Source organism: Mercenaria mercenaria, chromosome 16 (assembly GCF_021730395.1).
Source record: "Mercenaria mercenaria strain notata chromosome 16, MADL_Memer_1, whole genome shotgun sequence".
NCBI classification, from domain to species: Eukaryota; Metazoa; Mollusca; class Bivalvia; order Venerida; family Veneridae; genus Mercenaria; species Mercenaria mercenaria.
The window spans coordinates 27,274,839-27,562,638 of NC_069376.1; the positions used below are offsets into that span (position 1 = coordinate 27,274,839).

Consider the following 287,800-nt stretch of genomic DNA (forward strand, 5'->3'; position numbering starts at 1 on the left):
AATAGTAAGTCTGTCTTTATATACTGTTTGCAGCCTATTGGTATCTATTTGAGTTGGAGCTGGAGTAACCGGTATACATCTGTGTATCGTTATGTTCAAGGGCCATAATTCCCAAGTGCCTGGGCCAATTTGGCTAGTTATTGAACTTGGCCGAAGACTTATTAGCAAACACATTTTATTTAAGTTTGGTGAAGATCGGATGAGAAATGTTCGACTTAAGAGTGCGGACAAGCTTTGTGACAGACAGACAGGAGTAAATCAATGTCTCCCACATCATTGTGTGGTGGGAGACATAATTACTGATATAGTGAAAATTCATGAAAATTAACCATAGAGTCTAAGTACAAGTGTGTGTAGGGAGGGGGGGGGGGGTGGAAATTCATGAAAATTGGTACCAGAGTTATTGACCTTGCGTCATAAAATTATGATGTAGGTGATAAGGTGAAACAACTATTTAAGTTTGAATCAAATCCATTTAGTAATAATTGAGATGTCCCTTTTTTCACCATTAGTTCCTTTATGTGCAGTAATTTCAACCACAAAATATTCAACTTTGACCTAAGAAAACTCCATACTGTGTAACCACTCTAAACTGTGTCTGTTGTAGAGAGATTGAGATAAATCTGTATGGAAGGGAAATATCTACTTTGTATATACCGATACTGTAAAATATTTGAAGTTTGTGGGGAGCCAATTTTCTTGAAATTCATCATCAGTTAACAAGTCACTTTGAATTCATTGTAGATTTTTTTTTTTATAGTATATATAATCCATTTATAGTTTGGTTAGTTGTAAAAATAAACTCAGTGTTTACATTAGTTTTCTATCTCTCATTAAATCAAGGCTAAATAAACATCTTTCTGCCTAGGTACCATCCGTCCCATTCAAAAATGGTGCTCATGTGCTCCATAGTCCATTTTTGCAATGGATAAGTCACAGTGCACATGTAACAGTGTATTGGTATTATTCAAGTGCTATTTATTTGCAAAAAATCTGTGATTTCTTAACCATTCTATTAGCATCCTTGAATGTGTTATTAACTATGGTTAAAATGTAGTTCACTACATTATAAGTATCTTACATGCCTGCCTGTGTAAGACAGGGTTTTCCCTACCCAAGGGTCAGTGTGGAATGGAAAACCGAGCTGAGTTTTTTTATCCACACTGTCCCGAGGGTTGGGAAAACAGCTGTCTTACACAGGCAGACATGTTAGATCATTTTTCTTGCCTATCATGTTCAAAAAAGATCGTGGAGACAAATAGATTTGGGTATTTCCTGACATTATTTATAAAATTTATGACGTCACAATAGTGCCAGCACTATGTGACGTCACCTTAGTGCACGCTATTTTAGACAAGGTTTTTCCCTAGGGAAAGACAGGAATATCTTTCCCCGGCGCGTGCTCGGACAAATGTATACTTTCCCTGCTAGGTAGGCAAGAATAATATTTCCAAAACATCTCCTCCCTACATTGTTAACCCTTACCCTGCTACATTTCTATAAAGTAATTGTCCATCTTTCAATTTTGACAGTTCTATTAATGGTTAAAAGGGGTGCATACCAAAATGATACTGACTTAACGGCGAACAGTGCAGCTCATGATCAGACTGCACAGATGTGCATGCCGATCTTGATCTGCACTGGCCGCAAAGGCAGAATCAATCGTGTCCAGCAGTATAAAGGTTAAGAAAAAAACATCTATTACAGCACTTACAAAGCCTTACGCGCTAACGTAACTTCCTGAGACGCCTTACCTTATAGAAACCCTCAGTTCCGCCTTGAACTTCAGGACTGGGTGAGAACACGTCTGGCAGTCTCTGAGAATCTCTGCTGTTGCCATAGTTACTACTGCTCGGTGACTGAGCCTACAGACCATAGTAAATAGACAATGGTTGTATAAAATACTACAGTAACTTAAGAATATCCTTTCTCAAAGCAAAATATTCAACATTTGTTTACTTTATGAAATGAAAAATTAATTATGAGCATTTTTGCATGAATATACTCAAGACAACAGTAGATTATGTGCAAAAGTTTTAAACAAGCGGGCCAGAGTTTCACAGCTTGCTAGAAGAGTTTTGGCAGGTCATGAAAGCCATGAGAAAACCAACATAGTGCGTTTGCGACCAGCATTGATCCAGAGCAGCCACGCAGTCTGGTCAGGACCCATGCTGTTTGCTTTCAAAGCCTATTACAATTAGGGAAACTGTTAGCAAACAGCATGGATCCTGACCAGACTGCACGGATGCACAGGCTATGTTGGTTTTCTCATGGCGCGGCTCAAATATTTGAGAAATCATTTTGTTTAAAGTTTTCACTTCTAACATTGCCTGTTTTTGTGTACATGGTTGGGTGGATGAGGGGAAGTAAAACACTGGGTACTAAGCACAATACCCAGAAACAGAAAAAGATTCAAATGGGGAGGTGTGATGGGATTAATAAGGGCAGGGGGAATAATGACCGGATACTTACAGTCACTATCAAGAAACAAAAACATTAATTAATTTTGTGGGTGTGTATAGTGGGGAGTAATGTTGGCGGGTGCTTGAAGGAATCTGGTATATGGTACCCCGAGGAAAATCTGTGTGCATTAATATAACATATTTTAATGACACAAAAAGATTTGAAGGAATTTATCTGAGGATCATCCAAGAAACATTGCAGTCAAATTATTTTGAAATTACACCAGCAGTTTCAGAGGAAGAGATTTTTCAATTTTTTACATAATAACAGTATCAAACAAGAGCTGTCTGATGACAGCGCAACGACTATTCGAAGAACTGATTGAAGAATGGGGTCAAAATATTTCCACTGATATTCAGACAAAAGAAATAAATAGATCAGACAAACAATGTTCCTGTATTACTTTGATTTCGATAAGTCTTGCACTAAATGGCAATATATGAGCCAATTTCAAAGTCCAAAAAGGGCCATAATTCAGCCAAAATAGTTATGTACTCTTGCCTACAGATGGAAATCATAATGATAAACAAGTGTTCAAAGTTTAAAAGCCATATGTCAAATAGTTTTGACAAAACATGGACTTGTATGAAAACAGAACCAATTTCAAAGTCCAAAAAGGGCCATAATTCAGCCAAAATAGATTTACAGAGTTATGTTCTCTTTCCTACAGATAGAAACTATTATACTAAACAAGTGATAAAAGTTTAAAAGCCATATGTCAAACACTTTACAAAAAATATGAACTGGTACGAAAAACTTAACCAAGATTTCTAAGTCAAAAGGGGCCATAATTCAGCCAAAATCTTTGATGGAGTTATGTACTCTTGCCTATAACTGAACATGGTGATGGTAAACAGGTGCTGAAAGTTTCAAAGCTTTATTTCAAAAGACTTTGTCAAAATATGAACTGGTACGAAATATTAACCAAGATTTCTAAGTCAAAAAGGGCCATAATTCAGCCAAAATCCTTGATGGAGTTATGTGCTCTTGCGTATAACTGGACATGGTGATGGTAAACATGTGTTGAAAGTTTCAAAGCTTTATCTCAAAAGACTTTGTCTAAATATGAACTGGTACGAAAAACTTGACCAAGATTTCTAAGTCGAAAGGGGCCATAATTCAGCCAAAATCCTTGATGGAGTTACGTACTCTTGCCTATAACTGGCCATGGTGATGGTAAACAAGTGTTGAAAGTTTCAAAGCTTTATCTTAAAAGACTTTGTCTAAATATGAACTGGTACGAGAAACTTAACCAAGATTTCTAAGTCGAAAGGGGCCATAATTCAGCCAAAATCCCTGATGGAGTTATGTACTCTTGCCTATAACTGGCCATGGTGATGGTAAACAAGTGTTGAAAGTTTCAAAGCTTTATCTTAAAAGACTTTGTCAAAATATGAACTGGTACGAAAAACTTAACCATGATTTCTAAGTCAAAAGAGGCCATAATTCAGCCAAAATCCTTGATGGAGTTATGTGCTCTTGCCTTTAACTGGCCATGACGATGGTAAACAAGTGTTGAAAGTTTCAAAGCTTTATCTCAAAAGACTTTGTCAAAATGTGGACTGGTACGAAAAACTTAACCAAGGTGTGACGCCGACGCCGTGGTGAGTAGGATAGCTCTACTTATTCTTCGAATAGTCGAGCTAAAAACCTAGCCCTGCTCACTTGCAGCCATTTTTTGAGAAAATAAACATAATGATTTGAAAAATTCTGGTACAGGTCACCACAGGGCAATCAGTATGTGAGAAGATTTATGAAGATTTTCCTTTGGTTGCCATGACAACCAGAATTTTGCAAGGAACATTCTGATAAAATTGGTTGAAATTGTTTTAGACGCAAATCTTCTTTACAGAAACTACAGATGACTGATACTCAACGATCCTAAAAGCTATGTGCACTTCATTCTCAGGCGAGCTTAAACAAATACTAACAAGAGGGCCATGATGGCCCTATATTGCTCACCTGAGTACCATTGCTCTTAATGATAACATCAAGTTTTGACAAAGATCACATAGGCATATACTTTAAAATATTATCAGGATAAATATTTTCTTGTAACAATCCCTTTTTGACCTATAGGTCACGTACTAGTCATAGCCAATCTCAATACCAAGTTTTAGGGTTCTTGACTCAAATGCTGCATTTTTGTACTAGCATGACTATTCCTTACCCTCGTAGACTTAAACTAGAACTGTCACAGGAGTGACTCATACCCCCACCATACGGTCTTGTCACAAAAGAATGGCAACCATAAGAAATCTTAAAAATACTTTGGAGTACTTCATCCTGGGCTTCCACATACAAGTAATACTAGTATAATACTAGTATAGTAATACTAGTAAATATATTAAATCTCTAATATTAGAGATACACTAAAAGTGAATACAAAAAAGTGTCTTACCGACCCATGTTACCACAGAAAAATGTTTTTACTTTTTACATAGGACTTACAATAAAAAAGTTAGAAAAATACCTAAAATATTGAAAATCTAAAAATAGGATTTCTAAAAATAGACTAATTCCTGGAATTTAAGGGGAAGAAACTCAGTACAAAAGTTAAACAAGAGGGCCAAGATGGCCCTAGGTCGCTCACCTAATAAACACACCATAACAGTGTAAACATGTTTGACATAGTGATTTCATGGAAACAAATATTCTGACCAATTTTCATTAAGATTGGATCAAAAATGTGGTCTCTTAAGTGTAAACAAGCATTTTCTTCAATTTGACCTAGTGACCTAGTTTTTGAGCTAAGATGACCTATATTCGAATTTGACCTAGATTTGATCAAGGCAATCATTCTGACTAAATTTCATCAACCTCGATTAAAAAATACAGCCTCTATCCCATACAAAACGTTTTTCTTTGATTTGACCTAGTGACCTAGTTTTCGATCCCAGATGACCCATTTTCAAAATTGGTCTAGATTTCATCAAGGTTATCATTCTGACAAAATTTCATGAAGATCAGTTGAAAAATACAGCCTCTATCGCATACACAAGGGTTTCCTTTGATTTGACCTAGTGACCTATTTTTTAATCCCAGATAAACCATTTTCAAACTCGGCCTAGATTTCATCAAGGTAATCATTCTGATCAAAATTCATGAAGATAAAATGAAAAATACAGCCTCTATCGCATACACAAGGTTTTTCCTTGATTTGACCTAGTGACCTAGTTTTTGACCCCGGGTAACCCATTTTCGAACTTGGCCTAGATTTCATCAAGGTTATCATTTTGACAAAATTTCATGAAGATCAGTTGAAAAATACAGCCTCTATCGCATACATAAGGGTTTTCTTTGATTTGACCTAGTGACCTACTTTTTAATCCCAGATAACCCATTTTCAAACTCGGCCTAGATTTTATCAAGGTAATCATTCTGACCAAAATTCATGAAGATAAAATGAAAAATACAGCCTCTATCGCATACACAAGGTTTTTCCTTGATTTGACCTAGTGACCTAGTTTTTGACCCCGGGTGACCCATTTTCGAACTTGGCCTAGACTTCATCAAGGTAATCACTCTGACAAAATTTCATGAAGATCAATTGAAAAATACAGCCTCTATCGCATACTCAAGGTTTTTCCTTGATTTGACCTAGTGACCTAGTTTTTGACCTCAGATAACCCATATTCAAACTTGACCTAGATTTCATCAAGGCAATCACTCTGACCAAATTTCATGAAGATCAATTGAAAAATACAGCCTCTATCGCATACACAAGGTGTTTCTTTGATTTGATCTAGTGACCTAGTTTTTGACCCGAGATGACCCATTTTCGAACTCGGCTTAGATTTCATCAAGGTTATCATTCTGACCAATATTCATGAAGATAAAATGAAAAATACAGCCTCTATCGCATACACAAGGTTTTTCTTTGCTTTGACCTAGTGACCTAGTTTTTGACCCCGGGTAACCCATTTTCGAACTTGGCCTAGATTTCATCAAGGTAATCATTCTGACCAAAATTCATGAAGATAAAATGAAAAATACAGCCTCTATCGCATACATAAGGTTTTTCCTTGATTTGACCTAGTGACCTAGTTTTTGACCCCGGGTGACCCATTTTCGAACTTGGCCTAGATTTCATCAAGGTAATCACTCTGACAAAATTTCATGGAGATCAATTGAAAAATACAGCCTCTATCGCATACTCAAGGTTTTTCCTTGATTTGACCTAGTGACCTAGTTTTTGACCTCAGATAACCCATATTCAAACTTGACCTAGATTTCATCAAGGCAATCACTCTGACCAAATTTCATGAAGATCAATTGAAAAATACAGCCTCTATCGCATACACAAGGTGTTTCTTTGATTTGACCTAGTGACCTAGTTTTTGACCCGAGATGACCCATTTTCGAACTCGGCTTAGATTTCATCAAGGTTATCATTCTGACCAATATTCATGAAGATTAAATGAAAAATACAGCCTCTATCGCATACACAAGGTTTTTCTTTGATTTGACCTAGTGACCTAGTTTTTGACCCGAGATGACCCATTTTCGAACTCGGCCTAGATTTCATCAAGGTTATCATTCTGACCAATATTCATGAAGATTAATTGAAAAATACAGCCTCTATCACATACACAAGCTAAATGTTGACAGACGACAGACGATGGACGACGGACGCCGGACATCGAGCGATCAGAAAAACTCACCTGTGAGCTAAAAAAAGGTTACTTCTTTTTTGCTCTAAGCCAATCAGAATGAGATATAGTGAAAATACATCAAAATCAACCTTAAATTCTAGGTAAAAGGGGACACAATTCAAGAAAAATTAGTGTCAGAGTTATGCATCTTGTGTCACATGATGTGGGTGATGAGGTGGAACATCTATTTTAAGTCTGAATCAAATCCATTCAGTAGTAACTGAGATATAGTGAAAATACAACAAAATTAACCTTAAATTCTACGTAAAAAGGGGCATAATTCATGAAAAATTGGTGTCAGAGTTATGCACATTGTGTCACATGATGTGGGTGATGAGGTGGAACATCTATTTTAAGTTTGAATCAAATCCATTTTGTAATAATTGAGATATAGTGAAAATACATCAAAATCAACCTTAAATTTAAAGTAAAAGGGGACATAATTCATAAAAAATTTATGTCAGAGTTAAGCACCTTATGTCACATCATCTGGGTGATTTTAAGTTTGAATCAAATCCATTTAGTAATAACTGAGATATAGTGAAAATACAACAAAATTAACCTTAAATTCTAAGTAAAAGGGGACATAATTCATGAAAACTTTGTGTCAGAGTTATGCACCTTGTGTCACATGATGTGGGCACAGGATGTGGGTGATGAGGTGGAACATCTATTTTAAGTTTGAATCAAATCCATTCAGTAGTAACTGAGATATAGTGAAAATACATCAACCTTAAATTCTAAGTAAAAAGGGGCATAATTCATAAAAAAAATGGTGTCAGAGTTATGCACCTTGTGTCACATGATGTGGGTGATGAGGTGGAACATCTATTTTAAGTTTGAACCAAATCCATTAAGTAATAACTGAGATATAGTGAAAATACAACAAAATTAACCTTAAATTATAAGTAAAAGGGGACATAATTCATGAAAACTTGGTGTCAAGAGTTATGCACCTTGTGTCACATGATGTGGGTGATAAGGTGGAACATGTATTTTAAGTTTGAATCAAATCCATTTGGTAATAACTGAGATAATAGATTTCGGGACGGGACGCGACAAAACTGACTCCTATATACCCCCCTCAAACATGTTTGGTGGGGGTATAATAACATTTAAAACCAATCTCATTAGATGCTGCTGAGGTATATTCATTTACATAAAATAAAGGGAGGTAATTTGTCATAAATTCAGACAAAAGTTATCTACCCTGATTGTCCAAGTCCATCAGATGGCATAAATGAAATTTCAGATCAGTACCTTCATTAGTTACGGAGATATAACCATTTTAATCTGAAGTAAAGGGAGGTAATTTGAAACAAAATCAATCAATAGTTATCTACCCTGACTGTCTCAGTCCATTTCATGAAAATAAAGAAATTTCAGATGAGTCCTATAAGTACTTACTGATATAAATCCATTTTGATTAAAATCAGGGGAGGTAATCAGATATAAATAACTCCAGAACCTATGATTGGATCTGACAGATTCATCATGGAATCCAGGATTTATTGTTGTTGAAGATATTTTGCAAGTTTGTATCAAATCAAACCATAAATGAATTCTCTATATGGCTGCAAAAGCCAAAATAGCAAATTTTGGACCTTTTAGGGGCCATAACTCTGGAACGCGTGATGGGATCTGGCCGGTTCAAGAAAGGAAACGAGATCTTATGGTGACACAAGTTTTGTGCAAGTTTGATTAAATTCAAATCATAAATGAAGCTGCTATTGTGCAGACAAGGTCAAACTAGATAATTTTTGCCCTTTCAGGGGCCATAACTCTGGAACCCATGATGGGAACTGGCCAGTTCAAGAAAGGAACCAAGATCTTATGGTGATACAAGTTGTGTGCAAGTTTGGTAAAATTCAAATCATAACTTAAGCTTCTATTGTGCAGACAAGGTCAAAATAGCTAATTTTGGCCCTTTCAGGGGTCATAACTCTGGAACCCATAATGGGATCTGGCCAATTAAAGGAATCAAGATCTTATGGTGATACAAGTTGTGTGCAAGTTTGGTTAAAATAAAATCATAAATGAAACCACTATCGTGCAGGCAAGAAATTGTTGACGGACGGACGACAGAAGGGTGATCACAAAAGCTCACCTTGTCACTATGTGACAGGTTAGCTAAAAATACTGCACAGGTCATGCAAAAAAAAAGCATCCATTTACTTAAAAATTCAAGCCCATGCTAATCTTATCTCTCATACTGTGAAATCATAAATATTCCTGGGGGACTAATTTTCGTGAATTTCGTGGTTGAGTCAATCCAGGAAATTTTATCCCAACGAACAAGCAAAATTCCCATAAATATTATGTTCAAAAGTTGTAATCCACAAATTCATATGCCCACAAAATTGCCGTTTTGTATAAAACCACGAAATTTCATGCCCACGAAATTAAATGATTTTACAGTATTAAATCACGAAAACAACAATCACAAGGATCAATAAATCTCACTTATCTTGACTTATCATGCAGGATAACTTCATATGAGCTGGATTTTACAGCAACTTTCCATAAATATGGGTCATATCTTGCCGATTGGCCCTAGTTATCAGAAATGCACTATCATTTATGATTACCGAACTCATTTACCATTTCTCTGCTATATCTGGCTCTGGTTGCCCTGGCAACATCATGATCATTCTGTGACATCATCATCTGGAAGACTTGGTCTCCTTGGTGATCGATATATTCAGACAACATCCTCACCTCGTCGGCATCTTGCTTCGACATGCGCGAATGATACAGGAATCTTCTACGATCGAGATATGATCGTATATGTGACTGCACGCGTACAATTCGCGCCATCAGATTGTCAAGTATGGCGTTAAGGTGGTCACTTTGCCAATACTTAAGGAACACCTACAATATGACAAAAACAGATTTGTCACATAAATAATGCAATGAATAAAAACTTAATACAGAATGGATTTTTTTGTTTGCACTTTGCACATTTTCTGTATTTCCAGTATAAGCAAATATAACAAGAGCTGTCCGTAAGACAGCCAAGCTCGACTATTCGAAATATTGTCACAGAAGCAGGAAATTATTACCCAAAATGTTAAATATCAAAAGAGTTTTAAGTTCGAAACGGGACATAATTTGACCAAAATGCATATCAGAGTTATGGGACTTGATGCTATCAACTAGTTTAATAACCCCGAAGAAACATGTTAAGTTTCAATTCCATATCTGCATTAGTTTTGGAGATAGTAACTTGCATGTAAAACTTTAACCAGAATTTTCTAAGTCCAAAAGGGGGCATAATTTGCTCAAAATACATGTTAAGAGTTATGGAACTTGACCCAGTGAGGTTGGTAACTGACCTAGAAAAAAGATAAATAAGTTTCAAAGCTATATGCCTTTTGGTAATAGCTGTATGTACTTGCACGCAAAACTTTAACCAGGATTTTCTAAGTCCAAAAGGGTGCATAATTTGCCCAAAATACATGTCAGAGTTATGGGACTTGATTCTATCAACTAGTTTTATAACCCCGAAGACACATGTGAAGTTTCAATTTAATATCTGCATTAGTTTTGGAGATAGTAACTTGCATGTAAAACTTTAACCAGGATTTTCTAAGTCCAAAAGGGGGCATAATTTGCTCAAAATACATGTCAGAGTTATGGGACTTGGCCCAGTGAGGTAGGTAATTGATCTAGAAAAAGAAAAAATAAGTTTCAAATCAATATGCCTTTTAGTAATAGCTGTATGTACTTGCACGCAAAACTTTAACCAGAATTTTCTAAGTCCAAAAGGGGGCATAATTTGGCCAAAATACATGTCAGAGTTATGGGACTTGACCCAGTGAGGTAGGTAATTGATCTAGAAAAAGAAAAAATAAGTTTCAAATCTATATGCCTTTTAGTAATAGCTGTATGTACTTGCACGCAAAACTTTAACCAAAATTTTCTAAGTCCAAAAGGGGGCATAATTTGCTCAAAATACATGTTAAGAGTTATGGAACTTGACCCAGTGAGGTTGGTAACTGACCTAGAAAAAGAATAAATAAGTTTCAAAGCTATATGCCTTTTGGTAATAGCTGTATGTACTTGCACGCAAAACTTTAACCAGGATTTTCTAAGTCCAAAAGGGGGCATAATTTGCCCAAAATACATGTCAGAGTTATGGGACTTGATTCTATCAACTAGTTTTATAACCCGAAGACACATGTGAAGTTTCAATTTAATATCTGCATTAGTTTTGGAGATAGTAACTTGCATGTAAAACTTTAACCAGGATTTTCTAAGTCCAAAAGGGGGCATAATTTGCTCAAAATACATGTCAGAGTTATGGGACTTGGCCCAGTGAGGTAGGTAATTGATCTAGAAAAAGAAAAAATAAGTTTCAAATCAATATGCCTTTTAGTAATAGCTGTATGTACTTGCACGCAAAACTTTAACCAGAATTTTCTAAGTCCAAAAGGGGGCATAATTTGGCCAAAATACATGTCAGAGTTATGGGACTTGACCCAGTGAGGTAGGTAATTGATCTAGAAAAAGAAAAAATAAGTTTCAAATCTATATGCCTTTTAGTAATAGCTGTATGTACTTGCACGCAAAACTTTAACCAAAATTTTCTAAGTACAAAAGGGGGCATAATTTGGCCAAAATGAAGGTCAGAGTTATGGGACTTGGTGCTATCAACTAGTTTTATAACCTCGAAGACACATGTGAAGTTTCAATTCAATATCTGCATTAGTTTTGGAGATAGTAACTTGCATGTAAAACTTTAACCAGAATTTTCTAAGTCCAAAAGGGGCATAATTTGCTCAAAATACATGTTAGAGTTATGGAACTTGACCCAGTGAGGTTGGTAATTGACCTAGAAAAAGAATAAATAAGTTTCAAAGCTATATGCCTTTAAATGATAGCTGTATGTACTTGCATGCAAAAACTTAACCAAGGTGTGACGCCGACGCCGACGCCGACGCCGACGCCAGGGTGAGTAGAATAGCTAGACTATTCTTCGAATAGTCGAGCTAAAAATAACTCTTAAAATCTTCAAAATTAATGAACCACTAGACAAAGTTGCATACTTATTACATAGGCTCAAATTATTCCCTTATCTAATAAAGACTACATGAACAATGAATACATATTTATATTTTTTTGGCACACAGTCTAATGATTTTGTTCAAAACAGCTTTTCTTTCATACAGATCTGATTTCATAGATTTCATTCTGGAACTTGGGTTCTGTATATACCAGTAGTAGTATTAAGGTAATAAACTTACTTTGATATTTCTGATCTTTTGCACACTGATTAAGAACAAATTGTAGAACTTCATTCCATACACAGTAGAACACAGGTAATATACTTCAGCATTTCCAATTTTAAGATCATGCAATTTGGCATAATCGATTATAAATGGATAACAAATTCTGAAATTTGGTACATAGCAGAACAAAGAAAACAAACTTACTTTGGAAATTCCGATCTGGACATCGGGTAATTTGGCACACCTGATTATTGCAGAACAACTTCTGGAACTTGGTTCTATAGATGCTGTACTTGGGAATGCTATAAACTGGTATCTGGAATTATACAAGTAAATTAACTTTAATACTATTAATCCAGAATAAATATTCAAAATTGTGAAAGACTGGAACATCTTATTACATTGCATAAAGCATCAATTATTAATTATTTAGCTTGTTTACATCAGATTAGATAATAAACCCAATTTTTTCATCTTCAATATATTCAACCACTGGAATTTTTTTCTTTTTATATGATACTGGTAAAGAGTCTCTTCAATGCCAAACTAGAGCTGCTTTTGAGAAAAGCACATGTCTCCCACACCTGCCAAACCATCTGAATAGTAGTGTATGAGTCAACCATGCACCAAGACCTCAACTGCCTTATCAGACTTTCAGTGCTTTGATTATCAAAAACAAGTTTCAAGGGCCATAATTCCGAAGTGCCTGGTCAGATTTGGCTAGTCATCGAACTTGGCTGAGGACTTATTGGCACACACATTTTGTTCAAGTTTGGTGACGAACGGATGAGAAATGTTCGGCTTAAGGGAGCGGACAAGATTTGTGACAGACACACAGACAAAGACACACACACAGACAGGAGTAAATCAATATGTCTCCAACACCACTATGTGGTGGGAGACATAATCATGAAGCAAAGGCCATGAGAAAAGCAAAAATCTACAGACTCAATTTTACTGAATGACAAACAATCGTCTTTCACTATTTTAAAGCTGCCCACCTCAGTATAACAAGTTATACCAAATAATACTTTCATTAGTTAGAAATTACACTAAAAAGACATTTTATAGCGCTTCAGTGTGTTTATTAGGAACACTTTTTTCTATAAAAACATTTTTAATGTCAATAAAATATGTACAAAACTCTTGAAAATGTTAGTCATACTATAAAAATTTGATACAAATTACAAGGAATTGAGCAGTTGCTGTACTTTGTATCATACACATTAAAATTAACAAATATAAAGGCGTTCGAGTGATTTATCATCTAGTTTACCACGGTTTAGAGTTCAGCTGCATAGGAATTGAACCATGAGGGCATTAAGCCGAGTGGTTAAATACTGAAGCATCTGAATGATGAAACATGGTAAAATAGATGATAAATCACAAGAAGGCATTGCTTATTTTCATTCTGACATGCTCATTGACATATTTTAATAAATATCATGCTGGACTTCATTTACCCGAGCAGTAATATATCGGACATCATGCGGCATAATGCTCTCTTACTGGTCCGCACGTAAAATGTTATCGCAGAATATACAGGGCTTGATTCCCTTGTTTATTTAACTGGAAATCAAATCAGGCCATGTTAAAATGTTAATTAAACTACACTGCTTAATTATTTTCATTAATATCTTATATCAACTGCAAACAAAATATAGAATTTTGATGTTCATCAGCAGGCATGTCTTTTAACCCTTACCCTGCTAAATTTCTATAATGAACTTGTCCATCTTTCAATTTGGACAGCACCATTAACTGCTAAAAGGGGTGCATACCAAAAGGGTACTGACTGAATGGCAAACAGATCATGATCAGACTGCACGGCTGATCATGAATCTGCACTGGTCACAAACTTTAAGGCAGAATCAATCGTGTCCAGCATTTTAAGGGTTAAGAATTGTTCCGCTTGTTGGCAGGTCTTTGAACATAGCAATCAAAACAAACTTGATCTTATGTATCTTAGCACACATGAGAATTACTAGAAATACACAATAATTATTACTGTGACAAAATAACACTAAAATCATGGCTAGAAAGTGTACACCCTGGCACTGGTCACAAAGGCAAAATCAATCGTGTCCAGTATGATAAGGGTTAAAGGAAACTCTGGCAATTGTAGTGATGATTCTTGTGCAAAAACAGTCACAAGCATTTATTTTGTTAATACCTTGCATGGCGAAGGACAATTATAATCTTCTTTTAATAAATTACAAAATTTACCAATGTACGAAACTGACATTGGTTATCTTCTCTAAGTTTATCAATTTTACACCATACCTAAGTACAGACTTATTCTACTTACCTTTTCATGAACACATCAAATGGCAATCTTACGGCATAGCCGAGCTTCCTTATTTTCGTGGTTTCCAGTACACCCGTACTCTTAAGCTGATCCGAGACCAATCGTGTATCAAAGTTGTTCGGCAATTTCTGATGATTTGGCTTTATACATCTGAAACATTGACTTTTCAAAATTAATGTTAGAAATATAAAAAGTGAGGTATTTAAGAAATGTTACATCTCAAAACAGTGATTATATCAATAATTCTAACACGTCCAGCTAATAACCTACAAACCTGTAGAGCAAAATCTATCTCGGGTTATTCTGCAATAAACCGACCTTGAACTATGCTGCGCGCACTGAGTTTTGGCAAATACTGTAGCATAGCAGGCAGCTGTAATTCACATATGATGAAATACTCCCTCTGATTCTCGTCTTGACGTTATTTGAAGTTATTCTCGTGTGAGAATTGAAATAATAAGTATCTAAATAAGGTTTATTGTAGAATAACCCTCGTTTGTTGTTCTAATGTGTAGAAATATACCACTCAGGCCTTTGGCCTGCGTGATATATTCATACGCACAAAAACTCCAAATTTGGGTAAATCTATGATAAACCTAATTTTGATAATTATTTATCACTTAAATGAAGTCACTGCAGAATTCAGATGTAAAGGAATGCCCTGGTGATGTAATAAGCAAGTAAATGACAAACATGAAATTTATTCAATGATAAAATCACCGATTGAGAAATATTATTTACATTCTAAAACAAAATTATCTAAAACATTTTCATGTTTTGTGTCATTCTTCATAAGCTGCCAGTGAAAACATAGTGTAGATTCATGGAAGAGCACAAAAGTCACCCCATCCATTTATCAACCTTTTTATCACATACACTGATATATGACGTAGGCGTCAGAATGCGATGATGTTCCGCCACATACCAAATGTAATACTGTATGTCAATAACCTTATTTGCACATGTGCCAATTTCACTTGAGCAAGTCAAATGGTATTTGTGTAGCTTTAATGTAGATTTGTAAATAACATAAAAACTTGGCAAATGTCTAACCTTCTTCATAAAAAAGTCACTTTCTAAGTGTTGTTTGAGGAATATGCTAGGGGATCTATTGTTACTTTACTAAACATTGCAATCGCTAAAATTAATACTATTTTTCATGCCTACATTTTCCCTCAAAAACTCATTCATGCATATTTTAAAAGCTTTGAATGTCAAAATTAAAAATAAATTGAACTTATTAAAAGCCATTCACTGACAATATTAAGTTAAAACATATTTTTGTGCATGCTATACCAGTGACAATCATCTTCCCCCATGAACTTGAAAGACATGTGCAGTATGGTGGGGCATTTAGTTTTAACTAATTCATGCGTTATTTGAGTCCATTCAAATCATGAATAAAAAACACTATTTAATTTGGTGGGCCATTTCCTTCTAACTACAGATGCACCTGTCTTAACAGCCAACTGTATTAAGCAGACAGTCAGATAACTTTTAAAATTGATTTTTTTGTTCTTATTCCAACTTGTCTTTAGCAGCCAGAATGTGATGCTCTCTTGACTGACTGTTTAATACAGGTTTGACTGTAATTCATGCTTTACTTCAAACTAACTCCATGCTTACAGTACATCTACCCTCTAAATGAACATGTGTTTAGTCCAATGCCAATTGTTGTTGTTGTTTTTGTGTCAAATATTGTCTTTCGTTTTCTTGTCAAATAATGGTATTTTTTTCTTTAATATTGTTTTATTTTTCTTGTCAAATAATGGCTTTTCTTGTCTAATATTGGCTTTTTCTTGTCTAATATTGGCTTTTTTCTTGTAAAAATACTGTCAAATACTGTAAAATCATTTAATTTCATGGGCAAGAAATTTCGTGGTTTTGGTCAAAACGATAATTTTGTGGGGATATGAATTCGTGGATTTCAACTTTTGAACACAAAATGAATGGGAATTTTACTTGTTCGTTGGAATTAAATTTCATGGACTGACTGAACCACGCAATCCACGAAAATTAGTCCCCCACGAATAATAATGATTTCACAGTATTGTTGTTTTTCTTGTCTAATATTTGTTTTTTTCTTGTCAAAATTTTTTTCTTGTTAAAATATTGATTTTTTTTTTCTTGTCAAATATTGTTTCTTTTGGATTTTCTTGTCTAATATTGGTTCATTTTTTAGGTAATGCAATATAAGTCAGATACATTTCCGTTGTTCCTGGATTCTGTACCACTACTGATTTAATCGGAAAATATATTCAAGGATAAAACTCATGACCTCTGGTCAGGCTCAATTTAACAGATTTTTTTATCGGTTATACATCATACATACACAATTTTGGGTCACTGGTGCCTTTCAAGCTTTTGATGGTTGAGGTAAACCCAGGTACTCTCCAAGCAATATTAGAAGCACCTGGGTAGAACCAGCGACCTTATATAAGCCAGTTGAATAACTTCCTTCCATGAAAAAACTGTACACCAAAAGAGAGATTTTAGACCCATAGCAGTGAGGGGCCAGTGATTTGAAGTCAACGACTTTTATCACTCGGCCACGGAGGCCCCAACCCATTACACAGACTAAAATAACTATCATACACATTAGTACGTACAGATGCTGAGTACCGTACCAAATCAATCAAATTTGCCCCTAAATATTAATCCTTACCCTGCTAAATTTCTATAATGAAGTTGTCCATCTTTCAATTTTGACAGTACAATTAACTGTTAAAAGGGGTGCATACCAAAAAGTTACTGACTGAATGGCGAACAGTGCAGATCATGATCAGACTGCATGGATGTGCAGGCTGATCATGATCTTCACTGGTCGCAACGGCAGAATCAATAGTGTTCAGCATGATAAGAGTTAACCATCCCCCACAAATTCTGCATCATTTGAAATGATTTTAAACAAGACAAACACTAAGTCCAGCAGTTTGTACACCTCTAGAAAAGTAGGGGCTGCCCCATACCCAAGTAACACAATACCGGTACTAACACAACAATGCTATTCAATCTATATGTGTAAAGGCTTCACATTAACAATTATAATTAAAGAAATTATCATTTACTCATGGCTATTTTTCATATAAAAAATATTTCAACTTTTGACTGTAAAAGATTTGAAAAACTGATTTATTATAGTAAATTAAAATTGAAAATGTCGCTTTTGCATGTAGTATTTTACCAGAATGATTACCTTCTGCCCGAGGGTAGCATGCCATGTACTACTATACATATATAACAATATGCTTCAGTGAATTGGGAAAACTACATTCACAAAGCAAAAATGTTAGAATGCAAAAAAACCACGAAAATTATGTGTGCTCACCTGACCACCAGGACTACAGCAAGATAGAAATAGTTTATAACTTTTTTAATCATCTGCTTAAAACTAAGGCCTTAACAATAAATTAATCTACCCTTTCCCAATAACACTTCAAACAAGGGGCTGCGTTCAATAAACGCTTGATGCCCCCTTGATGCATCCTTGTCGATAGATTTTGCACCTAAGTCCAAAACGAGGTCAAGGTCAAACTGAGGTCAGGTGATGTTTGAAGATGAGGAATGGTCACAGTTAACATCTGTATTAGTATCAATTCATTCTTGTAAGTGGTATTGATGCTAGACGAAACAGTTCCATTTCGTTAACCAAGAAATGGCCCATATAAAGCAACCTAAGTCCAAAATGAGGTCAAGGTCAAGGTCAAACTGAGGTCAGGTGATATTTGAAGATGAGGAATGGTCACAGTTTACATCTGTATTAGTATCAATTCATTCTTGTAAGCGGTATTGATGCTGGACGAAACGGTCCTATTTGGTTAACCAGGAGATGGCCCATGTAAAGCAACCCAAGTCCAAAATGAGGTCAAGGTCAAACTGAGGTCAGGTGATGTCTGAAGATGAGGAATGGTCACAGGTTACATCTGCATTAGTATCAAGTCAATCTAGTAAGGGGTATTGATGCTAGACGAAACTGTCCCATTTGGTAAACCTCGTATGGACGGACGGACGGACGAACGAACGAACAGACAGGACAATCACTATATGCCTCCCGCATCAGTAGATGCCGGGGGCATAAAAATAAATATTCTGGAAGAACAACAAATGGTAATTTCAAAGACTGGGACATCATTTAAATTTGTAACAATAATTTTGAAGGAGATAAAAACAAAAATGTGTTAATGTTATTCATGGTGGCATACTCCTGCCATGAGCTAGCTAGGTAGCTATCATGGAAATGTTCTAAACTTTCCAGAAATTACATGTATTCTTCTGGAAATGTTACAGCATTACATAATATTTTCTAGATTTTGTTTTTATTTCTTAAGAAATGTTATACCCTGAAAGTTTATGTTAATGCTGGAAACCACAAAGTGATAGCTGGGTATCTAGTACAATAATATTCAGATATTTCTAGCCATACTGTGTTTTCTGAAAACATTATCGCAGTGAGCTATATTTTCAGAAAACTTAAAGCTATTGAGAGAAACTTTTCAGAAAAGTTCGAAATATCAGGATAATTTCTGAAAATTTCAAGATAGCTATCTAGCTTATAAAAGGCAGCTTTGGGCAATACATAAACGCCAAAAAGTATGAAGGTAATATTAATGTAATTTGTCACAATATTTTTAGAAACCTTCACTTTGTCAAGATGATTTTTTAAGCATCACAAGGCAAAAATATACCACCTTAGTTATTTCATAAGTTAACATGAAAATATTTCTAAAATGTCAGTCTATCATAACAATAAAAGAAAAAGAATCTTTCTTTCTGTCAACATTCTATTTCTGTGCTACAATCAACATAGCAAACCTGACGGCAAAGATATAGCAAAATATTTCCGAACACCTGCAAGTACGTTGCTGTAGCATAATGCATAATGCTGTCTATCTATAAAACATGTAAGGAAGAAAAACTCACCTTATAAACTGTGGTTCACATTCTTTCAGTCTGTCAACCAGTAACTGCAGAGAATTCTACAAAAGCAGAAAAATATATATATATATAACCATCAAATAAATCTGGACATGAATATTTACTCAACTTACAAACTGTATCCTTGCAGTATGGGATTTGGCACACATAAGGTGTAAAGTAGTAAGACCACTGTCTAATCAATCAAGATTTTATTTATTTATTTTGTTGGGTTTAACGTCGCACTGACAAAATTATAGGTCATATGGCGACTTTCCAGCTGTGATGATGGAAGAAGAACCCAGGTGCCCCTCTGTGCATTATTATATTATATGCACCTGGGAAGAACCACCGACCTTCCATAAGCCAGCTGGATGGTTTCCTCACATGAAAAATTGAATGCCCAAAGTGAGGCTCAAACCCACATCGCTGAGGGGGAAGTGATTTGAAGTCTGACCTCAACCACGCGGCCGCGGAGGCCCCAATCAATTTTTAATGTTTTTATTTGAGACATATAATTGAGTCCTGAGCTCACTGTTTCATGTAACAAGAGCTGTCCGTAAGACAGCGCACTCGACTTTTCTCAGTGCTTGACTCTGAATTAGAGCTTTGCCAGTAAAAAAAATTCTAAGTTAAAAAGGGACATAATTCTGTTCAAATTCAAACAAGAGTTATGGGAATTGTGTCTCCTGGTGTAGACTTTGATAGTAAATAACTATTTTGAGTTTCAAGTCAAAAGCTTTAACAGTAACAGCGATATTTGACTTTTAACAAAAAATTCTACTTTAAAAAGGGGCATAATTCTGTCAAAATTCAAATCACAGTTATGGGAATTGTGTCTCTTGGTGCAGACTTTGATTGTATATAACTATTTTGAGTTTCAAGTCAAAAGCTTTAATAGTAACTGAGATATTTGACATTATCAAATTTAAAAAAAAAAAATTCTAAGTTAAAAAGGGGCATAATTCTGTCAAAATTCAAACCAGAGTTATGGGAATTGTTTCTTCTGGTGCAACCTTTGATGGTAAATAAGTATTTTAAGTTTCAAGTCAATAGCTTTGATAGTAACAGAGATATTTGACTTTATCAAAAACTTTAACCAAAAATTCTAAGCTAAAAAGGGGCATAATTCTGTCAAAATTCAAGTAAGAGTTATGCGGATTGTTTCTCCTGGTGTAAACTTTGATAGTAAATAATTATTTTAAGTTTCAAGTCGATAGCTTTGATAGTATCAGAGATATTTGACTTTATCTAAAACTTTAACCAACGGCGACGCTGACGCCGGGGCGAGTGCAATAGCTCTACTCTTTCTTCGAAAAGTCGAGCTAAAAACTGAGAAATTTATTTTGGAAAAATTGTGTATTTCTTGCTTAAATACATGGATCCTACTACAGAATATTTTAATACTGGGGTATATGAAATGGCGCATCCTTAATCAAATCTACATACACTAAACTGTACAGAAAATTCCCTAGTTACTAGTATTTCAAAGGAATTCATGTAACTTTTATAACTGAACTTGGCTTCAAACTTTGCCTAGATTTCATCAAGAAAAATACGATATACTACTTTTGTAATAAAAGCTGTTGAAGAAGACAGTGCATGCAACTATTTTAAAGCTTGGTGGTGAAACAGAGCTTAGCTGAGGTAACAAGAGCTATCACTGCAGTGATTAATACCCCGAATGTGAAAGATGTTTGAGTAAAATCCATTTAGTGGTAACAGAGACAGAGTGAAAGTGCATCAATGAACCATTCAGTAATTAACAGAAATAGAGAAAGTGCATCAAAGCTTTAATCTTTAATTCTATGCAAAAAAGGGGCATAATTAATGAAATTTGGTGCTTGAGTTTTGGACCTTGTGTCATATGTGGGTGATAATGAAGAATAACTCTTTCATGCTTGAATCAAAGCCATTTAGTAATAACAGAGACACTATTCTTAGTTTTGCTATGATAGGCCAAAATTGTGAACTCTATAGTTACTGTATTAACTGTAAAATTGTGGATGACATGATACCAGATCATCATCCTATACTATCACCTCACCATGAACTTTAAATTAAATAAAAACTACAATTTAAGTACTACTGTCAAAACGATACCTTGAAATGAGCACTGGCTGAGTTGGGGTTAGGTGTAAATGGAATATCCTGAAATGATTTCTGTTCCTTCATTCTGAAAGTAGATACAGTTTAATACAGAACTTTTATCAGGTCAGCTACCATTTTATTCTACCACACTAGAAAACTAAACTGCCAGAGAACTTTATCCTATTCAAGGTATCGATTATCAAGACTGTTTCCTAAATAAATAATTTGGCAGTGTGTGGATGATGTCATAAACGCACTTAAATGGTTGCCTCTAAGTTCTAGTGGTCTGATCTTAAAACCTAATGATTCTATGATACAAGTTATGACTGGTTGGATAATGGCTTTCATACTGAAGTCAACGAGTGGTTAAGCATGGCTTCCTCTTTAAATTTGAAAATGGTGCAAATGGTAGAATATTCTCGCAACTTGTGAGGTACAATAATATAATAGCACCTTCTTAAATATTTATTTTTCACAAATATGGACATTTAGCAATTATAGCAAAAAATAAAATCCTTACAAAAATTACTAATTTTACAATAAACTTTAGAATACAGTAAATACTTCTGCCTGATTTTCCTGCCAGCCTGTCGAGACAGACTGTCACCTGGAGCAAACTGTCTCTTCGTGGGCTGGTTAAACGTCGGTCTCTGCCACTTGCTTTTCCCCGAACCATGTCTGCAATACCAAATACAGCATATATTACGAAACCATTAAAATTCACAGGAATTAAATTTCGTGGTTTTGTCGAAAGTAATTATTATGCAGAGACATGAATTGGTGGGTTTCAATTTTTAAGGACAAGAATGAATAGAACAAAAAAAGCGGCAATGCCACGAAACCAGGTTTTCAACACTTTTCATAAGAATAAAAAAGTATACTGAATCACAGTGCACCACTTTAAAGCAAAACCCTAACTCTAACCCCAACCCTAACCCTAACCTAACCTAACCCTATTTTTAGTAACAATGACCTTGACCTTGATCCCAGAAACCCCAAAATCAATCCCAAGCTACAACTTTATATAAGTTTTCTATACACCAAGTTTCATCATGATAGCTCATTCCTAAGTTAAGTTATTGACCGGAAACCCTTTTTCTATTTTAAGTAACAGTGACCTTGACCTTGACCCAAGAAACCCCAAAATCAATCCCAGCCTTTGTCTTGATATAAGCTACATATATACCAAGTTTTATTCAAATATCTTTACCGAAACAAAAGTTATTGACCGGAAACACCAGTTTGACGACGACGCCCGCCCGCCCAACGATATACCCCAATCTAATAACTCAGGTTTTCATTGAAAACCTGGTTAAAAATTTCCTATTTGTCTCGATTTAACTGAAGCCAACAACAAGGCATAGCACTGCCTACTAATAAGTGTATATTATTCCAGACAGTTCCTTTATTAGAGGCTCATAATGTCTTTGTTTAAAATGTGGCTGCCACATTTTCCGCTATGAACATAAAATAACATTTATTTCTTGTTAAATCCTATTTCTGATAATTATTTTCTTTAACATTTGAATAATGCTGAATGTACTAGTAGAATGTTTTACAGAATTTATATTACCTCCCTTTATGGCTCCAACTATAACAGTTCATGTGCAATATTAAAAGTAGTGGTTTTCCAGCCATGTAAGTACGCATAACATCTATTTGGAAAGCTATTTCATCTAATTTAAAGATAAAAATTTTAAGCATTATGGACCCTTTAAAAATATTTTTTTCCAAATTCCTGATTAAAGATAATTTGGACTTTTAGCATCCCTACAGTAATCTATCAATGTTTTTACCTCATGTCTAGTGTACCAGTGTTGAGCACTTTCGCTAAAAACAATTCATTCACCAAGCTGTTTTGGCTGTTTTCCATCAAACTTTGCATGTTGGAGGACAAAGTGTCACGATTCTTGTCCAAGAATCCAACTGCTGTATAAGTAACCTAAGAAACAGACAAACATATATATCAATCACTTTATTTGTCGGCATGAAATTACGTACTTTTGGCCAAATTTGCTTTTTTGGGGGTACTTGAATTCATGGATTTCAACTTTTGTTGATAAAATTAACGGAATGTGTGTAAGTTTGTTCGGATTTAATTTCATGAATTGACATTACGATGAAATCACAAAAATTATTCCACCACAAATAATAACGATTTCACATTGCATACTTATGACTTTCTTTCAAAAGTTAATTATGTATGTATATTATATATATTGTCAAATTATTTTACTTTCAGTTGTTTTGGCCAAAACAGTTGTTTTTGTGTAGTCTAACAGTAGACATTAATCCATGCAGATAAAACTAGAGCTGCTTTTGAGAAAATCACATGTCTCCCACAACTGCCTAATCATCTGAATAGTAGTACATGAGTCAACTATGCACCAAGACTTCTTGGGGCATAAATGACTCATATACTACTATGACTATATGCGTCATTTATGCCCCAAGACCCGAGCGTTTTTCAGTAATTCAAGGACCATAATTCTGAAGTGCCTGGGCGGATTTGGCTAGTTATCTAACTTGGCCGAGGACTTATCAGCAATCACATTTTGTTCAAGTTTTGGTGAAGATCGGATGAGAAATGTTCGACTTAAAGAGTGTGGACAAGATTTGTGACAGATGGACACACAGACAGGAGTAAATCAATATGTCTCCCACCACAGTGGTGTGGGAGACATAATAAATAAGAAAATTAACTTAATTTTCTGGATGACGCATGAAAACTGCTCCACAAATAACCAGGATTTCACAGAAAACTTGAGTAAATAAATAAATTTACCAAACCAGCATAGTGAACAATTCCAAACATTGGTTCTCTGTGTTTAGATTTCTTGTATAGGTCTGGCTTCGATAACTGTTTATTCAGTTTGTCAACAAATGTCATGTCTGTTGTTTTAGCCAGCATACACTCTTCTTCAAGGAGGGAAAATAAACCCAAAGGTTTCTGCAAATGAAAGAAAGAATGCAATGAAATACTGCTGACTAGACAATTTCTCATAAAAATAATTTTGCAAGAAACTATTTGTTCTCAAATATATCTGGACAAAATGTTACAGTAATTGTACATTGGGTTATGCATATGGTGGTTTTATTTTCGCTGTTATTTGGGGACTGTCTGCCTTGCAAATACACGACTAGTGTTGTAAAGAGAAACAAATGCTAGGTTGAAAGACCATTGTGCCATAAATGAAAGACTATTTGATAACGACATTTAACCATAATTAGATTAATAAATACCGGTGCCTACATGTAAAACCATTTAATTTCACTGGAATGAAATTTTGTGGTTTGGGCAAAAATAAAATTTTTTGTCTGCATAAAAATTCACAGCTTTCAACCTTAACAATAAAATATATGAGAATTTTATTTGTTCATTTTAGATTCAATTTCATGGACTGAACCACCAAAATTCCACAAATAGTCATTTCATTGTATCAAAGGAATAAAATATGGTTGTGTAGTTACCATCTAGTTAACAAGAGGACCATGATGGTCCTGAATCGCTCACCTGTTCCCACATGACCCAGTTTTGAGTATGACGTCGTTTTTTCTATTATTTGACATAGTTTTTGAGCTCATGTGACCCAGTTTTAAACTTGACCTACATATCAACAAGATAAAAATTCTGACCAATTTTCATGAAGATCCATTGAAAAATATGGCCTCTAGAGAGGTTAAAAGATTTTTCTAATTTTAGACCTACTGACCTAGTTTTTGACCGCATTTGACCCAGTTTCAAACTTGAACTAGATATCATCAAGATGAACATTCAGACCAACTTTCATACAGATCCCATGAAAAGTATGGCCTCTAGAGAGGTCACAAGGTTTTTTTATTATTTGACCTACTGACCTAGTTTTTGATGACACGTGACCCAGTTTCAAACTTGACCTAGATATCATCAAGGTGAACATTCTGACCAATTTTCATGAAGATCCATTCACAAATATGGCCTCTAGAGAGGTCACAAGGTTTTTCTATTTTAAGACCTACTGACCTACTTTCAAACTTGACCTATATATCATCAAGATAAACATTCAGACGAACTTTCATACAGATCCCATGAAAAATATGACCTCTAGAGAGGTCACATGGTTTTTTTATTATTTGATCTACTGACCTACTTTTTGATGACATGTGACCCACTTTTGAACTTGACCTAGATATCAATAAGATGAACATTCTGACCAATTTTTCTGAAGATCCATTAAAAAGTATGGCCTCTAGAGAGGTCACAAGTTTTTCTATCTTTAGACCTACTGGCCTAGTTTTTGACCGCACATGACCCAGTTTCGAACTTGACCTAGATATCATCAAGATGAACATTCAGACCAACTTTCATACAGATCCCATGAAAAATATGGCCTTTAGAGAGGTCACAAGGTTTTTCTATTATTTGACCTACTGACCTAGTTTTTGATGGCACGTGACCCAGTTTCGAACCTGACCTAGATATCATCAAGGTGAACATTCTGACCAATTTTCATGAAGATCCATTCACAAATATGGCCTCTAGAGAGGTCACAAGGTTTTTCTATTTTTAGACCTACAGACCTAGTTTTTGACTGCAGGTGTCCCAGTTTCGAACTTGACCTAGATATCATCAAGATGAACATTCAGACCAACTTTCATACAGATCCCATAAAAAGTATGGCCTTTAGAGAGGTCACAAGATTTTTCTATTTTTTGACCTACTGACCTAGTTTTTGATGGCACGTGACCCAGTTTCAAACTTGACCTAGATATCATCAAGGTGAACGTTCTGACCAATTTTCATGAAGATCTTTATGAAATATATGGCCTCTAGAGAGGTCACAAGGTTTTTCTATTTTTAGACCTACTGACCTAGTTTTTGAAGGCACGTGACCCAGTTTCAAACTTGACCTAGATATCATCAAGGTGAACGTTCTGACCAATTTTCATGAAGATCTTGTGAAATATATGGCCTCTAGAGAGGTCACAAGGTTTTTCTATTTTTAGACCTACTGACCTAGTTTTTGAAGGCATGTGACCCAGTTTCAAACTTATCCTAGATATCATCAAGGTGAACATTCTGGCCAATTTTCATGAAGATCTTGTGAAATATATGGCCTCTAGAGAGGTCACAAGGTATTTCTATTTTTAGACCTACTGACCTAGTTTTTGATGGCACGTGACCCAGTTTCGAACTTGATCTAGATATCATTAAGATGAACATTCTGACCAACTTTCATAAAGATCCCACAAAAAATATGACCTCTAGAGTGGTCACAAGCAGAAGTTTACGCACGGACGGACGGACGACGGACGTTGTGCGATCACAAAAGCTCACCTTGTCACTATGTGACAGGTGAGCTAAAAATTATGGTGGACTGTTTACAGTGTATCGAAAATATGACAACACACGTTTTGAATGGCAAACATTCGGGAAAATACACATTTTCAAGTAAGACATTACAAATGTAAAAAATCTTACCAATTTAAGCATTGCAGCCTTTTGACTGCTTCACCCCTTCGTTTAAAGTATTTATGCAAACTGATACGCCTCAAATGTTAATTACTTTTATCTTACTAATAGGAAATTCTTTTTGACTGTAAGGAAATTCATTTGGACTGTAAAAAGACACATTTAAACCAGAAATTTTACCTGGAAGAGCATGTTAAGGAGCTCGTCGTTGTTGGAAAACTTTATCTTTGGTTGTTTGATGCCCTCGGCGTGATATTCCTGTAACTCCAGGGAGAAGATATGTTCGTTGAAATAGTGCTGCAGTCTCTCATTAGCTGCATTAATACACAGCTGCTCAAAACTGTTCTCCTGGAAGTGTTCAAACCCCGCCATGTCCAGGATACCAATGCTGTACCTCTTACCTTCTCTGGAAAATAAAAAGTCCCATAATGCCTTGAATTATATGTTGACAAAAGATAAAGTTTCTGCTGAAATAAGCAATTTATTAAGCACTGCAAAATCATGAACTTTTGTGGGGGGACTTCTTTTTGAAGATTTTTGTGGTTGCACTAATTCACGAAATTAGAAATCCGATCAACAGAATAAAACACCTATTCATTTCATCTTCAAAATTTGAAATCCATGAATTCAAATCCCCAAGAAATATCTGTTTTTACAAAAACCATAAAATTTCACCCCTATGGAATTAAATGATTTCACAGTACAGTCAAACCGCACTTTGTTCCCTCGAACTTGATGGGACCGGCAAATTTGTTCAACTTATCGGTTGTTCGAGTTATCAAACAAAATTCATTAAACAGGGATATTGCCAGAACCTGACAACAAGTTTGAGCAAAGGGTGACATACGAATTATCCGAGTTAGAGCAAACAACGTTTGACTGTAGTTATAATGCAAGTGGAGAATTGTTTTCTAGGTTTTGAATAAATTTAAAATTTTTTTGGGATAAAATTATACATTACAAACATCTACAGGAAGACACCTCTGACTACTTTAAAAACCTCACTGAACTAAACAGCTACAGTGATCAATTGTTTTATTTAAAGGTTACCAAATTTCCACTTAAAATGATATTTATTGCACATATTTTTGGATGGGACTTGAAAATGTTTTCCGGATAGCCAGAGTTTTCAGATAACATGTTTGAGATATCGAGTTTTGACTGTATTTGATTTACCGGTCTAACCAAGATTACACATGTAGAGTTAAGAATAACATTTGGCATTAGGAAATTTTATACGAAGCAACTGCTCACAAGAGACAGATGATGATAACAGCATATCACAATTACTCACCTTAGCCTTTGGTACTGATGAGATGAACACTAGACTATGTGTCCACAGGACACTGGTGCCCCTACTCCTACCACTGCATATTTTTGACTATGTCAAGAGGCATAACTCTGGTCATTCTGTGAGAAATCTGAATTACTGTGAAATCATTTTTATTCGCGTAGGACGAATGTTTGCGTATTTCGCGCTAGGACTGATGCGCGAATTTAAGACCGCGCCATTATTACTTTTTAATTATATTTTTTCATTACTAAAATTGAAAATGCGCGAATTAAAGTCTGCGCAAAATAGTCCTTTTTCACGTTTGCGCAAAATTTCATGTCGGCGAATTTAAATGATTTCACAGTAGAACACCAGGTGCACAACTTCACAGGCAGTAAACCTAACCAGCGTTCTTGGATTCTGTACCAGTACAAACCCATTCCCTTCAAGTAACTGCCACCTTCATCACATGAATCGGAGGTGGAGGAGGAATGATTTCAGTCTCATTTCTTATCTCAAATCATCAGAGAACATATGCCTCCCAGGGGACTGAACTCAAGAAAAACGATCCGTAGATCTGGGGGGGGGGGGGGGGTGCACAAAAACAGCAAAGTGATCATAGTTACCTTTGTTCATCTTCGTGTAACATGAAGTTAACTTGTTGTACAATCCAGGAGAAGAGCTTACTGTAGAGAGCCTTAGCCAAGGCATCCCGACCATCTACTGCTTGGTTCAGGCTCTTTATATACACTATACGTTCTCCTGTAATATATATTTTAAAACTCCATCTATTTCACAAAAATTGTAATGTGCATAAAAACTCTTTCACCAAAGTTGAAGATCTATTTTCTTTATGACAGGACTCGCCCACACATTTTAGGCAAAAATGTTTTTTCACACAAAATTCTATAAAAAAAGTGACAACTCTGAAAGCAACAAGTGATAAAAACTTATTGACATGCTTTTTTTTGCAAGATATCTTTAAAAATATCCAAAACTAGTGTGCAGAAGGTAGTAATCTTTTGCAATGCATTTGAAATAATGCAGAAAAATTAAATTCTCCTTGCATTGTTACTAATATCTAACTTTTACTTTCAATCACTTTTTCATATAATTTTATATTTTATGCCAAATTTGGTGAATAAATGAACATTTTGAAAAACTTCACCCAAACTAAGGGCTAGCAGTTTTAAGATTTCACTTGTTTGGACCATCTAGCAGTGTTCACATGAACATTTTCTCAAATCAACATTTCCTTGTTTAGCCCGTTAATGTTTTTAGTATAAATTTTTATTTGTCAGTTAAATGTTGCTTGTACGCTGTGAAATATCTTAATTTCATGGGTATGAGATTTCATATTTGAATCGCACCATGAGAAAACCAACATATTGCATTTGCGACCAGCATGGATCTGGACCTGCCTGCACATTCATGCAGTCTGGTCAGGATCCATGCTGTTCATTTTCAAAGCCTATTGCAATTAGAGAAACTGTTAGCGAACAGCATGGATCCTGACCAGACTGCACGGATGTGCAGGCTGATCTGGATCCATGCTGGTCGCATATGCAATATGTTGGTTTTCTCATGGTGTGGCTCATTTTTTACCATAACAATGATTTCATGGGGATATTTTACTTTTAATAATAATGGATTTCAACTTTCGGGACAAAATGAATAGCAATTCCACTTATTCTTTGGAATTTAATTTTGTGGACTGACGCATCATAAAATCTGCAAAATTTTATCCCCCCTTAATTTAAAAGCTAATGATTTTACAGCAGTATTTAGTTACATAATTTTTAAATATCTGATATGTCTCACATAATATTGCATCAATTTTTTTGACATTAAAAATGTCACATCCGCCATACCGAAATATGAATTTACTGGCCAATATGGAACAACACTGAGTCTTTGGTTCCAATGAAACTTAGAACAGTTTGAACAAAAAAGAGTATGTTATAATGTGTAAAATATTTCCTACCTCTAACCCAGTTAATATTTGCCATGAGAACAGTTATAAGATCTTCTGCCTTCACTGACAGCAACGTGGCAGCTGAAAATAAAATCATCTTTTCATACAACTTTTCTCGTAAAATTAGATGCACTCTTTAACCTGCTGGCGCAAGTGATTCTGCCTCTGCAACCAATGCAGACCAAGATCAGGCTGCACCTCCGTGCAAGCTGATTATGGTCTGCACTGTTCGCTATTCAGTCAGTAAATTTTCATTGAACACCCCTTCGAATAATAAATGGTACTGTCAAAATTGAATGATGGACCAGTCCATTTTAGAAATTTAGTGGGCTAAAGGTTTAAACAACTTATAATGCATCTGGGAAAACTAACAGCAGACTCTGCTCGATCCAGTCTGTCTCATGAAAGGTAATGCAAAGTGCAACAACCCTTTAAAATGGTATAGTATTGTTCTCTTAGTCACTCAGGTAAAATCTCATCAAAAACTCAAGTTACATCACTGACAAACACACTGATGAGCAGAGGGACAAATCTTAAGTTCATTCTTGTGACATACTGTTGGGGTACTAATAAAATAGGGTTGCTATAACAGCTGCAATGTTGTATTTGCCTGGAGTGGATTTTGCCAGACCGTGAACCCGAATGGCCCCTGCATCGAGTGGGATCTGCCCTGGCAAAATCCATGAGAGCTGAACACATCACAGCAGATCATGTAATGTTTAATGACCCTTTTATTATATACAGATACCTAGATATATCAGTCAAAACTAAAAAACTTCTTTTTAAAATTTAGATAAATAAGACTGAAAACTCCTTTGAAACGGTCAACTTTTTGCCACATGGAACATTGAGATGCCATCATTACATCATCTCTGACTGAATATTTTTCGTTATCCCATTGGAGATGAATATAGGGTTTCATATTTGTTAGTGAAATACATGCTGTATTTTAGACAGAAAATTCATAGAGATATAATTAACTACAATACCTAGGCATTCCTTTATCTTACATGTATATCATACTTACCAAAGTCAATTTCCTCCTCGTTCATGACCATAACCTGCTCGGATTCTGGTTCAACTGCCATCTCTATGTTACACAGGTGAAGAATGGCTGCTAGCAATGCAAATACTACATCCATATCCTGAAAATGTCATTTCAGAAATTTTCTTATTTTATGTTAAAGAACACCCGTGAACATAGACTGTCTTGCCCCTAAACACTAATAGTTCTATTTCCATATGAAATACTGTGAAATCATTTATATTCGTGGGAGACTAATTTTCGTTGATTTCGTGGTTGAGTTAATCCACGATATTTAATCCCAACGAACAAGTAAAATTCCCATTCATTTTATGTTCAAAAGTTGATACATGAATTCATATCCCCACAAAATTGCCGTTTTGACCACAACCACGAAATTTCATGCCCACTAAATTTGATGATTTTTCAGTATCTGCAGTGTAATCTGACTTGTGAATTAAGACCATCTACAAATACCGACCCATTGGTTCATCCAAATAGTGGGTTAAATGGAAAACTGTCTTAACTCAAATGATATACAGACAGAGTTACCACAGTTTTCCATTCAACTGTCCAAAGGTGAGCTTTATATACATTTCACTGTAATTGCAAACAAGAGGGCCATGATGGCCCTGTATCGCTCACCTGTTATCATTGCACTTGAGGACAAGAAGGTCCTCAGAAAAAATATCTAAGTCCAAAGGACAGGAACAACAAAGCGAAGAAATTTAACCAAAAAGAAAAAAAAATCTTACAAGGTATAGATATGTCAAAATACACCTAAAATTTGGAGGTACCATCCATGTTGTACCATAGAAAAGTGGTCTTGGTTTTTCCCTATGGCCAATAATAAAAAAGTTACTAAAAATAAGCTATTTATAGTAACGTTAAAGGGAAGTTATTAAAATAATATTGTAAGTGAACAAAAGAAGGATCTGCCAAATAAATCTGTTGACATAAATGAAATTTCAGATCAGTATCTTCATTAGTTATGGAGATACACCCATTTTAATTTGAAATAAGGGAGGTAATTTGACATAAAATCAGTTCATAGTTATCTACTCTGATTGACTCAGTCCAACTAATAACAATAATGAAATTTCAAATAAGTCCTATAAGTACTGTACTGATATAAATCCATTTTGATTACAATCAGGGGAGGTAATCAGATATAAAACAACTCTGGAACCTACGATTGCATCTGATTTGTCATAGAATCCAAGATTTATTGTTGTTGAAGATATTTTGGAAGTTTGCATCAAATAAAACAATAAAAGAAGTCTCTATATGGCTGTAAAAGCCAAAATAGCCAATTTTGGACCTTTAAGGGGCCATAACTCTGGAACCCATGATGGAATCTGGCCAGTTGATGAAAGGAAGCAAGATCTTATGGTGATACAAGTTGTGTGCAAGTTTGGTTAAAATAAAATCATAAATGAAGCTGCTATTGTGCAGACAAGGTCAAAATAGCTAATTCTGGCCTTTTCAGGGGCCATAACTCTGGAACCCATAACGGAATCTGGCCAGTTCAAGAAAGGAACCAAGATCTTATGGTGATACAAGTTGTGTGCCAGTTTGGTAAAAATCAAATCATAAATAAAGCTGCTATTGTGCAGACAAGGTCAAAATAGCTAATTTTGGCCCTTTCAGGGGCCATAACTCTAGAACCCATAATGGGATCTGGCCAGTTCAAGAAAGGAACCGTGATCTTATGGTGATACAAGTTGTGTGCAAGTTAGGTTAAAATAAAATCATAAATGAAACCACTATCGTGCAGACAAGAAATTGTTGACGGACGGACGAACGCACGCACGCACGGACGACGAACGAAGGGTGATCACAAAAGCTCACCTTGTCACTATGTGACAGGTGAGCTAAAAATCAAATTAGTATTGGTATTTAATCCTGCAACCTTTGATAGATTAACTAACTGATATTACATTACCGAGTTACTCTGAAAAACTGGTATTACACCCATATAGAACAAACAATAAAGTTCAATAGATAATATATCAATTTCAACAAATAACATACCTGATTAGTGAAGCCGACAATCGGCATAATTCTTCTAATATTGTCCATTCCTTCCTGGTACCCGGCATAATCTATCTCATTGGCTATCACAGGGGCACCATGACCTGGATCTATTATCCTGTAACAAGATTAGAACTTCAGTCCCTTTAGCAAATTTCATCTTTTAGTATCCAAGTTTTTAATACAGTACAACTTATATTAAGAGACCATCTAAGATAACATCTTAAAGTGTTCTCTTAACACATATGGTCTCTTAATACAATACAATTTTTTCTTACAAAGTACACAAAAGGAACTGAAAATATAACCTCTTAATGCAGGTGGTCTCTTAATAAATGCGGTCTCTCGAGCAAGTTTGACTATGATATTTGAAATAATTTCCTGCTTTTTGTCTTTAATTTCTGTGAAATCTTATAACTTTACAAACTTTCTTGGTTTCTTGGGAATATGAATGATTGGATTTCAAGCTTTGAACATAAAAGAACTGTGTCATGTGCCTTACATATAATATCTGTAAAATCCTAGGGTTATTTCATTGTCCAAAACTGTAAAGTTGACTGTTTGGGCTAGTTTATTGGGTTTAACGTAACATCCACACAATCATAGGTCATATGACAGCTACTTTAGAGCTTTTGATGCGGGAGGAAGACCCCAGGCACCCTTCTGTGCATTATTTCATCATGAGTAGGCACCTTGGTAGAACCACCAATCTTCCATAAGCCAGCTGGATGGCTTCCTCACAAGGAGAATTCTACACACAAAGCAAAGCAGCGACCTTAATCAAACTGTTTGGGCCAATTTTGGCCTTAAGTGACATACTGTGAAATCATTTTTATTTGCGTAGGTCGAATTTTCGCGTATCTCGCGCTAGGACCGATGCGCGAATTTAAGACCGCGCTATTATATATTTTCACTTTATTTTTTCATTTCTAAAATTGAAAAGGCGCGAATTCAAGCCCGGGCGAAACAGTCCTTTTTCACGTTTGCGCGAAATTTCATGCTAGCGAATTTAAATGATTTCACAGTATCTGATTTTAACAATTGTTTTAGAAGGCTAGTTTTCACTCTATATCATCCAATTAAAGTTCCATCCTCATGGCAAATAAATGAAATGCAACAACAGAAATTTCTGACAGCAGCTGTGTAACATTATCATCAAGTCTTGCTGAGGACCTACACATCTTTTATATTGATACACAGCATTATATCAGTTCTGTCGTTGTATTTTATTTGTTGCTGTACTTTAAGAATGCCAAGATGTAGAATATCACTTAGTAAGTTTTATCATTTTGATATAGAGGTCAAGTTATTACTAAGAGAAAATATCTGATTTCAATTATGATTAATCTGTGATCTTGCTGCTTTTGACAGATTCCCAAAACTATGATTCAGGACAATGTGAACTTCACAGACAAACTGACCTGTATTTTTCAGGTTTATCCAGAAAGTATCGTTGTCTTTCCTCCGTTGTGAACCCGCACATGAGGTTATAAAAGATGTGGAAATTTTTCTCTCCCGGTCCTTGTCTCACCACGCGACTTTTCTCTAACATATGTTCTGTTATAGTTGCTGTCAAATATTTTAAATATTTGTTTTCAAATTGTCAAGGTTATGTAATATACATTGTATATATTATAAAACATTCTGTATATTATAAGACATTTAAAGCCTGTGTCACAGATGCTCAAACCAGAATTTAGCAGTAACCCATCAGGCAAAATCTGGCTGCATATGGCAGCAGATTTCTTAAGACAAGTTGTAATTAGAATAAAATGTCAATTTGGAAAATAAGCAGACTGCCTGCTATAGACAAGTGGCTGATCCATACAGGTGACCCCCTAAGGCAGGTAAACCTGTACTTCAGTTTTATTTATAAAACATCGATTCTAAGTCTGAAATGAAACATTTCACTGCTATTCAACAATTCAACTAATAATTTTATGAGGAAAAATAAAATTTCAAAAGTGCCATCATGTCCATGAGTCCAGACAGAAATAATATATTTTACAATGAAGAAAATCAAAATCAAAATTGTGCCAGAAATTCCAATAAAATTTAATTGTTTTAACTTGTGAAATGAGAAAACAATTTGCAGTTCTGGTCTGCAATGTACCCAGTAAGTCATCTCTAGGGAACCTGAAAATCCATGGATAACTCTTTATTACAAAGAAACTAAGAAAGAACGTACCTCCTAGCAGACTTCCTTTGTCTGAGAAAATGAGCTCAATCAGTTTACCGAATCTACTTGAGTTGTTGTTCATCACAGTGCATGCATTACCAAACGCTTCCAGTAAGGGATTTACCTACAATTCAAAATAAAGTATTCTCAATATGGCCGAAACCTGCTCAACTCAAAATCAAACATTTTCATAACTCTATTATATTTATTCTTTCAACAAAATCTATTTATAGAATGTTTAAATACAGGATGATTCATGCCTCAGCTGACAAGACGTGGATATAGATTGCCACTGTAATAATAATAATAATAATAATAATAACAAAGACTTTATTTAACGAGGCTACATATTCGTCAAAACAATCTTCCATATGTGCCTCAACATTTTTACAACATTTACATCAAATAACAGTAGCAATAATATTAAATACAGAATTAAATAATTACAAAATGAAATAAACATAAATCGTAATCAGTAGTAAGAAAAATCACAGAAACAAAATTACAAACATATATATAAGCATGGAATAATAATTTTGATTGAAGGAAAGTTAGCCAGAGTACTTCCACTTTAAATAAGCTTTTTTGAAATTTTCAGTATTTTCAGATTGGCGTACAAAGAGAGGTATATTATTCCAAATTTCAGTTCCAGAATAAGAAAGTGATTTTCCATAAAACTCAAGATTAGGCTTAGGAATATGTAGATTAAGATTATTTGTTGATCTGAGATTTCGGTTATGTAAAGTTGAAGCAAATTGAAATTTTTCTTTCATGTAGCATGGCGAGTTTTCTTCATTTAATTATTTGTAAATGAAAATAGCTTTTTTGTACTCAATTCTGTCGTTAAATTTTATCCATTTTAATTCTTTGAAAAGAGGGTCAGATGGTGCATCTGCCTCTTTATCAAGAATAATGTGAGCTGCACGTTTATGAAATTTTATCATTCTCTCAAGAAGTTCATTTGAGCAGTTTCCCCATATTGAACAGCAATAGTCTATATGTTAGCCACTAACACATATTACCTGACAAGCCCAACCTCTCCCCTCATGCCTCCCCGTCACTCTCTCAAGCTTACTGATAAAGGCAAGGAGTCCTTACTTTTAACCTGCTTTTTTGTCCACACCATTGTTTATGTTTTCTGTTTTGTAAGACAGTGTTGTTACACCAACTTATGCACAATCCATCTCTTACATCTTTCCAAATCAGTGGTCATTTATGGGTGGCTCCGTTTATAGTGTATGGCTCTTTACTGTGGAATCGTTTAATTTCAGGGGTATGAAATTTCAAAGTTTGTGCAGATAAGGTCTCATCAATTTTAACTTTTGAACATAAAATGAGCCACGCCATGAGAAAACAAACATAGTGCATTTGCGGCCAGCATGGATCCAGACCAGCCTGCGCATCCGCGCAGTCTGGTCAGGATCCATGCTGTTTGCTAATGGTTTCTGTAATTGCAATAGGCTTTGCAAGCGAACAGCATGGATCCTGACCACACTGTGCAGATGCACAGGCTGGTCTGGATCCATGCTGGTCGCAAATGCACTATGTTGGTTTTCTCATGGCGCATATCAAATGAATTGGAATTTTAGTTGTCACCTGGATTTTAATTTTGTGGAATGACTCTGTCATGAAGTCCTCCTTTGAATATCACTGATTTCTCAGTACCACATAAGCTTAACTGAATTACAAGCGTATGAATACCTCAATAATTCTCTCCTGCAGAAAGTAGTCCCCACTCCACTGTGACAACCTGGCAACTTGTGCTACCAACATCTTCGTAATTTCAGTTTTACCTTTAAAACAGAGAAAATAAACCTTAAAATATACACTTGCTATATTCTAGACAATCCACTATAATATTTACTTAACTCATAACTTAAGTTGCAAAAAAAGTTTTCTAGAAGTTAAAATCATTACATGCATACTTTAAGAACCTTTTTCGTGTATGAATATCAAAGACATTAACATTTTAGGAAGGTATTTTATTTATTACCTTATTTTCTGTTAACTGTCAGTAAATTTAATGCATTATGAGATTTTATGAGATTTTTGGTACACATCAAACATGATTTAAGGTACTTTTTCTAAGACATATGGTGGCTTCCTCATTACAAGAGGACCATGATGGTCCTGAATCGCTCACCTATCCCCACATGACCCAGTGTTGAACTGAGTATGACGTCGTTATTTCTATTATTTGACAAAGTGACCTAGTTTTTGAGCACATGTGACCTAGATATCATCAAGATAAAAAATTCTGACCAATTTTCATGAAGATCCATTGAAAAATATGACCTCTAGAGAGATCACAAGGTTTTTCTATTATTTGACCTAATGACCTAGTTTTTGAAGGCACGTGATGCACTTTTGAACTTGACCTAGATATCATCAAGTGAACATTCTCACCAATTTTCATGAAGATCTCATGAAAAATATGGCCTCTAGAGTGGTCACAAGGTTTTTCTATTTTTCGACCTACTGACCTAGTTTTTGAACGCACACGACCCAGTTATAAACTTGACCTAGATATCATCAAGCTGAACACTCTCACCAATTTTCATGAAGATCCATTGAGAAATATGGCCTCTAGAGACATCACAATGTTTTTCTATTTTTAGACCTACTGACCTAGTTTTTGACCGCATGTGACCCAGTTTCGAACTTGACCTAGATATCATCAAGATGAACACTGATCAATTTTCATGAAGATCTCTTGAAAAATATGGCCTCTAGAGAGGTCACAAGGTTTTTCTATTTTTAGATCTACCAACCTAGTTATTGACCGCACGTGACCCAGTTTTGGACTTGACTTAGATATCATCAAGGTGAACATTCTGACTAATTTTCATGAAGATCCATTGAGAAATATAGCCTCTAGAGAGGTCACAAAGTTTTTCTATTTTCAGACCATCTGACCTAGTTTTTGACCCCACGTGACCCAGTTTCAAACTTGACCTAGATATCATCAAGGTGAACATTCTGACCAATTTTCATGAAGATCCATTGAGAAATATGGCCTCTAAAGAGGTCACAAGGTTTTTCTATTTTTAGACCTACTGACCTAGTTTTTGACCCCACGTGACCCAGTTTCAAACTTGACCTAGATATCATCAAGGTGAACATTCTGACCAATTTTCATGAAGATCCATTGAGAAATATGGTCTCTAAAGAGGTCACAAGGTTTTTCTATTTTTAGACCTACTGACCTAGTTTTTGACCGCACGTGACCCAGTTTCGAACTTGACCTAGATATCATCAAGGGGAACATTCTGACCAATTTTCATGAAGATCTCAAGAAAAATATGGCCTCTAGAGAGGTCACAAGGTTTTTCTATTTTTAGACCTACTGACCTAGTTTTTGATGGCACGTGACCCAGTTTCGAACTTGACCTAGATATCATCAAGATGAACATTCTGACCAACTTTCATAAAGATCCCATGAAAAGTGTGACCTCTAGAGTGGTCACAAGCAAAAGTTTACGCACGCACGGACGGACGGACGGACAGACGACGGATGACGGACGCCACGTGATCACAAAAGCTCACCTTGTCACTTTGTGACAGGTGAGCTAAAAACAAGAGCTGTCGGATGACAGCGAGCTCGACTATTCGAAGAATTAATTGAAGAATGGGGTCAAAATATTTCCATAGATTTTCAGACTAAACAAAAAAATGGATTTAACAAAAAATGTTCCTGTATTTGTGAATTTCGATTAGTCTTGCACTAAATGGCAATGTGTGACCATGATGGCAAATATGTTAAGTTATATGTTAGGCAAAACATGGACTTATATGAAAAATTTAACTAATTTCCAAGTCCAAAAAGGGCCATAATTCAGTCAAAATAGTTGACAGAGTTATGTACTGTTGCCTACAGATGGAAATCATGTTGATAAACTAGTGTTAAAAGTTTCAAAGCCACAGTTCAAATAGTTTTGACAAAACACTGACTTGTAAGAAAAACTGAACAAATTTCAAAGTCCAAAAAGGGCCATAATTCAGTCAAAATAGTTGTCAGAGTTATGTACTCTTGCCTACAGATGGAAATCATAATGATAAACAAGTGTTTAAAGTTTAAAAGCCATATGTCAAATAGTCTTGACAAAACATGGACATATACAAAACAGAACCAATTTCCAAGTTCAAAAAGGGCCATAATTCAGCCAAAAAAGATGAGAGAGTTACGTACTCTTGCCTACTGATAGAGACTATTATACTGAACAAGATATAAAAGTTTCAAAGCCATATTTCAAACACTTTCCACAAAATACAAACTGGTACGAAAAACTTAACCAAGATTTCTAAGTCAAAAGGGGCCATAATTCAGTCAAAATGCTTGATGGAGTTATGTACTCTTGCCTACAACTAGACATTGTGATGGTAAACAAGTGTTGAAAGTTTCAAAGCTTTATCTCAAAAGACTTTGTCAAAATGTGGACTGGTACGAAAAACTTAACCAAGATTTCTAAGTCAAAAAGAGGCCATAATTCAACCAAAATGCTTGATGGAGTTATGTACTCTTGCCTACAACTGGACATGGTGATGGTAAACAAGTGTTGAAAGTTTCAAAGCTTTATCTCAAAAGACTTTGTCAAAATGTGGACTGGTACGAAAAACTTAACCAGGGTGTGACGCCGACGCCGACACCGACGCCGACGCCGTGGTGAGTAGGATAGCTCTACTTATTCTTCGAATAGTCGAGCTAAAAACGTGTTACTTTTTCCAGAACTAAAAGGCTCCTAACAGTTACATAAATAAAGAGGTAAATACCTGCGCCAGATTCTCCACTAACCAGTAAACACTGGTTCCCCTGTTCTCTCTGTACATTATGGTAGGCACGTGATCCCAAAGCATACACGTGTGGTAACAATTCACTAAGTGTCTTGGCTTTCCCATACCTATGTCCCAACTGAAAGTTGTCAAAAGTTTAACACTCAAAAATAATAACGGCATATTCCTGAAATACATTTGAACCTGCCTTAAACAAAGACCATCTGACTATAATGACCATCATTTTTATCTTTTGAACTTTGCTCGGTTTCACATCACAACTTCACAATTATAGGTCATATGGCTAAATTCCAGTCTTTGATGGTGGAGAAAGACCCCAGGTACCCCTCTGTGTATTATTTCACCATGGGCTAGCACCTGGGTAGAACCACTGACCTTTCTTAAGCCAGATGGATGGCTTCCTCATGTGAAGAATTAAATCCAACTTACATTGGTGAGCGGCAAGTGATTTGAAGTCAGTAATCAAAACCACTTGGCCTTGGAGGCCCCATAAGCTTCATTAATCTTGGGAAAACGTTATTTGTGCATTACATTTGCACTCTTTACTTTTATAAAAAACACTATTTTATTGCATTATAAATATGCATTACAGCAGCCAGGTGATTAAGTCAGGCAACTTCAAATCAACTACCGAGTCCTTGCTGAGGATTATGCTTGGGACGTATACTATTATTTCTTTTATGTAAAGAAAGCTATGCCTACTAGTGCCAAAGTCTGTAGCTCTACTTCTGTGCTTGCCTCTGCCCGAAATAAACAAGAGCTGTCGGATGACAGCGCGCTCGACTATTCGAAGAATTGATTGAAGAATGGGGTCAAAATATTTCTACAGATATTCAGACAAAAGAAAAAAATACATTAGACAAACAATGTTCCCATATTTGTGGATTTTGATAAGTCTTGCACTAAATGGCAATGTGTGAACAAATTTCAAAGTCCAAAAAGGGCCATTATTCAGCCAAAATAGTTGTCAGAGTTATGTACACTTCCCTACAGATGGAAATCATGATGATAAACAAGTGTTCAAAGTTTAAAAGCCATATGTCAAATAGTTCTGACAAAACGTGGACTTGTATGAAATCAGAACCAATTTTGCAAGTCCAAAAAGGGCAATAATTAAGCCAAAATATATGACAGAGTTATGTACTCTTTCCTACAGATTGAGACTATTATACTGAATAAGTGATTAAAGTTTCAAAGCCATATGTCAAACACTTTACACAAAATATAAACTGGTACGAAAAACTTAACCAAGATTTCTAAGTCAAAAGGGGCCATAATTCAGCCAAAATCCTTGATGAAGTTATGTACTCTTGCCTATAACTGGACATGGTGATGGTAAACAGGTGTTGAAAGTTTCAAAGCTTTGTCTTCAAAGACTTTGTCAAAATATGAACTGGTACGAAAAACTTAACCCAGATTTCTAAGTCAAAAAGGGCCATAATTCAGCCAAAATCCTTGATGGAGTAATGTGCTCTTGCCTATAACTGGACATGGCTATGGTAAACAAGTGTTGAAAGTTTCAAAGCTTTATCTCAAAAGACTTTGTCAAAATATGAACTGGTACGAAAATTTCTAAGTCGAAAGGGGCCATAATTCAGCCAAAATCCTTGACGGAGTTATGTACTCTTGCCTATAACTGGACATGGTGATGATAAACAAGTGTTGAAAGTTTCAAAGCTTTATCTCAAAAGACTTTGTCAAAATATGAACTGGTACGAAAAACTTAACCATGATTTCTAAGTCAAAAGGGGCCATAATTCAGCCAAAATCCCTGATGGAGTTATGTACTCTTGCCTATAACTGGCCATGGTGATGGTAAACAAGTGTTGAAAGTTTCAAAGCTTTATCTCAAAAGACTTTGTCAAAATGTGGACTGGTACGAAAAACTTAACCAAGGTGTGACGCCGACGCCGACACCGACGCCGACGCCGACGCCGTGGTGAGTAGGATAGCTCTACTTATTCTTCGAATAGTCGAGCTAAAAAAATCCAAGAAAAACTTCAGGTTTTCTTTTCCCCCATCTAAAGCTGGAAAATCGCCATATGACCTAATTTTGAGTTGGACTGATTTAAAACCCAACAAAAACTGAAGTATGCTTAAACTTACCATTTCATTCTTTACAAAAAAGGAACGACTTCTTGATTACTGTTATTATTTTGCCATTATTGTACAGACACTAAATTTGGAAACCCTATAACTATTCAAATAAACATTATTGTTACATTACACTAAATTTTTAAAGTTTTACAATATCATGTCCACTTAAACTGTCAACAACATGTCTATTCAAAAAAAGTTTGTTTGTTAGTTAGTTTTGAATTATTTCATTAGGCTTAATGTCAATTTTCGACAGTACAAGGGGTGTTCAATAAATACCTGGAAAATTGTCGTATCATCAAAAATCAATGAAACTGTTTCAGTTATCAAAGCGAATGCGGTCAGTTTACCCTACCAGTGTTCCTGGATTCTGAACCAGTACCGACTCTGTTCTCTGCAAGTAACTGAAAACTTCTCCACAAGACTCTGAGGTGGAGGGCAAATTAATGCCACTTGGTGCATGTCTTCTGACAAACTGTCAACAAGAGGGCCATGATGGCCCTGTATCGCTCACCTGAGTAGAGTTGCTTACTTGAACAAGATCTAGGCCTTCTGGTTTATTTTTAGCAAATTTATGAAGATTTCCCTATGCACAATCAAGTAACCCTGGGGCTGGGTCAATTTGACCCTTGGGGGAGGGGTCAAGATTTGAACAATTTTTGTAGAGGTCCACTAGGCAATGCTACATGTCAAATATCTAAGCTCTAGGCCTTCTGTTCTTTTTTAAGAAAATTCTAAAGATTTTATGTACAATCAAGTAACCCCATGGGGCGGAGCCAATTTAACCCCAGGGGTCATGATTTGAAAATGTTTTGTAGAAGTCTACTAGGCAATGCTACATGTCAAATATCTAAGATCTAGGCCTTCTGGTTTATTTTTAGAAATTTTTTGAAGATTTTCATATGTAAAATCAAGTGACCCCTGGGTCATGGTCAATTTTGACCAGGGGGGTCATTATTTGAACAAATGTTGTAGAGGTCCACTAGGCCATGCTACATGTGAAATATCTAAGCTCTAGGCCTTCTGGTTTATTTTTAGATTTTTTTTGAAGATTTTCATATGTAAAATCAAGTGACCCCTAAGGCGGGGTCAATCTTGACCATGGGGTCATGACTTGAACAAATTTAGTAGAGGTCCACTAGGCAATGCTACATGTCAAATATCTAAGCTCTAGGCCTTCTGGTTTATTTTTAGATTTTTTTTTGAAGATTTTCATATGTAAAATCTAGTGACTCCTGGGGCGGGGTCAATTTTGACCCCGGGGTCATGATTTGAACAACTTAGTAGAGGTCCACTAGACAATGCCACATGTCAAATATCAAAGCTCCAGGGCTTATGCTTTTGAGAAGAAGATTTTTTTAAGATTTTCCTATATACAATCAAGTAACCCTTGGGGCGGGGTCAATTTTGACCCCGGGGGCATGATTTGAACAAATTTGGTAAAGGTCCATTAGGCAATACTTCACACCATATATCTAAGCTCTAGGGCTTTTGGTTTTTGAGAAGAAGATTTTTAAAGTTTTTCCTTTCGGTTGCCATGGCAACCAGAGTTCAGTATAGAATTCAATTCTTTGAACAATTTTTAATTCCTATGTAAAATCAAGTGACCCCTGGGGTGGGGTCAATTTTGACCCTGAGGGTCATGATTTAAACAAATTTTGTAGAGGTCCACTAGGCAATGCTACATGTTAAATATCTGAGCTCTAGGCCTTCTGGTTTACTTTTAGAAAATCAAGTGACCCCTAGGGCGGGGTCAATTTTGAACCGGAGGTCATGATTTGAACAACTTTAGTAGACGTCCACTAGGCAATGCTACATGTCAAATATCTAAGCTCTAGGGCTTCTGGTTTTTGAGAAGAAGATTTTTTAAGATTTTCCTATGTAAAATCAAGTGACCCCTGGGGCGGGGTCAATTTTGACCCCGGGGTCATGATTTGAATAAATTTGGTAGAGGTCCATTAGGCAATGCTTCACACCAAATATCTAAGCTCTAGGCCTTCTGGTTTTTGAGAAGAAGAGTTTTAAAGTTTTTCCTTTCGGTTGCCATGGCAACCAGAGTTCAGTATAGAATTCAATTCTTTGAACAATTTTTAAAGGGGACCATCCATGGAACATCCCTGTCAAGTTTCATCAAAATTGGCCTGGTGGTTTAGGAGGAGATGTTGTTTAAAGGAAAGTGTGGACGGACGCCGGACAGACGCCGGACGGTGAGCGATCACAATAACTCACCCTGAGCACTTTGTGCTCAGGTGAGCTAAAAAACACAATGCCTAACAACTTCTCCTAGTCTAATGCTCTACAGACTGAGTTAAGAGGGTGGGCAGACACAACAAGAGCTGTTGTAGGACAGCAACGCTTGACTATTCAACAGGCTTGTCAGTATAATTAATATAAAAGTCAAAAAGGCATTATTTTGTAAAACTGCAAAACAGGGTTATGGAAACTGTACACTGCATATCAGCTCATGACAGTGGACAAGTGTGTGAAGTTTCAAACTATTTCCATTGGTGGGTATTGGGATACCAGCTTACATCCAAAAACTTAACCAAAAACTGCTAAGTCAAAAAATCAGTATAATTTTGTAAAAAAGCAAAATAGAGTCATAGAACCTGTGCAATGTAAGTCAGTTTATCACAGTGAATAAGTATGTGAAGTTTCAATCCATTCCTGCAAGTGTCTACTGAGATACCAGCTTACATACAAAAACTTAACCAAATTGGGACACGGACGCCAATGCGGACGCTGACGCATGGGAGAGTCCAATAGCTCTACCTATTCTTTGAAAAGTTGAGCTAAAACCACTGAATAAGGACCTTTAATATTATACTGAGTTAAATTTCTGTTTTAAAAATTTGAATATTGTGATTAGTATGTGACAGCAACTGCTTGTTACCTCTTCTCCGTAAAGCCCAGTAAGTGATTTGTATGGATTTATGGACACCAGGATATCTCCAATATATGTCTGAAAGTAAACAATCATTACCTTATCTAGTTGATAGGTGCTTTTTGGTATTTTTTCATTTTTTACGATAAGGTACTAGTCATTCAGGAAATTGTGTCAGTATAATATAATTATAGGAGAAAACCAATTACTTTTTAAGAAAATATTTTTAATTTTATGTACTGGCAGATCAGTAAATATCAATTTTAAGATAATAAACGTCTTTATACCTATACAATTTTTTATGTGTTCATCAAATCAATAAAAATAATAATAAAAGGGTATATAACTACCTGGTATATGTGTTCATCAATATCAGTCATAAAATAATAAATGTGTTTATATTCGTAAATTATTGTTGTTTTATTTTTCAAAATAAGTATCATTGATTTAATATACATGCAATATGAGCATGCTAATTCTACAGAATAAAACCATGTCATGTTTGTTTATCGTGTATCAAAAGATGTCCAATTAACAAGAAAACAGGCGTCAATGTGTCAGATGCATGTCAAAAGATGTCCAATTAACAAGAAAATTGCAATGCATAATTATCTGGGGTCATCGCAATGGATTAACAGTTTGTATTAGGCGTAAATGTGATATCTTTTTATCTTTTGTTCATTTTTATTTGCGCCTGTTTTATGTAACAAGTTGTAGAAATTTATTTTTTCGAAAAAAATACCAAACTTGTAGATATTGTCGATCTTTTTACAATATTTTATACGACGTTTTAGATCATCTGCAGAATCGGTTTTCATCCACAATTGGCCGTATTCGAATTAAATTTTGAAGTACTTTATATTAAAATCAAGAAATAACACATGATTGGTGCATAAGTTCATGTTGAAGGAGGTTTAAGTCTGCCTTATTTGTTTTTTACACGACGATTTTTACGCCGATTGAAAATTTTCAAAATGGCGAGGGTAATACAACAGCGCGTCATGTGTTTAAATGGGACGACCTGCTATTTTTAGATAAAACTGCGACGGTCTAAATTATAATCATTTTGATTTTTTGTATCTAAAACAATGAATTAGTTAAATATGTTCATGATTATACTGACAGAATCGTGAAATAAAACGCTAGGATCGGCGGGTTTTGCTAGGTAGGATCAGGTTACCAGAAACAAACATTTTTTGGCCTTTTTAAGTATGATGATTCACGCTTTAAACAAATGAATACGTTGTGTTTATGCCAATCACTTAAGTATGTAAAGCTTCCATTAAAACAAACCGAATAATCGAATATATTCGAATATGGCAAACCGAATATTCGAATATTGATTTCAGTATTCGTTCCCATCCCTAGTTTATATCTATATGTGTTCATCGATATAAATCATTAAATAATTTTATATCTATATGTGTTCATCGATATCAACCATTAGATGATTTTATATCTATATGTGTTTGATATCAATCATATATGTGTTCATCAATATCAATCATTTAATAGATAATTTTATATCTATGTGTTCATCGATATCAAACATTAGATAATTTTATATCTATATGTGTTCATCAATATAAATCATTAGATAATTTTATATCTATATGTGTTTGATATCAATCATATATGTGTTCATCAATATCAATCGTTTAATAGATAATTTTATATCTATGTGTTCATTGATATCAAACATTAGATAATTTTATATCAATATGTGTTCATCGATATCAATCATTAGATAATTTTATATCTATATGTGTTCATCGATATCAATCATTAGATAATATTTTATCTATATGTGTTTGATATCAATCATTAGATAATTTTATATGTATATGTATATGTATATATATATATATATATATATATATGTGTTCACAGATATCAATCATTAGATAATTTTATATCTAAATGTGTTCAGCGATATCAATCATTAGATAATTTTGTATCTATACATGTATGTGTTCATCGATATCAATCATAAGATAATTTTATATCTATATGTGTTCATCGATATCAATCATAAGATAATTTTATGTCTACATGTGTTCATTGATATCCACCATAAACTAATAAATGTGTTTATATCTATCTGCTAAACTGCCATGTTATCCTATACTATTAGTACATGCAGTGTTTTTTCCACTGTCCACAGACAGCTCATTGTAAATTAGTGTAAACAAACTTATTATTCTTTATAGGAGAAAATGGGCGTCTTAACAAACATACCATTTTGAAAAACGTACTAGCCCCACTTGGCATTTATTCAGCAGTATATGCTTGTTTGTTTTTTTAATACCTGTGCAAATTACTGTGTTGCCTTAAAACATTTTACAGAAATCACTATCTAGATACATCTAAAACGTGCGTAAAACTGGTCATCTTTAAACCAGCATAACATGTTTAGTTTTTGTATATATTTACATAATGATTTAGGCCTAAGGTCCATAACATTATAATATATACAAGACATATACATGTAGTTGATCTTAACATTAACAAAACTGCATTTGCAGTTATTTTTCTAAAAGAAGTTGTTCAAATTCCTATTATGCACATTCTGAATTGCTTGCCAGTCAACAGTCGAAACTATTGCCCGAGATCCAAAGGACTGAGGGCCAATTATATTTTGACTATTGTCTAATAAGCCATTTAATAAGTGTCTTATCACATGACATCAGAAATAACTTTTCGTAGTTTTATTCTTTAAGTTTTGACTTTAGCCTTGCAAAATTTAGTATTTAACTATAGACCGGTAAATAGTACAAACTATAGACTGGAGATTAATATAAAGAGTCATTTAATGATATAACAGAACTGGAGAGTACTGTGATTAAAACATATCTGAGCCGCACCATGAGAAAACCAACATAGTGGATTTACGACCAGCATGGATCCAGACCAGCCTGTGCATCCGTGCAGTCTTGTCAGGATCCATGCTGTTTGCTTTCAAAGCCTATTGTAATTAGAGAAACTGTTAGCGAACGGCAGGGATCCACTATGTTGGTTTTCTCATGGTGCGGCTCATTTAAATATACATCTTAAACATAGCTATTTTTAAGTAATATAAATGTAAAACTTCAAGACAAAAATAACTCCATTTGTTGCACATGAGACTTCTTATCATTCAAACGATTAAAGTATTCATACATGTACAAGGTAATTCATTTTATAGATCTATAAGAGGACAAGAAATAAATCTGATAAAATTAAAGTTCCTGTTTTGATGAATTCAAGGACTATATATAAACCAGATAACATCAATGATAAAAGGATGTATTCCCAGTAAGCAAAATATAATCTGTAATAACATTTCCTGTCAGAAAGAAATAAACTTACTGAAATAAGGCCAATACAAAACAAATGTTACTGGAAAATGTCTAGTTTTTAACTTGGCAAGACATGAAAATAATATTTAAGACAAAGACATGAAAATGGTGAGTATTCTAGGACAAGCCATAATATTGGCAGGTATTTAAGGACCAGATACAACACTTGCGAGTTTCCAAGGACCTGACATGCACAAAATGAGTATTAAAGGCCTTGACACAAAAATGATATTTAAAAAATGGACAATATACTAAGCTGGTGAGTCTTTAAGGCCTAGTCACAAAAATAATCAAATATCAATGACAAGATAAACATCTGTGAGCATTCAAGGCAAAAAAATTATGTGTATTAAAGGCCCAGACACAAGGAGCTGCGTTCAGTAAACGCTTGATGCCCCCAGTGGCATCCTTGTCGATAGATTTTGCACCAAAGTCCAAAACGAGGTCAAGGTCAAGGTCAGACTGAGGTCAGGTGATGCTTGAAGATGAGGAATGGTCACAGTTTACATCTGTATTAGTATCTATTCACTCTTGTAAGGGGTATTGATGCTAGACGAAACGGTCCATTTGGTTGACCAAGAGATGGCCCATATAAAGCAACCTAAGTCCAAAATGAGGTCAAGGTCAAGGTCAAACTGAGGTCAGGTGATGCTTGAAGATGAGGTATGGTCACAGGTTACATCTGCATTAGTATCAAGTCATTCTTGTAAGGGGTATGGATGCTAGACGAAACGGTCCCATTTGGTTAACCTCGTCCGGACGAACAAATGAACGGACGACCTGACGGACAGGACAATCAGTATATGCCTCCTGCATCAGTAGATGCTGGGGGCACAAAAATTATGTGTATTAGAGGCCCAGACCCAAAAATTATAAAAACTAAAGGCAGGTACACAAATATTATAAGTATTCAACATCTAGACAAAAAATAATGATATCCAAAGTACTAGACAATAGAAGATGAGTATTTAATGACCAGACACAAATATGAAAATTCATGAACCTGACCAAAAATGATGGGTAATCAAGGATTTTTCACAGACTGCACAAATGCTCTGTAGTAAAATACGACATAAACTTACATAAATCAGGTCACGCCTGTATCTATAATGTAGCTCCTCTAACAAGATGGTATCATCTAGATCCGGTAAGCTCGCTAAATCATCCGTGCTTCTTTTCGGAGGACCCATCTTGCTAGCAAACTGTTTCGTGTTTTCTTTACATTACATCTTTATCTTGTTAAACCACTAGAAGCAAAAAATAACAAAAGAATAATAATTTCTCAATTTAGTATCAACTATGATAGCAAAGAAATGAAAGTAGCCTAAACAGGGCTTAATGTTAAGAAATTGCCCAAGGCAGGTAAAAGTTTAGTATGACATTGACCTGTCTACAGCGAATGTGTTAATTTTTACTCATGGCTAGCAGTCACTACATTATACGATGAAACTTTTGGAAGTATTTTGGAAATGGACATACAGTTGATCATTTTACTTTGAGATAACTAAAATTCAACTCCGTATGATATTTTGTGCCCGTGTTTTCTGGACGGCACTTGAAAATGTCTTTGAGAAAGCAGAAATATATTGACTTTCAACTGTATTTTATATCAATTCACAAAAGAGAACACTGACAAATGTTACTAGTACATTATACAGGCCATATTTCCGGACAACTGAGAACAGTGTTCTCAAAAATTCTAGAGTACAGCTCGTTTAAATGGGTCAACCGTGTTGTTGCACTTATAAAATAGACTGTCGCGGTTTATAGGTTCGTCAGGGCTACTGATATATATTGTATTTTGCCATCAAAATATTTCTATAAAATGCTTCTTCCACTTTCGTTAGAATCCGTCCATGTTTACAAACACGTTTGTTTATTTTATGGACTGTAGTGTTCTAGCTGTTGTCAAATGAATAAAGTACTAATAAACTTTGATAATGTGGCAGTTGACCTCAATACAATCGACACTGTTTATTTTCCAATACCGGTAAATCCAGTATTCGCTTTATAATGAATCTATGACGGATTATCTTTGAAAACCCCTGGACTTACTGGACTCAACTGCCACATTATATATAGTTTTCTGAGTTTGAGTTTATGAATTAAAAGAAAACTATTTTCCCTTATGTGTAAGATAGTCACAGACAGTTGATTATGCGCTATAATACATAGCGCATTGATTAACGGTAATAATTTTTGAAAAGTGGTCATTCAGCTTTGCGAGGCGTAACTGTTCACACATTAAATTTTATATTTAAGTAATGTTTTGACGTTATTGGCAGTGTGAAGTAAAGATAGATGAACTAATGATTAGTAAATCGATATATACAAGTTACATTATGAGAGAAATAAGCTTTCATGTTGTTATTAGGCATATGTTTGATGCCAAACATATATTTATATGTATAAATGTATTGAATATTATGAATTGTTGTAATAATATGGTTAAAATTGTGTATTTTTCATGTTGCGCCTCGCAAGTGCTTCGTATATGACGATTATCAAATAATAATCTGAAATGTTATTTGTAGTTAGAGTTATTATTTTTGGTAAGGTTCGTAATGTACGTGACGTTATGGTCACGTTAGGGAACAAAGCTTATTAGTAGTATACAGTTCCAGTCTGGTACCCAGTCCTATTGAGATTATCTATAGTGGATAGGAACCAACACCTGCTTTTCATTATTGAAAATATTTATGTTCTGTTTGAGCAAGGTTTTATTTAGAGCAATCCCCATATGTTCTTAACATTCCAGAACACTACTCTTTTTCACTCAATTGACTTAGAGTAAGTACAGAATCTTCTGAACAGTCAAACAAATATAGCCCGTATGTGCAAGAATAATGGTTCATGCAAAATTAAGTTTAATTAGAACAGTCTTTCATAAGGAGAAGCTATCCATCTGACAGGTGGACTGTCGGTGGTTCTACCCTGATTAAAGGTTAAAGGTAAATGGTAAGCGTTATTGCCCTTGTGCGACAAACTACCCAGTAGGTATCCTGTAACAGATGCGTATTTTACCTCCTGGTACAACCTTTTAAATGCTAAGTGCCAAGCAAGGGAGTTATACCTATACCTGTACCATTTTTCACGTCATTGGTATGCTGCAGGCAGGGATTGAACCCCAGACCTCCAACACTCACTGTAGACACTCTACTACTGAGCTATTGAGGCAGTCAAATAATGCAAACACAAGCCCAAAATAAAGTCCTGAGAGGCTTTCTGTGGTCATCCTCCACCATTAAAACTCAAAAGAGGCCATAAAATCTAAATTGTGTACACACAACTTAAAACTTTATAAAACAAACTTCTACTAACACCAGCACAAAACACTACCAGTTTGAAAAAATTCAGACATTTTACCCCACATTAAATACTAGCCAACAAAACACAAAACAAACATTCAAAAAACCAATCAGAAGTTACTGAAATATTTACATAAATGATCTGAAGAAATTTCAGAGATAAAAAAATGTGTGTATCAATACTGATCTTAAATAAACTGGTTCAGGTATACGAAGTCTACATTTTTATATAGTGAAACTAAATGTGCAGTCCACCCATTTTTGCAACAAGTGAAAATATTACTGTATTAAAGAGATAATCCCTTTTACAATAATATTACTGACCTGAAAACTGAAAATCTGTCTGCAGGTAGGCATAAACAAACATATCATTCTTTGGCAGATTATGTTTACAAGTGTAAATTGCGGTTACTTAAAGGTCCATTACTAAGGGAAAGTGAGTAGGCAATTTTTTTCATAGCCAGTGCATAGACTTCTGCAAGACACTAAATAATGAAGATTGGCAGGTCAAAATTTACAGAAGGTCTTTGGAACTCTAAGAAATGTATGTGTATTATGTTGAAATTTCAATGAATCGACAGAAAGACCCCCCAGGTCTTTTTAACTTTCTTCACACTTCATAGAAAAATAATTGTACATATACTGCGATTTATTTCGAATTTCTACATACCAACTTTCATTTTCCAATAAAATGAAATAGTTTCCGTGCTGGACTGGACAACCTGATACAAATACTCATAAAACCACAGTCATTTATTATCATAATTTTTAAACTGATAATATTTAATCTATTTTCATTTCTTTCAATTTAATATGTATATATCTGCTTATTAACACACTCGGCTTCTTATGTTCACATACAGTGCACATATAGCAGGCCTGACTGCGTACATTTTAACATAGTAGAAAATCTTCTGAGAATTGACTGGTGCTTTCATGATGGTAAAAGACCCACAGTGCTTCCTTCTACAATATATCAGGCAGGGGCAACCACTTAGGTAAGAACATGACTTTGAGACAACCAACTAAATGAAAGTCTTGGATGGCCGAGAAAGACTTGAACTCATACAAGTTAGAGGCAACTGATGCAGTCACTAACCTTAACCACTCAACCACAGTGGCCAACAGAAATATGTTAAATGTAACTGTAAAAGTTACTAATTAGCTTATTTATACGTAATACAGTTGTACCTGCTTTAGCAGCCACCTGTGTTAAACAACCACCTGCCTTAAGCAGCCAGATAGCCAGATTGTGTTGCTCCCTTGACAGGCTGCTTAACACAGGTTTGACTGTATTCCTCTATAAAATTAAAACAAGGCCTAAAAAAAAAATTGTTTTCAGTATCATGACCTACCCTAAATTTTTGGCCCAACCCTAAATGTTTTTATGGCCTTGGAGAAATTTTTTTCAACTTTTTAACAACCCTAATTTATTTTAACATGTTACCAGAAACAAACAATCTTTTTTTTTTTAGGCCTATTTTTTTTTTTCAAGTATAAAAATTACCTTTCATATAAGTCGATCCTTGTTGATTTAAATCCAACACAAAGTATAATTAAGATCCAATACCAGCGATTTTAAACAGCAGTTTAAATAAGGTCACAAGAAACCTAATTACACAGTACCAGGAAGTGAAGACAATCAAGGCAGTCACCGATACCTGTGAAAGAAGTAGATGATAACACTTTAAATGTTTAATTTTATCTATCTTTAACTTCACATATAAACAAGGGTTAAACCTATTGTGTGGTTAAGCTCACTGTAAACATCCATCTGTTTCAAGCACAATTAATTTCGTCAATCAAGTATTTACGTTTTACCTTCTGAATGGTTGAAAACAAGAAAAATCCAATTTAAAAAAAAAACGGAAAATTTTCTGATGCAGAAATTAAGAATAATTCAACAAAGTCAACATATGAAACTTATTTCCGATGAAAATTTATTAAAAGCTGACAGCTTTCAATACATGTAACCGATATACGGGTATCCAGGTTGAAAAATATCATTGAAACAGTTTTATACCGACATGCATGCCTGAACACACTATGACTAGCAGAAGAACGTGATCTAGAGAGACTGAAAATAAGTCTTACCTTTTACACACTCATATTTCATTATAAAACATTGTACCCATTTTACGTAAATGGCATAATGAGAAATGTTTATCATTAGTGGCGGATTAAAATTGGTGGTTTCACGGTTAAGTAAATCAATAATAAATTACATTGGAAACAAACCCAATACATGCACTTTGTCATCAGTAGCTTTTTGGGGGGCGTGAGTGGGGTGTGTGTGTGTGTGTGTTGGGGGGGGGGGCAACAAAACCATGTCATTTTATGTGAAAGGAATTAAATTATTTCATAGTACTTAATTCCCTCTAACACTTGTACTGTAGGAAGTAGTACATGCAGAAATATATGGATTGGTATGTGATAAGCTGATGACCTAGTGTTCTTATTATGTAAGGTTTAAAACCGATAAATCCAGAGGTGTACACGTAGCTTCTTTAAAACCTGTAGACTGCTGGCGGCAAGTGGTTTAATTTGCCTTTGCGACCAGTACAGACCCAGATCAGCCTGCACATGGTCTGCATTGTTCACTATTCAGTCAGTAAATTTTCAGTATTAAACACCCCTTTGAATAATAAGTGGTGCTGCCCAAATTGAATGATGGACCAGTCCATTTTAGAAATTTAGCAGGGTAAAGGTTAACAATGTGGAAATGGATGAGAATATATCTTCAAATATATGTCAAAATGCACCATAGAATTTTTATTTGTGCTTGCAAATATTTTTTTTTTTTTTCACATTTATTTCAGTTGGCTACACCCCTGAAATCCTGAATTACTGTCCTCATAAAATAAACCTTGGTTCAATGACAGGTTTAAATTTCTTTGCTGTGTGTGTACCGGCAGTACCTTTTTCTATACATTTCAACAGCTTGTATAAATAAAAGAAAGGCTTTATTCCGGGTCGACAAACAGACAAAGTCATGAAAATCTCTTTTTATAGCACATGAGTCAAACTATATTAAGTAAATAACAAAAAAAGAAATATTTATTTCAAAATCAAAATAAGGCTATCATAAATCAATCTTTAGGTTATCATCCAGACTTTAAAAGCAAAAATGTGTGTCGTAATAAATTATTAAAGGGGGATACAATATAATAACAACTGCCTGACCTCAGAACAAGGCACAAACATGTATAATATTCAAAAATAAAAGAGCATCACAATGGTCCTAATTCGCTTACCTGATTACATTATTTCTAAGACAAGAAAAGTTTCATGAAGATTTAGTCAAATTTTAGGTTCATGTGATTATCAACCAGTGTTTTTATAAAAATGGTGTTTCTTTATGTGGATTGTTATCAAACTTTCAACATATCTTTTTAAGTTAGCACCGGAGAATTATTTGCTTATATTAAGTAATTTTGAAATCAGCTTTCCATATGACAGCGCACTCACCTATTCAACAACTTCTTAGTCAAATAAGGGCCATAATTTGGCAAGACTTACATAAATGAGCCATTTTCTTACAATTTATTACAAATTAAAAATCTATTATAACAACGACAATGTGTATAAGCATTTATAACTAAGGGCCATCATTTGAATTAATTTCAAGCAAGAGTTCTCCAACTTGATAATGTAAGTACTTTAGAGTAATTTATAACTGGATTTGAAATTCATGAAAAACCTGTTTACGGATTTGGTGGATCAAAGAGTAACATCTTTAAAGCATAAAAAGTGCAGTTTTGCAACTTTTTGTATAAAAAGTTGAAAAAAAGTTGGGCCAAAAATTTAGGGTAGGTCGGGATACCAGAAAAAAAAAATGTTTTTACACCCTATGGAATCCAAAAATAAAAGTGACAGGAAATATATACATAACCTACATTACTAACAATACTATTGTTATTATTATCATTATTACTTTGGTTGAGATTATGCATACTTGGTAAATCCCTTAACACAATGGTAAGCATCTGATAATGACTGTACAATAAACTGGCTAAAAAAAAAGACTTATAGAGTATAAAGGTTATATATCATCATGATCAGTTTTTTTTATATTTATTTTCTTTTATTTAATCTTTTTTTGTTGGGTTTTATGACACACAGACAAAAATGTAGGTCATATGGCAACTTTTCAGCTTTTGTTGCAGAGGAAGACTCTAGGTGCACCTTGACCTTTAATTGTACCAGACTTTTAATCACAAGACCAATCAAGGTTTGATGATTACAGGGCCAAAGTAAGGAAGGAACAGTTAAACTGAGAAGCTATCTACCCCAGGAAACTACTAGGCAATGCCCTTTCTCATATGCGTCAATCAAATTTCACCTCTCCCTATAGTTCTAGTAATAGGTGCTGTAGTTAAAAAAATAAGATGAGCCATTCCATGAGAAAACCAACATAGTGCATTTGCGACCAGCATGGATCCAGACCAGCCTGGGCATCCGCACAGTCTAACGGTTTCTCTAGTTGCAATAGGCTTTGAAAGCGAACAGCATGGATCCTGACCAGACTGTGTGGATGCACATGGATCCTGACCAGACTGCGCGGATGCGCAGGCTGGTCTGGATCCATGCTGGTCGCAAATGCACTATGTTGGTTTTCTCATGGTACGGCTCAGATAAGGCTGACTTTAACCAGAAAGCAACAGCGGTGCTAAGGGAAAACCGTAGGCTTTTCTGTCTGTAGTTACTGTATAGTGTATACATCACAGCACAAAAATATCATTAAAACTGTGAATATTTTTTTCTACCTAAGCAACTTCTCTAGTGTCTGTAACCGTAGAACTACTTTCCCTTTTCCGGAACTGTTGCAAATCATTTTAAGGACAGTATACTGTAAATTAAAACAAGAGCGCCGCCTTGCTGGTGCAGACCCTCATCTGACTTTTTTGTCTCTGTATAATAGAAATATTGACCGACCCATGATTTTCTAAGTCCAAAAGGGGCCATTATTCTTGTAAAAAGCAATGCAGAGATACGGTACTTGCTGTGCAGTGTCAGCTTTTAATGGCGACTAAATGCTCCAAGTTTTAAAGCAATAGCTTTGACCGTAAAGGAGGAAAGTTGACGTAAACGCAAAACTTAATCAAGAAATCTGATATTTTCTAAGTCCAAAAGGGGTCATAATTCTTGCAAAAAGCAGGATGGAGTTATGTTTCTTGCTGTACAGAGTCAGCTTTTGATGGTGAACAAGTGTTGCAAGTTTTAAAGCAACAGCTTTGATAGTTTAGGAGAAAAGCTGACCTAAACACAAAACTTAACCAAGAAATCTGATTAAAATTCTAAGTCCAAAAGGGGCCATAATTCTTGCAAAAAGGAGGAAGGAGTTATGTTTCTAGCTGTACAGTGTCAGCTTTTGATGGTGAACAAGTGTTGCAAATTTCAAAGCAATAGCTTTAATAGTTAAGGAGAAAAGTTGACCTAAACATAAAACTTATTTATTTATTCATTTATTGGGTTTTACGGCGCACCAACACAGTATGGGTTATATGGCGCAAAACAGGACTACAAATTTTGGTTTCACATCTCATTTACATCGAAATAAAAACATGAGGTATGGAATCAAAAGTCCAAAAGGGGCCATAATTCTTGCAAAAAGCAGGATGGAGTTGTTTCTCCCTGTACAGAGTCAGCTAATGATGATGAACAAGTGTTGCAAGTTTGAAAGCAATATCATTGATAGTTTAGGAGAAAAGCTGACCTAAACATAAAACTTAACCAGGCAACGCCGACACAGACACATCAAGTGATGACAATAACTCATCATTTTTTTTCTCAAAAAATCAGATGAGCTAATAACTTATCTTTCATAAATACTTCAAAACTGGTTTTCTATCAAAGTAATCACAATGGCTAAGTTCACTTGTGACATAACAGTTGCACCAAAATCATAAAGTTATGCTGGAATGTTATGTTCAGGGGGATGTTATGTAGATGAAATACTTTCATTTGTTAAAACCAGTAAAAGGTGTGAAATAAAGATACTGTGCTTGTTTCACAAGTAAGATCAAAATTATCTCCAACTCTTGAACACCAGATTTTACTTCCTGCATCAATATTCTGGTGCCTGTGAAAGATATTCCGATCCTACACTGCTATATTTAATTCTTTTGAAGGGCTGTCTAGAGGTCCGGTAATCAATACAAATACTTGAATGGTTTTGCAGAGAGGGAACTGGGAATAGCAAAAACAAGTGATAATTTCAAAAGTTTGCTATTGTTCTTTTTTTGGCAGTTTTGAATACATTGCAAGTGGTGGGATACAGAAATATTTTATAACCTTTCAACCCTGAGAAAAACATGATCGTGAATTTGACAAATTATTAATAATAATTAGTCATTTGTGTGTAATCAATTTTGCGTTTTTCTCAGGACTGAAGTATTAAAATAATAAACTTTAATAAAGGCTTAAAATTAATATTTTTAATTTGGATCGTGAACATAAATTGCTAAATTCGTTTCATGGCTCAAGTAAACAGTGACTAACGAAAACCGCTGATAAAATTTCATGTTCAATACCGTGTCTCCAACCAATCTCGTAGCCACTGCCTTCTAACAAATATATATTTACGGAAATAATTATTTTCTAATATGTAAAAATGGCAACTTTATGGCAACTTATTAAGCTTTCCCCTGGCAATTATCGAATACACTGGTAATAACAGTACAAGTATTTTGATAACCGTACTGGACCCCTCACAGGCGCCTTAGCCTGTGTCTTCCTAAGAACGTTATCAGACCTGCTTCCAATTTGCTCAAAGTTCATTCAAAGTTTATTCCATATCAAGGCTTATTACAAGCATGTAATAAAAATAAGAAAATACACAAACTGAACTTTGCTTGACAACTTAACGTCCGTGTAACTTCGCAACCTAATATGTGCAGTTCACCATCCGAAATGGTGCATATCCGAAAATTATTAAACCATAATATCCACTGATTGAAATTTATATTACCTTAAACGTTCATACTTACTTTAACTTGTGCTTGACTGCGCGTGTGTCTATCGTTTCTTTTCAGTCACAAATCATATCATTTCCAATAACAATTCAGAATAAAAGTTGATCTGCGAATTTTTGCAACGGTGCCGATTTTAAAACTTCCCCTTCACAAAAGTCCGCATATGCTAAATGCCGTGCCGTTACACTAGTCCGGTATAGTAATCTCTTATGGTTATAACACACTAAATAGTTGTTGTTCTTTAATCTATATAAAATTGACCTATTTCCAATGGCCGCAGCACACCTCAGGACCCATTTTAAATGTCTGTAACCTACACTTTCTTGAAGAATATTGTCAGTGCTAAATAAAAATCAAAAGAGAAGTGGAGGTCATGTTTGATGCAAGAAAAATAATTTCAGTCAAATACACAAACTGCAAAATCAGCTAAAAAAATGAGACCCCAAATTATATTGGTGGTGTATGATCTAAGTTTCCATGAACATGTCATGTTGTTATTTCATTATGAAAATGCTACCTACATGTTAAGCATAGATCTGTCATGTGATTTTAGCAAAAAAATAAGGAAAATAGCTCTACAGAGCAAAAAAAATGAGGACTATTTGTATCCGCCATTATGCGACTACCTTTTTTTTTCGCGCCATTTTCCTATTTTTAGTGTCTGTATGCCTTATTAGCCTTTACAACTGACTATAATTAACAATGTTAAACACTATCGACATAAAAATATATGATCACTAAGATTTTATTAATCAACAGATTATCAAGGGTTGCAGTTAGCACAATCCTGGACTACAGTTAGCACCTAGATCATTTTAGATGTACAAAACCCATGTCAATACAAGGAAAACAGGTGCTGGCTGCAGGGGTATCTACATGTATCTATCTTCAAATACTGCTTAACTCCCCTCTCGGGTATTATTAGCAGGTGCGCAGTCAGTGCAAGAGAAAGATTTTTACAAAAGTATGTTTGATACTGGAAAAAAAATGGTCTCACACTACAAACAATACGGCTTAACTGTTGCCGTGTTCCAGGGTGGATAAAATCTACCGAGTAATTATAAAAAAGATGAGCAGGATACCATTATGTCTGGCTGTTGTCAATGACCCTGACTTAAATGGTTATACAGCTATGATAAGTTGATACAACATAGTTTAACCTTAAGCCTGCTGGTGGCGAATATTTCTGCCTTTGCGACCAGTGCAGACCAAGATTAGCCTGCACATCCATGCAGTCTGATCATGGTCTGCACTGTTCCCTGTTCAGTCAGTAAATTTTAAGCTAACACACCTTCGAATATATGGTACTGCCCAATTGAATGATGGACCAGTCCATTTTAGAAATTTAGCAGGGTAAAGGTTAACATAAATGTGTCAATGGCCCGTCACTGCTGGAGTTAGCTTATAATGGTGCTGCCATGACTTTGACCAAAATATTTTAGAGATATGGAGAAACTAAGGTATAAAACTCATTGATATAGAGCAAATATGGAATTGTTTGTCATTACAGCACAACTTTGACCAAAGTATGTTGCAAGCAAAAAGGAAAGAATAAACAGGTATGGTGTCATTTAGTCTGTAAGTAAGGCCTTGAGCAAAATTTGTTGAAAGCTACAAATCGAGGTATTTTCCCCCCAAGTTGATCCCAAATCAGACATGCCATAAGAACATAACAAATTATAATTGTGCCGCACCATAAGAAAACCAACATAGTGCGTTTGCGAACAGCATGGATCCAGACCAGCCTGCGCATCAAGGGTTGCAGACTGCGCGGATGCGCAGGCTGGTCAGAATCCATGCTGTTTGTTTACGGTTTTTCTAATTGCAATAGGCTTTGAAAGCGACCAGCATGGATCCTGACCAGACTGCGCGGATGGGTAGGCTGGTCTGGATCCATGCTGGTCGCAAACGCACTATGTTGGTTTTCTCATGGTGTGGCTCATATGAAGTTTCAAACATCTGAAACCTGGAACTCTACATTAAGCTTAAGTTTATTTCTGGGAAGGAAATGAAATGAGAGACAAAACATGTTTTAAAACAGTTTTATTTTAAACAAAATTGATATCACAAAAATCAAACAATTCTATTCCAATACCCTACTTGAGAAATACAGACATTTATATATAATTCTGTTTCGTAAAGCAAAAATCTCTCTATTGATTCAAAACATGACACATTTTCTTACCATATCTTAAGTTTAACAGGTTTTCATCTTAATGTCAAGCAATATTTTGCCTAATTCGATTCAAGAAAATAGCGTGGGAGTAGTATATCTGTACATCTAATTCACTTCTACAGACAAAGACATATACAGAGTTTCTTATCACAGGAATATTTATACAATATCATTCACAAGTTAAACACAAAATCTAAATAGCTCAGCAGTGCCGTGGCAAGTTCTGATGGTAGCTATCACGATGATATTGTAAACTTTTCAATAAATTTGTGTAAAAACATTTGAGAAAAACATAATATATTACAAATATTTCTATTTGTTTCCTGAAAATATTTTAGTGCAAAATTTCACCTAGTGCTTGAAACTGCCACAAGATACTTGGTAGCTATCATGATAATATACTTAACTTTCTAGAAAAGTTGCCCATTTTTCTGAAAACATTATCACAATTAATTATTGTTATCAAGATAAGCTTTTTATTTCTAGGAAACTTCAGGCTATTGAGATAAAGTTTTCAGAGAAGTTGGAAATACCAAGACAATTGCTGTCAGAAAGTATCTTGCTAATAAATGGCACTTGTGGGCACTTGCGTAGAACATACCGAAATACTAATGTAAATTATACAATATTATTTCCAGGAAACTTTCGACTACTGAGATAATCTTTTCATAAAACTTCGCTTTATCAAAATAACTTTTTTTTAACTATCGCGATAGCTACCTAGCTATATTGTAGCAAAAATATCCCACCATACAGCAGTACTGAGGCAAGTTTTGTGTTTTATGTAGATAGATATGGACAAAGTTTCTGAACGTTTAAATAAATCATTCTAATATTACTACCGACTTTTTTTTCTATTCTATTTTACAATACAAGATAAGGAGTAAACGATGTTTGATATTTGTAGACTACGAAAATATGAAGTGGTACAGGGATTTGAATTTCATTCTTATTTTACCAACGTACCAAGTTTAATGAAATATAATACCAATTTTATATTAGTTATTATTAAATTATCATAACAAGAGGGCCATCATGGCCCTATATCGCTCACCTGTTATCATTGCACTTGAGGACAAGGAGATCCTCAGAAAAAATATCAAAGTCCAAAGGACAGGAACAACAAAGGGAAAAAATTTAACCAAAAAGAAAAAAAATTCTTACAAGGCATAGATATGTCAAAATACACCTAAACATTGGAGGTACCAGCCATGTTGTACCACAGAATAATGGTCTCGGTTTTTCCCTATGGCCAATAATAAAAAAGTTACTAAAAATAAGCTATTTATAGTAACGTAAAAGGGAAGTAATTAAAAAAAATAAATATTGTAAGTGAACAAAAGAAGGATCTGCCAAATAAATCTGTTGACATAAATGAAATTTCAGATCAGTATCTTCATTAGTTATGGAGATGTACCCATTTTAATTTGAAATAAAGGGAGGTAATTTGACATAAAATCAGTCCATAGTTGTCTACCCTGATTGTCTCAGTCCAACTAATAACAATAATGAAATTTCAAATAAGTCCTATAAGTACTAACTGATATAAATCCATTTTGATTACAATCAGGGGAGGTAATCAGATATAAAATAACTCTGGAACCTATGATTGGATCTGATTTGTCATGGAATCCAAGATTTATTGTTGTTGGAGATATTTTGGAAGTTTGTATCAAATAAAACCATAAATGAAGTCTCTATATGGCTGCAAATGCCAAAATAGCCAATTTTGGACCTTTAAGGGGCCATAACTCTGGAACCCATGATGGAATCTGGCCAGTTGAAGAAACGAAGCAAGATCTCGTGGTGATACAAGTTGTGTGCAAGTTTGGTCAAAATCAAATCATAAATGAAGGAAGCTGCTATTGTGCAGACAAGGTCAAAATAGCTAATTTTGGCCCTTTCAGGGGCCATAACTCTGGAACCCATTATGGGATCGGGCCGGATCAAGAAAGGAACCGAGATCTTATGGTGACACAAGTTTTGTGTAAGTTTGATTAAATTCAAATCATAAATGAAGCTACTATTGTGCAAACAAGGTCAAAATAGCTAATTTTGGCCCTTTCAGGGGCCATCACTCTGGAACCCATAATAGAATCTTGCCAGTTCAAGAAAGGAACCAAGATCTTATGGTGACACAAGTTGTGTGCAAGTTTGGTTAAAATAAAATCATAAATGAAGCTGCTATTGTGCAGACAAGGGCAAAATAGCTAATTCTGGCCCTTTCAGGGGCCATAACTCTGGAACCCATAATGGAATCTGGCCAGTTCAAGAAAGGAACAAAGATCTCGTGGTGATACAAGTTGTGTGCCAGTTTGGTAAAAATCAAATCATAAATAAAGCTGCTATTGTGCAGACAAGGTCAAAATAGCTAATTTTGGCCCTTTTAGGGGCCATAACTCTGGAACCCATAATGGGATCTGGCCAGTTCAAGAAAGGAACCGTGATCTTATGGTGATACAAGTTGTGCGCAAGTTTGGTTAAAATAAAATCATAAATGAAACCACTATCGTGCAGACAAGGAATTGTTGACGCACGGACGGACTGACGACGGACGAAGGGTGATCACAAAAGCTCACCTTGTCACTATGTGACAGGTGAGCTAAAAATGGAAGAAAAGTGGAACACTAGATAAAATACTGGAATGTAATGACTTTTCTTTAATCCTACTAGTTTCTAGTCATAATTTTAACATGTCCAAAACATTGCGAATGATACTTATTTCACTTGGGTATTAATTACATTTTACTCAGACTTTATCATAGACTCCATGTGTAAAATCCAAAACTTTTAACTAAATTAAAGGTATTAAATCGATATACCCGGTAATATTTCAATGAAACTTCAAAGTTTTGTTGTCTGTAGCATCATCTGGGGCATGTGCAGTGAAAAATCTTAATCTGATTTCTAAAATAGTGTGATATTTATTTCTAAAGTCACTATATGTTCATTGTAAATATAGGAGAGATCGCCGTGACGTCACACATTACACCTGTTTATCTGGTGGTTGGCAAAACAAATGTTTTTACAACGTTTGTGTATGGGATCAGAATTTCTAATTTTTAATAACTTTTACGCTCATTTATGGATTTTAAAAATTCAAAAAGTTTTGAAATGCTTACGATTTTCATATTTTCTTGTTTAAATATCTTTTTAAAATAAATAACCATTTTAAATGATATATGATTTTAGTAGCGGCGTAGCGATGCTCTAAACTTTTAGAAAAAACACTGTAACTTAAGCGTTCATAATAAATCCATTTTGAAATGATAATTAAAAGTAAGCAATAAATTGCTCGTTTCATATCCTTTCCAATGATCAAAAAAATATTGATGTCATTTGTGTTTTATGAAAGTTTAAGCTGTTAGAAAAACATCACTGTTTACAAAAAAAACACGGACGGTCAGCGTCTGCCCACCCAGTATTTGTCTTTTCAGTTCTTAAAATAGAAAATACAAGGGATTTGTATACAAACACGATCTCTCCTATACTTCGTTATATCAAAGTTGAAACTGTCAGGTACTCGAAAATTCAGCTCTCTGATTGGTCAATTAGAAACCCTAATGTAATGTGATGTCATGATAAATTTATGAATAGCCCATCATTAGGGATATAAGAGAAAACTGCTGGAAATGTCTTAATGAAGCAATTTAGGTAAAGCGACATTAAATGCCTCTACTTCTATTTTTTACGTATTAAATATAACAATATATAACATATCTTTAATCAGCATTTCCAGCCTTTCATTTCTTGTGAGACTACCCTTGTCTTGTAGGTCTGTCTTTAGGCAATTTAAAAGTACTAAAACAAGAGGGTCATGATGACCCTGGATCGCTCACCTGAGTAATATGAGCTACATGTTTCAAAAGTCAAACTGATGATTTTTAGAAATTGTTTGGAAAATTTTCCGATGTACAATCAAGTAACCCCTGGGGCGGGGCCAATTTTACCTCGGGGGTCATGATTTGAACATAGTTTGTAAAAGTCTACTAGGCAATGTTACATATCAAATATCTAAGATCTAGGCCTTCTGGTTTATTTTTAGAAAATTTATGAAGATTTCCCTATGTACAACCAAGTAACCCCTGGGTCTAGGTCAATTTGACCCTTGGGGGGGGGGGGGGGGGGTGTCGAGATTTGAACAAATTTTGTAGAGGTCCACTAGGCAATGCTACATGTCAAATATATAAACTCTAGGCCTTTTGGGTTATTTTTTGAAAATTTTTCGATGTACAATCAAGTAAACCCATGGGGCGGGGTCAATTTGACCCCGGGGGTCATGATTTGAACAAGTTTTGTAGAAGTCTACTAGGCAATGCTACATGTCAAATATCTAAGCCCTAGGCCTTCTGGTTTATTTTTAGAAAATTTTTGAAGATTTTCCTATGTAAAATCAAGTGACCCCTGGGGCGGGGTCAATTTTGACCCCAGGGTCATGATTTGAACAATTTTAGTAGAGGTCCACTAGGCAATGCTACATGTCAAATATCTAAGCTCTAGGGCTTCTGGTCATTGAGAAGAAGACTTTTTTAAGATTTTCCTATGTAAAATCAAGTGACCCCTGGGGTGGGGTCAATTCTGACCCCGGGGTCATGATTTGAACAAATTTGCTAGAGGTCCACTAGGCAATGCTTCATACCAAATATCTAATCTCTAGGGCTTCTGGTTTTTGAGAAGATTTTTAAAGTTTTTCCTTTCGGTTGCCATGGCAACCAGAGTTCTGCATGGAATTCAATTCTTTGAACAATTTTGAAAGGGGGCCACCCAAGGATCATTCCTGTGAAGTTTGGTGTAATTCTGCCCAGTGGTTTTCAAGAAGAAGATTTTTTTAGAAAATGTTGAAGGACACACGATGCACGACGGACACTGAGCGGTCACAATAGCTCACCATGAGCCTTTGGCTCAGGTGAGCTAAAAATATGTGACTGACCATAATGCAATGAAACCATGGTCACATGACTGAGACACATAACGAAAACACAAATTTTGCCTAGGTAGACATATAAAATACTTTCACTTTAATTTTACCCAAGAGCTTTGATGCAATTTTAACTTTGGAAGCATTATAACATAGCTTAAAATCATTCGCAGACATTCCTCTCTACAATCAAGCATCAATAACAAGAGCTGTCAGATGACAGCGCGCTCGACTATTCGAAGAATTGATTGAAGAATGGGGTCAAAATATTTCCATAGATTTTCAGACTAAACAAAAAAATGGATTAAACAAAAAATGTTCCTGTATTTGTGGATTTCGATTAGTCTTGCACTAAATGGCAATGTGTGACCATGACAGCAAATATGTTAAGTTATATGTTAGGCAAAACATGGACTTATATGAAAAATTTAACTAATTTCTAAGTCCAAAAAGGGCCATAATTCAGTCAAAATAGTTGACAGAGTTATGTACTCTTGCCTACAGATGGAAATCATGTTGATAAACTAGTGTTAAAAGTTTCAAAGCCACAGTTCAAACAGTTTTGACAAAATGCTGACTTGTAAGAAAAACTGAACAAATTTCAAAGTCCAAAAAGGGCCATAATTCAGTCAAAATAATTATCAGAGTTATGTACTCTTGCCTACAGATGGAAATCATAATGATAAACAAGTGTTTAAAGTTTAAAAGCCATATGTCAAATAGTCTTGACAAAACATGGACATTTACAAAACAGAACCAATTTCCAGTTCAAAAAGGGCCATAATTCAGCCAAAAAAAAGATGAGAGTTACGTACTCTTGCCTATTGATAGAGACTATTATACTGAACAGATATAAAAGTTTCAAAGCCATATGTCAAACACTTTACACAAAATATAAACTGGTACGAAAAACTTAACCAAGATTTCTAAGTCAAAAGGGGCCATAATTCAGTCAAAATGCTTGATGGAGTTATGTACTCTTGCCTACAACTGGATATTGTGATGGTAAACAAGTGTTGAAAGTTTCAAAGCTTTATCTCAAAAGACTTTGTCAAAATGTGGACTGGTACGAAAAACATAACCAAGATTTCTAAGTCAAAAAGGGGCCATAATTCAACCAAATGCTTGATGGAGTTATGTACTCTTGCCTACAACTGAACATGGTGATGGTAAACAAGTGTTGAAAGTTTCAAAGCTTTATTTCAAAAGACTTTGTCAAAATATGAACTGGTACGAAAAACTTAACCAAGATTTCTAAGTCAAAAGGGGCCATAATTCAGTCAAAATGCTTGATGGAGTTATGTACTCTTGCCTACAACTGGATATTGTGATGGTAAACAAGTGTTGAAAGTTTCAAAGCTTTATCTCAAAAGACTTTGTCAAAATGTGGACTGGTACAAAAAACATAACCAAGATTTCTAAGTCAAAAAGGGGCCATAATTCAACCAAAATGCTTGATGGAGTTATGTACTCTTGCCTACAACTGAACATGGTGATGGTAAACAAGTGTTGAAAGTTTCAAAGCTTTATCTCAAAAGACTTTGTCAAAATATGAACTGGTACGAAAAACTTAACCAAGATTTCTAAGTCAAAAGGGGCCATAATTCAGTCAAAATGCTTGACATAGTTATTTACTCTTGCCTATAACTGGACATGGTGATGGTAAACAAGTGTTGAAAGTTTCAAAGCTTTATCTCAAAAGACTTTGTCAAAATGTGGACTGGTACGAAAAACTTAACCAGGGTGTGACGCCGACGCCGTGGTGAGTAGGATAGCTCTACTTATTCTTCGAATAGTCGAGCTAAAAATGATATCTGGCATGAAAATGGCCTTTACTAGGCGAGAAAATGGCATTATATACTGATATGGACTACTTTCTAGTGGACCACAAAGTCATAACCAGCAAATTACTACCTTCATACCTAAATGAGGTGCTTACAGTCACATGATACTGTGTTCTAAAAATAGATTTATGTGCTAAAAATAGATTCAGAATCCAGCAAAAACCTGTATTTCCTACCAATTTTGCTGACATTTGCAGACTTATCCAACAGTGAAATCAGGAGATTAATCTAATCTACAAAACACAATTTTATATAAATTAGCAAACAATTAATCAGCACTGTATTCCATATTCATGAATGTTTGAAATCTGAAAGTTAAAATTAAGCAAATGAAATGTTCAGTAATTTTCTGTTTCTCTGAAATTTTGCTGAGCTGGATATAGCAGCAGAATGAACATTCATGCAAAGTTTTATTATGATCTGTACTAATTTAATTATAACATTGAAAAATGAAAATTCTGAATTCATACTCAATACAAAAACTTCAGCCAAGGTCTCAATCATAAATAAACTGAACAAAGTTGAATGTATTACATAAACTGTTGTAAGCATCAAAATCAAGTACTAACAACTTAGGATAGTGTGTAAGTTGAGAAGATTTTTATCAACAAATTTATCATTTTATAAGTCTTTAGCGCGAAAAAAGGAAAGTTTTGCTTGTTTTGGGTTTATCACCATTTTTCAACTGCATTTTAGTTGCATTTACTGGCAGCTCTTTGTCATGGCAACCATGTTCAACCATACCAAACAAACAAGTTTATATTGATCTGCTGAACTGTCACATTATCCTTAATTATCAGTAACAGAAGGGGAAATACATAACATGTATTGCGTATTTTATTATTAATAATCTCATTCAAAGCAACCATGGCACTTGTTATACATTCTATGCACAGTTTAAAATAAACAAAAATCACAACATTTTTTGCACTTTTAAGAGCATCCTATACAGTAAATTAAAATGAGCCGCACCATGAGAAAACCAACATTGTGGGTTTGCGACCAGCATGGATCCAGACCTGCCTGCGCAAACAGTTTCTCTAATTGCAATAGGCTTTTGAAAGTGAACAGCATGGGTCCTGACCAGACTGTGGATGCGCAGGCTGGTCTGGATCCATGCTGGTCGCAAACGCACTATGTTGGTTTTCTCAGGCACGGCTCAAATATGTTTATGCATATTTAACGTAGTTTAAATATTTAGTGACAGTTATATTTTGTCTAATATTTGCAAAGGAAAGCCCTCACAAATCTGAAACTTAAAATATTAAGAAACATTTCTCAGAGAGCACAAGTTGCCAAGCTGCACAAGCAAAAAGTCGTAATTTTATCGTTGACCACTGTATATTTCCAGACATCAAACAATCAACTGATCGAAAAAGTACATAGTAAACGTTTTTATTGTTTTACATTTACGCAGAATTTAAGATAAACTAGAGCTACAAAACTTTTACCAACATTTTCCAAAATTATGCAACTCAAGTCGTTTGTGAAGTTTCTGAGAAACATGCTTACATGCATGCTTTCACAAAATTTCTACAATAATAAAAAGGGATATAAATTTGACAAAATGTAAGTGAAAGTTATGTAACTTGTCCCTTCTGGCCAATTTAATGTGTGAAATTACCGTAAGAAGCATTTAGACTGGTAGTTTCTGAGAAAACTATGTTACATGTATATTTTACCAATATTTCGAACTTAAAAGAGGGACATAATTTTGACAAAATAAAAGCTAGAGCTATGTAATTTATTCTTTGAAGTCACCTTATGACCCAGAAGACAAATGTAAAGTTTGAAAGTATTCTGGCACAGTAGTTTTTGAGAAATCTGCTAACATACAAAACTTTCACGACATGGACACTGTGTCGTTCATTGTTTTCCCCATGCATATTAAATTAATGCATGCAACTTGCCTTCCTGCTTAAACGCCTTTGAACCATGCCTAATTTTTTCTTAATGTCTTTTTTTTTCAGTAATTTTCAAGCTAAGGACATTTAACTTCATTCAAACTGCATTTCTGTATTCAAAACTTCACATGGAATATTTACACACAATCAGAAAAGTCTTGCGGAAACACTACCTGAGTCCTTTATCACAATTCATTTATCAAATGACACACCAAAACAGAACCAACTTATTAATTATACAAAAATTAATCACATAAAATTTAAACAAATCAGGAATTTGGTTTTGATTGTTAGAACCGACAGCATTTTATCTAATTTGTATAGAAAACAAGGGCAAACACCCTCTAGGAACACTTTACAAGCCATGTTCCCCAGTTAGAACATTTGGTTTACTTTGGGGAGAGACTCTCATTCCAGCAGAATATGGTTTATGGTTTCTCAGAGATTTTTATACATAAAAAGTTTACATTCTTCTCTTTTATGACTTTTCAAAGCACTAAATTGTAGTAAAACAAAAATAAAGTATGAAATCTACAGTTTATATTTACAGCATATAAAAGCAAACAAAGATAAAAGTAGGAAAAAAGAAAACAGTTCAAAGTAGTCGGCTCGTCATGACAATTGGCATTTGGTGTTCAATTACATATTCCCCATATATGATTTCGGCAATCTCCAGTTCTTATTTAAAAGCAAATTTAAGTGACAGTCAAAGGATGCCGAAATAATATACAAGAAAATGTAATCGAATGGTAACTGCCAATTGTCGTTATGGGTCCACTACCATAACTGTTACTCAAATTCAGAGAAATATTTAACACTGTATATATCATGATGTACACAACCACTGTAGCACATATAACACATACTGTACAAGAAGTTACAGTCTCATCATGGAAATGTTTCTGATTTCTGCAAATGAGAAAAACTTGCAAAATCAAAATAACTCACTAAATACACAATATTACTTTGTAATCAAGTGTAATCATTTTCATCTCCTACTTTGGCATTAAAATCAACATAAAATATTTTCTTTTTCATTCACATTCTTTACAGATACAGATGTCAATTTTGTGGAAAAATAGGATCTGATACACAAAATATACATACCGAATTTTATCTTAAAATCACTTAATTCTGAGTGCATCAAATTTTGTGGTTTTTGCCCAAAAATGCCAATTTTGTAGGGAAATAACTTTGTGGATTTCTACTTATCAATGTAAAAAGAATGGGAACTTTGCTTGTTTGTTTCGATTTAATTTAACTAAAAATTCCATGAAAATTAGTTCCACGTAAATATTAATGATTTCACAGTGGCTTAGCTCCAAAATGAAAGGCATTCCTTACAGTTCAGGGTCGATTTATTTATTTGGGTTTTACGGTGCACCAACACAGTATAGGTTATATGGCGCCAAACAGGACTACAAATTTTGGTTCCACATCTCATTTATATCGAAATAAAAAAGTTCAGGGTCGACATTCGACGTTTTGCTTGCTCGTATAGTACATCAAAAGAATATGTCATTTAACATTATAGCTAGTTAATTAACCTAAACATTACAAATTTTCATCTATCTAATTTACATTCCAGTATTATTCACTCAAAAATGTTTGTGACCAACAGAATAATAATTTGTACAGTACAAGTTTAATCTTGTAAAGCAGTCTCAATAACAAGCACATGTTTATTGACTAGAATAGCACATTTATACAAAAGATATTTTCCAACCTTTACCAACACCTGTAATGGTACAGTTCTACAATTCAACCAATGTTAAGCTAGTTCTGCAGGGCATGTTCAAAACAATTTTATTTTTCTTTGATGTAGAATTTGATCAAACCTTAACTTTTCAAAAATATATGATATACCTAGAAAATTCAGTCACTTAAAACGTGTCGTGTGCTCATTTTTTTTACTAGACTGATCTGAAAAAAATTACAACTTTAGAAAGGTTTTCTAAAAGGAGTCTATAGGAAAGTCACAATTCTTATGACATTCTTGATTTAGAAAATGTTCTGCAATGTTGATGATAATGAAATTTTTCCGAGTTGGAAAATAAGCATAATTTTGTTACATGGTCAAATAAAATGTATTGGTCTGAGTACTCATTTGCCAATTATTAAAGATCTTCAAAAATCTCAAACTCATTCTAAGGCATTATTTGGATTATTTCATGTGTCAACATTTTCATTATCATATTTCATCTGGTGATAATCACATGGTAGTTTTTTTATCAATTCAAACACAGATTGCAAACAGTTTGTAGACTTTTTGATTCCATATGCTGGGTCTAGGTTACCGGTATAGAAATGACATAAAATCAGTGCTTTTGGTTAATAAATCAAGCAGAACTACCCTGAAGACACCTCTGAGGCAAAGGTAAGTATAGACATTACCTCCCTATAAAGGTGAATATTGCCTCCCTATAAAGATGGACATTACCTCCCTATAAAGGTGAACATTACCTCCCTATAAAGATGGACATTACCTCCCTATAAAGATGTACATTACCTCCCTAAAAAGGTGGACATTACCTCCTTCTAAAGATAGACATTATCCCCCTATAAAGCTGGACATTACCTCCAAATAAAGCTTGACATTGCCTCCCTATAAAGATGGATGTTGCTTCCATACAAAGACGGACATCACCTCCGTAAAAGGTGGACATTACCTCCATATAAAGATGGACATCACTGCCCTGTGAAGGCAGGCATTACCTTTATAAAAAGATGGACATTACCTCCATATAAAGGTGGACATTACTACCCTTAAGGGTGGACATTTCCTTCCCAACTTAACCAGTTCTTTGTAAACTGGAGCTCTCCAAAAGAGCAACCCTCACAACCCCCATCTGACAATTTATTGCACAAATTTCTGCAAATGTGTAGAATATTTGTTTTAAAAAAACATACAAAAAGTAACAAAATAAATTCTGACTATACTTTTGTCAGAATTAATTGCAGACATTTATCATTCTTCTTTAAGATTGCCGAATGTACATTCAATCTTTAATAAACACCCCCCCACCCTACGAAACTATGATAACAAACCAGTCTCTACTCCTGTTTCCAAACATAAACTTGACATTGACCAATGGCAAGGTGGGGTTTAAAAACTGGTCTTAAATTTTTGAGTTTATATTTTTGAAAATCTGATTTCTTTTCTCAAAATCGTAACTGATCTGTGCTTTTCAAAGGCAGTCAACCATGCTTTAAAAAAATATATATGTAAGAAAATATAGTTTTTATGCAGAAACCAGTCAATTTTATTACAAAAAAGGTTTATAAACTGGTCCATCTGAACAGCCTACACAAAAAAAATAAATTTCGCTTTTGTATCTAATTATAAAATAAATTATCTAACTCTACACCTATTTTTTGTCCAACAATCAGTGACGTGCAAGACTGTGCAATATTTTGTAATAATGGATATATTTCATATTTGATGATGCAAAGTTTTTGAATATATTCCAATGGAACCTAAACAACAGAAGCCACTGATCGATAAAAACATCTGAATTCAACATCAGTAGATGCCTGACACACTGATATTTCTGTACATATTTTCACTTTAAGCTGTTTCAGTAGTCTGGAATACACTTTTGTTAGAATCATTGTTTTTCATTATTTGTAGAGAAAAATAAGCACAGAATAGAAAGCTCAATACTGAAAAAATTTGAACTTGTACCCAAAACATACTTGACCAGCATAATGGCTCATTCAGTATGCTTTTTTGATCGAGTACTCATTCAAATAGATAACCTCTAACATTGATTACAATTCATTTCCAAAAATACAAGAATCAAAATGTACTAAAACCTCAAAAGTATCTAGAAAAATATAGGAAATGAATGATAGTTTGGTTCTGTAATTTATTTTCATTCTGTCAAACCAAACAACCTAATACATCTGTACTTTTTTCTACTTGTAATAATTTTTTATATTATCGCTAAACATTCCAGCAGGAACTCCTAGGTTATCTTTAGACAAGAATTCATCGAGGCCCATATCCACCCCTGAATAAGGTGAGGTTTGGCTGGGTTGTGTTTCAGCTCTGGTTCCTCTCAATTTCTGACTGTCTGTAGATGCAGAACCAGTCTGATACAGATCAAAGTCATCTAGTGAATCAAGCGAACCCCCAGATCCTGCTTGATTGTTTTCAATATTTGAGAATATGTTCTTGGCAAAATGACTGTCTGGAACATTGTTTTTCTGCTGACTGCAAAATTCAGGGGAGGGAACTCTCATTCCAGAAGCAGATGCATTAGTTGAGGCTTGAACACTAGGCCGAGCCTCACCTGTAACACATTTATCATCTGCATTCTGCACATTGCTAGAATCATTTTTGAAAGACTTCTTGGGGCTAAATTGTTTTGGTTTACTTCCTTGCCTATTTATATTTCTTTTCAAGTCATCAGGCACATTTTGATCCCTTCCATGGAACGGACCACCAAAGGGAACTGAACCATCAAATGGTTGTCCATAACCATAGCCAGGCATTCCCATAGGTGGGCCATATCTCGGTCCCGGATATCCTTGATTCCTTGCTCTTGGCGGTCTTGCTTGGTAGCCTCCTCTGAAATGAGGCGGTGGGGGAGGGGGATACATTCCTCTTTGAGCGAACGGAGGTGGACCCCTCATGTATGGCGGAAACCCTGGCGGACCACCAAAATATGGTCTAAAGTCTGGACCGTGGTATCCTCTTGTTCTAGGGATAAATTCTCGTCTCCTTTGATGCCCTTGAGGCTGATACGGATCTGCTCTAGGATGATATGAATTATCGTACCCATACCCAAAATTGTCTTGACCAGATTTTGGACCATAACCATAATACTGTGAACCGTTTTGATTATCTGAAAACTGTGGAGCACCATTACCAAAATCCAGGTTGTCAATATCGTCTTCCTCGTCACTATAAAAAACACTCCAGTCCTTTACGAATTCTCTTTCACCTTCTTCAAACTCATTAAATCCACTTTTGACATCATCTGAAAGACTTCTATTCACTTTTGGAGTCTCTTTTCTATCTGTACTGACACCACTCACATTTTTTCCAACTCTGTCACCCTCCTTTGCAGAACTTGCATTGCTGCTTGCTTCTAAACCACCGTTTCTTTGAAAATTTCGACTACTGTTAGAATTATTTTGATTGTTTGTGTTTTGAAAAGTCCGACTTTTGAAATTGTTTGTGTTACTATGTGTAGGTTTAGAAAAGCTGGCAGCATTAGAAGCAGGCCCTGCACTTTGCATACCTCCACTAGTCGGGCGAGATTGTCCGCTGTGTGGCTGAGAGCTTTTCTGCGAACCATTGGAAGATATGGAGCTTCCAGAAATTGGTTTTGTAATACTGAAATATAACGAATCAGCTGAAATTTGTATTACAAGTAGCATAGAATTATGACAACAAGAGCTCCGCCAAGCGGGGCAATATAACGCCCAAAGATTTATATCAGGGGACGGAAGCAAAATTTTTAAGGTTTTTTTTTTTTTTGGTGGGAGGTGTGTGCGTGTGGATTTTTTTTTTTTTGTGGGTGGGTGGGGAAAGGTGGGGGTCAAGCAGGGTATGTGTCTGTGCGGTAGTGGTGACAGGATACTAAAGGGGGGGGGGGGTAAATGGTAGGGAGGGGCTGTAATGTAAATTGTTGCAGACTGCACATCATCTCATCATCTTCTGCCTATATTCCAAGTTTCAAGTCAATACCTTTAATACTTTTTAAATTATGCTCTGGACACAAAATATGATGTGTAGATATGACCTTGCTGTAACCTTGACCTTTGACCTACCACCCTGGTTCAAGCACTCTGCACATCGTCACATTGCAACCTACCTAAATCTCAAGTCTGAAGTCAATACCTTGAATGGTTAATAAGTAATGCTCCGGACACGAAATATGATGGACAAATTTGACCTTTGAGCTTAATTTGTGACCTTGACCTTTGACCTACAGACCCAGTTCATGTGCTCTGCATATCGTCACATTGCCACCTGCCTTCACGCCAAGTTTGAAGTCAATACCTTGCATTGTTATTTAGTTATGCTCCGGACACGAAATATGATGGCCAATTTTGACCTTTTAGCTCAATTCAGGCCTCCTAGCAGGCCTGAACAAAAATAAAGGTTTTTATAAAGGCTCCAATCTATGGAAATAAAGGCCTTTTAGTGTAAAATATTAAAAAATAAAGAGTAAATAAAGGCTATTTTTGTCGGAATTCTCGTTGAAAACACATAATATATATAGGTATTTACTAAAAACATCTACATGTATGTGGTCTGCTGAACACAACAACATTCTGAAAAACTCCAGATGAAAGATACACAAGCAGTATCCTAATAACAACACTTAAAAGTGGGGAAGAAATACAGTAGTATAACCATTACTTGCTTTAAACTGGCACGGCAAGCAGTCTGAACAAAAATATAGGTTTTGAGTGAAAATTACAGGCTATTTGGCCGTTTTAAAGGCTTTTTCAGAAGATTTAAAGGTTTTAAAGGTTTGCTCTGAAATTAAAGGTTTTTAAAGGTTTTAAAGGTTTCACTAGGAGGCCTGTCAATTTGTGACCTTGACCTTTGACCTACAGAGCCAGTTCAAGTGCTCTGCACATCATCTCATCGCCATCTACCTATATGCCAAGTTTAAAATTAATACCTTCATGGTTATAAAGTTATGCTCCGGACACGAATTATGACGATCCGATGGACGGACGGACAGACGCACACGCCATCACATAATACATCCATTTTTTTCAAAACGAGCGTAAAAAATGTATTAGACATATCTACTTTAAATACAACAACTACTTGTTTGCTTGTCTTTGGTTTTGCATATTTTTTCAACAGGATTTCAGTTATGTTATGCTGTACCAGTACTAGCAAATAACTGCAAACTCCGCACGAATCGGAGGTGAAAGACAATGATTTCAGACACGATGTCATTTACAAAATAGTCAGGTGAATATACATGTATGCTCCAAATATACATGTATGTGCCACTTGGGGATCAAACGATCTGCACTTACCGCTAATCTACAGAGCTAAGTGGGCAAGCTACAACTTCTTGTATGTACAGAATTGTTTGATCATTCATTTTCTGAGTTACAATTTGTCTACTATTGTGTACCAACAAATCTCTAAAGGGACAAAACAATAATGGTGACTACTAAAACAATAAACAGTACTATCCAGCAACATGTATCTTTAATATGTAAACAAGCATGACCAGTTGAACACATTTTTGTTGTTGTTGTTGTTGATTTTAACATCATACTGACACAATTAAAGGTCATATGGCGACTTTAGAGCTTCTGATGGCGAAAGAGATTCCGCCCGCCCGTTCGTGCATAATTTTTGACACAGACCAGCACCTGGGTAAACAGTCTACCTTTCCTCACAGGAGCAACCATTGATTTAAGTCCATGACCATAACCACTTGGCCATAGACACCTAGTTAAGCACTTTGACCTGCAAAATGCTCTGTCTTCCATGCCACTGGTATAAACTGAAAGGCATTCGACACAGGATGTTTTGCATGGCCAAGCTGTTCAAGCTGCTGACTTTGTGTAACTTGCCACTCACCATTCCGGGTTTGGAACCCCACTTTTGGTGTAGAATTCTTTTATGTGAGGAAGCCATCCAGCTTACTTACAAGAGGTCTGTGGTTCTACTCTGGTGTCCCCCTCGATGCGTTATTTCTGGCATTATTTCCATGGAGTCTTCCTTCACCATAAAACCTGTGAAGTTGTTACATGACTTCCATTGTGTTAGAGGTCGAAAAAGCAGTTTAAAAAATGGCATCTGATGCACAAGAATTTATCAAAATGCTTATATAACGTGAAAATTAACTTTATCATAACATACTCATCATCTATATCGTCAAGGATATCAAATCTGTTTCCATTCACTAATTGTTTCCTAGTGTACATTTTCGACTCATGGTTTTTATTTAAGCTCCCTCCTGTCTTATCCTTAGATTTACCCTCTGCTGAGCTGCAAAATAGAAGTTTAATCTATATTGATAATACTAATACCTATTTTGCAAACAACCCTACTTATGTATACTGTGAATTTTTTTTACCAATAATTTGGCAGCATAACTTGTTTCTCAAAAGATCTATACTTCTTGTGGACACAAGTTAGTAGATTTCGAACTTTAGTTTGTACTTTTCACTCTTTAGTTTGTAGATTTCGCACCTTAAAGATAAAACAAAGAACATATGGGACACTGTCTTGTTTGTTCTAAGTGAATATGGATTATCTTACCCAAGAAGTGAAAAGAATTTATTATGCTTTAACCGGTGTGCAGCACGTGAAATATGAGTGAACTAGAAGATGCTTTTGTAGAAAAGCACATGTCTCCCCCACTGCATAGTAGTAATAGGCAAGAAGTCAATAGGGGGCAGGAGCAAAAGTCCAAGAGACACTGATGGTTAGATGCAATAGGGAGCATCTACTTTGCATATCCAATCATCCCAAGAAGTTTCAACATTCTGGGCCTAGTGGTTTTCAAGTTATGGATTGGAAACGGTTTTCCATGTTCTGGCTCCTGTGACCTTTACCTTTGATCGAGTGACCCCAAAATCAATAGGGGTCATCTTCTCTGCATGTTCAATCATCCTATGAAGTTCCAACATTCTGGGCCAAGTGGTTCTCAAGTTAGTGATCGGAAAGTGTTTTCCATGTTCAGGCCCCTGTGACCTTGACCTTTGCTCAAGTGACCCCAAAATCAATAGTGGTCATCCACTCTGTAAATCCTATCACCCTATGAAGTTCAAAGGTTCTGGGTCAAATGGTTCTCAAGCTAATGATCAGAAACTGTTTTCCAATTTCTGGCCGCTGTGACCTTGAACTTTAATCAAGTGACCCAAAAATCAATAGGGGTCATCTACTCTACATTTCCAATCATCCTATAAAGTTTCAACATTCTGGGTCAAGTGGTTCTCAAGTTATTGATCAGAAATAGTTTTCCATGTACAGGACCCTGTGACCTTGATCTTTGATCGAGTAACCCCCAAAATAATCTGGGTCATCTACTTTGTAAGCCCTATCACCCAATGAAGTTTGAAGGTTCTAGGTTAAATGGTTCTCCAGTTATTGATCGAAAATGAAGAGTGACAGGCATATAGCCCCTGTGACCTTGACCTTTGATGGAGTGACCCCATAAACAATGGGGGTCATCTACTCTGTAAGTCCTATCAACCTATTAAGTTTGAAGGTTCTGGGTCTAATGGTTCTCAAGTTATTGATCGGAAATTGATTTCCATGTTCTGGTCCCTGTGACCTTGACCTTTCATGGAGTGACCCCAAAATCAACAGGGGTCATCTACTCTGCAAGTCCAATCATTCCACGAAGTTTCAACATTCTGGGTCAAATGGTTTTCCAGTTATTGATTGGAAATGGTTTTCCATGTTCAAGCCCCTGTGGCCTTGACCTTTAATAGAGTGACCCAAAAATCAATAGGGGTCATCTACTCTGCATGTCCAATCATCCTATGAAGTTTCAACATTCTGGATCAAGTGGTTCTCAAGTTATTGATCGGAAATGGTTTTACATGTTCAGTCCCCTGTGACCTTGACCTTTGATGAGTGACCCCAAAAACAACAGGGGTCATCTACTCCATAAGCCCTACCACCCGATGAAGTTTGAAGGTTTTAGGTGAAATGGTTCTCCAGTTATTGATCGGAAATGAAGTGTGATGGACGGACGGACAGACAGGGCAAAAACAATATGTCTCCCCCAGTGGGGGGGAGATATAAATATGAAAATTGTCTCAATTCTTTGTGAGATGTGTTTCATATTCACTCAAACAAACAAGTTTTCTTTTTATTTTACACTGTATGCTTAATTATGCAATTTGCAACAAATTCTAATCGCAGCATCTGAATCAGGCGTAAATGAAAATGATATCAGATGTCTTTTGACATTACAAAAATGTATAAAGGCACACACAATAATTTTTCATTCCATTTTATTATTTGCAGCATACAGTATCAAAATTCTTGTTAAGTAACGAGATTTGAATCTAGAAATAGGCTACAAAGATAAAAGCACAACTACAACATTCATCCTGTTTTACTCGAAAAATTAGAAATTAATACACAATGTACAAGAATACCACATCAGTATGACTATTATGGATTCTGTCTCACTTGTGATTCCCAGTACTTCACCCCCCCCCCCCCCCCCCCCCCCGTCCCCCTAAAAAAAATCAGTTTAGTTCAACTTTACAGATGAGGAAACCTCAAAACATGCAGCTGACTTGTGTACATGCAGAATGTCTTTTACTGAAAATTACCGGTTTCTATTTGTGTTCAAGTTGTAAGTTTTTCCTGTTGGTACTGAACTGTTACAGCTGTTTCTCTGTTGAGCTGCTTCTGTATTGAAACCTTCAGACTCTTGCCGTTTCTTTTCTATATAAATGTGTAAAATGTTATAAAGATGAAGTACTATAAAAACACTGCATATTGTTTAAGAAATAATATATCTCATCCAGTGATTTGTCGTTGAATAAATCATTGTTTGGAGTTCAGATGCGAAGGAATTATATCACGAGGGCACAGCCCGAGTGATATAATAATATGCATCTGAACGACAAACAATGATTTATTCAAGAGCAAATCACTAAATGAGATATATTATTTCGTTTCTAACACGTTACCAAGGATTTTTAAGTACATCCTTGATGACATTTATTAAAAATTTGCCTATTTTCAATCGGTTTCTTTTCCAGCGCGCCGCTATGCCGTTTGACGCCATGACGTAATGATGGTGACGTCAGAACAGTGATTTGTTGTATAATAATTCACTGTTTTCTGCCTTCTTTGTTTAATAGGAAAATGAATCGGATCATGTTAGAATTAACAATGAGTAATGTAGAAATATTTCCAAGGCTATTTCGCTAGAGATTAATGTCGCTGATTTCAGATCCGTCAAACTGTGGTACGAGTCACCCGTAAAGTGTTGAACTCTTCCAATGTGAGGAAGCTATCCAGCTGGCATACAGGTCAGTGGTTCTATCCAGATGGCATTTCAAGGCCTGAAATACTGCCTCTCTGGGCACATTTCATTTTCTCCATAAACTTTAGCTAGAAAACTTCCATATGATCCTAACTGTATCTACATGACTTAAAACAAAACACAAGTTCAATTTTATACTGGACATTTCGATTAATGTCCTCATTTTTATTATTTCTATATTATTTTCTAGCAACTACTTCATAACCATCTCTGTCATTTTTTACAAATCTGTCTATTAAGAAACCATTTTAACATGCAAATAAATATATGTAGTTCAGAGTGGCAGTGTTGCCTACCAGACAGTTACACAACATTAAATCTAGCTTATTTTCTGACACTGCTGAGACATCGAAATTTATTAAATGATGAAATGTTTCATCCATGATCACATCATGGACAATTTATTCATGATTCATCAATGCTACAATCAGTAAGCATGTCACTACAAAGCATCAAACCAGGCAAATTATTTGAACTAAATGTCACGTCAAAATGGTCCTAGAAAATGGCCCAAAACAGAATTTTTTGATTGACGGTCACATGTATAAAAGACAAATATCAAATATGAAAACTGATACCTCTTTGTCTGGCCTTCCTCGACTTCTTCCCATTATCAAAGAAATCTGAAACAATCACAAACATTCATGTTGAACTTTCAGTTACTTGCAATTACTTAACAAGAGCTGTCACAGGAGACAGCGCGCTCGACTATTTCGATGCTGGATAGTGAAACTGGGCACATCTGAGGAAACTAGAGCTGTCACTGGAGTGTTTAATGACTCCAATTGTGGATGAAGATATTGCACAATAGCCTGAGTCTATGTCAAAAATATCAACTTGAAGTAATAATAGAGGTAAAGATAAAATGTATCAAAACACTATATAAGTATATCCTAAGCAAAAAGGGGCATGATTCATTAAATATTGGTGCCAGAGTTATGCAGCTTGTGTCATATAGTGTGGGTGATGATGTTGAACAACTATTTTAAGTTTGAATCAAATCCATTCAGTAATAACAGAGACAGAGTGAAAGTGCATCAAAACTTTAACCTAAAATTCTAAGTAAAAAGGGGGAATAATTAATGAAAAATTAGTGCCAGAGTTATGCACCTTGCATCATATGGTGTGGGTGATGATGTTGAACAACTATTTGAAGTTTGAATCAAATCTATTCAGTAATAACAGAGACAGAGTGAAAGTGCATCAAAACTTTATCCTAAAATTCTAAGTAAAAAGGGGAAATAATTCATGAAAAATTGGTCCCAGAGTTATGCACCTTGCGTCATATGATAAGGGTAATGATGTTGAACAATTGTTTAAGTTTGAATCAGATCCATTCAGTAATAACAGAGATAGAGTGAAAGTGCATAAAACTTTAACCTTAAATTCTAAGTAAAAAGGGGAATAATTCGTGAAAAGTTGTGCAAGAGTTATGCATCTTGTGTCATATGATGTGGGTGATGATGCTGAACAATTATTTTAAGTTTGAATCAAATCCATTCAGTAATAACAGAGGTAGAGTGAAAGTGCACCAAAACTTTAACCTGAAATTCTAAGTAAAAAGGGGGAATAATTCATGAAAAATGGTGCCAGAGTTATGCACCTTGTGTCATGTGATGTGGGTGATGATGTTGAACAACTATTTTAAGTTTGAATCAAATCCATTCAGTTATAACAGAGATAGAGTGAAAGTGCATCAAAACTTTAACCTGAAAATCTAAGTGAAAAGGGGGGATAATTCATGAAATATTGGTGCCAGAGTTATGGCCCTTATGTCAGATGATGTGGATGATGATGAGGAATAAGTATTTCAAGTTTGAATCAAATCTATCAAGTAATTACAGAGATAAGTTGAAAAAAGAGAAAGTGCACCAAAACTTTAACCAAGGTGGGGACGCGGAAAGACGCCGACACCGACGCCGGGGCGAGAAGGATATCTCTCCTTATATTTCGTATAGTCGAGCTAAAAACCAGCAAATGAAAACAATGTTTATTTCAAAAGGAACTGCAAATTCCAAGTGATTTCCAATTAATGTCTTATGCTCCTATCATTGAATTCCTGCATCCCAAATTTAACACAAAAATTACTTTATTTCATGAACAAGTCAACTATATGCCCAATGATGGTGTGTTTGAAGTAAATGGGTAAGTAATTCTCAGTTTCAAATATCTGTGACCTTGACCTTGACCACTGACACACCGGTCCTGAAAACAATACAGATCTACTGAACACAGGTAATCACCCTATGAAGTCTGAAGACTAAATGCTACAAATTGGATACAGTTTGAAGTTTCTATTTATTTATTTATTTTGTTGGGTTTAACGTCGCACCGACACAATTTTAGGTCATATGGCGACTTTCCAGCTTTAATGGTGGAGGAAGGCCCCAGGTGCCCCTCCGTACATAATTTCATCATGAGCGGGCACCTGGGTAGAACCACCGACCTTCCGTAAGCCAGCTGGATGGCTTCCTCAAGTGAAGAATTCTACGCCTCAAATGAGGTTTCGAACCCTTTGATGTAAACCACCGTCTCCAACACTATGGATCATCTACTGACCACAGGCAAGCTTAGACAGAACCCAAGGGTTTTACAGTAATTAAACAGTTTCCAAGTAGATTTCACTATGACAAAACCTTTGACATACTGACCCCACAAAACAAAGGCTTCTACTGACCACATCCATCCTATTAAGTCTGATGGCAACAGACCAAGAAATCTCAGTTGTAGGTAGGAAAACCATCAAAAGCAAAACAATATATTGCTTTCTTCAATATTTGTGGGAGGGGAAATTTCTGTAGTCGAGTGAAACCATGAAATTAAATCCCAAGAACTAATATTCCCATACATTTTATGTTCAAAAGTTGAAATCCATTAATTCATATCTCCACTTAACAGCGGTTTTGACCAAAAGCATGAAATTTTTTTGCCCATGAATTTGAATGGTTTCACGATATACACCCGCCCCCCCCCCCCCCCCCCTCTTCCTTGAAGGAGGTGTGATAAAATTTGATTCAGATATATGGAGGATATTTTATTTGTTTGTTCCAGAGCCAGATGAAATTATATCTTTAAAGGAATCAACCCAAGATGCAATAGTTTCAGAGTGGTATAGCCAAGAGTGAAAACGTAGACCAAGACGTTCACAAGTGACAGACATTTTTTGATCTATCATGTGTTAAATAACCACATTTTCTTTTCATTTCATTTTTTTAACTGAATTGCACCAAGTTTTTTTTTATACCTTTCACTGTGGAATTACCACATATATTCCACTTCAGTATTTTTCAAATATATAATAAATGTGACACTGAAAAACATGTAATTAACCCTGTAAACCACATGAGAGAGGATATAAAACACGTAATTCTTACGAGAAAAATTTATTTCATTTTCTATTTCCTCTTCTTTCTTCTGGGCAGCAATTCTTTCTTTCTCTCTTTGTTTTTCCATCTCTCTTTCCTGTTTCTTCTTCAGTTCTGCAGCTATTTCTTCCATTTCCTTTTCTCTCTTTCTCTGTTCTGACTCCATCTTCTTTTTCTGTTTCTTGTTTGGTCTCTGGGGCTGCTGATTCTGAAAGATCAACGTAGGCAAGTGACAACACATTTTAGAACCTGTCCAACAGATTAGGCATTTTATGCATCATTTTTGTTTTCATGAATGAGTAACTGTGAAATAGTTAAAGTTCCAGGCTGTAATTTTTTTCAGTATGGTGGAAAGGCGGTGGGTCTCATTAGAAGGGGAAAACTGTAATCACTAAAACGGGGGGGGGGGGGGGGGAACACAGAGACAGAAGTAGTAGTATTTCAAATAAGTTAGATTCCGGAAGAAAATGACTTAAAAGCCTATTGTCTTCTGTTTTAAATGGTATGATATACACTGACCCAACACATGTCGTAACTGTCTCTTTCATTTCAGGCTGACATTAAATCCCCACTCAGCCACCTCATAACAGAAATCAACTTTTTTCCCAATATCACAGAGGTAATATATAGCATACAGCTGCCTGTTTCAGCACTAGTATAGCTCCAAGGAAAGGTAGCACACACATTTAACCCCCCCCCCCCCCCCAATACAAACATATTATTTTCAAAATGTAAATTAGGGCGAAAAGATCATTTTTTCTTATCATTCCTGGATTTATCAAACAGATCAAAATGGCCCAACCCAACAATCACACAAAAAGATAATATCAATTTTTCATGAATTTGTGTGTGTAGGGGTCACGCTGTCAATCGCCCCACTGAGCCATTTGCAACAAAAAATAAATGTGGCTCCGAAAATTTCTAATTGCCGAAAATGGCCTGAAGCTATGTCCGTCTGCAAAACTACGAATTTTGCATTTTTCTTGTTTACAAACCAAAAGGTGTGAAAAATCGATATTCTGTGTAGACAAAATCTGTGTATAACAGCTGTTTTTGAAAGGAGTGAGCCAATTTGCAATAATTCTTTTTTATCAGGTAAATGTTTATAAATTTAAAATGATAATTTTAAAAGTTAACAAAAATTGATATTTCTAAAAAGCTTTCTAAAAGGTAAAAAATTTAACAAATACATAAAATAATTTTTTTGTGTGGTATAAGTACTTTGGTTAAACCTACCCGAACATCAATGCTATGCGCTTTGCAGTTGATGGCCTCATAATTTTATCATTTCGGAAAAAGCAGTGGCTCAGAGAAAAAAATTCCCAGTGTGACCCCTGGTTTGTTTGAGTTTAACATCTTTTTCGACAATTTTTCAGTCATATAAACGACGGCGTCTACTTGTAGCAGTGAGCACAATGCGCAGCTTAATAGTGCTGCCTCACTGGACTATCACACCATAGACACGCCAAATGATACCCCACCCAGTCACATTATACGGACATCGGGCTGACCAGTCCTAGTACTATCTTTTTAATGCCGAGCGCCAAGCGAGGAAGCTACTAGAACCATTTTTCATGTATTTGGTATGGAACGGCCAGGGATGGAATCCACAACCTCTCACACTCGAAGTGGGCTCTCCACCTCTAGATTACCAAGGTGGTTTTCAAAGAGTTTATCGAGTTTAGCTCACAACGTCTACACTGATGGTCTTGAGGCCAGAGTAAAGGATGTATCTAACCAGACTAAGACTTTATTACATGATCACTCACCAGTACTGGAGTGTCTGGCCGAGAAATTCCTGTGTCAGATTTGTCCTCGGATTTTGAGCTTGAGTTATCTTCAGGAGTAGTTTGTTTCTTACTGTCTTTTTGCTTCGGCTCTGAAATTTAAAATACTTGTTATTCCTGGCAGCATTTTCATTCTGTCAGGACATTTTTTTTTTTCAAAATTGCATTCAATTTATTTCATTTGATATAGGTTTTTTAAAGATTTTAGCCCATTAAACAAATCCTGTTGTACAAAAATGGATTTACATCATTCATAATATACTAACCCAGATTTACAACATCTGTGAACAGATTACTAATGTACTCGCCTGGATTTACATCATTTTACATTACCTACCATACATGTACAAGTTCCTTTTGTACTTGCCTAGATAAATATTATCTGTGCACAAATTCCTCTTGCACTCAATTGAATTAACATCTTCTGTTCACTATTTCCTCCTGTACTTACTTTGACTAATGCATTCTGTTCACAAATTCCTCTTGTAATCACCTGAATTAATGTCTTGTGTGTGAAATTCCTTTGTATTCACCTGGATTTATGTCTCCTGTGAACAAATTCCTCTTGCACTTACATTTACATAAATCAACATCTTCTGTGCACAAATTCCTCTTGTACTCACCTGGATAAACTTCTCCTGTGTACAAATTCCTCTTGCATTTACATTTATCTGAATTAACATCTTCTGTGCACAAATTCCTCTTGTACTCACCTGGATAAACTTCTTGTGTTTACAAATTCCTCTTGCACTTGCATTCTCCTAAATCAACATCTTCTGTGCACAAATTCCTCTTGTATTCACCTGGATAAACTTCTCATGTGTACAAATTCCTCTTGCACTTACATTTTTCTGAATTAACATCTTCTGTGCACAAATTCCTCTTGTACTCACCTGGATAAACATCTCCTGTGTACAAATTCCTCTTGCACTTACACTCACCTGGATTAACATCTGTGCACAAATTCCTCTTGTACTCACCTGGATAAACTTCTTGTGTTTACAAATTCCTCTTGCACTTGCATTCTCCTAAATCAACATCTTCTGTGCACAAATTCCTCTTGTATTCACCTGGATAAACTTCTCATGTGTACAAATTCCTCTTGCACTTACATTTTTCTGAATTAACATCTTCTGTGCACAAATTCCTCTTGTACTCACCTGGATAAACATCTCCTGTGTACAAATTCCTCTTGCACTTACACTCACCTGGATTAACATCTGTGCACAAATTCCTCTTGTACTCACCTGGATAAACTTCTTGTGTGTACAAATTCCTCTTGCACTTGCATTCTCCTAAATTAACATCTTCTGTGCACAAATTTCTCTTGTACTCACCTGGATAAACTTCTCATGCATGCAAATTCCTCTTGCACTTACATTTTCCTGATTTAACATCTTCTGTGCACAAATTCCTCTTGTACTCAGCTGGATAAACGTCTCCTGTGTACAAATTCCTCTTGCATTTACACTCACTTGGATTAAAATCTTCTGTGCACAAATTCTTCTTGTACTAAACTGGATTAATGTCCTCTGTGCACAAATTCCTCTTGTACTCACCTGGATTAACATCTCCTGAACACAAATTTCTCTCTTACTCACCTGAATTAACATCTTCTGTGCACAAATTCCCCTTGAATTCACCTGGATTAATGTCCTCTGTGCACATATTCCTCTGGTACTCAACTGAATTATTGTCTTTTGTGCACAAATTCCTCTTGTTCTCACCTGGATTTACACCATCTGTGCACAAGCTCCTCTAGTGCATTAACCTGGATTTACATGATTTGTGTAAAAATTCATTCTAACTTCTTGTGTAAGCAATCTGTACAATTTATATTGTACTCACCTGGATTTACGTCATCTGTGTACAAATTTCTTGTTGCTTTTTTCTCTTTCTTGTCTTGGTCTTTTCGTTCTTTTGCTCTCTCTGAAAAACAGATGGTGACAAAAGTAGCAAAGTCTTACCAAAGTTCACACAGATTTTAGGCAAAAATGAAATCTTCTCAGTTTAAAAAAACTGCACTTTGTTAAAGCACCTTTAACAAATACTTCTACAAATTTCAAGGGTTTCCAAACACTTACAGCAAATACAGTAATCCTTGTATAAATATATTTTTCAAGAAGCTCAAGGTTTTGATATCACACGTATATTTAATAGTAGATTTAACATCTTTCATTTTGATACCAACTGTAAGTTAATTAATCAAGAAACTAAACAAGAGCTGTCTGTAAGACAGCGCGCTCCACTAGTCGGGGATTTGACAGTAAAATGAATATATGTCTGAATAAGAGACCTCTACTTTAAAAAGAAGATACACCAAGGGGCATAATTCCATCAATTACACAAATTTGAGTTATTAAGATTGTTACAACACATGCAGACGATGATGATAAAGATATATTTTGAGTTTCAAGTCATTATCTTATATAGTACCAAAGTTATGTCCAGAAAACGAAGTTTGTCAAAAACTTCAGTATAAAAGGGGCATAACTCGGTCAAAAATACAAATCAGAGTTATGGGGATTGTTACCACACATGCAGATGATGATGATAATGATACATTTTAAGTTTCAAGTCTTTATCTTATATTGCATTAAAGTAATATCCAGAAAGCGAAGATTGCAAAAAAAGTTTAAGTACAAAAGGGGCATAATTCTGTCAAAAACACAATTACGAGTAATGGGGTATGTAGCCACACATGCAGATGATTATAAACAACAGATGTCACTAATGGTGAAAAATGTCCCCGCAGCACCTTGACCTTTGACCTGGTGACCTTGCAATAAGTACTATCAGCATGTGAAGTTTGAAGGTCCTAGGTGCAGTGGTTCGCGAGAAAAGTGCCTTCATGCAAAAAGTTAACGTTGTGACTAACGAAATAACTAACTAAAGAACGAACGAACGGACGGACAGTTGCCTCCCTTCAGGGCCATAATAACAAATTCTTCTAATTTCAAATCATTATCTTTAAAAGTACCAGAGGTATGTTTATAAACAAAGCTTTCAAAACAATTTAACATGAAAATAATTCAAAGTATAACTCCTTGGTGACCTTGACCTTGGGTATAATGAGCCCAGCCCCTGCACATATTTTGTTTGTATGCTGGACAATATTTATGTGAACTTACAGTATGATATAAGCAAAAGTAACAAAGATATGACAGAAAAACAAAGGTTGCCGAAAAACTTCAACCTTAAAACTAACCTAAGTGTAAGACCTTGGTGACCTTGACCTTGGGTATAATGGGCCCAGTCCCTATACATATTTTGTTTGCATGCTGGACAATGTTTATGTAAAGTTACAGTAAGATATAAGCAATAGTAACAAAGATAATTATGACAGAAAAACAAAGGTTGCCAAAAAACTTTAACCTTAAAAATAACCTAAGTATAATACCTTGGTGACCTTGACCTTGGGTATAATGGGCTCTGCCCCTACACATACATTGTTTGTATACTGGACAATGTTTATGTGAAGTTACAGTAAGATATAAGCAATAATAACAAAGATATGACAGAAAAACAAAGGTTGCCGAAAAACTTTAACCAAGACGGGTCACGCCGACACCAACGCCGGGGGGAGTAGTATAGCCCCAACCCCTATTCTCCAATTAGTGCAGCTAAAAATGTTCATTTCGTCAGTAAATTTGAAGCCTTAGTCAAACACCTTATCCACTTGGCCCCTACAGAAAGGAGGCAAAAAATTAAATAAATTGTAAAATAAATCATAACTATACTAAACATAAACATGTGCAATATTTCTTGTTAAACTAATTAATAAGAATTATTGAGGACTAACCTTTCTGTCTCTGACGTTTCTCCCTCTTCCTCAACTGTTTTTTACTAGGTGGTGGGAAATTCTGTGGAGTTGATGACGTCTTTGGATATGTGTTCTGGTATGATCTTCTGCCTTTACCGTGTGCACCTTTAGTGTCCTGCAAACACAGTCCCCAAACAAGTTTTCAAGTATGACACCGATACATTTTGTATTCATGATACTGAAAATTTGACTTTTTTTCAGTGTATTTTATTTTGAGTTTTTTTTTTTTTTAAGAATTTAAGACTCTTTAATAAAGATTTCCACCAGAAATATCAGAATTATCTGTAGGTAAAAAATAAAGCAAGTAATTTTTTCTTCTCAAAAATTTACAAAATGGCAAATTTTTAGGTCAACCAGCAATAGGGATCAAATACAGCTGAAACTCGGTATCTCGAATTGCAAGCAACTGAGCACTTTTCTTCAAGATAATCGGAAGCTGACTTTCAAATGACACTTCGTGTACGCTTTTCAGACATGCACTTCAAAATTTCTTCGAGAATTTTGAGATAAGCAAATTTGAGATACAGAGTTTTAAATGCATATCACAGCTTTGGAATCAAAATGAAATCAGATTGTTTTAGATGTAAGATCGAAATATATTTAACATAAGAAAACCAGATTTTACAATTTCACTAATCGTTCGTTTGTCTTGGGTTTACCGCCATTTTTCAACAGTATTTCAGTTATGTAATAGCGGGCAGTTAACCTAACCAGTGTTCCTGGATTCTATCCCAGTACAAACCTGTTCTCCACAAGTAACTGCCAACTTCCCCACATGAATCAGACGGGAGGATAAATTATTACATACACAATGTCTTTTATCAAATCGCCATGGAGAACATATACTCGCCAGAGGGTAGAACTCATGACCACACGATCCACAAATCAGCACTCTCCTTACCGAGCTAAGCGGGCAGGTTGCATTTGACATTCTGTCAGTGAAATATATTTCGATCTTACAGTAAAACAAACAAACATCCTTTGTAACTTACGCAGTTGCCACAGTAACAATCATCGCTGGAATCATAATACATGTAGTAGTCATCATCATCGTCACTCTCCTCACAGAAAAACGGAAAACCACCGAACGGACCTCGGAACTGGGCAAAAAACATTTCTGAAGAATAAAACCAAATCCTTAATGGTCATGTAAACAAGCAAATTCGATGAATTGGTATCCCCCGCCGAAAGGGTTTGTGGTGAGGAATGGCAAAAAAATATATCCGGCAACAAGAGTGCCAGAATGTCACAATATACGCCCGTCACAGCAAATTTCTTTACTCTAGCACCTGTATTTGCAAATGGAATTTTAATTTTGTGGTTGTTTAGTAATCATTGTAAGTCATTTGTTTTTCTAAGTCCACAAAAAAACTCCTTACCAGGTAGAGATACCTTAAAATACACCTAAAATTTGAAAGTAACATCCATGTTGTACCACAGAAAAGTGGTCTTGTTTTTTCCCTACGGTCAATTATAAAAAAGTTACAATATAAGTTATTTATAGTAACAACTAAGGGAAAATAATCTTTAAAAAAAAAAAAAAAAAGAAAATTGTAAGTCCACACAAAAATCTTCACCAGGTAGAGATTGGTCAAAATACACCTCATAAATGGAGGTAGCATGCATGTTGTACTACAGAAAAGTGGTCTCGATTTTTCCCTACGACTAGTAATGAAAAAGTTACAATATAAGCTATTTATAGTAACAACAAAGGGAAGTAATTCTAAAGAAGGGAACTGCGCATGACACTTTGTCTCATGATGGTGTATAATTGTGCCAAGTTACATCAAAATCCCTCCATGCATGAAGAAGAAAGGCTTCGGACAAAGTCATTCTTGTATCTGACCTTTGGCCTCTAAGTGTGACCTTGACCTTTGACCTAGGGACTGGTTCTTGCGCATGACACTCCGCCTCATAGTGGTGAACATTTGTGCAAAGTTATATCAAAATCCCTCTATGCATGAAGAAGAAATGCTCCGGACAAGGTTTTTATTCTTGTATCCTTTGACCTCTAAGTGTGACCTTGACCTTAGACCTAGGGACCTGGTTCTTGCGCATGACACTCCGCCTTGTGGTGGTGAACATTTGTGCCAAGTAATAACAAAATCCCTCAATGCATGAAGAAGATATGCTCCGGACAAAGTTTTCTTTCTTGTATCCTTTGACCTCTAAGTGTGACCTTGACCTTAGACCTAGGGACCTGGTTCTTGCGCATGACACTCCGTCTCATGATGATGAACAATTGTGCCAACTTTCATCAAAATCCCTCCATGCATGAAGAAGATATGCTCCGGACAAAGTCATTCTTGAATTTGACCTTTGACCTCTAAGTGTGACCTTGACCTTAGACCTAGGGACCTGGTTTTTGCGCATGACACTCCGTCTCATGATGGTGAACAACTGTGCCAAGTTTCATCAAAATCCCTTCATGCATGTAGAAGATATGCTCTGGACAAAGTCTGTGGACGCCGCCTGCCCACCTGCCATCCCGCCCGCCCGCCAGGGGCGTTCCCATAATACGTCCCGTTTTTCAAACGGGCGCATAAAAAGTTAAGGATATTAATTAGAAGCAAATAATTTCATTAGTCAAAATCAATTTAACAGAAAACAAATGTTTAATTAAAGAGTACATAATAAATGTATGATACTTTGATCCTGACTAAAGAATTTATTTTGAATGGGATATGCTTACTGTAAAAAGCTTAGCTTTTAAAATTAAATGCAGTTAATTGAAATATGAGCTTGAAGTTTAACTGGAACGAAATATTGTCTTTGAGTGGTTTGGCACCAGGTGTTTTTGTTTAACATGTACATTTGAACTTAAAAAAACAGATGTCCTTATGAGAACAGTGGTAAGATATCGTGAACATGACTGAGGGCAAGGCTTGTGCAGTCACAACTTAACATGTTGAAGGTTTGAACATTTAAAAAAAAAAAAAAAAAAAAAAAAAAAAAAAGAAATGGAAATATATATATGTATATATATTTATTTTTTAAGGGTGTGGGGGTGCGGGGGAACTGGAGAGGAAACAAAATTTCACATGTTGATTATAATATTGATGGAAAATTAAAAATGAAAAAACAAGAGGGTCATAATGACCCTGGATCGCTCACCAGAGTAATATGAGCTACATGTTTCTAATGTCAAACTGATGATTTTTAGAAATTTTTTGGAGATTTTCCGATGTACAATCAAGTTCAACCCTGGGCGGGGCCAATTTTACATGATTTGAACAAAGTTTGTAGAAGTCTACTAGGAAATGTAACATATCAAATATCTAAGATCTAGGCCTTCTGGTTTATTTTTAGCAAATTTATAAAGATTTCCCTATGTACAATCAAGTAAACCCCTGGGGCTGGGTCAATTTGACCCTGGGGGGGGGTCAAGATTTGAACCAATTTTGTAGAGGTCCACTAGGCAATGCTACATGTCAATATCTAAGCTCTAGGCCTTCTGGTTTATTTTTGAAAATTTGAAGATTTTCCAATGTACAATCAAGTAACCCCTGGGGCGGGGCCAATTTTACCCGGGGGTCATGATTTGAACAAAGTTTGTAGAAGTCTACTAGGAATATGTTACATATCAATATCTAAGATCTAGGCCTTCTGGTTTATTTTTAGCAATTTATGAAGATTTCCCTATGTACAATCAAGTAACCTCTGGGGCTGGGTCAATTTGACCCTGGGGGGGTCAAGATTTGAACCAATTTTGTAGAGGTCCACTAGGCAATGCTACATGTCAAATATCTAAGCTCTAGGCTTCTGGTTATTTTTAGAAAATTTGAAGATTTTTCTATGTACAATCAAGTACCCATGGGGCGTGGGGTCAAGATTTGAACAAATTTTGTAGAAGTCTACTAGGCAATGCTACATGTCAATATCTAAGTTCTAGGCCTTCTGGTTTATTTTTAGAAATTTTTTGAAGATTTTTCTATGTAAAATCAAATGACCCCTGGAGCGGGGTCAATTTTGACCCAGGGGTCATGATTTGAACAAATTTTGAAGAGGTCCACTAGGCAATGCTACATATGAAATATCTAAGCTCTAGGCCTTCTGGTTTATTTTAAGAAAATTTTTAATGATTTTCCTAAGTAAAATCAAGTGACCCCTTGGGCAGGGTCAATTTTGACCCTGGGGTCATGATTTGAAAAATTTTGTAGAGGTCTACTAGGTAATGCTACATGTGAAATATCTAAGCTCTAGGCCTTCTGGTTTATTTTTAGAAAAATTTTGAAGATTTTTCTATGTAAAATCAAGTGACCCCTGGGGCGGGGTCAATTTTGACCCCGGGGTCATGATTTGAATAACTTTAGTAGAGGTCCACTAGGCAATGCTACATGTCAAATATCTAAGCTCTAGGCCTTCTGGTTTATTTTTAGAAAATTTTGAAGATTTTTCTATGTACAATGAAGTAACCCCATGGGGCGGGGTCATTTTGACCCTGGGGGTCATGATTTGAACAAATTTTGTAGAAGTCTATTAGGCAATGCTACATGTCAAATACCTAAGATCTAGGCCTTCTGGTTTATTTTTAGAAAAATTTTGAAGATTTTCCTATGTAAAATCAAGTGACCCCTGAGGCGGGGTCAATTTTGACCCCGGGGGTCATGATTTGAACAAATTTTGTAGAGGTCACTAGGCAATGCTACATGTTAAATATCTAAGTTCTAGGCCTTCTGGTTTATTTTTAGAAAATTTTTGAAGATTTTCCTATGTAAAATCAAGTGACCCCTGGGGCAGGGTCAAGTTTGACCCTGGGGTCATGATTTGAAAAATTTTGTAGAGGTCTACTAGGTAATGCTACATGTGAAATATCTAAGCTCTAGGCCTTCTGGTTTATTTTTAGAAAAATTTTGAAGATTTTCCTATGTAAAATCAAGTGACCCATGGGGCGGGGTCAATTTTGACCCCGGGGTCATGATTTGAATAACTTTAGTAGAGGTCCACTAGGCAATGCTACAAGTCAAATATCTAAGCTCTAGGGCTTCTGGTTTTTGAGAAGATTTTTAAAGATTTTCCTATGTAAAATCAAGTGACCCCTGGGGCGGGGTCAATTTTGACCCTGGTGTCACCCCGGGTGACCAAGACAAGTGGGCGACCAGGTGTGGGTGCGCAACTTCACATGTTTATAATAAATGTTCACAGAAAAGAATGAAAGAAATTTAATGAAATTCTGCCAAATGGCAAGTTTGTTATGTACAAATATGTGGATTTTTAGACAATTAAAGGGCAATAACTCTGCAGTTACAAAAGGAATCCATACAAAATTGTGTGTGCACAACCACATTATAGTGCTCTAAATTCTGTTAAAGTTTCATAGTTCAAGGTCAAATATGTCAAAAGTTATGATGCAGAAATTGCAATATTTATAGTACCCTATATAGTTAACACTAGAAATTTCTAAGGGCCATAACTCTGGTGTAACTTGGGCAATCTGACTGAAACTTGACGGGCCGCAAGAACTCATAGTGGTGAACAGGTATATGAAGTTTTAAATAAATATTCCCAACCATTTCCTAGATATGGCTCCGGACGGACGGAAAGACGGACGGAAGGACGGACAACGCCAAAACTATATCCCTCTGACTTTTGTCGGGGGATAACAAAGACGTTTGCATTGTGAAATAGGTTCTTCGCTACATTAAGTTCAACTGCATGTATTCACAATAGTTGGTGTGTTCCAATGTACGAAGAATAAGGAAGGATGTTATATTCAAACATAAAGAATGAAATGTTGCTGTTGCTATCTGAAGACAACAAAGTCTGGATATTGTAAAATAAATTATTAGGTTCCAAGCGTGTTCCACTGCTCTTGACTGAATGCAACTTCATGAAAGTGAAAGTAAGGTATACATATTTTCTGTCCCCATAATGAAACTAAATTAAATTGTATTCTACAGTTTTAAAAGTATATATTTAGTATTAATTAATTAATAAATTCTAAGATTTTTTTTTACTTGCCTTCAAACATACGTCGTAACATCTCCTCCTGAAAGATATTAAACAAGTTATTTATTATACCTCTTTGATAATTGCATGTTAGACAAGCCTTTATTCTTTACAGTTGGAGGAACTGACTGGCCTCTTCCACCCAAAGTCTTTAAAATAATGCAGTGCTCCCCTAAAATTGACTTTAAATCAAGCTTTTGTTCTCCTATGCCCTAACACCAAGCCATATCTTTCCCCAAATAACAGACCTGGGCCCCATCCCCTTAAAGTAAGACAAGGCAGTCTGAAAGACAGCTAAATCCCCCGCCACTTTTATGGATAGTGAAAGGGTAAACCACTGACCTTGATCTGTGACCTTGACCTTGAACTGACATGACTGACTCATGAATTCTGCACATTGTCTTGATGAGGTGATTATTTGACCCAAATTTCATGAAAATCCTTCAAGGGGTTTAGGAGACACAGAGCTCAAACCTTTGACCTTGAGTTGTGACCTTGACCGTGACCTGACATGGCTGACTCGTGAGTTCTCGATGAGGTGATCATTTGACCCAAATTTGATGAAAATCCTTCAAGAGGTTTAGGAGATACAGAGTGGAGACAAAATGGAAGGCTCAAACCTTTGACCCCAAGTTGTGACCTTTACCTTGAGCCGGCATGGCTGACTCATAAATTCTGCACATCGTCTTGATGAGGTGATCATTTGAACCAAGTTTTATAAAATTCCTTCTATAGATGGGTTTAGGAGATATAGAGCGGACACAAAATGGAAGGCTAAAACCTTTGACCTTAAGTTGTGACCTTGACCTTGAGCCGGCATGGCTGACTCTGCACATCGTCTTGGATAGATGATCATTTGACCCATGTATTAGGAGATACAGAGCGGACACAAAATGGAAGGCTCAAACCTTTGACCCAGAGTTGTGACCTTGAACTTGAGCCAACATGGCTGACTCGTGAGTTCTGCACATCGCCTTGATGAGGTGATCATTTGACCCAAGTTTGATGAAAATCCTTAAAGGGGTTTAGGAGATACAGAGCTGACACAAAATGGAAGGCTCAAACCTTTGAACCCAAGTTGTGACCTTGACCTTGAGCTGGCATGGCTGACATAAAGGTTCTGCTCAATGTCTTGATGAGGTGATCATTTGACCCAAGTGTAACAAGTGAATGAAGTATTGCCATGCAATACAAAGTCCCCTACTGGAAGGCACCTAATTTTCTCTACTGCAGTATAACATAATGAACTGATATCTGTCAATGATGTATAAACAATATTGTACTATATATACAATATGTTATAACAAAACACTTGGATTAAAATTTATATATATTATATATATATATAATACAAGTCCACAAGAAACTCTTTACCAGGTAGAGATAGGTCAAAATACACCTAAAAATTGGATGTAACATGCATGCTGTACCACAGAAAAGTGGTCTCGATTTTTCTCTACGCCAGTAATAAAAAAGTTAAAATAAAATCTATTTATAGTAAAACAAAGGGACGTAATTCTAAAAACAAGGGTGCCTCATGGTGGTGAACATTTGGTCCAAGTTACATCAAAATCCTCCATGCATGAAGAAGAAATGTCCCGTACAAAGTCATTCTTGAATTTGACCTTTGACCTCTAAATATGACTTGACCTTAGACCTAGGGACCTGGTTCTTGCGCATTGACATGTTGTCTCATCCAGGGGAATATTTGTGCCACCTGATATCTAAATCCTCTTTGCATGACAAAGTTATAGACCGGACAGGAAAAAAATCTCTTGACCTTTGATCTCAAAGTGTGTGACCTTGACATTTAAGCTAGGGTATTGGGTGTTGCGCATGACACGTCGTCTCATCATGGGAACATTTATTGCCAGGTAATATTGTAATCCTTGATGGATGACAGAGTTCTGGATCGGACAGGGCAAAACCTTATTGACCTTTGACCTCCAATTGTGACCTTGACCTTTGAGCTAAGGGTCTGGCTTTGCGCATGACATGTTGTCTCATCATGGGAACATTTGTGCCAAGTAATATTAAATCCCTTCATGGATGGCAGAGTTATGGACGGGACAGGAAAAAAAACTCTTGTTGACCTTTGACCCCATATTGTGACCTTGACCTTTGAGCTAGGGGTCTGGGATTTGCGCATGACACGTCGTCTCATCATGGGGAACACTTGTGCTAAGTGATATTAAAATTCCTTAATGAATGTCAGAGTTATGGACCGGACACGAAACAGACCTGTTCATGCTATGTTAACATTTGACTGCTAAGTGTGACCTTGACCTTTGAGCTAGGGGTCTGAAAGTTGTGCATGAACATCGTCTTATTATGAGGTACATTTGTGCCAAGTAATATTAAAATCCCTTCATAGATGGGAAAGTTATGGACCGGACAGGAAAAAAAGCCTTGTTGACCTTTGACCTCCAATTGTGACCTTGACCTTTAAGCTAGGGGTCCAGGTTTTGCGCATGACACGTCGTCTCTCATGGGGAACATTTGTGCCAAGTAATATTAAATCTCTTCATGGATGGGAGAGTTATGGACCGGACAGGAAAAAGCCCTGTTGACCTTTGACTCCAATTGTGACCTTGACCTTTGAGCTAGGGGTCCGGGATTTGCGCATGACACATCATCTCATCATGGGGAACATTTGTGCCAAGTAATACTAAAATCCTTCAAGGATGGGGAGTTGTGGAACGGACAGGAAAAAAAGCCTGTTGACCTTTGACTCCAATTGTGACCTTGACCTTTGAGCTAGAGGTCCGGGTTTTGCGCATGACACGTCGTCTCATCATGGGGAACATTTGTGTCGAGTAATATTAAAATCCCTTCATGGATGGCAGAGTTATGGACCGGACACGAAATTGCGGACGGACGGACGGACAGACGGAATGACGGAAAAGTGCATTCCTATAGTCCCCGAAACTGGTTTTCAACCAGTAGGGGACTAATAAAGTTCCTTCAAGGGGTTTAGGAGATAGAGAGCAGACACAAAATGGAAGGCTAAAACCTTTGACCTTGAGTTGTGACCTTGACCTTGAGCCAACAAGGCTGACTTATGAGTTCTGCACATCATCTTGATGAGGTGATCATTTGACCCAAGTTTCATGAAAATCCTTCATGGGGTTAAGGAGATATGGAGCGGACACGGAAGTGTTACGGACAGATGGACGAACGGAGACCATTCCTATGACCCCCCCCCCCACCACTCGTGGCGGGCGATTAAAAACTAGAGGGTTCATGAAGGCACAAGACTAGGAAAACTTACACACATCTACATGTAGCTTTACTGATATTCAACAACTGACTGGTCTCGTTTGCAAATGTTAAGGCTCAGCTGGTTCTACCCTGAAATAATCCCCAGATAGCAGGTATATGGATAATTTTAGTTCCTCAACCATTAAGTTGGAATAACTGTTGTTCCACAACCATTCAATCTGGTTAATTCTAGTTCCTCAACCATTAAATCGGGATATTTCTAGTTCCTCAACCATCAAATCTAGATATTTCTAGTTCACGAACCATTAAATCTGGATAGTCCTTGTTCTTTAACCATTAAATCTGGATGTCTAGTTCCTCAATCATTAAGTTTGAATAATTCTTGTTCCTACACCATTAAATCTGGATAATTCTACTTCCTTAACCATTAAATCTGGATAATTCTAGTTCCTCGGCCAATAAATTTGGATAATTCTTGTTCCTAAACCATTAAATCTAGGTAACTGTAGATCCTCAACAATCAAATAGGGATAATTCTAGTTCTTCAGTCATTAATTCTGGGTAGTATCAAAATGATGTAGCAAACCTTAAAAAACAAGAGGACCATGATGGTCCTGAATCGCTCACCTCTTCCCACATGACCCAGTTTTGAGTATGACGTCGTTTTTTCTATTATTTGACATAGTGACCTAGTTTTTGAGCTCATGTGACCCAGTTTTGAACTTGACCTAGATATTATCAAGGTAAAAATTCTGACCAATTTTCATGAAGATCCATTGAAAAATATGGTCTCTAGAGAGGTCACAAGGTTTTTCAATTATTTGACCTATTGACCTAGTTTTCGAAGGTATGTGACCCTGTTTTGAACTTTACCTAGATATCATCAAGGTGAACATTCTCACTAATTTTCATGAAGATCTCATGAAAAATATGGCCTCTAGAGAGGTCACAAGGTTTTTCTATTTTTATACCTACTGGCCTAGTTTTTGACCGCACGTGACCCAGTTTCGAAAATGACCTAGATATCATCAAGGTGAACATTCAGATCAATTTTCATGAAGATCCATTGAAAAATATGGCCTCTAGAGAGGTCAAAAGATTTTAAGAATTTTAGACCTACTGACCTAGTTTTTGACCGCAGTTGAACCAGTTTCAAACTTGACCTAGATATCATCAAGATGAATATTCAGACCAATTTTCATACAGATCCCATGAAAAGTATGGCCTCTAGAGATGTCACAAGCTTTTTTTATTATTTGACCTACTGACCTAGTTTTTAAAGACACGTGACCCAGTTTCAAATCTGACCTAGATATCATCAAGGTGAACATTCTGACCAATTTTTATGGAGATCCATTCACAAGTATGGCCTCTAGAGAGGTCACAAGGTTTTTCTATTTTTAGACCTACTGATCTAGTTTTTGACTGCACATGACCCTGTTTTGAACTTGACCTAGATATCATCAAGATGAACATTCAGAATAATTTTCATACAGATCCCATGAAAAATATGGCCTTTAGAGAGGTCACAAGGTTTTTCTATTATCTGATATACTGACCTAGTTTTTGACAGCACGTGACCCAGTTTCGAACTTGACGTAGATATCATCAAGATGAACATTCTGACCAAATTTCATGAAGATCTTGTGAAATATATGGCCTCTAGAGAGGTCACAAGGTTTTTCTATTTTTAGACCTACTGACCTAGTTTTTGAAGGCACGTGACCCAGTTTCGAACTTGATCTAGATATCATCAAGATGAACATTCTGACCAACTTTCATAAAGATCCCATGAAAAATGTGACCTCTAGAGTGGTCACAAGCAAAAGTTTATGGACGGACGCATGGACGGACGGACGACGGACACCGCACGATCACAAAAGCTCACCTTGTCACTTTGTGACAGGTGAGCTAAAAAATCAACAATATATATAAAAATTTCCTAAAAGTTTTCTTACTTACCCTGACATCATGTGGATTAGTGGTCCCAAATGCACTTGGTCCGTCTGTAAGGTACTTGTAGGCATAGCCTATCTCCTGGAACTTTCCTTTTGCATCATCACTATCATTCTAAACAGAAAATATTTCTTCAGATAAAATCAAACCAGATTACTAGCAGTCAACTTTTCCCACAAACTGGTATTTTTCATCACATGTAATTTACGATTACACTTTTTAAAATACAGAAAGCTGTACAAGGCAATTCTATATCTATATCTGTAAACTGTGTAATCTAAATCATTGACAGCCATGGCAAAATCCTGTCAGTCAGACCTGTCCAACAATAAATGACTAGGTCCAACGCAGAGTGTCAGGGCGTCAGACCATAAATTCAATATAGTACAGAGTGAATCAGTTTTTGCTACTGCCTAAGTTTTTTTTACAACACAGTTTTTTTTTCACACCTGTTCATTTTTTTTACATCTGGCAAAACATCATTTTTTTGGTCAGAGGAGTTTCCATTCGGTCAGATGGGCTATCCTGGGTTTTCTGACCGAATAGAGACAAGTCTTAAATCTTAAAACTCTTTCGCCATGACTGCATAGTTGGGGACTACAATAATATTCTTTGATTTCCTGGCTGCATTGATCCATTAAGTTATATCCTAATGAACAATTCTAATATGACTAACAATGCTTTAATCATCACAACAATATTATGCCGACATCACGTCAATGTGATATTTAGCGCCATGTACGCATTAAGAAATAGCGCTTTCAAATTTCATGAATTTTTTTTTCTTAATAACATGTTTTAAACGAAATGTCACATTGCACAAATGTGTAATTAATTAACACATATACTGAGTTCGCTTTGCTGAATAATTCGCAATAATTTTCGTCCTAACTGAACTCTGCCACAAGACGTATTACCATTTCCGGCCCTGGCGTGTATAAACAAAGACCTTCTATTGGCACCATGCTTGCACGAAGAAACAGTTCCATCATATTTAATCATACATGTCATACGTCCCGGATTGTCCCGGAAATCACATACTCGTCCCGGTGTCCCGGACAGTGTTGAAATGTCCCGGAAAATTAAAAATACAGAAAAACAAAAATAACCCCCCAAAAAACTAGGTTTTTTTTTGCCTATAAATTGTTGAATTTTACATGAATAAAACACAATAAACAGTCACCGGTGTCACATTGTTTATTCCTAATTATCCGATAATCAGTTTCATGCCCTCGGGCGGGACAAATGTTGATTAAGCTAGCTCCGATCACCACTCATATTGCGCACTGCGATCTTTTGATGACCCAGATTAAATTACAGTCAGCTATTTTGATGACCCTGATTATGAATTGACAAAATTATGCAATCAATAACAGTTTTATGATTATTTAATATTAGGAACAATAGCCGAAAATCTCGTTGTTGTTAGCACGTAGGCAGTGAAGCTACATGTAGCCTTGATTGGAAGAAATGGCTGATAACGGTCAATTAAACGATAATTATTTTAAAAGGTTGTAATCTTTCAAAATGTAGATTGATTGTCACACATATTCTAAATTAAACTTTTGACTATTGAATGCCTTTGCCGGCCGATCCTTGAAAATTGACCCAACCCGAAATATTTTATATCGATTTTATCTACAAGATTTATTTAATTCCTTAAGGATTCCATTTCATTAATGATTAGGTAAACTTTTAAGCTTTAAAAAGATACCAAATAAGCTGGATTCTAAATCACGATGACCAGGTTAATTCTTCGTATATAGCAAGTCTCCCAATTCAGTTCACCTCGGGAACGCAACCAATTCACGTGACGAACTATAGACGTAAATTACCCTATTTACCTCCCTTAGAAAGCTAGACGACATTTGCAACAAATTATTCCTAAGCGAAGGAACAATGTTTATCTCCGGAAAGTGCATATACTTTTATGATATTTATACATGAAACAGACGAATACTAATGTCACGGTGTATGTCCCGGACAAAGGGTAAAAATCCCGGAAAGGTCCGGAAAAATTATGGCATGTATGATTTAATATAAATTTACGTACCACCGCCCATCGTGTATAAATAGTGATAAAGCACTGTTTTGTTCTGAATTATTTCTTAATAAAATTTTCGTTCTACCATTTTATGTTCAAAATTCGAAATCCACAAACTTGTGCATTTTGACGAAAAAGTCATTTAGGCCAAACCCACAAAATTTTGTGTCCATGAAATTAAATGATTTCAAAGTAAACTAAAACACTCGCCATTCTTAACGTCTAACAATGAACAAGTTCTACCCAATTCCACAAAATCTGCAAAGAAACTTCAAATCTATCTATTCAATCTGCATATGCAACTATTATTTAACTTCCTCCCTACCAGTATGCACTCTGCTGAAAACTCGCTTGGAGAATAAAGTTATTTCTCCGGTGCACTGTGTGGTTCTACCCTGGTCCTATGCCTGAATTAATGCCCTGGGGGCACCTGGAGTTTTCCTGTAAGTGCAAAAGCTTGAAAGTCACATGACCTAAAAAATTTTTTACACAACATTAATCCACCCCTCACCTATCCTTTTATCCCCCTAGAAAAACAACATAAACCAGCACAAGGTATGTCCCCACCGAAAGATATTACACTTACCTTGTCTGGGTGATACTGCAGTGCAAGTTTTTTGTAAGCTTTTTTGATCTCCTCTGAAATAATGAAGAAACAAAAGATGTCACTTAAAATTGTCTAATGCTCCCAATGTAAAGTGCTCTAACTGGCATGTTAAAGTTAAGGGTCTTGCACATGAGCTTGATTGTACAGACCAAAATCTTCTATACAACACCTCTTGTAAATATACTTAACTTTGTGCAAAGTTTTGTTGCAATCATTTTACTTATTTAAAGTTATAGCCGAGACAATGAGTTTTGGACAAATTAACAAATAGGACAGTGTGACTACTATTATTATATGTCTGTACATGGGTGAAATGCAAATTTCGGAAAAAGTATAACATTTGAAATGTTTATCACAGTATACTGTCATAAAACAAAATCTCAAGGATTTCCACAATCTCTCAGGTCTACAATTATATCAGTGACAAATGCGGGAAAAAACATTAACTGAAGTGTAACAAAATCTCAGTCTCTGCTGGCTTCAAATGAACGACAAGAAAATTGAATTAGAGAGCCACAACAATCAGTTTGATCTTGTTTCAAGTCCAAATCTGTTTGAAAAGGAGTCGTGTCTGAGATGCTCTAGAAATATTTCAATTGTTCTTAAAGTCAAATATATATTTTGTAATAAAAGTATCACAGTCAGCATAAATGCTAATGTCAAAATTTTTCACCCTTACTATTGAAAAAATATTGACTGCGAAATTATCTATAAATAATGGAACATACCTTCCGATGCACCCTCTCGCAGACCAAGTGTGTTTAAACATTTTCTCCTCTCTGCAGCCATAACTTTTCAGATACCTCACTTCGCTTTTGATGCTCTTTGATAATTTACTTCATCCTACAGTTGAAAACAAAGTTGACTTTTACTTCACTATAAAATTAACTATATGAACGGCTTTTTTCTTCTTCCATAGTAGGGGCCATTTTTAGGCCTCTTCCCCTCAGAATATTCTTTCAAATCATGTACTTTTCCCCTTCTTCCATAGTAGGGGCCATTTTTAGGCCTCTTCCCCAGAGAATATTCTTTCAAATCATGTACTTTTCCCCTTCCCCTCTTAGTTTAAAGGTCCAGTACTAAGGAAAGTGAACATTTTAATTTCTTTTAAAAAGCACAGAAACTATTTCATTTTATTGGAAAATGAAAGTTGGTATGTAGAAATTCGAAATAAATCGCAGTATATGTACAATTATTTTTCTATGAAGTATGAAGAAAGTTAAAAAGACCTTGAGGGTCATTCTGTCGATTCATTGAAATTTCGACATAATACACATACATTTCTTTGAGTTCCAAAGACCTTCTGTAAATTTTGACCTGCCAATCTTCATTATTTAGTGTCTTGCAGAAGTCTATGCACTGGCTATGAAAAAAATTGCCAACTCACTTTCCCTTAGTAATGGACCTTTAAAAAAAAAAAAAAAAAAAAAAAAAAATCTTGCTACAAACCAGCCTAACGGAAACTTGAAGTGGAAAGCTTTCCACTGACAAATAACCGACTTTATAATATATCATATAAGACTATTTGAGATTTTCTACCCTATCTTTTTTAACAAACGTAATTTAAATACATAATGATTTACATACTAGCTGTTATAATCAAATATTCCTAAGTTCCAAAGTACAGCATTGAAACGGAGGATTGTTGTAACAAAATTACTGTTATAAATTATACAAATTGAAATACAATAAACTTTTTAAACAAAACTTAAAAGAAATTTTCAAAATCTTTCTAATTTCATTTCCTGTGTAATATATAAATATACCCACACAATACTGTGTCCTACATGTAGATTTTCTGAAAACTTGTTATCATGGTACATTGTTATCAATTTTCAGAAATCAATAACAAAAAAGTTACATGTATATATTTATACAAATGACCCAAATTTAATAGTTTTATCTGTTACTTGCCAAGTCTAGTAAAGATCCATCTATGGGTTCATGAGAACAATTTATTTAAATACGTTTTTATTTTTCTAAAGCACTAGCAGCCTTTAAATGGGGTCAAGCAGAACCAATTGAACAAATCTGAGAGTGGTCTATTACTCTGTGATATACACAAAAATCATGTTTTTTTTTTTTACTGCTACATTCAAAAAACCTGCCAAAAAGCATAACAATTCTTATTTTAAATCAAGCATGTGACTTGAGGAAAGGGATTTTTTTTCACTGGCTCAGTTTTCAAATGAAATCTATCAAGCCAGCAATTTTCCATTCCACAAGCAAGTGCAACCTTATATCTACCATATTAATTTGTATATGGGAAAATAACATTTACACTGCCTAAATTAACCCTGAAAACTTTAAGCAGGAAGTCAGTACAGGATGTACAGACCAATAACAGACATTCGAAGCATGGTGTCACGAAATGTAATAGTGAGTCACGTATGACTGAAGCTTGTTACAGATCTTTCCAGTTGTTTTTTGGAATGCAGTGTCAGTCTGGAGAATGCAAACAAACTTATGTTTTGAGATCTTCGCAGTGGGCCAAGGTCTTCATTAGCACAGTTTGGGGCTACTAATAAGCTTTGATAATGTGGCAGTTGAGTCCAAAAAGTCGAGGGGTGTTCAAAGATAATCCGTCACAGATCTATTGTAAAGCAATCATTGGATTTACCTGTATTGGAAAATAAATGGTGTCAATTGTATTGGGGTCAACTGCCACATTATCAAAGTTTATTAGTAGTAACTATCACAGTATGTTTCCAACAAACAAGGATCATTGTTTATTGGAAAGTCAGTCTACCTTATAAGTGAGAAGGGAAACTGTATTTTATCTAAAGGCCTAGATGATCCACTACATAAGTGTCCCCCTCCCCCACCACCCCTGATCCAATAAACAACTCCCATCTTATCTGCTTATCAGCAGTTATGTAACAGTAGCTAATTAGAGGGCAATTAGCACAGCAGGGGTTCTAACTAGACCTATCAGTCATTGAGTTTTCTCTATACCTGTATTTTATTATTATTATCATTGTTGTTGTTAACATTACTAGCATTCAGGAGTGACCTGTCGCTTTTATTTTTAGATCTGAAAGGTTACTGGAATAAACCACTTCAGTAAAGGGGTACCTTACCTTTTTATAACTTATTTTTATAATAAATATTTAAATGACTGCCTCATTCGACAATTAGACGCCTGGTGCAGTGGTAAGCGTGACGGCTCTAGAATCTAACTTTTGTGAGTTCGAATTCCAATGGAGATCACTATTTTTTTCATTTTATACTTTTTTTTTCATTTTATATTTTGCTAACATACACTTAAAATGATGATAATGTTAAATATGTATTTGAATTGCATTACTTGTATCATTTTGCTATTTTCGCATATAACATGCATAATAGGTTTTTCAAATATCTTCTTGATTGTGAAATATTCAACATGCTGTGTACTTGCACGAGAGTGCACGAACTTCACAGGGATAACATTGTTTTATCGTTTGCATATTATACACTATGCCACATTGAGAAAATAGCCATACTCAGTTTGGCAAGGAAAATGGCACTTTAAAAACAAACGTCATTCGCAGCCACGGACACGAAGTCCTTAGACTGCCCCCATATCATCCCGATCTTAACCCGTTCGAGTTGATTTGGAGCCAAGCTAAGGGACTGATAGCATGATGAAATTAAATGAAATTAAAAAAAACACACAAAAAATATAAATTAAACAAATTCAATCATAAAACAAATCGCCCTGTCTTGGATTTGAACCCACAGCCTCCTAATCGCAAAAGTTAAATCACTAGCAAGATTCCTCAATTCTACCAACTGAGCTACCGAGGCAATTTCGATCTGTACATTATTTGAAATATATGTATAGTTTTAAATAAGTCAAATATCTTTCAAACCCTTATTTAATAAATGGAACAGTCTGGAAAATCCAAATCTAAAAATAAAAGCGACAGGTCACTCCTAAATGCTAGTAGAACTATGTCTTTTATTGTTGTTATTTGTAATAATAATAACAATAATATTATTATCATTCCACATTAACAGAGTGAAAGTTAATTTCTTTCAACTCCACTTCACACATCTTCATGGTCTAGTTGAGACCCTGCAGTGCCAATTGCCCTCTAATTAGCTACTGTTACATAATTGCTGTTAAGCAGCAGATAAGACAGGAGTTGTTTATTGGATTGGGGGGAGGAGGGGTTGGGGGGAGGGGAAACCACTTATATAGTAGTGGATCTAGGTGAGTAATTTGTTTATGACACGTGGTACTAGAATATACCCTCAATATACAGCTCAATTAATGCACATCTACGTATATTTGATAGGTGTTGATAAAATTAATTTAGGTGTAGATAAAACTGATTTTGAGTTAATTAGGATATAAAAGAGACTAATAAAAAAGGTTATAAAAACAAGAGCTGTCACAGGTGACAGCGCGCTCGACTATTTCGATGCTGGATAGTGAAACTGGGCACATCTGAGGAAGCTGGAGCTGTAAGTCACTGGAGTGTTTAATGACTCCAATGGTGGATGAAGATATTGCACAACTGCTTGAGTCTGTGTCAAAAATATTAAGTTATAAGAGAGATAAAGATAAAGTGTATCAAAACACTAAATAAGTATAATTCTAAGCAAAAAGGGGATATAATTCATAAAATATTGGTGCAAGAGTTATACAACTTGTGTCATATGATGTGGGTGATGATGTGGAACAACTACATCAAGTTCAATGAAATCCATTTGGTAATTACTATTAGATATAGTGAAAATGCATCAAAATTAACCTTAAATTCTAAGTAAAAGGGGGCATAATTCATGAAAAATTGGTGCCAGAGTTATGCACCTTGTGTCATATGATGTGGGTGATCAGGTGGAACAACTACTTTAAGTTTGAATCAAATCAATTTAGTAATAACTGAGAGAGAGTGAAAATGCACCAAAACTTTAACCTGAAATTCTAAGTAAAATGGGGAGATAATTCATCAAATATTGGTACCAGAGTTATGGACCTTGTGTCACATGATGTGGGAGATGAAAGCATGAAATTGCCTCGCTGACATTTTTTGAATGTATATTTTGTGTTTTGTTTCTGCTATTTAGTGTCATCAGCAGTCTGCTGTGTATTGAAACCAGTGTAGGGGTAGATATCTCCTCACATCTGTTCATATCATATTTCTGAAGTATTTGAAATTAAGTCTTAAATTCAACGCAATACAGTATTTTATGACTTTTTTGGATTTTTAATGTCTTGGTTTTCCTAACAGTAAAATGCAGATATGGGTAAGGCTTAGAGGGATGACAACTATAAAATATCAGATCATAAAATAAGTCAACCTGATAAGCGAAATGAGTAAGACTACCCTTCAGCCTACAGTCACTGCCTTTTTTCTTTAACAGTGGCTAGAGTCCGGTAACCGGACCTCTAGACCCAGAGTCTCCTAGTCCAACAAATCTGATGCGTTCCTGGGAAATACTGAGTTAATTTTTTCATATAGGCAATATCCCCACTCGCGTCAAACACTCTTTAAAGACCAAAATAGTGGAAGCAATTTCCGATGAAATTTTCATCGCTGCCGATGCTTTACATGCTATGGGTTTAAATGCAGATTATGTCACGAATTGGCCATAAATTCAAATACTGTAAAATCATTTAATTTCGTGGGCAAGAAATTTCGTGGTTTTGGTCAAAACGGCAATTTCATGGGAATATGAATTCGTGGATTTCAACTTTTGAACATAAAATGAATGGGAATTTATTTGTTCGTTGGGATTAAATTTTGTGGACTGACTACCACGAATCCACGAAAATTAGTCATCCACGAATATTAAAGGTGGTCAATCACATTTAATCAACATTTAATGACATTTTTTACTTTTTGCATATTCTGGTAGAGAATTATTTAAGGAACAAAAAGACCGATTACATAGAGTTAGATTCCTATTTGAAATGTATATTTTATTATTTCTATAAAATTTTGTAATTACTCCCCTTTAATATGAAAGTATATAAAAAGCTGGGTATTTCTTTTTATTTCGATACAATGTCTAGTTTTACATTTGCATTTCATAGACATATCAACCATTGAACAATCTGAACCAAAATGCAAGTTTTAAAGCTGTGTGTAGCTTCTGAATTCATTTATTTTCAATCTATCTTGGTTGCGCAACCAAGATAGGCAAAGGGAGGTAATAATAATTTTTCAAACTTGCGTTTCTAATGAATTCCATCTAGATACATAATTTTTAATGCAAATATTTTACAGATATATTACAATATGTCTAATATTTATACATTTCCTTAGGCAAAGTGTGTTTATTAAATTTATACTTAGGCGTAAAAAAAAAAATTGTTTGTTTCCGGTGGCCCGACCTACCCTATTTTTTTACCGCCGACCTGAAACTTTTTTAGCGGTAAAATCGGGCCGCATATTTTTGCAAATAAGTATATTATTATTTTTATAGCTCTTTGCACGAATGGACTACTCCACCGATCGGGCGAGTGGTTTTTTCGTGGTAACTTTACCAAATTGAGAAATTAATACATCAGGCAAAATTACCTGGATTGACTGGAATTTACCCGCGAATCGTAAAAATATCAAAACGTCATGCTGGTAATTTTCCATTCCACAAACACGTGCGCCCTATCGTAATATCTTATTTACATCGCGGTTACTTTTGACACAATAAACGCGCGTGGTGCATTCATTTTTCAATGTAATCGCTTCAAATTTTCAACACCGCTTGAGAACTAATACAGTTTGAGTTCTATAACAATTTTAATAAGATATCGACAGGAATGTAGGCAAAATTCTTTAAAAACGATCAGAATTTCATATAATGTTTTGTAAAATTTCAAACAGCGCGATCTTGATTATTTACTTCTTTCTTAAAGTAAATAAACGGTACATACTATGGTAATAAAATTCAGACTCTTGACCAGAATGTACAAACAAGAGGGCCATGATGGCCCTATATCGCTCACCTGTTATCATTGCACTTGAGGATAAGATGGTCCTCAGAAAAATTATCTAAGTCCAAAGGACAGGAACAACAAAGGGAAGAAATTTAACCAAAAAGAAAAAAAAATCTTACAAGGTATAGATATGTCAAAATACACCTAAAAATTGGAGGTACCATCCATGTTGTACCACAGAAAAGTGGTCTCGGTTTTTCCCTACGGCCAATAATAAAAAAGTTACTAAAAATAAGCTATTTATAGTAACATAAAAGGGAAATAATTTAAAAAAAAATATATATTGTAAGTGAACAAAAGAAGGATCTGCTAAATAAATCTGTTGACATAAATGAAATTTCAGATCAGTATCTTCATTAGTTATGGAGATATACCCATTTTAATTTGAAATAAAGGGAGGTAATTTGACATAAAATCAGTTCATAGTTATCTACCCTGATTGTCTCAGTCCAACTAATAACAATAATGAAATTTCAAATAAGTCCTATAAGTACTTACTGATATAAATCCATTTTGATTAAAATCAGGGGAGGTAATCAGATATAAAATAACTCTGGAACCTACGATTGGATCTGATTTGTCATGGAATCCAAGATTTATTGTTGTTGAAGATATTTTGGAAGTTTGTATCAAATAAAACCATAAATGAAGTCTCTATATGGCTGCAAAAGCCAAAATAGCCAATTTTGGACCTTTAAGGGGCCATAACTCTGGAACCCATGATGGAATCTGGCCAGTTGAAGAAAGGAAGCAAGATCTTGTGGTGATAAAAATTGTGTGCAACTTTGGTTAAAATCAAATCATAAATGAAGCTGCTATTGTGCAGACAAGGTCAAAATAACTAATTTTGGCCCTTTCAGGGGCCATAACTCTGGAACCCATTAAGGGATCTGGCCAGTTCAAGAAAGGAACCGAGATCTTATGTTGATACAAGTTTTGTGCAAGTTTGGTTAAATTCAAATCATAAATGAAGCTGCTATTGTGCAGACAAGGTCAAAATAGCTAATTCTGGCCCTATCAGGGGCCATAACTCTGGAACCCATAATGGAATCTGGCCAGTTCAAGAAAGGAACCAAGATCTTATGGTGATGCAAGTTGTGTGCAAGTTTGGTTAAAATCAAATCATAAATAAAGTTGCTATTGTGCAGACAAGGTCAAAATAGCTAAATTTGGCCCTTTCAGGGGCCATAACTCTGAAACCCATAATGGGATCTGGCTGGTTCAAGAAAGGAAACTAGATCTTATGGTAACACAAGTTTTGTGCAAGTTTGATTAAATTCAAATCATAAATGAAGCTGCTATTGTGCAGACAAGGTCAAAATAGCTAATTTTGGCCCTTTCAGGGGCCATAACTCTGAAACCCATAATAGAATCTGGCCAGTTCAAGAAAGGAACCAAGATCTTATGGTGATACAAGTTGTGTGCAAGTTTGGTTAAAATAAAATCATAAATGAAACCACTATCGTGCAGACAAGAAATTGTGGACGGACGACGGACGGACGACAGACGGACGACGGACGAAGGGTGATCACAAAAGCTCACCCTGTCACTATGTGACAGGTGAGCTAAAAACACAATTAAAAAATCTTAAATAATGAAAAAGCGGCAGCAATTTAAATACATGGAGTAAAACGATTTTTGGCAAACAGATTTCTGTTAGCACGGCAGAATAGGTTACGTGACGTCGTGAATGTAAATAGAAATGTGGTTTTAAAATAAAGCAGTATGATGTTGTTGCGGATTTTAATAAGTTTTAAATTATTCATAGTACATGTATTTTTTGACACAACACTTTGTAAGATAATCTTTTCAAACAATAATGTAAATTCCTTGAGGGCAAATAGGTCACAGAGGTAGGCTATCCACTATCATCGTTCACGACACATTTACATGTCAGTTTATTCGGGATATTGCACATTCGCTTTTAAAAAAAGATAAAGAAAAAACTTTTTTATTGATTTCTTCTCAACAATTTAAGGAATCAAGAAAGTACGATCAGACAGTGATGTGTCACATGGTGCGAAAACATGACGTAATGCCATGACAATCTCGGGCAACTATACCGCTTTGATCTCCACTTCAGAGGCCATAATAACCGACACACTTCTTTTAGCTCTTTCAGGGGGTGTTAATTGATGATGAAAACAAGACTTATTACATAGTTTATCATCAGAATAATTACCGATCAGGGCTTCGGAAATTTGCCGGTTTGTCGGTTTTGGACCGATTTTTTACTTTTCAGACCGATTCATAAAGTGAAAAAACAAAAAAAATCGGTCCCGTAAAAATGGAGAAAAGTATAAATTTCTGTCTGATATCTCAATACACCATCTACTGCCAAGCAGGAAATTGTTGGTCGCACCCTCAGATAATCAATAAACGTGTCAAACAGTCTGACTGTCAGTTTGATAATCGGTCCGTAATTAGCACGTGACGCAATCAGTACTAGCGCGGCACATCCTTTAATGTTTGCAGACAGCCGACTGCAATGTATTAAACATTTTTGACTGGTTTCCAAATATGTCTGACTGGATCCAAATCATTTCGACTGGGATCCACTTCTTTTATTTAAAATCCGACGGATGGTTTATTTCAAAAGGCTATGTTTCATCATGGTAAAAAACAAATGGTCACTGCATTTAATCAAAAAGCTATAATTGTACATTATAGGTCTTTGATTTAATGAGACATCACACGGAAAACCAATCAAAGTATTTTTTATAATTACTTGATTTGAAAAAATTACAAGATTCATTTGTTGGGGCTCCAGTTGAAACAAGTGCAGAAAATCGTCTTTGCAACCCGACGGTGCAAAAAAGAAAAAGAAAAAAAAATGGACTGGCAAACACGAATGATAAAGAAAACCGGAGTGGTGCTGTTTATCAAATCGGTCTTTTAAAAAACGTTTCAAAATGAAATTTTGTTTACATCAGAAGAGAACATATAACTTTTAAAATGTAGCTGCTTATTGAAGTACAACATAAGTGAAATGAAATATCCGTGGCCAACACGCGTGGCCTTTCGGTACTATACATGCGGGAAATTCGATCTCAGCGTTCATATAAGGTACACATTCGGTCCGCGGCAGAGTATTCTTAAAATACCAAGACTGTTTAGCAGAGAATATGTGTCATATAATTGTATTTTATAGAATTTCGTCAAAGAATGAGGAAACATCACAAAGTATCTGCCGTGTATACGGTACCGGTCACGTGCGTTGGCTTTTTAGACTAGTTACGCGCACGGTGTCAATGCCTCGGTAATTTTATCCTTACAAGTATTTTCTCGGAAAAAATCGAAATTTAAACAAAGTAACAATCACACATAACACTGAATAACTGTCTTCATTGTATGGAAACACGCGGTGACCGGTAACTCAGTTTTAATGCATGACATGATTATATCTTTACTCTCTCACGTTTTACAAAATATGTAATATTGGGAATGCAGTGGGTGGGGTAGCGCCGATGTCAGGATTTTCGTTTCGGACCGACTGAGTTATCAAAATTTCCGGAGCCCTGTTACCGATAATTATTAATGTTTTTTTTTTTCACTTTCAACACGGGTCGACGTCGGGTGGATGATGATTATTGTGTCCATATTTTGGGACACTTTTCAAAATAATTATTTTTCGGGATAACAGATTGCTACAGTCTTCCATTTTTAATTATTTAAGAAATAAGTCCTGTTTCTTTGAGTCATATGAAGTTATGACGTCTACAACATCACAATTTATGTGATAGAATTGGAGGTCCACTAAAGTCTGAGCAGCTCTCCTAGATTTCAGCAGTTGGTGGACCTGCTGAAAAAAGTTAAGGTCGAGGCCTGCAGAGTCTTGAAAAGTCAGGTTTTAGATGGGATTTACAGGGTTTTCCCTAGCCCCCAAAAAGGTGGTAAATTTATCACTTTTCGAGGTCCATGTCCCCCTTTTCTTAGCAAAGGGGGGCATGAGTTTTCCCAAAAAAACAATTTTTCAAATTAATTAAAAGTTAATTTCAATCAATTTAAACTATTAAAAGCCCAAAAGAGTATCAAAGTATTCAAGCAAATCCTAACATGTCCCCCAAAATAGTCTCTTTTTTCCAGAAAAATAAATTTTGGGGGGGAGGGGGGGGGATGATGTCCCTCAAAATAAATTTCCTAGGGAAAACCCTGGATTTATAGTAGTAAGAAGTTGAACAACCACTTGCAGCTTTATTAATTCACAATTTGGGCATACCAGTCAAAACCCCATTGTCTAGCATTTCCAGTTAATCCAGAATTTTAGACTGGGGTAGGGGGTGATGGTATTAATCTCAATGCAGATCAAAGATGCAAATCATATTCCTGGCCAGTGTGCTTTTACTTGGTTTTAGTTTGAAATATAAATGTTGGTTGTTGAATAATATTCAATATTAAAATTATTATTTAAAGAGAGAATCCACAGCAAGATTTCATTCAAGTTTCATGTTAAATCAAATATAAACCATGTTCTCCGCAAGTAATTGCCAACTTCTCCACATGAATTAGCGGCGGAGAATAAATGATATAGGACACAACGATCCTATGACCACTTGATCCGTAGATCGACTGCTCTACCTATTGAGCTAATTGGATGGGCTACTCTGGAAATGAAAAAACAACAACAACAAAACACAAACATAAAGCATATATTTATTTCATAATATTTAAATACACAATCAAATGGCATTTTATATTGCTAAAACATCATCAAAGTCATTGTACATTCAGGTGTAAATCAAACATAACAATAGGATGCATGTTTATAAGGTTTACAATCTCCCTGTTTGAAACTAGGATGGTGTAAGGTTTAACAAAAAAAAAAAAAAAAAAAAAAAAATGCCTACCTACCTACCCTATTTTTTTTGGCCATGTCACTGGAAACAAACAATTTTTTTTGTTAGGCCTTATGATAAAATAACTCTATCTTGGTTGGGCAACCAGGATAGGAAAATAAAATTTTAAAAATACCTCCAGTGAAAATCTAATTTGTATTAAGTGTTAAGTGTACATAAATGAGTGTAAATCAGCATGCCCATTCACGCACTGCAGTACGTGAATCACGTACAAAATATCAAATGCACGCATAAAAATCACTTGTTGGGGTACATGCACGCAGAGATTCGGAACTCCAGTTCAGCTGCCAAATCGCTGTTTATTTCATCGCACACTTGCCAATTGTTTGGTATGGTCTAAAACGCAGATCCGGTCCACGAACGTTATAATTTCGTTTCCATCACCGAATTCTCGGCGTAATTGTCAGCTGTATGGAGGGGTTTGGTAAATGTTTTAGTCGGACGTCACACGGGTCGTGTGCAAAAAAAGAATGGATACGAAACGCAAAAAGGCATTTTAGCTTTAAGAAACTCAGCAAAAGGTTAACAGTATTTTATTTTTTCGATATTTAACTGCAATTTTGATACACATTGCATATCTGTAATAGTTTGGGCATTTATTATTGATGGACGAATTTTACCAGTCTTCAGTTGACTGTATGTTATTTCGGACGAATCGTGTTCCGTTCACGAAATTGGGAATACACGAATCTTGCTGAAAACATATTTATATTTAGTATAATATAGGGAGGGGTCTTTTGATTCAGAATTTCCTATCTTAACTTTGGAAAAACATTTTACATTTTCTAAAATTATCTCATCTGTTATACCCCACCGACGAGAGTTCTGTATATATATATATAAAAAAACCAAAAAAAAAACAACGTACTATACAAATTTCAGTAGTTAAATAGAAAATTTTCAGATCTGCGATGTAGTGTACCCCCAAATTTTGAAGTGTACCCCTATTCTGCAAAAGCAGGGGGTACATGTACCCTCAACTTTAAAAATGAGTGGGCATGCTGTAAATGATCAGATGCTAAAGTTTCGAACAAATCCGTTACATGGCCAAAATCTGATTATCCACCTTTAATGATTTCACAGTAAAACTTACATGTATCGAAAGGGGATTCAATAACTCATTGATTTAAGTAAAAATTATCAAATAATATCCAAAATTACGAATTTTCTTGTGATTTAAACCTATGACAGATTGTATGCACTATACACGATTCAAGTTTACCGTGTCTACACGCCAATATGGGTGGTTTTCAAAATAATGAAGCAAAAGTGTGACATAGGGGTTGAAAATTCAAACTTATTTCTTATGGTGGTCACCTATTTTTTATTATAGCAAATACTTCAGATTTGAAGGAAATAACTTTGGGAAAGTGTTGAGAAATGCCAATCAGAAAATATTTCAGCCTTTAATTCGAAAGTTCAGTGAATTTCCAGTAAGGTGGGTGATAAATGTTGCATGGTTTTATGACAAGGAAATATGTATAACAGTAATTTTTTCAACATAAATGATAAGTAATGGGTGTATGTATATGGTTTGAAACTTATTTAATCATATGTTTATGGACATTGGTTTTTAAAATCACCATTTCTGCACAAATTTGACATGAAAATAAAACTTTACCTAGAAAAGTTGTTGCTGAATGCAAAATAACTATCATATAATTATAAAACCAACTTTTTTCTGACATGTTGCATGTTTATAAACCACATGCCAAATTTCAAGAATGTCCAGTAATTCTAATTTCTAGAATTGTCTACTCAAAATTGAGTTATTTTAAAGATGCACAGGGGACACATACTGAAGATCAGTGTAATACTCATCCATTATAAGTTTTCTATTCATAAAAAGACTACTGGTAATAAACTTTAGACAGATACTATCAAAAAAATAGTTTATTCCACAAAATAACTACAAAATTGAAAATTTTCACTACAAAAACATGAAAATTCAACAAAATGTAATGCTTTAAATGAAAAATAAGTGACTTTATACTTAGCAAACACTTTGAAATCATTTAGTTTACATGAACTGCTTATTCATATTAGAAAAATGACAAAATACCATGCATGATAAAATGGAATAGTAAAATTCATACATACTTTATAATGTTACTAACAAGGGTGCACAGGGGACAAATTGTATCAAAATATTTATTTATAGAATATGTTCATGGTAAGTAAAATTCTTTTAACTACATAATATTTACTAAGTGAACATTTACGTATTTAGGTAAACTTAAGAGCTTAAGAAGCAATAAAATTATTGTTTCCACTTTTAAACTTGAAAATTGGCAACTTCGGAAAAAAATGCAAACAATAAATTTTTAATTGTCCAGGGTTTCTTATATAATGCTTTATTATCAAGTAATGCCTAAATTTTGCATACACACTGCTAAGAATATAGAAATGCCACCACAAATTACAGTAATGCTATGATAATTGATATATGTCCAAAAAAGGGTGCACAGGGGACATCACTTTTGGCTTTGTGAATGTTTAACAGTCAGTAATATGTGAAGTTGAAGGCTGCTTTTGTATCTGTTGTAACTCCCTTTCAAGCAAAATAAAGTAAAATCCCATTTTATTTAAAGAATAAAAGAAATCTGACACTTAACAACTGAAAAGGTGCACAGGGGACATTTTTAGGTGTATAGACATTCATCAAGTTTCTGAGAAAGTCCATTTATTAAAAAAAAAATCATACTGTGTCTTCACAGCTGAAAGGATAAAGATCTTAGAAAAACATTAAGACTTTAGAAAAGTAATAGGGTTATGAAATTGTAGTGTTCAACATTTAAATTTAGTATTTTTTTCACTATTTTTCGTGAAAAGGGTTCCATCACAAGATGTGAAATATTGGTAACAATAAGATGTATATAATGAAAAGAAGTATTTTATTTAAATGTGCAGAGTTTAAGTTACATTAAAAAGCCAAAGCTGTAACAATAAAACATGGTTTTAAAAAGTAAACCTCAGTTGAAAAGTATACTTCATGTAAAATGTCACACTTTTTTGGGTGCACAGGGGACAAAATTAGCTATATAGTTTAATATAACTTTAAAACTGCTTGAGCCATTAAGCTAAAATTGCACACATTTATTGAGTACATTGATTTGGATATATTTTGCTCCAAAACACATTCTAAAACTGAACTGAATTAAAGTAAGGTGAGAGAGAAGAAAAAGCTTCATTATTTTGAAAACCACCCATATGCGCAAGCGATAGAACGAGTAACTTAACATGACTGTGTACTGTGATTTATCCTCCATTATTCTGGTCCTTCAAAGTTTTGCTGTTTAGACTGGCCCGTCACAAATAATTATATAAAACAATCTGAACATCAAATAATTTTGACAAAAAGTCTCCTAGCTCTTTATAAATACTGTCTCCATATTCATATTGATTAAGGGACCTCTAGCCTGCCCTGTACGGGTTGTCTAAAGGTATGGTAACCTCTAGACTCCGGGTCAGGTCTAGAGGTTCAGGTTCCAGACCCCTACAACAACAACAACTACTGGGCCCTAGCCACTTCCTTTTTCTTTTTTGGTCAACAATATTTGGAAAAGATGGCAACATTTCCCACTTTAAAAACATTTTTTTCGGCAGATTCTTTCTATCCTTCGGATATTACTGCCTGTTTTTTCTTCATAAAACTTAAAACAATCCGAAGGCATGGTCCTCGGATGATCCGGAAGTTTTCAAAGGCCTGGATATAAAATTCAAAGTTCACCTGAAATTTAAGATACAGGTAGAGGTAATTCAAAATCGGAACATAACAACTTAAACCATAAAAAGCATAGGTAACATATGTTTAGCCTCTCAATACTACTTCTTACATAAAATTGAAAATGAAAGTTGACTTTCCGTTGCTGTCAGCATTTCCCGCGATGCTCAGTGGTGCGTGAATCGATTCTTTTGACGAAAATAAATTTCATTTCAAAGCATCTTGTAAAGTAGCCAAACAGTTTAAAATTCATACAAAATTTATTTGATTTTTTTACACATCTCCTGGTTTTATCTTCCAAGAAATGATTTTGTTTCGCTAAAAATTCGTTCAGAATATTTTCCAAATTTGTAAAAAAAAAAAAAAAAAATAAGACTCAAAAAGTTGGAAGTTGCGACGAACAAGGTAATATAGGGTACAGTTTTGCAAGTTCAACCCAGGCGTTACATATAAGTATTTTGTATGTCCACGAATTATTTCCTTTCTATGATTACCAATCAACATTTCAACAAAAATTTTATTGTCTGTTTTGTAACATGAATTCGCGACCAGAGAAATAATTTTGCCTGAAAATCAGATTGTGACAGTGGCGTAGGAAATGTAAATTGCAGCTATACATTGTATAAATATAGTACCACAGTATCAGGGCCAGTTAAATTGATTGTCCGATTTTCTAGATTCGTACATTTACTGGCCCAGACAACTGAGTATTTGTAAAGTGCTTACTCCCCAAACGTCCGTATAATCAATATGTTTATTGTAAATGTAAACTGGCAGAAGCAGAAGAAGTAATTACAAATTTTACATGGCAGTTGTGTGGATAATTTCTTAGGGACACAGCAGCAATGGCAAAGAATTGAAGGGACAGCAGCTGTGTCAAAGAATCGAAGGGAAAAGGTGGTCTTTGTTGGTGGTTCCAAATCGCCTTACTGTACACTCGTACTATATTCAGGAGTCATCGGTTGTGTAAGGGGAATAGTGGAAATGTACGGATTCTGCAGCCTTGTTTTGGATAAATTTTCATTCGGCTGTGCAGAATCCTGTTATTTTTGTTTAATTTGTTATTTCCAGTAATATTTTTGAGTCGGCTAAACGCTGTCAAGCGTTTGACGAGTCCTTGCTATCGCACGATTTCTCATTCTTAAATGGCCTCACAACACAGCGAAGTGATGAAGTTCCATTGGATTGTCTCTAATTTCAAAGAGTTCATTGATCGAAAGAAGTTCATTTATGTCAATCCTATTTGCTATGACCAATATATGATGTAATCTGTCATATTTATGACTTGTAATTGTGCAATACTCGAATAAAGCCACGTATTTTCTTCCGCGGTAACTCATTAAGCATAAACACACATGGGTGGTTTTCAAAATAATGAAGCTTTTTCTTCTCTCTCACCTTACTTTAATTCAGTTCAGTTTTAGAATGTGTTTTGGAGCAAATTATATCCAAATCAATGTAATCAATAAATGTGTGCAATTTTATCTTGATGGCTCAAGCAGTTTTAAAGTTATATTAAATTATATAGCTAATTTTGTCCCCTGTGCACCAAAAAGTGTGACATTTTACATGAAGTATAGTTTTCAACTGTGGTTTACTTTTAAAATCATGCTTATTGTTACAGCTTTGACTTTTTTATGTAACTTAAACTCTGCACATTTAAATAAAATACTTCTTTTTCATTACATACATCTTATTGTACCAATATTTCACATCTTGTGATGGAACCCCCTTCACAAAAAATAGTGAAAAAAATACTAAATTAAAATGTTGAACACTACAATTCAAACCCTATTACTTTTTAAAGTCTTAATGTTTTTCTAAGAGTGTTTATCCTTTCAGCTATGAAGACACAGTATGATTTTTTCTTTAATAAATCGACTTTTCAGAAACTTGATGAATTTCTATACACCTAAAAATGTCCCCTGTGCACTTTTCAGTTGTTAAGTGTCAGATTCTTTTATTCTTTAAATAAAATAGGATTTACTTTATTTTCCTTGAAAGGGAGTACAACAGATACAAAAAGCAGCGTTCAACTTCACATATTACAGGACTGTTAAATATTCACAAAGACAAAAGTGATGTCCCTGTGCACCCTTTTTTTACATATATCAATTATCATAGCATTCCAGTAATTTGTGGTGGCAGTTCTATATTTTAGCAGTGTGAATGCAAAATTTAGGCATTACTTGATAATTTAGCATTATATAAGAAACCCTGGACAATTTAAAATTCATTGTTTGCATTTTTCTGAAGTTGCCAGTTTTCAAGTTTGAAAGTGGAAACGTCAATTTTATTGCTTCTTAAGCTCTTAAGTTTACCTACATATGTAAATGTTCACTAGTAAATATTGTGTAGTTAAAAGAATTTTACTTACCATGAACATATTCTATGAATAAATATTTTGACACAATTTGTCCCTGTGCACCCTTTTTAGTAAAATTATAAAGTATGTTGAATTTTACTATTCCTTTTATCATGCATGGCATTTAGTCATTTTCTTCTCTGAATAAGCAGTTCATGTAAGCTAAATGATTTCAATGTGTTAGTTATGTTTAAAGTCACTTATTTTTATTTAAAGCATTACATTCTGTTGAATTTTCATGTTTTTGTAGTGAAAATTTTCAATTTTGTAGTTATTTTGTGGAATAAACTAATTTTTTAATAGTATTTGTCTAAAGTTGATTACCATTAGTCTTTTTTATGAATAGAAAACTAATAATGGATGAATATTACACTGATCTTCAGTATCTGTCCCTGTGCATCTGTAGAATAACTCAATTTTGAGTTGACAATTCTAGAAATTAGAATTACTGGACATTCTTGAAATTTGGCATGTGGTTTATAAACATGCGAAGTGTGAGAAAAAAATAGGTTTATAATTATATGTTAGTTATATTGCATTCAGCAACAACTTTTCTAGTAATGTTTTATTTTCATGTCAGATTTGTGCAGAAAGGGTGATTTTAAAAACCAATGTTCACAAACATATGATTAAATAAGTTTCACAAACATACACATACACCATTACTATATCATTTATGTTGAAAAAAATACTGTTCATACATATTTCCTTGGTCATAAAACCATGCAACATTTATCCCACCCTATCGTACATGAAAATTCACTGAACTTTCGAAATTAAAGGCTGAAATATTTTCTGATTGGCATTTCTCAACACTTTCCCTAAAGTTATTTCCTTCAAATTTGAAGTATTGCTATCATAAAAAATAGGTGACCACACATAAGAAATGAGTTTTGAATTTTAAACCCTATGTCACACTTTGCTTCATTATTTTGAAAACCACCCACAAACGATTCTGCAGGGATTTGGTAATACATTTGCCGCATATGATTATTAGGTTGACGAATTTATGGCCCTTTTGTCACAAATAGCAAATATGATGTTCACAAATTCCAATAAAAACTGCATATTAATAATTAGCCAAATTATCCATTTGTTCCCTGTCGTTACAAAAAATAATCTTTAAAATCATTGCGCAAATAAATTTATTGTGCTGTGCATTTTATGAATTGTGCAGACTTACAAAGCTCGCGTAACATCCAGCGAAAGACAAAATATAGTTCCAGAACATACTGCTAGTATTTTATTGAGTGGGTACCTCTGAAAGCATTGGAATGTCTCTTATCAAAGAGTTTACCACATCGATGAAATTAAATTATGACAGCTTCATTTTAAATGACCCGAATAAGATATGTGCAGTACGTTAATTCTTCCGCGAGACTTCTGGACACTTCTCGGCGAACATGCGTGACCTGTTTATAACAATGCTTCTACGACTTTGCGTGGGTTGAATTTTGTAGTCAGTAAACGGATAAATTATCGGAAGAAGAAGCTCTTACTGGTTTGTTTAGTTACTACCGATATTAAAAATGATATTAATTCTTATTTTTCGAGAAATAAACAAATCGGCGAAAACATTAAATTGTATTTTCTTGTAGTTTTTGAAATCGAAAGTAGATCGTCTATGTTTGGCCTGCTTTGACGAAACGAACAACTTTTTTATGAAAAGATTTAAGTAAGAGGTAATTTAAAACCCTAAACTTCAATGTCAGATACTGCCAATTGCTGCTAAATATCTTCGCATCATCACAATTTGTAAAAATATAATGTTGAAAATGGAGAAAAGTGTAATCGTATCACGGATATAATATTTTGGGTAAATATCGAGCTGTGTTATGAAATTTTAACATTCAAGTAACATACATGATAGTATTATTGTAAAACAGAAATGATTCTAGAATCTTTTTTATTACACCTACATATAATCTATGTCAGACTCATATTCTAGTCCTGGGCACGATCTGAAAGTAAAAAGATGAAAGCAGTGACAGTCAATACTTGGATATTGTAATACTAGAAAGAATCTAGATCGTAACCTTTCTGGAATTTTGACTGGTTTGGATAATTTGCTTACGATTCAGGTTCACAAAAAAATGAAACCGTCACCCATTCTGCTTTTCATGATGACACATGGCTTGATTTTTGCTGTCAGTAAGGGATAAATTATCCCAAGAAAGAGCTCTTACTGGATTTGTTTAATTACTACTGATTTTAAAAATGATTTTATTCTTTTTTTTGAGAAATAAACAAATCGGCGAAACATTAAATTGTATTTTCTTGTAGTTTTTGAAATCGAAAGTAGATCGTCTATGTTAGAGTGCTTTGACGAAACGAAACAATTTTTTTATGAAATGATTTAAATATTTCACCGTAAACTTCAATGTCAGATACTGCCAATTGCGCTAAATGTCTTCATATCATCACAATTTGTAAAACATATTGTTGAAACTGGAGATTTTGGCAGTATAAAAGAAAGTGTAATCATATCCGGATTAAATATTTTGGGTAAATATCGAGCTTTTTGTTATGAAATTTAAACATTAAAGTAACAGACATGATAGATATTATTGTAACAGAAATGATTCTAGAATTTATTTTTATAATACATACATAGAATCAATATCAGACTTATATTCTAGTGATGAGGCATGACCTGAAAGTAAAAATATAAAAGTGACAGTCATTCATACTTTGAATATTGTAATACTAAAAGAATCTAGGTAATATTTAGAAATTGAAACATAAAATTTTCAGTTAGAAATCGCACCAAAGGCTGTATCAAGGGTCTACATTTCAAAATTTCTTGTGGTAATACCCCAAACCCTACTTGCAGGAGTGGGTATCCTCCCACATCCTCCCCCCATATTGCCACTTTACAGTTTGATACATTTGCCCTTTTACCACCTGCCACAATGCCCATTTCAAAATCTGACTGCAGTTCAAAGCGGGAAGGAACACCCCCCCCACACCCACCTGCTACCAACCACGTAAAAATGGCTCAAACATTTTTTCAGCCCAGTCTGGGCCTGTCTGTCTACATGAGTCAAAACGGATAATTGAAAGTACATAGACTGGGGACTATGACATGGTTTTGAAGGTGGTTAACAGATCTGAAATAGATAAAATGATGGTTTTAACTAAAAAAGAACTGCATTTATTAATATTGGTTATCTTTTCCGAAATTGGTAGCTAGTCGAGTAACTTCTCTTAGTTTCGAATGCGCAATTTTCGGTCAGTGTAAACATTCATGACACTATATATTGACACTCAGCAACATTTACATATCTTTAAATGCAAAAGTAAGTATACTTTAAATTCACATCCCTTATAATATGATTGAAACACTACTAGCGTGTGACATGGTTATTGCCAGGCCCCTATCTGTAAAATATCTGAACTGTTCTTTCAATCCATCCGTTACAAATTGTATGTGGCAATCCGCGCTATAAAATTTCAATATATAAATTTTCATATTCAAATTTTATCATGTGCGAATATATACCAGCTGATAATGCTGTTTTGGTAATGCCGGAGGCCAAATGTTTACTGGAATAATATTTATAGTCATGGGCAAGATCTTAGTGTCACCTGTCAAATGTTGTTTGTACTTGTCAACATTTTTTATTTTGCGAACCACTCTTCAATTTTAGAGAAATATATTGGGTGTAAATACTTGTATAATGTCAATCAAAGTTTTACTAGGCATCAATTGAATGTCCATTTCATCTATTGTAACAAAATCTCTGTTCAGTTGGGGAAAAAAACTAAAACCAAACTAAAACTGGTAGACTATACTACCAGTACATCAATCATTAGCCCACTCTCAGGCCCTTCAGGCCTTTGATTAAAAGGTTAACTTCAGCATTAATGCTTATATATATTCTCTTCCAGGCGCAGTTATGTTCAAGGCCCTGGACAGGGTAAGGTATGATACCTTACGTCTCAACAAGAAAGAGAAACCCCCACCATCACCATTTCAAGTAAAATCTTTGACAGATCTCGCCTGTATATCTCTGAACTGGTTCCCAAATCTGCTGGATGATGGTGTTGGCATATTACCCATACACCTGGTTCCCAAACTGCTGAAGATAGCTATCAACAATGATCAGGCTTGGGCTGTTAGTACAATCATTGCCAACTGGCCTCTTGAAACACTCAGGTAACTGTATTTTACATGCATTATAACTGAAAAAAGTAGATAGAAAATGTTTGAAGTCTGTCATTTATTTGATTCCAGGCCCCATGTTCACAAAACATTTTTTGGTCTCAGCCGAGTTTGTGTTTGAAATTTTAATATCAATTTTACGTACGTAAACTTCCAGGTTAAATTCCAACAGAGACTGGTCATCAATACTGAATAGCCATTTGAAAAAAAGTTATTAACTTAAAATTTAGTTTTAAACATTTTATTTGAATATAAATGACAAATAAAGTTTCATTATCAAACTCAGCTGAGACTGAAAATGTTCTGTGAAGACGAGGCCAGGTGTTTTCTTAGAGAGTTTATCTGAGGGGCTAAAGACTAAGTTGCTAAAACAAAACTTGCATCTTGAATTTTGACCCAGTGGTGGTTTAGCCCATGTTCAGTCTTTAGCATACATTAGTCTAGTATTTAGAGCAAATATTTACCATATATCTAAAAAGAAACTTGATTTACTGAATAAAGGCAAGGAAATGCATTTTATAAAATAATTTCTGTAATCTTTGAAAAATATGTTCTTATAACATACCAATAAATAAAAAAACATAAACTCTAAAAAACTGTTTTCTTTCATCAGGTTTGCAGACATTTTGACAGAAGAAGAAGCAGAAGTGTTTGAGGAAGATATGGGAGCTGTGTGCTTCTACGTGTTTGAAGGGATCACTAGCAGAACCAAAAATTGTCGTCTCAAATGTCTCGACTTCACCGATATAAAGCTCAGTAAGATATTGTATTTTATTGATTATGTGTGTATTTTTTTACGCTGAAAGCAATACTAGTAAAATGAAATCAGTGAGCTAAACTTGAGATCAGATCTCAGTTGGATAAACTTGAGAAGAAGAGATCTTGACTGGATAAACTCACTTAATGTTCAATAGTGGACACAGTGGTGTTGTGGTAAGACACCACTCCAGGCTATAAAAGAAAGCTATGGTTGCAAGTTCAGTCCTAACTCCTCCACCTGAAAATACTGTAAAAGCAGAAATTTTCGGGAGAGTTTAAATTTCGCTATATTCGCGAGGCCCTATATATCGCGAAAATCAATCCTCGCGTAAATATACACCATTAGTATAATTCAAATTCTAGTGGGATTCCTTTTTACAATTTCGCGAATATTTAACCTCGCGAACATACTCAAAATTTCAAATTTGCGAAATTTTGACCCAGCGAAAATATGTGCTTTTACAGTACTAAGTAAACAGTCTTTCAAATGTGACTCTAAATCGAGGTCCAGTAATTTCTTTTTTCTGCCATACTCAAAACAAACAAAAATAATTATTTATTACTATTCTTAATATGTTATAGATTTTATGACATTCCTGTGGATGCATTTTTCCCTGCAAGTCAATGAGGAGTTGCTACATATATTTGTAGTTTCTGTGAAAAGTATCTATCTCTATTTCAGATGGGATGTTCTGCAAGCTGATTATACAAATATGGCCTCTCTTGTCTTTGAAGAAATCCCAGCTGAAACCAAAGAAACTGGCTAAAACTGTTGCTCAAGTTGCAGGTATGCTTGTAAAACAATTTGAACCGCGCCATGAGAAAACCAACATAATGCACATTTATGATTGTATCTTCATGAAACTTGGTCAGAATGTTAATCTGTATGATCTTTAGGTCAGATTCAAATCTGGGTTATGTGGGGTCAAAAACTAGGTCACTAGGTCAAATCACAGGAAAAGCTAGTTAACACTTTAGAGGCCACATTTATGACCATATTGTAATGAAACTTGGTCAGAATGTTAATCTTGATGATCTGATCTTTAGGTCCATAGATTAGGTGAGTGATACAGGGCCTTCAGGGCCCTCTTGTCTGACAAAGTGACTCTTTCATGTGGAAAAGAATACTTTGCTTTTAAATGAATGGGATTTTTGAGTCGGCTAAAGGCTGAAAGCCTTTTGACGAGTCCTTGCTGTTCAGCGATTCTCTAAATGGACCGAATAACACGTGAAGGGATGTAGTTCCATTAGATTTCTCAAATTTCAAACAGTTCACTGCATGAGTGAAGTTAAGTTGTGTCAATTCCCTTTGCTATGACCAATATACGATGTAATCTGTCATATTTATGACTTGTAATTGTGCAATACTCGAATGTAACTCATTAAGCATAAATGTGCATTTTAAGAATTGCGCAGGCTTACAAAGCTTGCATAACATCCAGCGAAAGACAAAAAATAGTTCCACAGGTCTCCAGATAAGATGCGTATTAGCGTAAATTACGTATAGAAATAATGCAAATACGCATGTCTAATAATTTCTAAGCGTATAAAAACGTATATAAAATTACAGAAACACACACAATGCTTTTTTAAAAACAAAATCTGAATCGTCTGGATGCGTTAGGTAACATAGCCGATCAGCCTTAATTCTCCCACATTGAACGTATACACGCATCGTATGATTTCTATAAACTTTGCGTGGGTTGAATTTTGCAGTCAGTAAACGGATAAATTATTGGAAGAAGAAGCTCTTACTGGTTTGTTTAGTTACTACTGATATTAAAAATGATTTTAATTCTTATTTTTCGAGAATTAAACAAATCGGCGAAACATTAAATTGTATTTTCTTGTTGTTTTTGAAATCGAAAGTAGATCGTCTATGTTTGGCTGCTTTCACGAAACAAAACAACTTTTTTATGAAAAGATTTAAATAAGAGGTAATTTAACCGTAAACTTCAATGTCAGATACTGCCAATTGCTGCTAAATGTCTCCGTATCATCACAATTTGTAAAATATATTGTTGAAACTGGAGAAAAGTGTAATCGTATCCGGATATAATATTTTGGGTAAATATCGAGCTGTGTTATGAAATTTTAAGAAAAAAACTAAAAACAAACTGAAACTGGTAGACTATACTGTCAGTACATCAATCATTAGCCGACTCAGGCCCTTCAGGCCTTTGATTTTCTTTGGGATTTAAGATTGTTGATTAACAACCACAACACTGAATATTAATGCCTGCTTGAATGATTTGATGATAAAAGAGATTCATTCCTGTCTCGTATCACGGTTTCATGCTTTTAGCCAAAACAGCTATTTCCCAGGGACAAATTTGCATATTTCAACATTTGAAGATGAAAAGAATGGGAGTTATATTTAATCATTTGTATTTAATTCTGTGTTGTGTAGCAACCACGAAATTCCCAAAAATTAGCCTTGCGCAAATACTAATGAATTTGCAGGGTCTAAAAACTTGTTTTATTTTGATGAATATCAGTATACATGTGCCCATTTAACCTAAACATTTGTATTTTTCAGGTGTGGACCAAATCAAGCTAACATATGAAATAATACCCAAAATCCTAGCAGAAAGGCTTGAACATGATGTTATCATAACGTCGGACAGAATTGTTCTTCCTCGAGGTAACTTTCATATGACAAACTTCCATATGTACAGCCATAATGCTACATCTTTTGATTTCATCAGCCTAGAGTTTTGTGTTTTCTGCCAAAATGACACTTTCATGGGGAAATGAATTCTTGGCTTTCATATGAATGGGATTCTTGTTTTTTTCGTTTGGTTGTAAGATTGTAGAATAACAGTGTAGAAATGAATATTGATGTGGAATGTTGATAATATAAGAGATTCATTCCTGTCATATGTCACAGTTTGTCATATATCACAGTCTATCATATATCAAAGTTTGTCATATATTACAGTTTCATTGTGATTCTCACCCATTTTATAATGAAATCAAGTTCTCTTGCTGACTATAATTTCTCGATCCACGAAAAATAAATATTACAGCTTAATAAGTATATTGTATTTTTAGCTCACCTGTCACAAAGTGACAAGGTGAGCTTTTGTGATCGCGCGGTGTCCGTCGTCCGTCCGTGCGTCCGTAAACTTTTGCTTGTGACCACTCTAGAGGTCACATTTTTCATGGGATCTTTATGAAAGTTGGTCAGAATGTTCATCTTGATGATATCTAGGTCAAGTTTGAAACTGGGTCACGTGCCATCAAAAACTAGGTCAGTAGGTCTAAAAATAGAAAAACCTTGTGACCTCTCTAGAGGCCATATATTTCACAAGATCTTCATGAAAATTAGTGAGAATGTTCACCTTGATGATATCTAGGTCAAGTTCGAAACTGGGTCACGTGGGGTCAAAAACTAGGTCAGTAGGTCTAAAAATAGAAAAACCTTGTGACCTCTCTAGAGGCCATATTTTTCATGAGATCTTCATGAATATTGGTCAGAATGTTTATCTTGATGATATCTAGGTCAGGTTCGAAACTAGGTAACGTAGGGTCAAAAACTAGGTCATTAGGTCTAAAAATAGAAAAACCTTGTGACCTCTCTAGAGGCCATATTTCTCAAGGATCTTCATGAAAATTGGTCAGAATGTTCATCTTGATGATATCTAGGTCAAGTTCGAAACTGGGTCACGTGGGGTTAAAAACTAGGTCAGTAGAACTAAAAATAGAAAAACCTTGTGACCTCTCTAGAGGCCATATTTTTCATGAGATCTTCATGAATATTGGTCAGAATGTTCATCTTGATGATATCTAGGTCAAGTTCGAAACTGGGTCATGTGGGGTCAAAAACTAGGTCAGTAGACCTAAAAATAGAAAAACCTTGTGACCTCTCTCGTGGCCATATTTCTGAATGGATCTTCATGAAAATTGGTTAAAATGTTCAGCTTGATGATATCTAGGTCAAGTTCGAAACTGGGTCATGTGCGGTCAAAAACTAGGTCAGTAGGTCTAAAAGTAGGAAAACCTTGTGACCTCTCTAGAGGCGATATTTTTCAATGGATTATCATGAAAATTGGTCAGAATGTTTACCTTGAAGTTATCTAGGTCAAGTTCGAAACTGGGTCACGTGGGGTTAAAAACTAGGTCAGTAGATCTAAAAATAGAAAAACCTTGTGACCTCTCTAGAGGCCATATTTTTCATGAGATCTTCATGAATATTGGTCAGAATGTTCATCTTGATGATATCTAAGTCAGATTCGAAACTGGGTCACGTGGGGTCAAAAACTAGGTCAGTAGGTCTAAAAATAGAAAAACCTTGTGACCTCTCTAGAGGCCATTTTTCTCAATGGATCTTCATGAAAATTGGTGAGAATGTTCAGCTTGATGATATCTAGGTCAGGTTCGTAACTGGGTCATGTGCGGTCAAAAACTAGATCAGTAGGTCGAAAAATAGAAAAACCTTGTGACCTCTCTAGAGGCCATATTTTTCACGAGATCTTCATGAAAATTGGTGAGAATGTTCACCTTGATGATATCTAGGTCAAGTTTAAAAGTGGGTCATGTGCCTTCAAAAACTAGGTCATTAGGTCAGATAATAGAAAAACCTTGTGACCTCTCTAGAGGCCATATTTTTCAATGGATCTTCATGAAAATTGGTCAGAATTTTTTATCTTGATGATATCTAGGTCACATGTGCTCAAAAACTAGGTCACTATGTGAAATAATGATGTCATACTCAGTTGAACACTGGGTCATGTGGAGATAGGTGAGCGAATCAGGACCATCATGGTCCTCTTGTTATTATTTGATCGAATATTAGATGTGCCTAACCTGATGTTAAGCCACGGGAACAGTTTTATAAGCATACAAATCAATACCTGATGTTGATGTGAATATCGAATTGCCTGCTAGTGACACGCCTCCAGTGTATCATTAAACTTTTATGATGTCTAAATTGACTTTTTTGCAGCTGAATTACTGTTAACTTACTAACATTACACAAATTATTAGTTTGAACAGTTAAAATCACCTGCTCTTCACCTATGTTGGTTCAAGCCCTGCTTTTATCATTGTGTTTGGAAGCCACATAGCTGGTTTGTTGAAGGTCACTGTCAGTAGTCTGTCTGTGCCTTTAATGATATTTAGAGGTGTGCTCAAGGTTTTGTTCCACCATTAAGGCTGGAAATTTGTATTCTGATCTGAAATGGTGACAGTGTGGTAGGTAGTTCTGCATGTTTGGATCAAAATTTTTTTCTACAATGTAGAATTTGATTAAACTCTAATTTTTCAAAACTTCAGAATATACATAGAACATTCAGGAAATAAAAGCGATAGGATCATGTGCTTGATTTTTTGCTAGACTGACTTAAAAAATTTTGACCCCACGCAATATTTCATAATGGGAGTGTATGGGAAAATCATAACTTTCGTAACATTTTTGCAAGTAGAATTTTTTCTACAATGTAGATTTTGATGAAACTTCTCACAGTTGTAAATAAACACATGACCTATAATTTGGTGAAATAAAATGTATATGACCGTGTGCTTATTTTTGAGATATTTGACCATGATTAAAGGGAACCAGACATTTCACGTTAATTTAAAGACATTATTTTGATTTTTTAACGTGCTGTATGTTTTAATATCATTTAATATCATATTTTGACTTTAGAAATATAGCAACAGTGTCATTGTAATAAATTTTCTCACAGGTTTCGATTCATTCTTAAATTGATAATCATTTCTGTATGCCGAATCCAGCCTTTATTCTACGTTTACCGATAAATGACATTACGCCATCACTTCCGGTTTTTCAAACGTGCAAAACTACCTAAAGGGACAAACCCACACATTTTAGGTAAAAAAATAACTTTTCTAAAAGAGTACAAATACTCTGAAAGTGACTAGTGCTACAAACTTACTGACAAAAGACTTTTGCAGGATATTCTTATAAGTAACCAAAAGCATTGTGTAGAAGGTAGTAAACCATTGCAATGCTTTTGAAATCATGCAGAAGATTTACATTCTTCTTGTATTTTTACCAATATCTAACTTTTATATTCACCCGCTTTGTAATTTTTGGGTATCATATATACATTCTATGCAAAACTTGGTGGAAATAAACAGTTTAAAAAATTTCACCCAAACTATCGGCGAGTTACGTTAAAACTCATGTAATACTAAACAGATACTATAAGTCGTAAGTTATTTATCATGTTTGTTTTGTTTTTAGGTCAGAGAATGGAGGTAAAGATAGACGGCGCTCACTTCACAACAAACAACATGTTCTTCATGGATTACATGATCAGTAACTGTCTACGTTCCATTACACCAGTATTTGTCACAGTGTCAAATATTCACATCAAGTACGTATTTAACAGTTATATATAGGGGCCTCCATGGCCGAGTGGTTACGGTCGCTGACTTAAATCATTTGCCTCTCATCGATGTGGGTTTGAGCCTCACATCGGGTGTTGAATTCTTCATGCGTGGAAGCCATCCAGCTCAACTGGCTTACGGATGGTCGATGGTTCTACCCAGGTGCCCACTCATGATGAAATAATGCACGGAGGGGCACATGGGGTCTTCCTCCACCATCAAAGCTGGAATGTGACTATAAGACCTCACCTATAATTGTGTCGGTGCGAAGTTAAACCCAACAAAATCAATCAATCAATCAACTACATCAGCAGTTTTGAGTCATTATGGCCTTATATCTTATTTCTGAATAGTCCTATGAATTGTATTTATTCATTTTACAGATCAGAGCTTGTAGAAGGGGATGTGATAACAGATTCTCTAGCACCATTCCTTGTTCTCAAAGGTCAAGATACAGGGGTAGGCTCATTGTGCTTTATTCAGTCTGCATGTAATTTGTGCCAAGTTTGCATGTGAATAAATCTATAGATTGCAATGATAAATTGGAGAAAGCAATAGAGATAAGCTGCTTTTTGTTGTGGGCCGACTTTGCTATGCATGGCTCTATGGCTGTGTTTGGGGTGCTTTGCGCTTCCGGGAAATCTACCCTTACATTTCATCTTTTGTAAACGATTGATGTTCCTAGTGTATTAGTATGGAGATAAACTAGAGTTTATATAATGGCCAGTGCTGCACTAGCAGCGAGGTCTTTTTGCACTGACTCGGATCTGCAGTATATGGTACTGAAAAAAGTAGTTGTCTCCCTCAGTATTGCATTTATGAAAATAAAGGAATATCCTCTGTTCACTAACAAATTTATTTGGGAAATTATTTATCCAGTGTCTGAAGTCATTTGTTCTCTGCCAGTGATTCGTGTGGAAATGTTGTCAGTTACTTGCAGAGAACAAAAGCATTAAGGTAGCGGACTGGAAATGACGGTCAGCAGTTTCCATGTGATTACGTATTCTTCATTTGCAGTTGCATATACTGTGAAGTCATTAATATTCGTGGGGGATTAATTTTCGTGGGTAAGTCAATCCACGAAATTTAATCCCAAAGAACAAGTAAAATTCCCATTCAGTTAATGTTCAAAAGTTGAAATCCACGAATTCATATCCCCACGAAATTGCTGTGTTGACCAATACCACGAAATTTCATGCCCACGAAATTAAATGATTTTACAGTACTAAGTTTACAGTTTCAGCATCATTCAGCCATATCTGAAAAATTATTTTTCATAACCGGAGAAATTCCAATTCTCGTTACGGGTCTGCTACTTTAAACCAAAATCAAACATATTCACATATGACCTACTTATTTATTTATTGATTATATTTTAGTTATTGGACGGTTTGTCACTGCGGCAACTAGAGGAAGGTATTCTTCACATCATCTCACCAGACATCATGAAGTTCACCAATCTCCATAGCCTCGATATACAGGACTGCAATCTCTACCTGCAGGAGGGTATCACACGTAGTCGAACAGTCACGCGATCTAGACTTTGCAACATGCTCAGTTCATTCCATCATTTACACCGTCTAGACATCAGTTTTAACTTTCTTATTGGTTGTTTAGGCGAGCTGTTGGATGCGTTAAAAATGCCGCTGGACTACCTCAGTGTTCGAGGCTGTGATCTCAACGAGATGGATCTCAATAACTTGGCCAAATCTAAACACGCACCTCATTTGAGAGAACTGAATATATCGAAACTGTGCAGTTTCTCAATATACGAAAGTGATAGAATAGCACCGATGAGTATTTTAAGAACAATGAAACACTTCCCGAAAATGACGTTGCTAAATCTGTCACAGAACCATCTTCCGGACTCAGGAGTTAAAGAGCTGTGTGAGATTCTAACAAACAATCTCGTGTGTCTGAAAGGGTTAGATATGTCGGGTAACATTATGCAGTTTGAAAGCCAACTTGAACTCGCAAAGGCTTGTGCAGAGATTCCCAAAATGCAATGGGTGCGGCTCACGTGCATGAACAATGTTCTGAACGAAGGAATCTTGATGGATAATAATCAGATAGGTGCCATGTATGAGAAGCTGCTGGATGTAATGAAATCCCGTGGTAGAGATGACATTTGCGTGGACGTGGTTCGGTTATCAGTGGCAATACTCGTGGACTTGATTGATTTCTTGGAGTAAACATGTGTGCAATGTATCAGGATATACCAAAGAAAACTGTGTTTAAAGTTGAAGGGAAATTATGTGCTGCATATAAAGTTCTTGAAGAAGGTTAGTCAGTGTAAAGAGAGAGAATTATGTATTAAAATGGCATATTTAAAGAAAAACGAGAAAGTGCTGTTCGTATGACATTCTGAAAAGTTTTGCCAATGGCGAATGCTGCAGTAAACAATGGATTATCTTGAATGTGATAAAGTTTGCAAATTTACATCCTCCAGTATGGAATATAATTTTGGCTAGATTACTTCAAAGTTTGGTCAGTTAAAGTCCAAATTTTTTGGATATCTTCACTTTACACAGAAATTTCTACAAAATGATGTACCGGTATACCAGTATATATTTTTTCTTTCAAAACAGTATTTTTGCACTTTACAAGGATATTTTGTAAAACTCATCTCAGTAAGTCTGTATCAGATGCCATTTTTACAAAATAAAATTATAACAGATTTTAAGATAGTGGAGCACTTAACAACAATCAAAAATTTCCATTATGATTATGTTTTTGCTGTGTGTGATTTTAGCATTCACCAGTGTGAACTGAAAGCCGTATGAGCTACGTTATGGTATGAAAAATGGCAAAATATCACGCAAAAATTATGCGATCACATGGAAATTATGTGTTACCATTATGTTTTCAAAACTTTAAGAGTGACTCATTTGTACCAGAAATGTTGGAATGTGTAGCTTTAAAGTAGACCTGGTAGAGGACCCATTATGATGCTCGGCAGTTTACATATGATTACATATTCTTGTCTGGCAGTTTGCCATCCTTCAGAGGTAAATGTTTAGTTGAATATAATAGTGCTCATGGATTTTCATAAAAATTTGAAGAGTGCAAAAACTACACAAATGTACATAAGGGGAGTATGGTATTTGTTGCTTGACATAACATTTCCACTACCTTAACAGTACCAGATGTCAAGAGCAAGTGGTGTATATAGTGTAAGATAAAGTATAAGTCTGCATTAACAGAACTGTGGTGGTTTGGTGGGAGGTTACTGATTTTCATCAACTTTTAAAGTCTGCGACTAATGGCTTCTCAGCAAAATTTAATCAGTATGACTATGAATGTGCTATAGACTAAGTTATGGCAATTAAAAATTTGCAAGTTTCTGAATTTTAGACTGTAAACATTGATGAATAAGGGTCAAACAGATGTTTTGTGGCAGAATTGTATTCAGTTGTCACTCCAGCAAGTAGTTTAGTTTCTAAAATATATTCCAACGATATTTTGTCAAAAATTGCATCTGAAATGTATGTCAAAGGTTTCTTTTACAAAATATAATCTCAAACAAATTCTGAAAGGACTTCATTTAAAAAAATGTGAAACATCAAGGCATTTTTACATAGACACATGATACAGAGACTTATATTTGCTGTTTTAGTCAAACAAACTAAACTAAATGTCATTACTTACCTGGCATTAATAATGCAACAATGGTGAAGAGTGTAGGTGGCCTGTACTTTTTCAGGTAAAACAGAGTGACTGTTGGATTCCGGAAGAAAAATATTTTCTTACAACTTTAGTAAAGTGATTTTTAAAAATAATACTGCTTAAAACTCTCTGGGTCACACTTTTGTCATTATTAAATTTGAAATTACGACATTTATGATTCAGTTTTCTCAGTGTAAAGAATTCAAACATTAATTTGGATCCAAACGTTAATTCTTCGATGTGTTGTACATACATTTGCAGTCATTCTGATATGCAAATTTATAAATATATAATAATAAAACTTTTCATCTGTACTCAGTAATGACACCTACTGTTTGATCTATCTCTTCAGTACCAAGGTGTATACTCAATTTCTCTTTCAATTTGTGACAAGTTTGACCATATATTTTTAGCACAGCTGTGAGAAAATCGACATCAGGGCTTCGCGTCTGCTTAGTCTGATCTGGATCTATACTGTTTGCTTATCAGTTGCATTTCAGAATGGGGGGGATAAACAATTAGTATGGATGTGCCCTGATCTGGATCCTTGCTGGTCGTAAAGCCCTTACGTTAGTTTTCGCACATCTGTGCTCTTTCATTATTCATCATTATAAAGAACTAAGGATGATAATAGATCCTTTTTATTTTTCCAAATAACCTGTAAAAAAAGCTTTTTTGTTAAATTTTATTTTGCTATTATAATTTGGACACCAAACAGTTTAAAAATTCAATTTTAACATTATTTTGCTGATAGATTTTTATGAAATTGTCTAAGGCCTAAAAAAAAAAATTCTTTGTTTCCGGTAACATGCTCCAAAAAATTAGGGTAGGTAGGTTGGAAATTTTTTTTTTTTTTTATTAAGGGAGACTTTTCAGAAAATATTTTTGTGTCAAAAAATGAATACAAACAAGGGGGTTATGCCTTTAGAGCATCAGTAAGTTAATTTTTAACATCACTGAGCATGTTTAAAGCATAAAAAGTGCAGTTTTGCAATTTTTTGTTAAAAAGTTGAAAAAAATATTCTCCAAGGGCATAAAAACATTTAGGGTCAGGCCAAAAATTTAGGGTCGGTCTGGATACCGTAAACAAACAAATTTTTTTTTACGCCTAATTATCTTATATAGAGTAAAAGCAACAAAAATTTTCATGGACTAGACTTTTAAAGCAGAAAAAGTACATTTTTGGACACAAAATTGACATTGAATACATCTTTAAAATCCAGAATGAACCTGTTGCCATTGAGAACTTTATAACTTATTGTAAAGATGTATAACTTATAACTGGATCTTGCAGTATATTATATTTTACCCAAGTGTTGGGACACCCTTAGTATTGGGACACCCTCAAAATTTGCGAAAATATTTATTTTTTTCTAGTCACTAACATTTGGGATACAAATTTCTTTAATATTTTTCTGTTCCTGCAATTTCAGACAGTATGTAAAGAAATGATTGTACCAACAAAAAGCTGAAAAGTTTCAGATTTAAATTTCTTGACAATATGGTTATACATACATTTTGTTGGTGTAAACCCTTGTAAAAGTGATCCTAATAAAAGCATTTATGTATGATGGTTGTATAATAATGTGCTGGAGACACTTGTTAATATTGTTCTTTACATAACTTTCAAATAAAACCAGTGTTTCAAAATATATTTTGTTTTGTTACAGTTTTATGCCCACCAAAACTTTTGGTAGGGCACTTAGATATGCCCTTGTCCATCTGTCTGTTTGTCTGTTGAATTTTTATCATGCATATGCAGATCTCAAAACGTATTTTACCTAGAGTTATGAAACCATAAAGGAATATTTATATATCATGTCAGTTTGTGTATTTGGGGATTTGTTTATGATTCCACTCAACAAAACCAGAGTTACAGCCCTTGACTCACCCAAAACTGAGGCATTATTATCATGTAACCACAAGCCAAAGTAATATAAAAGTTTTCTTAGTCTTGTTTTGTCAACAAGTAACATCATGACCATACAGTGACAGGAAGGTTGGTGGGAGACCAGTGTCCTGTGGTTACAAGTCTAGTTATTTTCTGTTACTCATTTACAATCATTTACAAATAGGATGGTCTAGGAGTACATACCTCCTTATTTTGTATTTCATTTGCAGCAGAGATAAAACAACCCACAATATCTGGAAAGAATGGTTTGTACTAACCATTCCATAACAGGCTTGTCTAGAGGTGTGGATCTTTACCTAAAGAACCATGCTTTAGAGGTACGGATCCATATCCCTAGACACTTCCTTATAATTCTGACTCGGAGAAGGTTAGGTTTTCCTAGAAACTACTAGTATCTGATTTATGCATTTAAGTTCTAGAGACAGGTGCTCGGTGTAGTCACTTTTACCCTACAAGCCCATTTTCATGGATACTGGTCTTTTAGTTGAACAAAAAACACCAAACAATAGAATATCGGACATTTCCAGTACCTAGACAGGTATACATGAACCCAGGACCTTATTTGACCACCAAGAAGTCAGTGTTGTTTCTGTAACTTTCTAGCTCACTAGGACACAAAATGCTCAAGGTAAGATATTTTGGTTGCCACTTGTCTGTCAACAACTTGACCAACTTGACTGTTAACATTCTAGCGTTACTCTGGTTTTTATTCAGAAAATTCTATAAAGAGTAAAATTCTGTGTTCTGTAAAGTTATTCTAGTCAATACACAGTCCTGATTGTAAGTCCATTTAACACATAAGGCTGTGGCAGTCCATCCCATATGCTTACAGACATTTAAAGGGACATACCCCAACTGATATCAAACTAAGAAAAACCTCAAAAACATAAATAATAGAATATTCAGAAGTATTATAACTTATCCTAAATGTTTAAGCTATGCATTCTAGTCATTATTGATAAATTCAGCGTAGTACCATGTTGTTCTACAATTAAAGAACAGTTTTCTATATGATTATAGGCAAAGAGTTTCCTACACACAGAATTTCTTTAAACTTTGTTTAATGACCGAGAGTGAAGTTTAAAACAGAAATATGTATTAAAAATCATAGTTACCAAGGCTTGATCTTGAATTAACTGACTTTCAAGGGCATATATATTTCATGACCAAGGCTGGGTACCTATGACCTGTTTTATTTCATATTCCTGTTTTTGATTTGATTCTCTGTCAGTAAACACAGTTTAAAGAAGAAATTCTGTCCGTAAGAATATTTTGCCCCACTTCAATATAGACACTGTGGCAAAGTCCTTAACTATGAACATGACAAAATGATACTGCAAAGTCCTAGTCTGTCCCATGGATCGAGTTCCTTTAAAAGGTTACATTCTACCAATTCAATTTCTTCTTTATTTCATATTTACAATAAAACATTCAGACCTCATTTTCAGCACTTTAGAGCATTTCAATGATATGAAAACCATATATGGTCATTTAGTATAACATATCTTCTTATCAAATATAGAAAAATATTGACATGTTATATTGTATATAAGAAACATAATCTGTTCTGAGAAACATCACCCTCTAAAAATGCACTGAATGAAAACAGCCGTTTTGCAATTACATAGGTAGACATTTTTCGCAAAGAACAAACTTTATTCCAGGAAATTCACAATGAAAATGGTCTAGATATTTTCTCAATACAATAAGCAATGAGTAGTCACTTCCAGTTTGGTGTAATCCATCCTAAAATGTGTGTATTGACTGCAAATGAAGTTTGAAACAAAAATATAAATTAAAATGTACAGTTTCCTTGCCTTGATTTTGAAATATCTGCCCTTGAAAATTCGATTCTTGGTATTTTCTGATTTTCAGGGGTAGATATATCAAGACCAAGCCCGGATGCCTGATTTTTAGCTGACCAGAGCACAAAGTGCTCAAGATGAGCTATTGTCATATAATTGTGACCGGTCATTGTCCGGCATCCGTTTACATTAGCCTTGTGAACACTCTTAGAGGTCACAGTTGTGACCCAATATTTATGAAACTTGGTCAGTATGTCTGTTGTCTGTCTTGATGATCTTTAGGTCAAATTCGAAATTGGGTCATCTGGGTCAAAAACTAGGTCAGTAGGCCAGATCAAAGTAAAAGCTTTTGAACACTCTAGAGGCCACAGTTATGACTCAGTCTTTATTAAACTTGGTCAGAATGTTTGTCTTGATGATCGCTAGTTCAAGTTAGATATGTTGCGACTCTGTGTTTGTTTGATTTGCTGAAGAATAGTTTTGTTTAGATCAGCTGTTTCTGTCAGTCAAGTTTTTCCAAGGAAAACACATACCAGATTTATACACAGCTTATTATGCGACTACACTGCACTGAGCATCTTTTTATACGCCCATCTCCCTAGGCACTCTTAATTGGATTATGGCCCTTGAATTACTAAAAAAAAATGGAATTTTAGTCGTGTCTACTCTCTAAGTCGAACAGTTTTGTATTATTATTATTAAGTATACTTAATAAATGGAAGAGTGGTGCCTTTGAGTGATAATGGCCCTGGCAAGGTGATAATAAGCCGAGGGTTATTATCTTTTTCCAGGGCCATTATCACTCAAAGGCACCACTCTCCCATGTATTTACCTGTTTATTACATGTTTACTTATATTATAGTAAGAAAAGTTTAGTGTGTCAAGAGGTTATAAACCGTATAAAATCAAATGCCTTGATAGTTGTATTTTCTTGTTTTTTGCTTAATTTATTGATGGAAATAAATTATTTCATAAGGATACACGATGTTACGCTGAAGATGAGAAACTAAAACTGAAATATTCGCTGTTTTACCTCCATGAAACACCATGACGTCATTAATTTTCGGTTAACGGACGTTAATTTCCTGTGCTTATCGATAATGTGATAATGCATGAGGCAATGCGATATTTGGAATGCTTGGAAAACCAATATCAACCTGATTTGGTCTAAATTTATATTTATTTCCTTATTTCTTAATAAGGAAGACACAATTGTAATAACAAGACTGACTATACATTTATTCATGTAATAAAACAATTATTGACTTTTTCATAGGTTGATATCAGGATTTATCAACCCTCAAAAAGCCTTCGGCTTGGTGAATATAACTCTTTTCGGGTTGATAAATCCTGATATCTGAGACTGATAGCTTGAGATTGTTATAAGTGACGTCAGAGCGTCGGGGCAGTCACGAAATTTTTCGAGCTCTTTTTTCTCGATTATATTCTATATTCACATCTTTAGACTATTGTACCACCTAAAATTTGTTGGGTAACAGGTAAAATTAGTATTCCTGTCTGTAACAGGTAGTCCTGTCCAGTTTCTTGAGGGAAAACTGAGTTTTCCGTGCGGCCGGATACTAGTCCATCCGAGTATTATATTAGTACATTGAGTACTCTTCAATTACTTCCGTTGTTTCCAAAATGTAAACAACGTGATTTTTCGCTGTTTTTTACCAATTTTTGGTTAAAGTTCCAACAAATTTTTGGTATATTATCAAATGCATGCCTTTTTGCACCCTTTCTCTTTCATATTACTAATACCGCTCATTTGTTTGTGTACCATTTAGTCTCAGTGGGCAGCGGCACTGAGTGAAGATAACATATCATCTGTGTCTAACACCTTGTTCATGTGATTTGTCTTCTGTGTATTTCCAAAACATGCATTTCTACTTATTCTCCATTATCTTATGTTTGACTTGTATAAAGTCAACTTACATAAACTCAAACTATGACCAAAATAAAACACAAGTAGGAACAATTTTCACGTCCGATGACAACAGGACCGAAACATCATCCTGCATCGTCTCCCTCAGTAAAGTTATGAAAAACAGACACATACTGGATAAACATCACAAGAGTAAAACTACACTGATATACATATTCATTCTCCTGATAAATCAATCCTCAAATGTTGAGTCCAACCCAGGCCCTCAGTCATCTATGTCTGAAACCCAGGATTTCCTGTGTGGCTATTGCACAGAAGAAGTCACCTGGAGCCAGAGTGGAGTCATATTACACCCCGGGATGTAAGATAAGTTTTTTTCAGCACCGGCAAAAACACGGGAAAATCCTGTCTGTTATACAAGAAATTTCGATCTAACACTGAGACAGACATCCTTATAAACGTACCTTTTCCTATAGTTTTTTTTCTGCACTTGGAGTAAAAGGTAACATTACGTAAATAAGAAAAAAACCATAAAGTTGCGTCTGTTTCAATTACTTATAATAAAGAATATTTAAAAGAGCCCATTAGATTTTGCCTTAAACGCTGGTTTTTGTCGTCTAAGGTCTAATTACATATAAAGAATGTTTATTTTGATGCAAATGATTTCCCTCCTTATATTTCCTTAGGTATTTTGGTCTCATTCAAATTTTAACAGTCGATAAACATTAATTTATTTTCTGTTGACATTAGTATACTAAACATCGCGAAAAAAAAGTAATTGGTATATTAATCCTGGCAATTCTTTTTTTAGATTTAATGATGATCATATTTTATTGCTAATATAAGTCTAGAACATGCAATACATTGGTACACATAACACATTACAATAAACACACATATGACGAAGCTTAGCATGCTAAATTTCTAAAATGGCCTGGTCCATCATTCAATTTGGGCAATACCATTTATTATTCGGAGGGGTGTTCACAGAACATTTACTGACCGAATAGCGAACAGTGCAGACCATGATCTTGGTCTGCACTAGTCGCAAAGGCAGAATCACTTGCCGCCAGCAGGCTAAAGGTTTTGTAAACAGCAAATGGGTTGGACCACAAGTTTTTTCCAAGATTAATAACGGCCCTCCCCTGAAATAAGCAAGACAACAAAGTTATCGGAGTTGTGTTCAAGGTTTATAGATACTATAACTAAATGTTTTATATGCAGTAATTTATATTTTTACTTTTGGAAAAAAAGGGGGAAAAAACACAACGATAATCTATGAAATAAAATATCAAATTTAATTTGAAAAAAAAAAGAAATTTATGTTTTGTTCGCTATCCACGCCCCCGATGCAACAATGTTGATATGTAATATAAATATATTTGCTTGTTATCCCTTTAGCACTTGCAAACGACAGCTATTATGACTTAAAATGTTAGTAATTGCTAAATCGTTTCGTTTGTCAACTTGACGAAAAATTCTAGCACTCGTATATTGATGTAACTGGGGAATATTTTCACGTAAATGTAGTGATGTAATGGGGAGTAGCTTCACGTAAATACAACTGTAGTGAAGGTATATTCACATTATCTGATTAGTTATGTACTGGCAATAGTAATGATTATGATAATGGAGGTACGTGTTTTGTCTGAACATTATTTTCTTAGGTACCGATCAGCTATTAAACATGTTTTGTGGTGTGTTCTAAATGGAAATAAGAATGTTATATCACCTTTGAGGTTAAGTAAAAAATAACAGAGCTGTGGATTCCTTGTCAACCTTTTGATACAACGCAAACACGAAAAAGTAAATAAAAATCATAGATGAAATTAATGTCTTGAAAAGAATTTAAAATGTTTAATTAATGTATGGCATTCGACACCTATTGTGTGACTTCTAATCTTGTGTTAGTAGGCATGTTTTGTCAATCATTTTCAAGTGTTGAGTTCCAATATCCAATTGTTTAATTTAGATATCAAATGAGCCGCGCCATGAGAAAACCAATATAGTGGCTTTGCGACCAGCATGGATCCAGACCAGCCTGCGCATCCGTGCAGTCTGGTCAGGATCCATGCTGTTCGTTAACGGTTTCTCTACTTGCAATAGGCTTTGAAAGCGAACAGCATGGATCCTGACCAGACTGCGCGGGTGGCGGATGCGCAGGCTGGTCTGGATCCATGCTGGTCGCAAAGCCACTATGTTGGTTTTCTCATGGCGCGGCTCATATAGCACTTATCAACCGCTTTCAGATTTTAATAAGTGAAATAACGTCAAAGACAAGCCCAGCCATAAATGTGGCATGTTAGACACTTAATCAGGGTGATTTCTGATCTTACGCTGAAAAACATGATTTGTCGACCATTTTCAAGTGTTGAATTCAAACATTTAATATTTAACTTTATATTAAAACGTCTTTAAAATTGAAAGGGCAATTACGTCACATCGCCATAATACTGTGAAGAACAGGCGATTCTTTGTTATATTTGAATGGAAGAATGTATGGTCACAAAACATGTTGTCATTGTGGCATTGTCTAATTACTAGTAAAACATGCTGTATTAATTAATGTAAAAGGTCTGAATTTACAACGTCTGGCAGAACTACCGGTGCCTATTCCGGCGGGGGTGGTGAAAAATAAGATGCTGCACGACAAAGCTAGCTGTTAGTGGTTATATTTATATTTGTTTATAAGCGTGTACTTTTGCACAGAGCATGATGTTATAATAATATCAAATAAAAATGACTGCTTCGATGTAATATTCAATGTGCGTGAAAGCAGCCTAGCAGTTAAGTTAGAGGCCTAGCAGCCCATATTTTTTTGTTACAAAGCAAGGCAAAACAATTTAGTTTACGAAAATAAGCTGTTTATTCCTTGTTTGCCAATTCTTGTGTACTTTGGCGTCGAGGAAATGCACCTGTAATGACATTCGGCTATTTCCGTGTGATTTCGTATTTCTCCGTGTGATATTTCGGCATCCTTCGGCCATAATTTCAAACCATCCGGAGAATTCCGACGAAATGTACGTGAACGAAAGAATGTCTGTTGTAAATATGGATCTACTATACCATACAGTCCGAAAGCTAGGGACATTGCTGTCTTGGACAGAATTTAAAATGTTATACTATACACAATAATATGGCAAGCTACATTCTTGTTTGTTTTCTAATCTTAAGTTTAGAGGCGCGATGTGTCAACTATGTTTAAGTGATTCAAGTGTTTAATTCAAATATTGGATAACACTTTCCAAACTCTTTTTAAGATTTCAAGAGGCAATTTATTCATCTTCAAATACATGTCCAAATCAATGGCTATATTTCTATGCGAGCATGCCTACTAACAGTCTTAAGACTTTATTTCGTAGGTATGCGGTAACTTTAAAGGTGGCAAGTCATATGATCTCCGTGTTAACCCTTACTCTGCTAAATATCTATAATGAACTTGTCCATCTTCCAATTTGGACAGTACCATTAACTTTTAAAAGGGGTGCTTACCAAAAAGATACTGACTGAATGGCGAACAGTGCAGATCATGATCAGACTGCACGAATGTGCAGGCTGATCATGATCTACACTGGCCGCAAAGGCAGAATCAGTCGTGTCCAGCATGATAAGGGTTAACAACATCTCTATTGATTTTGTAGATCATCATAAGCCATTATATAGACTTAACATTCTACAGATTTAAAATGGCACGAGCACATTGAAAATATATCCTGTTTTAAGTAGAATGCGTGCATTAAAATCTAAACTAAAACGATCCACCCTAAATAAAACCTGTATTTCATACATGGGTCCCATATTAGAGTATGCTTCGGCTGTGTAGGACGGGTGCATTTTATGATCAAAGAAGTAGGTTGGGTTTCTCTTTCAGACAGGCGTAAAATTCAGAGGTTGATTACGGTCTACAAAGCAAAAAAATGGTCCTCTTCTACAATACGTAGAAACTATTTCCCCTTCATTTATATCAGAAACGATAATTTATTCACTAAGGAATAGCAACAATTACGCAACAGTAAATCGACGTACAGAGACATACAATATATCATTTATTATTGATATTGCTGTTCGCGATTCAAATTCGTTAAATATATTTAAATAAAAAATGAAAGAGATTATTAAAGCGCCACAAGTACCTAAGGATTTTTTGTTCGGATACAGACTTTTTTTTCGGTTACACATATGATAAATATAGACATTTTTGTATGTTTGTAAAGGACATTATTATGAAATTTCATAACTGGTAAATTTTGAGAACTGTTTGTATTATGCAAAGTTTGAATTGTTTTCAATGCACTAACTGGTTTTATTAATTCGTCTCTGTTAGAAACGCCACCTATTATCTATGGGGCCATTTTGTATTTGATATTTCTATGTAGAAGTAATATACATTGAAGTTAATAAATGCATGCTGACTACTATTAAAAACGTATCTCCCTCCTTATATATCTTTTATATATCGTAATTTGTATATATGTTATAGCTCATATTGTCATGTACTACATGAATTGAGTATTGAATAAACTTGTAAACTTGTGAACTTGCGCCTAAGAAATAATTGTAGTAATTTACATGATGATCTGTTCAAAAATCATTCGAGAAAAAAATCGACATGCAACTGTGGATATTTAGTTGAAGATGGTGAACATAACCTATTTCATTGTCCCATATTTAAACTTCAACGAATCATACTAGCTACTGGTTAGACGATGAAAAAAAATATTTACAGCTGTTCAAAAGTTTATCAAAACTACGGAACGTTTTTACAATACCTAACTTTATTATGCCCCCACCCCCTCCAGTGCTAGACAGGGGCTGGTGAGAAGCAGGAGGATGGGGTGGGGTGGAAGTGAATGATGTTGCACGCCATTTAATTATCCCCCTTCCCAGTTTCCCACATTTACGTCCTTGACCGGCCTAAGAAAAGTTACTGAATAGACAGGAACGCCGTGTTCATATACGGGGCGACCTCTTTTGGCCTACCAATGTTCAGCAATTAAAAAGTGAATCAAATCCGCCAGAAAATCTTTCTGGCATGGAACGGAAAAAATAGAGGACAAACAAAAATATTCTTATGAAAACGAAATCAAACATTTGTGCACTTCAAAACTCTTGTCATCAGCCTACAAAAATGTTTCTTATGTGTAAAAATGTGAAGGGGTTGTTAATCTTTTAACACACGGCAATAGATTTTTTTACTTCCATTTAAAGAAAATAAAAGACAAATCTTAAGACTTTGTAAAAGTAGTTGAAAAGTTTAATTAATGTGGTACCTTTGACACTTATTGTATGAATTTTTAATCTTTTATTAAAGGCGTTATTTGTTAACCATTCGCAAATGTTGAGATTCAATATTTAATTGTTTAATTTATATTTTGAATAAAAGTTATTATATGAAACTCTTTCAGAATTCAAGAGGAATTAAATAGTGGTGTAATATTAACAAAAAAAAACAAAAAAAACAAGCCGTTTATTGTATATTTTGAATGTAAGTACTTAAGGTCACATAGAGCAAGCTTTTGTAACAGCCGTTATTATAAACAAAAAATAATTCTGCAGTCTGGAGAATACCGCATGAATTGAAAATTTCTCACTTCAATTTTGCTTTTAATTGCTTCTTACTTCAAGACGCGTAGCCAAAATATTTTGTTCAAATATCGTTCAAATCTCTAAGTGTCATTGAACCTAATGAACTTCGAACTTTGAACGGCCAATAATCTGTCTCTTTTATTCAAGCTGTTTACAGTACGAACTGTCGGTTTAAATGTTGTTTGTTTGTGTTTGTCCTTGATATCATTCAGATTTAACCCTTAACATGGAGTAGAACCATGTTCTAATGTTATTAAAGCACGGCGAAGAGGTTATATGTCCCGCGGAATAATATGGTATAGCACTCTTTTTTCCGGCACCTGTATGGCGCCAAATGTGTCGATGTGGCATCAGTACTGATATAAACAAGAGTACTATTATTGAAAGGATCTGAACCAGTATTGATATGTCGGCAAATCCCATTAAACGTGAGCACGAAAGGAGAAGTATGAGCAGGAAATGAGCAGACTTCGTAACCGTCGCCAAAAGTTTTCGCGACCGGCACGCACCTTTCAGCTTAGTCTGACTGAGTTAGATTCCAGTTCTTTGAGAATAAGGAAGTATGTATGCTATTGAACTTAATGTATAGGTCAAACGTTAATTGCTTTTATTGAATGATAAATAAATGCTGGTGAATATCAAGGTCATCACGCAGTTAATGACCTCAGCAGTTTAAACCTGTGCAACGCCGAGAAAGGTTGAAACTGATTATTCAATTCCCCTTTGCAATTAAGAAAGAAAAAGTGCGCGTCCTCCCTGGCCACATGGTTAAGGCTGTTGGCTTCAAATTATCTGCCCCTCACGACTGTGGGTTCGAAACATCGTATGCAGTGCAGATTTCTTTCTTGTGAGAAAATCAATCAGTTGGCTTATGGAAGATTGGTGGATTTGCCAACGTGCCCGCTCGTGCCTGAATTAATAAATCAGACCTGGGATACTCCTCTACCACCAAAAGCTGAAAAGCCGCCTTATGGCCCATAATTGTATCGGTGTGACGTTTAAGCACCCCTCCTCCACCACAGCACACAAAACGTTGCGTTGGCTGTTCATCTTTCAGCCACAACGAAGCATAGAACCTTTTAAGAACACCGAGCTCAGAAGAAACATGTGTCCACATTGATGCAATATGTGATAGAGTATGAAGTACTGACAAGCAGGCTGCAGTAATACTGGCGACAGTATTCGACTACAGATTTCTCAAGAAACACAGTGGAGACAATGTGTGACAATGAGGTATTGACAAGCATAGTGCAAATATGTGACAACATGAGGTATTGACAAGCATGGGGGCAATATGTGACAATGGGGTATTGACAAGCATGGGGGCAGTATGTGACAACATGAGGTATTGACAAGTTTGGGGGAAATATGTGACAACATGAGGTATTGACAAGCATGGGGGCAATATGTGACATGAGGTATTGGCAAGCATGGGGGCAATATGTAACATGAGGTATTAACAATCATGGGGGCAATATATAACAACATGAGGTATTGACAAGCATGGGGGCAGTATGTGACAACATGAGGTATTGACAAGCATGGTGGCAATATGTGACAATGAGGTATTGGCAAGCATGGTGGCAATATGTGACAATGAGGTATTGGCAAGCACTGGGGCAAAATATGTAACATGAGGTATTGACAAGCATGGTGGCAATATGTGACAATGAGGTATTGGCAAGCATGGTGGCAATATGTGACAATGAGGTATTGGCAAGCACTGGGGCAAAATATGTAACATGAGGTATTAACAAGCATGGGGGCAATATGTGACAACATGAGGTATTGACAAGCATGGGGGCAATATGTGACAACATGAGGTATTGACAGCATGGGGGCAATATGTAACACGAGGTATTAACAAGCATGGGGGCAATATGTGACAACATAAGGTATTGGCAAGCATGGGGGCAATATATGACAACATAAGGTATTGACAAGCATGGGGGCAGTATGTGACAACATGAGGTATTGACAAGCATGGGGGCAATATGTGACAATGAGGTATTGACAAGCATGGGGGCAATATGTGACAACATGAGGTATTGACAAGCATGGGGGCAATATGTGACATGAGGTATTGGCAAGCATGGGGGCAATATGTGACAATGAGGTATTGGCAAGCATGGGGGCAATATGTAACATGAGGTATTAACAAGCATGGGGGCAATATGTGACAACATGAGGTATTGACAAGCATGGGGGCAATATGTGACGACATGAGGGATTGACAAGCAAGGGGGCAATATGTGACAACATGAGGTATTGACAAGCATTGGGGCAATATGTGACATGAGGTATTGACAAGCATAGGGGCAATATGTAACATGAGGTATTAACAAGCATGGGGGTAATATGTGACAACATGAAGGCAATATGTGACAGCATGAGGTATTGACAAGCATGGGGGCAATATGTGACAACATGAGGTATTGACAAGCATGGGGGCAATATGTGACATGAGGTATTGACAAGCATAGGGGCAATATGTAACATAAGGTATTAACAAGCATGGGGGTAATATGTGACAACATGAAGGCAATATGTGACAGCATGAGGTATTGACAAACATGGGGGCAATATGTGACAACATGAGGTATTGACAGCATGAGGGCAATATGTGACAACATAAGGTATTGACAAGCATGGAGGAAATATGTGACAACATGAGGTATTGACAAGCATGGGACAATATGTAACATGAGTTATTAACAAGCATGGGGGCAATATGTGACAACATGAGGTATTGACAAGCATGGGGGCAATATGTGACAACATGAGGTATTGACAAGCATGGGGGCAATATGTGACAACATGTGATATTAACAAGCATGGGGGCAATATGTAACATGAGGTATTAACAAGCATGGCGGCAAAGTTTGGGGGCAATATGTGACAGCATGAGGTATTGACAAACATGGGGGCAATATGTGACAACATGAGGTATTGACAAGCATAGGGGAAATATGTGACAACATGAGGTATTGACAGCATGAGAGCAATATGTGACAACAGAAGGTATTGACAAGCATGGGGGAAATATGTGACAACATGAGGTATTGACAAGCATGGGGCAATATGTTACATGAGTTATTAACAAGCATGGGGGCAATATGTGACAACATGAGGTATTGACAAGCATGGGGGCAATATGTAACATGAGATATTAACAAGCATGGCGGCAATATGTGACAACATGAGGTATTGACAAGCATGGGGGCAATATGTGACAACATGAGGTATTGACAAGCATGGGGGCAATATGTGACAACATGAGGTATTGACAAGCATGGGGGCAATATGTGACAACATGAGGTATTGGCAAGCATGGGGGCAATATGTGACAACATGAGGTATTGACAAGCATGTGGGCAATATGTAACATGAGGTATTGACAAGCATGGGGGCAATATGTGACAACATGAGGTATTGGCAAGCATGGTGCAATATGTGACAACATTAGGTATTAGCAAGCATGGGGGCAATATGTGACAACATGAGGTATTAGCAAGCATGGGGCCAATATGTGACATAAGGTATTGGCAAGCATGGGGTCAATATGTGACAACATGAGGTATTAGCAAGCATGGGGGCAATATGTGACAACATGAGGTATTAGCAAGCATGGGGGCAATATGTGACATAAGGTATTGGCAAGCATGGGGGCAATATGTGACAACATGAGGTATTGACAAGCATGGGGGCAATATGTGACAACATGAGGTATTGGCAAGCATGGTGCAATATGTGACAACATGAGGTATTGGCAAGCATGGTGCAATATGTGACAACATGAGGTATTAGCAAGCATGGGGGCAATATGTGACATAAGGTACTGGCAAGCATGGGGGCAATATGTGACAACATGAGGTATTGGCAAGCATGGGGGCAATATGTGATAACATGAGGTATTGACAAGCATGGGGGCAATATGTGACAACATGAGGTATTGGTAAGCATGGTGCAATATGTGACAACATGAGGTATTAGCAAGCATGGGGGCAATATGTGACAAGAGGTACTGGCAAGCATGGGGGCAATATGTGACAAATGAGGTATTGGCAAGCATGGGGGCAATATGTGACAACATGAGGTATTGGCAAGCATGGGGACAATATGTGACAACATGAGGTATTGGCAAGCATGGGGACAATATGTGACAACATGAGGTATTGACAAGCATGGGGGCAATATGTGACAATGAGGTATTGACAAGCATGCGGGCAATATATGACATGAGGTATTGGAAAGCATGTAGGCAATATGTAACAATGTCCGGTATTAGCAACAATGGAAGCAATATTTGACAATATGAGGTATTGGCAAGTATAGGGGCAATATGTGACAATATGAGTTATTGGCAGTCATTAGGGCAATATGTAACAAGGTGCGGTATTGGCAACCATTAGGGCAATATGTGACAATATGAGGTATTGGTAACCATTAGGGCAATATGTGACAATAAAGTATTAGCAAGCATGCGGGCAATATGTGACAATATGAGGTAGATTGCCCTCAATGCGTTGTGGTACAGAGTCCATGATTTCAAATGAAGTGTTTCCCCAATTTTAGAATGCATTTTCCCGTTCCTTTTCACATTTCCAAGGCGTAGAAACATGGTAGGTATGTAGTCGGAATCTTGTGCTTTACGAGGTATACTTTTCAGAGAACAGAACATTTTCATCGGAAGATCTGCAGAAGTTGGTTGAATATATTATATTTTAGATTGTTGATTTATACCAAATAACCTGTATTTCGGACAATGACGTATAGGAGAGAAATAAACCTAAACTGATTCAAATGACTTTGATTTCATTTAAGTGGATATATGGTTAAGAATTCAGGTGTCAACAAAGTACTAGTAATGAACATTTGATAAGAATAATTAAGAATAAAAAACAGGTCTGTATTATGGAAGTCGTTCATACGGTTAAATGCAAATCTTTTATATATAAAAGTATTCATTTGGATTTTCGTCGAGGTGTTTAACTATTCGATGACATAAACAGTGCATGTGGCATAATATTTTCTTTCACTCACGATTTAACGCATTATTTCGCTTTGTGCACATTGCTTATTAAATCCAAAAGAGCAAAACCTATGATAAGAATCTAGACTGAATGCGTAATTTTTTCACACCAGATCTTTCAGTTAGTAATTAACCTATTAGTTATAGCACTTACGTTGTCAGTGTTGAAAATATAAACATTGTTGTTAAAAGGCTGGAATGGTTATCACTGACAAAACGACGGAATACAAAACCTTTGGACGCTAAGTTCGGGGTAGTAAGACGCCTGGTTACGAAACCAGGAGATGAGTTCGAATTTTCTCTCCTCCAAATAAATTTGCCGACATTGTATAGTCTTAACAGCGGTCTCGCTAAAGAATCAGGGAAGCATCTGGAATTGAAGCGGTTCTAATGGCCGAAGGATACCAAAGTCGTACGGACATTTCCGATTGTTAGCACAGGCCCACTACCACATATCATAGCTTCTAACATGTCAGTTTAACAAAAAAGGGAGGCAAGCTTTGTTCATTCTGCAGAAAGCAAAGGTTGACGCACGGATCAGTGAGAGAACATTAATATAAAAGTTATGACGTCAAACAGCCGCACGACGTCCTGTTCATTATTATAAAAATGAACAAAAGTTCAACATAATTTTTATCATTAAATTTCAATGAGCTTGTAGGAATGGAACTTGTAGTATCACGCTTCATCATTCACATATTTAGATACTTAACCATTCGGTTTAACACCCCTCGTGGTAATATTCCTGCGCATCTCAACTCTGAACCGTGGTAAATCAAACGATAAACCACGCAAAGGTCTTGATTATTCGGTACTCCGAGGTGTCTTTCAAAATCGGTTGCGTATCAGACCTTTACGAACCTAGAACGCATTGTAATTAAACACAGCCATCTTCTTGTATTTCAGTATCATGTCCTAACGGTGACACAGCAGGTATTATAAAGGATGGACAGACGTGCTCAGAAATTGTAGCAGACGACAATGCTGAATGCTATGATACAAGTTTCGAGGCAACATGTTGTGCGTCCTGCAATGCGGTAGCTACAAGTAATCAAAGTATGTAACTTCATTGTGTATCTGCTGTAAGAGCATTTCGGTCCTATACAATTTCGCCCCAAACTGATAAAACCTTGGACACTCCGGTCCCAACACATTTCCTGCCTGTTTCCCCAGACATTTCTGAATATATTTGTCAGGTTGTTTTCCTTAACTTTCAAATTTCCCAACGGAAAGCAGAGTCAGAACTAAATCGATTTTTCGCTTTAGTTTTAACCCTGTTGTTCTTTCTCTTGAAAAATGTATCAAAAATAGTGATGGTTGTATTTAAAATGAATCGCTTAGATATTGAGATTATGCCCAAATACGGTAACAATAAGACGTACTTTAAAACTATTGACGTATTATGTAAAAGATGCATTATATTGGCGACGAAAACACAAAGTGAATGTGGAAAAAAGGTTCGCTTAAAGTCTTACCATCCTTTGATACTTTTCAATGAAATAAAAAAACTTGGTATAAAGTCTTCAAACAACGCAGTTCAAGAGTTCTTTGTATGTGTAAATTTGCAATGTTGATATTACAGATTGTGTATACGGTGACAAAGCTTCGTGCTTTACGTTTCTGTGCCCAAGTTACACGGACCTGAGTACTTGCTGTGACACGTGTGCTTCGTTTATTTCTACGTCACCAACAACAGCGTCGACGTCAACGTCATCAACTTCTGTGTCGACGTCAACGTCATCAACGTCTTCGTCGACGTCCTCAACTTCAGCGTCGTCATCTTCAACGTCAAATTCAGCATCGTCGACTTTAACGGCAACCATATCCACCGCCTCGTCAACATCTTCTACGTCAGGAAATACAGACGGTTCTTCGACAAACGGTAGTAAAATTCTAGTGACGGGTCCATCAGTTTGTTCAATCTCTGTTCAAAATTTTCCCGCTCAATAGGTATATCACAAGACCGCATTACCGTGTGTTCGAATTCCGAGTGAGACATATGTTCCTCATTACAACTGAGTGAAGACAATGCGTCTAAGGATATCCTCAGACCCATATTATAGTGGGAAGCTTGTGAATAAGATAAAGCTGATAAACAATAAGAATAATACTTGATTCATAAATTAACTTAAACCGCCACTGAGTCAATAACTCAATGGCAGAGTGTCCGCTTTGAGCGGCTGTAGTCGGGGGTTCGATTCCTGTTCGTCTTTAAGGCGGGTCTGCTATTTTTGTGCTTCTTTGAGTTTTATGCCTCATACAATCTTTTTTTTCACATTTTAAACTTTATTTTTATATTTCAGGTGGAGTGATTGCCGGGGCTGTGATTGGGAGTATTGTGGGCGTGTCTTTTCTGACTTGCGGGGCATACATTGCCATTAAAATACTCAAAAAGTACGACAAGTAATGTTTAATTTTCATATAAACTAGTGTAGGTATCTAAGTAATGGCGGATTTTAGTATTTTCTAAATGAAAATCATAGATGATTGCTGTTTTAAGTACAAATCCTAGACTCTCCCAGAGTAATGTTGTTTTTTATGCTTGTCTCATTAATGGGTTTCCTGACCTAATTAAAATTTGAATGTGAAGTATGACTGTGATCGATGAAACCATGTATTAGTTTTTCTACCCGTCGATTTATCTAGCTGCCGATTTATCAAACCAGAGAATCTTTCACGAAAACAAAAATAAAGGTTGTAGCCTTTATAGAATCGGCATTTACTAAATATACCGTTTGCTATGTAAAGATGTATAGAACAGTTTTAGCGAACCTTTCATGTCAAAGTTTTTGTGAAATTATTTAAGCATTATCATAATTTATGCATATTAAGGGGTTTTTCCCTAAAATATGATGTATAAAATTTTTAAAGATCAATTTCCGTCTACCTAACGTTTATTAACATACTTAGATGTCTCATTAATGCTAATTCTTCACACAGTTTAAATTGTACAAATGACACGTTTTGACTTTTCCCACACTGTAGTCATTAAATCACCGAAGTAAAATTTTAATTACCTGTCAAACACTGCAAACATAATTGTCCGTATATTCTTTCATACTGTATGCTAAACATACGAACGCGTTATCTTTTTTCTTTTTGTATCATGCGAACAATTCTTCTTTTTTTCAATTTCTATATTTCGCTTAAATCACGCAAACACATGTGACGACATCAAGTAACAAGAGCACCGCAATGCGGTGCAATATACGTCCGAAGGTATGACATTTGACCCCTAAGTGTGACCTTGACATTGCAGCGAGCTATCTGGAACAGGAGCTCTGCACGTCGTCTCGATGTAGTGAACATTTTTGCCAAGTTTCTTAAAAATCCTTCAAGCAGTTCAAGTTACAGAGCGGACACGAAACTAAGTCATATGACCTTAGACCTACAAGTGTGACCTTGACCTCGGTGCGAGCCATCCAAAACATACGCTCTGCAGGTCGTCTCTATGTGATGAACATTTGTGTCAAGTTTCTTTATACACCTTCAAGGGGTTCAAGAGTTACAGAGCGGACACGAAATTAATAACGGACGGATGGAGAAACATACAGATAGACGGACAGACAGACACCGGCGTCATAACATAATACGTCCATTCAGACGTATAGTAACGCTGGAACATAAAAGATTCTGTGTGTAACAGTCATACGCTTTGTATTATATTCGAACTTTGCAGCTCTTTGCAAAACAGAACAAAAATATTTATTAGACATATTTTCATCAATTTCGACTACATCGCTGTTTGCTGGTCGAGCGAAATACGGGGAAAAAAGCGAGACATCTATAGATTTACTATTCGGTCATCTTTTTTTTTTTATTTCACATCTAGCATCAAACTACTTCAGGTAATTCCAAAATGGAAGAAGGCAAGTCTTAACTTTTGTAAGACCGTATTTTAGTTTCTATAATAGGGGATTGGAATGTATTTTAAAATAAGAAACTTAAAAGGAAGACCAGCTTATAGAAGTCAACAAAATGGACCTAAAGAAATATTATAATACAGAGATAATTTCGACAATTTTTATGTCAAAAGTTCAAGAATCCTAACTCCTGATATTAAACCCATTTTAATCGTACATGTAAATAAATTGACAGGCTGAAAAAATGACGACGAAGTGCTTTGTGTATGATATATTAGCCAGATACCCTCCCCTGAAAATATAAATAGTTTTGCGGAATTTTTAAGGCAATTACCCCCTGTCCCCTATAACAATTAGAGTCAAAACTACACAAATAGTGTTATAAATATTTGTTTTGTAATTGTTGGGAGAAACGTTTTTAAATGACATCTTATCTCATTTTTCGCAGTTTTATCATGTCTTCAAAACGTACGGTTCAGTATAACCATCTTTAATAAATATTTTAGAATAAAATATATAACGTTTCTCACAACGTTTTATTTAGAAAATCATGAGTAAAGCAACTTCCAGTGTTATATATCTTTTCATTTTACAATCGATATATCATTACAGGAAAGATAATCAAGTAGCAGACGACTCAAGTTCAGGAATCCCGGAAAAAGTCGACAGGAATTCCGGATACACTCCGGAGAAATTGGACATTTGCACCATACTCCAAGAGAAACTAGACACAAACTCCGATCTTCCAGGGAAAGCACTTCCCGTTGCAACAGCCGACTCGATCAAAACTCATGAAAATGGATACTTAAACACAGATGGAATTAGTCAATCAAACAAATGTAATAAAATTGAAACGCGTAGAAACAATACAGATGACACAGATAACGTAGATCATGATGATGAAACATCATCTGATTTATCGAAGCCAAATCCTGAATTCCACGGTATAAAATCACAAATGAATGAGACAGACCGCCAAGACGCCGTAGATCGTGTTACTAATTGGAGTGACGTAGACGCTCGAAGACAGAGCTTGCCTCCCATACGCGAGACAGCTGTTGATGCGCCACCTATACACGCACCACTACCACCTATCTCTGCTCCGAAAAACACCCCTAATATTGACTCTTATAATACAGAAACCGAAACAAAGGTAACAGATAATACAGAGAATGAAGATAACGAATTAAAAACAGATCCTGACAATTTCATTAGTAACAGCAAAAATAACAACGCTGATGCTTCTGCACGGTCTAGCTTTATTTTTCCAAATTACTAGTACACGTAACTGAACTGGCATTGTTAAAAAGTGGCTTCGTTTCGTATATTTGCAGACTGGATAACAGAATTGGTGCATCGTTAGCAAAACAAACAAGAGTACTTCCATTTTTGTTTAAAGCTGCAAAACTTAAGACTCGTTCACAGCAGCATTTCGAAAATTACCTTCAAATCTATCTTTATGTGGATATACAACTGCCTTAAAGTGGTTTTACAAATGTCATATTTCCTGAATAAAGGTGAATTATACCAAGTGTATGATTTGTACATTTGTCCACATAGCAGAGATGTGTACGGTTTTCTGTTAGGGCCATCGTTCCTGGTAAGGACGACAGTATTATGGTACGATACCAAAACGCGATACCAATATTGTAGGGATAACGCATGTTTTTTTTTCATGTTATAACATCTGCAGAATGCCGAGGGATCAATTGCTGTCAAAGTCCAGTAGGGCGTAGGTACCAACGTATTTAGAGGTTGGTTGGTTGGATTTAACGTCGCACCGACACATGATAGGTCATATGGCGACTTTCCAGCTTTAATGGTGGAGGAAGACCCCAGGTGCCCCTCCGTGCATTATTTCATCACGAGCGGGCACCTGGGTAGAACCACCGACCTTCCGTAAGCCAGCTGGATGGCTTCCTCACATGAAGAATTCAACGCCCCGAGTGAGGCTCGAACCCACATCGATGAGGGGCGATTTGAAGTCAGCGACCTTAACCACTCGGCCACGGAGGCCCCGTATTTAGAGGGATTCTGCAGATGTTATAACACGAGATGAACATACCCTAATGCTATTATAACATAAAACGTGTAAAAAAATCTTTAAAAAATGGATAGTGCACCAACGTCATTAAATTTCCGTGAAATGCGCGGGAATGACAGCGGTGTTTTATCCAGTTATGAATTACCCACATTGGGCCGTAATACGCTTTCGCTTTGCCATGGAACGCGCACATATAAAAAGGTGTTTAACGAGAATGTCTCTTTTAACATAAATTTATTCCCCTGTTAAAACACTCCCAAAATTGAAAAGAATAACAGTTTCATGCTAGAATTGCAATGCACATGATTATGGAGTAAGTCAAATTCTTTGCTCGGTCATGTATTAAATTTTGAACGTTTTTTACACTCTTAATTTATAGTCGCCACTGGTAACCCATATAGGCGACTCCTCCAGAAGATAATTATATATAATGATTACATTTATTAACCCCGCCAATCTAATACCCAATGATTTGCATGCATTTTTATGATGATCGAAACACTTCTAGTTTACTCTTTAATTAAGTCGTGAAATACCTGCAACCATCTAGAGACAAAAAGACATGCCTTTAAATTTAACTGTGGTGTGCGGCTTATAAATACAACCAAAATGTCAAAATTATAACAAGAACAAAAACAAATGCCATAAATTTTACAATTTTATTAAGATAATAAAAATTTCACACAGTAACAAACAAGCAGCATTTGATTATGTACATGTATAAATTACAGTTTCGGTTTAGATGGTTTGTTCAGATTGAATGATCCGTGCTTTCCTATCCCTTTAGTAAATTTCTGAGCACCTGGAAAAGACAACAGCTATTACTGGAAACGATGTATGGACTTAGCAATTTTGATTAAATGTCTTGTTTATGGAATCATTCACAACTATACTGTCTGATCCACATACTCAGGTAAGGTTTTCTACCAAGTTCTCCTTAATGTAATCAACACCACTGACTTTGTACATCATTCTAAAGAAGTCTGAGGTTGACATTAGGAACCTTCTAAATAACTGCCAGAAAGCGGTTTTGATGGAGTGTTTTCCATTGAAAATTTAGGTCATTTTTGACATCAGCTAATTTTAAAAATTCAATTTGTGACTTTATTTGTGAGTGGACAATTATAACACTTTAAGAATATCTTAGTTAGCATAAATGTAATCTTTCCATGACAACTTTTGTAAAATTTCTGAAAAAAAAATTAAAATAAAGAGTTCAAAATTGTGATTTTACCTGGTTTTTACAATAGGACAAATACATTTTTGGCTAATAATTTGATGATATAAGAAACATTGAAAATCCAGAAAGATCATGCAACCATCCCTAGATACCTTTAGAATGAAGGATTGTTTATATCATCTGTGTCTTTCAAAATAAAGCCACAAATCATGGAAAACTCTATTCTAGATTAGCTGGATCAAACAGTAATATTATTTTCTCATGTGACATACCTCTTACTTTTACCCTGGGTTATCAGACAAGACACTACTGTGAAATCATTAATATTCGTGGGGGACTAATTTTCATGGATTTCGTGGTTGAGTCAATCCACGAAATTTAATCCCAACGAACAAGTAAAATTCCCATTCATTTTATGTTCAAAAGTTGAACTCCACGAATTCATATCCCCACGAAATGGCCGTTTTGACCAAAACCACGAAATTTTATGCCCACGAAATTAAATGATTTTACAGCATATTATTCAATTTACAATCTTTCTTAAACTCATTTACAGCAGCCTTTGCTCTATTATAAAATTTGCACGGTACCTGGTATAGATTCCTCCACTAGCACTTTTACACCGTTTTCATATTCATATCTAAGGGCATCTTGTTGCGAGGTTGCACTGTATGCTGCATAGTATGCTGACTGTCTATCTGTATTCATACACTTCTGTGGAAACTTCAACAATGTATGTGCTAACTGTATCGACTCTGCTAGGCCTGCAAACAACAAATGAGCGACGCTGTGGGAAAACGAACGACAGTGCTTTGCGACCAGTATGGATTCAGACAAACCTGCACATTCAGTCTGGTCTGGATCCATACGGTTCTCTTATCTGTTGAATACAAATGCTGACTCTGATAACAGTATTGATGTGAGGGTAAACAAATATTATGGGTGTGCACTGATCTTTATCAATTTTGGTCACAAAGACCCAACGTTTGTTTTTTTGCAAAGTGGTGAAAGGAATGTATGCAATCAAATTCACTATGAATATGTATTATTTTGGTTTAACACCATCTTTCAACAGCATTTCAGCTATGTAATGGGGTCAGTTAACCTAACCAGCATTCCTGTATTCTGTACCAGTACCATTTTCTCCACAAGCAACTGACAACTTCTCCACAGTGAAGGATGAATAACTCTGGATACACTGCCTTCCGATTCAGTATGAATTTGACTGCTGCATGAACACTAATTTACTGTAAAATACTGCAAGTACACAAGTCCTAATGCAGCAATGCCACAAGACCAAACTTTCAACATCTGACCGTTACACATTGTGGCTATAACTGAGTTTTTCATAAATGCTTCCTACAAAAATCTTTTTGTTTCATAAAACACTTCTGCTTTACAATCATCTAAGTTTTGTCCATTTATTAAGGTTTTTCTTCATTAAAACTTGACCTTAATTTGTACAACACATATGACCCCTCCACAAGGTGAAACTTTCAATCTCAAGTATACTGCGACCTTGACTTTTAACCTTTCGACCTACATCTACATCTACATCTACATCTTTCACCCAACCGTCGATTTCCGACTATCACTGGGCGGCGCTGTCAGAGAAACAGTTGTTAAAGAACTGATATGTTACAATGTTAAAAGAATAAAAGCTAAAAAAGACAGTATGCTACAGTTAAAATGGGACAGAGGCAACAGAATTACATACTGACCACCGCCAGCCTCTCTCTAAAGATACTGAGACTGGGGCTAGATTTAACATAAGTTGGTAGGGAGTTCCAGAGTCGGATGGTCCTAGGGAAGTAGGAGTTAGAAAAGTACTGAGTGTGAGACATGGGGATTAAGTAATTTAGGTTTCTAGTTGGAATAAGATGAGATTGGTCGACTGCAACTGTCTGGGTCCTTATTTTATAAAACATTACTAATGAATTGTGTAACCTTCTATATTGGAGTGTATTCCATTCTAAGGTTTTCAGCATTTGTGTAACACTACTGGTGTAACTGTAGTCATACATGACGTACCTAGCAGCTGACCTTTGGACATTTTCGACTTTGCTAGTGAGGGTTTTTTGCCAAGGATGCCAGACGCTTGAACAGTACTCAAGTTGAGGGCGGACATAGGTGTTATAGGCAGCAATTTTGACCTTTTTATTATCAGTTTTGACATTTCGTTGTATGAAGCGAAGAGTGAAAGTTGCTTTGGAAGTGATATTGTCAATGTGTTTGGACCAGTTTAGATCTTTGGAAATGGTTATGCCTAAGTATTTAGCTGCCTCACAAGTTTTTAACTCTATGTTGTGAAGTTTGTAGGGGTAGACTACAGGATTTTTCTTTCTAAAAATTCTAAGGACTTCACATTTGTCCGGGTTGAACTCCATGGACCATGTCTTCTCCCAGGTTTCTAAGCTAATGAGGTCTTGTTGCAGAGATATACTATCTGAAATGGAGTTGATGGTAAGGTATATTATGGTGTCATCTGCAAACATTCTTGCGTTACATTTGACGGAATCTGGTAAGTCATTGATATATACCAGGAAGAGACATGGCCCAAGAACAGACCCCTGGGGAACTCCAGACAGTACAGGAAGTTCACTGGAAAAATGACCATCAACAGCGACTTTCTGGGAGCGGTTGGACAGGAAAGATTTGACCCATTTGGTAATTTGTGGGTTGACACCAAGGCTTTGTAGTTTATAAATTAGTCTAATGTGATCGACCTTGTCAAACGCCTTGGAGAAGTCCATGACAATAACATCTGTTTGTTGACCCTGTTCAGTGTTATTGTAAAGTTCCTGAGTGAAATTAATGAGCTGAGTCTCACAACTGTGAGACTCAGCTCATTAATTTCACTCATTCTTTGCACCTCTGGAGCAATATGGGTTATCTACTGTACTGACTTTTGACAATCATGCTATGATATTTGATGACCAAAAACCGGAGTATTCTCTATAAACTGATCAAAATTATTTGTGTCTAAAATTCATTGTAACCTTGACCTTTGACCTACTGACTCCCAAAACAATAGGTGGACATCTATATACTGACCACAGAGTATCTGTCTTTGAAGTTTGGCAGACATATGTCCTAGCATTATCCAGACTATAACCAGAAACTGTTTGTAGTTTTAAACTCACTGTAAGCTTAACCTATCTCCCGCAAAATATTATGGCCATTTACCAACTACTATGAAGTTTGACCACAGTATGCCCAAGCAATCTCAAGTTATTGCGTGAAAACTTTTAAAGTTCTCAAGGTCACTGTGACCTTAACTTTTGAGTTACTGACCCCTAAGATGATAAGTCATTTTTAATTGACCATAGGCGATCATCCCGAGAAGATTGATCATTGTCTCAGGGTCAATGTGATCTTGACCTCTGACATAAATGAACAAAAAACAAATTGAGGTTGCAGTGATGGGATACTGAGAGACAATATCAAGAAACACAAGAAACCTAAGAAACATTACATTGTGGGTAGGGTGTAGTGGAGTTAAGTTTGTGTGCGGGTGATGTGATACTTAGGGACAATATCAAACACACAAAATGGGGACATCGCAATAGCTCTGGCAATCTCTATCATGTCGAGCTAAAAATACTTTACCTTTTCAGAACAACAAAACAGTTTCAACAGACCTAACAGGATAAAGGAATGACTGTGGCCAGCACCTATAACTTAACACAGAATAGATTCTAATTTAACAGTCCAGTTTAAGATCTTCTGAAAAAAAATAATAGAGACTCCATGTTCATATAGAACTTAAAACCAAGGATTAGGGTTGAGCTTGGGCTAGATGTCTACCATATATTTCTGTTTTCCAACATCTTTGTTATACACATGCCTAATGGTTGTATTTGAGGCTTTGCTTTTATTTTAAACACTCAACGAGAGGGTCATGATGACCCTATATTGCTCACCTGTTAATCTTGGCCTTGGAATCATCAAGATAAACATTTTGACCAAGTTCGATGAAGATAGGGTCATAAATGTGGCCTCTACAGAGTTAACAAGCTTTTCCTTTGATTTGAGTGGTGACCTAGTTTTTGACCCCACATGACCCAATTTTTGAACTTGGTTTAGGAATCATCAAGAAAACGTTCTTACCAAGTTTCATGAAGACTGGGGTCATATGGCCTTCAGAGTGATCACATGCTTTTCCTTTGATTTGAGCGGTGACCTTGTTTTTGACCCCACATGACTGGGTTTCGAACTTAACCTAGGATCATCAAGATAAACATTCTGACCAAGTTTCAAGAAGATAGGATCATAAATGTGGCCTCAAGAGTGTTAATAAGCTTTACCTCTGATTTGACCTGGTGACCTAGTTTGTGACCCCACATGACCCAGTTTTCAACTTGGCCTAGAAATCATCAAGGTTAACATTCTGACCAAGTTTCATGAAGATAGGGTCATAAATGTGGCCTTTAGGGTATTAACAAGCTTTTCCTTTGATCTGACCTACCTGGAGACCTAGTATATGACCTCACAAGACCCAGTTTCCAACTTGGCCTAGAGATCATCTAGATAAACATTCTATGCAAGTTTGTATCAAATCAAAGCATAAATAAAACCTCTATTAGGCTGAAAGGCCAAAATAGAAAAGTTTGCCCCTTTCAGGGCCAGTAACTCTAGAACCTGTGATGATATCTAGCTGGTTTTCAACAGGAACTGAGATCTTATTGTGACTTAATTTGTGTGTAAGTGTGGTTACAATCAAATGTAAAATGTCACTTCAGTTTCTTATGTCATTTAGCAGAATCTAGATCCTTGGTGTTCACAAGGTATAAATTAAATTTTGGCTCTTTCAGAGGTCAATCAGGGGCCGTAACTCTGGAACCTAGGATTGGATCTGACAGATTCATTATGGAATCCAAGATCTATCGGTGTTAAACATATTTTTCAAGTTTGTATCAAATCAAACCAGAAATGATGTCTCTATTTGGCCACAAAAGCCAACATAGCAAATTTTGGCCTTTTAAGGGGCATTAAACTTGAACCCATAATGGGATTGGCCAGTTTTCGAAAGGAACCGAGATATTATGCCAGTACAAGTTGTGTGCAAGTTTGATTAAAATCAGTTGCAAAATGTGGTCTCTATCGTGTTCACAAGCCAAAATAGCAAATTTTGGCCCTTTAAGGGACCGTAACTCTGGAATTCATAATGAGTTTTCGAAAGGAACTGAGATATTATGCCAATAAAAGTTGTGTGCAAGTTTGATTAAAATCAGTTGCAAAATGTGGTCTCTATCGTGTTCACAAGAAATTGTGAAGGACAGACGGATGGACAACAGACGGACGACTGGCAATCATGAAAGCTCACCTTGTCACTACATGACAGGCAAGCTAAAAAAAAAGAGAACATGTTCAAAAGAAACAAACAATCAACCTGAGCCAGTAGCAGTTATTTTGTTGGCAAGACCAATATCCGCAGCTTCTTGTCCAGACACACTTCTACCTGAAAACATATACCATAAATAAATCCAAGTTCTTTATCTCATTCCGCTAGATTTCTATTGTCAATAAATCAACATAAAATACTTCAATTTCTTATGTCATTTAGCAGAGCATGCATTGTTTTAATAGTCTAGTGGTTCAGGTCAATGACTTCAAATTGCTCACCCTTCACTGCTGTTGGTTCGAAACTTCACTTGGAGCGTAAATTATCACACGAGAAGGCCATCCAGCTAGCTTATATAAGGTCAATGGTTTTCCCCTAGTATGCACGATATAATGTATGGAATGGTACCTAGGTTCTTCCTCTGCCATTAAAAGCAGGAAGGTCACCGAATGACCAATAACTGTCGGTGTGACATCAAACCCAAAACAAATCAAGAAATACAATAAATTAAGCATTTAAATGTGATCATGTAGTAAAAGTTGTCGAAAGACAAGTTTTTTTCTCACATGCCCAGATAAAGAATCTAGATCCTTGGTCCGTTATGTAAACATGTGTTTATTAACATTATATAACATTAAGTTTAACTTCCAGTTACCAAAAGTAACTTTGTAATACCTGTTAGAATAAGATCCATTGCTCTAGAAAGACCTATCAATTTCTGAAGCCTTACTGTGCCACCATCTAACAATGGTACACCTATAACAGAAGGGATAACATGTTTATTCTGAAAAGGCATATCTGTAGAAATGACAATCACTTTACTAGGTACAGGTATGCATTTCACATAAATAGTTTTTTCACTTGCTCGATATAAAATTAACTGGAAATGAATATTCCATATGAAGTAAACTAAAATTTTAATGCTTTAACTACTACAAATAAACCAAAGTGTGTTTATATGACAATACATTCTCACAAGTCATAGATACTGTAAAAGCAGCAATTTTCACCAGAGTTTAATTTTCGCTATATTCCCGAGGCCCTAGATCTCGTGAAAATTAATCCTCGCATAAATATTCACCATAAATATAATTCAAAGTATGATACTATTTTTACAATTTCGTACATACATTGTATTAAACCTTGTGAACATACTCAAAATTTCTAATTCGCGAAATTCTGACCCAGTGAAAATATTAAAGTTTTACAGCTCTGAGCAAAATCACACTACAGAGCTTATTACTTTTTCTTGTTTTATATCTAATTATTTTCTTGTTGCTCCACTGCACCTGACTGATTGATAATTCAGTTACCTCTGCATGTTACATCTTAATTGAATAAGAATGTAATACTTATTGTACATACTGCTTAATAACTTAGTCGCTATAAAGGCAGTGCACTGCTACATTTATAATCACATTCACACAAATTTGTTTTAAAATACAAATCCTGAGTGTATATCTTAAGTTTTCTCCAGAGGCATCTAGAACTGAATCAATGTATTTACTTTTTACTTAATAATTTTTAACAAATTAAAGCATTTTTTCAAATTTTGAAAATAATGACAACAAGAGCTCGTCGAACACGAAATGCCCCCTTGATGCATTCAGTAATTGCACAGAGAACAGAAATTATTTGCTCACTGTAAACTGTTCTACTGTTCTGGTTCAATGTGATATTGACCTTTGACCTATTGACCTCAAAATCAGCAGGGGTCATCTGCTGGTCATGATCGACCTCCCTATTATGTTTAGTGATCCTAGGCCCAAGCGTTCTCAAGGTATCGTCCAGAAAGGGTTTAACTGTTCTGGGTCAATGTGACCTTGACCTTTAGCCTTCAGACCTCAAAATCTACAGGGGTCATCTGAAGGTCATGACCAACCCCCTTATCAAGTTTCATGATCCTAGGCCCAAGCATTCTCAAGTTATTGTCTGGAAACGGTTCAAATGTTCTGGGTCACTGTAACCTTGACCTTTAACCTACTGATCTTAAAATCAATAGGGGTCATCTGCTGGTCATGATGAACCTCTCTATCATCTTTCATGACCCTTGGCCCAAGCGTTCTCAAGTTAATGTCCAGAAACCGTTTTAACTGTTCCTGGCCAATCTGACCTTGAACTTTGACCAAATGACTCAAACTCAATAGGAGTCATCTGCTGGTCATGATCAATCTCCCTATCAATTTTCCTGATCCTAGGCCCAAGCGTTCTTAAGTTATGCCCCGAAAACCATTTTACTGTTTCTGGCAACTGTGACCTTGACCTTTGACCTACTCACCTCAAAATCAATAGGGCTATCTGCTGGTCATGACCAACCTCCCTATCAACTTTCACAATCCTAGGCTCAAGCAATATTGAGTTATCATCCGGAAACGGTTTAACTGTTCCAGGTCACTGTGACCTTGAACTTTGACATACTGACCTCAAAATCAATAGGGGTCATCTGCTGGTTATGACCAACCTCCCTATTAGCTTTCATGATCCTAGGTCTAAGCGCTGTTGAGTTATCATCTGGAAACTGTTTTACTGTTGAGGGTCACTGTGACCTTGACCTTTGACATACATATCTCAAAATAAATAGGGGTCATCTGCAGGTGATGACCAACCTTCCTATCAACTTTCATGATCTTAGGCCCAAGTGTTCTTGAGTTATCATCCGGAAACGGATTGGTCTACATACAGACCGACCGACGGACATCTGCAAAACAATATACCCCTCCTTCTTCAAAGGGGGGCATAAAAATCTTTTGGTACAGTAAAATCATTAATATTCATGAGGGACCAGTTTTTGTAATTTGGTTGCAATAATCAACTAAATTAAATCACAATTAACACTTTCCAATTAATTTTCAAAAGTGACAATCCACGAACCTATATCCCTATGAAATAACCATTTTAGACAAAAGGACATTATCTCATGTCCACTTAATTAAATGTCTTCACAGTATGTCCCTACAGATGTTACTGATACACAAATACACACCAAACCTTCTGCAGAAGACCCCAAGTACAGCGGACTCCTCCACTACTCGAAGGTCACAGAGCAAGGCAAGTTCAAGGCCACCCGCAACAGCGTACCCATCTATGCATGCTATAACAGGCTTACTGAAACACATCCTGGATGGACCCTGCAAAAACAAAAACATCAAAGCATCTATAATGCAGGTGAAAAGACAATTTATCATTGATTGATCCCTCAATTCAAAAACTCATATTAACTCATACTGGCATATAAAACAGGTACAGAATTTCACCCTATGGCACCGTGTGACCTTGAAATTCAATGGTGACCTAATGACCCTCTAAAATAATGTTGGCCATATGATTAAAGACTGTAGATCTAAGGTTTCTTCAGGTATTGATCAAAAACTGTCTTAAACATCAATCAGTGCCAATATGAAGTTGACCTCTGACCTACAATAGAGTTCATATACTGATCATAAGTTATCACCCTACACATTGTGACAGATGTCCAACATGTCTGGGAACTCTTAACATCACTGTGACCTTGACTTTTGACCTACTAACCCCTAAACTAATACAGGTCAACTATGGACTACAGAAAATAATCGTTTGAAATTTCACAGCCAATTTAATGCAAACTATTCTAAGGGTAGAGGTCTAAACCTTTGATCTACTGACCATAGAGTCTGTAAGAGTATCTCCCGACGACCACAGGTCATCATTCCTAAGGAGTTTGGCAATGATATAACCAAGCCTTCATCAGTCATCAATTACAACTATTTTCAGTCTACAGGTCACTGCGCCTTTGACATCTGACCTACTGACCCAAAAACAATAGGATCATCTACTGAAGGTTTCATTAAAATTTCATTATTTTTAAGGGTAAAGTTAATACTGATATTGATGGAGGAAGACCCCAGGTGCCTTTCTGGGCATTTCTTCAAGGTGGCTGTCCTTAAAGAACATGGCATCTGTCCTTGATGAAATAATGCCCATGGTCGGCACCTTGCGTCTTCCTCCACCATGAAGTCATATGACCTTTAATTGCGTCAATGTGACGTTAAACAAAAAAAAAATAATAAGGAAAAGTAATGTTTCTTTTTTTTTTAAATACAGAAGCAGGAGCTGACAGGTCAATGAAGTTACCATTGGTGCCTGGCCGCTAGACAGCTGTTCCTGAAACACTGATTCATCTGCGCCTGCACCTGCTAAAGCTGTCAGGTCATAACCAGCACAGAAATTACCACCTGTAATATAAAAATTTATCATTTCTGTTAAAATAAAGAAGCCTAAAAGATTTTTAAATAGTCAGACCATGTCTTTCTAATTCTTACACAACACATTTCAATGGAAGGATGAACTGATATGAAACATATAGGGTAGAGACCATCAATTGTTTTCCTATAGACTTACATTATAACATTATGGCGTGTACGGTCTTCCATACATCGAAACATATATATCTAACTACATATTTTTCAAGAACTATCTTAGTTCTACCAAAATATCAGATGAAAAACATATGAATAGTGATACTTTATTTAAGTAATTTTCGTGTGAATGAGATGACCCCCTGTTTACATCGTTGGCATGGCGGGAGAAATTCGTTTGATAAAACTTTTTTTCAATACACATAAAATGTAGCAAATTTTGTCAAAATGTATAATAAAATACTGCAAATGCAGTGAAAAAATATCAATTTTGAAAAAATAATCACTTCCTGGGTTTGTTTACATGACTGACCAATCAGAACGCACAGACGTTACCTTATTCCCAGGTATACACTTACCTCATTCCCAGTAAGTTCCCTGTACTTTTTTAAATTGGTGGTCTCTGACCTACAGATGAATTTTTTGTATCTCATTTTCCAATTCTACAGTGATATTGTCAGACATGATCCAATACCAAATGTCTTACAAAGTTTCAGCAAGAAATGTTCAGTTTTAAGAAAGATATGGACAGTTTACTGAGGTCACCCCCTGTCGATTTATATGCCCATATTCAGTCCCTGTCGTCGTCTGATTGCAATTTTTCGTGAAGATTTAAGTTATCTGCATTGGAATTGACTTGGAAGCTGAAATATGATTCATTCCGTAAAAAATAGAAATAAGTCTATTAATTTTGATCATTCTCTGACATTACAGAGATAAAAATGATCCTTTTGGGCCCAAAAGCTCAGATAAAAATGGGCACATCTGTCGAAAAAAAGAGGCCAAAATTAAAAAAATATTCAAATATCACGCTTATTTTTGCACGAAAACATGTTTCTACATCATTTACAACAGATTTGTGGCCATTAACATTACCTGTGATGGCTTCCGACGAAAGTCATGTTTTAGCTCTAATATAGGGTAGAGACCACCAATTGTTTTCCCATAGACTTACATTATAACATTATGGCGTGTACGGCCTTCCATACATCGAAACATGTATATCTAACTACATATTTTTCAAGAACTATCTTAGTTCTACCGAAATATCAGACGAAAAACATATGAATAGTGATACTTTATTTAAGTAATTTTCGTGTGAATGAGATGACCCCCTGTTTACATCGTTGGCATGGCGGGAGAAATTCGTTTGATAAAACTTTTTTTCAATACACATAAAATGTAGCAAATTTTGTCAAAATGTATAATAAAATACTGTATAAAAAAATATCAATTTTGAAAAAATAATCACTTCCTGGGTTTGTTTACATGACTGACCAATCAGAACGCACAGACGTTACCTTATTCCCAGGTATACACTTACCTCATTCCCAGTAAGTACCCTGTACTTTTTTGAATTGGTGGTCTCTGACCTCTAGTCATAGCATAAAGAGATGTGTTGGCCTTGAACCAAAACGACAGAATGTTGCCTTTGGAAGATTGGACATAATTTTGTGACAGACATGACTTGACCAAACATAACAGGTCCGCTCCAGAATTGTAATATCCCATTATACTGTAGCTTGTATTTTAAAAACATGATAATGTCTTGTTCTCAAAACTTACATCTAAAGTAATAAGTAACATTACCCTCTGTTATTTTTTCAGTATCAAACCAAGAAAAGATCCTGGACATGATTTCCTTCTGTTAGATACAAGTATGCATGCAACAGTAAAAAACTCCATACCGAAGAATATTCCTCCGGCCAATAATCGATAGCGGTCAGATTTTCTATATAGAAATAAGAAGGGCATGTACACATTTTACTTAATAACAAAATTACTAAAAATAAGAAACCTTAGGTGCAAACATATTACCAAAGTTCAACATTTGATTCATCACAAGGTTTTTTTTAATTAAATTTTATCTTAATTTTTTATTCGTTCTTCGCATGAAGTTTGATGCCATCATTTCGTCATTTTTTTCCCTTCTTTGTTTCCATATAAAATGTACAAAAAGCTCATACATGCGTTTCTTCAAAGCATTTTTTGTATAAAACCATTGATATGAAAGCTTAGGTGCAAGAACTTTCCTACTCTCATTGAATTTATCTTTTGAATGATATTTATTTCATTTTTGTGAAATAAAAATTTGATTCGTTCTCAGACGGTTTATTTCCACTAATTTCGAAGAAAAATTAACTTCAGCGCGAAGTTGTTGTTGTAGCGTCATAAGCAGACGATATTATAGTATGCCGCGTGAACATACGGTATTGTGATCAAAAGGTTAAAGTAATGATTTAATCATTTAATGTAATTTTACTTCGCGAGTAATTCATTTTGTGTTAATATCACAAAAACAATATAAGATAAATATTGCATTTTAATATTTCGGTTCTAAAAAGAAAGAGATGTGCATTTCTTCTTATGTTGTTGTTCTCACCTTATTTCATATACATTTAAATATCAAGTGTCAGTTATGCCAATTATGTCAATTAAACATTAAAAGAGATAGCTTTCCTATCGACCCTTGGATCACAAATGCAAACTGTCGTAAAAAAGTAAAATACAGAATTTTTTGTATATTATTAAGTAAAATCTTAATAAATTTGAGTAAATAAATTTCAAGGTCCGCCTTGATCAAATTAAAGCTGGAAAATATGTCCGGAGCATTTTTTTGTGTGTACAAGAATGTTTTTGCAATGTAAATAATATCTGCATTTAAAACAGAATTGAATTTTATTTCAGTAACTTAATGATATATTTTTGTTTTCGTGAACATTTTACCTGGTTTCATGATCTTTTCAGTTATCATAAATGTCGTCGTGATTAACTTACTTTCATAATTTATTGTACATGTTCAATTCAAGATAATTTTACATGAAACAAATTTCTATATAGAAGTAATAAAATGTTGTATGCATCACGCATAAATCCTTTTTATTGGACCTGTAATAAAACTTGCCAATTACCTCTAAATAAGGAACGTTAAAACAACACAGACGTTTATAATACTGATAAGGCTATAATTGCGTTTTGAATTTAATACGGGTATTTGTTTTGTAATTACAAGGTAAAATTATCATGCGATTTTAATCTTTTGCATATTTTTTATTTTGCAAACAGTTTTCATATATTGGTGGAGTTATATCAAAATGAATAATGTCTGCCTGAATATGGCAAAATACCTGTACCACGCTGATTGCCACTATCTTTTTTTTTTTTTAAAATTTTACAAACATACCATAATTTTCGATTCATTAAACTTCCTATTTTGTCTATATGTTAAGAATTATTGAATTGATATACGTGTGATGTTCAACCATTTCAGATTAAAATAATTCAAAACCTACACCTGTGTAATTATAAATTGTAAACAGCTGTTTAAAAAAAAAACAACAAAATAACTTATCAGTATCACTTTATTTTTCAACGACAGCATATTTTACAGATGGGAGACGCCGTAAAAATATCAATGCTAGTGCTATATAAATATAAAAGGATGTGTCTTTGGGTACGAACCTCCTTTTTTCTAGAGATTAAGGGTCATTTACATTTCAGATTTGGTTGAAAATGAAAAAAATAAATAAAAGACTTCATCGATATTTGCCTTTAACTTGAATCTAAATGGTTTACAGATAGCAATGTTCAGCCGATTTGTTACATTGTTTTTCGAAAACATGTTAAAATATACATTCTTCTTATATAAGAATATGTATGAAAATAATTTTATATGAAAATATGGTTTTTATTGCTGATAGATATGGTCTCTTGATATAAAAATTAATTTAATTATTATAAAATAACATGTTAAAAATGCTATGGTTCAGAAAATTACATATTAAACATTCATTTGATAAAAATGACTTCTTTTATTTCTAATGAAAAATCCCTTTTCCATAATTGTAACTCCAGTGATAATTCAAGCTTGTTTAATTATCTTATGAAAAACCTTCTCTTTTATTACACTTGATATTGAAATAAACATCCAGGTGACAATACCCGGAGGCAGTAGATATCGACATCGCAATACCGGTCACCTGTTACCAATATATGTTACCAATACCAAATAGCTGTTGTCTCCCCTGATATCGATTTTCTGCAATATCGGTCATGAGGTCAATTCTTCCTCATGCAGAGGAACTGTGGTCTAGTGGTTAGGGTGCCAGCTACTCAACCTTGAGGTTGTGGGTTTGAGCCTCACCATGGTCCCAACCACAAATTCTCAGAAGACAACAGTACTGATTTTTCCCCAGATGCAGATTCCTAAACATCCCTTAATAAAGCAAATACCGTTGTCTTTTGTGTCTAGATACACATTATAAGGCATAAGTTGTACAATATAGTCAACACACAGCGCCTAAAGAGCTGGCTACATTTGTAACTTTGTTACCACTATCTACACTGGAAAGAATCAGATTTTCCATTAACAGTATTACTGAGCTGAACATCATTAAACAGGGACTACCTTAGCCTGGAAATTTAGGGAGAAGTGACTTCTCCCTCCTTGGGAAACAGGGAGAAGTTTTGAAATTTTGGGAGAAGTTCGGCAAACGTGAGACAGGACATTGCTTACATGCATTAAATAACAATAATAATGTTTATTCAGTTCCATTTGTAGTATTATCTTGCTATGACTTAAATAAAAATGGTGCAATGTTTCAACAATACAGTACATATTTGTACTGTTTTACTGCAAAATATTTAACAACTTGACACAACAAATCTTTCCTCATGTAATCAGTACTTAATATTTCTTGGATTAAATTTTTTCCTTCCTAGAGCAGCTTTTTCAGGTATGTGAGCATTTTGAGTTTAAATTTTTTTTATGTTCCTTCAATTTGACAAACTACAGAGTTTAAAAAACTCTCAATCTTACAATGAAATGTTATTTGTATTGATCAGTAGATAAAATACTTAAAAATCAGGGGCAATATTTTTTAAAACTACATATTTTGACATAAAAAATCTAAAAATTGGTTAAATGTATTACCTCCCTTTAACACATTTCAGAATTAACTAAAAGAGTTGTCTGCTATTTTTATCAAACAACAAATTTAAAAGTTTGTCAAGGGCCATATATTTAACTTATATATGTTTTTAATGAAAGAGAAATGCAGATTAAAATGAATAGTAAGCAGATCCCAATTGAAAAATAAACGTCGGGAGTAACGGGTAGTCTACACTGTGATGTGTGATGGCAATAAAAATTTCGAAACGATTTTTATCTGAAAACAAGAATAACTGGATAAGACAAGTACTAAGGGCGTTCGGTTGACCCGAGGTTCCGTGTTTTGACCTGCGAAAATCAAGAAAAACTCGTAGTTGACCCGCACAAAAAAAGTGTCCCGTGCGTCGGCTCGATCCGCGAAATGCGTCTCGAGTTCGAAGTTCTGCATTGTGAATCAAAATCTCGGTGAATTTCAATTGTTCGCTGCCACAAACTAAGTATGACAGTAGGCGGAGCGTCGTATGTTAATTAGCTACTGACAGATGTCAATCACTCCACGCGCCGACTGACACGTAATTAGGTTTGTAATTCGGAAGTTAATTATCGCCGTTTTACGAAGTTTTCGGGCTCTCTGATCTCCGATGTCGGTCAGCTTTAATTATTACTCTTTCATTCTTTAATTATCGTTTACTGCAATCACATTAAATGCAAACAATTAGCAGCTTATCATGCGGCGTCAATCTGAAACCGAGTGATCATCTTTTGTTGTCATGGACACGTTTCGCCGCGCGTGCCTCCCGGTGACATCCTGTGTATTGCGTATTGTGTTTACAGACTTTACATAACCGAGATGTATAATATCGGCGCACTTTATTGCCGATTATGTTTTCCTTTCATCCAATTTTAGGGCGACTTGAACTTCGCTTTTCTGGGCGGGAAGGGCGAAGTGAAATATTTTAAAGCGAAGTTTTCGCTCAACTTCGCCTAAAACGCAGTCCCTGATTAAACGAAGAAACATTACTATTTGGAGAGGGTAATGGGCAGATGTTCATGTTGTCAATACCTTGACATGAATGAAAGAAAGATATTTGTATTTGTATTCTGTCCAAAAAACTGTTGAAAAAACACTGGTTCAAAAATTTATCTATGTGCACAGGTTTAATAATTATAGAATTCACCTTTTCCATGTAGAACAGCAACCAGTGCCTCTTTATCTTCTTCAAAATCAGTAAACGCTTGAAATAATTCTTTCGCTGTCTCTGGATTCACAGCATTTCTCTTCTCTGGACGGTTTATGGCAATTGTCATAATGCCACCATATTTATCTGTGAGGATGTTATCTGAAATATAATCAAACTAACATTCTGAAATCAGCTCATACTTTCATATCTGAATTATTACATTCACTAAATATGTATGAATGCAATACTAAGTTACAGATTGGTAACATACACAGGTCCCTTCCATGTTTAAATTGAAAAAATTAGAATAACACTTTGAAATTTTATATAAAGATTATTACTGAAGTTGATTTGTAAAAATCAAACTGCTCATCGAATGTATATTTTACTGCTAGATCTACTGTGCAACTTGGTAGTATTTCTCATGTAACTATGTTCTCGAAATCCACAAAAATATGTATATTACAATTCCAAATGAAAAACAAAACTTAAACTTCAATTAATGCCAATTACTGGGCCAATAACAGGGTAAAATCCTTTCACTCGTAATGTTAATGCTTTTAACTAGAATCATATGCTTATAATTTTGCTTCTTACCCGATATAGATTGTTTGTTTGTATGTAAAACGATAGTCTTGTTTTGTCGGAAAATAGTTTGTATTAGCTGGTGTCAAACTGTTTGTAAAAGTCAACGTTAAATAAAGATTATCTAATCTTATGACATATTAAAGTAAACTCTGGGAGAGAAAATAATAAGGTCCCAACTGGGGCTCAAACCCCGGACCTCGTGACCTGAAGTGGGACACTCAACCACATCGCTAAAGGGTTAACCCAACAGCAAGGCTGTTGAAAGTGGCCTATAAAGCTACTACCACTACACTTCTCCCCCTTTACTTTTCAGAGCTTTCCAGCTCTCCAGAATGACATTCCATGCCCACCGCATGAGTCCGTCAAACACTTCTGACACCATTAAAGTAAACCCTGAGAGAGAAAATACCAAGGTCCCAACTTGAACACCAGACCGCGTGATCTGAAGGCGGACACTCAACCATGTCGCTAAAGGGTTAACCCAACAGCAGGCTGTTGGAAGTGGCCTATAAACCTACTATAACTACATATATGCCATTTCTCTGCAGGCAACAGAGCTAGAATATCATTCTCGCGCATGTGATCAACTGCTTCAGACAAAAAATTTTAATGGCTGCTTACCCGCTGATATATATAATTCACATTTTAAAATGTAGAATGATCCAAAAGATAAAATTGCACTATCCTAATCTGAACAAGTTACAAATAAATACATGTAATTATAGTCTTCAAAAGTACATACTGTATGAATTTTATATCTTGATTAAAAGTTCAGCTTCTGAGATATTTATGTGCTATGTGTTCTTGTTTGTTCAAAAGCTGGTTACAGCATTTTTCCTGCTACTCACATGACTGGCATTGCTGGGTTAGGGGGCAAGGGGCAGTAAATTTGAAAATTCCACAAATCTGCGCTGATACCAGTGCGAAAAAAATCATGAAAAATCCAATTTTGATAAATTCAAGGCAAGTGTTAAGCGAATGTATTGCATAGACTTAGCACTTCATTATGTGACATTTTCAGCCTGCTGATTCTGTTGCTTCTGTGATAAAAACGAGTAAAACGTAGGTTTCAGGACACTAAATTTTGAGGCAAAAATGGCCCAAAATGCACACCTTGCGCGACCTGTACCGTTTTATCTGCAAATGACTGACCTAAAACACATATTTTTAAAGCATGTGGCCAGACGAAAATAACTGTAGGAAGAAAAGTCTCATAACCGTTTACTTTTCCCGCAATTTTGCATGAGCTGAATCTGGATAACCGTTTCCATTTCGTCTGAATTCCATTACCTCAGGTAAGACATTAGACCCGGCCTTCTACAAGGAGCTAGGAAAATCGATTCAAGCACATATTTAGTAAATATTCGTTGATCACATTAAAGTTTAATGTGATCAACGAATAGACCCTAGCTTTGAATATTTCTACTTTCACTTTCGATAGGACAACCTACAAAGTCCTGTTTACGACAATATGAGAACAAATCAGGGATGCTTGAGTGGCAAAAACTTTCATGAGATTATTCTCTTACTGTATCCACCGTTACTGGAAGTTGTCATGTTCCTGATAGCTCCAAAAACAGATTTAAGCACAGCGAGTTTTCGGCTCATCTTCGTACTCTTTAACCAGGTAGCGGAGATGGCATAATCTTCTTTTAAAAAAGAAGAAATATAAAAACGTAGACAAAATGTTAAAAACAGATATTATATTAAAGTATAGACTATTTCTACTTTTAAGAAATTAAAAGTGGTTTTATTCAAATAAAGTTTTTTTAGAGATTATAAGCTTTACTTGACTTATGTTTTAATAAAATGACGCACGGTACATTAATCGATCAGGTGTGCTAGTTTAAGGCTAAACACCACAATCTCCTAATTTAACTTAATATTTGTCTTATCTTTCAGCAGTTTGTATGCTATATGTTGTAGATCAGCAGTTATATTGTCTAACATGTGTAATTTGCAATTGTATTTGCTTGGCTTTTCCTGCAGTTATGCTTTCTTTAATTTTCTTGCTATCATGTAGTAGTTGCTGTTCAGTTCACCTCATGTCTGATCCTGAGATGATAACTTCCTTTAGCTTTCTTTTAAATTATGCATTTTTGTGCTTGTTTTGATGGTTTCACTTATTTTACATTTATTCTCTTATGGCAGTTTTTAGGTCACTGACCTAGAACAGCAGCTGTTACATGGTTTTTTAACTCAATTACATGGTTTTAAATGTACTGCTCTACATGGCTGTTAAATATAAAATCTATCAGTAGGTCATTTTTATGTTTCTTTCCATGTGCTAATATGTATGGTTTGTTTTATATACCAGATCTCCTTGATTGTGCAATGCTATTATAATGTTTCTGTCTTTGTGCTAGATGTAATTTTAAGGTTAATTTGCAACAATAATTATTTAAATGTTCATATGTTTTGTTTTTTTTTAACCATGTCCTTCTTTTACAGCTTGTTTTACTTTTGTTCCTTATAAATTTGTTAACATATAGTCGGTTCAAAAGCACCTAGAGTGCTTATGTTGTATTGTTACTTGTCTTGCCGACTCAAAATAAAATTTATCTTATCTTATCTTATGTGTTTTAAAAGATCATTTAAACTGTTGGTATTGAATAATTTAAAAACGTTGTGCAGACCATTCTTTGGTAATTTTATTTAAACTTTGTATTAAACGTAATGTTTTTACTTACAGCTCTTTTACGTTTGTGTCTTACCACTTATGGGCACTGACCTCCAGAACATATAAGCAAAAAAAAAAAAAAAAAAAAAAAAAAAAAAAAAAAAAAAAAAAAAAAAAAACCGAAAATTGTTGCTATATTTCTTAAAAAGGCTTCAAAATTTTGTTACTTACTGATTATTATGTTATGGAAACACATGAGACTAAGTTTTTTGTACACGTTTCTTTTTTTCATTCAAAACTGAAGTGTTTCAATACATTTGTACTATACATAACCCAGACTGGAAAAGTGCAGCTGTTGCTTCCAATATAAGGTCCAAAGTCAAACGCCAGTAGCTACAGACCAGTAGTGGGGGAGATAATTCTGATGACAGAACCACAAAGTTGATAAGGATTTTCAAATAACTTGCCTCAAATGTCAATTATGATGAGAATGGTCATTTGCATTTAGGATCAAGATCTCATATTTAGATCATAGGTCAACAAGGGTGCCATAGTAAAAAAAATACGCCTGTCAAGACCTTGACCTATATTTAGTGTCATGGGTGACCTGCATATAAAGTTTGGTGACAATAGGTAGAAGCATTCATCAACCCATTAAAAGGCCATACAAGGAAATTTCATTCTGATATTTGACCTTTTACCTAAGCTTAGACCTAGGGATCTGGTTCTTGCACATGACACTCTGTTTCACGGTGGTGAACATTTGTGCCAAGTTACATAAAAATCCCTCCATGCATGAAGAAGAAATGCTGCAGACAAAGTTGTCATTCTTGTATCTGTTCTTTGACCTCTAAGTGACTTTGACCTTCGACATAGGGACCTGGTTATTGTGCACTGCACTCAGTCTTATGGTGGTAAACATTTGTGCAAGGTTACATCAAAATCCCTCCATGCATGAAGAAGAAATGCTCTGGAAGTCATTCTTGAATTTGATCTTAGACCTAGTTTTTGCACTGGACACTCCGTCTCATGATAGTGAACATTTGTGCCAGGTTACATCAAAATCCCTCTATGCATGAAGAAATACTCAGAAGTTTGTAGACGTTGGCTGCATGCGTGCCAAGGGCGTTCCCATAATACATCCCGTTTTTCAAACAGTTGTATAACAAGAGCTGTCAGTGGACAGCGAGCTCAACTAATTTCAGTGCTTGATAGTATATAAGCAATGAGTAAAACTTTAACGTTACAATAAGCATATTCTAAGTCGAAAAGGGGCCATAATTCAGCCAAAATGCTTGATAGAGTTGCCTCCTCCTTTTTACAGACTTGGGTCATGATGGTAAACAAGTATGCAAAATATGAAAGCAATATCTCAATGGACTTTGAAAACATTTGGGGTGGTACGCAAACTTTAACATTTATTCTAAGTCGAAAAGGGGCCATAATGCGGTCAAAATGCTTGATAGAGTTGCCTCCTCCTTTTTACAGACTGGGGTCAATATGGTAAACAAGTATGCAAAATATGAAAGCAATATCTCAATGGACTTTTGAAAATATTTGGGGTGGTACGCAAACTTTATTTGTGCGACGCTCACGCCGACGCCGGGGCAAGTAGGATAGCTCTCCTATTCTTTGAATAGTTGAGTTTAAACGGGATTATTTCATATCCACTCCATATCTAGTATTTTCACAAATGTGAGCCATGTGATAAAATGTAGATCATGTTGGTTCAAGATAAATGTTGCAGGGTGAGCTCAAATGTCAGAGGTGTTATTTTGAGTTTGTTCAGAAACTTTTTATCTTCTGGAAAGAGTTTCAACTTGCCACAAAAGTAAACCATGGGCAGAACACAACTTTTGGTCCTGTGTGTTCAAGGTCAAGGTCGTTATGTGATGTGATGTCAGATAAACATCATTTCATGTCGGCTCTGTACCTTATGGAAGGTTTTTCACAAATGTCAAAACATGCTAAATACATCTTTAAGTTGTGTTGGTTTTAGGACAATGCCACTTGGTGGGATCCAAGGTCAAATAGGGAATATCTAACATATAGTTTTAAATGTTTGCATTTGTTAAAGGGCAACTTCCAAAACAAGATTTGGCTTTTCCTTCCATCTACATTTTTCGAAGCTAAATTAGTATCTCTTCTGGATAATTCATAGGAATTCAAATACTGTACAGAAAAAATCAAATTTTACATTAATCACTGCCATCAAATACCATATGACCATGAAAATAACAAGCCCATTAAATAGATATTAAAGTATTGTTTTCATATTTTTGATTTTATTTTTTTTATTTTATCATCCATATTAGCATTATACCGCTTAAAATTTCAATAACTCATGAAACACATCAAATTTTGATAAAACGTTTGCGACGGCAGAGGTCTCTGTACTGTAAGGGAACAGCAGTGGGAAAGGAGATTGATAAGTTTTGAGGCAGAATAAATCAATCATGATAACCATTAGGCCTAAAAAAAATTCTGTTTCCGGTAACATGCTAAAAAAAATTAGGGTAGGTAGGTCAGATTTTTTTTTATTAAGTGACTTTTTGGAAATTATTTTTGCATCAAAAAATGAATACAAATAAGGGAGTTATGCCTTGAGAGCATCAGTAAGTTTTCTATCTTCACTTACCATGTCTGAAGCAAAGTGCAGTTTTACAACTTTTTGTTAAAAAGTTGAAAAAAAAAATTCTCCAAGGCCATAAAAACATTTAGGGTCGGGCCAAAAATTCATGGTAGGTCGGGATATCGGAAACAAACAATTTTTTTTACACCTTATATCAAAGAAGACGGAACAACCATCATTATTTCATGCTTCAAATTTATTACATATAATAAATATGGTAAAAGTCTGTTTACAAATGATAAATGGAAAAATACAAGTCAACATCTTAAAAGGTTTATCTTAATTTTACATTGAACACATTACCACAAACTCTGCCTAATGCAAAATGATGAAAGAGAAATAAATTTTTTGTCTTTCTGGTATTATACAGCAAAATCTGCTGTGACGTAATCTGTCTGGACTTAAGATAGCATAAAGTTCTATCCTGTAAAAGCAGAAATTTTCGCGAGAGTTTCATTTTCGCTACATTCGCGAGGACCTACATCTAGCAAAAATTGATCCTTGCGAATCTTGATAAGTTTTGTATTAAATTTTAACATCATAAATTTCAGCCATTTTGGACATCAATAAGGGCGACTTTTCATCTGCTCGTCATGTGCTTGAAAAGCACTGCTTTGTATTTTTAAATCAAGATGCGAGAGTAAAGACATACCAGGTAGGTCGATTTTAATGAATTTGGTAAAGCTTAAAAATTTATCTAATTATTTATATAAATGCCTAAAATATTTACATGGTAGTTTTTTGGCAATTATTCAATTGACATGAACTTTGTGGAATTGTAACGCAGCCATTTATTGGGAGTACAAGAAAAGGCATTACCACCTTTTAAATGCCCTTTCTTTATTTCTGATCGTATAATATTACTTCATTAATATTCATAATTAAGCAATATATCGCATTTGCATATCAATGCAATAACCCCTCTGGAACCACGTCTGCGATCATGCTTACCGATCATGACCGTTTATTGCACTCATAAATCAGATTTAATAAAAAATTAATCATACTATTAATTTCTTGAATTCCATGAAATTTATATGAAATTAAAGCCTATTCAATTAGCTTTAGTTATATATGAGCCACGCCATAAGAAAACCAACATTATAGTGGTTTTGCGACAAGCATGGATCCAGATCAGCCTGCTCATCCGCGCAGTCTGGCAAGGATTCATGCTGTTTGCTGACAGTTTCTCTAATTGCAATAGGCTTTGAAAGCGAACAGCATGGATCCTGACCAGACTGCGCGGATGCGCAGGCTGGTCTGGATCCATGCTGGTCGCAAACACACTTATGTTGGTTTTCTCATGACGTGACTCAAATATAAACCAACCACTTATGGTTTTTACTGTTAATTTTAATGGTATTATTGGCTCATCAGCAGGTTGCTATTGTGAGTATGGAATTAAGTGGTCTTGGCAAAAACATCTATTTTGTGGAAATCTAAATTCATGAATTTTGACCCTTGTTTATAAAAGAAGTGGAAATTTTACTGATTTGTTTAGACTGAATTTCCCCTATTAACTCAATCACGAAAATTAGTCCCCTCCAAAAATTAACAACTTCACAGTATTCTATACCTTTCACCAAGTAAGCTTGTGAAACACTTATTCAAGACAACCACTTTAATTACCTTTCAGTAATCTTATTTCAGAAATGTTAATTTCAAGTTTTTCCTACTTTTTTTTTTTTTTGAAGACAACACAAAGGCCAGTATTAACTTTATATAAGTAAATGTTTCTCTAACATTCTGTTTTATTACCTATTGATTTATAAAATCAAAAACACCAAAACAGCAACATAAATGTATATACAAAGACTTAAAAGAATGAACACAATATAACATCTCTTCTTAAAGAAATCTCTCATTTTTTGCATCTACTCCAATCCAAGCATACATACACTGCAACTTATTCTTTGGAAACACTTCATGATTTTAATCCTTCTTTCCTGTTCACATAAATTCTGGACTGATTCACTATCAAACCTGCATTGACCTTTAGCCTGCTGGCGGGGCACATCCGTGCAGGTTGATCATGGTCTGCACTTTTCGCAATTCAGTCAGTAAATTTTCAATGAACAACCCTTCAATAAATAAATGGTATTGCCCAAATTGAATGATGGACCAGTCCACTTTAGAAACATAGCAAGCTAAAGGTTAAGCAGCCTTCCAAGAGAATGACATAAAGGGGCTGCTGAAGGCAGTTGTGGTTGAAACAATGAAACTTTATGCTAATTAAATTGAATGATTTCACAATATGCATATATAAATAGGAATCCATCTTCTGTATGTACTCTAAATGCACCTGCACTTTTGCAATGAACACAATAGCTAAAAATTATGATCCTAGATGGTGTAAAAGTTGGCATCAAGTTTCTGACTGGGGTACTAAATTTTCTTGCATCTTTTTTATCAAGTCCAAAACTTTTGTATCTTTAAGCTGTTCCTCTGTCTGTGTGGTCTGAAATGTTAAGGGAATAAAATTCATAGTTGGTATAATGTTATTCTACAGTTCAGTAAAAAAGACACCGACTCCATGTTTATAGTGGTTAAATATAGCATCAGACCCGATAGTCTGGTAGTAGGTTAAAATCTGATCCAAGTCAATGTTTTGATGCTTTTTTCTTACTTTGTTTGGTTTTAAGTCACATCAACATAATTTAGGTCAACTGCAACTTTCCAGCTTAAATAGCAGAGGGCCTATACACAATAAACTTTTAAAAGGCACAAACTCAGAAGCATCAATCTTGTGCAATCATGCAGGATGTCTCCTCACATGTGACCCAAGCAGGGCTTCAACCCAGAGTTTAAGTACAAGTGATTTGCAGTCAGCAACCTTAACCAGCGTGAGGCCCTGCAGCAAATTCTAAATATTAAAACAGATATATTTGAATAGAACATTAACACTTATTAGCTCAGCATTAAAAAAAAAGACTGATATTTTTTTTTATATTAAACTCCATATAAATGTTTTTGTTTTAATTGGGTTTAAGGTCACAACCGCAAAATTACAGGTCATATGGTGGCTTTCTAGCTTTTGATGTTTGAGAAAGACCCCGGATTCCCCTCTAGGCATTAGTTCATTACGAACAGGCATCTATGTAGAACCACTGACCCTCTGTAAGCCAGCTGGAAGCCTTCCTCACATGAAGAGTTCTACACCTCAAGTGAGGTTCGAACCCACATCGGTGAAGGGCAAGTGATTTGAAGTCAGCAACCTTAATAGCTCGGCCACGGAGGCCCCTCCTCTTACCTGGTATTTATCTATGATTTGTTCTGCAGCCCAAACAGCATATTTACTGTTACTATTCTTCTCTTTCTGGTTTTTAGAATGCCCTGTTGCTAGGTTACTGGCCGTCTGAAAATATTTAGATTTGAAAATAAGCAAAGGCAAAAATGTGAGCACAAATAAAAACCCAAAGTCTGAACTTGTCTGCATAACATTGCATTCAATATCTAGCAAAGATAAATATAGATCTATAACATTCGAATTTAAATTGCTGAAGGTTGCCAGGTGATGAGTGAAATACTGAAGCTACAAGGGTTCAAGAAATTACAGAGTATCATATGCATGGACTACATGCACTGCTCGAGTGAGCCGGGGCATGCAAGTCAGCTGTGTCCTTCTAGGTAAATGTGTATCACTGCTCAAAGACATGCTTAAAAATTCTTCAAACAAACTGAATAAAATTAATAATCACTAGTCTCAAGATCTGATCATCGCTTGCTACTTTTTGCCGTTACTTGCTCAAGTGATAATTCATATGAAATATGTCAATCTAGTAGCAAATGGATACACTGGATAACAGCAACTTGTAATTCTTTCTGATATTTTTGGTATTGATACTTTTGCCATTCATAGCAAAAATGTATACAGGTATAATCCTGCAATTGAATTATAACAGGGCTATTATAACAGTAGGGATGCTGTATTTAGCTTGAGTAGGTTTTGCCACATCGAATCTCATGAGATGCGCAAGCAACCAGTGTGATCCATCCTTGCAAAATCTACAAAATCTGTTGTTCTGACCCCTTTATTATACACCTTAATATTTTCGTTTGTTGTTTTGTTATCGAAAGAAATCTTTAATAATTTATTCATACAACTGTGTGAGGTCATGTATATTAAATGAAAGTAGGTCTGACAAACATACATTACAAAAGGTACATTATTGAATTTTTTTCTGCATGTTCATATTTACTTGCAAAAACAAGCTCTATTTTGACACAATTTTTATAGGTATATAATAAACAAGAGCTGTCCGTAAGACAGCCAAGCTTGACTATTCGAAATATTGTCCCAGAAGCAGGAAAATATTACCCAAAATGTTAAAATATCAGAAGAGTTTTAAGTTCAAAAGGGGACATTATTTAACCAAAATGCATATCAGAGTTATAAGACTTGATGCTAACAACTAGTTTTATAACCCCGAAGGCACATGTGAAGTTTCAATTCAATATCTGCATTAGTAATGGAGATAGTAACTTGCATGTAATACTTTAACCAGAATTTTGTAAGTCCAAAAAGGGGCATAATTTGCCCAAAATACATGTCAGAGTTATAGGACTTGACCCAGTGAGGTTGGTAATTGGTCTAGAAAATGAAAAAATAAGTTTCAAATCTATATGCCTTTAAGTAATAGCTGTATGTACTTGTATGCAAAACTTAAAATTTAACCAGGATTTTCTAAGTCCAAAGGGGGCATAATTTGGCCAAAATGCAGGTCAGAGTTATGGGACTTGATGCTATCAACTAGTTTTATAACTCCAAAGACACATGTGAAGTTTCAATTCAATATCTGCATTAGTTTTGGAGGTAGTAACTTGCATGTAAAACTTTAACCAGAATTTTTTAAGTCCAAAAAGGGGCATAATTTGCCCAAAATACATGTTAGAGTTATAGGACTTGACCCAGTGAGATTGGTAATTGATCTAGAAAATGAAAAAATAAGTTTCAAATCTATATGCCTTTTAGTAATAGCTGTATGTACTTGCACGCAAAACTTTAACCAGGATTTCCTAAGTCCAAAAAGGGGGCATAACTGGCTAAAATGCAGGTCAGAGTTATGGGACTTGATGCTATCAATTAGTTTTATAACCCCGAAGACACATGTGAAGTTTCAATTCAATATCTGCATTAGTTTTGGAGATAGTAACTTGCATGTAAAACTTTAACCAGGATTTTCTAAGTCCAAAAGGGGGCATAATTTGCTCAAAATACAAGTCAGAGTTATGGAACTTGGCCCAGTGAGGTTGGTAATTGAACTAGAAAAAGAAAAAGTAAGTTTCAAAGCTACTGTGAAATCATTAATATTCGTGGGGGACTAATTTTCGTGGATTTCGTGGTTGAGTCAATCAACAAAATTTAATCCCAACGATCAAGTAAAATTCCCATTAATTTTATGTTGAAAAGTTGAAATCCACGAATTCATATCCTCACGAAATTGACGTTTTGACCAAAACCACGAAATTTCATGCCCACGAAATTAAATGATTTTACAGTATATGCCTTTAAATGATAGCTGTATGTACTTGCATGCAAAACTTTAACCAAGGTGTGACGCCGACGCCGACGCCAGGGTAAGTAGAATAGCTAGACTATTCTTTGAATAGTCAAGCTAAAAATGATAACTTCTTACCAAAAGCAGACCAAACTGCGCTCGCATGTTATTTGGGTTCAATTTACACGCCTGAGCAAAATAAGATCTGGCAGTCTCCAGGTTCTCTGACCCACCTTGTGTGTATTTAATCTGAAATAGGAAATATTGATCAAATTATCCTGCAAATTGCAAACACAATGATACATTCCGAATTTTTTTCCAAAGCTATACTTTGCAATAGATGCATTGCTTATTTGTGCAGGATTTCAGTTAAATATTCTCCAACTGCGTTATTTCCCTACAAAACTATCCTTTTCTTGACAACCTGTGGTGCCATTAGTAATTTGTACTAATTTTTTTATTCCCTTGGTTTGCCTTACAAGGAACTAAATTTCATGTCCAAACAGCTTTATTTCTACTTTGGATTAATGACCAGATGTTTTAGGTTGGACAGGAAAGAATGTTTTCCATCATACTTGTATTATCATTTAATTTTGTGGGCATCAAATTTCATTTGTTTTGGCCAAAGAGACTGTTGGGATATGAATTTGTGGATTTCAACTTGAAAAGATTATATGCTTAGGGAATTTGTATGTTTGATAGGAGTTAATTTTTAGACTGACAACCACAAATTCCTAGAAAATTATTCCCTCGTGAATATTAATGCTTTTACAGAATGTTTATGAGATGACTGGTGAATCACTTGGTTAATTTTTGTTATCAATTTCTAATATGCTTTATATAAATCTAACCAAACCAAACTAGAGCTATCACTGAAAGTGATTCTCCGCAATATCAAATTGTCAGATATAACAATGGCGCTCCATACGACTGATCCTGAACAAAACTGTCTAGCATATCAACACTTCATGGTGATCACATATATGTCAGAAGGTTCAATGGAATCCATCTAAAACTTTGCAAGTCGTTTGCTCCACAACCTGTTTTCATAAGTGACTGACAAAGCATATGATCTCAAGAAAACTCATACAGATTAAACTTTAAACTTATTTTTGAAGGTAAATAAAATATAAATTGTAGAATATATTTTTCAACCCCAACCACTCCGCCACCAGGTATTCAAATGTAATGCTTATGAATATCACTAGTTTCATAATATACCAATATTTACCTCTGCAAATTTTTGATGATAAAGATGGTTATGTGGATTTGACATGATGAGTTCCTCCATACAGAAAGCTGCCTTGTTATAGTCCTGGAACAGTAAATACAGGTCACATAACTCCATCCACGCATCAAAATCTGTCATAAACCTGAAACACAGTAAATATAGGTCACATAACTCCATCCACGCATCAAAATCTGTCATAAACTGAAACACAGTAAATATAGGTAACATAACTCCATCCATGCATCAATATCTGTCATAAACCTGAAACACAGTAAATATAGGTCACAAAACTCCATCCACGCATCAAAGTCTGTCATATACCTGAAAAACCTGAAACACAGTAAATATAGGTCACATAACTCCATCCACTCGTCAAAATCTGTCATAAACCTGAAACACAGTAAATACAGGTCACATTACTCCATCAACGCGTCAAAATCTGTCATAAACCTGAAACACAGTAAATACAGGTCACATAACTCGATCCACACGTCAAAATCTGTCATAAACCTAAAACATAGTAAATTTAGGTCACATAACTCCATCCACGCGTCAAAATCTGTCATAAACCTGAAACACAGTAAATACAGGTCACATTACTCCATCAACGCGTCAAAATCTGTCATAAACCTGAAACACAGTAAATACAGGTCACATAACTCCATCCACACGTCAAAATCTGTCATAAACCTAAAACACAGTAAATTTAGGTCACATAACTCCATCCACACGTCAAAATCTGTCATAAACCTGAAACACAGTAAATACAGGTCACATTACTCCATCAACGCGTCAAAATCTTTCATAAACCTGAAACACAGTAAATACAGGTCACATAACTCCATCCACGCGTCAAAATCTGTCATAAACCTGAAACACAGTAAATACAGGTCACATTACTCCATCAACGCGTCAAAATCTGTCATAAACCTGAAACACAGTAAATACAGGTCACATAACTCGATCCACACGTCAAAATCTGTCATAAACCTAAAACATAGTAAATTTAGGTCACATAACTCCATCCACGCGTCAAAATCTGTCATAAACCTGAAACACAGTAAATACAGGTCACATTACTCCATCAACGCGTCAAAATCTGTCATAAACCTGAAACACAGTAAATATAGGTCACATAACTCCATCCACTTGTCAAAATCTGTCATAAACCAAAAACACAGTAAATTTAGGTCACATAACTCTATCTACACGTCAAAATCTGTCATAAACCTGAAACACAGTAAATACAGGTCACATTACTCCATCAACGCGTCAAAATCTTTCATAAACCTGAAACACAGTAAATACAGGTCACATAACTCCATCCACGCGTCAAAATCTGTCATAAACCTGAAACACAGTAAATACAGGTCACATTACTCCATCAACGCGTCAAAATCTGTCATAAACCTGAAACACAGTAAATACAGGTCACATAACTCCATCCACATATCAAAATCTGTCATAAACCTGAAACACAGAAATATAGGTCACATAACTCCATCCACATATCAAAATCTGTCATAAACCTGAAACACAGAAATATAGGTCACATAACTCCATCCGCACATCAAAATCTGTCATAAACCTGAAACACAGTAAATACAGGTCACATAACTCCATCCACGCGTCAAAATCTGTCGTAAACCTGAAACACAGTAAATACAGGTCACATAACTCCATCCACGTATCAATATCCGTCATAAACCTGAAACACAGTAAATACAGGACACATAACTCCATCCACGCATCAAAAGCTGTCATAAACAGACAAAATTTTAATACTGACTGGCTGTATGAATCTGGTAGAGCACCATTTTACATCAGAACCAAGTTACTCAAGAACTCTAAAATGAAGTCTCTATCCACTTGATAAGTTGTGTAGTGGGTAAGTTTGTTCTTTTGTGTGAATGGGTAATTTTGTGCCATGGAAATACCTGTAAATTTTGTGAATTTTTGTGAATGGGGCATATTCTCAAAACTTATAACCATATTAAATTTACCTGTAAAATCATTGCTAGTAGGTCATTGCAGATAAAATATAGTCTACCATTCCATTGACCAGTATGGAAACAGTGAAGGATAAATTGTTTGGAAACTATCAATATTGCTTATTTGAAGTCTAGTTTGAAAACTAGTTTTGAATTTACCAAAACAGCATCTAAATCTGTCAGGCTAGGTCATGCTTGCATATTTTTTGTTTATATTTTTGTTTAGTTTTTAACAATAAAGTTTCCTTTACAATTTTTTAATTTAGAGACCAATATCAAAATTTCAATTACTATGCATTACATTGAGGCTAAGCTTTTCGGAAGTCACAATGCTTGATGATGGCTGTGTTCTTCGGACATTGCCTCAGAGATGGGTCTTTTCTGTGGTCAAAATGACTGACCTTTCCCACAATGGCCTAAGAGGTGGAGCTTTTCTGAGCTCTGCTGCTTCAGTTGTTTTGCTAGTTTCAGACATTACCCATGAGACCATTGTGGTGCAACACTGAAACAGTCATTGTTCTGACAACTACCATCAGTGGATGATTCTTATAAAATTGAATGAACTAAATGAACTGAAATGCATACACTTGTAATTATTTTAATAGAACTATTTCGACTTTTTAAAAAGACTTTTCAGTTACTTTCTTTTTACTTTGCATTAAGCAGGGTTTTCCTTCAATAAAGAGACATCAGTTACCTCCCTTGCACTGTTTCTAATAAACAGGAAAAAAAATTAAACTTCAAAGTAAATGACAATTATTTATACTTACATTTCTAAATATTTATTGAGAGATTCTATTGCACCTAAAACATCATTCTTCTCTTTCAATATGGCAATTTGTCGCTTTCTGGCAAACTGAAAAGATAAACAGCTTAAGGTAGTTTGTTTGTTTTGGGTTTAACGCCATTTTTCAACAGTATTTCAGTCATGTAACAGCGGGCAGTTAACCTAACCAGTGTTCCTGGATTCTGTACCAGTACAAACCTGTTCCCCTTAGGTAACTGCCAGCTTTCCCACATGAATCAGAGGTGGAGGACTAATGATTTCAGACACAATGTCCTTTATCAAATAGTCACGGAGAACATACGCCCCGCCTAAGGATCAAACTCGTGACCCTGTGATCCGTAGACCAACACTCTATCTACTGAGCTAAGCGGGCCGGCTAGCTTAAGGAAGTAGACCTGTAATTCCATCTGGCAATTTCCGCATTGAAACATATCCTCGTTTTGGAAATTCAGTACTGTAGCTCAATGCGCACATAACTTTCCGTAAAAACTGGAAAACGCCAAAATATGGAGAAACTTAATTTGCAAGTTTTTCATTACAGGTCCACCACCTTAACCCTTACCCTGCTAAATTTCTATAATGAACTGGTCCATCAAATCTGGGCAGTACCATTTATTATTCGAAGGGGTGTTCACTGAAAATTTACTGGCTGAATACCGAACAGTGCAGACCATGATCAGCCTGCACGAATGTGCAGGCTGATCATGGTCTGCACTGGTCGCAAAGGCAGAATCACTTGCTGCCAGAAGGCTGAAGGTTAAATTAGGTAACTCGAGTAGCAGACAACGTGCTCACACCAATGAGATACGGACATAACCCTAGATTTTTTTCCAAGTAAATCATCATGACAAAATGCTTACTAGAATTTGCAACTTTTGACCCACTGAATGCAATATTTTTGCTCTGTCTATTATACATGTACTGTATGAGCTGAATGATAATTGGTTGGTTTTGAACCACACTTTTCCAGCTTTAGATGGTAGAGGAAGACCCCAGTTGCCCCATGCGCATTATTTCAGGCATAAACTAGCACCCGAGCAGAATCGCTGTTTGTAAGTTAATTGGATGGCTTCCTAACATTCAGAATTCTACACCTCGAGCAAGCTTTTGAACCAACATCTGAGAGAGGTAAGTGATTCTATGCCAAGAACCATAACCATTCTCTAACTGTAGCCAAAGATGAAAGAACAAGGCTGAAGAATTTGAGGCAATAAGAAAACTTACCATATTAGTACTGTCTTCTTCCAGAATTTTCTCATACTGTTCAGTTGCTTTCTCATACCTGAAGAGATCACAAGATTATTCACATTTACTAGTATTCATGATCTACTGTGATTCTGTGAAATCATTAATTTTCACCAGATACTTATATGCAGATTTTATAGTTGTTTAAAACCACAAAATTAAATCCTAACCAACAATATTAGTGAAATTCCTGTTTAATTAATGTTCAAAAAGAGTGCCAGACTGTCACAAAATACGCCCATCATCAAACTTGGCCTAATACAATGGGCATAATCCAAGACCGCCTGGGCCGATTCGGCTTGTTATCAAACTTGGTCGAGATATTATGCCCATAAACACTGTCGGCAAGTTTGGTGAAGATTGGATGAAAACTGTTTGACTTAAGAGACCGGACAAGGCTAAATTCAGTATTTTTTAAATAATTCAAGGCCCATAATCCAGGAGTGCCTGGGGCGATTTGACTGGTTATCAAACTTTGACGAGATATTATGCCCACAAACATTGTCAGCAAGTTTGGTGAAGATCGGATGAAACTGTTAGACTTAGAGTAGAGACCGTACCATAGCTATTCGAATATTTCGATTTTTCAAAATAAAGTGGTTTTTACAAGTGCACCGGTTACGATTAAAAAACGTAAACAATGGACTCTGTCTATGAATCTTTGGAATGAATGAATGGCAGTCGATCTCAGTCATAATACTGACTGACATAGAATGCGAATGACTCCATGTGTTGCAGAAAGGTATTTAGTTGGTAACTGCAATTTCCTATCAGTTGAAATCCTCTTAAAACTGGTAAAATAATTGCTTATATTTAGACAAAGCTCACCCTCTTTGCCGTTCGCCAGCTGCTAAAAGGGCAAATATAAAATATTCAGTGTGAGTTATATTTCACTGGTACTACCAGTTAGTAAGTTCATACTCTAAACAACACGTCAGAGAAATTTGGGCAGTTTTGACCGATTTAAATGGCAGCATTAGATTATATTTTTTCTTTACACGAAAATTGCCGTTAGGTAACAAAGCGAAAAAATACGCCAATAATCCGGAGTTCACCGATTATGCATGTTATTGTCACAAAATTGTTCCAGTTCACATAATGTAATAGGTGCACTTAAACTGCATAGCTATTAGCTACTGCAGTTATAGGGAAGTGGTAAAGTGTCTGCCTTAGGTGTGAGAGGTCCTTGGTTCAAGTCCTGAAAATATTCACTATATTATGTCCCTTTGATGTTTCTGCTCTCCATGTTCAAGAAGAGTTTCATTTCCTTGATCACAAAATTTTCTTTCATATGAAAATATTAAATGCTCATAACTCTACACTTCTGGTTAAAATATTGTCTATATATCTATTTTTTGAGAAATATATGGACACTTGCCTTCATTTCAAAGCTTTTTAACTTCAAACCTATGATTTGAAAAACTTAGGTACTATCTCTACTTAGAGAGCGGACAAGGCTAAATTTGCTGTCTTTCGAGTAATTCAAGGGCCATAATCCAAGACTGCCTGGGGCCATTCGGCTCGTTATCAAACTTGGTCGAGATATTATGCCCAAAAACACTGTCAGAAAGTTTGGTGAAGATCGCATGAAAACTGTTTGACTTAGAGAGTGGACAAGGCCAAAGTGGCATTTTATTAGCCATTGGCTACAATGACTAATGGTAGAGCGGGCCCTGGATACAACATACCTAAAGGGTGTTTTACTATTTCCATTGTGTTTAATTTGTAAAGTTTAAATCACAGATCGAGAGTTTGCTTTGCTGTAAGGGTTAGCTCCCTGCATGCTTTCCCTTTACAAACAGAACAATAGCTGTCAGAGCAGACATAGCGCTCAAATAGTTCGATGCTGGACAGAGAAACAAGGCATACTTGTGGAAACTAGAGCTGTCAATGGAGTGATTAATAGCCCCACATAATTGCAAGTCAATTGAAGTCTTGTACGCAGTATATGAATTGAGAGGAAAAATTCAACTAATAAGAGAAGAAAATTGTGGGTTTTGGGTGACCCAAACCTTTTTCTACCCTAGAAAAAATTTCACACATATGATATCTAAACCATTCAGTTAAAACATGCATCAATTAAAAGTTAAAGGGGCATAATTACAGGAATATTTCCGCCAGAGTAATGGTTATGTAAAGTTAAAATACATTAAACCTGGATGCGGACACCAACTCTCCATATACTTTGTTTAGTCAAGCTAAAAATTTAGGTCATACTGATCAATGTCTTTAAAAGTAAATACATCAGCCTCCTCTTGCAAAAATACAAATATTGAGCAAAATGAATGTTTATTTGATTACATATTCAACACTTTAAGGTTCAATAATTTATATCATAATTCGAATTACAAATGAGCCGTGCCACAAGAAAACCACACAGATAATTTGAGCCATGCCATGAAAAAACCAACATAGTGTGTTTGCGACCAGCATGAATCCAGACCAGCCTGTGCATCTGTGCAGTCTGGTCAGGATCCATGCTGTTTGCTTTTAAAGACTATTGCAATAAGAGAAACTGTTAGCGAACAGCATGGATCCTGACCAGACAGGCTGGTCTGGATTCATGCTGGTCGCAAACCCACTATCTTGGTTTTTTCATGGCACGGCTCAAATTATCTGTGTGGCACTCACCTTCCTAATGCTTCAAAGTACATTCCAAACAACCGTCTCACTCTCATTGAATTTGGGAATTTCCTGTTTAATGATGTAATACATTCCTGAAAATACACAAAAACATTTAAGCGCATACTATAAATTCATTGTGGAAACATATCCTTGTAGTCTGACTCTCTGACATATTAGCAACCCCAGCTTATCACTGATAAACCTCCAGATTAACTGGAAAACTGCAGAAATCTGACCCCAGTCGTAAACTTTTTCATGTAAAATCATCAAATGATAATCAATCAAAACAATATATACATGTTTAAAAAGCTAATAAAATTATCTACAATTTGCATATTTTATTTGTTATTTTATTGCCATATTATCGGATTTATGATCTTGTTATCCAACAGACATATGTAAAATACTTTAGTTAAGAGCCTTCACACTGAGCTTATCTTCATTAAAAGCGAAGGAAAACCCTGTATCATGACACCGCTGAAAGGATTTTTAAAATCACATCAGTTTTAAAAAAGATATGACAGTTTTTTTTTTAAATCTCAATATAATGACAATTTCAAAAAGTTTTTTGTCCTTCAGAAGGCTTCCAGTAAAATTTTCTTTTATTACTGAGTGAATTTAAAGTGCTTAAATCTGCAATTTTGTTACTATGGAAACAATATGCCTGTAATTTTTTTCCAGTCTATGGAACTCAGGACTTATTTCAAAAAATAGATATTGCAAATCTCAAACTTAACACTGAAAACTTTAGCAATGTTGCCTTTTCCTATAAGGAAATGTTGTTTCCCACAAATGAATGCAGGTATGAGAAGTCTCACTTCCGTAAAGAATTTTCATTTCTATACAAGAAATTTCTTGAATAATATATACTGGGAAAAAATTATATTTGCCACTGGGAATGGGACCTTTTGTCAGACCACATATCTGTGGAGAAACTGAACACAAAACTGCACAATCTGTACTTATACATGTTTAACGTGTATCAATTTAAAGGGATTTACCCACACATTTTAGGCGAAAAATAATTTCTCTAAAGATCCATAGAAAGTGAGTACTCTGAAAGTGACTTGTGGTACAAACTTATTGACGTAAGATTTTTCCAAGATATTCTTATGAATAACCAAAAATATTGTGCAGAAGATAGTAAACCGTTGCAACGCTTCTGAAATAATGCATAAAATTATCATTCTTCTGGCTTTTTTACCAATATCTAACTTTTATTTTCACCAACTTCATTTTTCAGTGTCATAATCATATATACATTTTTTGCCATACTTGGAGGAAATGAACATTTTGAAAAATTACACTCAAACTGTGGGCGAGCAGCTTTAAACAACTCCCTCCAATAGTTTTGGTAGACTTACATTGGCCATATCAAAATTCTGACAGTCCAGAGCTGCAACAGTAACTTGTTCTTGAACTGTCCAGACTGAAAGGAAAAATAAAATAGATTCACAGTACATTTTTTTAAATTAGCAACATAAATTTTTAAAAATTACTGTTTCCTCCAGCATATTTACAATATCTAATACTCAACACCAATTTGGCCAAACAAACATACCTGTTTTCTGAGTAACTTGACCCCTCCCCCCAAAACTACTGCAGATATGCAATTTTCTCTTTTCTAATACAGTCAAACTCTGTTCTTTCAAACTCGGATAATTTGAAAACCATTCTTTGCTCAAACCCATCGCCAGGTCCCAGCTGAATGATCCCTATATAATGTATTTTGTGCTGTGGCTTGGGCTATGGATTAACTCAAACAAATCTTGATGGTCCTGTCGAATTCAAGTGAACAAAGTTGTACTGTATTTTTTCTTATTTTTATGTCAAGGAGCAAGTGTCAAAAAACAGTAAATATAATTAGGTAACAAGAGCTGTCAGTGGACAGCGCGCTTGACTATTCTCAGTGCTTGATAGTATATAATATAAGCTAAGAGTAAAACTTTAACATTACAATAAGCATATTCTAAGTCGAAAAGGGGCCATAATTCAGTCAAAATGCTCGATAGAGTTGCCTCCTCCTTTTACAGACTGGGGTCATGATGGTAAACAAGTATGCAAAATATGAAAGCAATATCTCAATGGACCTTGAAAATATTTGGGGTGGTACGCAAACTTAAACATTTATTCCAAGTCAAAAAGGGGCCATAATTCAGTCAAAATGCTCGATAGAGTTGCCTCCATCTTTTTACAGACTGGGGTCAGGATGGTAAACAAAATGCAAAATATGAAAGCAATATCTCAACGGACTTTGAAAATACGTGGGGTGGTACACAAACTTTAACATTTGTGCGACGCTCACGCTTATGCTCACACTGGGGTGAGTAGGATAGCTCCCCTATTCTTCGAATAGTCGAGCTAAAAATCACATATCTTATGAATTCATTTTAACCCTTACCCTGCTAAATTTCTATAATGAACTTGTCCATCTTTCAATTTGGACAGTACCATTAACTGTTAAAAGGGTGCATACCAAAAAAGATACTGAATGAATGATGAACAGTGCAGATCATGATCAGACTGCACAGTTGTGCAGGCTGATCATGATTTAACAAACTAAAGGTAAAAAATATTTACGACTAAAAATTAGAAACTTGTGAAGTCATATCTTTATAGTTTTCTAAAAAAAATCATAAAAAGTAACAATTTTTGCAATATACCAAAGGTGAGTGACCAATTCAATAAGTCCAAAAAGGGGCATAATTTGCCCAAAATACATGTCAGAGTTATGGGACTAGACCCAGTGAGGTCGGTAATTGATCTAGAAAAGGAACAAATAAGTTTCAAATCTATATGCCTTTAAGTAATAGCTGTATGTACTTGCACGCAAAACTTTTAACCAGGATTTTTACGTCCAAAAGGGGGCATAATTTGGCCAAAATACAGGTCAGAGTTATGGGACTTGATGCAATCAACTAGTTTTATAACCCCAAAGACACATGTGAAGTTTCAATTCAATATCTGCACTAGTTTTGGAGATAGTAACTTGCATGTAAAACTTTAACCAGGATTTTCTAAGTCCAAAAGGGGGCATAATTTGCTTAAAATACATATCAGAGTTATGGGACTTGACTCAGTGAGGTTGGTAATTGACCTAGAAAGAAAAAAAAAATAAGTTTCAAAGCTATATGCCTTTAAATGATAATCATATATACTTGCATGTAAAACTTTAACCAAAGCCGATGCCAGTGTGAGTAGAATAGCTAGACTATTCTTTGAATAGTTGGCTAAAAATTAACCTTTAGCCTGCCAAATTTCTAAAATGGACTGGCCTGTCTTTCAATTTGGGCAGCGCCATTTATTATGCAAAGGGGTATTCACCGAAAATTTACTGACTGAATAGCGAACAGTGTAGACCATGATCAGCCTGCACGGATCTTGGTCTGCAATGGTCACAAAGGCAGAATCATATGTCGGCAGCAGGCTAAAGGTTAATCTTGTGAATATTAGCCTGCCACTGCAGCTAAATGGAAAAGCTCAAATATACAGATTGGGTATCTGAGTTCAATGCCCAGGAAAGCCATATGTTCTCTTTGACACTAACACTTTGATAGAAGAGGTTTGCAGTTACTTGTGGAGAGCAGGTTAATACTGTTACAAAATCCAGGAACACTAGTAACAACTAAGTTAGGTTAACAGTAAAACCGCCCAGTCTTAAATAATCTAGATACTGTTTAAAAACAGCGCTACACCCAAAACAACACAAACAAACTTTCAAATATCAATATTTTTACTCTTATTATCGATTGCTGACCCTACAGAAGCTTACCCTCATCTCCTAATTTATGGGCACAGTTAGCCAACACCTGCTTCCACAGTCGTACAACTCTAGCACCATCTCTAATTTGCTCCTCGCGTATTTTCCTCAAAGCATCTCTGGCCTCTACATAAAAAAACAAGAACTGTTTAAAACAAGAGCTGTCCATAAGACAGGCAAGCTTGACTATTCGAAATATTGTCCCAGAAGCAGGAAAATATTACTCAAAAAGGTTAAATATCAAAGGAGTTTTAAGTTCAAAAGGGGGAATAATTTGACCAAAATGCATATCAGTTATGGGACTTGCTGCTATCAACTAGTTTTATAACCCCGAAGGCACATGTGAAGTTTCAATTCAATATCTGCATTAGTTTTGAAGATAGAAACTTGCATGTAAAACTTTAACCAGAATTTTCAAAGTCCAAAAGGGGGCATAATTTGCCCAAAATACATGCCAGAGTTATGGGACTTGACCCAGTGAGGTTGGTAATTGATCTAGAAAAAGAAAAAATAAGTTTCAAATCTATATGCCTTTTAGAAATAGCTGTATGTACTTGCACGCAAAACTTTAACCAGAATTTTCTAAGTCCAAAAGGGGGCATAATTTGGCCAAAATGAAAGTCAGAGTTATCGGACTTGCTGCTATCAACTAGTTTTATAACCCTTAAGACATATGTGAAGTTTCAAATCAATATTTGCATTAGTTTTGGAGATAGTAACTTGCATGTAAAACTTTAACCAAAATTTTCAAAGTCCAAAAGGGGGCATAATTTGCTCAAAATACATGTCAGAGTTATGGGACTTGACCCAGAGAGGTTGGTAATTGACCTAGAAAAAGAAAAAATAAGTTTCAAAGCTATATGCCTTTAATTGATGGCTGTATGTACTTGCATGCAAAAACTTAACCAAGGTGTGACGCCGACGCCAGGGCGAGTAGAATAGCTAGACTATTCTTCGAATAGTCGAGCTAAAAACACATTATGCACCAAGGACTGCCTGTCAAGAGGCAAACAGAAATGTTATTATGTAGAAAGTGGCCAGGGGACAATAGGGGTCTGGCAATCAATATACATGAACTATGATTTACTGTATTACCGGTGTATACATGGGGAAAAGGTATAATTTTAACATGTCTGACACATTGCTGAATAATACTAATTTCACTTAATGATTACATTTTAACTTATCTTTTATATATTATGACTCTCTCAGTCTCTGTGTAAAATCTCAAACTTTAAACCAAAATCAACGTGTTAATCCCATATAAATATTTCTGATGAAACTTTGTAGTTTTGTCTTATGTAGCAACATCTGCCAGGGGCATGTGCAGTCAAAAATCTTAACTTGATTTCTGAAATAGTGTAATATTTATGTCTGAAGTCACTATATGTTCATTGTAAAAAAAACTCCATTTCACCAAAGTGGAAACTGGCAGGTACTTGAAAATACAGCTGTCTGATTGGTCATTTAGAGCCCCTGATGTCATGATAAAGTTATGAATTATGTATGTTGTGGCTATGACCTTTGATCAAATTTGATAGCAATAGTACTAGTAGTGTTCCCTGCAGACTCTAAATGTGCATGGTGCTTCCTCGGAAAAAGACCAGCTTTTGTGCAAGTTTTATTTGGCATAGAAAGGACATTCGTCAAAGCGACATACTGGTGTTGTTTTTCAAAGTATTTCCACGTTGCATCTGAGAATCTTTCATATTCTTTTTTAGCTGTATAGTTTTTACTTAAATGTATTATAGATAACTTGCAGAGTCTCTTGTAATCCTAATTTAAGTATGGCTCTGTATTTATTTTAGTACAGTCATTTTATATTAATGAATAGGCAGTTGGTCAAATCTATATGTAACTGATGAATTTAATGTACCTATATCGCTGATTAAACCCGTTGTTTTTCGTTGTCAGTAAGATTTAGTCTACATTGAAAAGGTACATTGTTGTTACTGAAAATAGGTATCCTGGACTGGAGGAACACCAATCTTTGAGTTTGAATAATGTGTCGGTCGCTAGAATTTGGGGTAATTGGGATCCTGGGACACTGTCGTGACCTGTGTTTTTAAGGACAGCATGGCAGCACTTCAAACGGGGCATGACGCTGCACCATGTTAAAAAGCCTGCAGGAAACGCTAACTAGCATTCAGAAAGTGTTTTAAAACTAAATATCACTGCAAACTTATATTTCAGGTGATGACCTCTAAAACAATATCTAGAGTGAAAACTGGACTAAATGCAGTGTTCACGAAAGACCCTAAAAATTCACAGGACAGTCGGTCTGGTAAACATGAATTTTTTACAGGACCGGATAATATTTTACCAGACTTTTTAATAAATCTGATCTTTAAAACTGGTATTATACATAGTCTATATAGGCAGCATTACACAAATTACATCCTTTAAGTTTATTTCCACGTCATATTAATTGAAACAGATTTCAGACATTAAGTTTTCAGGCTGTAAAAAATCTCCCTGTATACTTGGATTCAGTGTTGTTATATTTTCTGGTACTTTGGAACCATGGAGTCCATTCAACATATGTGCAATAGATCTAGAGTCCCCCTTAAGCCGTTGCTAGGGGGCGTGAGAGATGTTGCACATTTCATTACCTCTCGCGAACAGACTCGGTCAACGAGTCTTTTGTTATTCTTCTTGGTTGCATTCTTTGCTTCCAAAGGATCTTTTAGTAATTTTACAGATTTTATTCATATTCATTTGCTATATCATCGCTGTTTTTTACCCCACAAGTCTATTGTTTGCACCGAATCACGTTGATGTTGACATAAAGAGAATTTCTGGAAATTCCCGTCTGGTTCCCGCGTACATAAATCGAGTACCATCCACGATTAGTACGCATCCAATGATAACGCGCGTTCTTAGAATTGTCGTGACGTCGTGAGGAGTTTCCAATGTTTCTACTTTAAGTACCAATGAAATAGGCGCTTACTAAAATATAGTTTGACATCAGATCAATTTCTCGGGATTCCATTTTACAATTTAATGATGAAAGTCGAACTTTCACGAAATCGTGGAGGACTTTCTTCTTATTTTATCATATTGACCTGCAATTTTTATCGGACACTCGGTCTTGTGAACTTGATATATCATGCAGGACCGGATCAAAATTTACCGGAAATGTCCGACGGTTCGACGGCTTTCGCAACCTCTGTAAATGCCATAATTCCTAAAAGAAAACCCTGAACTTTGCTATCCCACAACTGCTTCAGGTATGAAGTGGAAATCAGCACCCAATTTCATAACTGGGCCTTAGTCAAAATAATTTTTGACGTTCAGAACCTTTTATATTTGTGATGGGCATTCTAAACATCAAAACTTTGAAGGACCAAAATAATGGATGATAAATCACAACTACACTTACACAGTCATGTAAAGTTATTGGTTTTATCATTTAATATGCATATCCGTGTGTATACATGGTATATGTTAATCATGTGCAGTACATACAAAACATTTGCAATTTTGGATATCATTTGACAATCTTTACATTTATATAAATCAATGGGGAATTGAATTCCCTTTTGATACATGTAAGTTTTATTTGAATTTAAGGCCAATTCGTGATATAATCCACATTTAAACCTATAGCATGTAAAGCATCGGCAGCGATGAAAATTTTATCGGAAACTGCTTCCACTATATTGGTCTTTCAAGTGTTTGCCGCCAGTGGGGATATTGCCCATATTATGACAAAAATATCTCAAAATTATTTCTTAAGATCAGGTCATATTAGTTGGACTTAACTGTGTCTATCATCATTTACCTGCCAAACTTGTATGGCTAAGTTTAACTCATACAAATCAGCTGTAAGGATGTTCAGTTTAAGTCTTTCCCAATAAAAGCTTGATACGTTGTTACATTACGAACAGTTTTGGGTACGAATCTATTGTTTACTAAGAATTTAACATGTTTTTCAGCTATGTATAATGAATTGAACACATTTTTGGTATGAAAGAGATCAGACGTTTAGTTTAAAGTACACTATGCAGTATAAGATTCTATTTTAAGATGTAAAGTGTCAAAAATATCGAAATTACCTTCCCAATTTATTTGCCGTGACATTATCGTGCCGAAATAACGCCGGAAACGGTATGAAGCGAGATTTTGTAACGCATGCGTAGAACGCCGTTTCCAAGGACACAAGTGTAAATCATCTCATCGAAAAGTTGCTGTTTATTCGATTTGGCTGCAAATAAGTGAAAATGATTCCTCCAAACGCATCACTTGTCAAATATGACAATCCTGTGCTTGTTAGTAGAAATGTGGACAAGAAGACACCAAAGGTTTGTCTAAACAAAAGTTATTTACAATAAATATCCATAAGGATTGATAATTAAAGCTAAAGAAAAGTTACTTTTGTATCATGATTATTTCTGAAACATTGCCATTTGTAGCAAATTTGTAACAGAGATGTCTGTATGGATTAATAGAAGATAGCGTCAGTTAAATTGTGGTAGCTGAACCATGCCATTGAAGTCATTTGATGTTGAACATGTTGAAGGACTGCTCAGTTCTCCTTTGGATGTTTCTTGTGATTGTATACAGTTACAAGCACAGGCTAGGGAGTTGGACCAGGGATCAATAAAAGTTCAGACTGATAAAACCTGGTGTAGAATGCACTTTAGCGGACTCTGTATGTTTTACAATGTGCATGTGCAGCAAGTTGGGGTTAGGTGCAAATCAAAATAAAAAAAAATAAGTCAGTGGCTAAGGGTTTGGTAACAGCACCCAAGACAACATATATTTGTTGCTAGTTGTTTGTACTTGTTTTCAGTAGTCGGTTTAAAAGCTCAGTCAGAGCTTATGTTGTATTGTTATATGTCTTGCCAAATAAAAATATAACTTACATTATCAGTTTATCTTAAAATAAGTCAGTGTCTAAGGGTTTGGTAACAGCACCCTAGACTCCTTGGTCTTAGAATTCCACCAGATCTAGAGGTTCAGTTACAGGATTTCTAGACAACCTGTCTATGACTTACCTGGTAGTCTATTAATATGAATATTGTATTTGCAGAGAGAACACTATAATTAACTTTTAGATACAAATTTATTTTATGATTTCCATTTTAATAAACAACTGTAAATAAAAAGTTTTCGCAAAAAAAATCTAGGTTGTTTAATGTTTATTTTTTGCAGGTGATAGTAATCAGAAGTAATTAAAATAGTTCAAACACAATATTGCATACAATTTTGAGCTTCCAATACACCAAACAGAGGTGAATGACAAACACTTTTTTTAAGTACTAAAGTGTTCTCATAAGTTTTTGATATAAAATATTTACTTGGAGTTATAGAGAGCTGTCTGAAATGTAACCTTATAACAACTCATTTTCACATTCTTCCTCCAATTTCCATAATTATAATACAGTATTAACATATACATAATACTGGATATTTTGTTCTCGAGCAAACTTCAGTATTGATATTGTCATCTACCATTATCAAGAATAGCTTCTTTATTACTGTTTCAAGACTGCAAATTGCAATGATATTTTTTTGTTACACACAATTATTTAATTTTTTTATTGATAATTGATTTCAGGCTCGTGCCTTAAAAGCAAGTCCAGTTCCACCAACAGGCACTGGTCCAGTGCCAAATCCTCCAGCTAAGCAGAAACTCGCACCTGTTGATGCCAAAGCTGCCCAGCAAACAGATGAAATCCTAAATTCAATTCTCCCTCCAAGGTATGCTGAGTTTTATAATTTGTTGAACATATATGTGCATGATTACTCTTAAATTGTATTGGTTTTACATCATGAAAGCTTTCATCAAGCACAAGCTGGTTGAAAGACAATTTATCTTTTCAGAGGCTGTCATTAATTGCAAAGACATTTTTCGAGGTTGTATTGTCACTAACACTTAACGTTGTGTTATCATATTAGCCGAATGCAGATTTTTTTATGGTTTTACAGAGAATGGACAGAAAGCGGTCAGTTGTGGGTACAGCAGGTTTCAAGCACACCAGCTACTAGGTTAGATGTTGTTAACCTCCAAGAGGAGCTTGACAGACGGCTGCAGCAACGTCAGGCAAGGGAGACTGGAATTTGCCCAGTACGCAGAGAACTTTACTCACAATGTTTTGGTGAGTTATTAACTTTGATTTAACTTAGGATCATACTTTCTGACAGTTTTTTGTTAATTATAGATACATTCTGTAATATTCACACAGACTAGTACCAGGCTTTGCAAAAATTGCCCCACATTGTGAGGTGTAAGGCTAATGTAGACAGGTTTGCAACTTTTTTAGTGGTCTGGTCCAGATATTAGACATTTACATAAACTCCCATATATTCAATAATTGGCGAGATTGGCTTTTCCTTGGCAAAAATGTAACACGTTTTGGTGACATTACAGTTACTGATAAGCCTCCAGTCATAAACTCACAGACAGTTTGGAGTAATACTACTACATTTGAAAAAAGTCATTTTTAAAAATCATGAACATGTTGGGTCAGACAAATTTTCATTTGGTCAGATAACAATTTTAAGTTTCTCTCTGGCTGAATGTCATGCAGTTTGTCCAGCAATTAGGCAAAGTCTGCAGTATACCTGTTTTGATGAATTTACTTTGTGAAATATGATAGAACTTAAAGGCTCAGTGTGATCTAATTGCATGAAATATTTTACTTCAGATGAGCTGATTCGTCAGGTGACCATAAACTGTGCAGAGAGAGGGTTGTTATTACTTCGTGTTAGAGATGAGATTAGAATGACAATAGCTGCATACCAGACCTTGTATGAGAGCAGTGTGGCTTTTGGTATGAGAAAAGCCCTACAAGCAGAGCAGGGAAAAGCTGACATGGAGAAAAGGGTAAGATCAAGTGAGCCTGTTACTACTCACTTATTAACTGAATTACAGGCACAAAAATCTTATCAGTTTTTTTCATCCAGGGATATAAATTAGTAGGGGCCCAGTTTTTGGAGAAAATGTCCATATACCTAATGTTAAACATTTATTTTTGACAGTCTGGGTCCCTAAATAAAAATAGTTTGTTTATATCCCTGTCATCCATACAGATCGACTGCCACTAAATTTCTAATTGCTTGAATATATACATTACTGGGATATATGCATGTGAATGGTCTGTTTTTATTCTGAATAATAACATACACGTTTAATGTAGTTTTGCATGTTCAGATAAATATTTAAGTTCTACAATGTAGAATTTGATAAAAACTTATTTTTGAGATAGCTGCCCAGAATTAAAAAGATCTGCTACGTTCAAGCTGATTTTATGGTCTAATTTGGAGTTTTTCATGTGTCAGAAATTTTTGATATTCCCCATATATATATTTAATTTTATGAAAGATAGAAACATTGCCGGTTCTGTTAATTAATGCAAATGCTGCCATTAATTTATAGTATGATTTACGTTTCTTATGCCAGATCCAAAATTTATTCTACGTTTTAAGTAGAATTAAACGACGTTACACCATCACCTGTTTTCCAGACATGCAGAACTACCTTACACTTTTTCTTTCTATACACTGATCAACACTTTTATTAACTGTCAGTGATTCTTTATCTTAAATCATGTGTGATTTGTTACGCCCAGATACTGTTACAATATACGAATGAGCCACCGACTTTGGTTCAAAAATTTTTTCTTCTACTTTTGATTTTATGTGCACTTTATTTAAAATCAATACATAAAATATTGCACATTTATATACCACTGTCTGGTACATCCCATGACACCACTATGGTAGAAATTGTTCCACTTAAAAATAACATTTTGTTTTTTTCATTAATTTTTGTGACAACCATAATATACTTCTTTTATAGTTCTTGCTCATTTTAAGAATATTTTATCACTTCTTCTTGCCTTAATGCCCTTGTTCATTACAAATAGTGGTATATTATTAAATGTGACTCTTCGAACGATTTAATGACTACAAAATATTGGTTGCATGTTATGCTGATTCAGAATAAGTCATGTTTATTCATCACATTAATATTCCAACATAATTTCATCATTATAGGTAGTATAAGATACAGATTCCTAAAGTGCTGTAGAAATATGGCATCTAAGATCTATACAAAACCAACAAAATAGATTTTGACAAGTTTTGTCAACTTTTCATTTATAATTTTATATTATGGTATTTATTTTAAGAAGTTAAAATATTATGAAGAGATATAAAAAGTTTGATTGTATTTCAAGAAACTACATGTCGCTTTATAAATGCCTTTTCTTGCTCGACAGAGAATGCGTGCAAAATCGGAGCTTCGTGTAATACAACTGTTTTAATCATTGTCATATTTAAACCAATCACTTATGACCAGACTTTGATAAGCAGTGGTAACACGTTTGAACATATTTATTATAAAGCATATATAAATGGACCCTGAAACGAAAAACCTGCAACTGACACCTGATGCATAAACCATGCATGCTTGCTGGAAACCAGTTTCTTTCAATATTGCTGAACTTCAAATGTCAGTTTGATAAAACCAAGTGTACATGTATTAATACTCACTGCTTATCTTATACAAGACCTTTAAAAATACACCCCATTTTTCCAGAGTAAATTCAAGTCGTTATCCATCCTAAGTATGTGCTGTTGTTTGCCCCTATTTATAACTAACTATGGTGGCTGATATCTCCCATCTCGTTCTGGCATGTTAGCACCTCACCGACATGACCAAGTCTTGACTTGGTGTGTTTGTGTCCTCGTCAAAACAACAAATATCTCTTGTGATATTGGCAGGCTTTACTAGTTGTTCTGATGTGTTGGCACCCTTCAAACGTGCCAACACACCAGAACGAGATGGCAGAAACCAGCCACCTTAACTTACTGTCAATTCAATCCAGAAATCACATTACATTATCATTTATTTGTATTGTGAATATCTACAGAATGTTATTGATATGAAGGTAAAATGAATTCTCGTATTGTAAATATTTCACTTCGCTTTAATGTGGTAAGGTTACATTGTGGGGGGGCTAATGTAAATGTTGTGATGTTCAATGTAACATGTTACATATATATTCAGAAACATATTAGTTCACAAGTATAGTCCAAATTGAGTTATTACACTTAGGTTATGGAAAGTATTACCGAGTTTGTAAAATAACTTGTCACATTTTAGTACATGCTGTATGACTTTAAATAAATAGCAGAAAAATGCGATGTTCAACTACATGTAGTGCCTTGTATGCTATAAACATTTAAATACTCGCCACTAATTGCAGAAGGTTGCCACTGGGATGAGCAACATGTTCTGTTTATCCAGGGGTTTAGAATTATCCAAATGTAGAGAATTTTTTTTTTTAAGTAAAATGGGCAGGGAACCAAGTGAATTGCTTAAATGAGTCTAGGTGCATGGACCATCAGTGGAAACAAATTTTGTGCGCTGGCCACTTGTTCACAAAATACTTTCAGTCTCAGCTGAGTTCAATAATGAAACTTTATTTGTCATTTATATCTAAGTTGCTTGTTTAAATTTAAAATGCTATGCTAATGGCTATTTTCAAGTGACTAACTTGCTGTCAAAATTTCAGTCTAAAACTAAACTGAGAACGAAAGAGGTTTTGTGAACATTGGGCCTGTTCTGTAACTTTGTTGATGTCAAAAGGGGATAAACCCTATAATTAAACATTATCAGAATTTACTTGAAATGAAAATTGATTTGTTGTGCATAATTATATCTTTTCACAAAAAGAAATGTTTTCCCAACACATTATTTGTTTACTTACTCAGTTTTAAGTACGTTGTTCAATACAGTATTTCCACTTTATCACAAAACATGTGAAGGTAGCATGTGACACAACCCCCAGAGAACACAAAGACATATTTATTGTGCAGGGCAAGAACTATATGAACCATTCTGTGTTTTTGTTTCCTGCATCCTACATAGCATTATCCTATCTTGCAATTGGAAACCGTCACAATCATATAATCTTGTAACCTTAACATGTATGAGAAAACATATAGTTACCTAGTTATGTGCTGTTTATTCACAATTTCAACGAATCATGAATAAAATGGGCCACGACTTGATCGTGGATGAAAATTTTCATCTGATGTTCTAATAATGTCCCCAGAATATGCACGATCTTGTATAGTTGCCATTCTTATCTATAAGTGAACACGTAAAACAATTTCTCATTAGATAGAACAAAAACAATTGACTATTTCTGGGCATTATGTCAAAAATTGCCAAAATGACAACAATTACATTACTGCCCAAAACTGAAAAGTTTAGCTTTTTCTCTGTAAATTGGCCAGAATTGATGTATCTGATTTTTGCCATGATAGATCGACAATAAGACATGTTTTGTATTGATTAATTATGGTAATGCAGTATTTTTTATCCGTTTAGCTATAAAAAAATCTATTCGGATCTGATCAATGGAAACAAAAAAACAAACCCTTTTCAGCAGGTTCATTTATTATTCAATGATGTGTCTTTAGTAGAAACATGAATGGTTCATTTTATATTTCCAAATTCTATTGTTGTTGTTCACTCCATTGATGTAGTACTGTCTCCACATTAGTGTGCTATAAGTACCACCATAAAATAATACCGTCCCATAGACATTACAAACAGAATTAAAGACTTGCTCATGTCATAAATTTCTCCTACTTTTTATTACCTATGTATAATTTATTGGAGTATTAATTAAAGAATGATTCAGGGTTGTCTTTAAGTGGTAGTATTCAGGTATAAGTTATGAGTCAGCACACAATATACAATCAAGGTGTTTTTTTCCAAAATACCCTGTTGGAATAAAACCAAATGAAAGATTCTAGATTATATTACTAGTACATTGTATTATACCTTATGTGCAAGTATGTACATGTATTCCATGTATATCAATATTAAGATATAATTATGGTTAAGAAAGCAAGAATAATTTGTTCAAAAATTTTCCCTTCACACTTTTCATGTGCTTTTTTTTATATACGTTAGTAAAATTGTCGTAAAATATTTTTCCGTGTTAAGATATATAAATAAATTAATTTATTCATTAACAGGAAAATTTGAAAACAAATATTAAATATTCCAGTTAAATTTAAAACCAACAATAGCCATACAGATAAAACTTGGCATGAAAAAAAAGCCCAACATTTTATAAATACCTTTATTATCCACTTCTTTAGTTTGAAGGTTTTTATTTAGAAGTTAATGCACGATTGTTTTTTTTTTTTCACACATGCAGTGAATATCTGAATACATTATCATTTTATGTTGTTTTTTTTTTGTGTGTTAAACATTGCTCTTTATTTTATTGTTACATAATTTCTCTTTATATTTTTGTTAATATGACTCTGTTAAACTGTAGACTGGACAAAATTTTTTGTCACGTTTTTTTTGCAATTTAATAGAAGAGAGACATTCATGTTCTTTCGAATTTGCATGTCATAGTTTGTTCCGCTTTTTGGAGACAAATTTGCCTAATATTCACAAATGTTTTGAATTTGTTTGTTGCTCGGTGAGCAGAATTTTGTGAAAATAAAACAAGCACAAATATAACCCAATTTACGGTAATTCCATGCATTATTCATGTAAAATTATGGAACACATTCAGCAAATTCATGTATTTTGCTCTGATTGACAGATTGCTGAGCTGGAAGATGAGAAACGAGAGCTTGAGAAGAATGTAAATGAGCTCAAAGCCAAATGTGAACAAATTGAGAAGAGAGCTCAAGAACAGAGACAAGTTGAGGAGAAGAAACATACAGAAGAAATTCAGTTCTTGAAGAGAACAAATCAACAATTGAAGGTAAGGAATATGTTCACATTACTTTGGCCATGCATGGGAAAATAGCATGGGCATCATCAGGATTTATTTGATTCGTCAGAAAAGACAGTTTCTCATGTCAAAGTATTGCATTTAATCATATTTTATCACTAATGTCATTGACGTAAGAAGTGAAAACTGTCTGCAGATACTTTATTATAAATTATTGATTGATGCCAACATTTTTTTAAGTGTTCATTGCAGTGAAGTCTTGTTAAGAGATAAATGTCATTTACAGGGTGAAAAGATTAATTAAACACTAAACAGAGAGCAATTCAAAATTTAAGTAACTTTATTATATTCAGAAATAAAAAGATTCGTCATTTTGACCATGATGTCAAATTCATTCACATTGCCCTTTCCTAGGTGTCAAACTGGAAATCCATATTCATTTTTTTCTCCTGTTGAATAATCATAGGAATATCCTTCACAATTTGGTATACTTTAATAACCTGGTAGTTTACAAAAAAAGCTGTAACTGTGGATAGGATTGCAATTATTTTTGTTTTTATCAAAATCAAATGAATTGTTTTGATTCAGACCGAAATATTATCGACGGTAAGTTAAGTCAGTAAATTACTGTTGTAAAACTACGAAAACGTCAAAATGTGGCTTATGCTATTATATGTTGAACGTCTATGAGTAATACCTTCTTAAGAAAGAATATATTTCAGTTTCCCTTTTTTTGTTTCTCAAAGCGTATGTGTATACATCTTTTATACTACCGTTATGATGTGTACTGAAAATTAATGCATATAAATCGAAAAACCATTTCAATTTTATAATTTGAAAAGCTGATGGTAGTTTTAACTTTTTGTTTGTAAAAGTTTTCCAAACAAAATTCACAACTGAGCACAAACGTCGGAGTTATAGCTGTTTCTATATAAGCCACGCCATGAGAAAACCAACATAGTGTGTTTGCGACCAGTCTGGTCATGATCCATGCTGTTCGCTAACGGTTTCTATAATTGCAATAGGCTTTGAAAGTGAACAGCATGGGTCTGGTCAGGATCCATGCTGTTCGCTAACGGTTTCTATAATTGCAATAGGCTTTGAAAGCGAACAGCATGGATCCTGACCAGACTGCGAGTAATTATTGTCTGACACATGTTTCACATAAATTGACCAAATTTATTATTCATAATTGAATTTTCAAGAATTTTTGGATTTTAGGACGGTCAATAAATCTTTGTTAATAATTAGACTATGTAAAGTTTTACAATATTTCTTATGCAGTGTAAATAGTTATTTATACTACATGTATCTCTTTCTTTCTCTATTTCAGACACAACTTGAAGGAATTATTGCACCCAAGAAATAAATGAAAGTGACGAAATACAAACTGTTCTGTTCACGCGTTTTTTACTGTGATATTCTATATATATCTGAGAGCAATAAGTATTGATATCTGCTGATAAAAAAAAACAATAAAAGTATTGTGTAGCATTTACAAAGATAATGTATTGTACTGAATCCGAGCCAATTATTTTACTGTATTCAGGCCATATGCAAGTGAAAATTAACTTATTGCATTCACAGAGGACTTAAATTGAACATTTCAAGAACACAAATATTTGAACTATTGTGTATTAAAAAAACAGGCTAAAACAGTAAGCCTTGTTTTGTTAGACGAGGTCTGGAATACAGAATGAAACTGCTGTAAGTTATTTATTCATGAAAATGCATTTGTTTTTTTTCTAAAACATATTTTTGTTAATAAATCTTCACACCTATGTTTGGTATAATGAATTTACTGTTTATAAGTGAAATGTGCAGGCCATCTTTTTACAGATGGTGTATAAAAACTGCTGAAAATTGATTAAAACAAATTTAGAAGTACTTAATGCCAAGCACTTTTCTTTAAGGTACTCTGTTCAATAATCAATATTCATTAGATCTGAGTCACCTGAAACGTCTTGTGATAAAATATTCAATGAAACTCGAGGTAAAAAAAACTATAAAATTTGTTACTGAAATTTTATATTGCATGAGTTTACATAATATATTATTATGCATAAATAACATTCCATATTATTAAAATCATTTTGAAACTATGAACAGTATTTGTTTTGTATTGTTGAAATAACTTTCAACCTGTGTATATTAACAATGTAAGATTTGCTAACTCTCATTAGGGTTATGAAACTGTGTTTGGAGACCAGTCCAAATTCACGCATTTGATTGGCTATTTCTGACCACAATTTTCAAATTTGCCAATGGCATGGCAGCATTCCGAGACTGCAGGGCCGGCGAAATCTGATTTTGACTTGCTTGTCCGTTTTTGTTATTTGCTATTTTTTACTTGTCCGTATGATAGTTATATAGTAAATTCTGGTCAAATTTTACTTGTCCGTACAAGCTTTGGGACAACCTGGGCAATACGGACAATTGAATTTGCCGCCCCTGGACTGGTTTTCAAACTTAAGTTTTACAATCTGACAGCCTGGTTTGTTTGATTTTCTTACAAATACCAAAGGAACTTACAAGTTACACTCACTAAAGACTCGTAAACTAATGAATTTAAATGCGATGTTTGTGAAATTTGTCTTCAGAACATGTAACTAAATTGCAGGCATGAACCTAATTGAGGTATGAACCTTTTTGCTAATAATTTCATTACATTTGCCAGTGGCATATCCAGGATTTTGTGTTTAGATGTGAGGCATCTCCCCATGCAAATTTTTTTAAAACAGGAGCACTGTCTGATTTTTTTTGTCTGTATAATAGATTTTTATGTCCAAATGAGGCCATAATTCTCGCAAAAAGCAATGTAGAGTTACGGTACTTGCTGTGCAGAGTCAGCTTTTAATGGCGAATAACTGCTCCAAGTTTTAAAGCAATAGCTTTGACCCTTAAAGATGTTTTTCACAATTATTTCTAGCGGACAGAATTTTTTGTAATTTTGCATATTTATAGATTGATGTATGGCAAGTTAAAATAAAAAATAAAAATAATAGGTACCCGTGCTTCTTTTTTCAATATTAAAAGTTTATTAAGAACACCAAATCGGTATTTTTGTCTGAAGAAGCAGTACATACATGTCATAATAAAAGTACTGCAAACAATTATTTATCTGAAGTTTCACTCTGATGTTACTGTTTATGCATCCGAATTAATAACACCACTATAACTATGCATAAAATGTCAACATATAGATATATTAACTCAGAAAAATTACTCTTGACAGATGTCGAAAGTATCTGAAACTGAGAAAAACACGAAGTATTTCTTAATGATATGAAAAATCTAGCGGACAGAATTTTTCCAAATTTTTAGCTCGACTATTCGAAGAATAGTCTAGCTATTCTACTCACCCTGGCGTCGGCGTCGGCGTCACACCTTGGTTAAGTTTTTGCATGCAAGTACATACAGCTATCATTTAAAGGCATATAGCTTTGAAACTTATTTATTCTTTTTCTAGGTCAATTACCTACCTCTCTGGGTCAAGTCCCATAACTCTGACATGTATTTTGAGCAAATTATGCCCCCTTTTGGACTTAGAAAATTTTGGTTAAAGTTTTAAATGCAAGTTACTATCTCCAAAACTAATGCAGATATTGAATTGAAACTTCACATGTGTCTTCGGGGTTATAAAACTAGTTGATAGCACCAAGTCCCATAACTCTGACCTTCATTTTGGCCAAATTATGCCCCCTTTTGGACTTAGAAAATTCTGGTTAAAGTTTTGCGTGCAAGTACATACAGCTATTACTAAAAGGCATATAGATTTGAAACTTATTTTTTCTTTTTCTAGATCAATTACCTACCTCACTGGGTCAAGTCCCATAACTCTGACATGTATTTTGAGCAAATTATGCCCCCTTTTGGACTTAGAAAATTCTGGTTAAAGTTTTACATGCAAGTTACTATCTCCAAAACTAATGCAGATATTGAATTGAAACTTCACATGTGTCTTTGGGGTTATAAAACTAGTTGATAGCACCAAGTCCCATAACTCTGACCTTCATTTTGGCCAAATTATGCCCCCTTTTGGACTTAGAAAATTCTGGTTAAAGTTTTGCGTGGAAGTACATACAGCTATTACTAAAAGGCATATAGATTTGAAACTTATTTTTTCTTTTTCTAGATCAATTACCTTCCTCACTGGGTCAAGCCCCATAACTCTGACATGTATTTTGGCCAAATTATGCCCCCTTTTGGACTTAGAAAATTCTGGTTAAAGTTTTGCGTGCAAGTACATACAGCTATTACTAAAAGGCATATAGATTTGAAACTTATTTTTTCTTTTTCTAGGTCAATTACCTACCTCACTGGGTCAAGTCCCATAACTCTGACACGTATTTTGGGCAAATTATACCCCCTTTTGGACTTAGAAAATTCTGGTTAAAGTTTTACATGCAAGTAACTATCTCCAAAACTACTACAGATATTAAATTGAAACTTCACATATGTCTTCGGGGTTATAAAACTAGTTGATAGCACCAAGTCCCATGACTCTGACATGTATTTTGGGCAAATTATGCCCCCTTTTGGACTTAGAAAATCCTGGTTAAAGTTTTGCGTGCAAGTACATACAGCTATTACCAAAAGGCATATAGCTTTGAAACTTATTTATTCTTTTTCAAGGTCAATTACCAACCTCACTGGGTCAAGTTCCATAACTCTTAACATGTATTTTGAGCAAATTATGCCCCCTTTTGGACTTAGAAAATTCTGGTTAAAGTTTAACATGCAAGTTACTATCCCCAAAACTAATGCAGATATTGAATTGAAACTTAACATGTTTCTTCGGGTTATAAAACTAGTTGATAACATCAAGTCCCATAACTCTGATACGTATTTTAGTCAAATTATGTCCCCTTTCGAACTTAAAACTCTTTTGATATTTAACATTTTGGGTAATAATTTCCTGCTTCTGTGACAATATTTCGAATAGTCGAGCTTGGCTGTCTTACGGACAGCTCTTGTATATTATGTAAGCTAGAACTAAGACAAAAAAATCTAAACCAAAAAAATAATATCAACCCGTGCTTTTTTTCAAGAAAAATTAAAAAATATTCGCTCCACCCACAAAAGTATTTTTTCATTACCCCACCCACCTAAAAATTATGAACTTTTTTTTTTTCTTACAAAACAAATTGCACAAAGTTATTATCAGTTCCTTAACCAATATTCATACTCACATGCGGAATAATGCTCCTTTAAGGTTGCATGCCTCTAGGTCAAATACTTTTTGAGATACGTGCTACACAAGCTTTCACATCCCATTTACCTATATATTTGACCACGTCAAGGGACATAAATCTGTTTTTATTGAGTGAAACCTCAAATAAAAGCACTGGTGCACTACTTTGCATGCTGAATTTAATTCTTGTGTGGTTTCATGACTCTTGGCGCATATAATTTTGAGGTACATGCGACACAAATATTTAGACCCTTTATGTACAATCTGACTATCAAGGGCCATAACTCTGGTCTTACTACGTGAAGTGCGGGATGGGGCACAAAAAGTATAACAACATTTTTAGGAAGTCACATTTGAACTTGAAGGAGATATATCTACGTTAAGATTTTCTGGAATTTTATTTGACTTGGAGTCGGCTGCATCATTACTGGACGAAATAGTTTACTTTCAAATTGGCTGTCCACAATGTATTCGATTCGAGCACTTCCTACAACTACTCCTCCAATAAAACACCATCACTTTTAAAGATAAAATATGGATGCACGACCTATATTGTCAGTACATACGATATATTTTGCGCGAGTGCGCTGCATATCCGACAATTATGCACTTTCGGCGGCGAATTCTGAACTTTACAGTGGATATCGCTTGCTGCGCAATTGAGCTGCGCACAAAATATTGTGATGAACTCCTTTAAGGAGAAAATTTGACTAAACACAAAACTTAAGTCCAAAAGGGGCTATAATTCTTGCAAAAAGCAGTTATGTTTCTTGCTGTGCAGAGTCAACTACAGATGGTGAACAAGTGTTGCAAATTTTAAAGCAATGGCTTTGATAATTTAGGAGAAAAGCTGACCTAAACATAAAACTTAATCAGGCAACGCCGACGCCAATCAAGTGATGACAATATCTCGTAATTTTTTTGGTAAAAAGTAGATGAGCTAACAAGAGCTGACACAGGAGACAGCGCGCTCGACTATTTCGATGCTGGATAGTGAAACTGGGCACATCTGAGGAAACTAGAGCTGTCACTGGAGTGTTTAATGACTCCAATTGTGGATGAAGATATTGCACAATAGCCTGAGTCTATGTCAAAAATATCAACTATTAGGTAATAAGAGAGGTAAAGATAAAATGTATCAAAACACTATATAAGTATATCCTAAGCAAAAAGGGGCATAATTCATTAAATATTGGTGCCAGAGTTATGCAGCTTGTGTCATGTAGTGTGGGTGATGATGTTGAACAACTATTTTAAGTTTGAATCAAATCCATTCAGTAATAACAGAGACAGAGTGAAAGTGCATCAAAACTTTAACCTAAAATTCTAAGTAAAAAGGGGGAATAATTAATGAAAAACTGGTGCCAGAGTTATGCACCTTGCGTCATATGGTGTGGGTGATGATGTTGAACAACTATTTTAAGTTTGAATCAAATCCATTCAGTAATAACAGAGACAGAGCGAAAATGCATCAAAACTTTAACCTAAAATTCTAAGTAAAAAGGGGAAATAATTCATGAAAAATTGATCCCAGAGTTATGCACCTTGTGTCATATGATAAGGGTAATGATGTTGAACAATTGCTTAAGTTTGAATCAGATCCATTCAGTAAAAACAGAGATAGAATGAAAGTGCATAAAACTTTAACCTGAAATTCTAAGTAAAAAGGGGAATAATTCATGAAAAATTGTGCCAGAGTTATGCACCTTGTGTCATATGATGTGGGTGATGATGTTGAACAACTATTTTAAGTTTGAATCAAATCCATTCAGTAATAACAGAGATAGAGTGAAAGTGCATCAAAACTTTAACCTGAAAATCTAAGTGAAAAGGGGGGATAATTCATGAAATATTGGTGCTAGAGTTATGGCCCTTATGACAGATGATGTGGATGATGATGAGGAATAAGTATTTCAAGTTTGAATCAAATCCATCAAGTAATTACAGAGATAAGTTGAAAAAAGAGAAAGTGCACCAAAACTTTAACCAAGGTGGGGACGCGGAAAGACGCCGACGCCGGTGCTGGGGCGAGTAGGATAGCTCTCCTTATACTTCGTATAGTCGAGCTAAAAATGGGTGAAATTATACAAAGTCACTTCAGCATAAATATTTGACAAAATGTATTCTTTTAAATTTTCCAAAATTTGACACAAAGTGTGGCTAGACAAAACTTCAGACCTTGGCCAATAGTTATGACAATTAACCTGCAAGGTATAAGACGGACCAGCAATTTATATACTGTGAAATCATTAATATTCCTGGGGGACTAATTTTCGTGGATTTCATGGTTGAGTCAATCCACAAAATTTAATCCCAACGAACAAGTAAACTTCACATTTATGTTCAAAAATTGAAATCCACGAATTCCGATCCCCACGAAATTGCAGTTTTGACCAAAACCACAAAATTTCATGCCCACAAAATTAACTGATTTTACAGTAGTCCAGTAACAATACTGGACATTGTATAGTGGTCGAGATTTTCAGGCACAAGATTTCTCTAAAACCGAAACCTCTGAAGAATTCACTTCAAATTGGGAAAATTGCTCCCAGTTTTTGCTAAGCTTAACTTGAAAGAAAATAAATATGATGTATGATAATAAATAGTTCAATAATTTAATTTTTTTTTTTTTAATCTTTCAAATGGACTATACATTAAAACAAAATTATCTAATAATCATTAACAGTAAAATTATCACAGTTAAAAATGCCTTCCAAATCAAAACATTAAAGTATACACGTACTTATACAACACTTAAGTAAATCTATTACCACTAAATGATGCACAAGTTCTGTAAATGCTTGCAAGAAAGACTAGCAAGTCAACACTGTTCCTAGTTCAGATTGGGTTAAATACTGGACAAGTTACTCAAATCTTCTGAAACTGCAAACTGCACCAAAATACAACATTCAAACCACACGTTGTTTCTAAAACACACATCCCACAATGAATGACTGTTAAAATGAGGTCAAATATCTAATTTCCAGCTTCAAGGTAAATTTGACCTTTAACTTTGACCCCCTAATCTATAAAAGATGAAAATGTTTACACTATAGTAGATAGTATGTTACTGTCATATCCCTTGTAGGTCACTGACCTTCCCTACAAGGATTTACAAACGGGCATTTATTTGATGGATATCGTCCAGGATGTACATAATAATCCTTGAATCGAAATAATATATCTCAAACAGTGATTTGCTCTGGAATAAAATCATTGTTTGTCGTTTAGATGCATATTACTTTATCACTCATACAACAAAAATTTCACATTTCTGTATACACCGAGTGCAGGGAGCGCCTCATAGCGACACCATTGATCTAATTGGCGAGAACTGCACAGAAAGTACATTTTCAGTTCTGTTCTAAGAAAATGTGTTTCAAATCTGTAACTTCTAGATCAATCTTTGCTGTCAATTCAAACACACTCTCAATAGTGACAAATCCTGTTTCTCATAATGAAGATTTGGTTGCCTGAGCCACTTTGGAATGCGTCGGCCGTCCTAGAATTCGGGATATAAACTGCCCTGCCTCTATTAGCTTCTGTATATTTATACCCTGAAATTATATCAAAAATGTTAGTTACAAAACGTTTTATTTCAAGACATAAGTAGCACTTTAAGTGTACAAGTTGTAAAAGTAGTTTTAAAACTGTTCTTGTAGACCGAGACTTCATGTAGCAGTTTCATGGTTAACTGCTTTATATAGGAATTCAAGAAATGTGTGTTTGTGTTTTATGCTGCAGATTAATGTTCACAAATGCAACTGAAACTCGATATCTCAAACTAACTTATCTTGAAATTCCTGCTACCCCAAAGACATTTTCAAGTCCTGTCCCGAAATCATGAGCATAAAGTGGTTTTTCGGTCCTCTAAATGTAAAATGCTCCATCCCTTGGAATTCGAGATACCGAGTTTCAACTGTATTTCTAACTTGTGAGTGGCAAATGCATTTTCATGTTCACCAATTTGACATTCTTCAGTTGCAAAAGTAGTTTAATACACACATGATTTTTTGTAAAAACTTGAAAATACCGAAATCACATATTTTCTGACATTCATTACTTTATTTTGTTTTGGAATGGTATAATGTCACACAAACACAACTATAAGTCTCATGGCGACTTTCCAGCTTTTCATGGTGGAGGAAGACCCCAGGGTAGAACCACCAGCTTTTCATAAGCAAGCTGGATGGCTTCCTCACATGAAGAATTCTAACTCTGCCCCCCAAAGTGAGGCTCGAACCCGCATCGGTGACGGGGCAAGTGATTTGGAGTCAGACACGTAAACAACCCGCCCATGGAGGCCCAGACTTGCATTACTGGTCCACCAACTAATTACTCTAAAAAATACATGCTGAAATTATTGTTGCTGAAAACTTACGGTTTTGATATTTAGACCATGTAACATATAGACAACATCTTCTGTTGACACATTTCCACTGGCTCCCTTGGCGTATGGACATCCTCCAAGACCTGCCACAGAACTGTCCACAACACTAACACCCATCTGCAATTACACAATATTCTTATAATAAACCCATTTGGAAGGACTGAGATTATCCAACTAAAAAAGCTGAAATTCTCATAATAGTTTCATCTATGAAAGAAATACTACTTGAGTTTCAACTTGAATCACTTTCTTCAAAATTGAAGTTTGGTCATATTATGAACATTAGAACACAATTTTTTTTTGTTTCTAAACAATTTAAATGCAAAATCAAGAAAAAACATGCCCAAGTCTGAAATCGAACTTGGGTTGCCATAGCAATAAACAATTTCCTGTGGTCTTGACAAATACACCACTGAGAAATACATATTTTTCAATCCTGAATGGAAAAATTAGTAAAAACAACCAATTCTTACATGTTTCTATAACATATAATCTGTCAGTAACTATGTTTCAAGGCCTTCTTATATTTTCTGATACCTTAAAAACTTTAAAATGACTTTAACACGGTGAGAATTCCAAGAGACAGTGAGTAGGTTAATTAACTTCCATATGTAAATACATGTATCTAACAGATGTCTCCATATGATGCAAACAGCAAGGCTATCACAATAGCTCTGGTGACTTTCTTCATGACGAGATAAAAACAAGTGTTAAAATAGTTTTAAACACCTGTAAAGCTGCTAAAATATTAGCCAGCGCCTGCCCATACGTATCGTGACAATGAACTGCTAGTTTTTGTACAGGTACCACTTTGGAGACCTCCGAGATCAAATTCTTCATCGCGCCAGGTGTACCAACTCCTATAGTATCTCCAAGTGATACCTCGTAACATCCCATATCATACAGTGACTTAGAAACCTACAACAGAAAGTCAAACCTTTACCCTGCTAAATTTCTAAAATGGACTGGTCTATCATTCAATTTGGGCAGCACTACTTAGGATTCAAAGGGGTGTTCAATGAGAACGGATGAACAAATGTGCATGCTGATCTTGATCTGCACTGATTGCAAAGGTAAAATCACTATCCACCAGCAGGTTAAAGATTAATGTATAACCCAGACATCAACAAGTATTGCATTTACAACTGGTACTGTGAAATCATTTTTATTCGCATAGGACGAATTTTCGCGTATTTCGCGCTAGGGCCTATGCACGAATTTAAGACCGCGCTATTATTATTATTTCATTCTATTTTTTATTTCTAACATTGAAAATGCGCGAATTAAAGCCCGCGCGAAACAGTCCTTTTTCACATTTGCGCGAAATTTCATGCCAGCGAATTTAAATGATTTCACAGTAACTGTCTACCATAAACTGTTAAACTTCTTAATTTACAATTATGCGTGTTTGTATTAAAAAAAGTTAAAATATAGCATTCTGATATTCAAATACTCCTGTTTTTTTTAAATATTTTGTCCTGACATAGGTCATTCAAATATTTGAAATTTGCTGCACAGCAAATATAGTATTAAGCAGGGAATGTTTGCTGACTGGCTGCTTTAAACAAGTGGCTGTTGAATACAGCTGACCTCTAAGCCAGGATCAGCTGTATTTTCTCTCCCTTCATTAAAGAAATGTATTTTTTCTCTGAGTTCATGCAAAATGAATGACAGAATTTGAGCAGCAAATCCATGAATAATGCAAGCAATTGTTTATTTGCAAATCCTATTCTGTTGTTCATTTCGCATAAACTCCAAAAAATTAAATCATTTCTTATATTTACATTATATTTCGTCTCTATTTGCCGAAGCACAGATGAGTCCAACAGCTCTACCTATTCTTTGAATAGTAGAGCTAAACATCATGTGAAATATTTTTCACTAGGATTTTTGTTAAATTACCTCTGAAACTTTTTCTACAGCAATGTCTCCTTCATACGGACAGCCTAGAACACACGATACATATCTGAAATGAAAAAAAGAACAGGTTTTTTCATGCTCTGTATTATTTGTGTAGTGTCTTTTACCTTGCTTTACTTTACTAATTTTTACAGATACAGATACAGGCTTTAACATTTATGATGAATACCATGATACGATTTGAATATAAATGCATGCAGAGAAACATCCTTCCCTTTACTGGTTGCTTAATACAAGTTTGACTGTATTAAACTGTTTATTGATTATATATCAATTGACCTTTGACTTATTATGCTATGTTTTCAATAAATACCTAGACCATTATTTTATATGTTTTCAGAGTAGTAATATACAAACTGCATTCCTGAAAGAATGCTCAGAAAAAGTGTTCATCCCTCAAAATACTGCAACAGTCATCAGCTGACACTTTGATTTGATATTCATGTTTGTCAAGGTGAAACACATTTATTAAAATCCTATAAGGAAAACAATAGAAGACACCTGACGGATGCAGGACGGCGAGTTATCACAATTGCTCGCCTCAAGCACTTTGTGCTCAGGTGAGCTAAAAATTCTACAATGAAGAATTTGACTGTTTTCTCATCTTCCAGTGTCAGTGCAATCTGGAAAAACTCAGAATAGATGACAGGACAGCACAATAATTATTGTGGACACATAAAACTGTTTCTAAACTACAGTGGGCATGCCCTTCCAGACATTATGCCCCTACTACAGCAGGTATAATTAATGGACCATAAGCAAACCAACTGAATTGGTTCTTCATATGAAAGAATTCTATATATCAAGTTAGGTTACAAACTCACATTGATGAGTCATCTACCTTAACCGTTTATAACATCGCTTTTGCGCTTCTCAATCACCAAACATATTCTCCTCCTCTGTCCACAAAAAATGATTTCTTTTTAATACCATTCTCTTTGATGCTAATAATTCAGACTGTTCCAGTGAATATTATTTTGTAAAAGGCAATAAAAGTCTCACCCTCTTACAGGTATATTAGCCGACTTGGCAGCACTCATTACCGCATCAAATCTTTGTAGACTTTCTTCAATACTACAGTTAATGTTCTTCCTGAAAAATAAAACAAGAAGGCTATTGAAGGTGAATTGAATACTTCTGCAAATTGAGTGCTTGTGTAATTTTTATATAATGCAAAATATAGCAATTCTTTATAATTTTAGTAAACTTTTGGTGTTACACGAACAGCCTTGATGGTGAATTCTTGTGCATATTTTAATATACATAGCAAAAATATAGCAATTTCACTAAACTCATGGTGTTGTCTGGAAATGTCTCGGTTGTAAATTCTTGTGCAAATTTTAATATAAGTGCTTTTAAGCACTTAAGCAAAAATATAATTTTTTTACTAAACTCACAGTGCTATTTGGACAGTCTTATTACATTTTAATGAACTTATGAATTTTTTTCCTATGTATTTTGAAGTAAGGGATGCATATAACACATGGGTGCACAGCAAACATAGGTATTTATGGTAATCTTGCTGCTCTGTACAGTGCAGGTGTCATAAAGACTGATCAAACAAGAGCTGTCCGTAAGACAGCCAAGCTCGACTATTCGAAATATTTTCCCAGAAGCAGGAAAATATTACCCAAAAAGGTTAAATATCAAAAGATTTTTAAGTTCAAAAGGGGGAATAATTTGACCAAAATGCATATCAGTTATGGGACTTGCTGCTATCAACTAGTTTTATAACCCCGAAGGCACATGTGAAGTTTCAATTCAATATCTGCATTAGTTTTGGAGATAGAAACTTGCATGTAAAACTTTAACCAGAATTTTCAAAGTCCAAAAGGGGGCATAATTTGCCCAAAATACATGCCAGAGTTAAGGGACTTGATCCAGTGAGGTTAGTAATTGATCTAGAAAAAGAAAAAATAAGTTTCAAATCTATATGCCTTTTAGTAATAGCTGTATGTACTTGCATGTAAAACTTTAACCAGAATTTGCTAAGTCCAAAAGGGGAAATAATTTGGCCAAAATGAAGGTCAGAGTTATGGGACTTGCTGCTATCAACTAGTTTTATAACCCCGAAGACACATTTGAAGTTTCAAATCAATATCTGCATTAGTTTTGGAGATAATAACTTGCATGTAAAACTTTAACCAAAATTTTCTAAGTCTAAAAGGGGGCATAATTTGCTCAAAAAACATGTCAGAGTTATGGGACTTGACCCAGTGAGGTTGGTAATGGATCTAGAAAAAGAAAAAATAAGTTTCAAATCTATATGCCTTTTAGAAATAGCTGTATGTACTTGCACGCAAAACTTTAACCAGAATTTTCTAAGTCCAAAAGGGGGCATAATTTGGCCAAAATGAATGTCAGAGTTATGGGACTTGCTGCTATCAACTAGTTTTATAACCCCAAAGACACATATGAAGTTTCAAAACAATATCTGCATTAGTTTTGGAGATAGTAACTTGCATGTAAAACTTTAACCAAAATTTTCTAAGTCCAAAAGGGGGCATAATTTGCTCAAAATACATGTCAGAGTTATGGCACTTGACCCAGAGAGGTTGGTAATTGACCTAGAAAAAGAAAAAATAAGTTTCAAAGCTATATGCCTTTAATTGATGGCTGTATGTACTTGCATGCAAAAACTTAACCAAGGTGTGACGCCGACGCCGACGCCAGGGTGAGTAGAATAGCTAGACTATTCTTTGAATAGTCGAGCTAAAAATGCTTTGTCAAATGTGTAAACACAGTGAAATATGGTGATTTCGAATGACTAATTTAAAGGCTTTGGTTTATGTGTTTATGGAGACCCATTTGTCAGAGGTGAGGTGCAAGTGATGCAATATCAGCAATCTTTACCTCTAGGTCACGGCAGCCGACTGACAGAGGCGACGGTCAAGTAATTCAATAACAGTGATTTTACCTACTATGCAATGAGGCCCCTCTCACAGATGTGAGAGATAAGTGGTTCAAAGTCAGCCATTTTGACCACTCTGCCTTGGAGGCCCTTTTGACAGAAGTGAGGGGCAAGTTATTCAACGTCAAAGATCTTAACTGCTCAGCCATGAAGGACCCTCTCATAGATGTACATGTAAGGGGCAAGTAATTCAAGGCAAGCAATCTTAAATGCTCCACCACGGAGGTCCACCTCACATACCTGGGGGCAAGTGACTCTTAAGTCAGTGACCAACAACACTCAACCAGGTAGGCCACTCTGCCAGAGGCAGGGGCTAAGTCGTTCAAAGACAGCAACCTTCAGCGCTCAACCAATAAAGCCCACATGCTTAATTCCAGTGATTTTTTTTGCCCTTTTGGGAAAAGGTCCGGTACCGGATAAACTGGGAAAAATAACGGAGTTTTTACTAAGATTGGGAATTTTTATAGTTAATTAATAACATCATTTAGAATGATTCTTCCTTAAATTCCATGTAAATATCATCAAACAAACTGTTTAAATGGTTAAATCATGGTGAATGTCAATGTAACTAAGTTTTCCTTCTGCAATCATCAAAATGCAAACTTAATTTGGTCATTTGGGGGAATTTTTGGATGATAATTGGGAAATGATTGCATTTTTCAATTGGGAAAAGGTCCTTTTAGGGGTACTTTATAAAGAAGGAAAAAAATCCCTGAATTCAGAGACAACACTGATGACAAAGGAAATACTAAAGTACCCCTAAAAGGACCTTTTCTCAATTGAAAAATGCAATCTTTTTTCCCAATTATCATCCAAAATTTTTTGAGTTTGTTCTTCAAGATATACAAATTTCTGTGTTACTCACTTGCTAAAACTTTCTGATGCAGCCCCAAAAATTGCAACCTCATTAACTCCAGCTTCTAACTGAAATGTCAATAATATGAAACTTTACATTAATAGCAATAATAAGACATAAAGATATAATAGTTAAAGAAATTTGTGAAGAAAGTTCAAAGAAATTACAAACTGTGAAATCTTTCATAGATGGTCGTGGACATGACATTTCAAGACTTGGGCCAAACACTGGCCATTTCTTGAAGATAGAAATTCGTGGATTTTACCTTTGAATTTCATTTCATGGATTAATACCACATAATGTGATTGAAAATTAATACTCAATAATTATCAATGACTTCACAGTATTTCTAATGATAATGAGAAGTTATGATTTAAATTTTTGTGGTAAAGAGTATACGTTGCCATCTACAGACAGAAAATACAGTAAAACACCGCTCGCTCGAGGTCGCAAGGGGGTGGGCAAAATGCTCAAGTTATCCATGGTTTCGAGCGACCCAAACATTGACCAATATACGAAGAAAATTGAAAATACTTTTACCAATTTTCTTCGGGACCGTTTGCAGAGTAAACGATGATGCGAAATAATAACATACTTGTGACATTTTAAATGAAAAAACGTATTACAAACGTTATCTTTGATAGACGTTTCAATAGGTAATTTGTAAATGGCACATGTGAAGAAACAACTAAGACTTTTTTTATTTATATTCATCAACAAGTACATATCATAATTATCGTCTCAATTTAATGAAAAGGCTATATTATTTCTTTCATTTGCATGCAAACAACTGCTGATTAAAATATTAAGATCTCATAACTATCTTCTCGATCCCGCAGAAAAGATGTTTTAAGTAATCAGTAATTGATTGATATTTGATCAATAAAACTTTTCTTTAACCGTTTATCAATCTCATTATAAGATCAAATATACCGATTAACAAATTTAATTCTCGCGGTGTGTGAAAAGTTTTGATTAACCGATACATTCTGACCGCCGAAGGTGTGAAAAATTTTGACACTTTTGCTCGAGTTTGCCAGAAGAAACAAAGAATAAATGAATACACAGGGACCAGGTGTCATGCTCGAGCGATCGAGTTATCGATGCTCGACCCAGCCATGGTAATTTCGCAAAGAAAATAGAAGGAAATCGGCCGGAACCACATGAATTGCTCGAGCGAGCCCGAGTGCTCGAGTCATCGATGCTCGAGCGAGCGGTGTTTCACTGTACACCGCATCTGTCGGATGTACCTACACAGGTTATTGCTCTTTGAGAGATTGATGTACTAAGAAACTGATCTCTTTTTTTGGTTGGGTTTAAAGGCCACTCTAACATAAAGTTAGGTAAAATAGTGACTTTTCCAGATTTTGATGATCAAGGAAGACTCTGAGAATTCAGGCATGGGCAGACACATGGGTTGTTTGTTTGTTTGTTTTAGGTTTAACGCCGTTTTTCAACAGTATTTCAGTCATGTAACAGCGGGCAGTTAACCTAACCAGTATTCCTGGATTCTGTACCAGTACAAACCTGTTCTCCACAAGTAACTGCCAACTTCCCCAAATGAATCAGAGGAGTCAGGTGGAGGACTAATGATTTCAGACACAATGTCGTTTATCAAATAGTCACGGAGAACAATACGCCCCACCCGAGGATCGAACTCGCGACCCCTAGATCCGTAGACCAAGGCTCTTACCTACTGAGCTAAGCGGGCGGGCTGACACATGGGTTGAACCACCAATCTGCTCGATGGGTTTCCTCACATGAAGAGCTCTATGCCCCTAACAAGATTTTGAACCCACATCAGTGAGAGGCAAGTGACTCAAAGTCGGGGACCTAAACCACTCAGCCAAGGAGGCCCTTGAGAAACTAATATAGTTGCAAAGAAAATTGGTTGTACCATACAGGTTAGATTGTATGCTTAAAATTTAACCTTTATCCTGCTAAATTTCTAAAACGGACTGGTCCATCATTCAGTTTGGGCAGTACCACTTATGATTCAAATGGGTGTTCACTGAAAATTTACTGACTGAATAGCGAACAGTGCAGGCCATGATCAGCGTGCAGTCTGATCTTGGTCTGCATTGGTCGCAAAGGCAAAATTACTTGCCCCCAGCAGCGAAATGAATTTTAAAATATGAATTTAACAAACTGTAGATACCCGTGTTTAATGCGCATGCCTTTATAATGCACACCCACAATTCGGGGTGTCCCAGGGGTAAAATAACTGTGCATTATACATGGGGTATCTACAGTACTTTTCATTAAATTAATGCCATTAATTTACTAGATCAAATGAGCACAGTTATTAATTGACAGGGAAAACAAACTACCTACTGCAGCGGTAAATCCTTTCAGATTTGGGGTCAATGCAGAGTAGACAATATCTGGACTCCTCTCAATACCTCTCAGTACTTCACTATGATCTGCCATCTGATGAATGATAATAGCAACATAAATGATAATACCAATTATAATAAATACTTCACTCATTTATTTAAGAAATAAATATATCCCAAACAGATCTGTCATTGAATAAAATCATTTGACATACATTGCATATGCCATATTGACACACATTTCAACAAGGGCTGTCAGAGGAAAAAGCAAGCTCAACTATTCTGGACCTGAGTGAAATACCCCCCAACAATACTGTTTTTTTTTTCAGAAGAAAAAGAACATTTCATGAGTAAAGTTGCCAGCTTGACAAGATGAATTCAAATTAGTGATTACAATGTAGAGGTGTATGTGTTGGGATGGGTGGTATACCAAAAAGTAAATTCGAAGAGGAAGTTTACCCAAGTGACTGTGACCTTTATCAAATGACCAGTTCAGCAACAATAAGTACAGATTTTTTGGATGCCTGACTGTTAACCAGAATAAAATAAACAAGAACTGTCTCCATAGGATGACACATGCCCCCGATGGCACTTTGAATGAATATATAGTTATGGCCGATGTTAGAGTTTAGGACCTTTGACCTACAGAACTGGGTCTTGCGCGCGACACGTCGTCTTACTGTGTCGCACATTCATGCGTAGATATTTTAAAATCCATGCATGAATGACAAAGATATGGACCGGACATGCCTATCAATGCACTATCATGAAAAATGACCTTTAACGTCTAAGTGTGACCTTGACCTTTGAGCTACGGACCTGGGTCTTGCGCGCGACACGTCATCTTACTGTGGTACACATTCATGCCAAGTTATTTGAAAATCCATCCATCGATGACAAAGATATGGACCGGACACGCCCATCAATGCACTATCCTTTAATGTCTAAGTGTGACCTTGACCTTTGAGCTACGGACCTGGGTCTTGCGCGCGACACGTCGTCTTACTGTGGTACAAATTCATGCCAAGTTATTTGAAAATCCATCCATCGATGACAAAGATATGGACCGGACACGCCCATCAATGCACTATCCTTTAATGTCTAAGTGTGACCTTGACCTTTGAGCTACGGACCTGGGTCTTGCGCGCGACACGTTGTCTTACTGTGGTACACATTCATGCCAAGTTACTTGAAAATCCATCCATCGATGACAAAGATATGGACCGGACACGCCCATCAATGCACTATCCTTTAACGTCTAAGTGTGACCTTGACCTTTGAGCTACCGACCTGGGTCTTGCGCGCGACACGTCGTCTTACTGTGGTACACATTCATGCCAAGTTATTTGAAAATCCATCCATCGATGACAAAGATATGGACCGGACACGAAAATTGCGGACAGACTGACAGACCGACAGACAGACCGACAGACGGTTCAAAAACTATATGCCTCCCTTCGGGGGCATAAAAATATTTGAAGGTGATAGATAACAGAAGTAAAATTTACTGTTGAAAATGACCAGGTGAATTTCAAGGATAAGAAAATATCACACGGACACACCTGTACTATAAAACAAACAGATATAAATACACATCTAAAACCTTACTTACTTGTGGTATCCACTTTGGTGAAACAAAACTTGTGACTTCAATGCTTGGAAGACCTGCCTGGGAGAGTCTATTAACAAGTTCTATCTTGGCTGAAGTTGCAACTAACTCTTTCTCATTCTGTAGACCATCTCTTGGGCCAACCTCGACAACTTTCACAAAGGATGGTAAACCTGCAATCTTAATAGACATGATTTAATTGAGCTGCGCCATGAGAAAACCAACAGCGGCTTTGTGACCAGCTTGGATCCAGACCAGACTGCGCGGATGGATACATGCTGTTCGCTAACGGTTTCTCTAATTGCAATAGGCTTTGAAAGCGAACAGCATGGATTCTGATCAGACTGCGCGGATGCGCAGGCTGGTCTGGATCCATGCTGGTCGCAAAGCCACTATGTTGGTTTTCTCATGGTGCAGCTCATATTAGGTTAAAACATTAGCAGACTTAGTGTGGACATTGGTCAATGCTGTCTGAACAACAGCCCCCTGAGATACAGCCATATCCGCCATATCTGTGTTTTTTTCTGAAATGGAGATCAAATTTTGTGACTAAGGAAGCTAAAGTTATGGTTTTTGGCAGGGTTGGTGACTTCCCACCCAGGGCGGGTTTAGGCGGGTAAACCCGCCCGGGAAAACCCAGGTTGGGCAATACTCCTAAAAATGAATGAAGTGGGCAATACTGGGCAATAAGAAGTTTTTCTATTTTTTTTTTTAAGTAAAGTAATTAATACTGGTATAATCATTAAATTTAGACTTTAGGCTAGAAAGTGCAAAAAACAGATCTGAAAAACATTAAAAAATGACAGCAATTTAAAAACATAGAGTAAAACGGTATCGGCAAAGTACATTGAATGTTTTAGAGTATATGGAGTAAGCATATTTATCGATATGACACAATTATGCAGTAGGCGTGGCGTGTAATCTATAAATAACCTGTGTACTGACAACAATCGGACGTATATAAATGGCTTTTATTAAATGTGTTTTTAAAGTTTTATGGTTAATAAAATAAAGCAGTAGAGTATAGATATAGTTCATGGTTAGTGGCAGTTCTTCCCTGGCGTTTCATGAGTGTAAGTAAGAAAGGTATTCGCGGGTCTTACCCTGGATGATGTTGTTTAATAAAGTTAATTATAAATTTTATAATCTATTCAACATTTTGGCAATTTAGACAAAATTCGGGGAGAAAAACAATTAAAACATTGCAAAAACAATAAAAATATCCAGCCAACACCCAGACAGGTTCCAAAACTAACACCCGGGCCTTGAATTAAGGTCCCCTTTTTATTATATCATATAGATCTACTTCTTTGGAATAAATCCAGGCATCGACCTGTATTTGGGAACGGGTCTCAAAATTCAAATTTCGCTGGGCCTACGATTGATTAGTTTGACTGGAAACAGTCATAACTACGCAGCGCAGCGTAAACAAACAAAAATGAATAAAACAAAACAAAGCAGGTGTCACTGCTATCACTATTATGGGTTGTTAGTCAACTAAAGTGTTGAAAATGTATTGAAGTTTGAACTGAAATATTAATTTATATTGCCCAGTATTGACCACTATTGCCCAGTAAAACCCGGGTTTTCCCAGTATTACCCACTGGGCTGGTCAATATGCTTAAAACCCGGGTTTTTGCCAACCCTGGTTTTTGCACATTCAATCATTAAAACCTATTGATAAAATATTTATCTCCCTTCAGGAACAGCTAAGGCTCCGGGATCTTAATGAGGTAATCAAAATTGATGCTTGTGTAAGAAAACACTTTCTGTGGCTTAGAAGAGTTGAAGCAGACATGCAATAAAGTATCTGACCATCAACATATTGTCTGGCAATGTGCACATTGCCTTGCTGAGGTTAACACTACATGCTTACACTAGTTTTCTGTTAATTCTCCAAGACAATTAGAAGATAAGGAACAGACACTAAATTAAGCTATATGCCCTCAAAATGTAACTTTGAACTTTGACCTGGTTTAAGGGTTTATCTATTATTATGATGGTGAACTTAGCTTTCCCTGGCTCTTTTACAACTGCAGCCAGGACTTTAGCCACTCAGTGCAGAAACATTCTGTAAATTTTGGGCCAATTTTTTTTTTAGTCATAGTTTAACAGTGTAACCTGCTCTCATGCATGCATATATTGTATTAATGTCACACTGATTTCAGAGTTTCCTCATAAATCTACCACTAGTTAGAGGTTGTGCTCAAAGAAAAGAGTATGTTTTTTCCAAAGTAAGTCTGATCTTAAAATTCCCAAAATATAATTTACTTTTTGAGTTTTTGCTGATTTCAATAGTTTCTCTAATTTGTATGTTTTATTTTGGTTAACAACAATTATAATATACTGCCGAACAACTGTTAAAATCCTATCCCACATTTGCAGGTATTAAACACAAAAATATGGGTTGAGGCTATCCGAACGACCGTTGTGCTGATAATTTTCTTTATCCGCATGACCGTCATACCGATTATTTTTGTTATTCGCACGACGGTTGCATGCCTGGAAAAACATGCCAATTATTTTTGTTTTCCATACGACTAAACACGCTGTGTACATATGTAAAATTTATTTAAGCTTTTCTGAAGTTATTCCCTGCTTATCAGATCCTCATAGTGCCGATTATTTGACAATTTTTAGTTAGTTGTTAAGTTAACAACATGCGAATATGTGCGAATACGATACCAGTAGTTATCATGTTGAATAACTTATGTAAGATTTATTGAATTTATTGAATTAGAAACATTATATACAAGAGCTGTCCGTAAGACAGTGCCCTCAACTTTTCTCAGTGCTTGACTCTGAATTAGAGCTTTGCAGTAAAAATATCCAAGTTAAAAAGGGACATAACTCTGTCAAAATTATAATCAGAGTTATGGGAATTGTGTCTCCTGGTGTAGACTTTAATAGTAAATAACTATTTAGAGTTTCAAGTCAAAAGCTTTAATAGTAACAGAAATATTTGACTTTTAACAAAAAATTCTAAGTTAAAAAGGGGCATAATTCTGTCAAAATTCAAATCAGAGTTATGGGGATTGTTTCTCCTGGTGTAGACTGTGATGGTAAATAAGTATTTTAAGTTTCAAGTCAAAAGCTTTGATAGTAACAGAGATATTTGACTTTATCGAAATCTTTAACCAAAAATATTAAGTTAAAAAGGGGCATAATTCTGTCAAAATTCAAATCAGAGTTATGGAAATGGTGTGTCCAGGTGTAGACTTTGATTGTAAACAACTATTTTGAGTTTCAAGTAAAAAGCTTTAATAGTAACAGAGATACTTGACTTTATCAATTTTTTTAAAAAAAAATTCTAAGTTAAAAAGGGGCATAATTCTGTCAAAATTCAAACCAGAGTTATGGGGATTGTTTCTCCTGGTGTAGACTTTGATAGTAAATAACTATTTTAAGTTTCAAGTCAACAGCTTTGATAGTAACAGAGATATTTGACTTTATCAAAAACTTTAACCAACGGCGACGCCGACACCGACGTCAGGGTGAGTGCAATAGCTCTACTTTTTCTTCAAAATGGCGAGCTAAAAAAGTAATAAGCACAACAATAAGGTATAATAATGAACTAATTAAGGTATGCAGGTATTAGTTTTCTGTGCATTCTTTTGATTTATTTGTTCTGCAATTGATAAATAAATTAGTTAATTAATTAATTTATTTAATTACTAAAAACGGTATGTAATATTATCATTTGTTGCAGTGTTGTTTTTATTGATCTAATATCTTATAATGAACATGATGCTACATGTAACTAGCTAAAAAATTTCAGCTCAGAGATGTTTATATGCTGTCACGGATCTAAAATTTCAGCTTTGAGACATTTATATGCTGTCACGGATCTCCGAGCTGAAACGAATCCCGTATTGAAACCTAACCAGAAATTGTGCCAGATTCTGTCACGTTATAATTTCCTCAAATGAAATGCCATGGACTCACCTTTTACTTTAAAATACTTCTTATCCATTTTTCTTTTGATCTGATATAAAATAAGCCATGCAACATATTCTGAACACAAAATATACACACAAGTTCCAAATGGGTACCGCTGTCTGCAATATTTTGCCCACTATTGCAGTTGTGACCTGATCAGGGTACTCTTCATTTTGAGAACAAATAGACCGTATAGAATCGTTATTTATTGATCTTTCCTGTGAATTTTAACCTTCTGAGGTATGTTTTTCATGAACTTTGTTGAAAATGGTTTTATTTTTAAATAAAAAAAAATTCAAAAATATACAAAATGTTGATCTTGATTTTCAAAAAGAACCATATGCTATTTACTTTGCATTAGCAGTATTACAGCGTTTTTTTTCATCAAACTATTTGATGAAATTCGGCCCCATTCCCCCTGAAAATAGTATGTTTTTTTCCTCTTCTCGATGCGTAAAATTCCCCTCCGAAAATAAAAAAAAATCGCCAATCAATTCATATTAATTCACTAGTTTATTTTGTTATTTTTTATATAGAAAACAATTCATCATGGTATCGCGCGTTTTGTTTGCATCGACACCGGTATGTAACGAGTAACTTCCCTTGATAAATCAGTATCATCGAAGCGCTTTATTATTTCGCACAACGCAAATTCTGACACTGTTGAAATGTTAGTCTGTAAATGACTCGCATTCTATTTGTTTGGCCGGGTAGTGTTGAGTTTTCCATCTTCTGGTCGGTCGGGGTTTGATTTTATGCTTTGAGAAGGGACTAGTCCAACTAATCCGATGCATACACTGTTTTATATTGTGACAGGTCAAATGTAACGGTGGCTGCAAATGTCAGAAATAAAAAAGCAGCCACTCAGTGACAGCTTGTCTAGGAAGGGACCTAATGTCTGTTGTAAATTTTGGTAGGTCAGTTTTTCTGGGGACTGAATGCTAAACATTTTCTGGTCAAAAATGGATGTCCTATCCTCCACATTTGAAAAACTTATTTGGTTATATAACAGTTGTCTTGCCATCTGGTATTACTATGCTACATTGTGTTATATGTCCTGTCACATGCTATATATGGGCCCTGAATTTATCAATAAACTTGAAACTTGTTTATTTCAACACCAACAAAAATTCCCCTTTTCTTAGTTTTACGTTGTGTTTTCCCCCCTCCAAAGGGCACGACCCCCTTCCCCTAAAAGTGAAGAAAAAAAACACTGCACGACGTCATCAGTTTCTCACGAGAGTCATGCAGTGTGCAGATGTTCACAGTTGCGGTCTGACACTGGTTAGGTAACCAAATGGGGTTACGCCATAACTTAATGGACGCGACCACCAGAAAATAAAAATAGCGTCCATTAAGTTATGGTAGCCCAAACTAACTACTGTATACCTTTAATACGCAAAAAATAGAAACTCTACTGAAACACTCATCGTGCGGATAAAGACACTAATCGGCATGACCGTCGTACGAATAAGAAAAATAATCGGCACGACTGTCGTGCCAATAGCCAAAAATATTAATAGCGAGCTCGAGAATCGAGCTTTACGGTAACGCAAGTATACTTTCACACTTGGTGATGGATTTGAAAGGTTTCGTCGGAAGTTTTAAAAAAGCGCACCCTAGCGGACTGGTGTTCACAGGAAGTACTTCTTTCCGGAGTGAATACAGAACTTCATTCAACTGCTAAAAGTTATTCATCACTCAACAATAATTAATGAATGATTTTCAGTTGTTTGAAAAAAATATTATATATGCATTTAAAAGATCAAGCATCGGCCAGAAAATGGAAAAAATGTCATTAATAAGCAGAAAGAAACGGGAACGCAGTAATGACGTCACCGTGACACCGGCTCCCATAAATTTTGCAACGTATGATATTCACTGTTATAGGCATGGTGACACTAAATGCAGACTTTTCAAGTGAATAGGTTCTCCTGAATTCTTGTGACTAGTGAATAGTTTCTTTGTGACAAATAAATGATGCATAATATTTTTAGATAAATCCGATTTCTTTGAGCTCGCTTTGAGGCTTTGCCTTAGTCAGGTCGGAGATCATTACAAATTGGTGTGTTATCTACAAATCTGTAGTTAACACATCAATCAGTAGTTATCAGTAACTACCGATCTGTAGATACACAATACATAAATCTAGAAATTTTCATTTTAAAGGTTTGTTTTCATCATCCGGAAATGTCTATCCTTCAACAAGTTTTATCGGAGGCAAGTCTCCGATAATATGTCTAAATTTAATTTCAACAACGAATATTAAAGATACAGAAGCAGAAAACAAATTGACGTTTCACTACTAAATGCATTTTACTTGTAAAAATCTCAAGCAAAAAGCTGTTATTTTAGTTATTTTCACTTTGCAATTTCCATTCCTATCATGTCCACCATCTTGTAAAGTAAAGAATTTAACACTGCTAGTGATTGGCTACTTTTACCGAAATCTTCAGGCTCATGTCAAAATGTTGCTAAAGTATGGAAGACGGGTATGGGAAAAAATCGCGAATGCCTTTATGACATTGAAAGTTTTGCATTTTAATGCATTGGTAACTTGGTTCTTATACCATATTTATTGACAAGAACGTCTAAATTTTTCTCGACTAATCAACCATTTTTGCACCCCGCCCCACCCTCCACCAACAGCACTGGAAGATTAAATTCCACTGAAAAAAATACATATATTACCCCAACCACCAAAACCCTTTCCACCTTTCTAGATCGACATGATAATGTAAATTGTACCATTTAAAACATCATTTTTTTTTTATCATGAGGCAATGTGCTTTTAAATAATTATCTTTCTTTGTGTAACATATCTATGAAAAATATTGCTTTTATCATGACGCAATTTTCCCCATATTTTGGTTACGGCGCTGTTTTCACCTCCTTACGGACACGGCCACCATTCCCCCAAAACTTAAAAATAAACAGTGGATAATACTGCATTGCAACTATATTGTAAAACTTGTACATCAAATAAATGATGTATTTCATACTGTAAAGGTATTACTAATGTATGCTCCTGTTTGTACACCATACTTTTACTTGCAACAGCAGTCAAAAATAACTCCTTACATAAAATGCATTATGGGAAAGCGCTCAGGATCACTGCAAAGAATGGATCAACGGCATGGAAATGCTGTAGGTGTTTTAAATGCAAATTTAAGCGTTATAAAGTGGTTTCAATTGATTTTAATGGCTGCATTTGTGTAAAATTGAAATTATGATGTTTGAAAAATGCCAAAAACGGAAGATACTATTCCTCACAACTGTTTGAAATAACTTTGTTCCGATAGCGGAAGTTGATACAATTTATTCAAGCGTTCCTCAACACCTGGATTTTCTTGTTTACAAAATTAAAAGGGTATTTTAATTTTTTATTCTTATTCATCTACAGATCGGTAGTTACTGAAAACTATTGATTGGTGTGTTAACTACTGATTTGTAGATAACACACTAATTTGTGATGATCTCCGACCTGCTAGTTCATATTAATGGTTAACTTTAAATTTTTCCATTACAGGTGGTCATTCAAATTTAAATTTTCATTGTTTATTATATCTGAGATGTTACTGTTTATTTATTGTTATGTACAAATACCAACTTATTTCAGGTTCGAATGTTTTTGAGTACGAATCTCCCATCCTAAATGCATTTACTTGCGTTTTACAAGCAGTATATGATTTTTCCACATTACTGATACGCATTCTCTTACCGACACTTGTGCATAACCTCTAGAGATGCTCTCAATTAGCTTTAAAGTTTCCCTTGCGCGTTTGATTCCTTGAAATCTTTTTGCTGCAATCGAAACACAGGAGGTCGCCATTTTGAAAATATTAATGCCGACTTCTTTCCCATATTGTCATCGTCTCCACCGGGCAAAGTATCAAAATTTTGATCTCAGTGATATTTCCACTGATATGGGAATGGGGCCAGGGCCTTTACAATTGGGAAAATGCGTCGTAAAAATTCCTAAATTGGGAGTTGTTAAAAGTCATACTATTCTAGAGTACGCCAGCTCTGCTTGGGGCCCTCACACACAGACCAAAATTGACCAACTTGAGGCCGTCCAGCGCCGTGCAGCACGTTTTGTGAAGGGCGATTACCGCACCACTAGCAGTACTAGCCAAATGGTGTCTGATATCGGCTGGCTACCCCTACATATACGTCGCTCCAACGCCAAGCTGGTCATGACTTACAGAATAGTCCACGGCCTTGTCGACATAACACCACCGACGAGGTTTTTCCACCTACCTCCATCAACACCCATGGCCACTCCATGAGACTCTATCCACCGTTTTGTGGCAAAAACGTCCTCCTTCACTCCTTCTTCGCCTCCGCCACCAGACTATGGAACCGGCTCCCACAGGAAGTCATCATGACCGACAGCGTCGAGGCCTTCCTGAAGGCCCTGGCAACATCGTCCCACTAAGCTGCAACCGGTCGTTTTTATCTGCTTTTACTCTGCACTGTAAATAATTGAGCGCCGCACACACCACCTTATACATACACCATTGTACGACGTTGCCCCAGAGTGAGACCAGTACAAGAACGGAAGAAGAAGAAGAAGAAGTCACATTTAAGGGAAAAAAAACTTGATGGTCATAAAATTTTATCATTATGTATTAGATTAGCAAACTGTATTGTGTTTCATATGTTTAAGGTTTCATAGGTACAGTCTTGTTAGAAAAAGTTGAAAAAAGTAAAAATAAAATAACTTTGGGAATTATAGCTGTGAAATTGGGGAAAAAACATACTATTTGCCATTGGGATTGGGCCCAATTTCGGCCCCAAATTGGCCAGAAAAAAACACTGCGGGATCTCCAGTAGTAATAAAGTTATTGTCAAACAAAAATAGACGAAAAAATAGTAAGATGTGGACTTTAATTAGATTTTTACTGTCTGCACTTCCTCGAGATTTGATTGTCACCAAAAAATTATAGGTTAGAGATCATAAATTATTTTCCAACATAATGATATAATTTCATAGAACGTGTATATCCAATCACCATTTTCCCAAAACTATCTTAGGTCGACCAAATTAAATAACGGACGAAAGTGATACTTTATCTGAATATTTTTCGCGTGAATGATATGACCCTCTGTTTATGCCGCAAGCATGGTGGGAAAAACAGTTTAATCGGAAACCACATTTTTTAATCGCCGTGTGACACATCAAATTTGATTTGATTTATTCGTGATAATATATGAATATATGTCATACAATAAGTTACAAATAAAACATAGTATCATTTTCACACAAATAAAACATAGTGTCATGTTTACACAAATTTGATATCACAGTTCATTTCAATCTCTATAAGTTAATAATAACAGAAGATATCACGGGATAAAAACAATACTGCTATAAATTTCACGAAATTGATTACACAATTTTGCAAATTTTGTGACATATATATTGCAGGATGACCCATAAAAGTTTTACAACTTATTACTCCTAGTTCCATAAGAATGAGTTTCTGTTGTCAACTTAAATTGCCCTCTTAAGTAAGAGGGACCTTTATAATAGTTAAAACTTTTGTACACATGATTAAGCCTTAAAGGCCAGCTCCGCGGCTATTCAAATTCTATTGTATTGTGTGTATGCAACCCATGATTACAATAGGTAACAGTTAACGGCCACACGCCACACTTTAGCACGCAAAACCACAGGTGTTTTATATCTTGAGAATTTTATATAAAATGACAGGCGTCACTAGATATTACACACTGAATTCAGATATAAAGTGACAGTTTATGTGTAATTTAATTGTTACTGCACAAATATCTATATAAAGTTAACATTTTTTTACTTAATAGTAAGAAAATGTGAAGAAACTTTTAAATATATAATATTATGTGACGTTTTTGCTACTAGAGTTATATAGGGATGTAACCTTTTGTTACTTATATTACTAAGAAAATAAAATCAGATGTTCTGTCAAAAATCAACGGATTTCAGTATGTGACTGTCTGTGACTTTTTTGTTACTAGAGTTATATAGGGTTGTTACCTTTTGTTACCTATGTTACTAAGAAAATAGAAACAGAGGTTTCGTAAAAAATCACTGAATTTCAGTTTGTGACTGTCTGTGACTTTTTTGTTACTAGAGTTATATAGGGATGTTACCTTTTGTTACCTATGTTACTAAGAAAAAAGAATCAGAGGTTTTGTCAAAAATCAATAAATTTTAGTATGTGACCGTGTGTGACTTTTTTGTTACTAGAGTTATATAGGGATGTTACCTTTTGTTACCTATGTTACTAAGAAAATAGAATCAGAGGTTTTGTCAAAAATCAATAAATTTCAGTTTGTGACTTTTTTGTTACTAGAGTTATATAGGGATGTTACCTATGTTACTAAGAAAATAGAATCAGAGGTTTTGTCAAAAATCAATAAATTTCGGTATGTGACTGTGTGTGACTTTTTTGTTACTAGAGTTATATAGGGATGTTACCTTTTGTTACATATGTTACTAAGAAAATAGAATCAGAGGTTTTGTCAAAAATCAATAAATTTCAGTATGTGACTGTGTGTGACTTTTTTGTTACTAGTGTTATATAGGGATGTTACCTTTTGTTACATATGTTACTAAGAAAACAGAATCAGAGGTTTTGTCAAAAATCAATAAATTTCAGTATGTGACTGTGTGTGACTTTTTTGTTACTAGAGTTATATAGGGATGTTACCTTTTGTTACCTATGTTACTAAGAAAATAAAATCACATGTTCTGTCAAAAATCTATAAATTTCAGATAGATGCAGTTTTTGTGACTTTCTGTTACTAGAATAATGAAGGTTTGTTACTGGTCACAAAAATAGTAGTTGCTGTAGGAAAATTCAAAAACTTGCCATATATGGGCGTCACTGTTCATTGTCAGGATTTTCATGCTTTTTCAGTGACAATTTAAGGTTAAAAGGTAGGACTGGAGCAGGTCATTAACTGTCTAACTCTATTTTCCATATTTAACCAATCAATGTTACTGAAGTCATCAACTTTAAGAGAGATTCTACAATTATAGCCATGAACTAGTCTCACAACTTTGTTCTGTGCTACTTGCAATCTGTTTCTCAACTGTCTAGTAAGGCCACTGTTCCAAGATGGACTAACATAGTTCAAATGACACTGTATCAAAGAATTTGTAACACAGCATTTTTCTTAAATTCAAATTCAAATGTTGTTTCTGTCTATACAAAATATTAATTTTAGAGTTTACTTCATTGACAATGTTATTAACTATGGATGTACCAGATAAAATGTAGCATATATTGTAAAAATGTATTATCAAAAACTGTAAACGCAGTAGAAGGTTCAATTTTGAACAAAAATCACTACATTAATGACCAATCAGGTTGGACTTAACATTACAATAAATCCATGCAGGTATGCGATAGTCTTAATTATTTCTAGTAAGTACCCTGTACTATTTTGAATTGGTGGTATCTGACGTATACACAATCTATTCGTAATTATAGTTGGACGTTTCGCTTAAAACAAAGTACAGAAAATATATATGACAGCTTATACTACGGAATCAGTATCGCCTTGTCGCGATGTCGTATCGCAATGTCGTGCGTCGCCTTTGAGGGGCGACGGACGACATTTCACATGGCACTAACAGGATTCCGTATTATACGGACCTCAAGTTTGGTTTCTGTGGTACAAAACGAAAACTATGAAGTGTGAAGTATGAATTGTGAATTGTGTGAAATGAGATGTATGAAAAGCAAACTAGTTTGAACTGTGAATAATGAACTTTGAAGTCATCACCGGACTTCCGTACAACTGTGTCAGTCTGCAGAATTTCTTTTCATAAGGGTAAGCATGAACTAATAAAAAGTATTCAATGAAATAGTGTATATTTTCACGAGTAACACATCAATGTCTATATATACTGCTATCATAAATAATTTTTATATCTTTGTAAAGAGAAAAGAATGACGAAAACTTCAATAGGATAATAAATATTGTGTGTTCATTCTAACAGTATTTGTTCAAACTTTTTTTCCTTCTTTGTTTCTATTGGAAAATATCAACCAGAGAAAAAATCGATATCACCCAGCCAGGTGATTTCAAGGGGGATAATTTTACCGATAAGATGGCAAATTTTACCTAATTGTTGATCATGTAAGTTTCAACGTAAGGCTGTGTTATCTGAATGTGACTGATTCTCTTGAATGTTTGCCATCCTTTAAGTTTCTATTTATAAATTCTTAATTTCTAATGTATGACAAATTGCATATCATGTAATTTTAATGCTGGTAAAATAAATTTTACATGAACATTTCAAATATTTCAGTAATTTTTCGAGTCCTGCAATTTCCCGTGCTTACAAAATGCTCCTGAATTTTCTGCCTATCAGCCTGAAGTAATAATTAAAACACAATATTATAAACATATCGTATTTAGCTACAACTACGGGTAAAAAGGAAATCAACTGAAGGCAAAGTAAAATCCTTACTAAAACAAACAAACAAACAAAGTCTATAGACGCTAGTCCTGTCAGCGTAACGTTCTCAATATCATATCAGCTCATAATCCCCCACCCCATCTCTTCTTGAATTTCCTGCTAAACGATCAACACCAAGACGATATTAATAATAATTTTACAGTTTATTTATTTTTTAATCTGTCACTTACAAACATAATTTATAGGCATCTATTTCTGATACTGACACTTTCCCATCTCTGAAAGTCTTCGTTTCTATTAAATAGCATGTTTCCCCATAAGACAAATGTATTTTATAGGTAGATAAAATTATTTATGTCATTGTTGTACATTTGGGCGAATGGGTCCCATTCTGAATTATGTTAATGTATGTACTACGGTAAAAGCCAATCAGGGAGTTCCTTTTATCAGAACATATAGTACAAAGTACATCGTCGGCAATACATACATAGCATTTACAAATACAGACCGTCACATGATCAATGACTAGTTTATGTATTTGACAAGTTATATGTCAGTAGCAATAAACAAAAGAAAACAACAATTGAGGATGAACAGTATATAACTAATTTGCAATAGTATTCAGAATAGAGTTTCTCTTACACAGTGCATTTTTACAATATAATGGTAATCTATAAAGTACCATCTTATTTTCAGATTGAATCAAATCCAAGAATTTATACATACTTGGTCTAGCATAGTAATATTTTGCAATATATTTCTTGCGTAATTCTAAATAGCACGGGCATATGATAATAAAGTGAAATTCATCCTCTAAGTCTACAGAGTGACAGCATTGACAATATCTTTCATTTCTAAGTATTCTATTTCTGGAATATCTACCTGTCTGAATTCAAAGTGAGTGTGCAGCGATTCTTAATCGAGCGATATAAAACCGCAATGGACTTGATAGAATATCTAAATATACCGCGTAATCAAATGTATTTTTACAATTTTTTATACATTTCTAACACACTGCTAGTTTCCTTATTTACAAACCAGCCTTGAATGAAACAGTCTATCACCCGTTCCTTGAAAATATGTGCAAGGTTTTTATCAACCGACATGGGATTATCCCGTATATAAGCAAATCCATAGTTACATAATAGTGCTTTAACATTGGTCACCCAGTTCCTATAGCCTTTGTTACAATATTCCAACGACTGTGAATATACACGATTTAAAATAATGTTGTCTGTAGTTAATAATTTAAACCAGTACTTTATAATACGTACATATCGAGTTATATATAATGGGTATCTGCCTAATTCTCCATAAACTTTTATCACGTGACACCGTTTAACCAATCGGGAAATCGAAAAATTTCCAGTGTGAAAGGGCGGCATCCCAGGTCACCAGTTCCCTGGTCCTTTGTGGCGGTATTTTTCGCCCAGATATGTGAAAATATATATTTGTTAAGGTATTGTTCGGCAAAATAAATATTGCCCTTTTTCGGTCAACTTAGTTCACTCTTATATTTTCCCATACATAGTCTTCAGGGTCAGTGCTTCGTTGTGAACAGATGCACATAAAAAAAATTATGAATTTATAACACTATCTCCATTCTTGTAGATTGGAAAATATCCGCGATGGTTTTATTTTCGCTGATATTCGCGTCTTAAAACACAAAGACTCTTTTTCCGGGAACTCTTCACGGCTGCCAATCACTTAGGCTAGCCGACGCGAAAATTATCTAACCTACAGCATACAATGTAAGATTATGAGCTTACCCACGATCGAACTGCCGGACTGAGTATTGCAACCTAAAATTAGAAAATGTCAACACATACGCATTCTTTTAATGTTATAATAATAATAATAATAATAATAATAATTAAAACAATGACTTGAACAGAAATGCGGTTATATAAGTACTTAACAAAAACCGACAAATGTTAAATATATATATTCTTTTAACATATATTTAATAGTTAATTATTAGTTACTATTAAGATTTAAAATCTCTGTTCAAGTCTCATAAATTAGTAAGTGTATTTATCAACTTTATTCACCTTTATTTTCTGAATCCGGTATCATACCAGAAATTTAACAGAGACATGATCTTTTATAAAGTCATTTTAGAAACTACTTTTTCAACATCTTTTTTTTTTATCTACCTTAGTTGAAAAAGGGAATAAAGAGGGAAAAAACATAGCACACTAAAACGGGTGAAATAATTATTTTAAGTTATTACCCAATTTTTGTATTGCATTCCTGCAGAGTGACTGTAAGCTAAAGTTCCAGATGAACCATAAATGAAAAGTCCAAAACGTACTTTGTAGCCAAGGTGAGACACGACCACTCGGCTAGTTAAAGCGGACATTGGTATCGTAAGGACCGTATAATCACCAAGTGGGGTCGCACTGGCAACCTAGATGTAAAACAAACTCAAAATTAGACATAGTCTGTGACCAGTGACATCGAGCCTAAATTGTGTGTTTTCATAATATTATGTTCCAGATAGGTAGAAAATCCCTGGTTTCCTACATAAGCCTACGACCATAAAGCAGTTATTCTCTCTTTGAGCCAATTCATGATTGCCTCTTGTCGGGAAGCAACAAAATGTGAACCGTTACCCTGCTAAATTTCTAAACTAAACTGGTCCATCATTCAATTTGGATAGTACCACTAGCTTATTATTCAAAGGGGGTGTTCACTGAAAATTTACTGACTGAATAGCGAACAGTGTAGACCATGATCAGTCTGTACGGATGTTGTGCAGGCTGATCTTGGTCTGCACTGGTCGCAAAGGCAGAATCACTTGCCGGCAGCTGGCTAAAGGTTAACCAAATAGTAATGTCACATTTTCTGACATACCTACGGACATTTAAGTAATGCAAGAAAAAAGTATTGTCATTGCATTTTTGTACTAACTTTAGCAAATAACATTAATTTCAGACAGGAGAAAAAGCATATACCTTACTTCAAAGTAGAGACAAACAATGTCCTCTGAGTGTTAATTTATGTGTAAATCAGTTGCTTTTTTGAAGACAGTACTTGCAAACAGGGACAGCCAGAAGCCTTGGTCAAAACAGAATTTTATTTACAAAGCTTTTGTGTAAGCTTAAGACTGGACATTAATGAACATGAACGAAAGTTTTCTCTCTCAATGGCATAGGAGCGATTTGGGGATGGGGGAGGGAAAATATTTGGAAAAAAAAAAAGGCGAAAAAATTAATCTTTGACAATAGCCATCTCTATGCATCTGAAGTACTTTTTTTTAGGATTTCTCACTTTATTTGCGTTTCCCCTTAGAAAATATAACTATACGGTTTTTTGGTCGAATATGTGTGTTTCGGAGTGGGGAGGTCAAAGAATCATTACATTTGACAATCACTCTCAAAGTTGTGAGTGGGTGGTCTCCCTACCCCTCTTTCTCGTATACCCATGTTCCTACCTCGTCGGGATTGTGCACTAGAGCTCTGTCATTGACCAGTAGACCTGATGCCACGTCATAACGGATGACAACGATATATGTCATGTTGTACATTTCCGCGGAGTCTGAATGGGTGTAATCGGTGTAGTAGAGTGTATCAAATTGCGAAATTGCCGGTATATTTGTCATGAATAAGGCTTTTCGTTGAGAATTCAAAGCGATCTGTTGCACCATAATGGAACCGTGCGATACAATTTCCAGCGTGCTCGAGCTTTCAGTTGTTACTTCGTAAAATATATCTGCGAAAACCGTAACCTTTTTTGTCGTATCAGTAGTTGAGTGAATCTGTACGTATGTATTTAGTTCGGCATAAATACGAATCTTGTAGTATCGCACGGTGGATGTATCAGCTAAAGCTGGAACGATGAAGTGGGTGGCATTTAGTCCTATTGGTACAACCTGCATGAAGAGTGGAGCGTTCATGTCATTATGGTTCGGACTATAACCGCTTGTTACCGACGAAAAAACGGCAATGGGGTTATTACTGCTAACAGAATATCCGCTTAAATCGGAGTTACTTTTGTAAACAAACGTCTCATACTTGTTGAGCAACTTTCTATGTGATATGACCCTGTGCTTATCTATATGAACAACTGTTGAGTCGTTGACAGCTACGACAAGAATTTGTGCCTGACTATGTTCATTGTCGTTTGTATTGTAAGCCGGTATTAAATACTTTTCGGAAAGCGATTTCGTAGGTATGATTGGACTAGTTATAATATACGAATACAGATCATACACCATCAAAAGAGAAACGGGATAGACTGCTGAAATTTCGATAACACGTCCGGGGATAGTGCGGCCTGAGGCTTGATACTCTGTTATAAATGACGAGTTGAAAACCACTTCCTCTGAACCATACGCAGCATTATGTGTGACTTGAAATGGAGTCTTGCTCGCGGAACTTGTACTGGGGATGATGATATCGAACTTTGAAAATGAGTTTGCCATAATGCGCATGCTCAGCCTCGGGTCATATATAAGTTGGCTTGTGTTGTAGTGGCGGATATCCGGAAAAGCAAACAGAAAGTCCGTCCCATACATATCTAAAATATAATTCAAATATTTTAACACTTTAATAGTGCAGCAAACATTGAATTATGTGTGTATGATATACTGACTAAATGTTAGGTTAGGTTTAATTGTATGTTCTTTGGGTAAGATTAGTGCCAACCCATGATGCGCGAGTCCGGTCAGCGGCGCAGTACAGGTGCCAAAACTTCTGGTGCCTGTGCAAAAAGATATAGGGTTAATTTGATAAACACTAGATTCGGAACCGGTCATCTTTTGAAAATGTACTAAATTATTCATTGACTATAACCATTATACGTGTAACGGTAGACTATGTGATATTCAGTGTAAACAAAACAATGTTGCAGCACAGATATGTTAAATAGTCTGCACGAGGCATACTCTAGGAAATTAAGTAAATATGATCATTTTAAGCACATTTGCAAGAACACAGGTAAGTGTTCACTAATCTCATCTTGTGCAGTATTAAAATGTAAAAGTCGAACCATGAACATTGCTCTAGTCTTTCTTTTCCCTTGCATCTCGGCTACGTGGTCGAGTGGTTAAGGTCGCTGACTTCAAGTCACTTTACCCTCACCAATGTGCGTTCGAGCCTCACTCGGGGCGTAGAATTTTTCATGTTAGGAAGCCATCCAACTGGCTGAGGGAAGGTCGGTGGTTCTACCCAGGTGCCCGCCCATGATGAAAAATGCTCGGAGAGTCGCCTTAGGGCCTTTCTCCACCGTGGAAAGATGGACAGTGGCCATATGACCTATAATTGTGTCGGTGTGTCGTTAAACCAAAAAAAAAAAAAATACGATTATCTGTTTGTAGTGCTCCGTAAAGATAATTTGCAAAATACGTATTCTCCATATTTTTACGTAAAGCCATGTGCGCGTTCAGCTACATTAACGTTCGAAAATGCCGAACTGCGCAACGTGAGTACATAATCATACGGAAATTGGCAGGTGTCATTACGGGTCCATCACTCCTCATTCAATGTCCAAGGCGGTCATCTGTGATGCAATCTTAAATACCTTACAACAACGCTTTTTATCAACGCTTATCTAGTTCCATATTGAATTGGACGGTGACATAACTTACTTGCATAGACTGGTTGTTTCGCAATATTGGACCATTGCACTAATTTTCATATGTACACTGTAGAATGATTCAATTATTCCGCTTTATTAGGAAGTATGATAAAATGTACACCTATTATTCAGCCGGATTTGCATGCCACCTTCGTAAATGACAAAGTTAACATTATTAAAATGTTACACAAGTTTAACAGTTGATCTAGGCCACTGCAGCCACCTGAAATTCTGAATCTAAATTAAGTACCAGAATGAAATATTCTAACAGTAATTACGCTAGACCATTGCAAATCTCCTACCAAACATGAAATATCATAAGAATCAGCCAAACATACAGTACTAACATTTAGTACAGTCGGACTGGGACCCGGCACACCTCCATACAGTCGTTTTAAACAGTACCTGCAACAATAACTAGGAGATAGACTTAAGGTGACCACGTCAAGGCATTGTAGGCTGGTCATTTTAACTTTTGGGGTTGAACTAATTCCAACATAAACTTTTTGGTGTGGAATAAGTAGTATGTAAGGAAATGAAATGTAGAAAAAAAAGTCCTCAAAAATATCAAACACATTTTGAAGATATTGCAGCTGGAATTCTGAAGTAACATCTACATCTAATACTTATTGTGGGCGTTACTGTGGACCATATGCTGTATTGTTATTCTACAGGTAAACTACAGCATATATGAGCCGTGCCATGGGAAAACCAACATAGTGGGTATGCGACCAGCATGGATCCAGACCAGCCTGCGCATCCGCGCAGTCTGGTCAGGATCCATGCTGTTCGCTAATAGTTTCTCCAATTCCAATAGGCTTTAAAAGCGAACAGCATGGAGCCTGACCAGACTGCGCGGATGCGCAGGCTGGTCTGGATCCATGCTGGTCGCATACCCACTATGTTGGTTTTCTCATGGCACGGCTCATATGTGTTCTTTGAATATCAGTTAAAAAGATATCTTAAGATCTCTAGAACTTACTGGTAGCCTACCTTTAGTATTTTACCATCTTTGGGTGTCAAAATCCAGAACAGAATTTCTAACCAAATTTATACATACATATTTCTAAATCAGACACGTTGGCATTGGAGTTAAAAGGTTTAAACACCAAACATGTGTATCTCAAAGTCAGAGACAAAAAAAAATATTCATAGGGGATTCGTGAAACAAAAATGTATTCACAATGTTACTGCAGATGGGTGGGGTACTTGATAATATCAATATTTGCTCGAAATTCATAAACAGTTACGACAATTATTCATGCTTCTTGAACTGCTTTATTATGCAATGCATGCATGTGAATAAAGAAATGATACTAATATTTTGTTTAATTGATTTCATTGTAGATAAATTTGCATTACTTTGTGAAATTAAAATCTAAAGGAAGCTGCCCTTACATATCAATACCTAATTTTCAGACTTTGGCTTGGATTTCTTTTGATGACCTTTTTCCTGTATTGTACTAAATTAAAGATTATAAATCATCAATAAAACTTCGTGTTGGAATTAGTATGAGGTTCGGACATTTTGTCTAGTAATATATACCGGCCTATTGATATATCGCGGGATAGTAAAGGTCAGAAAAAAAAGTAATAATAAAGTAAATAACATGAAAAGTGCAATGCAAATTTAAGAAACACTTTGAAACAAGAAAGAAAAGAGGAAATATCAATAATCAGTATCCTCTTCCTGGAGGACTGGCGGTCATTTAGGACACTAGCTGTGACGTCATCAGTCTTCATTGCATGGTAAAAGCATAAAAGTTATGTTTGATGAATTTGTAATCAGACTTTGATCAAGTAATGAATTTGTTCGAAACTCTAACCACTGATCATTTAAAGCTACTTTTGTTCACTGAGTGCCTAATACATATTCAAATCTTCATTGGAGGTATTTTGTAAAATTTGATTTTCCTTTCCTGATTGTCCAACCAAGATAAATTTTTCTTAGCATAAGTACGAATCTAATAAACATACTTTGCCTAAGGAATGATATGAATAGAACAACTATTGTAGGATATTTGTAAAAGATTTGCAGTGACAATTATATATCTAGCAGAATTCATTTGAAATGCAAATTCGTAAAATTATTAATATCTCCCCCTTTCCTCCACCTGTACATATCTTGGTTGCGAAACCAGGACAAATCGGAAATGAATAAATTCAGACGCTACACACTGTTTTCAAACATGCCTTTTGATTAAGATCATTGAATATCCTAATATGTATTAATGCAAATGTAAAACTAGAAATTTTATTGAAATCAAAAACTTTCATATTAAAGTGGGTAATTACATTATTTGAAAAAATGATAAAACATACATTTCAAACAGGGATCTAACTCTTTGACATCGCTCTTTTCATTCCAAAATAAATATCTAACACAGTATACGGCATTTAACTGAAAAAATTCATAAATGTTGTTTAAGAGTGCTTCTAATAGACATCTAGAATTAAATGTAAAAGGTGTGTGTACGTATACCAGACCCGGATCCAGAAATATTTGATCGGAGGTGGGGGGGGGGGGGGGGGGCACAAGTTTAAGGCGTCACTGGCGAGGCGCATAGCACCGAGTGGGGGTAGGTACGGGTGGGGGCCCTCCGCTCATATCAGCAGGGTCACGGTGACTCTCCTGGAAAACTTTGAAATATAGGTATGAAATGGTGGCCTGTGGTGCATATTTTTTTCTAAATTTTGAGGTACGGGAGAAGGTACGCTCAGGGAACATTTTGAAACATAAATATGAAATGGTGGCCTCTGTGCATTTTATTTGTCTAAATTTTGAAGTACGGGAGAGGGTACCCCCAACCTATTAAAGGGGTGATTGGGCCTCCCTCTGGAAATTTTTTAAATATAGGTGTGAAATTTTGGGTCTGAATTTGGGAAAGAATGATTTCTTTGCTAAAATAGTTTGGTGCAACTTTGATGAGTTTGTGTCACTTCTCAGCCAGTTGGTGTAGGGGGGGGGGGGGGGGGGGGGACCTTTGGGCCCGGCCCTGGATACGGGCCTGGTATACTATATATTTCACATAGTTTTGCCATGATCAATAACAAGTATTGGTGTTACAAGAATAATGGACAAATATATGCAAAACAATCAGAAATTTGTATCTCCTTTCTCTGTACATTTTCCACCAGTATAACGTGTCTTTAACCATTACCATGCTGGGCAGGATTGATTCTGGTCTTTGCGACCAGTGCCTCCGTGCAGTCTGATCAAAATCAAAATTGTCAATAAAATTTATAAGAAGACCCTTTGGAAGCATAAAAAGCAATACATTCTCTGTTTGATTGAGTCTGTTCATGAGAGGTGCGGAACAATGTAAATGCACTCCATGATACTAAAGAAAATAAAACAACACTGGGGCGACACATGGAACTTAATCTACAATTAAGAAAACTTACTGCAAGTGTCATGTACCGCATCATCCTGATGTAGTGTTTTACTCGTCTCTGTCTTTATGTATTACTAACAGCTTTCACTTTATTATTATACATTAACGTTTGATCATGTCTTATCTTATACTCATACCATGTCATAGCGTAAGGGCATGTTCCAAATTTTAATTGTTCCAATTTTTGGACAGGTAATTCAACCATATTTTGTTTATCATTAAAGACTTTTTCCAAAAAACCTTACGTTGTCCTCAGTTTGCTCTGTTACACGTATTGTTCTAGTTTTGCCGCTATATTTGGTTTTTATATAGATTATTCAAATGGAAGCCATCATGCAGCAGCATTGTTCTAGGCATGCTTCTATATTTGGTTTATATATATAGCCTATTTATTCCGATGAAGTCATCATAAAGCAGCATTGTTCTAGTCATGCTGCTAGTTTTGGTTTATATATATAGACTATTTATTTGGATATAAGCCATCATTAAGCAGTATTGTTCTAGTAATGCTTCTATATTTGGTTAATGTATAGGCTATTTATTTCGATGAAGTCATCATAATGCCACAGTTTCTATATTTGGTTTATATATAGACTCTTTTATTCGTATGAAACCAACCCATGTGACTTTTCGGTATCGTACACGCGGGAAAAATAGCTCGATTCAGGTAACATTTTTTCTTATATTTTTATTCCTTGATGGAGTTTTATAAGATGAAAACAGTCGGAGACAGGAAAACGAGTGCTTTCCTCACTACAAAGCGTCTGCCACATATATTGTCAATACTTTCTTCAAAAACTTCGCCAAAATCCCATTTTGCACGCTACCTACACATTGGGTCCGTGAAAAATCATTTGAGCAAAGGGCTTGAGAAAAGTATTGAGAATTTCTGGCAGACGCTCTGTGTGGAGAAAAGCACTCCTTACCTGTCCTCGACGCTTTTTATCTTATTTAACTCAGTCAAGTAATAAGGAAATTGTAAACAAAAATGTAACCAGAATCGATTTCGGATTTCTTACGTTTTATCAAAATTATTTTTATTACAAACCCCAATCGCGAAAAGCAGATAAATAGTCTTCTTTTGGTATCTGTTTGAGACACTGATAAATGGCGCTGCCAAGAGAACTTCCGGATTTATATTTCTTTCCAGAAAGCACTTTCTTAAGCCTTGGAAATAAAACAAGTCACAGGTCAGGTGAATAAGGCTGATGATTTACATCTTCCACCTTTTCAGAAGCCAAAAAAGACTTAACAACCTCGCACTTGTTAGAGGAGGCCTTGTCGTGTATAAGAGCGACTCCTGACCATCCTTTGCTTGGACGTTTCTTATTGTAAAACTTTTTCACTTTCTTCAGTACAGAGTTCTTGTAGAATCGCCCAGTGACTGTATGACCAGATGGACAAGGCACTTGAACGACTGGCCCACTAGAATTGAAGAAAATTGCGTACAACATCTTTTTTCGAACTTATAGTTCTCTTGACAAAACAGGGGCGTTTTCTTTATCTTTTCGCTTCCATTGCTTAATATCACTCTTCTCTTTGGCTCAAACATGTGCACCCAGGTTTCGTCACCTGTTAGCAAATTAGAAATAACCCGACTATCACAGCCTTTATATGTTTTCAAAAGTTCCCGGGCACATTTAAGTTGTTGTTTCTTTTGCTCCTCAGTGAGCAAATGTGTACCACATAGCGCAAACCTTTCTCAGATCCAAACGCTTTTTCAGAATTGTTTGCACACTGCCTCCTGATATGCCAGTACAACTGGCTATATTTTTCACCGACAATCGCGCATCCTGTTCGACCACAGCTTTTACAGCAGCGATGTTTGCCTTGGTAACAGAGGTTTTAGGCCTACCAGAACGGGTATCATCTTCGACAGATAATTTCCCAGCTTTAAAGGCTTTAACCCACCTAAAAACTGTGCGCATTGAAATGGTCCATATATACCACACAATTAATCAGATATCTGCTTTGAATCTATATCAAGCCTAATGCGGCATTTAATATAGCTATGAATTTCCTTCTTTTCGTCCATTTTACAATGTGACAAGTAAATTGGTCAGTGTATATGACTACATGTATTTCAATTTGAAATAACTCGGTCATTTGAAAAGCAATTTTCGGATATCGTTAGCTATTGGACCACGCCATGTACCCGGATAATCTTAACTCTGTTCAGCGACCCTAACTCAGTGCCAACATGGCTGACAGAAAAACGATGTATGTAGTTAATTTCCTTGTCTTTTTTCATGTTTTTATGTGAGTATGCAATGTTAGCGTAAAACTTTTGATAGTCATAATATCCTGTATTGATAACATGTTTTGTGTACTAAATATTTCAATCGAAATGTCACATTATATGGCTGGAATTCATTAAAATGTACTCAATAAAGTCTTCAAAATGAACATGTTTTATGTTTCTAACTGTTTTAAAGTACCAGAAATTGCAGTAAGACCTTACTTATTAAATGTATTAGTCCCATAAATATCTCTTTGACAATGTTTAACAGTATCAAAGTTTGAAATTGATTTTTATAGCTTAAAAATTGTATTGATTAGGAGGTGGTTTTAAATTTGCGGATAATTCCTAACTGGATTAGGAAACAGTGCTGGATAAATACGAACTTAGAATGGATAAACACCTAACCAAACGAAAACGGCCGTTCGTCTGTGCTTTTTTATGGACTGTTGATGCTCAAAGTTCTTTGATCTACCCACCCCTGCAGGGATGTGGGATTCCTATGTCCGACTTATCAGACTCGTGATTTTTTTGCCGGCGGACAAGTGCATTTTTCATTCTGTGTGTCCGCGGACAAGCATACTTTTTTAGGTATAAAATGAGAAAACATAAAATACCATTTAGACTGTGTGTTGCTTCAAGTGTATGGAGGTGATACAGATAATGGGTTCTTTGACTAGGTCTCGCGCACACTGTAACTCGGTGACTATGATAAAATATCAGAGACGATTTAGATACAAGAAGATTTATCTAACGTCGGATAAGTATAAATATATAACACTAGCTTAAAGCTATTTTCCGGCAAACACATGTAAATAAGCTCAACATAAGTAAATTAGCTGTAATAAAATGCAAAAATGTTAAAGCACATTAAAGCAAATAAAGCACCTGGCGCTAAGTAGATAAGAAACAAATCACAAATTATCACATACATGTTACAGCGCATTAAAACAAAATAGCACTTAGGTACTAGCAAATAAAAGGGAAAAGTAATTTACCACATACAGATTTAGCACATTTAAAGCAACATAAAAAAAGATTAACTGACACTACACAAAAATAATAACATGCATTTAAAAAAAAAACATAAAAGAAGAAATCATATACATGCTAAAGGGAACATAAGAACTACTTAAAGTAGCTGAAGAAAAATATTTGCATCAATTGCATATAGCATTCTGTAACTAAAATTAAAAAAGGAAAACAAGGGTTACACACAGAGAACTAAAAGGACATTTAAAGACATCAGAAACGTAAACAACTTTAAAAAAGTATTATGACAAGTTTGTAAGTAGAATTCCAACAGTTACTGCTGAGACGATAAGTCACTGTCAAAGGAAATATTTGAGCCAGTAGTCAGCCAAATTAAAATCAAAAGCACACAGAGATCGCAAGTATGACTAAAACAAGTCGGAACGTTTTAAGAATCTTTCTCTGAATTCATCTGGCTTTGCACCATTGCGTCGGCAGGCAGTGTTTCGGGCATGACCTCAAAAGATCCCGAACACTACTAACGCGATTTCAGACTTTTATAAACGTTCAAAGGCAAATATTTCAATAGCTTATTTTTTACCACAGTTACTGTGATATGCTTTTCTTTTCATTGTCCTAAATAAAGAACTCGATCTCCAGTCTATTTGCGCTTTCATGAAGGTTTAATATTACAAACAGAGCAAGTGAAATTTGACTATGAACAAGTGGATTTTTAAGTTCCGTGGACAAGTGAAAAATGTAAGGATACCCACACCCCTGTCCCGTCAGTCCATGCATCACTCCCCCACCCCACCACACCACACCACACACACACACACACACACACACTTTTCTTCCCTATTTACCGTCTGAAAAAAATATCATATTTAATAATTAATCATAAATCTAATCCCATTTAAACAATTTCAAAAATATTCCATTAGCACCTCTATAAAAATCTCTTACACTATACGATATACAAGATTTGAAACAAACACAATTCTTCTCTGTGTGTGTGTGTGTGTGGGGGGGGGGGGGGGGGGGGGGGTTGGTGGGGGTTGGGGACTACAGAACTTCGAACATCGGTGGTATTAAATAATTTCTTATATGAATATAATAATTTTGACTTTTATACTGAGTTATTTTTTTAGGTTTTATCCAGATTTTTCCAAACATTCCTATTTGCATAATATTAAAATTATGAAAAAATATTTGACTGTAGTGGGCATACATATAACATCTTGTAAAATTAATGACAAAGTTTGAAGACAATACCGCTTATAAAGTAATGTTTACAATAATCACACCATGTACATGTCAACTCATTCATTTCTATAGAATACTAGTCAGTTAGGTGTTTATCCGTCACGCAATTTCGTGTAAGTTAGGCGTTTATCCATTCCTCGTGTAAACTGAGTTCGGTTTTTATCAACTAAAAGTTAGGTTTTTATCCCTTTTCTCGCTGTCAGTACATTTGAACATGTATTGTGTCAACATGTAGTGGGTTAACAACATAGTGTAAACGGGCCTATAAAGCAGCATATCTTTGCTTTCAAACAACAAAATAGTCGAGGCATCAAAAGCATAGAAGTATTTTTAAAGATTTTTTTGTAAAAGTTTTCATAGAAAAAGTTGCCTTGTTCGTCGTTTTTCCACCTGAAAACACAAGGGTTGATATATTTAACATGATGCATTTTGAAATAAACATACACTTGATCAATGGAGATAGATATAACAACAGAAACATTCCTTTATACATCGTAATTACACAGAAAACAAAGTTGTATCGGCTTTACATCCGCCATGTTGACACTGAGTTAGGGTCGCTGAATAGAGTTAAGATTATCCGGGTACATGGCGTGTGGACACACCATTCAAGTGCAATGAAGCGTTTTAAAAATACCCGAAATAAAACTACGGAAGCCCATTAGTGACAGAATTCTTTGCAGGGCCCTCGTATGTGTCAACATGAACATTTTTGTGTTTTACATATCGAGCCTTCTGTTAGCATTGCCTGTATAAAGGGTTTATTTAGCGAGATTACTCCTGTAACTCTTACGTACTTGGTATCAAAAGTGTGACTATGTGCTTATAGTTAACCGGTATAAACTACCATGTTCTGGTTTTACCAATGGGCTTTCAAGTGAAGTGGCTGATTATATTCCTTTATTTGTTTCTCATCGTCGTCTCTATTCGTTTTACTTTTTATATGTGTATACATTGTATATTTCTCACGTATACGACCACGCAAATGCTGCTGATGGATTTCTGCTTGACTAGGATTTGAAGGTGACTAGATACACAGATGGTTCTGGTCAATAACTTTTGTTCAAATTAACATATTTCCACCGAACTTAGGTAGGGAGATTTTGTTAATGCCTTTGACAGCACCCTCGTTATCTCCACGATAATATTAAACATGGATAATCTGTATTTTCTCCTATGGTTGCTAATATAGATCATTGAGATCTTTAGTTAAATAAGGCTGATAATGTGGATACCATAGCTTCGTTTTTAGATTAAAATCTTTTAATATAATTATACGTTCGAATATACATGTCACGGGGCTATTTGTTTATTGCGGGTTCTTGTACATATGAGATGGGCGCTGTAAATATATATAACAATATATTTGGACAATGTATATTTATTGTTCATACAACAACAATAATGGCGGATGACATAACAAAGGGTTCATTACACATATGTCAACGGTGTTCAATAAATGTCATAAATGTACTTTAAAACAATATATCAGTTACATTTAAAAGCCTTAGTTATTTAGAACACACATTTATGTAACTAACAATATATATTAGGACATCAGAACATACCTGTAAATATATATAATAATATATTTGGACAATGTATATTTATTGTTCATACAACAACAATAATGGCGGATGACATAACAAAGGGTTCATGGGAAGGGCCAAGGGAGATGATAAGTATAACTCTGGATTAGTGCAAGTGATACGACCTACGATAGTAATGTTACGGCTTACGAATTGACTAATGACTACTACTGACTGCTAACTACGTGACAACAAATATATTCTAATACAGTACGTTCCTGAAAGTATAAAATAGGTAAATAATGGCATTTGAGACATGTTTCATGTTGATAATATTATTTGCGTCCTATGACATACATGACAAAAGAGATAACATTAATTTTGATATTGTCAATTTCCCTCACCTTGAAGGAGATGTACTTCGTGCAACATCTTATGGGTTTATATTTCACAGCTTTGCCAGAGCTTGTAGGCATGTTGAAGAATTTAACCTTCGTAATATTACTACTAATAAAACGCTTCTCCAGAATGGCTACGATTATCATAAGCTTTGCAATCCTTTGCATAAATTTATCATGTAAGTTAGTCATTAAATTTAAAAATAATTTGAAGACACTTTTGCGACATGGTATATCACAACCTGATTCTTATAAACTTCGTAAAATTCCCGGGCATAGCCATTTCCAACCTTAGTTAATTAGAATTATCATACGTTATATATCAGAAGAGATTTCGATTGTATTGCTTTGGGACATACTGCATGTGTGTTATTCTCGTCGTTGGTTGTTGCAGGATTCAATGACAATACGCTCTTAAAGCCCTGCTCCGCGGCTATTCAAATTCTGTTTTGTGTATGCAACCCATGATTACAATAGGTAACAGTTAACGGCCACGCGGCACACTTTAGCACGCAAAACCACAGGTATTTTATATAGAATTTTATATAAAATAGACTCTATTTTGACAGGCGTCACTGTTCATAGTCAGGATTTTCATGCTTTTTAGTGACAATTTAAGGTTAAAAGGTAGGACTGGAGAAGGTCTTTATAGTCTTCCAGGGGGGAGACTATTGTCCCCCGTCTTGCTTCGTCTTGCGTGCCCTAAATGGCGTTTTTCTGGGTAATTTGTCCTTTGCAAAGTCGTAGACTACATACATTCGTCTACGGTTCCATGGGAATTTTATTTGTATGGCATTTTTACATGTTTTTGTTTTACGTTTCGTTCCTGTTGTCACTGTTGCATATATAAGGGATCTATACGTGGCGGGAAGTAATTTTATTTACACTGTCTGGTAATAAAATGGTATCGTTGGGGTGGGGGATTTTAAAAAATGTGAAGTTTGGTTTCTCCAGTGGTGTTTTGTCACAGACCGTTCCAAAACGGAACTCTGCTGCGTTGCTTCTTCATGTTTGTGTGTGTCTGTTTGTTTGTTGTTCCTATGTTTTTTTATTACTGCATGCATTTGTGTTTATGTGCGCAAAGGCTCTGTCGGTATCCACATGTATACATTAAGGCTACCCTTGTGCTTTTATGGCGGCTTTGTTGATCGAATATGGCTTTCGACCTCTGGTCCTATGTTTTATGTATAGCTAGTTTGGGTAGAAACCTACCTTGAGACTGAATTTTTGAACGCTTGGATGAGGGTCAAGCGGTAGTTGTTATTAATAAAAGAGTATTTGCGCTGAGACCACACTCGAGTTAGGAAAAATAACAACAGAACTTGGTATATATGTAAAAGGTAGGCCGATTTAGTTAAGGTCAAAGTTACTGCTGATAGAGATAAAACAGATTTAGTTTAGACCGACATGTTTTCACTCAACTCCATGTATAGCAAGCATATATGGAGTATACATGAAAACCTCACTTTGATTGCTGAAAACATATCTTTTTCCATTCGATAACTCTTTAAAAATAAAACATTGCAATGACACTTCGTTATATCAGTACCTTATGAATGGTCAGAAGATTCAAATATCACTGTTACTGAAATAGAAATAAAAGAAATCCGCTCAATATACCCCGTGTGTATTTGATTAGACCTATCGCCACAAGAGGACCATCAAAGTCCTAAGGCGCCCGCCTGATATTAACATTTTTTTATAATATATCATGATACAATGTGACATGAGAGGGGACAATTATGTTTAGTATGAAATATGATAATGATAAATATGATCCATACAAGATACCAGACATATCAGCTTCACATTTTTTATTTAAATTTTAAAAATAATGTTCTAATCTACATAGACAGGAATAAACATTTGTATAATTTTACCTTTCTGAATACTAATAATATTTATATTATCAAAAATAACTGAGATAAAGCATTCTTACAATTATTATAATATCAACAAGTCTTGTTCATCAGTTTTTCGGTCCCAGTTATATTCATATTTAAATCAGTTCTTATTGTCATTGTACATGTTGTCGTTTTTTCGTGATGTTTAAATTGTTTTTATTTTCGACAAATTGTCTTAAACTGATTTTTCCTGCGAAATTTGAAACTGCAAAGAACAATAATAATATTGTCATTTATTAAGCAGTCATATGCATTAAAATATATGAATTATTCTAGCTTATGGTTTTGACGGCTGCCATGATAAAAATGCCCATGGTTGCCTTAGTGGACAGAGCGATTCCTATATGGTATGTGAATGCTACACCCAATGAACAACATAAATCAATAACCTCACATAAAATTCTATGAGACTTTTAGTGATTTGCTGATTGATAAATCGTAAAAACTTTAATCACGACGTGAACGCCAACAAAACTTGCTGATTGAAGAATCTAAAGACATAATTCACGACGAGAACGCCAACCAAACTTCCTGGTTGATGAATAGTAAATTTACATTATTTATGATGTGAACGTCAACCATAGTGCTGATCGATGAATCGTTAAGACATTGTATATATGGTGTGAACGTCAACCAAACTGCCGCTTGATGAATCATAAATATATTATTCATGATGTGAACTCCAACCAAACTGCTGAAGACATTATTCTTGATGATGAATCGTAAAGACATTATCAATAATTTGAACGCCAACCATTCTGTTGAGTGATGAAACGTACAGACATTACTCATGATTTGAACGCCGACGAAACTGCTGATTAATGAATCGCAGAGATATTAATATCATTCATGATGTGAACGCCAACCATTCTGTTGAATGATGAAACGTACAGACATTATTCATGATTTGAACGCCGACGAAACTGTTGATTTATGAATCGGAGAGACATTCTTGATGCAAAAGCCAACCATATTGTTGAATGATGAATTACGCCAAGGCAAACTATTGAATTATGATCGTTAAGACATTATTCACGACGTGAATGTGTCACTTCATGGTCCAAAACTTTAAATAGCCAAGACTTTTGACCTTGTTATTTTTTTTCGAGAATAGTTTGTACTGCTTGCAAATACTTTACGAGTCAGAACACTTGTATGAATACTTGAAACAGCTCGCGTCACTTTCCTAACAGGCTATCTAAAACAATAGACAATCAAATCTATCTAAGCTGTATAACTTGCAGTCTAGCTTTGTAGTTTGTTAACACTGAAGTGAGATAAAGTGGTTAAAGTGCTACACTTTGAAATCAGAAAGACACATGCACGTATATACACGTTTTTTGTATTAAACCAAAGTAGTCATAGCTAACATATATTTTTATCGAGTGGGCTTATATTTATTCGACCAATGCTAAAATTGAAATGTTTCTGACCAAATGTATTAATGCATTCACCCTGTCTGGTGTCAACTATTTAGATCTCTACTCTATGCTAGGTTTTGCTTGCCCTGTGAACGACAGAATCACAGTTTTCATGAATGAGTAACAATATGTTTAGCTGCTACAGTACTTTTTGAACTGGGAACCAGTACTATGCCGTGTTTGCGTGATTGTCCTTTTCCTTTATTTGTGTCAGTCTTTTTACAACTGAAATAAGAATTTTGAAAACATAGCCATTGCTGCAATTTAATTTGTTATAGCACTGATTTTAAGATACTTATGGTATAATCAATAATTTGAAATTTCTGAAATAAAGAAAGAATGAGTTACCAGGACATCATTTACTGTAACAGGACAACACAGACAGCACAAAACAACCCTCATTAAAGAAAGGAAGTGACGTGGGGCAAATGATAGCTGACGCAAATTGTGTGTTTTAAAACGAATTCTAGTATTGAGGTGAAATTATTGTCATTTTTAAAATGTCTTTAAACAGGAGAGTAAACATGAGTTAAAAAGAGACCACGACATGAAAGCGAAAGAAAGTGCATAGAAAAAAGCATAGAAATAACCACACCATTTTATGTATGCGCGAACCATGCATTTCAGCCCTACAATGCATATTTAAAACAAGATTGATAGGAAAAGAACGCCTACCGCAAAACATTCATTTATCGTCTTACGCCTTTCATGCAAGAATGTAGGCTCTCGACTTAAGGGGATTCAGACGGTGTAATAACATCTGTAAAATGCTCCTTTAGAAGCTTAGAACTCGGTTTGACTTTTCATGAGATTTAATGAAATGTACAACACCTCCCCCAGTGCCCTCTACCACCTAGCGGAATTTTATTCTAGTAAAATCTACTCAATTACACCAAAGGACCAGAAAATATAACAACACTGAGTTAATTACGTGGTGACTTTTTACAGGCGCAACACGGCACTGAAAGACTGCTGTTGCGATAGTTAGTAAAATTTGTAAAATGATCCTTTTGAAAGATTGGACGCAACTAGTAACATTACAGCAGACCCAGCTTGAATGAGTCTGTTCATTAGAAGTAATGAAAAGTGTAACACCTCTAAAGCCCTCAAAACACGAAAAGAATCATATGTTGTCTCAAAATATATATCTAGGTAATACAAAAACTTCTCACTTGAAGAATATGAGCCGTGTCATGAGAAAACCAACATAGTGGGTATGCGACCAGCATGGATCCAGACCAGCCTGCGCATCCGCGCAGTCTGGTCAGGCTCCATGCTGTTCGCTTTTAAAGCCTATTGGAATTGGAGAAACTATTAGCGAACAGCATGGATCCTGACCAGACTGCGCGGATGCGCAGGCTGGTCTGGATCCATGCTGGTCGCATACCCACTATGTTGGTTTTCCCATGGCACGGCTCAATTATGTTTTCTACACGATTAATATGAAATTAGAAACGCATTAGAGAAAGTAGTGTATGTGGTCTGACTTAAAATACTTGAGAAGTGTTTTAGTGGTATGAGATAACTTTTTAAGTGGTATTTCAATGCACATCTTGAACAACTTCATTTTCCATATATGGACATTCCAATGTCCATCATCTTAATATAAACACTTGAACCTTTAAATAGCAGGAGCCGGCTGTTTGCAAATTTCATAGTACTAGTATTATAGCGGAATTAATGAAGAAAACATTATTGCAAACATAATACAGAGAGCTTCTAAGTGATAAAAATATTCAGGTGATTAAAACATAATGTTTAGATAAGATACTTCTTGTAATTGGATTTCAGTTTTGAACAAATCTGTTCTGATGCATGTTACTGATAATTCAAACATTTTTGTTCGTTTTCTGTTAACGCTATTACTAGAATACATTAAACTCGAATCAATTTTCAGACTTAATGTTAATTTATTAGTTATAATTTTGTGCATTAAAATATTTTTCAGACCAAAATGTGTTCCATCAAGGTAATGCTTCTGTTTGGACTGGTTATACTGGCGGCTCTTATGGAGAATGGACAATGTCGGAGACGCCAACTGCTGTGCAGAATGAACAGACGGCGGCTTGGTACATGCACCGATATTGTAACGAGAACAGGTGGTCGTTCTCCAACGGCTGGACGGTGTGCCCAAAGTGGTGGAGTATGTACGATACTCCAATCAGGAAGAAGAAATAGATGTGATTGTGTCTCACCACGTATACAGCTATAGACTTCGTGTGCATCTTTATATTCAGTTTGATTCATGTTTTATATATCGGAGTAAAGGTCATAAAACAATTACGCTTTTCTTCTTGTCAACAATATGCCAGTCTTCAAGATGGAACTTTTTAACATGGCAACGTATAATTGTTTTGGATCTTTTTTGATAGTTCATCACAAATATATGGCTAAATGCAGCAGCATTTTCAAGTAACGTATGCATTTTGTGAAAACAATACTTTTATAAATCATGTAGTCTTTTAATTTCACAACATAATTTTTTTTTTCAGTTTTGTGAAAGGTATAAGAGTAACGCTGTACAATAGGGGGATCAATAATCTAGATATTGCACTGTCATTGTAAGTGAGAGAGCTCTACATAAAACTGGACCATTCATCCCAATAATAACATGTTCTAAAATCTTAAATCTTTCCTAACTTATTTTTTTACTCAACCAATTGTACTAACATTGTGAACTAAACATACCCCAAGTCAACATGTGTAACAGAAGATAAAACTAAAAAAGATGAAAACACGTTTTTGAAAAGGGACACAATTCCCATTTTCATAACTTTGAATTGATTATGTGCATGAACATTGTAACATATGTATGTATTATATTATATACGGTAATAACTTTATTAAACAGAGGAAGAACAATTCTGTCGTGTTCAGTGTTTTAGTGTTTTAACGGTTTTGAACAAGTCTGACCTGGACAGTTAACTGAACTCACTGTTTAATTTGGTTTTATTAGTGAAACTGTATTGAATATGTACAATAAATTGCTGCCAACAACTGCTGACAAAAGCAAAGCCTTGTAGGTGTCATCTGGTTTTCGTTCTAGTCTGTCATTATTTTCTTTATTCATTGTTGTATAAATATTCATTTATGGTCTGAATAAATAAACAATTTAACAGTCGGTGCATTACTCATACAGAAAGTAAAAACTACAATCTTTGAAATACACATGTTCGTTTTAAAAATTTTACTAGATAAAATGCAGGTACGCCCCTATGTCAGATTAATTATGCTTTAATTATTTTTGAAAAAGAAACCGGTTTGTTTCCTCGAATGTTTTCATAATTTAGCTAACATAGATGCGTGAGAAAAATTATGAGACATTTACCTATTTAGTAAAATTTTGAAACGGATTTGTGGTTTACAATGTGCTCCTGTGGTTACTGTTGCATATGTATGGGATATACCTGGCGTGTTACACTGTCTGTTATTATTAGATTATGATAGAGAAGAGTGGTGTTTGGTGCCAGAACTAATTTAAACTTCATAGTGGTGATTTTTGCCACGGACCCTTCTAAGACGGTGCACCGCTGTGTTTCTTCTTCGTGTTTTATAATATCTGTGTGTTTGTTTCTTCTATGTTTTTATTATTGTATTCATTGGTTATGTATATCTGAGCGCATGAGCGCCGTGGGAATGCACTTGTATACATTATCACGTGCCCTTGTGCTCTATTGACGGTTGCGTTCTACAAATGTGGCATTTCCTGTTGCACTTCTGTCTTTGTAGTTTGGTGTATAGCTAGCTTATGTACAAACCTACTGGGAGATTGCATTTTGCAAAGCTGGGATGAAGGTCAAGGTTGTTGTTGATTTAGAAAAATCATATCTACACTAAGACAATAACTGTCGTTAGGACAAAATGTAATGAAACTTGGTATGTAAGTACCTTATGAGGAGGGAAAGTCTGGGATTCAATTTTAGGTAGATTGAGTAAAAGTTACAAGAGATAAAATAGATTTAGTTCAGACTCATAAATTGCCACCAAACTCATTTATAAGCTTGTTTTGAACTTTAATGTAGACCTAGATTTGGTTGCTGTTACTACAAGTAGAAGACGTCTTTAGAAATAGGATATTGCAATGAAACTTGTTTAGACAGGTAGCTTAAGAGGCACAAAAGGTAAGTATTGCACGTCGGATCGATTGGATTAAGGTCAACGTCTGAGAAAACTGTTTCCGGCTAATGACTTAAGTTCAAATAATCTATTTGGACCAAACTTGTATTATTATATCTAGAGTCATTGGGTTCAGTGGTGTCGCTGTTACTAAAAAGCAGAAAAATAGAATCCAGTCGGTCATTAAGAAGAGCTGTCACTGTAAATTGACATATGCGCCCCCCGATGTGTATCGGAATAAGCGTATCACCACCTACAAGTACCTACATTCCAGTATATATATTTAAATCAAGATGGTTATCATGACCCCAAGGCGCCAATTTCATTTTTAGTTCACCAGAGCACAAAGCGCACAAGGTGAGCTATTGTGACCGGTCATTGTCCGGCGTCCGTCGTCGTGCGTCGTGCGTCAACATTTGCGTTGTGAACACTCTAGAGACCAAATTTTTGACCCAATCTTTATGAAACTTCGTCAGAATGTTTGTCTTGTTGATCTCTAGGTCAAATTTGAGACTGGGTCATGTGAGGTCAAAAACTAGGTCAGTAGGTCAGATCAAAGGAAAAGCTTGTGAATACTCCAGAGACCACATTTGTGACCCAATCTTTATGAAACTTGGTCAGAATGTTAGTATTGATGATCTCTAGAATAAGTTCGAAATTGGGTTATGTGGAGTTAAAAACTAGGTCAGTAGGTCAGATGTAAGGAAAAGCTTGTGAACACTCTAGAGACCACATTTGTGACTTAATCTTTATGAAACTTGGTCAAAATGTTTGCCTGGATGATTTCTAAATCAAGTTTGAAACTGGGTCATGTAGGTTTAAAAACTAGGTCAGTAGGTCAGATCAATGGAAAAGCTTGTGAAAACACTAGAGACCACATTTTTGACCCAATCTTTATGAAACTTGGTCAGAACATTAGTCTTGATGATCTCTATGTCATCTTTGAAACTTGATTATGTGGGGTCAAAAACGAGTTCAGTAGATCAGATGAAAGGAAAAGCTTGTGAACACTCTAGAGACCACATTTGTGACCTAATCTCTATGAAACTTGGTCAGAATGTTAGTCTTGATAATTTCTAGGTCAAGTTTGAAACAGGGTTATGTTGGATCAAAACCGAGGTCAGTAGGTCAGATCAAAGGAAAAGCTTGTGAACACTCTTGAGGCCGCATTTGTGACCCAAGCTTTATGAAACTTGGTCAGAATGTTAGTCTTGATAATTTCTAGGTCGAGTTTGGAACTAGGTCATGTGAGATCAAAAACTAGGTCAGTAGGTCAGATCAGTGGAAAAGCTTGTGAACACTCTAGAGACTACATTTTTGACCTAATCTTTATGAAACTTAGTCAGAACTTTAATCTTGATGATCTCTAGGTCAAGTTCGAAACTGGGTCATGTGGGATTAAAAACTAGGTCAGTAGGTCAGATGAAAGGAAAAACTTGTGAACAAACTAGAGACTTTATTTGTGATCAAATCTTTATGAAACTTTGTCAGAGCATTTGTCTTGATGACCATTAGGTCAAGTTCAAAACTGGGTTATGCGGGGTCAAAAACTAGGTCAGTACATCAGATCAAAGAAATAGCTTGTGAGCACTCTAGAGACCACATTTGTGACCCAATCTTTATGAAACTTGATTAGTATGTTAGTATTGATGATCTCTAGGTCAGATTTGAATCTGGGTCATGTTGGGTCAAAAACTAGGTCAGTAGGTCAGATCAGTGGAAAATCTTGTTAACACTCTAGAGGCCACAGTTGTGACCCAATATTTATGAAACATTCAGAAAGTTTTGCTTGATGATTTCTAGGTCAAGTTTCAATCTGGGCCATGTGGGGTCAAAAACTAGGTCAAATCAGAGGAAAAGCTTGTGAACACTTTAGAGGCCACATTTGTGACTCAATCTTTATGAAACTTGGTCAGAATGTTTGTCTTAATCATTTCTAGGTCAAGTATGAATCTGGGTCATGTGGGGTCAAAAACTAGGTCACTAGGTCAGATCAAAGGAAATTATTTTCAACACTCCAGATACCATAATTTAAGTTTGAAACTCATGGGAATTAGTCAGAATGTTTGTTTTGATAATTTATAGGTCAAGTTCGAATCTGGGTTATGTGGGGTCAAAAACTAGGTCACCAGTCAAATTAAAGAAAAAGCTTGTGAACACTCTAGAGGCCACAGTTGTACATTATACTAGACATTTGAGCCGCGCCATGAGAAAACCAACATACTAGTAGTGCATTTGCGACAAGCATGGATCCAGGCCAGCTTGTGCATCCGCATTCTGGACAGAACTAAAACAGCTTTTAAGTATCAGGGAATTTGATCTTCATTCCAAATATCACAAATATATTAAAACCCTAATATTCTTTTGTTAGCTACCTACATAACAAGTAGTTATCGCAATGTCACATTCCTTTCTAGAAGTATTGAACATTAATCATTTTTCTATTTTAACAACAACGACCTTGACCCCAGAAGCCAAAATAAAAACCTTAACGTGATAAAATATTATATCGTCTTGTTATGGTGAAAGTTTATACTAAATTATTTGAATATCCTTCTATGTATATAAAAGTTATAGACCAGAAAAGGAAAATGACACTTGAAAGATCGTCTAATTTTGGTGAATATTTGTTCTCAGTTATCTAACTATCCATGTATAACAATACAAAAGTAATAGACCGAACAAGAAAAAAAAGTAAAACCTTTGACCTCTAAGTGTGACATTCACCTTTGTGCTAGAGGTCTAGGACTTATAACGATTCATCAAGTTATAATGAATATTTGTGTCAAGTTATATAAATATTCATCCATTCGTTCAGAAGTTATACATGTAAAATCATTGACCTCTTAGGGTGGCTGGGGTATAAGACTTGCACATTGTCTAGTTATGGTGACTGTTTGTTCTTAGCTACATGAATACGCATCCCACATATAAAAGTTATAGAGCGGACACGTCTACGGCATAAAATACAACAGAGCGGGCAGGAAAATGACTGTAAATCTTTTACCTCTAAATGTGACTTTGACCTTTGACCTAGGGGTCTGAATTGTTCACGTGACACGTCGTCTTATTATAGCCGTTAACAGTTCCAAGTTATTCCAAAGTCAAGCAATGCAGAGCAAAGTTATTGGCCGGACACGACTTGGTGCACACACTAACATACACATGCACGAACACACGGACGCATGCACACATACACGGACAGGGCTAATACAACAGATTGTGCCCCCATCCTATTTTAATGACATGGGCATAACAAATAAATAATTCTCCATCAAGTAAGGTACCCCCGACCATCGGATCTTTCATAATACATGTACGTGGAAAATTATAAATTTTGAATTATGCTCAAAATAAAAAAGTACAAGAAAAGACGAAAAAGAAAATAATAACAGAAAAATAGCTTAGTTAGAGTTATGGGTATTGCGCATTGTACTTCTCGTTGCATTATACATATTGATCTAGACAAGCAAAGTAAAAGGGAACACGGAATAACTAAAATATTGATGTACTTGCGCACTAGGCTCCTCCTCATCATAGGCTCCTTCTCATCACAGTATATCTATAACCCATTGATATCATTCCATTGCATAGTTTTAAAGTTACACTCCGGTCAAGGAAGCTTGGGAGGGAGAGATGGACGGGCCAACAGACAGACGGATCAACGTACACGTTGTCGATTACTATATGTGGACCTTCGGGGCCTAAAAAGGTAATTTTCGCCATTTTCCCGAATCATCTGTTTAAGCATGTACCTGAGCATACAACGAATGTAGAGTACGTTGTACTTTCAACTGATACATCAAGTTCTTTTTAACCGATCTCGAGACTGCTGACGCTTCCGGACCAATGGCTACTTTCTTTTTAAACGTATATTTTCATTTGAATGGAGACATGGTCTTTTGGCAGAGTTTTGTTTATTCTTTATCAACGTATGAATTTTAAACACAACGGGACTGTAGTAAAACACGACAAAAAGAACATGTTCGTGTTAACATTAGGAAAAGAAAAACAAATTGAAAAAGATAAAAGATTCCGCAACCCGGAAGTGTTAACAGTGTGACGGTCGGATGAATAGAACTTGATTTATAAATGCCCTTTATACGCTTTATGTAGGGCTGCATGTGCCAGCATTGAAAGTGTATTGCGAAATATTTCAGTTAAATACTGTAGCTTGGATAATTTTCGCGCAGGCTTTTTCTAGCGATTTCATGGTTAGAAGCTTGTTCGCGGTGTTAAGAATTCGCAAAACGTCAGTGTTTTGCTAAAGAACATGATGCAGATTGATATTCACAAATATTTTTAATTCAGGGATATTTTGAATTCGCGAGTGGCATTATTCACGAATATTTTGAATTCGCGTGTGGCATTATTCACAAATATCAGCGAATATTATCCAATCTAAAGTACAATTTTACTCTTCTACCGCCCGCTTAGCTCAATAGGGAGAGCGAAGTTCTACGGATCGCAGGGTTGTGAGTTCGATTCCCGGGCGAGGCGTATGTTCGCCGTGATGATTTTATAAAAGACAGTGTGTCTTATATCATTCGTCCTGCACCTCTGATTCATGTGGAGAAGATAGCAGTTACTTGCGGAGAACAGATTAGTACTGGTTCAGAATCCAGATTAGTACTGGTTCAGAATCCATGAACACTGGTAAGGTTAGGTTAACTTTCCGCCGTTACGTAACTGAAATAGTGTTGAGAAACGGCATTTAACCCAAAACGGACAAAAATACGACAGTCCGGTGATATATCTCTAATACTGAGTAAATCCAGTGGTCTTGGCAAGAACTGTTGGTTCAACAATGTATTTATTTTTTCAAGTAGCCATTTTTTTTTATATAAGTAAATGTCTAGGGTTTGGCAAAATAAGCACTTTCGCAAAAACTATACATTTATTACGTTTAGAGCCTTTAATAATTTTTATTGAGATAAATACATACATTGAGCACATGTATTTTATCAATAATGTTCGAAGACACATGACTATAACTTTAGTACGCCATGCTTCTCGAAGAAGAATACATAAATATGATTCAAACATATTTCCGTGATAATAAACAATAGTAACAATTATTACGTAATATTACAAAGCATTCAAAGTTTACATAAGTTCATAGTTGTCTGTTATATTCAACAGCAAAATAATATGATGCAATTAATAAATGTCATTTTTCATTCAATGTGTTATGTAAATATGGAAACACGAAAATAAGATGGAGCATGAATGAAGACATACATGAACAAAATATCTAGATACACACCTTATTAAGGTAGTTCTGCACGTTTGATAAACCGGAAGTGATGGGGTAACGTCATTTAACCGGAAAACGTAGAATAAAGCCTGGATCCGGCATACGGAAATGAAAATCATTTTATGAATTAATGACAACCCGTGAGTAAATTTATTACAATGGCATTGTTACTATCTTTCTGAAGTTGAAATATGATACTAAAACATCTGAAATGCTAAATAACTCAAAATAATGTCTTAAAATTAGCTTGAACTGTGCGGTTTACTTACATCATGGTCAAATATCTCAAAAATAAGCACACGGACCATTACATTTTATTTCACCACATTATAGACCATATGTTTATTTATGACTGTGAGAAGTTTCAATATAATCTATTTTGTAGAAAAATTTCTATTCGCAAAAATGTTATGAAGGTAATTTTCCCATTGACTCCCATTATGAAAAATTGCGCGAGGTTCACATTTTTCAAATCAGTCTAGCAAAAAATCGAGCACACGACCGTATCTTTTTTATTTGCTGAATTTTCTAAGTATATTCTGAAGTTTTGAAAAATCAGGGTTTAATCAAATTCTATATTGTAGAAAAAATTTCGATCCAAACGTGCAGAACTACCTTAAGCCTGTAATGTTGCTGAAGTAGAGTTTACATCAATTTTTTAAAAATATTTTTTTGTACCGAATTGTTCTGAACATGTAGAAAATGCTTTCAAGAGAGGTTGCTGTGTTTGAAAATATACATTTTGCATTGTACAACATATAATTAAGCTGTTAATTGTCAATTTTGAAGACTGTCAAACTGTTTTCTCAAAATCACCTTTTAAGCATTTAAAAAGTGTATTCAGATTACTTATCCCGGTAGCGAAGACAAGAAAATACATTAAACTTGTACGTTGCTGATATATAGAATAGTGCTTTTTTATTTGACAGTTCTACGTGAAAATGTTGCAGATATTTGATATGCATAAGTTTGTGAAATGTCCACATTGGTTCCATAAGGCCGATAAATGATAACTATACTGAACACAACAGCTAATCCGCCATTAGTTGTTTTGCCAGTAGTTTAAAAATTACTGAACGTATAATTTTGAAATTTAATCATATGTATTTTTTTTACTTTTTAAAAAAGGGCTTTGGTAGTAAAATGAATAGAATTATATTTTTACTATTTTGATACTATTGAAATTTAGATATATTAATACTGATAGATCCATTTTACTGTCCCCTTAATTCAAGAAATGCCCTTTAGTAATTTTTTAAACTATTTGCAATTTAGCAAATGGCGGGTTAGCTCTTTGGTTCTGTACATATGCATAATGGAAAAGAAATTCGATGTTTCTTACAAAGTAAACCTTAGGCAGTGAACGTATATGTTGCACTGACAAAAAATATTTTCCCAAGTTAATAACAAAGATCTATATAAACAGCCTTTCTTTCATCAAACTGCTCAAAACATTTTTCTAAAGCAAATGAAAAATCCTAAAAAAAACTAAACCATTTAATACATAAAAGAGTTAGAGAGGTTGCGATTTTATCTGCTTAAAGTTGTCCACAAAATTTAATCGAGATGCTAACTTTACATAAATATTTGCTTTACAAGTATATTTTGAAAAGTACAAAAAAAAAACTATTTAGAACATTTCAACGTTTAAATCTTGACATCTTAGACAATTTAATGAAACCTTATCTGTACAAATATGAAGTCTCTAACAACAAGGATATTGGCGTATTGCCAGTTGAACACAATGTGTATGATAAATGTCTAAATCTGCAATAAACCTATACAAAGAACTCCTCAAGCAAAACTAAAGCATACCAATTTTTACTGGCATTAAGGAATAAGCTCTCTGTCAAAACAAACGAGCATTTAAAAAACAAAGGGCGTACAAGTAGTATTTTTATTTGAAATATCTTATAAAGTGATGTGATTTGATGCCACTATTCTAAAGAAGCCCTCGAATGATAATGGGATTATTTTAAGCCAACCATCTTTCTTTTGAATAAATGTGACAAAAATAATCATAAAGCTTTAAATTCTTTGTATGTTGCACAAAAACATGTCAATAGAAATGTGTGTAATTACATATACAGGATAAAACGCTGTAATCATGAAATGTAATCTGTTTAAACAGATGGCTGGTATTTTCCCCTACAAACGCTGTAAACCCCCCCCCCCCCCCCCCCCCCAAAAAAAAAATGCACAGACTTTTTGTTACATACCCAGAAATCTAAGTCAATTTGCTGCCTTATTGGCGAAATTGTCTCCCTTGAAAACAGCTTATCGAGTGTATCAATTAGCCAGTATCGGTCAATTTACGCCTATTGAAATATAGAAGGGAAAAAGCTTTGACACATCAAATGACATCAAAAGCATTATCTGACAATATTTATTAAGTTATTGAAGTAATCTGCAATATTTGCACTTTCTTTCAATATAATTTTTGATAAAATAAGATATGATCTTCTTGCTTCCCTATGCGTTTAAAATAAGTAACTATTTTTGATCCCGAGTTCTATTGAATTCTGTAGGAAATGAAAGATTTTAAGCTTTCCATGGTGTTTTTAAATGATATATTCTCATTTTTTTACTTATCTCACAACATTTAATAAGTTATTGAAGTAAACTAGGAAAGTTAAATTTTCCTTCAATGAGTTTATCTTTAAGTTATTTTTATGTCTTTGTGCTTCCCTAAACGTTTAAATATCACTGATTTTACTGATTTGGAAAAGTTTGCCCGTCTTAGTACACGTGTACTGATGATACCGGATAAAAGGTACAAACCTCTGAATTACATAGCTAATTTCGTGTTTGATGTCATTACTGTGTCAGATTAAATAAAAAAAAATGTTATTTTGAATTACATATTTAAATATAAGATCTTTTATTTTTAATCAGTTTAAATGCTATTTTTTTTCCAACTCTACTAGAATTATTCATTGCATTAAAACGTTGTTGAGCCTTTGGGTGACCCTATTTTAAGAACATTAAACCTTGTCGTTAGCACGTTGCTAGTGCCCATTTTAAGCATTGCTGACTGAGGCATGCGTAGTATAGTGTATAGTGTACAGTCCCAAAATACACGGTATTTTAGTATCCATGTTTGGAACCTAGAGCATTCAACTCAGTGGGATCTTAGCCCTCTCGACCAATCCGTCCGCAAGAAGTAATTTTATAATTTAAGAAATGAGAAAGAAGATTAAGAACGATTAAGTATTGTCCTTTAAATAGGCATTACAATGAAAACTTCAATGGAAAACAATAACTGTGTTCACATAATTTTACCGCAGTTTTTTTTATATCGGTTTATGACCGTTCCAGTGCGATGCCCTAATTTTCAACTTGCTTGTTGTACGTGTCGTTTTATACGTAATCTTTCTTTTTATATGTTATGTGTGTGTTGTCTTGTGCGTCCTTTGTGTTATTTCCCTTCACTTCCCCTTATGCATCACCTTTTTTATACACCCAACCTCCTTTTTATACGCCCGTCTTTGAAAGAGCGGGGCGTATGATGTGAACACCCGTGGCGGGCGGGCGATGGGCGGCGGGTGGGCGGTCGGCGTCCAAAAGCATGTCCTCTCTCTAAGTCAAACAGTTTTCGTCCGATCTTCATCAAACTTGGTGACAATATTTATGAGCATAATGTCTCAATCAGGTTGGATAATCAGCAAAATCACGCCAGGCACTCTTGAGCTGTGACCCTTGAATTTCTCAAAATCTGCAAATTTAACGTTGTTCGCCCTCTAAGTAAAATAGTTTTCATCCGATCTTCACCAAACTTTTTGACGATGTTTGTTGGCATAATATCTCGGCCAAGTTCGACAACCAGCCAAATCGCCTAAGGCACTCTTGGATTATGACCCTCGAATTACTCAAAAAACTGCGAATTTAGCCTTGTCCGATTTATTAGTCAAACAGTTTTCATCCAATCTTCACCAAATTTGGTGACAATATTTGTCGGCATAATATCTCGGCGGTCAAGTGCGAAAATCAGCAAAATCTCACAAGGCACTCTTGGGTTATGGCCCTTAAATTCTGTTGTCTACTGCCTTTACTGCAAATGTGCAAATGTTACCAACGGTAATTGAAATTTAGTTAACCATTAAGGAGTTTTAGTTATTGTTGCGAGCCGGTGCACGGAAAAATTAAGGCTTTATGACGGACAAAGTGCAATCACAATTTTTAACAATTACTCCCGTCAAATCACCACAGACATTTTACGGACACAGCACGATCACAATTACACTTCAACCTTGTGTTGAAGATTTGAAACTAAAATGGAGTCCGCTTTAAAGTGAAATAAATAAAATGTATCTCTAGTGAAGGGATAACAGATATGATGCTCCGACCGTTTCTGCTACTTTATTTCATTAATTGGCATTAACAATTATTAAGTGAATGACATAGGACCCAACATGAAATAAGAATGAATAAAGAAAATACACAGCTTATGAACAAATAAAAATATTACAAAAAATTTCACGTTCCTTTACCTAATTTCAACAACCTAAAAATGCCGAAGAAAACTGCGATAGCAATCAAGATACACGTGAGCGGGGCTACCCGGGACTCCGTGACTACTAAAGCAAACAGTTATATAGATCTAAGTCTAATCTATTAAAAATAAAAAATTGAAATCTATTGTACTTTTACATTACTTCTGAAATCGTGGATACAAATTCTTATCGAAGCCTACAAGCTTTGAAAACACTTACTTTTAAGTGTTACTTACAAAAGTGTATGACAAATAAGATCTATGAAAAAAATCTAGTGAAGGGGGAGGCCCTTCGGGGACATCAACCACAGTGGTGAATGCACACAATGTTCAGTTTGTGCACCAGATAAAAGCCACAATAAGCAGAATAGAAACATGAAACAATTTTACAATTTTTATGTACGGCTAGCATTATTAAATGCATAAAGAAAGTAGAAACATTCACGCATTAAAAGAGAAAATATTAAGTTACACCATTTAAATATTTGCGCTCAAAGAATTTCAAGAAGGGTCTAGCTAGAGCTAATGTATGACGTAAAACAGTAAAGAGCGTGCGTGACGTCATCGCTACAGTGCGAGCAGCCGAAGGTAATGGCGGACTAATAATACTTCCGGGTTTTACAATTTGCAAAAATATCAATATCTACGATCATAGAAAAGCACTAGATAAGTTTAAGTCTAACAGTAATCGACCTAACAATGTTTAACATGAAATGCAACATGAGCAGAAGAATTTTTAGAAGAGAAATATACATGCAAATACACGATGTAGCGCTTGCTAGAAAGTAGGTCGGATACCCGAGCACTCCACTGCTACCACCACCCCCTCCTCCTATCGTCCTGGAGTGGCAAAGTTCTAACTGCCACTTACAATCAAGAAACAAATGCTACAATGATCAATAAATATATACACATTAATTACACATTCTCTAGAAATAACAGTATATACACAAAAATTAGTATTCCAGGTTTAGTTCAGTTATAATTATACTAAAATATCTGTACAAAATATTTATCAGCATTTCATCTCCGCTCCATCCTATGTTTTTCCCATCTTTCCTTGCTTCCGCTGCTCCCACTTCCTGATCGCTCGTGCTCCGCTTCTCTCCTCCTCTGTAGTTCCCTCTGCTCATAAGCTTCTCTCTTCTTATTCCACTATCCTCATCTGCTTCTCTCCTCCACCTCCCTCTACCCTCGTCATCATTTCTCCTCTGCCTATCTCTATCCTCGTCTGCTCCACTCCTCCTCTGCCTACTCTATCCTCATCAGCATCTCTCATCCTCTGTCTCTTCCTATCCTCGTCTGCTTCTTTTCTTCGCCTCTCTCTATCATCTTCATCTTTTCTCCTTTGCCTTTCTTTAACCTCGTTTGCTTCTCTCCTCTTCTGCCTATCTCTATCCTCATCTGTATCTCTCATCCTCTGTCTCTTCCCATCCTCGACTGCTTCTCTTCTTCGCCTCTCTCTATCCTTTTCATCTTGCAGCGACAATCACTCTTATTCTCCCCTAACTCTGTATAACAACCTGCTTCCCGGGTATCTCTCGCCTTGGAAATCCCCCAGTATCCCCAGCAGCCTCGAAAAATGGCTCAACTCAGCGCGCTGTCCCTTGATAGTGTCACTGAGCAACTCTACCATTTCCATCGTCCGGTCAAAAAAATACTGGACTATGTCAACGGACTTCTTCAACAAGCCCACCAGCGCCTCCAACGACCTCTGTTGTTGCGAAAAAGCCGAGGAAACCGACGAACTTGACGAAGACGAGCTCGCTGGGGATGGTGACCGCCTCCTGCTAGGTGAAACTGGGATTCACTTCACCTCGCTCTGTCCAATCAGCCCTGGCAGAATGTCTGTTGCTCTATCTTCCTGTTTCTTCACCACCTTAACCACTTACTTCCACACACCACCCTTAAATTAAGCAGCTCATCCTGCTTGTTGGAATCTGAAGCACTGAGGTCATGAGCATCTGGTCCGTCAAGGTATGCAGCCTCTGAATATATGGTTATCTCGACCTGTTCTTGCTGTCTTCCTACAACTTCACCCACACCTGTCCCGGAGCTGTCCAATCCAGTGGCCCTCAGGCCATCTCTAACATGTCCCCTTACTATTTACTGTGAGTTTCTTAAGTTTTTTTTTCACATTTGTTGTCCATTGTTTTCCTCATATGGCTTAAGCTTGTCATGATGCACTACTTTGTCCCTTCCTGACTGGTCTAAAGGACGACAAAAGTTACGTCAGAGATCTTTGATTTGATCAATAATGGTCCTTCGTAGTTTCTTTCAAGTTTTGGCGCTGTGCCTGGTTTCCGCGCCTCAGACAAGCACCAGACAAGATCATCGACTTTATACTTATTCACTGCCAACGTAGAATCATACACATCTGTACTCCGTTCTGTTGCCCCCTTAAAAAGCGCCTTGCATCACGGTGGGGAAACCACGTGACTAAATCGGATAACGTGCACGCAAAAGTGCTAAAAATAGGCCCGCTTCAGGTATGTTTTTTCACTATAACTTTTTTGATCCGCAATTGTTTTAAATGAGATAACGTGCATAAACCCCGCAATAAAAAGCTCTTTCAGCGGATGTATGTAACTTGATGAAACCCCCTCCCGTTTTTAGGTAATCCTTGCCCAACCGATTCGAAAGATGCAAAATATTTTGGTAACGAACACGTCTGTTCACAAGTTACGCATCTAGGACAGATTCTGCAGAGAATTTCCGCTGGAATGTAGGTTTGGAATAAAGCTTGTCATTGTCCAAAGTCCTGTACCAAATATTTAACATGACTATTCATGAATATTGAAGATATCGTAAGACAAAGGGTGCGGTAACGTACACGTTGCGGTTTTCAGGAGGTAACGTACACGTCATTTTTCCCCAGAGGGTAACGTACACGTCAAAGACTATTTATCATGCATGTAGAACATCTTTGTCTTTAAATGACTGAACTGAAAACATTTTGATATTGTTAAAAAAGATGCAGATGCTGGGAATAGGCTGTTTTCCTTTCGATAGGCTATTATATACAGAAATGCTACAGTGTAAACATTTTGATATTGTTAAAAAAAGATGCAGATGCTGGGAGTAGGTTGTTTTTAAAACTATCATAATTATTATCTATTTATAGCATTGAGAATAAATAAATGTGCCAGGAGTGCAGAAAGTCTTTTCGGAGAAAAAGTAATTTAAAGAGCACGAGAAGAGACACAGTGGAGCGTGTCCTTACCACTGTTGTGGGAAAAACTACTCTTCAAAAGCCCATCTAACCAGACATCGGTAAGTCCGGATATATTCAATTCATAAATCTGTTTTTAATTTATCAGTCTAAATCTAAGATCCTAATGTATGGGTAGAGCGTTGGACTTGTAGCCCGGAGGCCGCGGGTTCGAATTATGTCCGCAGTATTTGACTGCTACCAACACAATGCATTCGTTCCTCGCGAGTACTGGCAGAACTCCAGGAAACAGTCATGGTGAGTGGACGATATAATGTGTATGAATTTTACTCTACAATCGATCTAAAATCATAAATTATTAAAGAAACCTACCCTGTAAACATGAAGTCATTGGGCCAACGACGGAAAACCGTCAAAGGATAATCGTTGTTGGGCCACTGTTGGCCCAACAATGATTAATAAGTATTGTAAATACAGCTGTTGGGCCAACGTTGAACCAACTTTAAATTTCAGTCACAGATATCTCTGCATTGGCCCGATATTGATTTTCAGGGAAAGACTTATACAGAGAAAACATTGTTGGCCCAACGTTGGGCCAACGTTGGTCCATTAGAAGTAATAATATAATAACTGTATATTGTACAGGTCACTGTTTTATCACAAGCCCCCACAGGTATACACAGGTTGTGTAGCTGTAACATGCAATATTTAATTAATTATTAAACACTTTTCTGCACCAATTCGTAATCAGTTAAATTTGGGCTAATTAAACTAAAAACTTATCGCAGCCGTAATGATATTTTGAACTATTTCAAATCTACTACCTTGAAAAAATTGTGAAAAAAGTATTGAAAAAAACCCTTACTAACTCTTTAACAAATATCTAATTTTATACAATCATAAAATGTTTACAATAAATCTGTTGAATATTCCAGAGCATGAACTCTCGTTAACCCGAGTTATGTAAGAAATCCCAGAAAATGTGGTCAATTTTACTCTCTAGGCCAGATTTCTAGCTTTTTAGACATGTGAAGTAAAGGAAACTATTATACATGTGATAGGTCTAGGTTTAACAAAAACCCGGTCTTCCAGCTATAAACTGTAAGTAGAAGTTTTTTAAAAAATATTTTCTGATAAAGTTATGGAATCTTATACAGAATTTCTTTCTATGTCCTGTATGCATGTTATATCCATATGATTTGAACATATGTTAAATAGTAATATCTAAAGCTGGCGGATGGTATTTGTGTTGAGTATTAAATTCTGTAAATAAAATAACTCATTTTCTTGTTAATTCTAACATATTTTTCTTGGTTAAATACAGACAAAAATTAATTTCATACATTAGTTATTGTTACCAATTTGACGTAGATGGTTTAATCAACATTATGATTTTTGTTTTTTACAGGGTGCTGTTCAAGGGAGTAATAATGGAGTGCCTAGCACTGCGGTGCACAGGAAAAAATAAAAATATAAAAAGCTGCAACTTCAGTGAGAAAAGAAAACAAACAAACAGAACTTGGATATATAATGAGTTAATATACAGACAGTAATTCACTTTAGTAGGATTTAATTAGTGACTGCAATAAGAAAAATATTAAGATTTATAAAAGACTGGAAACAATATTTTACATGTTGTAGTGTTGAAATATTCTGTTATATTTCTTCAGGAAAATTGCAAACAAACTTTAAATAAATGTTAGATTTCTTTTTGTTAAATGTTAACAAAATCACAACTATTTGAAAATAAAACATGTATTAAACAATGCTAGTTTTAGTCTTTTTTCAATTTCGTAATCGTTGGGATAGCGTTGGCATCCATCTTTGGCCAACAAAGAAACAGAGTTGGCCCAACGTTGGACCAACCGTGATAGACGAAAAAATGCTGTTGGCCCAATGGAGAGCCAACGATGAGTGTAGGATATCAGTTGTTGGCCCAATGGAGGGCCAACGATGAGTGTAGGATATCAGTTGTTGGCCCAATGGAGGGCCAACGATGAGTGTAGGATACCAGTCGTTGGGCCAACGGTGTACCAACCGTTGGGCCAACGTTGCGCCAATTAGCAAAATGGCGTTGGGCCAACGTCGGAAATCTTCGTTGGGCCAACGAAGAGTCTGCCGTTGGCCCAACGTTGGGCCAACGCATGTCTGCTATCTGGGTATACACTTTAAGTTTTTTTTTTTCTATCAAGAATCGACTAAAATGATGCCACAGCAAGTACTAGACTCCCATTCTCTATAAGCAACTGTCAACTTTCCCACATAACGTTTGAACGTGGCAACAATGCATGGAAAGTCTTACAGTGCTTGTAATGTTATGATTTATCCTTAGCGTTGGAGTCCTGAAATTATGGTTGCAGGGGTGTCTGCGCTAGATCGAATCTAATTACTAATGTTGGGGAAATGTGTAAGTGGCTCGTAAGCTCAGTCGGTAGAGCTTTTGCCTTATAAGCAAAAGGCCCCGGATTTGAGTCCCGGTCAGGCTGCATATCGTTAGCGAGGGGCTCGAATTCATGACCGTCTATCAGTAAGAGGTTACAGCGACTTGAGATAAGCGACCTTAACCATTTCACAACGAAGACGGATCATAAATGTATATGGTAACATTGTTCAAGAGTAAAATAAAACTTGAAAAAAATAAAGGTTTCCTTTAAATCTAAATTTCAAGGGAATCTTTATTCGATGGTGGGTTTTCCAGTCCGTCAACATTTCACAACAACTTTGGCCAGGCTCCTAATATCAGGATACGCCTATGTACTGTATTCTATAACATTAAACACTTTTAAAATGTTCCCACATATCATCAAAGGCTTAAAGATACATGAATACTTATGCCAATGATGATCTGGTACTATAATGTTAAAATACTGTACACATGCGTGGTTGATATGAGTGGCCTTGCGAAGAAGGTAACTTTGTGTTTCCTCGAAAGGTCAAATTATCCATTTGATATTTATGAAATCAGTACTCATCTGTATTTAATTATTGTATGGATTTTTATAATTGAAAAATGGGACTACCTAGAGTTATGGTTCTTCGATACTGCACATCCTCCCATTGTGTTCTATCATTGTGCGAAGTAACAAATTAGCACCATTAATACTTCTTGAGTTATGTTCCGGACAAGAAGCGTGACGGACGCCTGTCGGTCGGCAGATGGACAGACAGACGACGGAAAAGTGATCCCTATATGTCGCAGCTACTTTGTAGCAAGGGACAGAAAAAACTGTTTAAGTTATCTGTACTTGTTTAAAAAAATACTCACATTTTTTATAAAATCGCAATCCAATATGGCTTAGTTTAGTTTAATAGTTAATTATAATCTCTTTAATGTTTATACATGTACAATAAATTATAAAAAAAAATGAAATCATTATCAAAACATATTAAGGTATTTGATTTTGTGACTTAACCGAGTCTGTTATTTTAAAGCTTTGAATGTAATTGACGCATTTATAGATCTATATTATCAGAATATGTCAGCATTTATAACTTAATCAATCATGGAATGGCTATAGTCCTTAGATATACAAAATTTAGGTCAATACTGATATGTTGTTTCAGTAAGGAGGTCTAAATGAATATCTAGCTGACCAGCAAAATGATATGTCACTGACCTTCAGAAAGAATAACATATTACTCCTGCACGATAGTTTAAACGGCAACGTGTTTATATTATTGGTTGATTGTTATGGTCCCATGCATAACTGAACTGAAAAATGTTGTCAATGATACAAATAAAGTGCATGCTGTCATATTATACAAACAGATTTTCTGTATTGAAATGTTTTAATGAAGAAAATCATGGTTATCAAACAAGTTATTCGTTCGAGTTATCGGTCGGGATTTATACTAATTCCAGCATCTTTTAACAATACCAAAAAATGTTTACAGTTCAACGGGTCATCAAAAAGATTTGAACACATGGATTCGATTAAACACCGCTGACAGACAACACTATATGGTTTATTCCCAGAAACCTAATCGACTTTTGATATTTGGAAAGAAAACAAGTTGACATTTAAAATGGAAACTTCTAACAATGTCTACTTGTCAAAATAACATACACGTTTAGACCATAAAATTCCAACAGCTGCTCATTTTCACTGTAGCATTTCTGTATATAATAGCCTATCGAAAGGAAAACAGCCTATTCCCAGCATCTGCATCTTTTTTAACAATATCAAAATGTTTCCAGTTCAGTCATTTAAAGACAAAGATGTTCTACATGCATGATAAATAGTCTTTGACGTGTACGTTACCCTCTGGGGAAAAATGACGTGTACGTTACCTCCTGAAAACCGCAACGTGTACGTTACCGCACCCTTTGTCTTACGATATCTTCAATATTCATGAATAGTCATGTAAAATATTTGGTACAGGACTTTGGACAATGACAAGCTTTATTCTTAACCTACATTCCAGCGAAAATTCTCTGCAGAATCTGTCCTAGATGCGTAACTTGTAAACAGACGTGTTCGTTACCAAAATATTTTGCATCTTTCGAATCGGTTGGGCAAGGATTACCTAAAAACGGGAGGGGGTTTCATCAAGTTACATATATCCACTGAAAGAACTTTTTAATGCGGGGTTTATGCACGTTATCTTGTTTAAAACAATTGCGGATCAAAAAAGTTATAGTGAAAAAACATACCTGAAGCGGGCCTATTTTTAGCACTTTTGCGTGCACGTTATCCGATTTAGTCACGTGGTTTCCCCACCGTGTTGCATGTGCCTTCTGTAGTTTTTCCTTCAATACATCAACATGACCATATGAAGTAATAGCTTCGTCCTTTCTTTCCTTCCTTACAGTGCTGCAAAATGCCAGTTCCAGCGGTAATCGTATCTCACGTCTTAGGGTCAAAAGGTTGGGTGACATCTTCGTTGTTTAATTAGGTGTAGCGCGGTGTGCACCGCCGATGTTTCAAGGTATAAATCCTCTCTGTCTGATCGCAGGTATATGCCTTAACCATTTTTATCAATGACAATTTGATTTTGGGTTTCGTGCGCTAGTTCTAGTCTTACGTACTTCAAGCATTCGGCACATTTCCTTGAAAACATGACTCTCGTAGTTTCAGCCTTGGTCGCTTTGTAATGACAAGGGGCTTCCACACTTTGGTACAAAGTCCAGTACAATGTATCATGTATATGTGGTTCTTTTAACTTAAACAATTATACTAAAGCCCTGTGGTCGCTCCTGACCTTGAACCGCCGTCCTAATTAATATTGTCTGAAGTATTCTACAAAGTACCTAATAGCTAGCAATTCCTTTTCTGTAATGCAGTAATTCTTTTCAGCTTTGATTAACGCCCTGCTGGTATAACTACCCTTATTTTTTCCTTGCTATTCTGTACCTGTGATAAAACTCCGCCTATTCCTACATCAGAAGCATCGACATCAAGTATAAATTCTCCACCATCATTCTGCGGGTAACCCATCACGTCCGAGCTAACCAAAGCTGTTTTTATATCTTGAAATGATTTTTCGCATTCCTCTGTCCAAATAAAGTTTCTTCTTTTATTATATTTGAAGGATTTGGACGTATACCTTTACCGGAAACGACATGTCCGAGGAACGTAACCTCTGCCTGTAGCATTTCACATTTAACTGGTTTTAGTTGTACCCCCCCCCATGAGTGGTGGGGGCATATAGATTTGGTCTTGTCCGTGCGTCCGTCCGTCCGTGTGTCCGTCCGTCCGTCCGTCCGAAGTTCGTGACGCGCCTAGCTCGAAAAGTATTTGATATAAATTGATGAAACCTTGAGTCTTTATCATGATATGAACTTGCGCACTTCCTATTTTTCGTCTGGCTCCGCCCCCTATTTTCAGAGTTATGGCCCCTGAAATAGTCAAAAATGCACATTTTTACCTTGTGACACGCCTAGCTCAAAAAGTATTTGATATGGATTCATGAAACCTTGCAAGAGTCTTAATCATGATATGAACTTGCGCACCTCCTATTTTTCATCTGGCTCCGCCCCCTATTTTCAGAGTTATGGCCCCTGAAATAGTCAAAAATACACATGTTCACCTTGTGACATGCCTAGCTCAAAAAATATTTGATATAGATTCATGAAACCTTGCATGAGTCTTAATCATGATATGAACTTGCGCACTTTCTTATTTTTCATCTGGCTCCGCCCCCAATTTTCAGAGTTATGGCCCCTGAAATAGTCAAAAATGCACATTTTACCTTGTGACACACCTAGCTCAAAAAGTATTTGATATATATTCATGAAACCTTGCATGAGTCTTAATCATGATATGAACTTGCGCACCTCTTATTTTTCATCTGGCTCTGCCCCCTATTTTCAGAGTTATGGCCCCTGAAATAGTCAAAAATGCACATGTTCACCTTGTGACATGCCTAGCTCAAAAATATTTGATATAAATTCATGAAACCTTGCACGAGTCTTAATCATGATATGAACTTGCGCACTTCCTATTTTTCATCTGGCTCCACCCCCTATTTTCAGAGTTATGGCCCCTAAAATAGTCAAAAATGCACATTTTTACCTTGTGACACACCTAGCTCAAAAAGTATTTGATATAGATTCATGAAACCTTGCATGAGTCTTAATCATGATATGAACTTGCGCACCTCCTATTTTTCATCTGGCTCCATCCCCTATTTTCAGAGTTATGGCCCCTGAAATAGTCAAAAATGCACATTTTCACCTTGTGACATGCCTAGCTAAAAAAATATTTGATATAGATTCATGAAATCTTGCATGAGTCTTAATCATGATCTGCATCTCCTATTTTTCATCTGGCTCCGCCCCCTATTTTCAGAGTTATGACCCCTGAAATAGTCAAAAATGCACGTTTTCACCTTGTGACATGCCTAGCTCAAAAAGTATTTAATATAGATTCATGAAACCTTGCATGAGTCTTAATCATGATATGAACTTGCGCACCACCTATTTTTTATTTGGGTCCACCCCCTATTTTTAGAGTTATGGCCCCTGGAATAGTCAAAAATGTACATTTTCACCTTGTGACACACCTAGCTCAAAAAGTATTTAATATAAATGGTTGAAAACTTGCATAAGTCTTTATCATGATATAAACTTCCACACCTTTAATTTTTTGGCTGGCTCCACCCTCTTTTTTATAGTTATGGCCCCTGAAATTGTAAAAAAATGCACCTTTTCACCTAATTATGTGCCTAGCTCAAAACGTATTTAGATGTAAATTCAGGAAACCTTGCTGGAGTCTTTATCGTGATGTGACCTTGCACACTTGGCATTCTTCTTGAGAATCTTAGCTTTTATTACAGAGTTATGGCCCTTGAAATAGCCAAAATAGTGGATTTTTATTTGTGATGCTCATAGCTCAAAAGTAATGAATCCTTTGCATAAAATGTTTGTTGAGGCTTAACTCAATTAAGACTGCAAACATTTGAATTATTGCCCCTTATTTGTGACAAATGTACCAGTGGGGGCACATCCTGTGTCCTATAGACACATTCTAGTTTTAAACCTGCATCTTTGAGTTTTTGCAAAACCATATCAGCTTTGATCAAATGATTACCAACATCATTTCCGAACACGATTTAATCGTCAATGTATATTGAATAAGTTTCCCATTGCAGTCCTTGTACCGCTATCTCCATGGTCCTTTTGAATGTACTCGCGTGTCATCTAGAATTGTCCGAATTTACATACAAATGCACTATTCTTTATATCAACCGCTTTAAAAGGTATTTGAAAATACTCACTTTTTAAACCAAAAAGAGTATATCCTGAAACGGCATCCAAGCAGTCCTGTACTCTTTGCATTGGGAATCCATCAGGATTAACAAGTTCATTAACCTTCCTATAATCTACGCACTCACGAACAACATCCGATTTCTTTCTAACTAATACGGTGGGTGAAGCCAAGGGCTTGTACTTTTCCTAATTATTCCTTTCGCCAATAGCTCATCTATAGCTTTCTTTTCCTCGTCTGCAAATGCTAAAGGAACCTTTCTGAGCCTCTGTTTTATGTGTTGTGCATCTCTTCGAATGTTCTGTTAGATGAGTTAGACCTATGTTCCAATCATCTTTCGAGAAGACGTCCTGATGTCGGTTCAGTATCTCTGCTAGCTTGGTGCATTCGCTAGGTAGTCTTCCACTGCATGCCTTTTCATAAAGCCGTTTCAAGTGATCTGGTACATCGCTGAAACCTGTTTCTGTAGTTTTCAAACTTTAATCTTAAAGCTCCTTCACGTTAGTCTAAATCCACCTTATAGATTGATTGTTTTCGGTCTCCTCCTTATACTCTCGCGAAATTAGTACTTTTGGCTCACCTCTGACTCTCCCTGCTACTCCGAGGACAGCATCTTGTCTAATAACAACTAGGGTTGGAAAAGGATTGAGTAGTCGTACTTTATAAGTTGCAACCCTATTAATATCTACTAGCGTTGCTGCCATTTGCAAAGGGGTGCTGAGATTAAAAGAGGTCAGTTGACTCTATCAAGAAATTAGATTCTGTTATCTTGTCGTCAATGTCTTCACTGCATCTACTACAGCTTCTGCCTATCCGGGAATTTCTCATATCTCCGCAGCAGTTACCTGTCTTAGTTTTTCTGACATGCCCACTTGAGTACACGGTATATCATAACCTTGCAGCTTTATTAGCCCTTTACTAACACTTACATCTGCTGGACCATCTTGACTATTCTGTAAAATATCTACTCCCAATAAGCAGTCATCTTCAATATCAGCAACGACCATTTCATTTTCGATTTTAATTTTTCGATTTTTTTTTATAAAACTTAATTGAAAGAACTATTTTTGACGCACCAGTACCTGGAGTTAGCAATAATAGGACATCTTCTATTGTACCTCCAATATAAATACTATCATTAAGTTTTGCCTTTGTTTTCAATGTTGTTGGTTCCGAATTATCACAATTGTCATCGCCTTTAAATTGGACCTCCCTTTGTCCGCGAGGGTAGGTCCTTTCTAGTTTACAGTTTTGTTGTTATTATTGTTGTTGTTGTTGTTGTTTTTGATACTGGCCTTGTTGTGGCTTCGGTTTTTGTTATCAAATCTGTTACCAGCTGTCCTCTGTTGTTCCATTTGGTTATTCTCCTGCATGTACGTTGTTTTCCTTGGGTACTCTCTTGAGTAGTGACCCTTCTGCTTGCAGTTGTAACATGTTTCGTTTGTCTTGTCTCTCTGATCTATTTTATGCTTGGACTGTTTTTCAGCTGTACTAACCTTTTTGTATATCTTTCAATGTTTCCTCTTGATCCATCACTTCCTTCTTTACAGCCTCGAGTTTCAGATTCACTCTTGTCTGGCCTTGGGTCTCCACTCTTTTTTGCTTTAGGTGGTATTGACTATTTTGCCTGCAGCACCGCTTTCATTTTATTACGGGTTTTCCTTGCCCTTTGATTATTATACTTGCATGCGCATTATAATTGCTGTATGGTTATATGATTATAGCATTATTTGATAGATTTGTAATGACCGGTCAATACAGGATTTATTTTTTTTTCGTATTATTTTTTTATTCGCTCGTTTTATTATCTTTTCTTAAATATGAAATGCTAAAACCGTGTTTTTGTTCTGTTTTCTTGTTGCGTGCTAGACCGTTTATTTTACATAGAAAAATGCAAATGAATCAATTGATAAATTATTCAGAATGATATATTTATTAAAGGGGCCTAACACATAAAAAGGCAATGTACAGTCTTAAAGGGATTAATAGTAGCTACTTTAGAAATTGTAATAAAAATGACACTGAAAGTATTTTTGTTTTCTGTTAGTGGGGGATAAAACGTCGTTCCCACCAACTGAAACGTCGTTCATCTGGTACAACTGTTATTGTCTAAGGCACAAACTAGTATACTTAGTGGATGATTTTGGTATCTTGCAAACCAATACACATATATCACCCGGTGTAACATCTTTATTGATATATACAAACACAGGAAAACTAAACCATACAAATAGTACCTGGATATTTTTCAAAAATAAAACCATTTTCTTATTTAAAGAGGTTTGCTGTGGTATTCTTGACAGAATTCGTCAGTTTTTTGGATTTGTTTTGTTAAAATAGGATGAATATTAACTCTAGAAACGTTTTGGAAGAAAAAAAAACACAAAATTTATCATCCTGAACAAAAAAATGAGAAATGTCCTAATTTGCTTTGAAGTTCTACCTTTTCTGGCATTTTAATATAAATAAACGCACAACGTGATGGTTGTAGAAGGACGGGCTGTTATACAGATGTTTTATACTCCGCCTTAGGTGGCATCA

General features: G+C 35.4%; 9 protein-coding genes and 1 long non-coding RNA gene across 13 annotated transcripts; 4 read left to right on the plus strand and 6 right to left on the minus strand.

Moving 5' to 3' along the window:
• Positions 1–1,712: 1,712 nt before the first annotated feature.
• Positions 1,713–59,141, minus strand: LOC123541519 (unconventional myosin-VIIa-like). Of its 2 annotated transcripts, XM_053526480.1 has the most exons (22): positions 59,007–59,141; positions 53,525–53,678; positions 49,792–49,956; positions 45,381–45,449; positions 40,370–40,508; positions 37,301–37,392; positions 35,609–35,723; positions 34,842–34,989; positions 33,421–33,538; positions 31,390–31,507; positions 30,372–30,443; positions 29,014–29,149; positions 27,295–27,520; positions 24,448–24,612; positions 23,459–23,604; positions 22,227–22,340; positions 21,675–21,747; positions 19,578–19,633; positions 14,658–14,807; positions 12,554–12,665; positions 9,720–9,989; positions 1,713–1,865 (listed from the first exon to the last, which is right to left on the minus strand). In XM_053526480.1, exons 3-22 carry the CDS (start codon positions 49,897–49,899, stop codon positions 1,728–1,730), a joined length of 2,565 nt encoding a protein of 854 aa, XP_053382455.1. In that variant the 5' UTR covers positions 49,900–49,956; positions 53,525–53,678; positions 59,007–59,141; the 3' UTR covers positions 1,713–1,727. The 2 variants fall into 2 exon arrangements, with proteins under 2 accessions (XP_053382455.1, XP_053382456.1); XM_053526481.1 differs by lacking the exon at positions 59,007–59,141 and having other exon boundaries at positions 53,525–53,777.
• A 9,607-nt stretch (positions 59,142–68,748) lies between these two features.
• On the minus strand, positions 68,749–119,338 carry LOC123539629 (serine/arginine repetitive matrix protein 1-like). 2 transcript variants are annotated; one of them, XM_053526482.1, is made up of 14 exons: positions 119,219–119,338; positions 104,324–104,438; positions 103,575–103,627; positions 100,951–101,058; positions 95,779–95,806; positions 90,810–90,934; positions 89,797–89,932; positions 87,843–87,923; positions 85,977–86,086; positions 84,217–84,415; positions 81,421–81,465; positions 80,121–80,235; positions 77,686–77,814; positions 68,749–75,177 (listed from the first exon to the last, which is right to left on the minus strand). In XM_053526482.1, the coding sequence occupies exons 2-14, from the start codon at positions 104,382–104,384 to the stop codon at positions 73,752–73,754; spliced, it is 2,616 nt and encodes an 871-aa protein (XP_053382457.1). In that variant the 5' UTR covers positions 104,385–104,438; positions 119,219–119,338; the 3' UTR covers positions 68,749–73,751. The 2 variants fall into 2 exon arrangements, with proteins under 2 accessions (XP_053382457.1, XP_053382458.1); XM_053526483.1 differs by having other exon boundaries at positions 119,113–119,251.
• Positions 119,339–119,365: 27 nt separating this feature from the next.
• Positions 119,366–138,072, plus strand: LOC123540200 (uncharacterized). The gene is made up of 8 exons (XM_045325019.2): positions 119,366–119,511; positions 125,363–125,630; positions 126,250–126,392; positions 127,078–127,182; positions 128,935–129,039; positions 132,607–132,739; positions 133,136–133,211; positions 134,132–138,072. Exons 2-8 carry the CDS (start codon positions 125,371–125,373, stop codon positions 134,942–134,944), a joined length of 1,635 nt encoding a protein of 544 aa, XP_045180954.2. The 5' UTR covers positions 119,366–119,511; positions 125,363–125,370; the 3' UTR covers positions 134,945–138,072.
• Positions 134,947–157,842, plus strand: LOC123540027 (serine-rich adhesin for platelets-like). Its single transcript, XM_053525828.1, has 5 exons — positions 134,947–135,034; positions 153,548–153,697; positions 154,224–154,523; positions 154,945–155,035; positions 157,117–157,842. Exons 1-5 carry the CDS (start codon positions 134,947–134,949, stop codon positions 157,781–157,783), a joined length of 1,296 nt encoding a protein of 431 aa, XP_053381803.1. The 3' UTR covers positions 157,784–157,842.
• A 1,351-nt stretch (positions 157,843–159,193) lies between these two features.
• On the minus strand, positions 159,194–177,895 carry LOC123541227 (short-chain-enoyl-CoA hydratase-like). Its single transcript, XM_045326643.2, has 8 exons — positions 177,656–177,895; positions 175,536–175,697; positions 169,183–169,283; positions 168,056–168,200; positions 165,748–165,828; positions 165,121–165,189; positions 160,319–160,492; positions 159,194–159,350 (listed from the first exon to the last, which is right to left on the minus strand). Exons 1-8 carry the CDS (start codon positions 177,732–177,734, stop codon positions 159,274–159,276), a joined length of 888 nt encoding a protein of 295 aa, XP_045182578.2. The 5' UTR covers positions 177,735–177,895; the 3' UTR covers positions 159,194–159,273.
• Positions 177,896–181,555: 3,660 nt separating this feature from the next.
• Positions 181,556–202,651, minus strand: LOC123540209 (ER membrane protein complex subunit 2-like). Its single transcript, XM_045325040.2, has 10 exons — positions 202,574–202,651; positions 198,528–198,641; positions 196,120–196,184; positions 194,762–194,847; positions 192,110–192,167; positions 190,869–190,954; positions 188,108–188,249; positions 187,015–187,125; positions 184,629–184,733; positions 181,556–183,836 (listed from the first exon to the last, which is right to left on the minus strand). Exons 1-10 carry the CDS (start codon positions 202,596–202,598, stop codon positions 183,744–183,746), a joined length of 885 nt encoding a protein of 294 aa, XP_045180975.2. The 5' UTR covers positions 202,599–202,651; the 3' UTR covers positions 181,556–183,743.
• A 7-nt stretch (positions 202,652–202,658) lies between these two features.
• LOC123540210 (33 kDa inner dynein arm light chain, axonemal) lies at positions 202,659–212,344 on the plus strand. The gene is made up of 6 exons (XM_045325042.2): positions 202,659–202,819; positions 204,079–204,221; positions 204,450–204,619; positions 205,169–205,347; positions 210,104–210,268; positions 211,572–212,344. Exons 1-6 carry the CDS (start codon positions 202,739–202,741, stop codon positions 211,605–211,607), a joined length of 774 nt encoding a protein of 257 aa, XP_045180977.1. The 5' UTR covers positions 202,659–202,738; the 3' UTR covers positions 211,608–212,344.
• Positions 212,345–217,535: 5,191 nt separating this feature from the next.
• Positions 217,536–237,256, minus strand: LOC123541206 (hydroxymethylglutaryl-CoA lyase, mitochondrial-like). 2 transcript variants are annotated; one of them, XM_045326617.2, is made up of 9 exons: positions 237,115–237,256; positions 229,458–229,634; positions 227,844–227,939; positions 225,519–225,577; positions 222,745–222,834; positions 221,725–221,788; positions 220,552–220,740; positions 219,814–219,939; positions 217,536–218,989 (listed from the first exon to the last, which is right to left on the minus strand). In XM_045326617.2, exons 1-9 carry the CDS (start codon positions 237,223–237,225, stop codon positions 218,885–218,887), a joined length of 1,017 nt encoding a protein of 338 aa, XP_045182552.2. In that variant the 5' UTR covers positions 237,226–237,256; the 3' UTR covers positions 217,536–218,884. The 2 variants fall into 2 exon arrangements, with proteins under 2 accessions (XP_045182552.2, XP_045182553.2); XM_045326618.2 differs by having other exon boundaries at positions 229,458–229,627; positions 237,115–237,228.
• A 4,383-nt stretch (positions 237,257–241,639) lies between these two features.
• On the minus strand, positions 241,640–250,913 carry LOC123540771 (uncharacterized). Its single transcript, XM_045326042.2, has 6 exons — positions 250,795–250,913; positions 247,737–247,794; positions 245,246–246,330; positions 244,043–244,219; positions 243,579–243,611; positions 241,640–241,762 (listed from the first exon to the last, which is right to left on the minus strand). Exons 1-6 carry the CDS (start codon positions 250,816–250,818, stop codon positions 241,673–241,675), a joined length of 1,467 nt encoding a protein of 488 aa, XP_045181977.2. The 5' UTR covers positions 250,819–250,913; the 3' UTR covers positions 241,640–241,672.
• A 10,931-nt stretch (positions 250,914–261,844) lies between these two features.
• On the plus strand, positions 261,845–263,378 carry LOC128549553 (uncharacterized). The gene is made up of 2 exons (XR_008367789.1): positions 261,845–262,253; positions 262,462–263,378. It is a non-coding gene; the product is annotated as an uncharacterized LOC128549553 (long non-coding RNA).
• The last annotated feature ends 24,422 nt before the right edge of the window (positions 263,379–287,800 follow it).

Excerpts from the sequence above, each read along its gene's own strand:
- LOC123541519 (XM_053526480.1), bottom strand. The coding sequence starts at position 49,899 with ATGGGTCCTCCGAAAAGAAGCACGGATGATTTAGCGAGCTTACCGGAT. Across the intron at positions 31,508-33,420 it reads TTGTCGGCTTCACTAATCAG|GATATGGATGTAGTATTTGC; the intron begins GTATGTTATTTG and ends TGACATTTTCAG. Across the intron at positions 24,613-27,294 it reads TCCTTAACATGCTCTTCCAG|AAACCTTTGGGTTTATTTTC; the intron begins GTAAAATTTCTG and ends TTTCATTTGCAG.
- LOC123539629 (XM_053526482.1), bottom strand. The coding sequence starts at position 104,384 with ATGGCTGCAGAGAGGAGAAAATGTTTAAACACACTTGGTCTGCGAGAG. Across the intron at positions 81,466-84,216 it reads AAATGAAATAAATTTTTCTC|ATTTCTTTGATAATGGGAAG; the intron begins GTAAGAATTACG and ends TGATTGTTTCAG. Across the intron at positions 77,815-80,120 it reads TTGAACACAAATAGAAACCG|CTCAGCAGAGGGTAAATCTA; the intron begins GTAATTTTCAGT and ends TCTATTTTGCAG.
- LOC123540200 (XM_045325019.2), top strand. The coding sequence starts at position 125,371 with ATGTTCAAGGCCCTGGACAGGGTAAGGTATGATACCTTACGTCTCAAC. Across the intron at positions 126,393-127,077 it reads CTTCACCGATATAAAGCTCA|ATGGGATGTTCTGCAAGCTG; the intron begins GTAAGATATTGT and ends TCTCTATTTCAG. Across the intron at positions 127,183-128,934 it reads AACTGTTGCTCAAGTTGCAG|GTGTGGACCAAATCAAGCTA; the intron begins GTATGCTTGTAA and ends TGTATTTTTCAG.
- LOC123540027 (XM_053525828.1), top strand. The coding sequence starts at position 134,947 with ATGTGTGCAATGTATCAGGATATACCAAAGAAAACTGTGTTTAAAGTT. Across the intron at positions 135,035-153,547 it reads ATATAAAGTTCTTGAAGAAG|TATCATGTCCTAACGGTGAC; the intron begins GTTAGTCAGTGT and ends CTTGTATTTCAG. Across the intron at positions 154,524-154,944 it reads AGACGGTTCTTCGACAAACG|GTGGAGTGATTGCCGGGGCT; the intron begins GTAGTAAAATTC and ends TTTATATTTCAG.
- LOC123541227 (XM_045326643.2), bottom strand. The coding sequence starts at position 177,734 with ATGAGCCGAAAACTCGCTGTGCTTAAATCTGTTTTTGGAGCTATCAGG. Across the intron at positions 165,829-168,055 it reads GGTCTTCTGCAGAAGGTTTG|GTGTACCATTGTTAGATGGT; the intron begins GTGTGTATTTGT and ends CTTCTGTTATAG. Across the intron at positions 159,351-160,318 it reads AGTGGAGGAATCTATACCAG|GTGCTCAGAAATTTACTAAA; the intron begins GTACCGTGCAAA and ends TGTCTTTTCCAG.
- LOC123540209 (XM_045325040.2), bottom strand. The coding sequence starts at position 202,598 with ATGTCACGGCAAATAAATTGGGAAG. Across the intron at positions 198,642-202,573 it reads ACGGCAAATAAATTGGGAAG|AGGCCAGAGATGCTTTGAGG; the intron begins GTAATTTCGATA and ends TTTTTTATGTAG. Across the intron at positions 196,185-198,527 it reads CCATAAATTAGGAGATGAGG|TCTGGACAGTTCAAGAACAA; the intron begins GTAAGCTTCTGT and ends TTTTCCTTTCAG.
- LOC123540210 (XM_045325042.2), top strand. The coding sequence starts at position 202,739 with ATGATTCCTCCAAACGCATCACTTGTCAAATATGACAATCCTGTGCTT. Across the intron at positions 204,222-204,449 it reads AATTCAATTCTCCCTCCAAG|AGAATGGACAGAAAGCGGTC; the intron begins GTATGCTGAGTT and ends ATGGTTTTACAG. Across the intron at positions 210,269-211,571 it reads GAACAAATCAACAATTGAAG|ACACAACTTGAAGGAATTAT; the intron begins GTAAGGAATATG and ends TCTCTATTTCAG.
- LOC123541206 (XM_045326617.2), bottom strand. The coding sequence starts at position 237,225 with ATGGCGACCTCCTGTGTTTCGATTGCAGCAAAAAGATTTCAAGGAATC. Across the intron at positions 222,835-225,518 it reads GCATCAGAAAGTTTTAGCAA|GAAGAACATTAACTGTAGTA; the intron begins GTGAGTAACACA and ends TTTATTTTTCAG. Across the intron at positions 219,940-220,551 it reads ATATTTTAGCAGCTTTACAG|ATGGGTGTTAGTGTTGTGGA; the intron begins GTGTTTAAAACT and ends GTGTAATTGCAG.
- LOC123540771 (XM_045326042.2), bottom strand. The coding sequence starts at position 250,818 with ATGATGCGGTACATGACACTTGCA. Across the intron at positions 246,331-247,736 it reads CCAGTCCGACTGTACTAAAT|ATATGTATGGGACGGACTTT; the intron begins GTTAGTACTGTA and ends ATTATATTTTAG. Across the intron at positions 241,763-243,578 it reads GTCCGGCAGTTCGATCGTGG|GCTGATAGGCAGAAAATTCA; the intron begins GTAAGCTCATAA and ends TTATTACTTCAG.